We start from the raw sequence: 265,263 nt of genomic DNA, 5'->3' as shown, positions 1-265,263 counted from the left end.
TTTACCCTTAAGGATACAGCCCCAGTGACAAGCAAAGATACAAATTGCTACTCTTTTTTTCTCTGACAGTGTACTTCATCTCGTCTTTTCATGATGTCTCCCAGTTACTGTGTAGAGAAGCCTGGCTTCCAGGCAGGTCATAGACTCCCAGAGAAGCATGGGGTCTGGGCAGGCTCCTAAAATACAACAATCAAAGCATAGTCACCGATAAGCTTTTCCATATTCTCTATTTTAATAAGGTGTACATGAATCTTCCATAGACTTAAGTGAAGCACGTCATCGGTGGGCATCTATGGACTATATATTTTTGTGAAACAAATAGCACTGTGGTTCAATTAGTAAGATAGATTACTTTTAATTGCAAAATAAAATGAATGTACATTGATACACTGACTAATTCAATTCTTTGGGCAATTTTATGGGTCTTCCAGTGAAGTCTTACAGCAATCACCGTTGTTTCCAGATTATGAGAACTACACAAATTCACTGTTGTCCATTTCATGAGTAGTAAATGTTGTCTACTCCTAGCTTAAACTGTCCTAGTCCAATCCTAGCTTATTGACGTCTGTGATGCTGACCTGTAAGGGATCCGTTTCCATCTTCACCATACCCGACATTTCTCTTTTAATGTCTTGTTCTAATAGCCACTCTTTCTTTGCAGATTTCAATTTTCATTTCCGGCAATGGAATATCATTACTTGGAAATCCAAAAGGGTTTAATTCAATCACATCACAAATACCAACTATTCTCCAAAGAATCTTTAATTAATTTATTGATGGTGTTTGAATTCTTATTGATTCATATGAATGGAAAATTCTTGTAATTGGCATAAGTACCTGTTTATAAAGTAGTTTAGAAATTACAATTACAGATCCTTCTTTAAATTTATATCAATACTCAGAAATACTGCTGGCATATTTATTGATAAAGATAAATCCAATACAAGATTAATTTGGAACAGGCAGTATAAAGGAAATAGTAACCAATCTATATTCTAATGGTAGCAGTGTTTGAGAAGGTCATCTAACTGAAGAGCTAGTTCAGGGGAAGAAAATGATGGCAGCAATCAAATGTTTGTAATTAATTTCTGTATATATACAGTATATATAACACACACAAACACACAGGTTTGTAATTATATATTTGTGGGAACTCCATTCATTTATATGGGGAAAACTTTAATCCCAACAGGACAACCTTAACCCCTACCCAGCCCTAACATTAATCTTAAGAAACATAACATAATATGAGACTTTTGCCATTTTTACTTGTTTGATTGCATTCACAGATCTTTGTGGGGACCTTAAAACACAGAGAGAGAGAGAGCGAGAGAGCAGGGGTGGCTACAGTACCACTGCGCTAAATATTAAATAAATACATGCATTGTATATGGAGGAGGTGTGTGGCTGAATCAGTTTGGCTGCTGCCTGTGATCAAAAGGTTGCTATTTCAAATCTCGGGGTCCATAGAGTAGTTTCACCACTAGGTGCTTGAAGAAGCCCCTTAAGGTCCATTTGCTCCAGGGACTGATTGACCTTGCATTCTCAGGATGTGCTTTGACTTTTATAAAAATATTACCGGATTTCTTAAAAAGAGTTTCACTTTCTGTGTGGCTAGGCATGAAAATGGCTCAGACGCCTTACCTAAATTTTCTGCATCTCAGAAACAGCCACCTTTCAGGAATTTTTATGAAATACAGTGTGTAGGGTTTATAGAAAATGACACAATAAACAAAGAACATCTACTAAGTGTCAAGTCTGGGACTGAAAACACCCAGTTAATGACAGAGGTCAGAGGAGAATGGCCAGACTCATTAAAACTATCAGGAAGGAAACAAGTGATAGAGTAACAGGTCTGGACAACAGAGGTGTACAGAAGGGCTTTTCTGAATGAAGAACTTGTCTACCGCTAAGTTGTTCTGGAAGCGAATGTAAGTTGCACCTGGTGCTACGCAGACGCACCTAATAAAATATATATCATTTCAAGATCATCTTTTGTCCTGCTCTAGGGCTGATATAGTCCCCGGTTTGTATCTGTGTCTTTGACCCTGCGGACCTGGCATGAGGCAGTCATGGACCTACTGGCAGTGAGGAGAGGAACAGCTGTGGATGGGCTTCAAACAGGAGCTGGCGGCGCTTGGGCGCCCTCCAAAGTCCACTCTGTCTGCTATGCCCCCCCACTGTCACTGACAGACCTCTTTAATTACTTTCCAGAGGAATTCAGACGCAGCTGCTCCGCTGACGGGGCCCCCTTGTCGCTGACGGGGCCCCCTTGTCGCTGACGGGGCCCCCGTGTCGCCGACGTGACACAAAGAGGAAGGAGACGCCGGCAGAGAGGAGCTCCGCCGGCACACGGAGATGATGTCGCCTCCGTGAGGCCAGATATGTGTTTTTTTTCTTTTTATTCCACCGTTTCTCTCGGGCTGGGGGTGCATTCAGCGAAGGCTGCGCAGCTTCTGCATGTAAATATAGCGGCTTCTCATTGGCTGGGCTGGGAGTCAGGGACTGGGGGAACCTGTGGGGGTGGGGGGTGGTTGCAGGCTGACAGGAAGATGGCCCCGCCACTGAGGTGAACCTCGGCTGGCAGAACAGCGGCTCTCTGCGACCATCCTCTCAGGCTCCAAGCACCAGGATCGGCGCGTCCAGGGACCCGTTTCCAGGGAAACGGAGCAGCGCGGCCACAGAGGGGTCCCTTGAAACCCCGGATAGGCAGCGGACCGGAATGACAACATCCAGCCGTGCTGCTGGGCCCCATCTTCTCGCTCGCTCTAGGACCTGATGCCACCGGCGGCTCCTCATCTCTCTCTCTCTCTGTTTCTTACGGGCGCGTTCCTGCGACTGAGCAGACACGGCACGCGTACGCGCTCCCCCCCCCCCCTTCAGCAGACACACGCACGCACGCACACACATGCGCACAGACAAACACGCGCTCACACACACCTTCCCTGAGCATCTTTTCAGCAGCGGGGGGGTAGAGGAGGAGTCGCTTTGTGATGGACGTCTCTTTGCTACCGCGGCTCCATTGATTCGCCGATCGGATTCTGATCGCTGAAAAGAAAAAGCCATTGTTTCTTTTTTCCCTCCTTTTTTTCCATCACCTCTTCATCTCTTCCTCCCCCCACGACCGTGCCCTCCGCTGTCATCTGTGAAGAACGAGCCTCATCCCTGATCCAAGGAAGACGGCAACTGACGCTGGCTCTTTTTCCCGCGGCCGTGCTATTTCAGGCCAGTGCCCAAGGCCCCGGGATTTCTCGTTTGTTTGGACCTTTTGTGCGGCGCTGCTCACAGTTGGTGAAGCGCCCCGGCACTGAATTGAGCTATTGTTTGACTCCGAGGGTCTTTAACGCCGAAAATCTCCGGGCTCCCCCTCATCCACCCCCCGCAACACCACCTCCTACTTCAACCAACCAGACCACCCTCCCCCCCAATTCCTCCCTTACCTCCCCCTTCCCTCCTTCCCCTGCCTCCCCCTTTTCGCAGCTGAGAAGCCACAGTGCGTGCCTCTCCTCGCACGTGAATCTGGAAGCTATAAATCGGGACCGATTGCAAGTACAGTGTAATGCATTGTGGGACGTGTGCAAAACTGGATCAACTGAAGAAGGCAGAAGGAACCCAAAGTCATTCCTGTCCAGATCAACCGCATCGGCCACGCCAGCAGCGGTAACGGATCCGTCGTGTCTGCGAGCGCGCGCGTGCATGCGTACACGTGTTGTGTCTGCGTGTGCGTGTCCGTGTGTGTGTGCATGCGTGCGTCTGCGCGAGGGAGAGACGGAGGGACATCGTCGACTGAATAGCCGCCTGCCATGTCTCTGGCCTGATTGTGGCGGGTGCTCCGAGCAGGGGTGAGGAGCCCAACAGATGCGGGAAGCGGTGTGAGCCCGCGGGTAGCCGGCTGCTGCCGTCACTATGAAGAAGACCCGCAGCACCACCCTCCGCCGGGGCTGGCCCAGCTCCGACTTCTCCGAACGGGCCTCGGAGCGCGCCCAGTCCCGCAGCGAGAAGGACTACCGCCTACACAAACCCTACCCCCCCGTCACGTCCCAGTCACCCAGAGGATACGTCACATCAGGTAGGTCCGACTGCGAGCCATATCGAGGGCCCGGGGGCCGCGGGCTGGGAGTTGGGCCATTTAGCTACTGGCGAAAACATTCATGTCCAGATCCTGACTAGAAACGATGGGATCTGCCTGTGCGTTAAACCTGACGGACGCTGCGGATAATCGTGGGCCATCTGAGGGGAATGTCTCGGTATGGTTCCACGGAATGGCTAAAGTATAAACATCACTCAGATCTCAGGATGGGCACGTTGGCGAGGAGCTCCCCATTTTAGGTTTCTGCTCTGTCACTGATCCCCTACGCCTTCTCATCCTCCTTCTACGGTCACGTGAGACAGCAAGGCGCCGGGCTACGGAATCTGGGCCGACGGGAATCCTCTCACTTCTGAAGGGACGTCAGTGTCGCGGCTGAAGTTTGGGCACCCCGCGTTCAGTCAAAAAAACAAGGGCGCTTTTATGATGCGTTTTAACCTTGGGGAGGGGGGGGGAGAGACTTGGAATCAAGGAGAGGTGATCTACGACAGAACACGGTGACCTGAAGCAAGCACCATATGCATATGACACTTAGAATGACACACACTGTGCTTAAGTGCCGAGACTTGGGGATGCATGCGTTTACAGTAGTCTTTTGCTGGGTTTTTCTTGCTCCCCCGTGTGTCATCAGACTCCTGCCCGCTGTCGTCTCAGTGCCCTTGTTCCACAGTAGTGTATGGTCGCAATGTTATCCAACGAACGCGTTGTGTAGGCGTCCCTGGGAAGCTAGCATCAGGCTAACAGGATAAGGAAGTGACTTTGTGATGAGTAAAATACACATACACCCCCCACACTATCCAAACTTGGGGGTGGAGGTTACTGTAGAAATTTTAAAAAAAAAACACAAATTGTGGTGAGATCTTTGCACGGAGTGTGTAAACGGTGTCGTGACTTAGGTTGGCGTGAAAACATGAAACTTGACGCAGTGGGTGTGGCGTCTTTTGGATATGGTGCTTGGTTTTGTTTGGCTTGTTTGTCCGAAGCCTTCAGTCGTCCGCATTGAGGCTGCATCGTGCCTGTATCCATTTAACAGGGTCAGGGAGACTGTACCTCTGTGTCACTGTCACTACAGGGTGTGAGGGGCTTCAGTCCCTGTTTGATGGGCATCTGGTGGCATTCCTGACCTAAGCTTTCATCATTCCCATTTGAAGGTGATCTGAAAACCACCACAGCCACAGCACTTTTTCTTTAGCTGGTGGAAGTCACTGGTACCATGAAGGGTCTTTTAAGTGCGTGACGCATTGACTGTATCTGAATGGCACCTTGTTGGTTTTTGGGCAGAAAGTTGAATTCTGTTCCAAAGCCAGAATGGATTTGAGGTTAGCTGAGAATGGGAACAAGTGGCTTGCTAAGGCCCAGAGAGAAAAAAGCATAGAGAGACAGAGAATGGCAGCAAAGTCTTAGCTGCCAAGTCTACATTTGCTTGAGGCGTATTCAGGTTTCCTAGCAACCTCTTAGGTCAAAGGCTAAAGTGTATGATCACTTTGGATGAATATATAATAGCAGGCAAAAAAAATCACTAAAAATAGGAGGCAGAGGTTAGAAAAAACTTTTTCTGTTATTGGTCACTGGTCATTTTCTCTTTGTATACAAGAAGGACTGAATTGATGATCATATTATTTTAGGTACTACAAATGTAGAAATAATCAAGTATTGCACTGTTATCTCATAGGAATTGATCATGTAATGGTCAAATGTGAGTTTCTAACTAAAGACTAATATTAAAATCCCAATATGATAGGAAATTCAGCTGTAAACACTTCAAATTTTGAAAGTTTAAAACAGAATTCTGGATATAACTTATTAGTACCTGAATATATGTATGTTTGTATGTGTGTGTGTGTGTTTGTGTGTGTGTGCGAGTGGGTATACCTATCCTTATGGGGACACAATGTCCCCATAACGTAATAAATATCAATTTTTTTCCCTTATGGGGACCGGTTTCCTGGTTCCCATAAGGGAAAACTATTTTATAAAAATCGGTGACTGCTATGGAAAAACTAAAAATGCAAAAACTCTTGCATTTTGTTTGGTTACTTATGGTTATGGTTAGGGCAGGGTAGGGGTTAAGGTTGTTATAGTTAGCGTTAGCATTTTTCCCATAGAAGTGAATGAGCGGTCCCCATAAGGATAGGTATACCTGACATGTGTGTGTGTGTGTGACTTTTATATTATGTTGTGGAGACCAAATGTGCCCCACAATGTAATAAATACCTGTTATTTTGACATTGTAGGGACCACCTTTTCAGTCTCCACAAGGGGAATCTCAATTTTATAAAAATCTGAGACAGCAATCAAAATTAAAATTGTCAGAAGTCTCGTATTCTGTTTGGTGACTTATGGTTAAGGTTAGGGCTGGGAAGGGGTTAAGGTTGTCATGTTGGGATTAGGATTTTTTCCATAGAAATGAATGGATGGTCCCCACAAACATATGGATAGAAACGTATGTGTGTCTGCGTGTGTGTGTGTGTGTGTGTGTGTGTGTATGGAAATAATGATTTAAGCATTTTGGACTTTTAACGTAGCATTTTTGTTTATACATTTGTCCTGCTCCCATTTGTCACACAAACACACTCAGAAATACAAACAGCATGTAGGCCATAGCATAATTGTGACATTTTTGCCTAATTCACATGTGTTTTCTCGTTACATCGCTATGCTTATTTGAATGCGTTCAGCTGACACTGCATACAATCCATTCTGGAGCGTAGGTCTCAACCTGCCCTACAGCCGGCGCGAGTCGTGAGCTCAGGCCTCAGGCCTCGTCTCCGACACCCTGGTGGCTCACTCTGTATAATCGCCTGGTCAGGTCCTGCTTGACCTTCCTCACATGTTCCAGCACATAAATTATAAACGCTCGTGTCTGACTCTTGAGCTAATTCATTTGCGGTAGACGTCTGACCGCCAGAGGTACTGACAAAAGTCAGACTTGTCGTCATTCTCCACTAAGATGTTTTTTTTTTTTCCGGTGCTTTCTACTACCCTAAAGGTGACCTCTGCAAAGTAGGAATAGTGTATAATCAAGTCAGGTTTACAGTCTACATGTGACACGTCTCATTTGTGTGTTTTATTTCTGGTCTGGGGGCTTAAAATATCACAAAATGATGTCACATGTGCCTTTACATTAAACAGAAGCCTCCATGTGTCATTTATTATAACTTTTACATAGCTGATGTATGGTATCAGTAAAGTTCATGTTCTTTTTGCCTCTAAATCAGGATAATGACATAGGCCTGTGTAAGACTATGCTGGGCTGACAGTAGATGAGGAGTGAGTCCTTTCCATCACCTGTACCTTATTATCAATAAGAGAAGGCTTGCTTCGTGTTCTCTCACCAGTGAAAACATGTCCAGACCCTGATTCCTAAACCTAGTTGGATGTTATGTTCCATTTTTCATAACCCAAACCCCGTTTCATGTGTGAAACTCTTTGTTCTGATATACAGTGGAAACCGCTTATAGTGATCATGGTTAAAGTGATCAACTGCTTATATGAATCAAAAAGCTTGGGACAAAAACATTTCTCTACAAATACTGTTTAAATAAATCGCTTATAGTAATCAAGTAGTCCACTTACAGTGTTCATTTTGGGGTTTTTATATACTGTATGACAACATATGGGAAAATACAGACTCATAGCTTCAAAGCTTATGATAAACTGCCAAAAACGAGCCAAAGAAATGCAGCAATGAAACCCCAATACAGTACGATATATCAGTGTATTTGAGTTATGCAGTACTGTGATATGAAGAGTATTAAACAGCTGCACTGTATATTGAAAGAGTCAATAAAATTCAGTAAATAGCCATGCTGTCCATTCTATTACCATATACTCAGGTAATGAATACAATTTCAATTAGATTGAAATCTGTTATAATGATCATCTGCTTATAGTGATCAATTTCACCCGCACAGACATGATCTCTGTATGTGGTTTCCACGGTATTTCATCAAACCTTTCACCTCTTTTATGTCTGACGTCCCCATTCCTTGCTCCCTTTGTCGTAACACATGCTTCTGTCATGTGTCCCACCCAGAAGAAGTCTTACATCCCAGCTGAGGCATCACAGGTGATGCTGTTCATACGTGAATTTTTTAGAACAAATTGGGACATACTGGGACAGCAGCCTACAGGTGAATGAAGAATTACAGTACCACACTCTGATTCTGAACTCAAACTTTGTGGCAAAGGTCATTTTCATCTTGGTTGACCTGGTACCAACCAGGTTTTCCTCAAGCATTTCTCAGAAATTGTTCCTCTGAGCGGATCTGGTATCTTGAATGTTCTGCTAAAAGTTGTGGTAAACACATGCTCCTCCACGCCATTCCTTCTTTCCCAGGAAACTTCCTCACGCCGCTGTGATCTCGTCCATCGTGCCTTGCCATGCATCAGTAGCATTTGGGATTTGGGGAAGGGTATATTCATAGAATACCCACTGGACTGAGTTTCAGCACAGAGTTCTGCAGAGTAGTTTAAATTTCCCACAGGAAATGGAAGAGGCCAGATGATCACCCCAGAATAGTAGTCTGCTTCTTCCTGTATGTTTCAGAGTTTTATTCTGGTCTGATTCACCTGCTAAGATCCAGTGAATTTAATCCAGATATCACCAAATGTGCCACATTCCTCTGTAACAGAATATAACAACAGCAAGAAATATTTATAAAGTGATGCTAAGGAGGTCATTATTAGGGGGCTGCGTCTGAGATATTTGTATATTAAAGGTATGAGATGCTAAAGCAGGGCCAATACAACTAGCAGTAGATTTTCAGTGCCAGAGTATTCTGAAACAAAGTGTGTGTGTGTGTGTGTGTGTGGGGGGGGGTTTGCATAGATCACATTTGAGGACCAAATTGTCCCCAAAGTGCAGTAAAACCTGAAATTTCCTTACTTTTGGGGACATCTTTTGAGGTCCCCATTTGGATAACCTCAGTTTTATAAAAAAAATCTGTGAATGCAATCAAAAAAGTAAAAATGCAAAATTGTATTTGGGTTGGTTATTTATGGTTAAGGTTAGGGATGGGTAGGGGTTAAGGGTGCTGTGATTGTGATTAGGGAATGAATGGATGGTCCCCATTTAGAGAGGAAGACCAACTTGTGTGTGTGTGTGTGTGTGTGTGTCGTCAAAGTATACGGTGTAACATTAATAATCATGCCACATAAAGAGTGTGGAAATCACAGCTGACATCACTAAGCCCTGACAAAAAGAAATATGTTCAGCAGCTGTACTGAACCACAGCCCATTATCACTGTATAACCATAATGTTTAACAATGTTGACAAAGTGTAATTACAATCCACTCCCTGGGAGTACATCTGCAGCATAATCAGCATACTTATTTGACATGAAAGTTACATTTTAAAACGAATCTTAAATCAAACCCTTGCTTGTGAAATAAAAACTTGGCATAAAGTTGGAGAACAGTTTGTGAATAGAATATGATATCAAAATGCCTTAAAGATATTTATAATGTAACAATTCTGGCTTCACGGGGGATTTTAATAGTAGCCTGAAAGTAAATAACAAAGATGTGAGAAGATTTGAAAGAAAAGTCCGAGACGTGTCAGAGACGGAGCTGTGAGGGGGAATTCCAGGTTTTTCGGGTCCAGGTAGAGGCTTATGTGGTCTTCCTGAAAATGGTTTCGCGAAACTGTTGAGGCAGGTGATCTGCTGTTCATTAACCCTGTTGTTAGTTTCATACTTACTCTTATTACGCCGCATACGTCTATATGAGGGATGTTTATGACCAGTTCCAGGATTAGTGTTCCTGACTGTCTAATTTGTCCATAGTTTGAGCATCATTCCTTTCCTACAGCTGTCCACAGCCGGGATCTCCACTCTGTATTTGAGTAACTTAATTTAATAACTTAATAACTTTAGTTATTTGCAGGCCCATTGAATGGAATAGCATTTTGAGAAGAGTGAAATTTATGTTGTCACGAAATTCCCCTTACGTTTGGCTGACTATGATTTTCTCCAGTGTCATTTCAGTAGGAGTTTTAACAGTAAATCCAGACTTCATTGGCCATTTAAAAATATAATTTTTAAATATGTGATTATATAGCTACTTTTGTGACATTATTCATGCCGATGGATCTCTTTATTTTTACCGAGTCATTATGAGTCATTGTAAACAGTCACAGCCAGACATGGATGTCATTCGTGTTTATTACAAGCGTGTTCCTCCTATTTGTTTGGCTTTCTAATTTTTGTTGTAGTTGTGGATGTCTATAGACCTTTGTTCTGAGATGTCTGGCCTTAAATAAAGAACCAAACATCCCCAAATTCCTCCAGTTTCCTGTGCTCTGACACGCTGCCGAGACCAAGCATTTCCTCTCCTCGCTTCCTGACACGAGGTTTCGATAAACTTTTGGAGGCTAAACGTACGGCTGTATTGTCTGGCCTGAGCTGAATTCATATCAGCATGTGATTTCTCCTTAACGTTTTATCGCATGCAATGTTTTTAATATGATTTGTTTTTAATATATGGCTTATCCTTGCTTGGCACTGATCCCCAAAGAGAATGAAATGAAGGAACCACTCCTGAAGTCATGAAGTGGCAGTTCACTGGTGCCTCTCCTATTGCATTTCTCTGCCTTTCTTTTCATCCGGTGTGCATCATCTGCTCCTGACATGTGCGTTGATATGACCAAAGAGAGGAATTAGCAGAGCAGTGCATGATGGGATGGAATGAACTCGTTAACCTAATGCCTACCAACTTCTGACTGGCTCTGCCTCTGCTCCACCCCGTGCCGCCCACCCCTCCCCCTACTGTGTGTTGTCACACCTGCTGATGCTTCTGTTCCGATGCCGCAGCCCGCCATTACTTTGTGTCCCTCTAATCTGCTTTCCGTGTGCATCACCAGCGGCACAGGGACAGCCATGTGGGGGGGGGGGGGGACAAACCTTTTAATCCCCAGGTTCTGGTTTTGGATTATGGCTTTTTCAGAACAACCCCCCAATTTTGTTTTCATATAATGTCTTCAGATTTTATGGGCTAGCATTCTTCAGGAGTTATGTTCACTTGAAACTCCACGGCGGCTACACAATGGGACAGTGGTGAGGACTTTTGCCTCGCACCTCTAGGAGCAGGATTTCGATATCTGCCGTGACTCCATGTGCGTGGAGTTTGCATGTTCTCCCCGTGTCATCGTGGGGTTTCCTCTGGGTCCTCCAGAATACCCCACAGGCCAGAAACATGCTGAGGTTAACTGGAGTTACCAAATTGCCCATAGGTGTGTAATTGTGTGTGACTTGTGTGTGAGTGCGGCCTATGATTGGTTGGCGTCCCATCCTGGGTTGTTCCCTGCCTTGTGCCCTATGATTGGTTGGCGTCCCATCCTGGGTTGTTCCCTGCCTTGTGCCCTATGATTGGTTGGCGTCCCATCCTGGGTTGTTCCCTGCCTTGTGCCCTATGATTGGTTGGCGTCCCATCCTGGGTTGTTCCCTGCCTTGTGCCCTATGATTGGTTGGCGTCCCATCCTGGGTTGTTCCCTGCCTTGTGCCCTATGATTGGTTGGCGTCCCATCCTGGGTTGTTCCCTGCCTTGTGCCCTATGATTGGTTGGCGTCCCATCCTGGGTTGTTCCCTGCCTTGCTCCCATAGCCTATGGGATAGGATCCAGATCCCCTCCTACCATGAAAAGGATTACATGAAATGTTTACAGAAAATGGATGGATGGACTTAAAAGTTCACGTTTAGTAATAAAAATGTATCATTCAAATATGATCAAGTTGGCTCACATTTACAATATATTAATCAAATTGTATTTAATTTCATATGTCGTTCTATTGTCCCATAGAAAACTAGGAAAGAAAACTGCAATATGTGAACTAAAAACGAATAGTGAGTGTGAACCGTTTTCTGTAGCCTTATTAGAGATTTTGTTTGTGTGTGAGTTTGCAATAAATATGGGAACAGTGCTCTTGGGCCACATCAATCCCCCCCCCCACCCCCCCCCCAATTCAGTCACGACTTGGCATGAGCTTCTTGGAGTTTTAGTGAGCTGTTTGAGTCTCTACTCACTTGGCATGTTTCAGTACAGAATAAACACTCCGGCCAAAGTTCCTGAAAACTACAGAGCAGGTTACTGAGATGAATAAAATAGTATATTTCAGTTCATATCCTGAACACCTGCAACACCATATTTTTTAGTTCTATTCCAAAACAAGTACATAATTCAAGTAGTGCAGTAATAATGGCACTAGGTTAGTTAAATCAGGTCAGTTAGCTTAGAGATACTATAAGTGCAGTCCTGTAGGTTGGGGTCCTTAGGCCATCTCTGTGATAGACTGGCATACCATCCAGGGTGACCCCTGCTTTGTAACCTACGCTTCCAGAGGTGAATGGATGATAAATGGATGGATTATAGATGGATGGATGGAAATAATTGAAGTAATTAACTTACTATAGATGTACTAAAGTGTAACAATTGGAATCACATCCATGTCATGCTTGGTGACTTTATCAGCTTATATCCGAGATTCGACCTCTGAGAGTAGAAGAGGAAAAGTGCTGCCAGCTTTCTGGCCCGATTAGCCCTCTAAAATTAGAAACTGTAGTTTGAGTTTGATTGCTGTGCGGAGCAGACGCTGTTCCTCGCCATAATAGGAGTGCAAACTTGAAAGTGCCTGCATGAGTTTGGGGAAGGGCAATTTCTGGGTCCTGTGCTGAAAATTATCAGTACTTTTTCTCTGGGTACAGGCAAAGGGAAAAAACAGGTAGGCAAAGCTAATACCGATAATACAGCAAGTGCACTTGCAGGAAAAATGAAGAGACAGTATAAATATTCTATCATAAGTTTTACGGTAATATGCAGCTTGGGGGTGCTTTCTGCTTTCTGATTGTTTCTTGGGATTTTTTGAAGACACTTTTATCATGTTTCTTAATTTGGGGCAATAAATGTTAAAGTATTAACCTAGAAAAAAGAGCAAACTGAGTATTGTAGGTGTGGATGTTTTGGCAGCTGAAGAGTGTAAACCTCAGGTAGCCATCTGCAACATCGCCTGGCCTAAATATGTGGTTGAACCTTTTTATGACCTGATTAAATGTGCAGAAATGAGAAGTGCCAAGTGGCAGGGAGTGACCACGAATGTTACAGCCCTTTGCCAAAACCCACAGTCTAGGATTACGCTGGTCTTGCAGTAAGTTATAATTTAGTGTAGAGAAACTCACTTCTGCAAACAGAAGTAGCTTGTTATCAGGGAAAGTGAAATGAAAGTGAAAAAGCAGATTGGCAAAGGAGTGTTTTTTTTCCAAGTTTTTATATCCAACTTTTTTTTTTTTGACACAGCCCCTGCCAGTCTAGATTGCCTGTTAACTGTCTGACTTATCGGCTACATGTTTATTAACATGCGTATGCATATTTAATAACATTGTTACTGTATACATGCACATACATGCAGAAGCTTTGTCTTTCACACATAAACCCTCAACTTCTCTCGGCCACATTGTGTGACATTCGCCGAACGAGGCTAAAAACCACAGTGAATCACAAAAAAATACACCGGACTTGATCTCACACATAAGAGTAACGTGGTTGTGGACTGTGGAGTCCTTAGTGGTCCCTCCCCCATTCTGCTCCCCACCTCCCTAAAATAAGATGGCTGCCCCTGTCCTTTTCAAAAGAGATAACAATAGGACCCCCACCGGCACCTGCTCTCAGAGTCACGGTGAGGGTGGCGCTTCTCACTCGCTGTCGGCCATTTAGCTTTTGCTGAGCCCAGCAAAGCGGCGCAACCTTAATTTGTAATTAGTAGCCAGCAAGTGAGTGGGCTGGGAAAGGCGGCACGGAAAGCTGCGCGGTGAGCGACTGGGATTCCATCGCCATGACAACGGGTCCAGCGGGCTGTCTACAAGCTTGTGTGTCAGTGGGCATTACGAGGAAGAAGCTTTCAGAGGCATGCATACCCAGCTACAATATGATTGGTCACACCTCTGTTGTCTTTGTGTGGACTGGAGCATTCTGGGTAAGGCCCCAGAGTGAATGCTTATTTGTGTAAAGGCTTGAGCTACACGGCTGCTTTTGAATTTGCTGGGATTAGAGTCTGAGAGAAATCTGAGAAAAAGTCCAAGGTACTGAATGTTTTGTTTCTCTCCTGGATTTCTCACTCTCTTTCACTCTTTTTGTGACTGTATTTAACATTGTTACATTGCACCATAGAAGGGTTTTTTGGGGAAAAGGTATCCCAAGAATAATCAATGTGGATTTATTTATTTTTGATCACAATATGTTTTATTTTGTTGGGTTTTTACACAGTTTATAGGAGGACTATGAAGGCCTCTTTGACTCCCTTATATCCATACACCCCCCCCCCCCCGCCACAAACACTGTGTCTCGCATATTCCACAGGATCTCACCTGGGTAACCGTGTCACGTTCCATTTTTTTCTTTTTTTTTGTTGTCAGGCCATGTTCTCTGGAGGAGATGGGAGGGCCGGGTTCACACTGTGGTCACCTTTCTGTAGGGAAGGTAGAGTGTGAGGCATGGGCTCCACATGCATCCTGTGCCAGTCTTCACTGTACACTGTACACTGTACACTGCAGCAGGGGTGTCGCGGGTGCCAGTGTCTAAAAATGCCTGCACCCCCCCCCCCCCCCACACACACACACACACACACAATGTCCCTGAAACACTACATGTTTATCACCAAGTTGCTTCATGAATGGGCTTGTTTTCTCTACACACTTGTTGCATTAATTTTCCAGGGTGTAAAATTGTTAAAATTAGGGTGACCGCGCGTCCTGTTTTTCCCGGACTTGTCCCCTTTTATGCGGACGTAAAATGACCGAAATGCCCAGGATTTCGCTTTCCTTGTGACATTTGCTTTCTATAGTCAGGATAATTTCTTTCTGTATATTTGCTTTGCTTTGACGCCTCTCTTTACATACTGCCTATGTTGTCCTCTTTGTCACCCTGATTAATGTACACCTTTATTTCATGTGTTCATCCACTTTGGACAATTCCCACCCATCCGTCTTCTAACTACTTATCCCAGACTGGGTTGCGGGGGGGGGGGGGGGCACATGCGCAATTAGCCTGCATGTCTGCATGTCTTTGGACTGCAACACAAGACGGGGAGAACATGCAGAGTCCACACACATGCAAAATGGGAGTTATTACTCCTGCAGGTGGGAGCCAGCTCAGTGCTACTTGCTGGGCCACAGTGTGAGGTAACTTAAGTTACTCACTGTTTGTAGACTTGTGGTAGGTTTCACAAATATATATTCAATCTGTGTTTTTCAAATGAAATTCAATTATAGAAGGAAATATAAGCAGTTGTTTCATTCGGTGGGGAAAAAATGCTACTTTCAAAGTTTATGAACCACTTGTTAAACCATTTTAAAATCTCAAAAGAAGAGAATCAGTGGAAGCTAAAATAACACGTTCCACCCCAACTTAAAATTATTTCTGATCACTTCTTTGATCAGTTAAATGTAAAGATTAAATTATTGTAATTTGCATAGTTATTCAGCATTACGAAAAAGCCAGAATGTATAATGTATCTGTTTACATTTACAACACTTTTTTATTTGACTGAAGGTCGGTAAATGTCACAGTTTATGCCTGTTACACTTTTTGAAACCCAGCTTTTGGGGTACAGAAGGACACTAAATATTGTCTGTGTGTCCATTTGTTTGAAGACCCAACAGGTCTCACTTAAAAAATACTCGACAAAAAAGCCAGTCTGATGCTGTAAAATCCACTTCATATTGCTCTGTTTATATCCCTTTTTATTTTCATTATTTATGCTCATAAAATATAGAAAATTGTCTTCAAAGATGTCTTTACATTCTTAGATGAATGCAACTTTTCCACTCATAAATTTTGTTGCATCATTGTACCTTTTTCTGTTTCTGTACCAACGCTTAACCCCTTTGTACATGTATAATATAAGAGATTTAGGGGAAACAAGAAGATAAAAAATATTTATGAATATGAATAGAAATAAAAATATTCCCAGTAACTTATACTTGCTTGTGTTTGTAGGCTTGAATAGAATAGAGATACAGACGCTCCTCTACTTACGAACGAGATACATTCTGAACAGCCGTTTGTAACTTCAAATGTCCATAAGTCGTTATTCAACATCATTTTAAGGGTATACCAAGTACAAAGAACTAGGATGCTGGGAGTTCGCACGTTATGCTGCTGCGCGGAGGGAGTGGCGGCCAGAAGTCATACTGGGCAGAATTGGTGCGCAGAAAATAGAAATTGATGTTGCAGACAGGAAACGGGAGCCCAATGAACACAATTTGGACTTACAGTCCTCTTCGTTCGTATGGCTGAAAGTTCGTAAGTAGAGGAGTGTGTGTACTTTAGTAATCCCTGTGGGGAAAGTTCTCTTTGCCTCCTCCTGCTCTCCATGAGTCACGCTTACAGGTGAGAGCAGGCTTGGGAGTCATAGCAAAGGGGCGACTAGCTTGTGATGCCCAGGTAGCTGGGGGTTAATTGTCTCGCTCAAGGGCCCATGGACACGTGACTGTTCTTCCGAGGCTGGGCTCGAACCCGTGACCTTCTGATCACAGAAGCTTGCTGAGTCACCCGCCACCCCCCTCTCCAGATACGACAATAGCTCTGGGTCTGATGAACGTTTCCTCTAGGACTTCGTATTGTATCAGAACTAATGGCTGTAGCTCCAAACCTTAGTGTGTGAATAAATGTATGTGTGAATGGTTTAAGATGGACTAGGATCCCGTTCAGGCTCTCTAGCTCCACAACCCAAACCCAAGATACATGTTTAAACTACAAAGACAGGTGTGGAGTAAATACTCATTGTCCGGAAGCCCTTCCATCTCATTCCCCACGGCAAACATAGCACTTATGGAGTCCTGCGCATTTAGAGGCCTTTCTTTGATTAGCCCCATGCAGCCACAAAAACGTTACATATGAATGACAGCCAAACTTGTCTATAACCTTGGCCTAAGCATAACAGTGTCTGACCCGCCGTGTAAACTTGCTTCCCCACAGGTGATGTCTCTCCCATTGGCATGTCTCCCATTGGCATGTCTCCCATCAGCCAGTCCCAGTTCATCCCGCTGGGCGAGATCCTCTGCCTGGCCGTCTCGGCCATGAACTCCGCACGCCAGCCCGTCACGCAGGAATCCCTTTTGGATCACCTCATCACTTGTTTCCCAGGTATAGCGGCTTCTAAGTTACGCACTACGACACTTCTTTAGATATCACTATGATGACAAAACTGCGGGATTTTCTTTAAGACAGTATTAAATGTGTTTATGAAACTGTGGAGTATCTACATTGTGAAATCTATCCAACCCTATATTTGTCATGGGATCCTGGGGCATATTTTGGGTAGCATGGGGTGAAATGTTGGATGAGCCTTGGATGAGCATAAATACACACTCACAATCATACACTGTGACCAAATTAAAGATGCTAATTCGACTAACTGTGTGTCTCTGGGAGGAAGTGAAATTACCCAGAAGACACCTGTATAGCACAGGGTTAGCATGCTAACTCCACATGGGCAGGTGAGGTAGGATTGTAACCCCCAGCCCTAGAGGTATGAAGCAACAGTGCTAAACACGGAGCCACCATACCACCCATTGTGAAGTTTATCCATTACGCAGTACTCAGTACTCAAACCAGTATCAAATGCAGTCAAGTGTTTGTTCACATTGTTATAAAGCAATGCTACAGCAAGTTTTCTGCAGATTTTACAAAAATGCTCAAATCTTGCATCTGTATTGAAGGATCGCATCTAGAATTTATTATACACCACAAGGTACTGTAAAATATGTTGAAGAGAGTCTTAAAGTTGAATTTTTGGATCAATTTTAAATATTTCAAGGACCAAAAAATTGCTTTTGAATAATTGCTTGCAGTCCATAGTCAAGGCTCAGAATCAGACAGTTCATAAACCATGTTAGGTCTCTGCACATGGGCTGCCGTTATTATGATTTTTAAAAGCTAACAAACATTCCTGAGGGCCTGGCATGAACAAAACTGACCAAACATATCATAGTAAGGTTTGTGAAGCAATAGAATTCTGTTTCAACATTTTATTCATTGTCTAGCTGTTCAGTATACCTTTAGACAAATTTATGGGGTCTTCAGAAAACTGGAAAGGAGGGTGTGAGGGGGAGACGGGGGAGAAATAAGGTCTTGAGCATATCTACTGATCTGATCTAATTTGAACTACCTTAATTTCAGGACTAGAAGTTTTTAGATCCCAAAATTTGGGTCCTGCAGTATGGGAATTATTATGCAAGTGTTCAATAGCACATTACATCTGACTATCAGGATGAAATGAGCAATACGGGAGATGGTGGACGTCTTTGACATATGCCCTCCTTTTAAAGTCGTCGGGTTGTCAAAACTCAGAAAGGCTTGAATGGGATCAGTTTGGAGGTGCAGCACTTTGTCAGACTATTCGACTGCATTCTTGTGTACTTTTGCATGATCACATCACCAGAAGAGATTTATGAATAAGTGGTCAATTACATCAGTACTTTAATTCTATTATATGACCGTATCTCCTGGAGAATACAGAATTTATACCATTCCCTCACCTATCTGTATGAGACTTGAAAATAAAGGACAGTGTTACCTGGATTAAGACAAGAAAACAAGCTGATCCAGATATAGGCTTTTACAGCAAACTTCTAAATACAGTTATGTACAGTAGTAGCCTGGTAGCCTGATCAATAGGCTTATCTATGTGTCAGACAGTCCTGGTCAATCAGATGACTTAACCTTATGGTCCAGCACCACTCCTGCTGGTCAGGGGAGGATTTCGAGTTTGTTTTTTATTTCTTGCTTCCTTGGGGTCAGGTGGGGTTAGGGAGGTTAAAGGTTACGGTACTGGTGCTGGTGGGATTGGAGAAAATGAGCGAGACATTCCTGAAGGGCAGGGAAAACAGGACCCCTTGAAATATTAACCAATAGTAGGAAGATGAAAATGATTTAGGCTCTAGATGAACCACTGCACAGATCTGACGTTGGTGGTTACTTCACAACGGGAGTCACGCTAAGCAAAAGGGAATATGTAGGCTCATTGCGTCGATATAAAGCCCCCACCCATGTCAACATCTCATTAAACTGCTCTGTGTAGGTCCTTGACAAATATTCAGCAAAAAAATGGCCGACCTATCTTGTGGAGGGTGGGGGGGTGGGGGGGGGGGAGCTTTACTACTCAAGCTCATAGTATTTTAAAATCACAACTCTATCACTCTTTAATATAGACGGACTCCAGTCAAAGCTCTTTTTAATAATTCATAAGAAGCTCTTACTTGTGAATTATTAAAAAGGGTTCTGATTGCATCATGTCAGTATGGCAGCTACACCAGTATGATGTAATAACAGGCAACACATCACCCTGACTAGTTAAAGCTTTTCTATTATCCAATCAGGGGTTGTATGAGGGTGGGGTACGCGGGGCACCTGTTTGTGTGCAGAACTACAGTTGAAATTTAGTTCCTGAAAATAATGATACTTTCACAAATTATACATTTGCCTAAAGTCTATATGCTGCCTACATCTAAGAGCTTAGTTGAACAAAACTGGATTTTGTAGGATCATAAGGGGACAACAGGTTACTGTAATTAGAGGTTACTGTAAGTGACTAGACATCACAAATGTAACTCAGAACTCAATTTACTTTGGGCAGTTGATTTTCGGCAATGTCATATCAGAACTACATGGAACAGAGTTCTGTCCTTCACAAACTGTCAGAACTTCTAAGAGTGAGGTGTAAATTTAACATTTACACCAATAAAAACTTGTTTTTATGCCATAACATTTTGCTAGTTTTTTAATTAAATTGAAATTAAGTTGGGGAAAAATTATTAAAACAACTTATGATGATGCTCAAAAGAACAAATTTTTTGGTAGACACATTAGGCTTGTCTCAGAGCCTTTTGAAATACTGTGGCCAAAGAGATGAGCGGCAACCAATGTGATTGGTTCAGAGCATTTCATCAAGCTGGGGCGGGTGATGTGGCACTGTGATGTAACAGAAAGCAATACCTAGAGCTCCAGAAAGTTGGATTCTGGGTGCAACAGAACTGCCCCTGACACTGAATGACAGAAGTCAATCAGGCAAAAATGTGCTTACTGCTGCACCTTGAAAATGCAGAGATGCAATAGGAATGCGCGTGTTTGTATATACTGCCTTTCACTCTGCATCAACACAGCTTGAACAAAAATGTCTTATGAATGGATTGTAACAGATGGATTGTAATAGATTGCTGATGGACACACTTTTGGAGTGATCCAATCTTTTAATGTCACTGTTTTGATGCTCAATTTTCTTAAGGTGATATATATATATAGAACTTCATTCTGAGTTCACCAGATTTGCTGACAATCTGTTCTATTGATCCTCAGGTGTCCCAACGCCAAGTTCTGAGATACTCCGACACACCCTGAATATGCTGGTGCGGGAACGGAAGATCTTCCCATCCCAAGAAGGGTACTTCATTGTAACACCACAGACGTACTTCATAACACCCTCGCTCATCAAAACCAACAGCAAATGGTATCACCTGGATGAGCGGATACCTGACCGATCGCAACAACAGTGTACTTCCCCCCAGTCTGGAACGATCACTCCTTCAACTTCAGGTTGTGTGAGAGACAGGTCCCATCACAAAAGTCACTGCGACTCCTACAATTTGTATCACGATGACCCGCCCAGTCATCATGCTTCGACACTCCAACGGAAGTCACCGAAGGACCACAAAGATTCTTACTCACCTCCCCCTCCACATCCCCCAAAGGACCTCAAAGATACCTTCTCAACTCCTCTTGCCCACCAAGCCTCAGCCACAGAAAAGAGTAAAAGCAGCATGAACTTCTCCTTCAAGACAGACACTCAGACTAAGCATAAAGAAGGGGGCAACACTGGGGAGAAACAGTCCAAAAAGTTTGGACTGAAGCTCTTCCGGCTGAGCTTCAAAAAGGACAAAACAAAACAGGTGGCCACCTTCTCTGCACAGTTCCCCCCAGAGGAGTGGCCCCTGCGTGATGAGGATGTGCCCAGCACAATCCCCCGGGATGTGGAGATAGAGATCATTCGGAGAATCAACCCAGATCTGACAGTGGAGAACGTGATGAGGCACACGGCTGTGATGAAACGACGGGAAGAGGAGCGAGCTCAGCGCAACAAGGCCAGTGCTGCCGGACATCACGGCCCACGCAGCCGGCGCAGCCGTGGGCACCGCAAGGCTCAGGGGAAGTACCGCTCCCACAGCAAGCCCCGACCACTCAGAGGTGAGCCCTCAGAGATCCCAAATGTGGAGACCCATCCTGAGCCTCATGTATCTTCCTACTCCATGGAGCGCAACAGGAGCAGGTACTTCATGCAGAGCATCCCGAATATCATGGAATCCAACTTGCGCATTACACCCGAGTGGGATGTGTCAGCAGAGTTGGCTAAGAGGAGGACAGAAATGCCCTTTCCAGAACCATCCAGAGGTACATCATTCTCTAAAGTCCACCGTAGCCATAGCCACACCCAGGACAGGAAATCACGTGACGAGAGGTCTGACAAGGCCAAAGAAAGGTCCCGTTCTATGGACAACTCTAAAGGACCCCTGGGGATGAGCTCCTCGGGCATGCTAGAGAATTATGAGTACAATATTAGTGAGAGAAGTCGCTACTATACCGACAATGGCACCCTTAGGGCTTTTCAGGCACCCCACTACTCACGGATTATGCTTTCTGCTGCTAAATTTAATTATGAGGTTTGTGTGCCTGACATAGACATGGGGAAGTCTGAGGAGACCAAGGTCTGCAGCCCAGTAGAGAAAAGCAAAAGAGACAGTTTGCCAAACTATGGTGACTTGAAGCCTTGTTTGCCCAAACTCACAGCTGATGACTATTTTCAATGCAGTACATCCCATGAATCCATTCTCAGTGCACCCTCTCCTTTAGGCAAAGGTGACCATGACACTTTGACCTTGTCGGAGGGTGTCAAAAAGGGGTGTGCATCAGAGAGACAAACACCTCAGCTTGCCTCCCCCCATTCAATAGAGTACAAAGAGGAGACATCCAAAGCACAGCATGCCATTTGCCTGCCAATAGTGAACCAAACACCAGAACCTTCGGTAAATGGACGCTTGATACACCAACATAACATGGACCCTGGCAGCACAGACAAGAGAAAAGAAATCTTTAGCAAAGACACTTTGTTCAAACCACCTCATAATACACTGAGTGTCAGCTACATGGAGAACAGCTACTCAAAGTCGGGGACGTTGCGGAAGACTCCAAATGTGAGCTCCACTGAGGTGCTTAACAACCACGAGCATTTTGAGAAGTCGCCCCAGCTGTCAGGGTCCCCTGGTACGGTGGTCCAGCAGGGCACAGAGCTGGCCTCTGGGCCCGAAGCTACCTTTGACTACTACAATGTCTCAGATGATGATGATTCTTCAGAGGCCGTTCGCAAGCCTGCAGCCGAGACCGCGGGTCAGGAGCGCGGCGGGACTGTACAGTGGCTGCTGGATCGTGAGAAGGAACGGGACTTGCAGCACAGGTTTGAGAAGAACCTTTCCCTCCTCAGCCCCAAGGAGACCAAAAACATGAACAATCAACAATCCGCCCACTCGGCACGCCTGGACAGCATGGACAGCAGTAGCGTAACAGTGGACAGTGGATTTAACTCACCACGGTAAGACAAAGTTGATGATGATGACGTGGAAGATGCAAAAGGGCATGGCCTACTATCACGGTGCATGTATATATCTTCATTATGTTTTTCAGTACATGCATACAGTCTGCATTAAGTAAACCATTTGCTTGTTATGCATTCTTACATATTTTTCTGCCATGTGTATATCCCAGTTAAATTTTCGCACATTTTAGTATTTTGTTGGTCATTTAACAGGCACGACTTCCAGAGAAATCACTGCTCAACACGCACTGGATTGTAGCATGAACGGATTTAGATGTATTGCAAAACTAAGGGATCGTGCAAACCGAACCACGGTTTTTGTTTCCGCCGAGTTCCTATTTAATTCTTCGTGAAGTGCAGGGCAGCAAACTAATCAATGCTCTTAGCAACCTAAAGTAATGGAATGAATTTCCCAGCCTTTGTTACTCCACCAGGAGAGCTGGTGTAGACCGAAGGGAGCAGAATGAATGAGTATTTTTGCACTGGGCCAGACAGATCTGTTGCATCCGTTCGCGTGTGACCTGCAGAGCATGAAAAGGCAGGCTTGGAAAGTGAGAAAAGAGATACTTTTTTTTTTGTTGCTAAAACTGGGTTAACATTTATATTACTGTATGCATCTATTTTTTCTACATTATGGTAAAGGGAAGATGGGTAACACTTTAGTTGAGGAGGCACAAGTAACTTAGCAACTCAGTTACAACTAAAGTACAAATCATGAACAAATATAGTAGCTGCATGAAATACATGCACCGTTATGAATGATTAATGATGATCGAACATGGGATCAGTACATAATTAACACATTTTGGTGACTACTTGACAGGGCACAGATACTCAATTACTACTGAAGTACAAATCATGAACAAATATAGTTGCTACTTGAGATGAAAGATGCATCATGATTCATTAATGATGAACAAACATGAGATCAGTAGTTCGCTTGTGTTATTCATTACTTGTTCCTTCAGTAGTTTTTTAGTAGTTCCTTCAGTAGTTCACAAAGATATACAGAATTAAAAGATATAGTAACAAATATACAGTAGCAACTGCTTGCGATGAAAGATGCATCATGATTCATTAATGATGAACAAATCTGAGCTCAGTTTTTGACGTGTTATTCATGACATGTTCCTTCAGTAGTTCGATTTCAGTTATATGCCTCTATATCTCCAGCTGTTACTTCCACAGAGTGCTGAGTAACATTGTGCTGTCGGTTAGCCCTGCGTGGCTAATGCATGAGATCAGGGTACATAAAGGCCATGCCAGGCCAGAGTTCAGTGTTTCAGTTTTACAAATAATCCATCCATCCTTGGCTTTCCTTGGTTTTGAAAAAGCTGGCCTAATTTGGATAATCTAGTTCCCAATCATATTTAATATTCAGTAAATCTTACATTTGAACCATGGATTTTGTCAATAAGACTCCTGGTAGCTAGATTGCTCTGTGAACCAAAACTGGTCACGCAGAATTTTCCACTTTTTGAATTTTTAAAAGAACATTATAACTTGAATTTTCATATTTTGGCAACACATAAACCACTTCAGAATTCAGTAGTGTCTTTTCCTTCATAAATGACCCTGTTTTTTGTCCCACTTCTGCAGATGAGGGTTACTGCAGTCTTTAAAAATACTTCCAGTGCAGTTTAAGGCTCTCTCACTGGACTTTGTATATAGTGAGGAACTAAATTGCAGTGACAATGAGAAATGAAAAAAGTCACCTATGCTGCATACCCACATCATTTCACTAGTGAGTAGTTTTAGGAAATTGACTTTTAAATTAATGATTAATTCTATTTGTACCTTTTGTGCTTCTAGGCATGTTGGAGTGTTTTCATCAAAGCCAGGTCTTACTCAAGCTTTCATTTATGATTCTTTTAAACCTCATGTTTGCAGTCAGAGTATACAAAGTCACGAGGTTTACACAAGGAGCTCTTACTTTACTACTTATCAGTTTTTTTTTGTACAGCCCACATAAACTTATGCACAGACTTTTGAGAGTGGCGTAAATCAGAAATGGGTTGCTTCTAAAGTGTCTTTAACTTCTTGCTTCTCGTTTAGCACTCGCGAGAGCCTGGCCTCAAACACATCCAGCATCGTGGAGAGCAACAGACGTCAGAACCCAGCGCTGAGTCCCGGGCACCTGGGCACCATCAGCGCTCCACTTCTCACCTTCCGGACGGTGCTGGAACCCCCAACTCCCCAGTCGGAGAAACTGCAAAAACCAACAAATTGCTTGACTTCCATCACAAGTGTCTGACACAATTCAAATATGGAAGAGGAGGAGGAAGGCAGTTGAAGAAGACCCCACCTCGTAGGAACCCTTTGAAACTGGCACAGTTACGTCAGCATATACTCCAGACTTCCAGAAGCTACACTAGGATTTTTCCACAAGTCCTTAGACACTGTTTTTTTTTTTTAATTTACACAGCTCTATTGAAAAATTTAATCCTTTCCTTGTTTGACTGGAGGAGTTTGAAAATTAAATCAACTATGCCTCAGTTGAGCTGATTTTTCTGGTGTTCAATAGCTGGTGTCTTTCCCTCTCAGAAAGGCAAGCATTCTACAAACAACCAAAAGTTATTCCACTTTCGCCATGCACTGTACAGCAAGTCGTCGCTAGTTTTTCGGCCTGAAAGTTGAGCTTCACTTTCTAACGTGGTCTCTGTCTCGTTCGTAATCTCAGGTCATGTACATGTAAGGTCATGTACAGTGTATGTCCACTAAATTTATAAGTACCGGCAAGCTCCGAGTGCCAATACTCTGTATTCCAAAAAGGCTGATTGGCGGTGAGCTTGTGTGGAACGTGAACTTCCAAGCAGTCGGGGTTCTGCTGTTTGGCTCCCGTTAGACAGCGAAATGAGCCGCATTATGAGTTTGTGCGCCCCCCCGCCCCACCCCCCGCATGGGGCGCGACCTCCACATGGTGAATGCATTTGATCAGTGGGTCTTCACAGGAACCCTGCCACTGCTGTGCTTTTGCTCATGACTTGATTGAATTCGGTGGAATGAGCCAGGCTGGAATAACTTATGTTTACATAGGAATCAGGTTTTTGGCGACTCACTTCCTTTTTGATGGACGGCACATGAACTTTTTGGGTAAACTCCTCCGCCAGCACTGAGGGCTTCAGAGCCAAATTCGTGGAAGTCCTTGTTCCTGGGCAGCTAATCCGTTTATCATTTCACTCTGTCGTTCCTTTATTCCCTTGGAAAACAAAAGCAACTTACTTTTTGTTCTCTTATGAAAAATAAATTAGTTTCCTGTACTTATATTTGTTCTTAGGTAGCGAGCTGGCAGCACAATAGGCTAATGAGTATATAGGCAATCACAGGCCACAACAGCTGGAAACGTGTAAATCCCTGCTTTGTCTATGCAGCTGTACACACAATAAAATCGGCAAAGTTAATGTAGCGTAGACGGCGTTAAACTAATTTCACACATCCTCTCACGCTATGCAGGTCACAGGTCACTTTTTTCAGGATGTTTTACATTGAAAAGTCATTTCTTCAGTTTTTAGACGCCAATCAGATAATAGATTCAATACGTTATTACTGTATTTATGAATGAATTCTTCTTTTCCTGGTTCTGTCAACTGTGGTATCTTACTCTGTCCATCTGTCCCTTACATGGCAGCAGAAGAGGCTTTGTAAGCTCTGCTAAGCAAACGCTGCCCATCCCACGAGTTCGATCACAGCTGGTACAGGATTTGCTTTGATTTAATTTTGCTTACGGCCCCATAGACTGACACGCATATGTGCTTAACTACCTCCGTTACCCATAATCCTCTGCCCCCACCCATTTCACACCGCTCTATTAAAACCTCGTGCAGGTGGGTTTCAGTTTTGCCAACAGTTAGTCACCTGTGATTTTTTTCTCTCTCCTGTTTTCACACCTGTGGGTGAACCTGTAGACTTGATTTCAGAATCAGCAGCATTCCTGCAGATGAAGGAATGTCGATTTTTTTTTTTTTTTTTTTACTTAAATGTCACTGGGTATATATACTCAGTACTGGTAGCCAACACATAGCACTGATCTCAATCAGTCTAGCATTTTCATCCTACTCCTCTTGCCAGGCTGTTACTGTTACCTTTTTCTTTCCAAATGCTGTTTATCTAGAGAGGGTCCAATTTGTTCAGGATCCAATCCCAGGACATTTAGGGCAAATGGCACCCTGGACAAAAGTCCAGCCACTCACGCATGTACACACTTAGGGCAACTAAGAATAACCAATTATGTCTGAGCTGCATGTCTTTGGGTAGAAATCTGATTATCTGGAAGAAAACTCAAACTCGTTGTGAAAATGGGGTCCGATTCAACCCAGGGTTGGATCTGGGTCACCCTAGAACTGTGAGGTAACTCTGCTGTCCACTGAGCCACTCTTGTTATTCCATGTGATGCACAGTACCTGAGATAGGGACACCGAGCCGGTCAATGAGACTCCCACGAAGGACGCCTCTCAGATCTGTCACATCAAGCCCTTATCAAATCCTCAGTGTAAAAAGATTTCTTTTTTTGTCAAAGTCAAAAGGGAGTATTGTAGCCAAGACTGCCTTGTATAAACGTTTGCACTGAAATGCCTGGTCTCTGGTTGCTGTAAAATCCATCCAGAAGGATGCTCTAAATATTGTAAAGTATTTCATATGAAATAATGACAGTCTGTGAAATGTCTTCCCTTAAACGTTATGGATTTTTAAAAGCACCCAGTAACATTGTTTTTATAGTGTCAGTAGATCATACTGTAAATGTTTCAGTCATGTTTAGTACAATTTAAATGAAGGAGAGATTAGGGATTTTTTGTAATGTCTATAATATTTAAAAGTCACTACTTGTGTAGTAATGGTGTTTACTGTAGTTGTAGTGTGTGACCTACCTTTTGGGGGTTGTGTTTTCTAACACAATAAAATAAGGTTTGGTTATAAATTTCACATGCCTTGACTCATTTGTAGACATTATGGGAAGGGAGCCTGGCCTTTTGCTATATAGGTGGTGGTAAGGAGCACATGCTGATTACAGTGCCTTGCTGCACCCGTCACACCTCAGGGATGAGAACTTGAGTGCAGCCATGCAGCAGGTGATAACTCAGTACAACCCTAGTCCATTAGTACAGTGTGTGTTTTTTTCCAGGGGCTGGAGTGCCAATCCTACCACCAACCCCCAGATATTTCCTGTAAGTTGGAGGACCTGCTTGTAGGGATAGATGTAGATTAACATTATCCCCAGGATGAAGCAATTGTAGGTTAAGGGCCTCGCTCAAGGGCCAAACGGGGTAGAATCACTCTAGGCATTCGAACCAACAACCTTCCGAGTGCTGGCACAGAGCTACCACTACGCCCACAGAGTATATAATTTGCTACATACCCAAGGTATATATGTCCACGTGAAAATAATGGTAACGTCACATGCAAAGGGACCTTAACTTTCAATGCCAATTATTTTTGTAACATGGAAATTTTCAAAGTAACATGAGTCCCAGCCTGAATTTCAGGGCCATCAGTTACTAAAGTTACAAAATTATGTAATGTATCAATAATCTCAAATATCGTGACAGCATATGGCAAACAATGACAAACTTGTAATGGTAAATAGAAACACTGCTCGCAATTTGAAACTGACCAACAGGAACAGACCTCAAAAGCCACAGAATCTGAACCAGCACCTCTATGATCCATTTTCTCCAAAAGAAATATGTTGTGAAGTAAGTAAAATTTATTTATAAATTTATTTATAAAGCACATTTAAACACAGCTATTGCTGACCAAAGTGCTGTACGTACTTACTTACTTGTGAACTTCAAAAAGGTGGAATGTATGGCAGATATTACTTGCAGTGGCGCCGTAAGGCGGGGGAAAGTTAGGATGATTCCAAGGGCCCCTGAGTGACAGGGGGTCTAGAAAATTAGGAAAATAACTGGATTGGTCAAGACTGGGGGCCCAATATAATATGCCTTTATGGGGCCCAAAATCTCCAGCAACACCCCTGATTACTTGTATCAAATGTTAATATGTTAATAAGATATTATTGTCAATACTCAAAGACAGACTACCAGGTTTATAGAGCACAAAACAAAAACTGGACCCCTGAGCAATGGAAAACCTCATACGGTCCTGCCACCAAGGTCCTGTAGTTCGAAAGGTAGTATATTGGGCAAACAATGCATGGGTCCCAAACTCTAATCCCAGGCAGAACACATAAGTAATTATCCTTCCCTCTACTGCAAGTCATTTTTGGCCAAATCGTCACTAAAATGAATAAATGTAATGTAATGATGTGTATTCTCTCGCTCTCGTTCCTGCTTCCAGAGGGGATTGTTTGTGGTAAGTCAAAGCATGTCTTCAACCCACAAAGCACATTTGTTAGGGCAATCATCTCATAGGAGTCATTAGGTGTGACGATTGCTCTGTATAGTCATACTCTCTCCACTACCTGGGGCGTCTTTCTGGCTTGCTCACCCTGCTGCCTGTGACGTCTCTCCTCATGCCCTGCTGCTGTACCACTGGTCATCCTGCCATCTGCCCCCCCCCACCCCCCCCCCTGCTTTGAGTCGCAAATCATAAAATCGGGACAGTGTGTATTGGCACTTTGCCATCTTGCTCATTTGACTTCCTCTGCCGGCCCCTGGAGGATGGGCTCCCCCTCTGAGTCTGGTTCCTCCCAAGGTTTCTTCCTTCTAGGGAGTTTTTCCTTGCCAATGTCGCCTCACGCTTGCTCACTGAGGGCTTTGGGTGGGGATGCTGTAAAGCGCTTTGAGACAAGGTAACGCTGTGAAAATGAGCTGTACAAATAAAATTTTATGGAATTGAATTGAATATAATGACCAAGGTATATGAGGCAGTTTTACTGAACGAGGTGAACCCTATGGTTCCCTTATTGCGTTTCCAAATTCCAGGATGATAATGCCCCCATATTTATTGCTAAACTTAGCAATTTATTTCAGACTATTTCGTATTTCTTACGACTCAACAAGTCAGTTTCAGGTCCTCATAAAAGTAATTCTCACACTAAGTACTTCTGCATTTCATGCAGTATCCTCAAATGTCATATCATTTCAAATACTAATGTCATTCCAACTGTGGCATTTTACAAACGAGATTTGGATGTCACAGATCATACTTGCAGTATTAAGTAAAGACTATAGGAGGAGCTCTAGGACCAAATTACAACGTTATTATACATTACATTTACAATTATTAAGAGAGACAAAAACCTAGATTATGTTACATTAGATTACATTAACTGATTAATAACATGTGCACTTCAATATCTCCACAGACAACGCAAAGATACACATCAGAAATGTTAAAATTCCAAACTTCTTTAGGGGCACTCATAGCTAGGGGACTCCATGACAGCTGCCTCGCTATGTTCGTTGCTTTACACAAAAACCTCTGGTAAATAAACAAATGTAAATGATTACAGCTTAAGTCCATAGCCTAAACCACTCTCCAACTTACATTGCTCTTGATCTCATCAATGAAATTACCTTTTGACAACTCACAAGACATGACAGTACCACCGGAGAGCTATTCCACAAAGCAGGATTTCATAGTTAGCTGAATAACTTAAACCGAACATGAAAACTGGCCATTCGGATGAGAGGAAAGTGATATTCCTATTGGACAATATTATGTTGTGAGCTTCACAAAGCTGGAATGAATGCTCTGGCTTTAGTTATCTGGCTAATGAAGAAATCCTGCTTTGTGGAATACTCCCCAGCTCAAGAAATTAAAGAAGGTGTGATATTCCAAGATCCCCAATATATCGGAATGGTGTTAATTCCAAATGACAGCACCACTGTTTGTTCTCTTTGTTACCAATATCTGTCAGTTCCTCTGTGTTTTTCAAACCCCAGGCTGTATTTCGACAGTAAAATACCTGTTTGTTTAACAGGTATACAACAATAATACCTGATGGCACTGAGCAGAGTTTGTCAAACTCACAACAATATTTCACGTTTGGCTGGAAAACCAGAAAAAGTGAAGTCTTTAACTATTAAACTGGCCTCAGAGTGAACCTACAGAGTAAACACAGAAGCACAACATAACTAGGACACTGTCTTAAAGGCATCATGTTACACATTTTATTTCTTAGTGATATATCAAATTAGTAAAACCTGGAATCCTACAGACTCTTTAATAAGAAGAATCATTCATCTGCAAACCATAAAATCAATTCTTACTTACATTAACTTAAGTTACAATTTACAGACAAAACAGATCTGACCAAAAAAATCCAAGGGATTATGTTTAATCTACCAATAGATTCAGTACATAAAACACAGAATCGATAAAGATATTTATGTTTGGAAATCTATAGAAAATCATATGATACCAATGTGGTTAAACTTTGGCACTCCAACCAACGCAATGGCTAATGTTTCCCAATCATTTTCCCAAAGCATTTATTACTGAAATAATTTTTTTTTTATTTTCCCTATATCTACAGATCAGCAGCTGGTTTAGCTATGGAGGCCAATGGCAACGTCTGTTCAAGTACGGCGCCCTGTATAGCTACAAATATTTCAGTCCCTGTGATAGTCACCGTGTACAATATATGTGGGTGCAAAAGGAGCAGGCTGAGGCTCCACACCTAGAAGGTCAGGACCAGTGCCAGCAGGACGGAGGCAGCGGTGCCGAGGAGGAAAGGCGGGGACTGGGTAGCCGCTCCGCTCAACATGTACTCCACCCGGGACCAGGAACCGTTGTTGGGCAGCGGCTGGATCCCAAGGACGTTGCACATTAAGTTGTACACGTCCACCGTGCGGATTGGAGCTGCTTTAAGATTCTTCTTGAAATCTTCAACAATGAAAAAACACATAAGTCACTGCACAATATAGACTAAATTAGCTCCCATGTAAAAAAATGCGAATATACATGCCCCCAAATGCTTAATAACTGTTTACACCATGTACACTAGTGGCCAGAATTGTAGAAATATGTTGCTTTTTTTGGCATTACGCTTTAAAAATTATTACGTGATAAACAATCAAAAAATGTTTACAACTATCATACACTGGATGATTAAGTAACTGCAGTATCTGGAATCAAACTCTGAAGTCTCTAAAAACTGGAAGTGTTTCCACAATTTTGGCCACTAGTGTATAACTCCTTACACATTCGGTGGTTGTTTACCAGGCTCTCTTAGTTGCACCGAGAATTTTTTAACCCACTGGATCAGTGACCGTTGTGGGATTAGGAACATGAAACGCTCATTTCTCATTATGTCAGGACAGGGTGTAGTACTCAGGTTTTGTTGGGCCTGTTCAGAACTTGAAAAAAGTTGTTTGCTAGTCTGCTTTTGATAACTGTTTTCAATATTACGGTCGTACTTCAGCTCACAGACAGATGGACTAAGATTTTCCAATGTAATTCTACGGTACAGAGGAAAATTCATGGTCTATTTAATGGTGGAAAGTCCCCCAGAGCCTGATGCAGCAAAACATCTCCAGAGAACGTTAACATGCTTGACATATTAATATGAGATTCTTACGATGGAACGAAGCACCATGTTTTTCCACCTACAGAGGTACCCATGTCTTTATTTTTCCTCTCGGACTCCCTTCATAGACTAATACAACCTACAAAAACATCTGAGCGAATAAAACGTGATCAATGGGATAGGGTGCAATTTGCGAGGTGTTACACAGCACCGTATACGATTTCGTACAAAGATTTTCAATTAAATGTTAAAGTTTAAAGGAAAAAGGAGACGTTGTCCACGTGTGTATTAGACTTTTGACCCTCTGAATACAACTCTTGTGTATGTAACGGAAGACAAACGTATATGCTGCCTGTTTTGAACTGTCTTCTAGATACCTGACACACCCAGAGTTATGGTGGAGAGCCACTAACATCGTTAGAAGGGTCATCAGCTTTCCCTTTAGATAAGATTAAGTTGTTACTTAACATGTTGCAAATTCATATTCATCACTGCTACTCATTGGCTGCCTCCTGAATAAGAGGAACTATCTTATGTAAGCATGTTTGCTTTCATGCTGCAGTTTGAATAAAGCCCATTTCTTTCCACAACAAATGTACTACAGCGGTGCCTGTGGTTTCATGAACGCTGTGATCTGCGAACAATTTGGTTCGCGACCAAAACTTTTGTCAAAAAAATGCATTGGTTCGCGTACAAAAATTTGGCCGACGAACAGATTGCTGGACCAGATTCCTTTTTTTATACTAGTGTAGCACCGGTAGGGCGCATGTCCCAGCATGGCCCGCGTGCAATTGTAAATAGAAGGACCACAACAGGTACCCAACGAGCACCGAACCCAAATACACAGACGGGAAACACAAGGTTGTCAGACACCGAACTGCAAGATGCAAACACGGTGGAAGATTTACACTTAGCTAAATACACGCAAGGATCGGACCAGGTACACACAAGACACGGGCAAACACACGCCCGACAATAGGGAAATGCAACCATTAACATTAGCATTAACATTAACATTAACAACAACAATACAAGGGTAAAGGACTTCTAATAATGAGTGTGATTGTTCCCAGCAAGCAAGTCTCCATGTCTCTCTCTGCTCCCGTGATGCCTCGGTCGGCACGTCGCCACACTATATTGTGTTTTTCTGTGTTTAAGTTTTTACTATAATAACCAGAAAATTAATTAATAAAAATTATTATTTGGTAGGTTTGTGAACAAATTAATCGAATTTCAATGCTTTCTTATGGGAAAAATTGCCTTGGTTCGTGTACAAATTGGTTAACGACCACTTTCCTGGAACAGATTGTGTTTGTGAATTGCAGGCACCACTGTACTGTACTTCTTACAACAAGATGACATACTGTTCTAGGGGTGTGGTTGGCTTGTGGTGGAAAACAGACCAAATCCAGCAAAGCTTGACTGGTGGTAGTCGAGTGAAGCCTACTGGTTTACCTGGTCCACGAGCCAGAAAGAATCCCCTCATGTCCAGGAACTCGTTATCATAGCCGTGCCATCCACGCTGCCAGCCATTCCCAGTGCCGTTCTGCCAGTAAGGCAGCTTTGCTATGCTCTGCGAATGAAGGTACAGTGTGAACACAGGGCTCTGTGGGCCTTACAGCACCCATTCCTCACTGGGACCCTGGTCAGCATCTTCTCTTCTATGTCTTTACATCCACCCATTGTTCTGTGGACAGTTCACCTCTCGAAAAACAAGGGATGAGTGTCTCTCCTTTTCCATCAAGCCTTGATGGCACCAGAACAATCGGGCCATTGAGAAAACAGTGGAATATTTACCTCAGTAATGAACCATCCAGGGTCAGCCACGAGAGTCAATGCAGCAACAAACTTCCCACCCTTGTAATGGAATCGCTGTGGAATTTCTGGTTTCTTGTACACCTTCATGTTCCTTGCAATGCTTAGACTTCTGTAAACCTTAAATATACAGCAAACACAATACAATTTTTCTCTATTGCTTTGTAATCCCCACACCACAATGTCATTTATGCACAGCGGAACATCATTTCTCATTTCATCATTTCTAATTTCAAAATGTTATAGCACTTATATGCAAATGCTATTGTACAATTATCATCATTTGCCGCCATTTGCAGTTGCTTTAATTTTGTTGGTCAAAGTAGATTACGTAGTTTCCCACTGAAATAATTTTACACCCAAAACTATATATGTACGTGAGCATCATGTTAGTCACCACATGCAAAACTGTTAGGCAAGCTTTCAAAATGACATATTTCATAAATTGCAGTGATACAGCATTGTTGTGAAGCAATGAGAAATGATGTTCTGCTGTGAAGAAGTGACATTATGGTGTGGGGATTACACTTGTTGTTTTGCAAATGGTGATTGCCATTTGAGAAATGCTCCAAAGCAGGCGAGAAAAACTGAAATTCCAGAAATTGCTATGATATAGCATTGTTGTGTTTTTGGTTCCCCCAGTACATCATTTTGTTGCCATTTTGCTGTTTTGTGTTACACAGTGCTGTGTGACTTTTGTGTTTGCTGCTGTACTGTGTCTTGATTTCTGAAGTTACATGTGCATGTGAGTGCTTTCTCTTGCCAGTGAATTTTACGCACTGTAATGCTGCGCTTTGCAATGTTGAAACTGGTGTCTATAATCAGTCAATGATAATGAGAAAGTGGGAACCAACTATCTGAGCATACTTACACTGACATACTGAATATATATCTAAGCCTGTAACTTACCCAAAACAATTAGTTTTTCTGAGGTGCTTAACTGTATTTACCAAGCCATTGACAGTGTATGCTGTCGACTCCAAATGCAAATGAGCAAAACAGCAAACATTCTTGCACATTGTTTGCACATCTTTTTTCATTGCTGAAGGACTTTTTGCAAAACACTAGTCACAGTGATCATCTGGTAACAACAAACTCATAAGGGAGTTTCTCATCTAGCTAATCAGGACCAAATGGTAGCAGCTGCTACCACCCTGTTCCAAAACAGTTCCTGACTCTGAACAGCTGAACACAGTATAAATGGTCATGCAGATCCATCTTAAACACAAAATGGATCAAAACAGAATGGAACAAGGCCGGAGAGGAAGTGCGAGAGGAGGAGGAGGAGGAAGAATTAAGAGGAAGAAGAAGAAGAAGAAGAAGAAGAAGAAGAGGTGGACGAGAACAAAGAAGAATGAGAACAGTGGTCAGTCATGAAATTAGAGCCACTATTGTAGACCATGTGACTAATCATGGTCTATATGCATGAGTCTGGCCTTAGGATGCAGCCAAAGATTTCCAGACCATGGCTAACATCAATTATTCAAACATTCAGGCAGGAATATCTGTATGTACAAGAACACTGCCTTGCTGTATTTGCATATGTAGGCTACAATACACACAGTAATCATATTTATATATACAGTAGTACAGTAAAAATACTGCCTTAACCCCTACATTACGTATTTGCCTTCATGCAATTGAAAGAAGACCTGCAGCCGGTGGGTGAGGCATACATCCCAACCACTGGGCCATAAAATGCTGCAAGACTTACTATATTTCTGGATGCAGAAGAACCGTTGTTATTGAGAAATGAGATCGCATAGAGATGTGAATCCAGATTGCGTTTTTTTTTTTACAATTACCGGTAATTGTGCAGCCCTAGTTCCAACTTTCTGATTGTCACCGACTGATCATTTTTCTCTAGCAAACTCATACTTATTCATGTCAAAGACACCAGTTTCAACATTACGTCACAGTGTGCAAAGTTCACTGGCAAGAGAAAGCACATGTAACTTCTTCAGATCTCAAGTCACAGCACAACAGCAAACAAAAAAGTGGCACAGCACTGTATTGCACAATAACAGCAGAATGGCAACAAAGTCACGCACTGCGGAACCCAAAAACACAGCAATGCCTCATCACTGCAATTTATGGAATATATTTTTAAATCATTTGACAGCCACTTACATGATGATCACATACATACATACATAGCTTTGAGTGTTAAATTATCACAATGAAAATTGTGCCAAATCATGACAATTGTACAAAACCATTTGCATAGATATACTAAAACATTTGGAAATTTATGTGAAGCAACAAGAAATGGTATTCTGCTGTGCATAAGTGACATTACAGTGTGGGGATTACGCTTGCCGTTTTGCAAGTGTTAATAGTCGTTTGAAAAATGCTCCAAAGCAATCAAGAAAAACTGTAAAACTATGCTGATTGTACTTTTCATTTTGGTGGCGCTGACTAATTCATTGGTGGAATTATTTGTTTTTTAGACATGAGATAATTGTTTTTGGTAAATTACAGGCTTTTGCAGCTAAACCATAGTGTTGTGTTGTATGCATGAACTGTTTTGAGAAATGCTCTTATAGTATTGAGAATGTTAAGTATGTTTCATCAAATCTGCCAAAGCAATCGAGAAAAACTGCAAAATGAGAAGAGAATAAGCGCATTATGTAGAGTTATTTTATGTACTCACTTTATCACAAGTTGAGCCATTCTCAAAGTAACATGGCATTCAGTTTGACTCACCGATTCAAACTTGGCTGGTTTAGGCCACAGACTGACAACAGGTCCCCTGTCCATCATCTTTATAATGTCAGACATGTTGATGTACAGCTGGAGCTCGATGACCTTCTCCATCCACTGTATGTCAGTCATACCGTGGTCCGAGAACATTATAACATTAAGGTCTTCCTGCATGTTTTTCTCCTGGGGAAAACAAACCCAGAGACAGTTACCAATCCATTGAGTTGTATCAGTGGCCTGGTACATGACATCAATGAAATTTTGAGGCCTGTATACCACCCATACACCTACACTATGTGGACAAAAGTATTGGAACACACCCCTTAATCATTTAATTCAGGTGTTTCTTCAGTCCCATTGCCACAGGTAAATATAATCAAGCACCTAGCCATGCAGTCAGGTTCACAAACATTCGTGAAAGAATGGGTCGTTCTGAAGAACTCAGTGAATTCAAGTATGGTACTGACATACTGTAGGATGCCACCTTTGCAATAAATTTCTTCCCCGTTAGATATGCCATGGTCAACTGTAAGTGGTACTACTGCAGAGTAGAAGTGTTGCGGAACAATGGAAAATCAGCCACAAAGTGGCAGTTCATGAAAAGTAACAGACCAGGGTCACTGAGATTGAGGTGCATACTGTGTAAAGGTCGGCAACGCTCTGTCGACTCAGTAACTGCACAGTTCTAAACTTCTTCTGGCAATAACTGCAGCACGAAAATTGTGGACCGGGAGCTTCAGGGAATCGGCTTCCATGGCCATGCAGCTGCATGCTAGCCTCAATTCACCCAACGTAGTGCCAAACGTTGGATGGAGCAGTGTAAAGCACACTGCCACTGGATACGTGTTCTGTGGATTGACGAATCACGCTTCCCTGTCTTGCAGTCTGATGGATGAGTCTGGGTTTGGCAGATGCCAGGAGAACGTTACTTGTCTGATTGCATTGTGTCAACTGTAAAGTTTGGTGAACGAAGAATAGTGGTATGGGGTTGTTTTTCAGGGGTTGGGCGAGGCTACTTAGTTGCAGTGAAGGGAACTATTAATAGTCTAATGCTCAAGACATTTTGGACAGTTCTAAAGTTTCCACCTTTGTGGGAACAGTTTGGGGGAAGGCACTTTATCTTTCAGCATGACTGTGCCCCAGCGCACAAATTAAGGTCCATAAAGACATGGTTGGCTGAGATTGGTGTGGTAGAACTTGACTGCCTCACACAGAGACCTGACCTCAGCCCTATCAAACACCTATGGGATGAACTGGAATGGAGATTGTGAGCCAGGCCTTCATGTCTGAAAGTGAAGGAGTCACTTTTTAATTTGGGTTGCCTGTGGTGTCTTAATGTGAATGTGTTTTGTACTTTGTATGTCTGGTGGTAATGGTGGCATATGAATGGTAGCACATTACATTTGCATGGACTACATTTCCCATCATCCCCTGCCAACACGCACTCACAAAACAGTAACAGTGAGGTACCCATCGCTTCAGCTTTATCCACCTTCCACAGAACCACACACAAACATGCACCCAACTCTCACAATCTCACACACTGTTTGCTGCTTTCTCTGGTCCCTCGGCATAATAGTTCCCTGCGGAAGCGCGCGCCGCAGTGGGAAGGTTCCCTTATTGCCAATAGTGGAATTAGGGAAGGAGATGGTTTGGCACAGGGTGGGGTGAGTGAGGTCATGTGTATTATTGTTTTGTTATGCAATGTTTGGGGTGTTGTTTGAAATGTCAGGGAATTGTCAGTGGCTAATTTCCAGCTATTCTGTTTTGTTGAGTAGTGAAAGTCGGTATTGTAAGTTGTAGTCCTGAAGTACTCAATTCTGTTTCCCCCTGTATTTTTGGCCTGTCCCAATCACCCTATTGGGAACCAGTATATAAGGGGAGGGGGCTAGAGTAAGGTGTTTTTTTTTTGTTTTTGATGGCCTGGACTCCTTGAATGCCGGTTGTGGTGGTCTTGGCTTGAAGTGACCTGTAGCTGTGCAAAGCAAATAAAGCTACACGTTCTTCTGGCACTGACTACTGGAGATGCACCTTGTTTCTACCCGCCTGGGTGTTCACATCCCCTTACTGAGGTGTCCAGCCCCCCCCTTTTTCCACAACGTCCAACATCAGTGCCTGACCTCACAAAAGCTCTTCTGGATGAATAGGCAAGAATTCCCACAGACACACTCCAAAGTCTCGTGGAAAACCTTCCCAGGAGAGCGGCAGCTGGAAAGGGGGACCAATGGATGCCTAAGGATTTATAATGGGATGTCATAAAAGTTCCTGTAGGTGTAATGGCCAGGTGTCCCAATACTTTTGTCCATATAGTGTATTTTCAATGGCCATGTTCCCCATTATACATAATTATTTTCTAAGAAATTCCCAGATGAATCTTGCTGACCTTGATCTTCTTGTTCAATGTCTGAAGCGCAGAGTCCAGGTTTAAGATCGCGGTCTTCACCTGTGGGGACTGGGGGCCATAATGGTGTCCCTCCACATCAATATTCTCATAGTACACTGTAGCCATGGTGACCTTGCCCCTATTGATGATCGTAAATGAGGGACACGTGGTCAGCTTGGTTTAAATATGGTGCCACTCTTTCCACCAAAATATCCTAGACTGATGGAGAGGTTATCCCAATGTGGAGTTCAAACTTTAAAATATGTAGCTGCCCAGTGTAAAGGTGAAGATGCACATACTTTTTGAGCAATGTTGCTGGGCAATTGCCAGCCAGGTGATGTAAAGGGCAACTCATCTGGATCTGGATGATCATAAAAAGTTACTGCCGATCAAAGTTTTCCAAACAGAAATGGCAATGTGGCCAAGCATCTTTGGTCAGCAACATTACCCGGAAACAATTCTCAAAAGGTTGCCCCATGTACCGACACCTTAAGGCTAATGCAACATTGTAGTGGTGTCAAGGTACACTGATTATATAGCCCTTTAAAAAACGCCTTCCCAACTGTCCTCCATGAAGCCTGTAGGAGCCAGACAACATTTTCACTTTGGTGCTGCAGTTCTTTTACTCCTGTATCAAATTCTAACTGACTGTCTATAAATATTTTTTCTGGGAGGGCGGTGGTTCACAACCCAATGGGTCCTGTCCACCTGGGGGACTGACTGACACTGGATGTAGCTGGACTGAATTAACTAAACAGTTCCCACAAGTGACCGGAGATCTGTGGCAAACTAGTTATGAAGCAGCAAGATATATCAGCTAAAGAACATGGATAATAAGAGTGTGGTAAAAATGTATCAGCTTATTCTGGATGGCCTTCCTTACCGTAGTGCATTGAGAGCATGCTCGATAGCATCTGTAAAGTTTTTTACTGATGGGTTGTAGGCATATTCCTCACAGAATGCAGGACGGACCCCCAGAATTGATACCTCACAGCCTAATTAGAAAAAAAACATCTGTTGAATGCATCAACGTTTTCTCATGTTACTTCAACCTTTGTGATGCACACAAAGAAATGTGAAGGTTGACATTTTCCATCTGTAGTACCTGTTATCTGTTTGTAATAATTCCATTGTTCAATCTTTCTGAATAGTTTTATGCTGTATCAGCGTTTCTATGTATTCGTCAGTCATCATATTAAAGATCCTTTTTCATTATTTAACCTCTAAAGACGATGGATTTCCCAACTTTTAAATCATTTTGTTATTATTTAATTTGTCAATAAGAGAGGATGGGTGTCAATGGGTGTCAAGGGAGGACATTTTTCTGGATATCTTAGATGTCTTTTTATTAGGGCTGTCAAAATTAACGGGTTAACGCGGATTAATCCATCATCATGATTAATCTGATCAAAATTTTTAACACAATTAACCCATCTGCAACGCAGAATGACTCAAAATCCCTGAAATGTCTCTGTCAACCCATTTCGGGCAGTTTTGGTGCATTCCATTTGCCCTGGGAACTCGTATTTTGAGTCGGATTCCGAGTTTTGAAGCCGGAAGTGACGACATACGCGCTCCCGTTTCTCGGAGATCCGAGAAATATTTCGGAGCAGCACAAAGGATCCCGAGTTCAGAACCCAAGATGGCTTTGCCCTTTATCAACAGAAGGGAAAGTTGTAGTTTTATACTGTTTAAGCACTACTTCTCATTTGTGGCTCATTAAATCGGTCGCACACACTATACCATCCAACTTATCTGTGGACGTGTTGCTACGGAGTTTTATACGTAAAGCACCACATGTAATATCAGTTTCAAAGACGTCTTTCAAATGCTTGTACTGGACAAGAGGGTAAGGAAAATATATGGAGGCTATCAACCAAACTATTAACTCACCTGGCCAGTAATACATATAGACGTCTTTCTTCAGTTTCTGCATGGTCACCCAGAGGGGCTCCGAACCCTCCCACCATATCGGCAGGCGGCTGTCCGGGTTTGTGCCGATGTTGAACTCCTTCAGCGAGGTTTGATCCCACATGTAATTCCCCGTCATCTGGTGCACTTCACAGTGCCGCCCTAAAGTGCATTAAAGACGTCGACATTATCAGATTCATATTTGCAAGAGCGTAGTGTCCAAGAGCCTTGTTCTGTGTGACGGCGCATTAAATTTCATTAAATGTATTTTTACAATTCATCGTTCACCACAAGGCTGCCCCACAATCTTTGACATAATATCTAGCACAAATGGGCGTGAAATGCTATTATACCCAACAGACAACAAGAATCCACATCGTTTCTTACAATGCGGTGATTGTGCAAGTCAACGTCAATTCAGCTACTATTTTTCATGTATCAATACTCTTCTGTATCAGCGAAATGTTGTAAAATGACCAAATCAGAAGTCATTTCAGAGTTTTACTAATTTAAGCTTTCACATTGCAAAGCTTAGAATTTACCCAAAAAATTACACTTCAATGGAACGCCAGCAGGTCCTCTACTGGAATTCAAGCACATTGCAAGTGAAAATAGAGCATGTGTCAGACTTGAGCATCAACCTTCATATACAGCCCCAATCCCACCAACGATTTCATGTTCTAGGAAAGTTTACCAAATGTCACGATTAAGGTATGGAAATGTTCAAAGTGTCCAATTTTCCTGATGTCCTAGAACATTATCCCACTTCTACAATTACTGCTGCAACTAAGTCTAATAATACAAAAGCAAGTAATTTGTGTGGTAGAACAGAAGATAACACTGTTACTTTACACCTCCAAGGTCCTGGGTTTATACGCATATAACACTTCTATGACACAGAATTTTATTATAAAACAATATTTTGAAAGATTAATTGGATAAACTTTGAGAAGACTGTCACATAACGTTGGCTAAAGTTTTGTGAACGTTCTCTGTTAGCTGGGAAAATGTAGCCAAAGGGAAACGTACTCCTTCATGTTGAATACACGAACCCAGTAATGTGAGCATGCGTTACTTCAAAAATCCCTTGTTCACTGCAATACTTATGTGCTCGGATTGGCAAGGGTCACAAGCGACCCTGGCACTGCCAGCAATAACAATTTAAACACCTCTTTTGAGCAGGTCCTCATGGACCATTATACAGAAATGCTGCATAATTAGGACAGAGCTTCAGAGGGTTAGTGAAGCAAACAGTGGATCACACTTCATATTTCCAACTCAGTCATTCTGAACAAACTTCTTTTATCGATCTGTTTTGAGTTCCAGTTAAGGTACCTTGTTTTGTTCTGTTATTAGTCGCAGAACTTACACTTACTTTACAGAACCTATTTAACTGGATCTAGTCTTATTTGGAAAATCATTTTTAATACTTTCAGTACACTAGTCACTGCACTGTGTCGCCATTATCGCTGTCTAGATATGCAGGTCCACACAGACCATTGAACCAATATTGTTCTTCTGCAGTATGCCTCCCCTCAGATGTTCATACAAAGGTGTTAGATTAATTTTCCTAAGTTGCTGACATACAGGTGAATTTGATGTTAGGCTACACTGTCTGTTGTTATTTTTGTTATGCTTACATTTAGACAGAATTACAGTTGACTAGCTTTAATTGGCCTTCCAATGGCAAACAAAAATTACGCCAAACTTTTTGCCCGTAATTCCCCGAAACTTCTTTGTCTTTTATAGAACTTGCCCCGGTCCTTGCTAAGGCTCGGAAACGGCGATTGAAAGAATGTGTCGTTACCTCCTCCCCCTTCCTTTGTGCCCCAATATGTCCGAACGTGGTGCTGAGGGGCCTTACAGCAGGTCAGCTTTGGCCTCTTTGTTCAATCATGCTGTTTTTGTGCAGATTCTCCACAGGCCGATACACAACATTGTCAAGTGGAATGTGATTTATCAACACAGCCGATGCCTGCCAATCTACCAAGCCCCCTTCCTTAGTTAAGTTCAGCTGCACTCTTGTTATGCTCTAAAAGTTTACTGCCAACTGTTAAGATTCTTATGTGTGCAGGAGGCCAGGTGTAGTTAGACATTTATTGGGTAGGTGTTGGCCTTTAAATTAATTAAATTAATCATAATAACATAATAGCTGTTCTGAATATTGTTAGATTCCATTGTTTCGGCCTTAAGCGAGGAACCAGGCCAGAGGTTCTCTCTTGGGGAGGAAGGTGATGTTCTCAGGTGCAGTACATGTTCTTATGCACAGCCTTCTCAACCTTCTTCTCCTAACTTGTGTGTGATACCTGCCTTTTTTTTACAGAGTCTACTATTAAAGGAGGCCACACGAGGATTTCTGCGTTACACAGCAACAGAACAACCAGTAATATGACAAAGTAACGCAGCAAAATCCTACACGAGTCAAGATCTTTGCTAAGACCTTTTTGAGCTTTTTTATGATACTGTATTGGGGACGTTCTCTTTTTGCCAACCCCTTCTTGTGGCATACATGTAGGTGAGATCAAGTTTAGCAGCAAAGGGCAGCCACCTGCAGAGGGACACATGAAGCTGGAGGTTAAGGGTCTTGCTCAAGGGCCCTCAGCCCTGACTATTCTGCTGAGGCCAGGCTCAAACCAACAATCTTCTGATCACAGACACAGAGGCTGAGCCCACTCAGTCACACACTTCTGAGTCAGCAGCTCATTGCTGTAGCAACGCTACTTGCTATTGAAGATCGTGCTTGATCACAGCCAGGCAGGAAACTCGAGATAAAAGAGACAAGGACCACAAGATGCTGACGAATGACTTTGTTCCTTGATCGTCCTGCCCTGTGGCAGCCTAATTGCTCAGTCTTTGCCGATTTTCATTGGACAGCACCTTGCCTTTTGGTCTCAATAGAGAGTGGGGGCAGGCTGGCTTTCTGTTTACCATTGTTATTATAGGAGGCCACACAAGCAAGAATTTCTGTTACAAAGTAATAGAACAACCAGTAATATAACAAGGTAACATAGCAAAATCCTACAATATCCATGCTTCAACCCTTGCTGTAGAGTAATTTGACTTCATGAGATAAAGTCCTGATCATGATACTAAGAGCAAAGACCCACTTCAGTGATTGTGCTGTTTTCTGCCTCTCTGAGAGCCCATTGGAGTGGCCCACAATCAGGCTTGGAGAGGAAGGCGCAGGTCGGTGTTTGTGCTGGACACAATGGTACCAGTGTGAAAGAGCTAGCCGCAGCGAGGAGCCGGCTGTCCCTCGGCCAGGAGTCCCTAGCGTATCCCTGTCCCAGACAGCTGTACCAGGCTCTTACGCTCTATGGAAACATTTAGCCATCCAGATTGCACATGTTAGTTCAGGATGTTATATATAAAGTCTGATTTGCCAAAACTATTCTTGGAGCTGTATTGCCTAACAAGCAAAATTAATATCATACTGTATTGCAGTAGTCCTGTATTTAATAAGAAATTTCATATGTACAGTGCATTTCTTGATCTACCTCAAATATATAGTGTGCATGTCATTCATTCATTAACGTTCCTTTTGTCAGTGTCTCAGCGAACAGACCACTTTCTGAATTGCCAGAATTGTAATCACTTTATGACCAAAGGTTATCCTAGCGGAATCTTACAACTGCAATCAATGTATTTTTGCACCAACCCAACATTCCTCTTCTTTATAGTCTCAGGTTGCACCATAAACTGACAAAAATAGATTCAATGACTGTATGCGTGTTTTACCTGCACATGTTCCAGAAGAAAAATCAGGAAAGTCTTTTGGTACAATTACACCAGAATGTTACGGCATGAAAACAAAAGAACGAGTACAAGAACATCCAATACGACTTGAAACTACAACAGCTGTAAAAATTGTACTGATAGGTTTATGAGTGCGAATGGGGCACCACTCTGCTAAAGTTTATATATATAATATATATAATACTAAACACTGAAACACCGAAGGAGGACAGTTTATTCTTGCGACGCAGTGAAAAAACTTCTCATGATTGCAACTAGAAGCGAATTATAAATCAGGCAATAACGATCATGTTCACTCACTCCGCAGACCACATAGTAACCGCAGAAAAAGCCTTACCTGTCATTAGTGAGTAGTAATTAGGAAAAGAGAGACTTGGGAAATCGGGCGTCATGTAATCCACCTTAACGCCGTTATCCACTATTTCTCGGAACCCCGGCATGTTCTCCAGCTCGTCGATGTAATCGTAACGGAAGCCGTCGATCAGAAACACCAGGAGTTTTCGGCTGCCGAAGCATGGTCCCGATAAACAGCAGAGTATAATGAAGGCACATGTTGATATTAGTCCTGCCATCATGTCATCTGACTCTCCTCTGGTCAGCAGCGTTCTGACCAGCGATCTCTGCGAAATAAGCCCGGGCGGGGTTTCCCTTCCCAGTGTAATTACAACATCAACGGGCAATATATGCTTTCTGACTAATAATGAACAGACGTTTACGTAGTGACTGGATTTGTATTATGCATGTTGTCTTGGTAGTACCTGGAAGGTGCATAATTCTACAGCCTAAGATAATTGGCAATAGCCTATTACAAAGATCAAAACTAAAATACTGCATTTTGCATTATTTGTCTGTAGGGTTAATTGTTACTCAATTGTTATTATAGAGTTAAACGTTATACGCCTCGGTGTGTGTCTACAGTCAATGCAGTTCGACAAAACTTTTTAAAAAGTGTATTTTATGGTTATTAATCACAGAAAATCACTTTGCCATTTCGCTCTGTTTTTACTCTTAATTTCATTAATCCCAGCGCATAACAAATCGTCTGATGTTCTCTGCAAGTGTCAATGACTGTGATTTAGTCCAGAGGATATTAGACACACGCAATGTTTCCCTTTTTGATTCAAAATTAATTAAGCCACGTGATCCCTTCTATTCCACTGAATTTCATCTGAAATCTGCTCATAACTTACATTGCTACACCGCATGAATAGATGCTATGGAGAAAAAAAAACATATCTAACGCGTGGGGTTTCAAATATGTAACCATAAGCAGACAGGTTATTCAGTTATGTGTAATGATCAGCTCACATTATGTGCTTGACAATGGACTTTGAATTTAAGTCAAACATCCAGTTAAATGACTGGAAACTTGTCTTCATGTGTGTGACCTGGGGATGTTCGAGGAAAACATCCATCGATCCATCCATTTTCTGAGATCGCTTATCCTGTCCGGGGGCGCGGGGGTTCGGAGCCTCTCCTGGAGGCTACGGGTATAGGGCAAGGAACAACCCAGGATGGGGTGCCATCCCATCACAGGGCACACTCACACACCAGTCACTCACCCACGGACCCCTATGGGCAATTTGGTAACTCCAGTTAGCCTCAGCATGTTTTTGGACTGTAGTGGGGGGGAGGGGAGATCAGAGCACCTGGAGAAAACCCCACGATGACCCGGGGAGAACATGCCAACTCCCACACACGTGGAACTCTGCCGGAGACTCGCGCCTCAGTCCCAGAGGTATGAGGCAACAGTGATAATCACTGCACCGCTCACCACGAAGAACATATTTCAGATAAAATATATGTCTTAGCAAATTACTACTAATTAATAATAATAATAATAATTAAGTGTAAATCAGTCCTACAATAAATCTTGCAAAACGCAGACATAAAAAACGTTTTTAGATTGTAAAACGCTATTTTTGCATGCCAGGTTCAGACGTAATCATCCATTTCGCAACTGAGCAACTTTTACAATGCGCTCAGTTACAGAGGGTGGGGCGGCAGTTCGGTGCATCTTCTTTCATTTTCACAGCAGCAATGTGCATATTTGTGCAAAGTGCATTTTCAAGTAGTATGTTTAGGTGTCACTATAACATCAAATAATTATCCATAAATGCGTCCGTCCGTCCGCTCATCTCCAAAAACCACGTAACCAGTTGCGTGATAATGTGTATATGCAATTTAAAATTTTCGACTTTGCTGAACCTCGCGACCCTGAATGTGATAAGCGGTTTCGGTAAATGGATGGACGGATGGATGGACTTTGCTGAACAACTGGCTATTTATAAAATTAAAATATATTTTTTATGACTCTTGGGGATTGCTCCAGTCTGTCACAGGGTTTCCTCTGGTTTCCCCGTATACAGTCCAGATCGAAACAGGCTGAGTTGAACTGAAGTTGCCAAATTGCCCATAGGTGTGACTGTGTATGTGAATGGTGTGTGTTTGAGTGTGCCTTATGATGGGTATTCTGGACTATTCTCTACCGGATGCCCATAACTTCCGGAATAGGCCCCAGAGGATCATATGACCCGAATGGGATAAGCGGATACAGGAAATGTGTGGATGGATGGACTTGTGGGTAATCTGAAAAGTCTGCATGGCTATTCAGTCTAGCTATTCTTAGATGCAGCCTTTTGGCACTATATAACAGTCAGTAAAAGGTTCATAACCAGTGTGCGAAATGCGGGGGGTCCAGGGGGGTCCGACACCCCCAATTAACCCATGAGACCCCCTGAAAGCCTCAAAAGCAAAATTTTAAGGGGTCTCAAAATCGGTATTGCACAACAATAAGGAGATGGGGACCCCCCCGAATATCGACGGGTATTTTGCACACTGTTCATAACACATTTATTTATTTATTTTTAAATATATTACATTTTTGCTTTTACGTGTAACAATTAAGAATAATGCTACTTATAACTTGGCCTGTATTTAGAAGAGAGAGTGAGGTGTCTTTGAAAAAGAATACACTGAGCACCTTTGATTGTAGTAAAATGTTTTTCATGGTCAATGTATACCAGGGTTCCCCAATATTTTTTTTCCTGGAGGACCATATTTCATCCGCAACACAAAGCCAACACACTGCCCCCAATAATATTTGCCAACCCAATGAAAAAGCAGGGTTAAGTGGTCAGAAAGATGATGCATGCCATTCGACTCAACATTTGGCCCATGCTTAACATGAAATCATACCAATTGTACTCTTATACTGTAGCTTAAGCTTTAATTGGTCTGACATTGTGACATTAGGAACAGAGCAACATATGACCAACATTTAAGAGCAGTTCAACAGTGTCTTTCACAGTGTATGTACTACATTGGGTTCGATGTGAAGTTTGCAGCTGGTCCATTGTCGGGTGGGCTAGTATCCAGAAAAGTCACGTGTCCCGTGTTGTGGTGTGACAGCGACCATCTGCCCTGTCTGGGTGCCTCAGGTAACTGCTGAGCTGCAAAGGTGAAGTTGCTGTTAGCCTCCTGCTGTTGTGGCAATGATTCTGGAACAGCAAAGATGTGACTCGGATTCCATGTGCTCCTTCCCGTCTGATTCGATAATGTAGGATCTGGGTTCCTTGCAAATCTCCCTTGACCGTTCTCATTGATACACATCCGCTGTCCTCGGCTACATTAGTAAGTGTGCGGAGGATGTTACTACCACTAAGACCGTGATGTGTTACCCTAATCAGAAACCCTGGCTGAATGCAAGAGTCCGGAAAACACACAATGCCCTGGGACCCTTCTCTGCCTGAGGTTCTCAACAGGTTCTATGCCCGTTTTGAGGACCCTAACGCGCCCCCGCCCAGCACTAGACTCTCCCCACCACCAGGAGAAGAAACTCTCAGAGTGTCCGTAGCGGAAGTAAGGAGGACTGTGTAAAAGGCTGTCTGCGGGAGGACTCCACTCGCAATTAGACCGGGTTCCTTTAAGGGCTGCGCCTCGGCTGGTCACGTGTTAGTTTAGCCAGTCACAGGTTAGAGGGAGCAGCCATATTTTTCCTCAGTTTTAGTGCGGGTTCTGTAAGTGCACACTGTTAATCATCACCATGTGCCCAGATAGTACATGACCAAAAGTAAGTAAGGCTGTTGTTGTTTATGTATATGGAAACCTAACATTAAAGCCGGTAATGCTGTCTTAATTCGTCGGTTGTGGTGCTACAGATAAACGCAGTTTAATATAGCTTTTGAGTTGGTGTCGGATGATTAATGGCTCTAAATTTTGCCGTTCTGTTTTGTAATTACGGGCGATTAGCCCTGTGTGTTATGCAGTGTAAATGTGATCTCTCTGTTCGGGCATACGATGGCGCTTATGTAGCATAAAGGCTAAGGGAATAGCTAATCGTGCTATCCGTTTAATTTGTCTAATGTTGTATTTGGGATTGGTATCGCTGCATTTATTTACCGTTTTCAGGATCTATTTGTTACATGTTTGTATGGATTATTCAGTGAGTATAAGTACATTTCTGTTATTACAGCACTATCTGCATACCTGTATATCTGCCTATCTGCTCATCCATCCCGGAGTGCCTTTTATAAAGCCATCATCCTTCCCACCCCGAAGTCCGTCTCTTCCATTCAGTGTTCTAACCGACACTCAGGAGTGTTTCTGCCATATCATTAACAAATCACCCTAACAGCCCTCACTAACATTTTGGTCCTTCGAGCCGGATTGGCAGTAATTATTCCTGGCATAATGGAGAGTGAAGAGGAAATGTATGGAGATGGAAGAGCTAGGCGCCCAGTATGTCGACCTGCTCGACTTCAGGATTATGAAGTAGCATATACAGGCTACCCTCGAAGGGACGTAACCCTGAGGACCTCATCCATTCCTAGTGCTGAGGGACAGCGCTCCTCACCCAAGGAGACAGTCAATTTTGCTTCCTTTCCAGCATCACAAACTCACCCTGACCAGTGCTATAGGGATGCCCCTCTTCATGAGACGCATGGGCTAGCCCCAGTACATTTAAATATGTCAGAGCCTTGTGGTGCTCCAGTTGAGCGCTCCTCATTGGAACAACGTACCCACTACCTTACCCCTGACTGTCTTGAGGAGCTCCAGGCCATTAAGAGGGATAACGCTATGCTCCTCCAGTCTAAACATGAATTGCAGTCAGGCCTGAGGGAACTTAAAGAAGTACGTGCTGAGATTAGAGAGCTGATCCAGGCAACCCGCTCCCTGCAGACCGACTTCCATACGGTTCCCAGTAGTCCGGCATCTAGCTACGCTCCCTCTGCCATACTACCAGTTCACAAACCGACCTGTAGGAGCGATTTGATTGCGTACGAACCTCAGACAATAATGACTGAGGAAGAGGAGGAAGATCGACGGCCTGACCCTCCGCCATGGCCTGAACCCGATGCAGGACTCAGTAACAGATTGGAAGGCCTGAACCTAGCAGAGCAGAAGGAACAGCTAGGTCTTCCACGTGGAGTCGCCATGAGTCCTATGGACCTTCATCAGCATCCTCCAACGCAGCGTTGGGAAACCCAACCCACACCTCAACCTGGCAAGCTATTCAGGATCCACTCGAGTTTTGTGGGTCACTCAACACAATCACTGCACTCAGCTGTACCTCCCATAACACCAAACCCACCCAACCTGCTGCATGCGCACCCAAACAGTTCAAGGCATCTGAGGCCTACTCACACTACAGCCTCCCTGGTGGAGCCAGGTATGACCTCCTTCCCTCCCCCTACCTATGGTCAACTGCCAACAACAGAACAAGTATACAGAGGTCCCAAACCTAACATTCCAAAATTCATCCATCCTGACCCTAGCGAATTTGCCAGACTCCGTATGGCTCTGCAGAACCTGCTGCCGCCGAATGGAACGGAGCTCTTTAAATATCAGATATTGGTGGATCATCTGAAATTGGAGGAAGCGAAGCTAATAGCTGATGCTTATCTTAATTCCCCAACCCCTTATACTGACACTATGGCAGCATTGCATGAGAAATTTGGTCAGCCTCACCAGCTGGCCCTGAGGAAAATAGCCAGCGTGCTGGAGGCCCCTGATATAAGGCGAGGGGATACTACAGCATTCCAGAAGTTTGCACTGCAAGTACAATCACTGGTAGGTCTCCTGCAGACGCTCGGGCCCGATGGGGAAAGGGAACTGAGCTGTGGATCACATGTAGCCCGGTTGCTCAGTAAGCTTCCCCCAGAACAGAGGGCCGAGTTTCGTCGCCGAACATCCCCTCACTTTGGGACATCACACACTCTGTACGACCTCTCAGACTGGCTTCGTCACGAATCCTGGTGCCAGAGCTTTGACAATCCAACTGCTGTGAGAGGGATTAAAGATAAGCAGAGCCTGAGATACGATACTAAGCAAGGCCGAAATACTGTGAGCATACTGCATGGAGCTAGAGATTCGACAGATGCCTCCCCCATCCCTAAAACAGAGGGAGCCATGAAGAAGAGGATGGCTAAAGGTAAACCCCATTGCCCCTTTTGTGATAGCTCAGAGCATTACCTTAGTCAGTGCACTGCAGCTGCTAAGCTTTCCACAGATCAGCTTAGAGAATGGCTGCGCACTAATAAACGCTGCTGGCGATGTGCTAGACCGCACCAAGCTGCCCAGTGCGATTTAAAGAAGCCCTGCACTATATGTCAGAGGAAACATCTCCTTGTCCTTCATGAGCTGAACACAAGACCAGCAAAACAGGGCACAAGCCCTGATATAAAGGAGGAGAGCTGCTTGACTAATTCTGCGTCAGACATCCTTTATTTGGACCGACCAACAGCCGGAAGCAGAGTCATGCTCAAAGTCGTTCCCATCATCATATATTATAAAGATCGGAGCTTGGACACCTTTGCTGTTCTCGATGACGGCTCAGAGAGAACTATGCTACTACCCACCGCAGCCAAGACCCTGGACATTAAAGGCATAGCAGAAGAGCTTCCACTGTGTACTGTACGGCAAGATATTCAGGTTCTGAAGGGACATTCTGTGTCCTTCCGTGTTTCCGCCTCAACCAACCCCCAGACAAGCTACAAGATAGAGAGAGCCTTCACTGCAGAGCGGCTCCGCTTAGCCCACCATACCTACCCAATCGACCATCTCCGAAGGAAGTACCGGCACCTTAATGGTCTCCCCATCCAGCCTCTGAAGGATGCCAAGCCACTCCTGCTTATTGGATCCGATCATCCCCATCTTATCACCCCCATTGAACCGGTGAGACTTGGACCTCCTAATGGGCCTGCAGCGGTACACACCCGGCTTGGCTGGGCTCTTCAGGGCCCCGCACAGCTCATGGGGCAGCCAACTTGTTCCAAGTCATTTCTGTATACCTCCACTCTCCCAAACTCCGATGAGCTGTATAGACATGTAGAGCGCCTCTGGCAGGTAGATTCGATACCCCATAGAAACGAGAAGGAGGTCACTCGTTCGAAACAGGATCAAGAGGCAGTCAAGCTGCTTGAGACCAAAACGGTTCGCATCAAGGTCAATGGCATCCTTCGGTATGCAACGCCCTTGCTGCGACGGAAGGAAATGCCGCCCTTACAGGCACCCAAGGAGTCTGTCCTACCTACCTTACGGAGTACAGAGAGGCGCCTCCTGAGGGACCCTGCTAAGGCTGAGGCATATAGGGTCGAGATAGAGAAGCTTATCCAAGCTGGAGTAGTTCAGGAGGTCACCCAAGAGGCATCACCTAATCGGGAAGTCTGGTACATCCCTCATCATCTTGTCAGCCACAACGGAAAGAATCGTCTTGTCTTTAACTGCTCCCATCAATACCTCGGCCAAACCCTGAACCAATACCTGTTGCCGGGCCCTACTCTTGGTGCCTCCCTGTTGGGAGTATTGATCAGATTTAGGGAACATCCTGTTGCAGTCAGTGGCGACATAAAGGCGATGTTTCACCAGGTACGTCTCCTCCCTGCAGATCGCCCCCTATTACGATTCCTATGGCGTGACCCCAGCCTAGAAGAGTTCCCAAGGACCTTTGAATGGCAGGTGCTACCATTTGGCACTGCATGCAGCCCCTGCTGTGCTGCTTATGCCCTGCAGCGGCATGTTGTCGACCATAGCCAACCTGGGGAAGACGTCAGGGTTTCGATTGAAAGGTGCTTTTATGTTGACAACTGCCTTCAGAGTCTGCGCACACCCGAAGAGGCCCAGAGGTTGGTCTCCAAGCTGAGAGAACTTCTAGCTTCTGCCGGCTTTGACCTGCGGCAATGGGCAAGCAATGTCCCAAGTGTGCTGAGTCACCTACCACCGGAAGCCAGATCAGAGGGTCTGGAGCTGTGGCTGGCACAGGACAAATCTGATCCATTGGAGTCTACTTTAGGCCTTAGCTGGCATTGGCAGTCAGATACCTTGGGGTACAAACATCGGCCAGTCAGCTATGAGAAGCCAACTCTGCGGAACATCTACAAGGTATTGGCCACACAGTATGACCCTCTAGGATTCCTGTTGCCCTTTACCACCCGTGCGAAGATTATCATCAGGCAGCTATGGAATAAACATCGTGGCTGGGATGATACAAACCTACCACAGGACCTCCTGCAGTCATGGCAGACGTGGGAGGAAGAGCTGCAGGCAATACCCCATGTTACCCTTCCACGAGCATATAACCCAACCGAGGGAAATGTGGATGATGTCAATTATGAGATCCATATCTTTGCGGATGCTTCAGAACAAGCCTACGGGGCCGTGTCATACCTGAGGACTGTGAGTACGCAAGGACAGATTAACACGTCCTTCATTCTTGCAAGATCAAGGGTGGCACCCAAACGTGTGCAGTCAATCCCACGTCTGGAGCTGTGTGCAGCGGTAATAGGAGCACAATTAGCCTCTGTCCTGAAAAGGGAACTTACACTGAAGATAAGTCAAACCGTCCTTTGGTCAGATTCGACCACTGTACTTACCTGGTTACACTCGGAATCCTGCCGCTACAAAGTCTTCGTAGGGACCAGGATAGCAGAGATCCAGGAGCTGACGGAAGACTGCATCTGGCGTTATGTAGATTCGGTAAACAACCCTGCAGATGATCTAACCCGTGGCAAGACCCTGAAACAGCTTGCTGAACCTAACCGATGGTCCTCAGGGCCCCCCTTTCTCAAGGGGAGTCCCTCTTCATGGCCAGAAAATCTCACTCAGGGGATTTCGGAGGACATCACAGAATTACGGAAGTCAGCATTCTGTGGGGTCACTGCAGCATCCGATGAACCGACCGGCGTAGATGGCAAGAAATGTAGCTCCTGGCAGGAGCTCCTGGACACTGCCGTAGAGGACATGCATCCTGCGTCCAACATTGGTACCCAGCCTACAGCCGAACATTACCGGCAAGCGGAAATCTGTATGCTTCAGCAAGCCCAACAGGAGTCCTTCCCTGCGGACTACGAACTCCTTGTAGCAGGGAAACAGGTGAGCTCCCGAAGCCGCCTGCTTACTTTAGCTCCAGAGATCGACCAGGCCACCGGACTCATTAGGGTGGGCGGTAGGCTTCGGCGTTCTACTGAACTGGAAGAATCAGCAGTGCATCCAGTAGTCTTAGATGCCACGCATCCGACTACACAAGTGCTTATTCAGGACTATGACAATCGATTAAAACATCCTGGTCCTGAAAGGGTTTATGCTGAAATGCGACGCTCTTACTGGATACTCCGTGGCCGTGAAGCTATTCGTCGATATCAGCGTACCTGTGCTGATTGCCAGCGATGGAGAGCCCAGCCCACAATTCCTAGGATGGCTGATCTACCTGCTGCTCGTCTTCGCCTCCATAGGCCTGCCTTTCATTCTACAGGCATGGACTGCTTTGGTCCGCTGTCGATTAAGGTTGGGAGGCGTACAGAGAAGAGATGGGGAGTCATTTTCAAGTGTCTAACTACACGTGCTGTACATCTGGACCTTCTCACAAGTATGGATGCGGACTCCTTTCTGATGGCCCTTAGGAGGTTCATTGCTCGGCGAGGAACGCCAGCGGAGCTGTGGTCCGATCAAGGGACCAATTTCCGAGGTGGGGAGAGGGAGCTAAAGGAGACCTTTGCAAACCTTGCACCAAAACTGCAGCAACAGCTTGCTCGGCAACAGATCCACTTCCACTTCAATCCCCCGGCAGCCCCACACTTCGGCGGAGTGTGGGAAAGAGAAGTACGCTCTGTCAAATCGGCGCTCAACACCACTGTCGGGGCCCAGCCAGTTCCTGAAGAAGTTCTCCAGACTGTTCTCCTGGAGGTGGAGGCCATTCTCAATTCCAAGCCTCTGGGATACGTCTCAGCAGATATTGCTGACATCGACCCAGTGACACCTAGCAGCCTGCTGATGGGGCGGCAGGATGGAACACTGCCGCAAGTTGTGTACCCTGGCACTGAGCTTATGAGTCGCAGACGCTGGAGACATTCCCAGGTCATTGCGGATCGCTTCTGGGCCAGGTTCATCCGTGACTATCTTCCAGGGTTGCAGACTCGTCAAAAGTGGCACTCAGCTCAGGCAAACCTCAGAGAGGGAGAGGTTGTGATGATGCTAGATCCACAGTTGCCTCGGGCCTTGTGGCCCATCGGGCAGGTAATCAAGGTCCATTGCAGTGAGGATGGACAGGTCAGGTCAGCGGATGTGGACATTGATGGACGCACTTACACCAGACCGGTGGCAAGGCTGGTATTGCTGCCGGCCATACCTAATGGTGAGGATCATACTAATACGTCAGGATGTAGGTCGGACTGAGTCACCTTATCCTGGTAACGCATGTGCTCTGCACATTCGGGGGCGGCTGTGTAAAAGGCTGTCTGCGGGAGGACTCCACTCGCAATTAGACCGGGTTCCTTTAAGGGCTGCGCCTCGGCTGGTCACGTGTTAGTTTAGCCAGTCACAGGTTAGAGGGAGCAGCCATATTTTTCCTCAGTTTTAGTGCGGGTTCTGTAAGTGCACACTGTTAATCATCACCATGTGCCCAGATAGTACATGACCAAAAGTAAGTAAGGCTGTTGTTGTTTATGTATATGGAAACCTAACATTAAAGCCGGTAATGCTGTCTTAATTCGTCGGTTGTGGTGCTACAGATAAACGCAGTTTAATATAGCTTTTGAGTTGGTGTCGGATGATTAATGGCTCTAAATTTTGCCGTTCTGTTTTGTAATTACGGGCGATTAGCCCTGTGTGTTATGCAGTGTAAATGTGATCTCTCTGTTCGGGCATACGATGGCGCTTATGTAGCATAAAGGCTAAGGGAATAGCTAATCGTGCTATCCGTTTAATTTGTCTAATGTTGTATTTGGGATTGGTATCGCTGCATTTATTTACCGTTTTCAGGATCTATTTGTTACATGTTTGTATGGATTATTCAGTGAGTATAAGTACATTTCTGTTATTACAGCACTATCTGCATACCTGTATATCTGCCTATCTGCTCATCCATCCCGGAGTGCCTTTTATAAAGCCATCATCCTTCCCACCCCGAAGTCCGTCTCTTCCATTCAGTGTTCTAACCGACACTCAGGAGTGTTTCTGCCATATCATTAACAAATCACCCTAACAGCCCTCACTAACAAGGACCCTCAGGAGGATCAACCCCCACAAAGCTTCCGGCCCGGACAACATCTCTGGGCGGGTGTTGAGGAACTGCGCTGACCAGCTCTCTGAGGTCCTAGCAGACATCTTTAACTCTTCTCTCATCCGGGCAGTAGTCCCCACATGCATGGAAATTGCTACCATCATCCCGGTCCGTAAGAGAGCTGCAGTAACGGGTCTAAATGACTATCGGCCAGTAGCCCTCACGCCGATTGTCACAAAATGTTTTGAGAGACTGATCATGGCCCACATCAAAACCACTATCAATGTCACTGAGGACTCACACCAGTACGCTTACCAGAATAACCGATCCACAGAGGACGCCATTTCTTCTGTGGTTCATACTACATTCACCCACCTGGAATGGAAGGATTCCTATGTCCGTATGCTTCTTGTGGACTTCACATCCGCTTTTAATACTATGAACCTTCAGACCTTAGTCAACAAACTATTGACTCTTGGACTGAGCTCCTCTCTCTGTTACTGGGTTCTGGACTTTTTGACCAACAGGCCACAGTCTGTGAGGATCCACAATATCTCCTCATCTCCCATAGTCCTCAGTACTGGTTCCCCCCAGGGCTGTGTGCTAAGCCCCCTCCTGTTCACGCTGCTTACATATGACTGCTCAACTAACCTTCCAGGCTGTCATATTGTAAAGTTTGTGGACGACACAGCTGTGGTTGGATGCATCACTAACAATGATGAGTCTGGCTACAGGCGGGAGGTGGAACACTTGGAGGACTGGTGCAGGAAAAACAATCTCTGCATAAATGGGAAGAAGACAAAGGAGATGATCGTGGACTTCAGGAAGGGCAGACACTCACACCCCCCCCTGTACGTCGGAGGATCTGCGGTGGAAGTAGTACCCAGATACAAGTACCTGGGCATGCACCTCAGTAACAACCTCTCCTGGAACAACAATACTTCCAGTTTGGTCAGGAAGGCACATCAGAGGCTCTACTTCCTGAGGCGGCTGAGGCGTGCAGGTCTGGGGAGCTCAGTCCTCATCTCCTTTTATAGAGGCGTGGTGGAGAGTGTTCTGTGCTCCGGCATCAACGTGTGGTACGGAAACTGCACTACAGCAGAGAGGAAAGCTCTGCAGAGGGTGGTGAAGGCTGCACAGAGAATCATCGGAGTCAGCCTCCCCACCATCACGGACATATACACCTCCAGATGCAGGAAGAGGGTCACCTGCATCATGAAGGACCCCACTCACCCAGCACACACACTTTTCGTCCCACTCCCCTCAGGCAGGAGGTTGAGGAACATTAAGTGTAAAACCACCAGACTGAGAAACAGCTTCACTCCGGTAGCTGTAAGACTTCTGAACGACTAATGGACAAGCACTTCACTTTAGAATGAATCACTGACACTTTACTGATACCGTCACTTTACAAGTGCTAGCTAGGTAGCCTTTTTGCTGCTATAATTTATAATTGCTGCTATAATTATAATCATAATTATATTACATCTCTGCCATACTTGATATTTAAGTTGGTGCACTTGGATACTTACAGTAAGTTGGTGCACATTTTTTAGTACCTTAATTTTACTTCTTTTACCTTTTCTTATTTCTTTTACTTTATCTTATTTACTTTACTATTCATTATTGTTTATTATGTTTCTTTGCTCAATTGGGTTAACCGGGACCGTGTGTACACAATTTCGTTCCACCTCATGCAAATGTGCTGCGAATGACAATAAACTTCCTTCCTCCTTGAATCCATGGGGGATTTGTAGTCTAACTACCTCACTTTCTGACAGTGGTCAAGGATGCTTGTTTGTTGTGTCGCACCTTTTGAGCTACATACCTTCACCTGCCAGAAGCTTTGCACTCATTGGAAGTATCCTTCTAATCTGCCTGTTGAGCCAAGATTTCTATCATGTGGCACCTTTTTCAGATGAAGACCACTCATTCTGCTAACCCAATCATTTGTATATTTTCTGGGCTAATGCTCAACTGTAAATCGAGTTCCATTATGTGTTATCTTATGCAGACTTCCATGTAATGAGAAATGCCTTGATTTTTGTGATCCCCAATCTCGATGTCAGTATATCACATGGATATTGCAATACCTCAAGGTGGGCAGATGAGATACGCTGCTTTACGAAGCTCATCTGCTCTTGGCATTACTTTTATCATTTATTGTATTTATCACTTTGCATTTATGCCTCACTGTTGTGTCTCTTGTATCTTGTTTTTATTCTTTGTCCACTTTGTTATGCCTAATTGTTATTTGTCTCTTGTCAGGGCGTCTCCCACTGGCTGGCAGGCTGTGCCAACACAAATTTCCACTCGCCTTGGTCGTGTGGCAGTAAATATTCTGATTATGATGTTCCTTCTCAAGTCTAAATGATGTTGAATAATCCAGAGGTAGACATGAATTAGTTTAAAGATGTTTAATCAAAAGATCATGGTCTTTACATTTCAGATACAGATGACATCACTTTATGTGAGGCGAGGAGAGGAGTTCAATAATAAATTCAACATTCAGCAGCATTTATTAGCAAAATACATCTTCTTTTATTATCTACAGATCAGCCAATGACAGCAGCTGTTTTAGCTACTGAGGCCAATGGCAACGTCTGTTCAAGTACGGCGCCCTGTATAGCTACAAATATTTCAGTCCCTGTGATTGTCACCGTGTACAATATATGTGGGTGCAAAAGGAGCAGGCTGAGGCTCCACACCTAGAAGGTCAGGACCAGCGCCAGCAGGATGGAGGCAGCGGTGCCGAGGAGGAAAGGTGGGGACTGGGTAGCTGCTCCGCTCAACATGTACTCCACCCGGGACCAGGAACCGTTGTTGGGTAGCGGCTGGATCCCAAGGACGCTGCACATTAAGTTGTACACGTCCACCGTGCGGATTGGAGCTGCCTTATAATTCTTCCTGAAGTCTAAAAGAAACAATACAAATAAATATGTCACTGCAAAAAAAGTTTTTAAATACTTTCCAGAACTTCAATGAACACTTGACGCCAAAAAAACCTGAGTGAAGATGCTCAGTGATAGTTTAGATCATCCACCAAGAGACATACTCAGAAGCTGTAAAGAAAGACATTCATCAGTTGCACTCTCTACTCCCTGCAAGACATCTCCAATGTAACAGTCAGTAAAAGGACCGGTAATATCATCTCTGACCTTTTCACCAGTGTTGGCCGGTACATTTCAACATGTAATTAAACTAGTACTATTTTTTGACCTGCGAATAACTACATTTTGCATCAGCTTGCTGGTAGTTCAGCTACAAGTATATTTGCATAGTCATTCAAGTAGTTAAACTATTTTTCTGCCATTTTTTGTGTATTTAACTACTGAAACTACAAACAATTTTTGGGTAATAAAAGGAAAGAGATTATTTTTATGTTCCTGGTGTTTTTCTATGGTTGGTACTTGAACCCACTTTGACCACTTTTTTCTTTCATCCTGAGCACTGTGAAAGCCCACAGGTAATGCACTTGTCAGGTAGCCAAAAGGGGCAGGAGTCGCTCGGTCCTAATATACTACTTTGGGGGTGACATCACTTCATTCTTCTAAATTCCGAGGCCCCAGGTTACATCCACGCTAACTGTGTTGTCATCTTTGCCAAAAATACAAGAAGTCTTCAAAAAGTTCAACACCGGGGTCCCGGCCAGTGCTGCATGCGTGTGGCTGTTCAGAGCTGGCAGGACATTTTCAATGCCAAAGGGAACCATCTTATGGATAAGGACTTTGAGAGACTGCTCATGTGTTGTATAAACAGATTCTGCTCTGAAATGTAAAATGAGTTTGCTTAGACCAGTGTTCAAACTTGTGTGTGTGTGTGTGTGTATCCGAAGGGTGTGTGTGTGGTCCAGGTATACATCACAAATCTCTGATTTTGACATTGTGGGGACAAATTTTTTTGGTCACCACGAGGGGGAATTCAGTTTTATAAAAATCTGTGACTGCAATCAAAAGGGTAGAGGTTAAGGTGGTCATGATTGGGATTAGGGTTTTGCCCATAGAAATGAATGGACGGTCCCCACGAAGATATGAGTACAGGTCTGTGTGTGTATGTGTGTGTGTGTGATTGAGTGCTGGAGATCTGTTCCATTAATACTCACAGGCTCACATGCACCTACATTTCACCTGTTTAAATTTGTCTGCTTAATTCACATGCTGAAGAAACAAGCTACAACAGAAAGAGTGTCTGTTTATGTGTGTAGTTAAGGCACTTTTAACAACTCAGTTTGAGTGTAATTTTTGCTGGTATGCGACATTTTTTGTTTTATAGTATTTTGTTACAATTTCATATCACATGTGTTTTGCCAATTTGATCACTACTAGTGCAATTAAATAGTCAGAACTACTATTTCCAAGTAGCTTCACTAGATTTTCCCCTGAGGTAGCTCTGCTGTAGCTTAAGTTCATCCAGTGTGAAGTAACAGGTAGCTTTCAAAGCTATGCTTTCGAAGTAGCTTCCCTGACATTGCCCCTCACATACTGGCCATAGCCCCTTACATACTGGCCATAGCCCCTCGAATACTGGCCATAGCCCCTCATACTGTATATTGGCCATAGCCCCTCACATACTGGCCATAGCCCCTCACATACTGGCCATAGCCCCTCACATACTGGCCATAGCCCCTTACATACTGGCCATAGCCCCTCACATACTGGCCATAGCCCCTCACATACTGGCCATAGCCCCTCATATACTGGTCATAGCCCCTCACATACTGGCCATAGGCTTTTCTGAACTCTTCCCCTTGGAAAACGCCAGTGCTCAATAAAAAGAAAAACAACCTATGCACAGCTGATAAGCCACAGAAAACAATAACAGGCTTTTAGTACTGATGTAACCACTTCTACAATAACTGTAATTTAACACTTCATATATTTATATACCTCCAGTGTTCATGTGTCCAGTGGGCATGAGCAGTAATTTCACCGAGTGGTGCAGTGCAAAAGTTACCAATATTCAAACGGCTCCAACAGGCCTTCTCTTTATGCTTCCTATCTCGCTTTATTGCCGTAAATTGCCCGCACTTATATTTTCATAGGCTTACTTTAACTTAGTATAATTTTGTTTTATTATTCGCAATGTCATATAGTCAAATGTTTAATTTTTTGTTTTGTCATCTAATTCAAGCTTTATTCATTATTCCTTGTATTGTCGTGTGCCCGAGATCATCTCACAAAACAAATTCCTCATATGTAAGCATATCCTGGCAAAAACATTCTAGAAGAAAAACAAAAAGATTTACTTATATTTACTTTTGCAGGTGTTAAAACACTGCCCCCTAATGTTAAAAAATAATTTCCCCTATATGCTTAATCATTGTTTACACCATGTATAATTCCTGCTACCATACACATTTGGTGGTTATTGGTCAGGCTCTATAAGGCGTATGGAGTCTGTTTGACAGTCTGCATCAACTCAACTTTGTGGGATTTGTGGGATTAAATGGTCATTTCTGATTACATCATGACAGGATTTAGTTCTTGCCTGGCCTGTTCACCTGCTATCCTCACAAAACTGGTTCTGATCATTATCTTCTATGAGAAGTTTTTTTTTTCCTTGCAGATCATCTTTAAATAAAGTCTGCTGCAAACAGGTCAAAGCGCCAATTCTTGTTTGGCAAGATCTCAGTAAGTGTAGCCTACTGGTTTACCTGGTCCACGAGCCAGAAAGAATCCCCTCATGTCCAGGAACTCGTTATCATAGCCGTGCCATCCACGCTGCCAGCCATTCCCAGTGCCGTTCTGCCAGTAAGGCAGCTTTGCTATGCTCTGCGAATGAAGGTACAGTGTGAACACAGGGCTCTGTGGGCCATACAGCACCCATTCCTCACTGGGACCCTGGTCAGCATCTTCTCTTCTATGTCTTTACATCCACCCATTGTTCTGTGGACAGTTCACCTCTCGAAAAACAAGGGATGAGTGTCTCTCCTTTTCCATCAAGCCTTGATGGCACCAGAACAATTGGTCCATTGAGAAAACAGTGGAATATTTACCTCAGTAATGAACCATCCAGGGTCAGCCACGAGAGTCAATGCAGCAACAAACTTCCCACCCTTGTAATGGAATCGCTGTGGAATTTCTGGTTTCTTGTACACCTTCATGTTCCTTGCAATGCTTAGATTTCTGTAAACCTTAAATATACACGGAACATTTTAGCATACAGTACAGAAGAGCGTACACTACCAGTCAAAAGTTTGTGCACGGCCACAGGTTTGAACCACATTTCCATTCATTTCATAAACTGCCGGCTTGTATTATTGTTAAGCATTGGAAAGCTAAGCGAACCACAATAAATGAAAATATAAGTTAAATAAAATTTATTTTTCCTTTATAAAATGGAAAGAGTATGTAACAGTGCATGTCTGACATCCTATTACCCGGTTGTGTGGTGATGACATAGTCACATTCTAGTCTGTCCTTTAACTATAAATGCACTAGTTAACTGTTTCATCCTATTAAACAGAGCAGTATTTAATGTCCCTTGTAAAAAAAATGCCTCAAATTTTTTCTGCTATTATAACTGCTGGAGGAGGTTACTTTGACGAATCAAAGATATGAATTTTCTTGCTAACAAAGGTATTATTTATTATACATTTTATTATATATTATATATTTATTATTATTTATTCGCAAAGAATATTGAGTGTATTTTTAGTAAATATTAAGTGAGTAATCTCACTTTATCTGCACAAAGTTAGAGACAACCAGTGTGTTTGCAGGTTTTTGGGATAACCTGTAGGTCAGCTGTTCAAACCCAGGTGTGAGGACTTTTCAGCCAATCAGTCTTCTAATTAGTAATCAAATTAGGGAGTTGCAGCGAAAGCCCGCATACACACCGGCCCTTTGCAGATTAGATTGGCCACCCCGATTTAGAAGATATGAATGAAATACTCTGGAATTCAGTTTCCTCACTTGAATTATAAAGTATATTAAAATGAGAAGAGAATAAGTGCATTATGTCAAGTTATTTTATGTACTCACTTTATCACAAGTTGAGCCATTCTCAAAGTAACATGGCATTCAGTTTGACTCACCGATTCAAACTTGGCTGGTTTGGGCCACAGACTGACAACAGGTCCCCTGTCCATCATCTTTATAATGTCAGACATGTTGATGTACAGCTGGAGCTCGATGACCTTCTCCATCCACTGTATGTCAGTCATACCGTGGTCCGAGAACATTATAACATTAAGGTCTTCCTGCAAGTTTTTCTCCTGGGGAAAACAAACCCAGAGACAGTTACCAATCCATTGAGTTGTATCAGTGGTCTGGTACATGACATCAACTCACCACAAATATGAAAGGAAACATCAAAATATTTATGCCCATTTGTCTGCTTAATACTTTTTAAAATTTTTCCAGAACTTTGTTATAGGAACCAGATAACACCCCAGGCAGGATGCCAGTTCATCACATGGCACATATACGTAAAAAGGGCACTTTAAAGACATTTGCCCAAATAAAGAAATAAGCTTAGGACTATGGGAGAAACCGCAGGACATCGAGAGGAAGTCCTTGCAGGCCACATACAACACACAGGTATTAAACCCACAACACAGAAGGTTTTAGGGCATTTTTTATGCTATTTTCACTGACCACATTCCACATTATACGCTACCAGACAAAAGGTTTTGCACACACTGAGATTTTCTACATTTACATGTTATTCACTTAGCATTTACTGAAAATACACTCTTTGCCAATAAATAAATAAATTTACAGTATGTTCACCATTTGAGTGCCTTTATTATCAAGGAAATTTTATATCTTTGATTCATCTGAGTAACCTCCTCTAGCAGTTACAACAGCCGAGAAAATTTCAGGCATTTTTTCTACGAGGGACATTAAATGCTGCTCTGCATCATGGGATGAAACAGTTAACTAGTGCATTTAAAGTTAAAGGACAACCTAGAATTTGATTATGCCATCAGCACACAACCAGTTAATAGGATGTCAGACATGCACTGTTACATACTCTTTCCATGTAATGAAGGAAACTTGTTTTATTTGACTTATATTTTCATTTACAGTTGTTCAGTCAACTTTCCAATGCTTAACAAGAATAAAAATAATCTGCAGTTTATGAAATAAATGGAAAATTGGTAAAAAACCTGTGTCGTACAAAAACCTTTGACTGGCAGTGTACATATTTATCTAAAAAAAGTCCCAGATCAATCTTGCTGACCTCAATTTTCCTGTTCAATGTCTGAAGTGCGATGTCCAGGTTTAAGATCGCGGTCTTCACCTGTGAGGACTGGGGGCCATGGTGGTGTCCCTCCACATCAATATTCTCATAGTACACTGTAGCCATGGCGATCTGGCCCCTACTGACGATCGTAAATGAGGGACACGTGGTCAACATGGTCTGAAGACTGTACCACTCTTTCCACTAGCATATCATATACCAGGGCTATTCAAATCCCGGTCCTCAAAGTCTGAGCACTGATTTTCCAGCCTTCCTTTACCTGTGAGCCAGGTGTGAAGCCTCTGACCAATCAGAATCAGTAATTATTAAACTAACTACCTGTGAGAAGTGAAAACCAGGCCTGGATTTGGAATTGGGGTACAGATTTTAAGAGGGGGGCTCATATACTGATGAAGATTCTGTTCTAATATGGAGCTGTTCGATGTTTTCTCTCAGAAACCTCCGGCGCAGACAGCAAGAGAACATTACAAACATTATGAACCAGCAAGATATATTTATGATATCAACAACAAACATGAGCAGCGCTTTACGAGTAAGAATGTATCACTTCAGTTTCATCTGCATAACCACCCTTACTTTAGTGCGTTGAGAGCATGTTCAATGGCATCTGTAAGGCGTTTCTCAGGTTTGTCAGACTCAGGCTGCTTACAATATGCAGGACGCACTCCCAGAATTGTCACATCGCAACCTAATTCAAAATAAAAACCCGTGTTTATCGAAATGTTCTCGTCATCTATACATTTTCTATTCCCCTATTTTAATATATTGACTTCTTTAGACACGTCACAGACAAATAACAATGTAGAATTCTTCTAACTTTAAACTGAGTTTAACAGTTATTATATTAGGAAAAAAAGTAGTAATACAGGTAAAATGACATGGGGTAATGCGATTATACATTTTCTTTCTTTAGTATGGTGAAATAGTAATTCAGGGAGCCATTGATTCATGAAAGAAAATGACTATCCCTTTTGTAGGTTGCTAATTAACTTATAATGCCCCGAAGAATCAAGTGATAGCAACTTCCAATAAAACACTGCATCCCCATTAAAAGCATCCTACATCCTACAAGGTTTCACTTTCTCAAATTTTTATTTAGTGCTGTGTTAATCTATGACAATACTTTTTGTTTGAGTACCATTTACCAGTAACTGATTTATTAATGACATTATGCAAATTGTCAGTGAGAAATGATACTTCACCGCTGAAGCTGTCAGTATTTTTGTATGGGTTCCCTCAGCTGAAGATAGCTTAACAATTGGTGCGAAGCAATTACATTTATTATGAATATCTTAGATATCTTTTTCTATCTGTCCTAGAATTATAATATTTGGTTATTCTGAAGCTTGCTGTGCAAACATACGCTAGCTCAGGAATTCCAAGCTCGTGTTTAGAAATATCACCTAATGTAAAAGCTACTAATATAAGCTAAAAATGAAGTCTACACATTGTCCATGAATACCGATGTGCGAATGTCAAAACCCTGGTATTGGTAAATGCACAGGTGGGTGTATATTACCCAAGAAATTAACTCACCTGGCCAGTAATACATATAGACGTCTTTCTTCAGTTTCTGCATGGTCACCCAGAGGGGCTCCGAACCCTCCCACCATGTCGGCAGGCGGCTGTCCGGGTTTGTGCCGATGTTGAACTCCTTCAGCGAGGTTTGATCCCACATGTAATTCCCCGTCATCTGGTGCACTTCACAATGCCGCCCTAAAGTGCATTAAAGACGTCGACATTATCAGATTCATATTTGCAAGAGCTCGATGTCCAAGAGAGTATTTTTTTATGCTATAGCGTTCACTACATGGTTCTCCATGATCCTTGATTTAAAATGAGCAGCAACATTAAAAATAAGCTTGCCATGCTTTCATATGAAAAAATTTGATGCAATAACGTGAATCTACACTAAGCCTGTAACTGTGTCCAGACCTTCCTGACTGTATCTTTCACATTATAGAGCTTGGAATTCATGTGGATCAGGTTGCAAACCCTCTAATGACACACCAGGAGGCTCTCTACTGGGATTAGAGCATATACGTTCAAGTAGAGCATGTCTCACCCTTCACATATGGCATCAAACTGTAGCAAAAGAAAATGACTTTTTGACAGTTTCAGCTTCTTTTATTCTTCTCTTATTGAATCGTTTGTAGATCCAATTAAGGTAGGTTGTTTCAGACTATGTTTTAGAACGATGCCTCATTTAACTTCATGGTGATGTTAACAACAGGCATAGTGATTACTTTACTTTAAGTGGGTCTAGCGTTATTTGGAAAATCATTTTTGATTCTGATAACTGTGCTGTGTTGCCATTGGCAGGTAGATACGCAGGTCTACACGGATCATTTTGAAACCAGTATTGTTTTCCCTCTGTATGTTAAAATTCTGAATGTTCTTACAAAACTAATGTTCTTTCTTACATGGCTAACATACAAATGAATCAGACGTAATAATTCAGACGTAATGATTCAGACGTTATGATTCAGACGTAACTCCCTCGGTAGTTATTCTGTGCTGCTATTTCATTGAATTATTCTATAATAATGACGCGTTTATTGATTCCTGTGCGGGATTCTCTTTTGCACCTCCCCCATCTTGCTCTCCATGACCCACATGTAGGTGAGAGGTGCTTGGCAGTGCAGGACACCCACCTGCAGTAGCGCCCATGGAGCTGGGGGGCTAAGGGCCGAGCTCAGGGGCCCACAGACAAGTGACTGTTCTATACTGAAGCCAGTTTAACGGATAGGAGAACATATGAATAAACGGTTGACTCTGTACTCTGACCTCACTTAGGTCCAGGTGGAGCATAAGCATGCTTTTATCCTCTCAGTATGGTTGTACTGGGTTGCATTCTCCGTGTTTTTCTATTTTGTGCATGATACACCTACTGTATGGTATTATGATGTACATATGATATATGTTCCTATAGTGTTCTAACAGTATTTCATTTCAATCTATGGGTCTTTCTGATACTTTCATGGTATTCTGTTATGTCCCATGGTATTTATTTCCAACCTGTATATTTTACTGTGGTATTTAATACTCCTGAAATTGCCAAGAAGCACATATAATATAGTTCCCTTACAAAAGAAAGTAGCTGTATAGTAAACACTGGACTGCGATCTTTTCAGTTGAAGGCCTGTTGGATTTGGTGAACCTGAGAATTTCAACCCAAATAAATCAGAAATGAATAATTTCAAATGAAGACACAATTTAAAATGTTGTTTTATTTCTGTTTTTTTGAACATGTGTTTTGATTAAAAAAATAAAAGTTTCCCATTGAAATGCTAGCTTATATTGGTAAGTGATTAATTGGTTTGATGCATATTTTTTTTTAGAATTTTAGTGATCAATTGTCATTGTTGACACACCACAGCACACAACAACAAAATGTGTCCTCTGCATTTAACCCATATGTGACATCGTGACATAGCAGGGGGCAGCTAATTCAGCGCCCGGGGAGCAGGGCTTGGGGGCGGTACCTTGCTCAGGGTGCTTTGCTGGTCAGGGATTCGAATCTTACAAATACAAGTGCACTTCCCTAACCATCAAGCCACCACTGCCCACCTCAAGCCTCTAATGCCCATATGACTATTAAACTGATAAAGCGTTTTCTTCACTAAGCCAAAACAGATACATTTAATGAATCATACATTTAATGTAATTATTATGTCTAATTTCAGTGCTGTATTGCACTTAAAAAACATGTAATTACCATGGTAGAATACAAATAAACATTACCATTTTACTTTAATCGAAGATACATCGTAATACTATATAGTATACCATGGTATGGAGGTGGCCAAATTACAATGGTTTTACAATCGTGATACTGCTATGCTATTTTTTTTATGATAATACCACAGTAAGTTTTGTAAGGGTGACCATAGACAATCATATAATATAGTGATATTGGGAAGTGGATTTAGAACCAGAACAGAGACAGATAACAACTAAATACAGGCTATAAGGAAACACTGTCATGCGATACTTTCCCCGGTTGTAAATTCTGTCATTGATTGTGAAACTCGTGAGATCCTTCAACTGTAATGTTTCATTTGTTTGTGCCTCACTGAATAGTCCCCTTTAATCAATGGGAACAGTCACCAATCTTTAACTTAAGCCTAAAAGTTCTCCTAGTCAACAAACACCACTGGCTGGCCATTTGTGTTCCTACCCAGCAGCTCTTTTCTTTACAGTGGCATTTGGGGCCAAGTGGTGTGACGAAAGTGGATTAATTTGAGTTTATACGTGTGTTTTAGCTGCGCATGCTCGAAACATTATTAATGTTGACAGAGTTGACAGCTATATATAGCCACACATGTGGAAAATGGCCAAATGAAAGCATGTGGGAGTGGCAGAAAAGGCATGCCGTATTAATCTTTTTCTACAGTAAGGACAGAATTGTATGGAATACAGACAAATAAATAAAAGAAATGCCTAACGTAAAACTTTCAGCAATGACAGATGGCTGGAGTTTCTGTTCTAAAACTGATACATTAATGTGAGAACACAACCAAAGCGTGACACATTAATCAGTAAAAGTGATATGGTGATGCCTTACATAGTTTGTTTTCCGTTTTTTTACGGCAAACTACATTATATACTAAAAACATTTTATTTAATTTACTGCCAAAGGGTCTTCCAGAATTGCAACTAAACGCATATACAGTATTATGAGTATACTAGCTAGGCTATAACAATCGTGTTCATTCTGCAGACAACTTAGTAACCGCAGAAAAAGCCTTACCTGTCATTAGTGAGTAGTAATTAGGGAAGGAGAGACTTGGGAACTCGGGCGTGATGTAATCCACCTTAACGCCGTTATCCACTATTTCTCGGAACCCCGGCATGTTCTCCAGCTCGTCGATGTAATCGTAACGGAAGCCGTCGATCAGAAACACCAGGAGTTTTCGGCTGCCGAAGCATGGTCCCGATAAACAGCAGAGTATAATGAAGGCACATGTTGATATTAGTCCTGCCATCATGTCATCTGACTCTCCTCTGGTCAGCAGCGTTCTGGCCAGCGATCGCTGCAATTAAGCAAGGGTAGGGTTTCCCTTTTAAACTGAAAATAAAATCCAGTCTAGTTTTCTGTTGTGCAATTAAAATACGCTTCATATATTTTTTTCTCATTTGCACTCTTTTAAATAATTACTAAAAGAAGTATGCGTTAAAGTAGGATATACTGTAGTATTGTATTTATAGTAGCTAGGGGATACCGCGGTTTGGTTGGTACAAGGACAAATTCCAAGACAGTACAGAGTGATGTTACAAAAGTACCAGTGCCCTCTCAAGTAGTGTTACCAATATGTCTAATACAAATCTATCTGAATGAGACTGAATTATTGAAAATAATTGATAGCCAAATAGAGATAGGGTCGCGATTATCTAAATTTTACGTTGATTTGACAAGTCAGTTCGGTAAAGTTGGAAATACATTGACAGATTCGAACTTCGCGGCTCAATAAATCTTAAACAAAACGTTCTTACAACACAATATTTTATTCAACAGCAGTAAGGTAGACAATGAGCTACAATCGGATTTTCGTCCAAACAATATGTATTTAAAGACATACGGATAACATTGCTCCCTATGAGCAGTCCGCTGTCAGAGGAGAGCTTAGGGACCGTCTGCAAAGCGCAACACGAAAACGGATAATGTCAATAACTTCACTTCCAAAGAGTGAAGAGCCACCAAAATCACCAAAGGACCACCTAGATACAGTTGGGCTCACCTCAATGCACAGGCTCTGGATCCAGACTGCTGGAGAGGGACTGGGCAGGTGTGGGTTTACTCATAGATCTCCATTTTGTCACTTACACATTCGAGTTTCAATTTCGAGTCAGGGGATGGGTTCTGGCAGTTATCTGTACACCTGTTCAGAGTATTCAGCCTTCTTGGAGGTGTTGGGCGGGGTAATGGAAGGCAGCCCCTCTGGAGACTCTCTGGGGGGACGTTAACATTCACACGAGTAACGACAGTGAAACCTGATAGAGTTTGACTCATAGTAACGGCCTGCCCAGTCTGAAGCTGATTGGGCTTCTGTGTTAACCATAGTGTGTCTATAATGGCATAAAGGTGCTCATAATTGCACCTGGCACCTCTGAGTTGACAGACTGAGGGGGTCCCGATTTTTAAGAAAGGGGACCAGAGGATGTGTTCCAACTTCAGGGGTTCACACTCCTCAGCCTCCCTTGGAAGGTCTACACCAGGATACTAGAGAGGAGGGTTTGTCTGTTAGTCAAACCTCAATCACAGGAGGAGCTATGAGGAATGTATAGGAATGTACATTTTTTTTTGCAAACTGCAGCCTGGCTCTTTTGTGTTTCTCGTTGATGAAGGGCTTCTTCCTTGCTTTATGGTACTAAACTCCTGCTTCTAGGAGCCTGATACGGTCTGTCCTAGCCGTGCACTTCACACCTGCACTTAATATTTTCCAGTCTTTCTGAAGGTCACCTGATGTCATTCTCCAATTTATGAGAAACTGTCCGATAAGTTAATGTTCATCTCTGGCATTAGAAAGTCGCTTCCGCATTTTACCTGGCTGGTTTCTGGTCATTCCCAGTGCCTCCTGTTTCACATTGCTGTTGTGTACTGCTGTCTTAGAAACTTTGAACATGAAAGCAACCTGCTGCTCTGTGTAGCCTTCAGCCAGCAGAACCAGGACTAAAAAAAATGCAGATTTTTAGAAAAAATATAAAGCGGTCTCTTAATTTTTTCCTGAGCTGTGTATATGTTATCATAATGCAATACATGGCTGAGATAAACAACGCTGAATGAAAACTGTACCAACCAGCCCCAGTCTCCCGTATTTGATTGTAGATGGTCTTGTTACTCTTGTTTTACACTTCAGATACTCGTATGTGTCTTCTGTTAATGCATTCTGACAAACCTTAAAAGACATCTTTCAACTATCAGGATAAAAATCATCATTATTACCCCAACAGGATGAGATATGAAGATCATGTCATTATATCTGTACCTTTACATTTCTGCTCTAGACTAGCATTCATTAGTCTGGAATGGTGCGTTTGAATCACAGAATGTTCATGCTGCCGAGAGAGTAATTAGGTCCAGAGGGTTTTTATAAAGCACCCGCAAAGTTTCGGATAACTTATGCACACCATAGAGTGTATTTCACTTCTGGCTTATATTGTACCCTGTGTGCCAGAGTTACAGCTAAATTTAACTAAACAATTAAATGAAGTGAATCCTTTGGAGGGGTACCAAGGCGGTGGTTGGCACTGCCACCTGGGACCTGGGTTCAAGTCTCTGCCAGGGTTCCAGGGGTGGGCTTGGCATGTTCTCCCTGTGTCCAGGTACTCTGGTCGCCCCCCCCAACAGTCCAAAAGAAGTTGTCAAACTGCCCATAGGTGTGCCCAATGAGTGTGCCCTGTGATGGGCTGGTGCCCCATCCTGGGCTGTTCCCTTCCTTGCGCCCATAGCTGTGAGTGTGCCCTGTGATGGGCTGGTGCCCCATCCTGGGCTGTTCCCTTCCTTGCGCCCATAGCTGTGAGTATGGCCTGGTGCCCCATCCTGGGCTGCTCCCTTCCTTGACTCTGGACCCCCTGTGACCCTCAAAAGCACAAGTAGTTTCAGAAAATGGATAGATGGAACCCTTCTGAAGCATTTTAAATAAATAATACCTGGTTTAGCTAGAGTTTGGATGTAATATTACAACAATTTGGTTGCTTTCAAAGGATTTGCTGAGGATTTTTAAGGGTTGTGTTTCACAAATAAAATATCTCTCTCGAATATGTCTGCTATAAAATGTGTATTACTTTTATGTGACAGCCTGCTGGAAATTTTAAGGTTATTTCATATTTCATATGTTAAACTTCTGCTGTAAATGGATATATATATTATGTTTTGTCATGATGCAGTTCACATTGCTGGGTTGGTTGTCACAAGCTGTGGGGTAATCTATTCTTATACTATTTGAAGAGATTTTTGGTTTACAAATTTAAACTATTTAAAATGTTTTTCAAGATTTTTCAACCTACAAACTGTATGCAAAATATTTCTGATTATATGGGACAAAGTACTGCATTTTCAATAAAGTAATTTTCCATTTGACAGTTTGTCATTTTTCCAAAACACATTGCATTCTGGGTATTGTATGCACTGTTGAACACCATGAACATGATAGCATTTTTCAATATTTCTTTTGCTTCCTTCCATTTCTATGTGATGAAGTCTTTAGTCCTGGTAGAGGAAAGATTAACACTTCTGGGGTAAAACATGAACTGTATGTTTCTCTTTCTCTATAGATTTATTTATAATATTAGTTCTTCATTAGATAATTAAGATTAACTTTGTTGTTCAGTGTATAAGGTACGGATGAGTGATACCGTTGAGTTTCTCTTCAATCTGAATTACTAGTGTTATTACTAGTGTCTGATGTCATTGTCAAAGTACACAAAAATGAAAATGAGATGGCGGCCCTTTTACCAGGGAACGTGTTAGATCAGTGATTCTCAACTCATGGGTCGCGATATGACTATTTATCAGTTAGGTTAGGGACTTGACAGCGTCTAAAATCGTTGCAGTCCATTTGAACAAAAGAAAACTAATTTGTCATGCTGATGTTACCCTATTTGTCCCTGTCGATCATCCTGTCAGTGTGGGGGCTGCTTATATTATTGAGTTCTATATGGTGGTCATTGGCTAACAGAGTTTTCTCAAGCTTCCTTTAGTCAGCAAGTTGTGTGTAACCAGCTTTTTTAAAGTCGACAAAAAACCTTGCGCATCTTGATCTTATTACTTTTTCATACAGTAGGTTGCTGTTATAGCCTGAATAATAAGCATGAATAATACTGTTCCTCAGTGATTGTGGTGGTAGCCTTCTCTGCATTTTAAATGGTGCCTTTTTACCACACTTTCATCAGTATTTCCACTGTTGGTCTGGGATAACGGATGGAAAATCCACTTTTGGGTAGCTAATCTAAAAGCTATTAGCCTCATAGTGACCACATGCTGTTCTAATTGGGGCATTTTTCCACAGCAATATACAGATATTCATTGTCTGACATAATGCCAACTTGTGTTCTATGTGATTTCAATGGAGCCTCGGTTACAGAGTATGCGCGGCGTTGTGTGTCTCACAGACATATTCACAAAGTTAGCTTTCCATGTGGTTATGTAGCCCGTGGAAGAAGGTTTTAATTTATTTGCTGTACACAAGTCTAGAGCTCACCCTGGTATCCCTGGATCTAAAGTGCGCAGGTCCGTAAGGTTTTGACCCATTTTGCCGCAAAAACATTTATTTATTCAAACACAAATACCAACAATCATACATAAATTATTCACAATCATGAACATCATCTATATATAAATATGCATTCACTCTGGATTGAAACTAGTCTTACGGAGCCCCTAAGGGAACATGGGCAAAGAAAAAAATCCTTTTAAACTAATTTGGCGTGAGCACCAGAAAGTCTCACGCGAGGACGCGAAACTATAAAGGACTTTTTTTTGTTTCCGCATGTCCATTTAGGGGCTCCGTAGAACACTATCACTTAGCAACAGTAAATAAATGAAGTGAAAAGTACACTCCTTTACAGCGGGTGGCAGCAATGCACCAATTGTGTTTGACAAACATCATATAAAAGAGAAGAGAGGATAAGTAAACTCATTACACACGCGCACAGGCGTACACGTCTCTATGGACAAATCATCATGATTAGAGACTTGAATGTTCCGTGATCGGTTTTTTTTTAATTCAAATAAGTAATGAGAGCGAACAAAGCGAATAAAGGAGGGAATTTGATTTCACGCGGAGAATAATTTCAGGTGGCCCGTCGAGCAGCACGGCGCTATATTTTGGTAGCATGATGGGAAAAGTTAATAGCCCCGTGACGTCAGACTTACGACTTTTGCGAACCCTGGAACTCCCAGTGTGTTAACAGAGACCTGGAATTGCTGCTACACTCAGAAAAAAGGGTATTTTAAATAGTTTAATCTTAATTGGAGATTCGTTTGTACTGAAAGTATTGATCTGAAGAGCAGATACAAATAAAATACACACTTGCCTAATAATTCTGCACACAGTGTAGTGTTCTGACACTGGAACAGGGTCACTGCCGGATATTTTGGGCCCCATAAAAGCATATCATATTGGGCCCCCAACCCAGACCAATCCAATTATGTTCCAGATTTTTTATGGCCCCTGTCACTCAGGGAATCATCCTAACTTCACCCCCTTTATGGTGCCCCTGCACAGGAGTAGCTGAAATCGTGTATTAACATCTGACCAAAAGTGCTTCAAATGTTTCTGGTTTATTTCTTTTTCTACGTCGATTTATTTTATGATCACATATATTAAAATGAAATTAAATGTTGAGTGTTATAATTGATTCTCAGCATATGTCAACGTACACAGATTGATATGTACTAAGAGGTGTGGAATTTCAATGTTTGTTGTTCTCAGCAATTCAGTTCAGCACTTGAAGTCCAAAGATTACTCTGTTTCCTCCCCTGGGCTGTTATTGTAATCAATATGATACGCCGTAAAAGTGATAATATGGTAATAACAATAAAAGTAACGCTGTCATTCTTAACAAACCATGAAACAAACCAGTTGCAAACACATCCATCCAACTTCCATACATGCATGTGTGAAATGAATATTGTCATCAGGAATGGTAACGTGAATACCTATTTATACCACCAAGAAAATCACTCCAAAGGTGTAGAAACAAGTGAGAAAATTAACACAGTAATTATGCATTTACATATAATCTTGGACAGTGTATAATTTTAAGTTTTCCAACATTTGATAACATTCTAGCATTCTCAAGCAGCCCAACAATGCTTAGTTATTGGTTTCCTGTGTCATAAAATCTTTAGAGTGTAACAGAACAGAGTATGACTTTTAGAAATAAAATTGGAATACATTACAAAACATTTTTTTGAATTGCACAAAAGAGAAATTAACATGTATTTCTAGCTAAACTGGTGCATAGCTTTTCAGATCAACAAAAAAATGTTAAAATGATTTTAAAAAATCTTAAAATTACATTTTTTCTTTATAATTTCATGTGCATATTTGCTTTCTAGTTATATGATTGAAAAACCATTTAGAGTTAGTTTATTTCAAGAAAATATTGTCAATTATCGTGTATGACCACTGCTTTCATCTGTTCAAAACATTCGGCATTGATTTCTTTATCCACAAGATGGCGCAAATAAACCGATTTTACCCACCAGCGATTACAAATTATATTTTTTTATGACACTAGATAAATCTGAAATTCTGAAATGATAGGACAGCCTGTTACTATTTTCATTACTTTTGTATATTCATGAGTGTCTCAATGCTGCATGTTTGTTGTGGAATCATCTCAATTTTCAATAATGAACTATAAGTTCAGGTTTTGTATTTGCATTTTTGTTCACTAGCCCAACTAGTGCTGGACAGGGATTAAAAATTGGCCCTGAACTTTGGGGTTCCCCATGGCTGAGCACGGTGGAATTTCCCCATGATCAACTTTGCTAAAGGAGGTGGGGCCCCTGCAGAGCGAAGGGGGCTTCCCCATGATCATTTTAGTGATAGATTTTGCCGATGGGGGGAACCCCACGATTATTTTCCTGGCCTACTGGGAAAATGCCCGATATGCCAGACAGCCAGTCCAGCCCTGAGTCCAGCACTCATACTCATGTCAAACACCAGGTTTTTTTTAACATTTCCAAGAGATTCTCTGGATAATATCAGAAGCTTCTTGCTGCCTGAACGGAGATGATTTAGGGGTTCAGGACAGGCTTGGCTAGCCTTCCCATAATATACCCAGGCTGTCCAGGAAAGTCTATTCCTTGAAACCTTCTTTATGATGGGGACACAGCACATTTGCCTTACAATGGGGGTATCATCCATGACCATGATTTCTAGCTGGTTCAAATCTAGAACCGATGCAATGTGGGAAAACAATTCCTCTCCTCTATGGGGCTGATAACTGTTGATTCAGCAGTGACTCAAAAGAGTAGCACAGAGCTAGATCGGAAGAGTCTACTAAGAGTCATCTACACATCCCAAAATATAATAGGACAGACATTGACATCTCTGGAGGATATATATCTTCAGAACGCGCTGTCTTCGTAGAACCACACTCATCCTGACTGATGCAATTCACCCCTGACACAGATTCTTTTTTCTGCTACCATCTGGGCGACGTTACGGAGCTGTGAAGGCTCTTACTTCTAGGCTTTTGTACCGAGAGCCATCACGGAACTGAACTTGCTGAAACTGTGCCCGCCCTCTGCTCAACATCAGCAACTTTGACTTTGATTATTTAATGACTGGGGACTTTGTGTAATAGTGCTGTTGTTGTGTTTTTGTTTATTAAGGTTATGTGTGCGAGTGAGTGGGTGCATGTGTGGAAGTGAGAGTATTTTTAGGAATTAGTATTTTAGTAATTCTTAATCTAAGAATTAAATATTTATTATCCATGATGCACTGCAAATTTCGTTATACATTGTGCAGTGACAATAAAGCTACTACTACTACTACTACTACTACATTCAGCGTAAAAGCAGAATGCTGGTAAGCTTTGGGGACTGTGCTAGTGGATTTTTTTTTTAAGTAAGGAAATGGATTTTAGGGATTTATGAGACTCAACATGAATAGAGGGCATTGTATTTGAATCTTAGTTAGAGGTCAGACTGCTGCTTCTCAAGATAAGAGTTTGTGTGTCAAAAAAGTATGCACAGACAAGAATCAGACAGGGAAGCGGAGCCTGCATCATATTTTGTTATGAGAAACTTGGGGTTGTGAAAGAAATGCTGCTGGGGAGGAAAGCTGTAGGATGAGATTAATGGCTTGGAAGGGGGGGGGGGGGGGGGTGCCCAGACCCCACAGAAGATAACAGCTAAGGTATGAAAGGAAGCTCAAGAACTCTGAACTTTTGAGATACTTTGTGGGGCACCTTGGCTGCACATGCTGAGTCTCCCTTCATCTGATAAAGTATTAAAAGCACTGAACACTAAATACTAAATCTCCTCCTGTCTCCCAGCTTCCTTGTAATGAGAAAGCCCAGGACGGCTGCAGATGCATCAATGGGGGTGGAGTCCTATGCACTGGATAGCAGCCGCTTAGTGGAGAACGTACAAGGTGGCATGACAAGAGAAGCTGAGACTCAGTGATCCGGAACAGGACAGGTTCCCAGAGCTCTTGGAGTCATACCTGGACATTTTTGCTGTGCAGGATGAGGACTGCACAGAACACAAACCTTGTATAGCGCCATATCAACAGCAGGAGGAGAAAACCAGGGAGATGGAAGCAGCAGGTGTTGTAGAGATAATGAATAGCACATGGGTGGTGTTGGCTGCTCTAGTGAGGAAGCAGGAACCCAGCTGGTGGTTTGTTTGTTGACTACTACCGCATGATTGCTATAACCAAGGCTGACCCTTTCCCAATTCCCTTGAGATCATTGCCAACTCCCTTAATCTGTATCCTGACTATCATAAGGTAGCATTTACTTCAGAGGGGCCAAAGAGGAGATACAGTAACATTGGGACAGGGTCTGTGGCAGTTCCATATGATGCCATTTAGACTGTGCAACACCCCTGCTACTTTGGAGTGCCAGGCTGCTCTCTGGTATTTACTGTGAAGCACTGGCTTCAAAGCTGCACGGGATAATCCACAGGAGGCCTTCACCATCTGATCAACAGAACTGAAGCTGAGCTATGCGCCATCTCTTTAAGCAACTGGTCAAGTTCCTGGGGCATGTAGTTAACACTAACACCATTGCATCAGATCCTGACAAGATCCAGAAGTTGACTGTATAAAAAAAAATCACATCCAGAGCTTCCTGGGCTTGGCCACTGCTGGTTTGTTAAGGGATTCACTGACATCACTGTCCCCCTTCATCACCTTCCCACAATACAGTTCCAGTGATCACCGGAGTGAGAGAGAACCTTCCAGCAACTATGTGAAGCCCCAACAGTTATACCAGTGTTGATCTCCATGACACTGCAAGGACTTCCATTTACATACTGATTCAGACACTGGAGGATGTTACCCTGCTACAGCCGCCAGCTCAGCACGGCTAAGTGACACTGTTGTGCCACTTGCCGGGAGGTGCTGGCAGTGGTGAGCTGTGTCATTTCTGTCCATACCTGTACAGAGCTCAGGATGGACCATGCCACATTCACCCAGCTGCTGAACTTCAGGGAGTGTGTATGGGGGCAGTATCATCATAGAATATGGGGACATCATGTGGGAAAGGCATGACAGGGTCCAGTAAAATGGCCTCAAATTCTTTGGCAATTATATGACCTTGCAGAGTGGTCCTAATGACTTCCATGAGAAGGGTGCCCACAGCAATACAGATCTACAGCTATATACACTGCCCGGCCAAAAAAAACGTCACCATTTGAATTTATATCAGCAAATACTTAAGAGCCAATGACTGGATCATTATTACAGCTCAGCTACGTTATGCAGCAATAAAATGAAGTCAGCTGAGTACCTGAATCTACTGAATGGCCAGGTTACACCTCCATCCATCATCAATGGATTTTTTTCTTCCCTGTTGGCATGGGCATATTCCAGGACAAGAATGCCAAGATTCATTGGGTTTGAATTGTCAAAGAGTGGTTCAGGGAGCATGAGGAATCATTTTCACGCATGACTTGGCCACCACAGAGTTGTGACTTTAACCTCATTGAAGGTCTTTGGGATGTGCTGAAGGAGGCTTTACAGAGTGGTTCAACTCACTTGTGAATACAGTATCTCGGTTACAAATTAATGCAAATATGGATTAAAATAAAGGGTGAGATGTTGCTTAAGCCTGTGGAAACAATGCTATGACAAATATGCGCCATATTCAAAGCTAAAGGCGGTCCAGTGAAAAATTCAAATGGCGACTTGTTTTTTTGGCCAGGCAGTGTATACAATAGGAGTTTTGGGTTAAGGTCTTAGTTTTAGTATCCCTAGACATTGTTATGCGTTTTTCTGCATTGATCTTGGATAAAATTAGCCTCTTATGGGCCCTTCCACAAATTTCAGGCTTTTTTTTTTAATCTCATAGGATGCAAAACTTGTTGAGACTAGGTTGCTGAATCAGTTCCTTGGAAATTTTGGAGGTGGTTTTCAGCAACTATCCTGTGTCGGTCTCTCGTTGAAGTTCATAACCCCTGTTCCTCTCACATTTAATTTTGTCTGTCTACGGCATGCTCTGTCATGATCTTTGAGACTATTCTATGACACATTAAATAGATTTCCGCTTTTCGGGACTAATGCAACTAGTTTTACCACTAATTCTTTGGCCTTTTTAGAGCTGTGCATTGTCTCACATTGCTTTGAAAACTCACATTTCAAAGTGTTCACTGTCAGATCACTATTATAGCTGACACATTATGTTAATTGGCATTCAACATAATTTGACTCTCCATTATGGCTGCATCTAGAGTGTTCATTTAGTTAAAATAATTTTTTTTTTTTTTTTGCACGTTACGTACAAATATACACATACGTGCTATGTATGTATGTGTGTTTTGGTCTCATTTTTCACTTTTATTGAGAATGCCAGGAGAGAAGGGAAATTAATTTTAAATGAATAGGCGTTTAGCAAAGCCTCGCTTTTGTAACCAAAGGAGGCTTTCGTATTTCGCTCGTGCAGGTCGGAGCAACCGTAGCTTTGCTGTGGCGTCATCGCTGTCGTAGCCCTGTCATCGGGAGGGAGGAGCCAAACTGTCAGAAGCTGAAGCTCAAAAGCCGGGAGAGAGGGGCGGGGCTTCAGCCCCATTAACGTAACACTGTTTCTCAGCAGCCCACTGTTCAGTCACCAAGGGCACAACTGCCTGTGCTTCAGGTGTTCATAAGGCATGTGGTGAGTGAAAAGCAAAGCTACCTTGTTTGCTTGGTGTCTGCGTTGAGGCAAACGTTTCAGTGTCTGATGCCTGAATGAAAATGTTGTGCAGCCCAGGAATCTCCTAATTTCTCGTAACACAATATGTTCCCACAAATGCGGCTCAAACTTTATCGATCAAATTGTTTAGGCCACAATTTCAGAGCCAATGCCAAAACTGTTTATAAAGTGACTGGACCACCTATAGCAGCATGTGACACCTTCCATGATGTGTCTGTCACAAGGTCATATTCTGCACCTGAGGTGAAAAGCTCTGGTAAATGACAGTTTATCTGATACAGCAACTGCCTGTAGGTAAATTGCTGTTAACTGCTTCCCGTGGAGCACTGTTACACATTATCTGTGGAAATCTTCACTGGCAAGTTAATCTCCAAGGCGAAAAGTCAAACTTGCAGAACCCATTGAAAGTGCTGCAGAAACACACACACACATATAAACACACACACACATATATATATTGTGTAATTGGTCAATATGGACTGTGCAAAAAACAGTTTAACCAGGCTGAAATCCAATTTCTTTTGCTGTAAAACGTTTTAAGTGCACTATGAGAAGTTTGAAACTGTTCTAGTCACCACATAGGGGTGAAGTTTCATTTCTGCTTTTCATTTTCAGTGGTTGTTTCTCCCTTTTAGTTTCAGTTTGCCGTACATGTTTTTTTCTTCTCCACAAAATGGTTATAGAGTTTTAAAAATAAACCTTAGTAAGAATAGAGTCAAATGTATGGCTTTATTACAAAAAAAACACTGTAAAATTTCCCAAACAACGCAGTATGCAATCTAGTTTTAGAGCATCCATCCATTGATCCGTCCGTCCGTCCGTCCATCCATCCATCCATTTTTGACAAAGACTTATCCTGTTAAGGTTTCCAGTGAACCTGGGGCCAGAGGAAGGAAGCTCAAATGAGATAACAATTTTATACATACTGGTGAGAAATGAATGACAGTATAGTAATGATGTGGTCCAGCTTTTATGAAATCATCCACAGACAGGGCACTTCAGCTCCTGAAATCTTCAGTAGCTGTCAATTAATGAATCTTTAAATCATGAAAACATTGTGATGTATTGTCTAATTGCATCACTGTGGTAATGCATCTGCTATTTTCCAAGTTTTGACAACTGGCGATCCTCCTCTCTGAAAATCAAGTTGATTTCAATCATGGTGCGAGTGAACAGGCTGATAATATCAGATGTGGATGATTTTGCACACATTCAAATGCTTCACTGATTCTTTGCTCTCCGAAGTGGCAGCATTCATAAAATATGTAATTTCTTCCACCCAAAAAATATCATAATGAATGTCTCCATATATTTCATGTATATATTAATGGTTCAGGAGTTTTCGTGTTATGGATCACACATTTTGGACTTACATTTACATATTTAGTAGATGCTTTTTTCCAACGTGATGTAGAAGAGAGGCAAACAGCACATTGCAAACACTTATGCTGTCAAGGAGTCAATGAGGCATGAGTGCAGCTAAGCTGAGCTTCCAGTGAATATCCAGGTACAACTGTATGCAGTACTGGAACAGAAGCTACCTAACAGGTACACAACTACACATTAACTATTAAAAAAGAAGGAACATAATAAGTACAACACAAGAGCATTCAAAGAACAATCAGGTTAGTAAATGACAGGATTATTGAGCTTAAAAAGAATTTATAACATTTGCTTATCCGTCCGTCTATTTTTTAACCCTGCCTACCCTATGCAGGGTCGCGGGCGTCCAGAGCCAATTCCGGAAGTTAGGGGCACAAGGCAGGGAATAACTCAGGATGGGGCGCTTTCCCACTGCAGGGCTTACTCACACAGCAGGCTGTGAGTCTCTGCCCCGGCTCTGTGCGTGTACAGTTTAGATTTGCTTGTATTTCTTTAAATATTTGTTATTTTGACAGGGTCTAACCAGATTTATAGCTAGACTAGGTCAAATGTATGCAGGCCTAAACCCCCAACCAAGTCACCCTACAAGAAAAAAAAGAACTCCACACAAAACTATAATAAATTTGCATATTTAATCATCCACAGGATTAATAATGTTTCCTAAGACACATTTATAAAACTATTTATATATATACACACACATACATAAATGCATATACTCATATATACAGTACAGATGTCCCACCTCAGGTATAAGTTACTGCAAAAACGATGGAAAAATTTATAAAACCTGAAAAAATATTTTTCAAATCAATTACATTAAATGCTACATTAATCCCTGCATTACAAACCAGTAAAGTATGGCCAGGAAAACGTTGAGAGGTTTAGTTTAAACCTGTAGCTTCCCAGAACATTAAATTACTTTTTTTCATAGAAGCATTACAAGTAACTCGCCTTTCAATGAGCTGACAGAGGCTTCTTCCGAACCTTCAGGGCAACGTTCCTCCAGTAACATCCGACTGTCTACAAAAGACCTCACAATGCGGTAGAAAAAAACAATCACAGGCACAGTGATTTATTACTTGATGGTGTGGTGCAGGACAGCGAATGATGTGGTCTTTAACAAACAATCCAAAGAGCTTCATCTGTACTGTATAGCTGTGTTTAAGGCCACAGACGAGAGGAGCAATACAGTGTGATACAAATAATAGGTGATCATGTTTCATCAGAGCAACTGAAAACTTTTTCGAGGGAGGGAGTGGTCTTCGTCACAAAACTAGGCTGTTTTGTGATGCTGCTCACAAACTCAGAAATCTTTTCTGGTTGAGATGGGGCTCTTATATCCAGCAGGCTCCCAGGCGCAGTGGAAACACAGTGAAGTCCTTTGGTCCAGTTGGTTCTTGAGAATATCACTCCAGTGTATTTCACCTCTGAGGTCAGTCAGCCCAACCAAGTCCATCTTGCTTTGGTTCCAGAGCCAAATCAGCAGGTCTTGACCGTGGTCTTGGAGATGTCGGAGGTCTTCATGATGACACTGGCTCGTGCCTCAGAGACAGAGGAGCTGCTGGAGGTGGTGGGGAACGGCACCACTTGCACTGGCTGACTGTTCCAGGGAGTGTAGCCATATGAAATGAGGAGGGGCTCTTCTCCACTGCTGGACACCTTAGACAAGTTAGACTTCCCAGATGTGACAAAGGTAGCCATGCTGGGCAACGAACAGGTGGGCGCCTTCACTTCGGAGGTGCTGAACAGAGGCTTTGCGTCAACCCACATTCCACACACGCCCTGCGGAATACACCAGAAAGGCACTGTTACTGCTTGACTCACAGAGGGGCTGTCCTCAACACTGCCTGATCAGATCATAGACGGGCTGTCCTCAACACTGCCTGATCAGATCACAGTCTCTCGGAGCCAGCTACAAAAATACAGACACCTTTAACGTGCTTAGAAATGTGCAAACGGGAACACTCTACATTTTAAACCAAATATTTAAAATTGATAAAGTGAAAATGATAATACGTCAGACATAATTCTGTAAAATGTTTAAAAAGAAAAAAAAATGGAAACACACCTCCTTGGTGTCCACTTCACTATCAATTTCACTATCTGTCAAGGAAATGAGAAGGAAAAATGGTCAGTACATTTTCTGACATATAGGTTAGATTTCTACTATTGTGTTTCATAAGCAAAATCATGTAAATGCATAGTAGTGAATTTTTTGTGTAATAAGCAGCCACCTTTACCACCTTTTAAATAAGATAAAATAAAATGGCAAGAAGTATATTTTTAAATGATTGTATGAGAGTTAGGTGAACCCACAAGCTATGGATGATTTGACAGTATCACTGTTAACTTACACAAACTTTCAGGTGAATTAGCAGCAAGCAATAGTTGTGTAGGACTGTTAATCGTAACACCATCATCATCCTTCTGGAGAATTTTCAAAAGAAAAGCCAATATTTGCTCATCAGTCATTTACCCTGAGCTGCAACTTCAGTTGTAAATACAGTAATTGGGTTAGAAAGTACAGTGCTTTTCTCCAAAAGGAACTTAATTTTTTTTTATTGTTTTAGCATATATAGCTCTGGAAAAAAATTACGAGATCACTCCATGTTTTTTTTTTAATATGCTTTTTTAAATCCTGGTTTAACCCTGGCTGCACGGCAGCCTGCTTCCAGGCTCAATATCTCTAAGACAGCAGCACACAACAATAAGGTGAAGCAGGAGACACAGGGAATTCTGTATGGGAATCCTGCAGACCAGCCAGGTAATGGCAGAGGTGACCATTAACTTATCCGACAGTTTCTCATGAATCGTAGGATGACATCAAGTGACCTTCAGAAAGAACGGGAAACATTAAGTGCAGGTGTGAAGTGCACTGCTAGGACAGTTCATATCAGGCTCCTAGAAGCAGGATTGAAGTCCCATAAAGCAAGCATGAGGTCCTTCATTAATGAGAAACAAAGAACCATCCATCTATCCATCTTTCGTCCAATCCCTTTTCCACTGGGCATTTACTGTAGTTTGCATGGTTCTTATCCAATGGCATGGTGATGATTCCCTGGGATAGCTGCTTCCCAGTGAATAATTAAGTAGCCTATAATGTTTTTGGTTACCTGAACTAAAGCCAAGCTGCATGCGCAGAGAGGAATGGTAAAGAGACAGACCATCCCCGAACATCAGCCACGAACCTGCACAGGAGGACACTGGAGAGATCTGCAGGGGGTACATTTGACTGGAGCTAACAGACTGATCCTCCTCTTCAGCTGTCACCTCGATGGTCTGGCAGACATCCGGCAGGTCGCCGACAGTCATCTGCTCTTCCTCCAGGCTATGAGACGCATGATAGGTGCGGTCTGCAGAGTCGGTGAGAGTTAAGGTCATGAAACGCCAGCAGGAGCCTCAGCAGTCATGACATTAATGTTAGCGTGTTATGCAGCATGCAGCTAGGATAACAGAAAAAGAAGGCCACCTTCTGCCACTTCCTTGTGCATTACTCTTGGCACCCCCAGGCATTTTGTTTTGTCCTCTTTCTGCATGCCCAAACCAGGTATTCAAGGGCGTTATAAATCCTTGACAACTAAAATAAGGTGTGTAGGTAGTGGAACAGAACAAAAAATGCGGATTGGCCTGTGGGGCCTGAAGAGTGAGTCAAGAACTACTGATCTAGAATGATTGTATAAAGCTGCTCGTGAGATAGGTGGGAATTCTGTATGGGAATCCTGCAGACAACATTGCTTCTGATGAACATCGGGACTTGTAATCGCAGAGAGAGGGGAGCAGGGAGAGGTGCTGGTGGCGGTTACCTGTCAGGGCCAGGCTGTCCTGCATGTTGTCGGCCTTGACTGCTAAGGAGAACATATGTGCGCTGCTCATTTGTTCTCCCCACATGGACCGGCACCCTGTCTGAAAACAGAGTTGGCGCTGGGGTTGGAAACTTCACCTGAGTAGCAAATCTCAGTTCTCTTACAGATATCACTAAGGGGTTCCTTGTGATGATGTTGTCCATCAAATGACTGCCGATCCCCTTTCCTGCTCCACCCGGTGGTCTATATCAGTGTTTCCCAAACCAGTCATTGAGAACCCCGAGATGGTCCACATTTTTGCTCCCTTACAGCTCCCAGCCAATCAAGAACACAGAGTGACTGGTACAGGTGTGCTGGGAACTGGAAGAGATCAAATATGTAGACCGTCTTGGGGCCCTCACCAACTGGGTTGGGAAACACTGGTCATTATAACTGTTAGCAGTTTAAATCGTATTTGATTAGTTGCTTGAGTTCCAAAAAAACGAGGTAGATCATAAAACATTCTGCTATTTTGAATTGCTCAACTGCATTTTGTGAAAAAATACATTCTATTACACCCTACACAATGGAAACTATACTAACCTCTCTATGCAATTCATAAAAAATTGTATTTCTGGGTTATTAGATGTTATGTATGAAAGACTCCTTTGCATTAGTAAAGCTTTGCTGTATAAAAGACCCCTAAGCACATACTGTAAAATGTTATTATGCTACTGGTGACTTATAAGCGCTTGTGAAATGCGTATGACCCAACAGCAAAACATTCTGTCAGCTCCACAGCTGTCATTTCCTAAATTACATAGATAACAAAAGCATGAAATCTAGAATATCTCAAGAATCCTGAAATACCTTTATTTTTTCTTCTTTTTCAGTCCTTTTTTTACCTGCAAAAAGGAAATAAAAGTTCAAGCTTGGTTCTAGCAGTAGAAGAAAGTTTGTTTGTTTGAGGACTGGTCATACACAAACAAATAACATTTCAGTCACCTCTGTTGCAACACAACAAAAGCTGTTTGTTTTATTAAAGTATTGTTTTCCAGTTTCCAGCTGTGTCATCCTCTGTATGAGCATGTTACACACCACACTTGGCCCGGCTAAGATAAATCTTACAGAAATGATGAAGGATGGACGTGTGATTAAATCAGTGCATATTATACCTTTATTAAAAGCTAGGAGAGTTCAACTCAAAGTGATATAGCTTTGACTTGCGGAGGATTCTATAACGAGAAACACCTGTTTCATCAGAGCTAATGAAAACCTTTTCGAGGGAGGGACAGTTTAAATTTGAAGTGGTTGCTTAAGAAGTTCAAGCAAGTTTAAAATCTGACACCACTTCCTGTCCTCCAGTCTGGCTCTCTGTGAACATATTCAGCATTTAAATTTGCTGGTGCAAAGCAAATGTTTGCATTATTTCAAATGGGATGTTTGCATATGCATTGCCTTAAAAATCCACTTTTTTTTGGCTATGACAAGCATCCGTAAATGCTGCAAGCAACACAGCCTAGTGATTTACTTCAGCCGCAAGGCAGTGATACTATTAGATAGGACAAAGGTGTGAACAGTATCATTTGCAATCAAACGCTTGACACCCAGTGGCCCAGAGCAAAGGTGGGGGGAATACCGACAGAGATTTTGTTCCAACGCTGTGTAACGAGCCCATCCTCTGTTGTCATAGTGAATGCTGATGTAATCTCTAACATTTCCCTAGTAACAGAAACCCTGCACATTCTGGAACTGGAACCAAGCAGGTGCCATGGAATGATACTTAACCAGCATTAAAACTGAAGGCTGAAGTATCCATTTCCATGATATCAAAATAAGAGTTTTCTCATTTAACCATTCTGTATACTGCAGATGCCCTGGGATGCAGGTCACTGACTGACCTTTCTTCGTCCGTCGCTCTGTTGGCATCAGCATCTTGTACACCCTGAATGCATTGGTTCCTTTTTTAATGCTCTTGTCCTTAACCTCTTCAATGTCGGGAAGGGAGTTCATGGCACAGCGAAAATTGGCTTTCCAAGTTTTTGGGTCTGCCTTGTCCACCCCTGGCTGATATTTCCCTAAACAAAGTAGGAGGACATTTATAAACAATAGTCAACCAAATAAATCAGCTTCAAGAGCTCCACCGTACCCTGATACAAAAGGAAGTTCATCCTTTGTTCATCCACCTTGGGGGTAACTTTTAGCTACACTGGCATCATACCATTTAATTAGTGACTGTGGAGCACATGAGATGCACAACCTTTGGTCAACCTTTGTTACATCTAGTACAAAATCGTAACTAACAGAATGTTATGACATGCCATTGACCCTTTCCTCTCTCCATTGACACAATCCCATTGCCCATTCTGTGTTTTCCCAATACCTGTGTGAATGGCCCAGTTTCTGAATAATGGAGCATCTTTCTCCATATCCCAGCCATGGCGGGCTGCATGCATCCATGGGATCTGGAAGATCTTCTTCTCCTGGAGATGAAACACACAGGCAAGGACTGTCACTGATCTACCACCCTGCCACCAAAATATACTGCACGTACTTTCATATAGAAAACCAAGAGCAGACAGCTGCACTGTTTCTTTCCTAAGTAAACATCGGACTATATACATAAAGTTTGTTGTACGGATTTTCCTTCGTCATAAAAAAAAATACATAAAAATTTAATACATAGAAAGCTGTGACATAGTGATAATTTTGTTGGTACCAAAGAAAAGCACAACATAATACAGAAGCAGGTAAAAAGAAAACGAAAACTGGCAAAACTCATTTCATCACAGAGTTTTTGCACACAGGAAGCGAAGAAGCTGAGTCTAGGCCAATTTAATAGTAGTTACATACAGACAAAAAGTCACAAAAGTAACCAATAACTAAATGAAATGAATACATTTACATATTTCAGTGAAGAAGGATTACTATGCAAGGTAAAGTATTAAACTGCCTGTTTAATGCTATGCACTCCATACTCGAAAAGATTTCAGCAGTTATCATAACATTATCGGTAGCATTAGCGTTCTTCTGAGAACTTCTGAGTATACAAATGAAAATAGGTCTAGAGAACAATGAGTTGGCAGTTACAGGACTCGTATATATTACCTATTTTTTATATAAAAAAGGGTGGCCAATTTGGGAGGAATCAGGGGTGGTCTGTGTGAGCCTTGCTAACGTATTCTGGTTTGAACTGATGTGCTCTGTTCATTTACACCCCCAGTAAACCTGGCCAGAGCCTAAAGTGCATCCTGCACTTTGATACTTTGTTGATACTGCCGTATGATACTTTCTGCTAATGCCGGGTGACAGCGGCATCCACCCAGCCAAGCTTCCAGTCTCTGTAGAGATCACAAGTGTACAAGTGTAACATTTCATGCAATGTTTAACAATATATTGTACTGTTACTTATTTATTTACCGTGGCAAATTCATATTCGACTTACGATATTTTCAACTTATGATGGGTTTATTGGAATGTAGCCCCATTGAAAGTTGATGAGCATCTGATTTTTACATGCACAAGAATTTCACCCTGGGGTCAATAAAGTTAATCTAATACTAATTCTAATTCTAATTCTGCAATCAAAAGGCAGTTTTTAAAGTATTACAGGTATGTGGACAACTGTGTTTTCAGATAAAGTGGCACCTAGACTGGTGCAATATTTTTCAAACAATTTTTAAGGCATTTTTAAGAACTGCAACAGAAACAAATAACACGAAAGCTTAGAATACATTAAGTAAGGGTTAAGACATGACAAGACAGGCATTATACATTTATAAATGCATGGCTGGGGAGGCAAAGCACTACCTGACCTGCACTACGTCTGCAGTTATACAAACCAACCAATCCGGGTTGATAACTGAGCAGTGCCGTGGTATGTGTGAATATACTCACCCTGTTAACCCACTTAAGCCCTGGTACTTTACTTGAGTTTATCTGCTCTTCCAGCCACGGTCGCATTCGCATCCGCTCTATTGGCATGGTGACCTGAAGACATCAGGAAGACGGTTACAGCGTGCTCCTGTTAATAAATCACCTGTTCCTGTCATCTGCAGTGAGTGCTATTCTCATACCGACGAGGAAGTGGAGAAATCACAGAAACACTTTACGGTTTTAGTTAAACATTGGGAAACCTGATCGTACATATCAACAGAGCAAGGTCACAAGGACAAGTGGCTGAAATGGGGTTTCTCTGCAGGGGCGCCCACTCTCCACAACTTGGGGAGGAGTGCGGAAATGTGAAGGGACTTCAGAATAGGGATACTGCTACTTCAAACAGAGATGAGCTAACTTAGGTGGTATAGGCTGAGCCGACCCAGGATGTTCTGGAGGAATGACATCTGCCAGGTGGCTTGTCCCTTAGAAAAAGCAACCCTCTCCATAAAAAAACTGTAATGAAGGTGAAGAAGAGATGAAGGCCATTATTTGCCTTTCGAAGGAAAATTTATTGCAGTGTGTTTCACTACTTTTTATAAAACACATTTAATTAGTGAACCACTCCTCTATGCAACTGCACTCATAACCATATGAACCATACGGTTATGAGTGTTTTAACATTGCTATCTTGGTACTGTTATGGTGTGTATACTTTGTGTTTCTCTTTGGAGGTTTGTGGGTTTTATTGCTTCTACTCAGAGTAGCAGTGCCCCTGCACATCCCACCTTCAAGTACCACAGGCCTGTGACGTCATGACTCCGGAAGCCCAGATTCTAACAAAAGCAACTGCAACAGCAACGTCTTTCTTGTCATCAGCTAATAACCTTATGACATTTTCTAACTATTTGCTTCTTTTAGCAGGGATAAGTTAATACATTATTAAAATAAAACACATCTGGGGAAGTGAAATATAGTCAATAAAACATTAAGAATTATTGTTATTAATTAAGCTTATTTGGTAACTCTTTACTTGAGGGGGCACAAATAATGTAGTAGTACATGCTTACTTAAATCATTAATTAACCAGTAACTAAGTGTTAGTTATGCACCAATCCAATGTTCATTCATCAGTAATCAGTCATGACGGTTCATGTATTTCATGCAAGAACTATATTAGTTCATGATTTGTTCTTGAGTAGTATCGAGTAGCTAAGTTATTCGTGTCCCCTCGAGTAAAGTATTACCACTTATTTTAGTAAGGCAATTAGTGGACAAATTTACATCTAAATCTCCTGGACAAAAATTCTTATTAGTTCTAAATACATGTGGCAGTTTCAATAAAAGAGCATAACAAGATAATTTTTCGCTAATATTTACTGCTTAGCTTCTTAAGCCAGTACAATGCAGCGAACAATGTCAAACAGATGACCAATAGCTGTGACACTGGGAGGGCTCTGACAATCACTATAAAACATGAGGAAGGTGCCTAGTCCTTATAAGGAAAGATTGTTACCATACACTGACTGAAGCAGGCTTCGCTTCTGCATCACCCTCCTTCCCTTCCATCATGATATATTTCAGTTCCTGCTAAAGACAATCATTGACCATGTCATGATACTGCCAACACCAGGCTTAAGAGCAAAGGTGAAGCCATTTGCATGATATGTACCCGTGGGTGACCTAAACAGGCCTAATTCTGAACCACTGTAACAAATCTTGTTTTGATTACAATTTTTTTTACATACATACTACATGCATTTTATTTTACACCAATTATAATTATCTTAATTTAAAATCAGGAAAGTAAACCTTAAAGCACATCTAAAAAAATTCTCAGCTGGATTTTATGGTAAATAACACCAAGCTGTACTTAAAGCCTCACCTGAATAAAAACCAGGTGAGCCACCTTAAGCATTATATAAGACTGGACACACAAATGCATGGAAAACCTTCTTTATTTATTAATGCATATGTGTGACTCAGTGGAACCCATATTTATTTGAAAAGAAAAAAACAAATAACTTGCCTTTCCAGTTCAGTTGAAGCAGTAGGTTGCATGTACGGAAATATGTATCCCCAAACATTTAGGAAAGCTGTATTCACAGATACATTTTTTGAAGTATAGACACTCCTCTACTTACAAACTTTCAACTTACAAACTTTCAGACATACGAATGAAGAGGACTGCATGTCCAAATTGTGTTCTTGGGGCTCCCATTTCCTGTCCGCAACATAATTTTTTTTTCTGTGTGCCAATTCCGCCTAGTACGACTTCTGGCCGCTACTCCCGTCGCGCAGCAGCGTAGCGTGCATACTCCCAGCATTCCAGTTCTTTGTACTTGCGTATACCCTTAAAATGATGTTGAATAACATCTTACGAACATTTCAAGTTACGAACGGCCGTTCGGACCATAATTCATTCGTAAGTAGAGGAGCGTCTTTATATGGTAAAACATATAACTTTGGGGTCATTTCATTTTGTACTGTAGTAGAATTTATATTTTGGATGGTCTAAACCATTACCTGGGTGTAAATGTTTTTACCAAGATTTTAACAATTTCTAGAAGGTAATTCAAAAACATTAGTAAGGTCACCTATATACCCTTGAATCTGGAGCAAATGATGAGCATTGTTTGATAACACCAACGTCTGGAACATACCCAACACTCTGGCTAAATATCAACCACAACCCAACTCCAAGATATAATACACTTGGCAGCTGGTCAGGCCAATAACAATTAATTTGTTGCACATTGTCAATGGTCCATCCAGTTCTCATTCTGAGCAAAAGCTGTATTCAGCAGTGCACAGTGCACTTCTGAGTTACAACATAAATTCAGTTGTTCCACCAGATATAAGGTTGAATTGCCAGACTGTCAGTCAGCTGTACATAACTTGGGTGTCCGTGGATTGCCCAAAGTCTTAAAGAGGCTACAAATGTTGAATCAGTTGTGAAACTGATTCAGTACTAATTACCAAATTCAACATAGGGGAAACTACAGCTTTGAATTACCTCTTATAAATATGCCCATGTCAGGGTACTACAATTCGAAGCCTTTTCTGTGACTTTGTTGTACAAAAGTCCTACAAGTTTCGTCTGATACACACATTATAGTAATATGCAAATATCCACCCATCCATTTTCTGCAACTGCTTGTCCTACTCAGGGTGGCGGGGGGTCTGCCTACCCTGAAAGCTACAGGTGCAAGGCGGGGAACAACCCAAGGTTGGGGCACCAACGCATTGCATGGCACACTCACACACCATTCACACCTACAGGCAATTTGGTAACCGCAGAATGTTATTTTTTAAACTGTGGTGGGGACTGGAGTACCCTGAGGTAAAAACCATAATGACATGGGGAGAACATGCAAAGTCCACACGTCGTTCATTTTACTATATTATTATTATTATTAGTAGTAGTATTATTATTATTATATGAGATTGTCAACCATTTGATCAGGGTATATTTCTAGGAGATGGTCAGATACTTAAAATTTATAACGTATAATTTAATATTTTAAAGGGTATTAACACTGGAAACGAATGCAACTCTATGTTCTTGGTTAGTTCGTTGACCTATGTTACTGAATGATGAAATGGTCGCATTAAGCTGTGACATGGAAACAATTAAGAGCTAACTGCTACTACCTTTCTATGAAACTACAGACCAGCGCACAGGAAGCACGGAAGGCGCTGCTTTGTCTCGGCTAGAATTCGCTTCCTCGTCCGCCGCACGGTATCCCGCCCACTTCTTTGCCGAAGTTTCTCATTGGCCCGCGGTCGCCCGAGAGCCTCGCGGTTGGTCTGAACACGACTTACAAGGCCTGGGCCGTGGGGCTCGAGGAAAAACCGACCAATAGCAAAGCAGGTTTAATGCACTAACGCAAACAGTTGCTAAGCTACACATGTCATCCGCACAGGACCGTTTTCCATGGAAAACTGCAGAACATGTATTCGCTTATGATCTGCATGGACTGTGTCATATTTTGGTTTTTCGTAGTTAACTATGCAGTAACTTACAATCGTTAGGACTAACGCATAATCATTTACCACGTACCTCTTAACATAAATAATTATTAATAACATGCAAATAATTCTCAGAACACTTGCAAAATCGCATGTTATTGACGAACATTTACTTAAATATCAGCTTTAATTAGCTTCATAAAACGGTGAGTAGCTGATATACCACACAAAGTAAGCCCGCTGGTTGCCATTTAATACTTCAGACATTTTAGACAGTACCGAATGTATTTTTTGTCATATATTCATATTTAAACTAACACGAAATAAATCACGCATTTAACATACTGGCAGCAAATAAAAAGAGCAATTTCAATTTCCTTTTAGAGTACTACTACATGTTTTTTCTTAATTCTGTTACATTTTACATTTAGTATAACCATTTAATGAAGATATGCGGAATAACGATTACCTGTAGTACGCCGTTCGGTTTTCAATTGAGACGAGCCTCTTGCAACTGCTTAAAAGTTAAATGTTTGGTGCCGAAGTCCCTTGAGTAATAAATAATAATGACAGATTTGGCCTATATCGACGTCCAGATCGAAAGCAAAACAAGTGAAGAGAATAACCACAATGTGCGGAGTGGAAATCCCCGCCCGAGATCCGTTTGCCTCTCGTCAACACAAACCTAGAGGGCGTTTGCACGGGTCCGGAGATCGCGGAAGTCTGCTACATTATATTATTGGTCCTCACTTCTGCTTTCATCATTTCTTTGGAAATTGATTTCGTTTTCATTTCCTTGTATTTTGGAGCGCATAGTTTCGGTTGGCAAAGCTACCCGGTGGCTGTCGGAGAAGCGTGACAAAATATGTATATAGCTATTATATATATACATTATATATTATACAGCTATTTATATATTATACGTAGATACATTCATTTTTATATACACAAATATTATATATATAAAAGGCATAAAAAGACACCTTTGATTCCACATACTCGATACTCGTCGGAAAACCAGTGTATCGGACATAAAGAATGTTCCTATTTTTCTCCAAGGTTTCAATGTTATTCTTTTTTTTACAAAATGTTACATTACTTGTTAAAATATTTATACTTGTATTGTCATTTAGCGACCCCTGGCGCAAACGTTGGAAAATAAATACAATTTTGTCATTATTTTTTGCGTGGAAAAACATTTGTAGCGTGACAGAAAAACATGCTTCTTGCCATAAGTTTTTTTCAAAACTTAGCATGACGCATTGTTTAAATGAGGGAAAAGGGAAGTGGATGTTTTTCTGCTCTACTACTGTGCAAGATGGGAGCCGTCCATTCCTTACTATTTACAGGTTACATATTAATAAGACAAAGGAGTCTTATGTAAAAAACAAAAATTCTAACAAGCACCATATACTTAAAAAAGCACAATATATTGCCCTAGGTATTGACCACAATTCTTACAGAACCACATGACAGGTAAGAGTATTTCCAGAAGTGTCTGTCGCTACTACCTGAAGACATTGTCCAGTTTAGGAAGAGAAACCCATGTTAATGTGTATTTCATGAGACGACTGACTATTTTCTTATATTCCCCTAGAAGATAGCCCGTATTTTTCAGTATTGATGCAAATCCCAAAAATCAATATTTTTTGTATCATATTTCCCCACACATAGCTAAGAATGCATGCATTGTTTGAGAATTCTCAGTATGATACACCTATACCCATATTATGTAACTCGCTTAATATTATTTTCTTTCTAATGCCAGGGTTGTTTTTTTCCACAACCTTTCCAGTTTGTCTCACTTTTACAGGCTTCATTTATTCACCTTATGATAAGATAGGTTTGCTGGATTCCCCTGAATTTACAGTAGGAATCAATGCAGTTACTACATAACACACATGAACTGACCTGTAAAAAAATACCAACACAAACACACACCTCCTCCACCTATTCAGCACCTATAATACATTTAAGCTTTGAGTACAAGTACAGGTGTTCTTCGTTAGCTAGCATGTGACCTTATTAGCCTTTAGACATTATTACACAGGTGAAACGTCACGATAGCCATAAGTACAAGCTGAATTTGCACGACTATATTATATTGAAATGCTACTGACCGTATGCACACAAAATGACACATAATTACACTGCATTATGCTTCTATTTGCTCTCCACTTCTGAACGTTAAAATATCCTCAGTACTTAATTGAAAATTTTTCTTAAATTCTTGTTTAGAGTCTTTATTACAATTATTTACAAGTTTCTTTATATTTGTATGTGCCTTTATTATTGTATACTGTATAAACTGGAGCCACATTGTCTCCCTGTATACATGTATATACCTGAGATGACAAAGTTTACTTTACAAGTTCACATTATACCTGAATACAAGTTGAGAAAATGGCAAAAATCTAATAATAATGAAATGCAAGTCAATCTTTAAGATGAATCACAAGAACTTTGCAAGGACATGTAACTGCTATTGCCAAGAGCAAGTCTAGGCCAAACAGCTTGAACAAAGGGCCACTCATCAATGCCAAAGGTCAGGCTAGCTAATCCCACTCGAGTCACAATTCTGCAAAACCAGCTAGAAGTGCAGATGTTTCAACATCAACTGTCCAGAGAGAAGATCAGTGAAGAGGAAGCAGGCCTAGATGAGGAATTGTTGCCGAGTGCAGAGTAGGATGAAGATACTTTTTCGGCCCAAAAAGCACTAAGTGATAAGTTTAGGAGTGGAGGTTGGTATAATAAAACAATGAATTAAAAAAATTTGAAATACTGTATTTTGGTCTGATTTCTGTATATTGCTGAAGTGAGCACATAAGGTCCCATTAAAAAACATGGATATGTCATGGGCTGGGATTGCCTTTGTTGGTGCCGGAGTGGGTTTCAAAATCCAAGCCAATTTCATGCAGCATGGTTATATTTCAAAGGTATGTCATCCCAGTAGGATTATGGCCATTTCAGCAGTCCTTAGTTCTTCAGCAAGACAACCCAAAATGCACCTCAAATTTGTAGTAGAACTTTCTGGAGAAAGAATTTCAGCAGCAGGGCTCAGAAAACATCAGGTAAGGTTCTGCTGAATCTTAACTAAATGCACTGCGATTGTGAAATTATTGTCAAAGCAATGGTGGCTATTTTCAGGAATCTAAGATTTAGAGACTTGAACAGTGCCTTGGTACTTTGTGCATTTTAAATATGAGGCAAAGCATAGCTAATTAGGAGGGAAAAACATTTCCAGCAAGTGTAATTTTAACTCATACCGTATATTTTACTTTGCATGTTCATTTACTTAAATGAAATACTGGTTGTGCATATTTATTTAATGACTGTAGGGGCAGCACAGGAACCTGGCAGGAGAGAAGAAAGAAATGATGCAGCACTGGTCCAAGGAGGCTAGAGGTGCTTTTTACATATATATTTGTACTAAACATTGATCTTGGTGACGGAACCATAACTAAAAAGTATTACAGTGACAACAAAATATCAGATGCCAGCTTAACATTTCTATTCTCATATACAAAAAAGGCAACACATTACTTGCTAAATAGCAGCACACACTCAGTTATTTACATTTAAATATTTCCTGCTTCCCCTTGGTGCTGCTCAGTTTTGCTTCTTCAGCAGTTTTGAGACAATTAGCATGGCTGATATTTGGAACAGCACTTAAACTGTTTGCTCCTGCACACTGGCTTTCCCGCCTCCAGTAGAAGGGCATTAGTCATTTGGATTACTTAACAGTAGAGACAAAGCGAGAAACAAAGGGTAAGTCAGTAACCAGTTCTTCTGCCCTAATTCTATCCATAGTGTTTCAAAGCCTATGCTATGCATGCCAATGTTAATATTGTACGCACAATAACAAATTAATTTCTCAAACATATCTCCTCTTTGGCATACTACTTTCAGATGACGAGCAGTTTCAAGGAGAGCCTTGTGCCAGCGATATGGTAGGAGCCCCACTTGAGATTTGACGGGTTCATTATTCATTAGAATCAATAGTGACAGGGTTACTCTGGTCCAGAACCTGCTGGAGTTTGTGGTTAATAATGCTCAGCTGGTGCTCTGCGCCCATCACACTGCGAGCTTCAAGGAGCAGGGCGGGGAGGCTGGAGGGGCCATACTGAAAAAGACAAATGCGATTAAGACAACAGCCCTAGATTTATAGTCTACTATAGGTCATTGCTGAGCTATAGCATAGTTAATCTCTAACCCTAGTCATGGCTTCCTCACCACTTCCACCTCATTTGGGTGGTCCTCCCTATATGCCAAGTAGCTCTTCTGTAGGTCCTGTATGTCCGCCAGAAAGGCAGTGCTGGTCCTAATGTCTGTCAGTCTCTCCTCCAGCTGGGAATGCTCCTTCTGCAGCTTCCTCAGCTCCATCTCTTTCCTGAGGGAAGCCGCCATGTTTCATTTTAGTAGAATGCTCTTCACACCGGTAAATAGTGTGAATGTAAACCTGAGTGACATAAGTGAGGAACATTTCCCTTCACCTGAAGCACATGACAGTCTAGTCAGGTCAAGCATAAAATAGCATAAAAGTAAATGTTAGACCATAGACACGTACTTTATGAGTTCATTTTTCACCTCTACCAGTTTGGCTGTCTTCCGGTTTATAGTACCATTGATCTGGATGAAAAGAATGAAAAACTGATTCTTAAGTCCTGGTATAGAATCAGACCATATCATTATGTTTGTTAATCATGCAAATGTTTCTATTTTAAAAATGAGGGATCAAAAAAATAAATATTAATAAACAGTTGTTGTTTAGTAGCATACAAGCACAGGCCAAATGCCCTGAAACAAACAGACTGAAATGCTGAAGCAAATTAACAGTATTTCCCTCTGGAATCCAACACATACAGTCCATTTGCTGGGGCAGCTAGTTTGTTATTCACAGTTTGCCAGATGGTACAGGGCAAAGTCCAACAGCATTGTAAATATAGACTTTACCTTCACATTCTGTTTCTTCAAGGTGTTTAACCCCTTTATCTCTGAGATCTAAAAAAAAGTCAGTGTGAATAACATTTAATAAAACGGCCAATCTAATTAAACCACTGATACTCAATGTAGTCAGCATCTTTAAAGTGAATGTATGTAAGCAAGGCAGGAATTTGTTACGTTACTCTGCAACTGGCGTCACTTACATATTGAGTGAGTTGATTTTCAACGGACTCTGAGAAGGCATTTACAGCCTTTGTGACTGTACCAGAATCCAGAGTTTTTCTGAATGAAAAAAGGTATGAACATTTAGTGTGATTATTCATCAGATCAATTTATGATTGGAATTTGTTTTTAATATAAATCTGCATGTATGACAATTTCATTACCGATTTCAAAACACCCATATTGTTCCCATGACTTACATGTGATTCGACACAAAATCTTGAAAGGCCATCAGCACCACCTCCAGGTCAATGAGACCCCTTTTATTTCCTCTGCCTCGCTTCTTCTCCTTCTTGGGTGGTTTGTTGGCATCTGCAGAACAATTAGGGAACCACTAGAAAAACCACTGCACTTCAGCTAAATTACACCTAGTAAAATTCTTTGTGAGAGAACCACCTGAAGAGTCGATACACAAACCAACAGTGGTGGAATGTAACAAAGTATTTGTACTTCGCTACTGTACTTAAGTACATTTTTACGTATCTGTACTTTACTTAAGTAAAAATAATAATGCATATTTTTTATTTTAGTCCATTACATTTTACAGCAATTATCTGTACTTTCTACTCCACTACATTTCTATAATTTATGCCGTTAGTCGTTACATTTTATGAACACAATTTCCTCAAAATCTTGCATGAAAAAATAGTTAGCCTATTGCGTTCTGGCATCGTTTGCCATTTCCTACCAATCAGGTGGCTTTATTAGCTCCAATGATGGCAGAGAACGCGTCAATTAGCAGCACGAGCTGGTAGACTGGCTTGATTCCAAGAAGACAAGACATTCAACATGGACCCATTCAACATGGTTTATCTTAATTGTATATTAGTGGGTAATACCTAGTAGATAACTTATCCACATAATTCTAAGTTAGGGTACACACAGTATTGCAGAGCGCACACACAATAAGCACACCAAACTTTCCAATACACATATACTGTATAGTTCCTTGTAATTATTAAAAGCAATGACATCGGTAGAGGCGCAAGTCAGTATACAGTATCTACTATTCTTTTACAAAAAGGCACACCCCAGATGTTGAGACAAACCATTTTGTGAGTACTTTTACTTAAAAAAATACTTTAAGGTAAATTTAAAAGTACTTAGTACTTTCACTTAAGTAAGATTGTTGATGTAGCACTTCTACTTTTACTTGAGTACATATTTTGCAGGATATTTGTACTTTTACTTAAGTACTAAGCTTCAGTACTTCCTCCACCACTGCAAACCAAGTAACTCATTCCAAATGCACACTAAATATTTGTTATTCTTACGAGTTCTTAGTTCAGTACTTAGAATCCCATTATTTAATAACATCAAAACCATGATTCACTTGCTACCTGAAGGTCCAAAAAGAATGTTCTTCTTCTTGCTCGTCACTTTTCTCCTGACCGTTGAAGACCCAGACGAGGCCCTCCTCCTTTCCACGTTGTTTGGCAAGTAATTCTTCTTACCTTTTGGTGCATGCTGAGGGAACGGTGAACAGTAAAGTTTAATTGCTGCTACGTAACTGTGCATCAAGACTTAAGACATCTAGGGGTTTGGCTAAAACACATTTTCTTGTTTGTTTAGTTTTTAAATGAAGTTTGTATTACCCTGGTAAATAAAACATAGCTGCTGTTTGAGGACCAAACCAATATGTTTAAAAAGATGTGCGGTTGAGAATTGTTTTAGCCATCGCTCACCCAGTTGGGGTCTTCATCACTCAGCTCTTCAGAGGACAAAGATGACACACTGTTCTGTCTTGCAGTTGCCGCAGTGTTTCTCTAACACAAAACAATCTGAATTTTCATGGCATGTAATTGAAATACCCAGTATATTTGAGGACCAAGCTGAATTTCCATAGAAACACAATCACTTTTTTATATCGGGCCATTTGTGTAAATAACTTAAAATTTCAGAGTGCAAAGGTCTGTGGCGAACCTCTGGGCTGGATGGAGAATGGTCTTCAGAAACGGCAGGTGCCATCTTCTTTTGGACAGCAGGCGTGGTGGCCTTTGATGTGCTTTTCCTCCGGCTTTTGCGGACAGACTCCATTGCTGGTCCTGAGGATGCAGAACCCTGAGAAAAGGACAGATACATTTCCACTGTGAGCTAGCTAAGTGCAAATCACTTCAGCAATAAGAAAAAACCAGCTAGGGATGTACGGACCCAAACAAAAACAAAGAGTGCAGAAAGAAATTAATATTTGAACCATGGGAGGATGCAACAGTGAAAGATCTGGCCCTGTATAAAGAGCCATAGATGGAACACTTTGCAGATCCAAGAGATGCTCATACAGATTCATCTTCTTCCAGGGTCTGCTCTTCGGGAAGTGTGTCACATGATGCAGAAACTTCAGACTCTCTCCGTTTCTCAGTTGTTACCTTTCTCTTCAGACTGGTCGTCTTGGACCTGGCATGTAGAGTGTATTTAATTTCCAGAGGAATGGTCATGGAAACTTCAATGATCTGAATCAATGTAGCTTCTACCTTGATTTGACTGCAGAGGCCTTTTTTCTCAGAGTCCTGTTCTGTGGTGTCGTCTTTGTAGACTTGTCAGTGTTGACGTTTGGTGCCTTCCTCTTGACAGAGGGTTTCGATGGTTTCGTCATTTTCTTTTGGGTGGGACTGAGATCATCATCTAGAGCAGTGCTGTGTAGCGGGTTTCCTACAGCAGTCATCAGGGACTTTGTCAAGTCTGACAACTTCTTTATAAAGCAATGTGCAAATAAAATGTAATCCAAAGTACTCACCACTGAAGCTAATATCATTGTCATCTAAAAAGCTGGCCTTCTCGATAGAGGAGATGTTTGGGGGTGAGAGTACTTTCCTTTTCTTTGTATCATCCTGATACAGAAAACAGGGTTAAATGGTAACAGAGGGTAGTAAACTTATGTTCTAAAAGCAATGCTGTGTGTTATCAAGGGATAATACAAAGTATATAATACCTTTGAATAAAATTTTATACTGTAAAATTACAGTATAGCTGACGCGACATCTTTATCTATAGCTGAATGCTATCTGAAGCAAATAATAATGAAATAATAATGAAGCATTGCTTGATTCAAGTCGTTTCTTTGTTGAGCAGCTGAAGCTTGCAATCACTATAATGCTATAACGGAAAACTGATTTCCACATGGACTACCTACATTAACCGCTTCTTAATGCTAGTCGAATAACACAATTTCGCCAAATTTAAGATACAACACGAGTCTCCAAAGATACACATAGCATTAGATTGCTTCCTTATTTAACAGAGAAACGGCCTGACCTTCAGTTCCTGGCGAACGCTCTTCAGTACGGCTCCAACTCGGCTTTTTGAGCTGAAGATGGAAAACAGTCAAACTCTAAAAGCGACATACTTCAACGTAATTTAATTTAGATATACAAATGATCGAAACGAAAAACATACCTCATTCTGTATGTTTAGCTGTCACATTAGTCTTGTACCCTGCGAGTAGAGAAAACAAACGCGTCTTAATCGTAAAGCACAACGAAATGATACAATACACTTTGTAAAAATGTTTTTTTTTTTTTTACTTAAATTGCTCTATCAAGCTGTCAGTACCAATGCACGATCAGGTAGCTCGAAACGGTCATACTGATACAAACTGCCGAAGCGACCTCGGCAAGACGTTAGAAAAAGCTGGATTTTTTTTTGCTCGTAGGTCTGCTTGACTGTATAGTGTTACGCTTTTCACCCGAACCTTTACAGAATACACAGAGAAATTGCATCTCTATATGTCAATCTAATTACTAATAACCCACCTGGCCAAGAACTGCAACGAACTCACTCTGTTTACCGCGAATAAATTTGAACTCTCTACGTCAGACAGAAACAGGACTGGCGCAAAAAAAATCCAGGGCGATACCGTTCCATTAGGCAGGCAGTTGACCTGTCAACACTTTAAACATGCCCGCCCCAGTATTAATTAATGTAAAACTGGTGTTTTTAGTTAAATTATCAGAAACCAAAGGTAGCTTTATCGCTATACAAAATATAAAATACAGATCGCTTGTTTTCTTTTTATAGTCCTGCTGTCTTTAATCAAGACTAACTAAGTATAGCACCGCCTACCGGATCGGAGGCCGACTCAGTTTTGCGGCTCACCGCGCTCGCGAGTACGCTGACGCGAAAACACGCGTAGAAACATCGATCACGCTGCGAGCGCTGATTGGCCGACACCTTTCACGTGCACGGAGGTGAGCTCGGTCCCCTTTGGCTGGGAGTCGGACAGGAAACTCCGGAATGAGGGGGCGAGCTGCTCCGAGCCAGGCCGAAGATTGCCGAACGCGCTTCTAGTCAACACCGCTGCTGGGCTACGCTGGAGAACGGTCTAGTTAGATGCATGATGTTTTTTAAATTAGCTAAACTGCAAAGCAGAATGCGAATACTTTAGTTAGATGTCGAACTAGCGACATATAATACATTTTAAATAACATAAAAGATAGCGATTGGATAGTTGTTTATTATACTAGGTTGATGGTTAACGACCAGAAAATAAAACGAAAACTAGATATGTTTTTTTATCAAGAATGACGAATTATCTGTATGATTTGGAGTGCCGTACAGAAGAATAGCAAATAGGAATTGGGAATAGTACTAAGGATAGTATTGCGAATTGCATAATATCTTGCCACTTCGCGTTTACTTTAGAAGATTTGCTCGCTCATTCCCAAGGGTAAAGGCTGACCAGGTATTCGCCGGCTGCACGAAATTGCGCAACTGAAGCATCACAAATAAATGAATAAATCTGTCTTTGCGTGCTAAAGAGGCACGAGGCAGCGCAGCAACTCAGGTCCGGGAGGGAAACTGAACTGTGTCACCGGGATTAGAGTCGGCCGTTTTAATCAATTAACGTTGTTTTCATCGCAGATATTCTAAAGTCGTCACTTAAGACCGAAAAAGGAGGGTAAAGCTGTCTTGGTGTCGGTCTTGAGGAAATGTCCTTAAAAAAAGAATGCATCTTGACGGCAGCAGAAGCAGCGGCGGTGCCGGTGACTCGATGCCCAGCAGCGCTCCCCTCTGCTCTTGCGGACGCATCTTACCCCCCATCTGCTCCGGACTGGTTATAGCTATACTTTTCCAGTTTATAGATGGGGGGCTGACAGTGACATCTCTTTTTCTCAAGCTTTTCGTTTATGTGTCATTCGCACTGCTGTGTTTATTCGCGGGGGGCGTCTGGTTCTTGGCCAAGAGCAGCCCTCCGAAAATTAACACCTTTGACACTTGGAAGAGTCACTCGACGCACTTGTTGGACTTATTAAGTAAATTAATGGTAAGTGTCACTACCTCCTTCTTTGGTTTTGTTGGTAGTTTGTGGTTTCTTGTTATCAGTTGCTTTATTTATCTGCTGTCAACTTCTCACTTCATCCCACATGATCTTTGTTGCACATACATGCCTACCTTGAAATGCAGATGCTGCTGTATATATTAAAAGCGTCATCTTTGCATCCATTTTGCAAAAAAGAAAACAGTTCAACTTGTGTTTACACACATATTATAACTGAATATATAATTAACATTTTACATTACATGTTTCAAAATGCACTTTAACTTTAATCTGAAAGCAATTTTAGCTCATTTGTGCCCTTACGTGGTTTCCTGAGAGGGATTTGTTGCAATAAGCTTGATATTGATGGCACTCTTAAAAAATGCACTATGTAGCAACATGACCTATTTATTGCAGAAGATTTTTGCCTTGTACTGTAGGCCTTATTTGTTTTGCAAACAAGCTTGGGATCCATCTGACTTCCTACCCCTTATTTAGCGTAGGGTCTCTAGGAGAAATACTCTATCATTGGAGATTCAACAAGGCTACCTTTAGTTTTACAGCTTGTGGTATTTTATCTGTTTAAATTCACAAGGGCAGACGGTGGACTCCTTCCTGGCATTCCCTCACACCGTGCCATCGTGTGGTTAACTGCTGCACAATGTACTCTCTAAGCAAGGCAAGGCCAGTTTAGTTATATAGCACTATTCAGACACAATGCAATTCAAAGTGCTTTACAATGGCAGAAGAGCACATTTAAATAAAATACATTAAAATCACATTTAAAACACAAAATAAAATTAAATTAAAGAAAAACCTAAAAGAAGGAGTTCAACCTTCTGCACGTCAACTGTATATACATGACACAGTGTGTTGGGAAAATGCAAGGCTATGCATTTGCTGTTAGAAAGGAAGATTGACAAACTCAGGTTCATGCAGTGGTAGCAGTGGTATGGGTCAGTGCTGCTCTTTTTGGTATTAGAGGTGTATCTTAGGGTTTTGCTTTCTCGGGGACTTTTGTGTCAGAGATGGATGGATTTCCCCTTTTCTTGGGAGTATGACCTTGGAGTTGTTATTAATTTTAATTGTACTTGTCAGCTAAGAGCCTCAGAAGTCCCCAAAAGGGGAAAACAGTCCTGTATTAATATAATGTGTTTTTATAGCTTTCACAAAATGTTTTGTGAAATATTGTGTGTTGACCACTAAACCAGGAAATATACTTGTGTGTTTTTTTTATGTTTTCACCAATGTCCAGAGACGTCTTACCATGCAGCTGTCAGAGCCTGTGCCAACACGGAGAGCTGTGATATCACACAATGTGGATAAAGCCCTCAAAGAAGGTCAGTTTCATCCAAAAGGAATTCTCTAAGCACTGTGAAGTGTGATGGCCGTCTGGTGAATTTTTTCTCCGGTTTTACAAAACTGATCACTTCATATCTTTTATGTCCCAAGTGTAAAATGTTTGTATCAAGATACTAGAGCTGTGAAATCACATTCATGGATCATAATGCTTTGTTAAAATAATTGTTTATAAATTTTCTTTTGGTGAAAAATGCTGCAATTAAGTGAAATTGTGTCCAGTGCACAGATTTAGTCTGTAATCAAAAGGAGTTTGATTAATTGTTCCGTAGCAAGCACACCGTTACACCATTCATCTCTGTTAATTAGCACTGTTATTAAACACTCTTGATTAGCACTATTATTAAACGCTGTTATCATCACAGTGAAGTTTCCATGTAATAAATTATGCTCCAAGATAAAATAATACATTCATTAGAATGCCTATGGCTGTTTAGGAGGGTGATTGAGCTCAGTAAACCTCAAACCCATGTTTTTGAGAGGCTGGCGATTTCACCAAGGATTGGCGGGACCCTCTGAAATATGAAGGATCTGGGGTTTTTGTATACCCTTCATTCTCAACAGTCTTTCATGGAATCAATCATAGGCAGATTCTCATTACTCTTAGGGAGCAACAGATTAAAAGCTTGGCAAGTACACAGGAGACCCAGTGCTTGGCAGAAATGAGCTGGCTTTAATTGGAGGGCTTTATTAACACTGGGCTTTGTGTTTTTCTGAGGCCTAGAAACTGCATATATTCTGCAGAGCACAAAGAAATGTCGCACAGGCAAACATTAAGGTTTTCATCTGCTGCCATGGCAGCTCAAGATGATATAAATAAATATTTGTACCCAGCAGACAATGGCAGATATTTTGTGCACACTTAGCGGGATGTTTGTTTTGGCCCTAATTGCCTATGTATAGCCACCATTTTTATTATGTTCAAGTTTTGCTTTATATATAAAAATAAATAATGCATGATGCAGTTCTCTCACTGGCAATGTCTCCTTTGGTTGGTTGCCAAATGCACATCACTTGTTATATAGTCTGTCTGACACAAGTGGTCCTTGAAGTTATACTGCGGTCCTCAGTTGCTGAATTGTCAAGGTGAATCAGTTGGGCAGTTATAGTCTATATATTTTTTCTGATTGTTTGCAACTGAAAATATTTGCAAATCATTTGACTTGATTGTGGCTAGCATTTGACACCATTGGCAATTTAAATACATGATGATCCTTTATTAATAGTTATAGTAATAGTTTTGTTGCTGTTTATTTATTTATTGGCTGGATATTAGGAGTGTAATGGTACATGTATTCGTATGGAAATTTTTCGGTTTCGTACGCATATGTACCAAATGAATGCAGCAAATGTGGAACCTTTGTGTTTCCCTCAAGCAACACTAGGAAAGGGGCGGATGAAGCGCCGTCACTACACATGTGCATGTACGTCGTAATGTGGAGCTGGAAGTTGTTAATGTGAATACAAGTAAAGCCAAGGTATTTTTTTAAATGCTGCACCATAATGGATATTTATTTTGTTGTGCTTTGTATTTTTTGAGACAGCATTTGTGTTGTACAGTTTCAATATGAAGTTGAAAGCTGCTAATGTGAATGAAGTACAGTTGTGGTACAATTAATTTTCTAAATGTGCACCATAATTGATATTTATTTCATTTTTATTTACTTGAGAGAATATTTATTTTGATTTACTTTTAAGTAAATTTTAGTTTTTCATTAGCAGGTTGCAGCAGTATTGACAGAGACTTTTTATTTAAGACAGTCATACTTTGTTCAGTAAACCACAGTTTAATATAGAAAAAAAAGAAGCAATTTATGTTTTGTTTCTTTTACCCCCGCTGTACCAAAATCATACCGAATCGCGACTTCAAACCCAAGGTACTTACTGAACCATGATTTTTGTGTACTGTTGCACCCTTAGTGTCTATATATGTATCAGATTAAATACAGTGGTACCTCGGTTCTTGAACTCCGGATCGAATCCTAAAAAGTTCGAGTTCTGATCGAATTTTTCCCATAAGAAATAATGGAAAACCAATTAATTGGTTCCCGACCCCCAAAATTACACCTAAATATGTTTTTTTTTTTTTTTTTTTTTAGCATTTAAACACAAAATAAACAGGAAAAAACAAGAGCATTTTTTTCTTAATGGCTTCCAAAACGATAAAGATCTTATCCCAACATAACCCCTGTCCTGCCCCGATCGTCCGCTCCTTCCGTGTGCCACGCCCCCTCGTTAACCTCGTGTGGGATCCCCATGTGATCAGCTGTTTCTGGTTGTTGTCATTAGTCCTCTGTATTAAGTCCGCGTTTCAGTTTGTTTCCCCAGTCCGATCATCGGGTGCGTTCGACTTGCTTACAGCGCTGGCTTAAAGCAACGCATTCTGATCCTGACGCAATGCATTACGGTTAGATGCTTTGCGACCTCTCACCCGGCTGCACAATCTGGGACCGCCTCCGTGATGACACACCTTTGCCCTTATTGGCTGAAGAGTTTAGTTACACGCAAGACGTTTGTATCCCAGGCAGTTCTGATGCGTAATCTGCTATTTCTCCCGAATATCACGTAAAGCAGTGAGAGCTGGTTTTCAGTTAATTTACCTGGTAAAATAAAGTTTAAATAAATGACATAAATGCTCTAATAGTACACGTAAGTTAGTGGTTTATTTATTGTTAGTTACTGTAATGTTGCGCTGTTTTGTTTGGTTAATCGTCCAGTCTGTGAAGAAGGCATTCAAGTAAGAATTGAATTGTAGTATGACTCATTTCCTGGCGCGTACAATTTATATTAGGTCAGCGTTCACGGTTCAACTTCTGATGTTCAGATCGAGTTCTAGGTCAAACTGGTTTGTTCGACTTTCAAGAAATTCGAGTTCTAGTGAGTTCGAGAACCGAGGTACCACTGTACCTGTTTGATGGCATCTTCCTTGCATGTGGTTTCTTTTTTTAACAGCTCTTTGCCATTTTAGATGTATTTTTTCATGGCATTCAAGCTGAATTCGAACACTGCCACTCAGTTTTCCCTACTCAGTGGGTGTGAGCACGGTGACTACCGCCTGCTGTGATGTCATGCACGTAGCCTTTGCAGTAGGGCAGGGGTGGACAATCTTCTACGCAAAGAGCCACTGTGTGTATGCGGGTTTTCGCTGCAACTCCCTAATTATATTACTACTTAGAGGACTGATTGGCCGAGGAGTCCTCACACCTGGGTTTGAATAGCTGACCTGAAGGTTACCCCAAAAACCTGCATACACACCGGCCCTTTGCGGATAAGACTGGCCACTGCTGCAGTAGGGGGAGCGTAAGAACATCAGATAAGAGGGTGACTGTCTGCAGGTATTTCACGCTTTTAACAGCAACTAGTAGCAGTGATTTGCAGTCTTTGTAAAAAAGAATCTTTGAGAGGTAGGAGTACCATTTAGTGGAAAATCCCCCTAAACAAAATGCAGGCAATTGTGCGAGACAATGCCAGTAATACGAAAAAAGCAATGGGTGATTTGAGAGTCACTAGCTTGGGCTGTTTTGCGCACGAGGGGCTGCTAATGCAACAAAGTGACACTGTGGCCAGTGGGAGAAACATTATGGGACATTTTAACCCTTGTACAATGAAAATAACAGAAGGTCTTACCCTGTATATTGTTCTTTGTGATTAAGCATAATGTATAATGCAAAGAGCATTATACTTTCTGAGGTGGTACATGGTTGAAGTGTGTGAATTACTGCTTCAGATAGATTTAGATTGTCCGCAAGATGTTTTAAAATCATAATTAAAACCCACCTGCCAATCCATCTTTTTCCACAGACTTGGCACCCTTCACCTCCCAGGTCAGAAAGTTTTAACACTGGCTGTTCAGCATTTATATATATATATTTGGTGCTGCGTGTGTTCAGACTTCTTAGGCACAGCCATCAGTGGTGTGTCTGTCTGTGTGGAGAATGTCGACCTCATGGAGAGATTTACTTTCCTCGGCAGTGACATTCATGTCTCTGGTGACTCTTCCTATGAAGTCAGCAGATGGATTGGGAGAGCATGGGGGGTCATGAGGTCGCTGGAAAGGGGTGTGTGGCGCTCCAGATATCTTTGCAAGAGGACGAAGGTCTAAGTCTTTAGAGTCCTGCTGCTCCCTGTCTTGCTGTATGGCTGTGAGACATGGATGCTATCCAGAGAGACTGGACTCCTTCAGTACTGTGTCTCTTCGTAGAATCCTTGGGTATCACTGGTTTGACTTTGTGTTGAATGAGCGCTTGCTAGAGGAGTCCTGAATGAGGCACATTACCTGCATTGTGAGAGAGCATCAGTTACAGCACTCTGGCCTTGTTTCCTTGAGGGTGATCAAACCAAAGAATTATGTACCCATGTAGTTACATAGGGTAAATAAAATATCTTTCAGTTATTTCATTTTATAGTATGACGCCATCTGTCCTCTCTCTTTGTAAATCAAGAGTGGCATTTTGGAGAAAACCGGCTTTGCACTCTAAAAGGAATGGATGCCAGCATTTTGACATAAATTTGCTGAAAATTCTAAAAGGTTTTGAAATTTGGTGGTATAAGGTGATTAACTGCACTCGGATGGTCCCATGATATGTGTAATAAAGTCAAAACTATGAAGACTAGCAGTGGTTTATGCTTCGTTGTGGGGGTGGGTTACTTTTGCACGGTGAATGTGAGTAACACGTCCGATGGGTCTCCTTTGGCGATTGTCTTCATTTGATCAGTTAAACATGTTTACATCTGTGTGGTATTTTTCCTTCCCTGAGACCCTTGCTTCATGCGGCCGGTTTCTTTATCATCCTGCCCCCACAGAGTAGCCAGCTGTGCTGCTAAAAAAACAAAACCACACACACAGCTGGGAAGCTTGAGTCACAGCAGCAAAACATAATTAGGGCCACAAAAATGCACCATTCTGGGAGATGCAAGTAAGGACTGATCAGCATCACATTGCACATCGCTTGCTATGTTACCTGAATGGTGATTTGCTTTTTCAGCAGCGTAATTGGGATTTTAGGTTTAAGTATTGAAACTGCTTAAAATGTAACTCCTCCTCATATCCAGGACAAACCTTCCTCAATTAACCCAGCACACCAGCTCCATACTAATATCGACTGGCCTGTTCTGTCTAGATCACATCAGCTATCTTAGCTCAGTCGCTGGCAAATACTTCAGAAATATATTTCTGAAAGGACGTGTGTAAAAAGAAAAAGCATGGTGATCCAAGAATGTGAAAATACAGAAATGAAACTAACATCTGTTGAGCAGCACTGTGGGCTGGGTAGTACTATGAGCAGTGCTCTCATGTTTATTTAAAAGCTGCCCTTCCTGTGCACCTCATGGTTTCCTCACAGCTACTAATTCACCTGAAATTCTTAATCCCACTTCTGGCTTTTGGTAAATCCACCGGCTGATGGTGATATGGGGTTGTATGACATTCTCAACGTATTACATTTTTTCCCCTCTTTCTTTTCCTAATGGCTTGTTGTGTATATAATCTCAGTATGTAAGTATGTTTGTGTGTGTGTGTGTGTATGTATGTGTATACACACACATATATGTACTTGCATACTGAGATACATATATTTTTTCCTATATATAATTGTTTGTTTATTTATGCAAAACCACTTTCTTCCCCTTTTGCCCTTTTCCCCCTTGCAGTGTTTGACTACAGCTACAGGGATTATATCCTGCTTTGGTATGCACCGCTGAGCCAGGACCAGGAACAACTGTACCAGATACTTTCTGAGGACTTCTGGGAAATGACCAGGCAGCTGAGGAATCGCGTAGCTGACATCGACATGGTCAATGTGGTGTGCAACGACACCGTGAAGGCCCTACATGCCCACGTCTGTGACCTCAAAGCTGCTAACACCAGGTGGGACACTCAGGAGAGGGTGCTGATCCTCGGCTCGGTGACTGAATGGCCCTGTGGTTTGCTAGCAGGTTCAAATAAACTACTCTTGATGACAGATATGTATTGTATAAAAAAATATAATGCACAAATCGGAAACACTTAAGGCCATGATTTTAGTAATTCATAAACACATTCTCCTGGAGCCGACACCTTATCGTGGTGGAGGGCTTTGCGTGTTCCAATGATCCCAGGAGCTAAGTTGCCCAGGGCTTTATGCCCCTGGTAGGGTCACCCAAGGCAAACAAGTCCTGGGTGAGGAACCAGACAAAATGTGGCTCATCAGACCCCTTATGATGAGAAACAACATGGATACACGTTTTCCCTCACCCGGACGCAGGTCACCGGGCCCCCCCCCCCTGGAGCCAGGCCTGGGGGTGGGGCTCGATGGCGAGCGCCTGGTGGCCAGGCTTGCACCCATGGGGCCTGGTTGGGCACAGCCCAAAGAAGGCAAGTGGGTCCCCCCTCCAATGGGCTCACCACCTGTAGGAGGGGCCATAGGGGTCGGGTGCAGTGTGAGTTGGGTAGTGGCCGAATGTGGGGACCTTGGCGGTCCGGTCCTCGGCTGCAGAAGCTAGCTCTAGGGAGATGGAATGTCACCTCTCTGGAGGAGAACGAGCCTGAGCTGATGTGCAAGGTTGTGAGGTTCCGACTAGATATAGTCGGACTCACTTCGACGCATGGCTCTGGAACCAGTCTCCTCGAAGGGGGTTGGACCCTCTTCCACTCTGGAGTTGCTTGCAGGGAGAGGCGCCGAGCGGGGGTGGGCATACTTATTGCCCCCTGGCTGGGCGCCTGTACATTGGGGTTTACCGCAGTGGACGAGAGGGTAGCCTCCCTTCGCCTTCGGGTGGGGGGACGGGTCCTGACTGTTGTTTGCGCTTATGCACCAAATGGCAGTTCAGAATACCCACCCTTTTTGGAGTCCTTGGAAGGGGTGTTGGAGAGCGCTCCTCCTGGGGACTCTATTGTTCTGCTGGGGGACTTCAATGCTCACGTGGGCAATGATAGTGAGACCTGGAGTGGCGTGATTGGGAGGAACGGCCCCCCCGATCTGAACCTGAGCTGTGTTTTGTTATTGGACTTCTGTGCTCATCACGGATTGTCCATAATGAACACCATGTTCAAACATAAGGGTGTCCATATGTACACTTGGCACCAGGACACCCTATGCCGTAGTTTGATGATCGACTTTGTGGACACCAGTGGTTTGGGATGCCGTCAAGTCCTATCGGGCCTTTTTAGCCTGTGGGACTCCAGAGGCAGCTGTCAGATACCGGCAGGCCAAGCGGGATGCAGCTTTGGCGGTCACTGAGGCAAAAACTCGGGTGTGGGAGGAGTTTGGTGAGGCCATGGAGAACGACTTCCAGACGGCTTCGAGGAGATTCTGGTCTGGAGGTACCACTGTATGTATAACCATGTTTATACTGTTTTATGAGTGCATTATAATTGATTATGAATGTGCTTATGAATGATTGAAAACATGGCCTTAAGTAAAGGGTTACCCACAAATCATAATAAATGGAGAAATATTTAGTATAGAACAGGGTTATTCAACTCATGGTCCTCGAGGTCCGAGCACTGCTGGTTTTCCAGCCTTCCTTTACCTGTCATTCAGGTGTGAAGCCTCTGACCAATCAGAATCAGTCATTATTAAACAACTACTTGGGAGAACTGAAAACATGGCCTGGATTTGGAATCGAGGTCCAGAGTTGAAGAACCCTGGTATAGAACCTCCATGAAACCTTGCTGGTATACATTTTGTCCCCTGTCTATATGTCCATAATACTGTTAGAATATGGCCTCCTGTATTTCCAATAGTTTGACGCATTGCAGATAAAGGTAGTTAGTGAGGATAGTGGTTCTATGTTCCATCAGAGCGGATGTCCTGTAATATTGGTGAGGTAGAAATGCAGGCATGGTATTTTTTCGGTGCAGAATACAGGCTTGCTTAAGTGAATCCAGATGGTGTACCTGGTGTGTTTGGTTATTTAAGAGCTTGAATGTATAACACTGTACTTTTTCATTGAAGTTTATAACAAGCATAATTAATATTTCATTGCATTGCTTTGAGGTACACATTTGCAGGCTGTTTTTGTTTTATGAATATTTGGGCAGGAAACTTGCTTTCTAGCTACCTTCCCCCAGGGATACTTTGTCTCAATTATGATGCCAAGTGCATAGCCTCCCACACGTTTTTAAAACTGGAATAAAATAAGGGTTTGACCTGTAGCACTTTGCAGAATGACTTTTCTGAAGCATTGTACTTTGAGGGAAGGGGACCTGACCGCTCAGAACACACGCCTCTCACACTAAGTTATTCCTCCTTAAATAGGGGTCATTCCTTTCATCGTCTGGGACACCTGCCATGAGTAAGACGTTTGTCCTTGTGGGAAACTGAAACAATGACTACTGAAATGCCTTTAATGACACTATAACGATATACTAAACAACATCTTAATTTTTTGGCCATTTTCTCCATAGGCTTTTATATTAGGAGGTAGGGAATGTGTGGCTATGTTCTTGAGTCGGAGTTTCTGTGTACGTATTGTGAAGCCCCTTGCTTTAACCTATCATCAAGTACCACTGCTTTTTTCAAACTGAGAGGGACGATTGAAATGCACAACAGAGAATGGTTTGATTCATTTCAATTGAGGCCTTTTTAACGTGGGGCTAACTGGTGGACATTGTTGGTGTAGCTCTTCACTGCTGGATTTACTCATTGTCTTTTGAGGCTGACTGAAAGATCCCAGTAGAAGCTCTCAGCTTGCTAAATTGATGTAGGCATCACACACTTTTGATGCTGGTTGTTTGGAATAATATGACTTTCTTCATTGTTTTAACATAAAATGCAATGTGATCTTCACCCAAACCCCGAAAAATGGAGAATCTGATTGAACAAATATAGAAAATTACTTCTTAATATCTTTATTGATCGCACTGATCCAGCGTTTACAGTATTAGCTGGCAAAATTATATGAATCAGTTCTGTCATCGGGGCAATTTGAATCAGATATTCAAATGAATGAGCTGAAAGTCAGGTGGGAGTTTAGGAAGTTGTTCACGACATGGGAAGTGACTCATGGTCTGACGAAGACAGATTTCTCAGGGGGTTGATCTGCTCATGAGGCACCCATTTAAAATTTGCCAACAAATGCCTGGATGATCCAGTAGGCAGCTGGAAAAATGTACTATGAACAAAGCGCACTCAATTGTATGAGACAATGCAAGTAATATGAAAAAGCAATGGATGACTTGGAAGTCGCTAGCTTGGGCTGTTTTGCGCTCTCGCTACAGCTTGTGATACACGAGGGGCTACTAACGCAACGGAGTGTAAGTGACACTGTTGCCAGTGGGAGAAAAATTGTGTGGCAAGTATATATATGATTTATTTATTATATTAAAAGTAAAAAGAGCTCGGTATTGGTATCGGCAGTTGTGTATTGTAATCGGATTGGAACTGAATAAATGTGGATTGGCCCATCCTTAGTTGAAATGCTGTATTATGCCCTAAAAATGACCATTGTCTTGGAACATAGTTTGAAATTCACAACATGATGCAGTTCTGCTAAGTGGAATAGACCGACATTCCTCCAAACTGATGTGGGGCTTTGATCTGCAGATGCAGGGAACTAAGAGGCCAATACTGCTGTCAAAGGGTCTGTATATGAAGGTTGTGAGCAAAGGCTTCATATTTTCGGTAAAGACATAGGTCCTTTTGGTGTGTCTTTGGTCATATTTTCTGTTGAGCCATGTCTCTGTTGGCCAAATGTAGCTGTTTTTTTTGATAGGCTCTCAGTCTTACCCCATATACTGTATTTTTTTTATTAATTTGTCCTTTCTATAGATTTCAGTGTGTAGTAATGTTCTGTACCGTATTTTTAGAGTGTACTCTTGGCATTTCTGGCAGCTGGGCTCAGCCATGCTAAAAATGCACGTTATGCCTTGGGTCTTCATGACTGTAGGTGAAGTGGGTCTGATTAATTAGCTACATCTGCAGGAGACGTCTCTTGCTGGCAGCTGGTAATGTAGCGGTTCTGGACCGGGACCAAGACGCGGCCTCTTCATGTTCCTGGAGTGACTCTGCTGTTCTGACCTTGAATGAAGTACTAAAACTGGATTACACAAGTTGCTTCAGCAAAATAACAAAAAGCAGGAAGTTGTGGAGGGAGTATTGAGCAGCTGTTTCGCCAGCGATGAATGAAATGGTACTGATCCCCAACCCGTATCCGGCCGCGTTTGCTCGACAGGCAGACGGAGTCACCCACGGCCTTCAGCCTGCACCCATGCCTGCAAAGCCCTGAGGACGAGCTGCATTTCCTGCGCTGCTGCTCCCGCGTGCTCCTGCTGTTCCTGCTGCCCGCGCGTGATGTCCGCTCCTTCAGCCTGCGCCTAGTGCTGGTCGAGGTCCTCGCCACCAAAGGTGAGCCGGCGGCAGAGGCGTCCATGCCTAGATCCCCCCCCCCCCACCTGTGCCACTCAGTCCTGATGTCTGCTGTAAGCTGCAGACTATCAGAAAACACTCTGCAATGTGATGAAAGCATCTTTTATTTTATTGGTAATTAGATGACATGTAGCATTTTACCATGTGTCCTGAAAATAGAACCTGCTTTTTCTCAATAACTCACGGACATTTCCAAGGATCATATGTTCTAGCTGATATTTGAAGTGTATCGTGTGCAAGATAATGAACCATGTATTCAGACACTGTGATGCACATGCCGGGAATTAACTTACATTATACCCACAAAACTGACCTTCTTCATGGAAATTTGTTTTTGTTATTCAGTGGTCCATAGTAGTTAGCACTTGAAAACCCCCCAAAAAAATCCCTGCCCTTGAAACAAAGAAACATTTACTCAGTGGCTGAGGCCAAGATAACAAGTGGCTGTATTCTTTCCTGTATCAGGAAATATGTTACCAGACCAGATTTTGACTAGAATAATACTGGAGAGATGAATAATACTGTGAATGAAGAACACTGAAAGGAACCATAACATTTTTCTGATGATTATCCTAGCAAGTTGGGGTATATCAAATGTCTTTAGCTGCAAAGAAGTGTGACCTAAAGACTTGTTGCACTTTCAGAGTCACACGAGAGCACAGGGCTAGTAGTAGCACACAGACTGTTCTGGGCAAATTCATTGATGTTATCGTCTTCTGTTTGTTTTGGACAGTTGAGTTGAAAAGCTGTCCTGTTGTGTTCTGGGGAAGGTTAATGGAAAGCTGTAAACAAAGCTTCATGCTCCAGCAATCTTTGAAGCACAGAGGCCTTTGTAACAGTGCATTTGAGCTAAATTAAAAAGCGTAGCGAAGGCAAGCTGCCATGCAAGACTGAGCAATGAAAATGAAATCACGGTTTGTGGTGCCTGAATCATTTTTGGCAATGCTTACCTAATCATACAGGGTCACGGCTTCCTCTGTTATTCTTGGTATCTTACACAAACAGTTTTTGACCACATTGACCTTTGTCATTATTTTAGTGCTTTGTGATTCTGCCTTTCATGTGTGAAATATCCAGTGATTGTGTACGCATATGGACCGTGATCATACTATAAATGGTGCACCGCTGTGGAAATTTTGACTGATACAATTAACCAATATATATTTGTCTAATATCGCCGACAGCAACAACTGGCTAACATCTGAGCCTCTCAGGATGGGCGGGGGGGGGGACTTCCTTATGCTGATTAACAAAATGGCGTTACATTGTTTTTTTTATTCTGTCGAAGGTTGATCTACCAGCCAGATTTAATAATGACTTAAAATATGTCACGGGTCCTATGGAACCATCTTGCGGGCCAGTAGTTTTATAAGCAAAGTTACCACCAGTCCGGTATTTCACAAGACGCTCCCGTATTTTATGGGTTACTCCTGGATTGTAAAATAAAAGGCCGTGTCCCATTTTGACCCAATACAGGACACAATTGTGCCTGTACTTTCGGACCATGCGATTGATCCCCCACCCCCCAGGAAATTTTATTGATGGGGACCGGGGTGGCTCCCTTGTTTCTTGAGATTTATGAATGAGCCACCATAATCCTTACTCCATTAAAATAATGGCTGAATGTCCAATGCAATCATCTCCACTATTGTAGTAGGTATGTTTTAATCTCTGGTGGTGCTAACTTTTAATATTTATGAAGTTTATATATCGGGACAGTAGAGCTGGGCGATATGGCCTCAAAATAAAATCTCTGATTTTTTTCACAATAAATCCAATTTTCGATTTTAATCGATTTTCCCCTCCCCTACTCAAAATCAAACTATAGATGAAAAATTTATGGTTCAAAACAAGTTTTAACTTTATTTTGTTTTTTTTTTTACATTAGAGTTAAAGTGCAATCTGACAAGCCAAAAAAGATGCTTGTAAGTGAGATGGCAGACCACGCCACTGTAAACACTTCTAAAAACTTTTAGCATGTTAATGAATCCCGGCTTTTCCACAGTATGTATGGGCACCATGTCTTTTACAATATATATCACGACAGTGTTTGTTATCGCCTTCCACCGTGCGCCATTCTTATCATAGGGCACACAGTTCGAAAACGTGTCAGGGACAGTTGCTTGCTTGACCTTGGATGTTGTGCTGGTGCTGCGGGTATTTTCATTTCGCTGGGAGCTGCACTTCTCCCACTCCACTGTGTGCCTCTGCTTTAGGTGCTGGAATGAATTTGTTGTTCTGCTTCCTTTGGCTGCAACAGTTTTTGAACAGACTTTGCAACAAGGACTTGTTTGGTCTGTGTCCGATGGCGCAAAACCGAACCATTGCCGTGTTCTTTCTGAATCCCCTAGAGTGTTTGGGTGCGCCGCGCTAATTTACCCGTGAAAAACGGTGCATCTCATTAGTTCCGCTTTTGGCGCTCGCGTGTAAAAAAAGTAATAAAATCGATTTTCATAAAAACACATCGTCCTGAACTGTAAATTCGAATTAATCGATTAAATCGATTTATCGCCCACCTCTACAGGACAGATACTGATATTTTGATTATAAATGAATATCGGCCAATACCGATAATGATATATCTCTACATTCCATCGATTATTTAGAACCAGAAGGTGCACATTCTGTGATGGGTTGCCGCTTCACCCTGGGTTATTCCGTACCTTGCACCTATATTTTCCAGGATAGGCTACAGACCCCTGCATTGGACAGGCAGTATAGTGCATGAATGAATAAATGCTACAATGAGTTACATTTTGATTGTGTTGTAATTTTGAGTTTGTAATGCCTGTAGAATTCTAACGTGTCATCCTGTGTGCATCTCTGTCTGTCTCTGTGTGTCTGGGTGGGTGCGTGCTTATCCGTGTAGTGCTCAAGCCCTTGGTGGAGGTGCTCAGTGACCCAGATTACATCAACCGCATGCTGCTGGCCCAGTTGGAACTCCGCGAGCAGCTCAGCGAGCACCACAAGAAGGCCTATACGTATGCACCCTCGTACGAGGAATTCATCAAGCTCATCAGCGGCAGCTCTGACATCGACTTCCTCAAGCAGCTGAGGTGAGCGCTTTAGCTCATTCTAGGCACCACCTCTACTGAGGGACACGTGTCGACCCACCTACTCGAATCCAGTCCACAGATAAACAAGCACAAACAGCCACTATCTAGGACATGCTGGAAAAAGTGGGCAAAATGCTCTACATTTTACCACAGAGCTTTGGAATTGTTTCAGCAGTCTTCATCCTTAATAATAAAGTCAGGCCCTGCTGACAGGTAGTACTGAGATTTGCCTGTTAACAGCTCCCAGCTCCGAGTTTAGCGTGTGTGTGTCTTATCCAGCTTTATCGCAGTCTGGCACTGATTCCCTGAAGCACATCTGTGGCCCCTCACTTCTTTGTAAGAGATAAAACTGATCATATCAGCTGGAGATCAGGAATGGATGCTGCTCTTTGATCTAGGAGGGCCCCTCTGTCCTGTTTGCGTCGATCCTCACTGTCACCACATGTACTGATGCTCATATGTAAACATGTGTCCATCCAGTGTAGTCTTTCAGTGACAGGTGACTTACGAGTGTCTGTTAACTTATCTGTCCCAGTCCCCACTGTAATTAATCCTACCACTAGCCGAAAGTCTTACATTTGTTTACATGGGCTGGCAGTACACTTTACCGAAGGATGTGTTGTGACCTTGGCTATGTATCCTATGAGCAGGACATCAGTGTTAATTTTGACAGCAAATTTTGATTTAGTTTTAGTCATAGTCTTTTGACGAAAATGTCATTTAGTTTTAGTCATTATTTAGTCATCTAAATTGTTTATGTTTTAGTCTAGTTTTAGTCGACTAAAAATCATAGGATCATAGTTCTAGTCTTTGAGCCTATTTTTTTATTTAGTCTCATTATCGTCTCGTTTTCGTCAGAGAAAAAAGGTCGTTAACTAAAACTATGACGAAATTTTTTCGTCAACGATATTAACATTGCAGGACATAGCTGGAGTACAGACGGACAGCTATTGCAAATGTGTTCAAATGAAACAAATTTTCCAAAGTGAGATTAGTTGAGCGATTTTCTTCAGCCGTGAAATTAAGCAAAATTAGACTTAATTACACTTTCTTTTCAAACTTAAAAACTTAGTTGTTTCTATGGAAACAGGACTGCTAATGGAGATATAAAAAAATCCTTATGCTCTAGATAATAAAAAGTGTTCCCAGTTGGTAGCTAAAGCTTATAATGAAACCTATCATGAGAATATATCTGTACTAATAGTTCAATAAATGTCATGAGTGATGCATTCTGTTTACTGCACATGGGTTTTACCATAGCTGAATGGTTTTAGCATAATTATGGGCATATAAGTTGTACAGTCAGCTAGCTTTGTGTTCTGAGCGCATGTATGTTTCTGTGCAGCGTTTAGCGTGTTAGTGCAAGGCGTACAGAGTTGGGTCCAGAGAGTAAAAGTCCAGACCGGGATTTTGTTTCAACCAACCAGTTGAGCATAAAGAGTCACAGTCACAAAGTATTCAACTGGTTGGTTGAAATAAAATCTTGGTCTGGACTTTGACTCTTTGGACCTGAATTACCCAACTCTGAAGGTGTATTACCCACATGGAGATCCACCGTCTATGTGTCTACACAGGTACCAGATTGTTGTTGAAATCATACAGGCAACAACCATCAGCAACCTTCCACAGCTGAAGAAGCAGAAGGGTAATAATGTCTGCTCTTATTTCGTTCATTTTAATGAAAACTGGGGATGAGTCAAATAGAGAGGAGAGTCACGCTGTGGGCCATGGGGGGACATGGCTAAAAAAGGCTTGTGTGAGTGTAAATGCCATTGTTCAAATTCTGAAATGCCATTCTTGGCCTGATATTTAAATGCATGGAATTAAATTCAGCCTTTCTGCCATTACCTATTTATCAAGTAGTCTTTTCAGTCATAGTGCTTTCTGTTCGATTTTAGTAATTAAGATGCAAGTCCTATAGTTAAACTGACCCATGTCAACATATATTTACAAAACTATGTTATGTACTTTTTATATATACAGTACTCTCTTTGAAATATACATTCAAGATTACAAACAGATATTTTTATCTTCTGATGAATTTCCTCTAAACAATTATTTGTTTTAATTGCATGTACTGTACTTAGATTACTTAGATGTGAGTTTATTTTGTTTTGCAATCTGATCTGTCTAGCCTGTCAGTTTTAGAAGAATATTATCAAGAATACAATACCAAGATGGCTGCCTTTCTGCACCCCTGCAGACAGCAAGGGGAAGGAGACGGCAGCCATGAAGGCAGACTTGCTAAGAGCGCGCAACATGAAACGCTACATCAACCAGCTCACAGTGGCCAAGAAGCAGTGCGAGAAAAGGATCCGTCTGCTTGGCGGCCCCAACTATGAGGCTCAGGAAGATGGGGCAGCTGAAGAAGGCGATGGACCTCAGAGCCAGAGAGTAAGCAAACACAACATCTCATGGTGGATGGGAGGGGGTCATGTACACAATGGTGACCTGTAAGGTAGAACAGTTATAGCATAGTGTGGAGGCCAATGGCAAATTGTCTTTTATTGTTGTGTTTTTATAATACAATGGTAGAACCTCATCCCATCCGGGGTATACCCTGCCTTGGGCCTTACGGTGCCTGGGAAAGGCTCCAGGTCACCCCTGCAACCTACTGGATGGATCAATGGATAGTAGATGGATAGATGGATGTTACCTGCAGTTTATTGTCTGGTTTTTTTTGTGGGCTTTTCAGATCTACCAGTTTGAAGAGATCATGTCCAACTCCATGTTCCGGGAGCACTTCCGTATGTACATGGAGAGGGTGGACAAGAGAGCCCTCATTTGCTTCTGGGAGCAAGTGGAGATGCTAAAGGGCGCCAACAAGGTTGGGTGGCTCTCTAGCCTGGATTGTGACTATATACTTCTAAAATGTAATGACATTTTAAACCTTATAAGTTAAGGGCCTAGTGTGCCAGGGGTGTTGGGTGGCCTTGGGTGACGTGGGTAATGTAGGCCTTGGGTGACGTGGGTAATGTAGGCCTTGGGTGACGTGGGTAATGTAGGCCTTGGGTGACGTGGGTAATGTAGGCCTTGGGTGACGTGGGTAATGTAGGCCTGTGTCGCTTTGGGGGGGGGGGGCTTGCTGCTATATCCTATATAGAAGCTATATACTCCTGATGCAGGCAGCTGTGCTGTTGTGATACCAGAGCAAAGGTGGACATTTCAGGTCCAGAAAGTAAAAATCCAGACCAAGATTTTGTTTCAACCAACTTGCTGAATACTCTGTGACTGTGACTCTCAGTATTCAACTGGTTGGTTGAAACAAAATCTTAGTCTGGATCTTTATTTTCTGGACCTGAAATGCCCACCTCTGTGCAGAACTATAGGTGTATCGCAAAAGGCTTTCAATGCGGTCCTTAAGGAGGTTTCAGGTTAATGAGGCAAGGTATAGAGTTTATGGTGGTGTTATTTGGCAACATGATGAGGCAAGGTTATGAGTTTCTCTTTGGATGGGACTCCATGCCCGTAGTCAAACAAAGATAACTCCCAATTATTGCAGCAATCATGCTGCTGGAGATATGGATATGGAGCTGTGTATTGAATCGGTAATTCAGATTTTAGGCAATTTGTATTATAGGAGTTATTTTGGATGGTTGTAGGTTTAAATCCCATAGCCAGTAAAATAGCCATATTTCCACAGTGTCCTTGAGCAAAGTGCCTAATCCCAGCTTCTCTAGGGACACTGGCCAATCCTACACTCTGATCTTCATTCGTGTGATACTTTAGACAAAAGCACCTGCTAAATAAGCAAATGTAAAATATCATGGCGTGAAGCTCTTCATGGAGGCTGCTCGACACGGTGATGCTTTCCCTGTAGACTGAAGTGCCTCAGCTGGTGGGGGAGATCTACCAGAACTACTTTGTGGAGAGCAGGGACATCCCTGTGGAGAAGGCCCTGTACAAGGAGATCCAGCAGACAATAGTGGGCAACAAGGGTACGGACGTGTTCCACAAGATCCAGGCCGGGGTCTATGAGACCATGAAGGAGCGCTACTACCCGTCCTTCCTGGTGAGCGACCTGTACGAGCGGCTGGTGAAGCGCGAGGAGCAGTACTCCAACTCGCACTCCAGCGGTGAGGACAAGGACGAGATGGTGAGCCTGCAGATGGGAAGACAAGGGCGTGACATATAAGCTGAGGGACAGACAAGGCCTTGTTTGTGTTTTAATTTGGCATAAAATCAATGATTAGGCAAATGAATAGGAAAAAGTGAAGCTGTGCTTTGAATTTGACTCACCATTGTACATGTTAAACAAGTAAATTCATTATTGTACGAATGTACTTTTCAGCTGTTCCATTATACTAAGAAATGTATGCTATGGTCAAGATGCACTGCGATTAATACGATACAAACGGGTCAAAAGTGCACTGTGTTACTTATTTCCTGTACTACATATAACAGTTTAATTATCAACCTTAAAATTTTGTATCAACTTGAGCTTGCATGAGGACAAGGGCCTGTTGTTTGCCGGTGAGGCGAATGGCAGCCAAGCTATGTTCTGTCACTGTCCTTCAGTGTCAGGCCATCGAGACCGGCGAGGAGGCGCTGGACGAGGGAAGCAAGGGCATCAACGAGCAGGCCAGTTACGCGGCCAGCAAACTGCGGCAGCTCTGCGAGAAGCTGGAGTATAAGAGGCAGGCCCTAGGGTCCATCCAGAACGCGCCCAAGCCTGACAAAAAGGTAAACCTCGTCTCCAAAAGACTGCTGTTTGAGTGTCCATTATCTGGTCTTCAGGGACTGCTTATGTATGATCTTGTCTGGGGGAGATCAGTGCTCAGTGACAGGATTAGTGTTAGCTGCCAAAAATCCAGTTTTAATATAACTTGGTACGTGCCGGCAGTAAACACTGCTGGGCTCTGGGGTCCTGTTGACCCCAGCGGCTCAGAGTAGGAGATCTTCTGTTATCCTTCTGTAGATTGTGGCCAAGCTGAAGGAGGAGATCGGCGCCATGGAGAAAGAGCACAGTGACCTGAAGCTACACATCTCCCGCACAGACTGGTGGTGCGAGAACTTAGGCGCATGGAGGGCCCTCATCATCGGGGCAGAGGTCAGTGTGTGGCTCTACTCACAACCACAAGGCTAAGTGAGGTGTGATCTGTGGCTCTCTTTGTGATTTCAAGAGTGGTGGAGTGTGAAAGTCTGGTAGCAGTTATGATTTCCTCAAAGCATTTGGATGCATGTTAATTTTGCCAACATAGCATTTTGTTTAATATGATGATACTCTGGGTCACAGACATATAGTTCTTAGTCATTCATTAGAAGCTCAGCCTAGATGTACTTTTTGGTTCCTTGACTGCTGTGTGCTTGTGTTATACTTGTATGTTGCTTTGGACAAGAATGTCTGCTAAATAAGTAAACAAAATGTTATGTCTCTGCCCTGTACCACCTTTGCACCTGCCATTTCTTCCCTAAAATTGCAGCCCATGTTCCTTCCCTATGGTTGCTTTGCTTAGACAGATACTGAGAGTCTTGTCCTGTGGGCTTCATTCCGGCGCAGCTGAAACATGCTGATTCTGTGAAACTGATTTTGTCCTGCTAGCTGTGTCAGCATCACTATTTGTGTCTTGGTCAGGCAACAAAAGGACATAAGATGAAAACAAGGGCAGGCCAAACTTTACCGATGTTGCTCTTTCAGTTGCCCAGTAGAGATTAGACATGCAGTGGTTGACATACGTTGCCGTTAAACTTTTAATTGCCAGTTATCAGCCCAATTTGTGATGCTTTCTTTTTTGCTTGTGTTGGCTCAGTTTTACCATGCAAATATTAGACGATGTTAAATACCCAGTGTGTCGCTTGGGGCCAAAGCATAAATAGAACACAGTGATTGATTACTCAAGAGTTCCACTGTGTGGGAACTTCTCTAATACATTCAGGAGAAAGTCGAGCTTTAACTGCATTTCTCTATCAGTGACAGACTAAGAGCTGTACAATTACAAACTGGGTAATTAATCCTGCTCATGGACGAAGTGTTCCCAGAACAGCAGTTACGGAAGCTGATTGATGCCCCCCCTGCCTAGTGTACTGAAGACTTTAGTGAATCCTGAATGTAACGAGGCCAGGGGGGCCATCAGATGTAATGACTTGTAGATGTACATTTTAAAATTCTTTCTAGATACATGCATGTGCTGAATGTTAAAGAGAGGTCTTAGTTTAGTGTTGGTTTCATTATTGTGGTCTCCTATATTTTGTTTGTGGTTGTTTCCACTAATCCATTAATAATTAATCATTGTAAGAGTATTGTACTAGTACTAACCTTACACATTTACTGTCAAAGCATTAGTCCCCTGACTCTGCCCCCACCCCATCTCTTCATACGATAGCAGGCAGTCGGCTTGGAAAGGAAATAGCACATAGACCAGGCAAGATACGTGCTAGAGGGCTGCCGACCCGTTATACCATGTAGGTGGTAATGGAGACGGGAAGCCTGGGGGTGAGGAACGTGTCATGAGGCCCCTTCTGCCCAATAGGCCGTGGAGGAGAACGGGGAGCAGATGCCGTGCTACACAGTGTCAGTGAGCCTGCAGGACGGCAGCAGCGCCGACTCGGTCAACAGCCGCTGGACGGTGACCAGGAAGCTGAGCGAATTCCAGGTGCTGCACAGGAAGCTGCTGGAGGTACGGCCGCCGTGGCCACTGCGGGCTTCCTGATGTGCAGAGCATCAGGTCACGGCACACGTGGGTCATTCCAAAACCGCCGAGGACGGCGTTGAAATGCTGATAGCGTGACATTGTCTGGATGGAAAGAGCCATAATTTATCACTGTTGGTGTATTGTGGTCTCCGCGACAGCACCGGCGATCCCGGCCTGATTGTTTTTGCTGTCCGCCGCCAATCTCTATGTGCAGTGTTTCCCATCACTGAAGAAAATCCAGCTGCCCTCTCTAAGCAAACTGCCATTTAAATCTGTGGACCAGAAGTTCCTGGACAAGTCCAAGAGCCAGCTTAACCCTTTCTTACAGGTAGTGTGTATTTTTCCAATTTACCTACAAATTCAAGTTAAAGACAAACTTAGGTCCTCACCTGGGGACTGCCTGTGATACAATATGATGTTTGAACACTGTCCTCATAGTCAGTTTGTCATAGTCAGTATCTCTCACTTTATGTCCAATCAGTCAAGAACTATTGCCAGCCTGCAAATGTCTGCGAATTTCATAGTACAGGCAATCACTGCCCTGACTTTTTCCTGTGAAGGGAATGCCCAGCAGTTCATTTTTTCCTAACAAATTCACATCTTTACTAAGGTAGAAAACATCATTTTGGAAAGCCACATGTTTGCTTTGATGTTATTCCTTGGGGTAATTCGAGGTGCTGCAGCTGTGTGACTCGTGTTGACCTGTGACGGGGACCACCCACCCACCCACTGTCTGTCCTGCTTTCCTCCTGAGCAGAAAATGCTGAGCGACGAGCGCATGTGCCAGAGCGAGGCCCTCTATGCCTTCCTTAGCCCCTCCCCAGAGCACCTCAAGGTCATTGACATCCAGAAGAAGCCCTCCTTCTCTTTGGCCTCCTTCCTGGAGAAGCTGCCTGGAGACTTCTTCTCCCATCAGGAGGTGAGTACTAGGAGATCACAGGGCGTGCTCACACATGCACGCACCCACACAAACACACAGGTTTGTAATGATATCATAAGTAACCAAACAAAATACAAGACTTTGGGCGTTTTTAGTTTATTGATTGCATTCACAGATCTTTGTGAGGACCTGAAAAATGGTCTCCACACCGTCAAAATAACCGCACCATGTACCGAACTTTTGGTACTTTGAAAAAGTATGGAAAGTATGGTGCTCCAAGGTGTTGGGTTTCCACTGCCGTAAAATCTGGTACCGGCGCCGAATGAAATCACAACCAAGGCAGGGTATTTTGTACTGAATTTGAGAAATGGCTGTAGTAGGACATTGCATGTTATGCACATCCAATCCTTACATCGCTAATCAGCTATATTAAAATAAGGCTTTTTCTTACTTTCAATTCTGTACGGACATTATAGCGTGGGGGTTAAATTTTCACTAAAATATTCTTACTCTGTTATTTGGTCATAGGAAAAAAACTTGGCAAGCTTTGCAATTTTAGTTATTCATTTTTATAGATTCTTATCAATTTAAAGTTTGCTGCCGCTGCTTTTGCATGAGCGCTGCATACGTTCTACGAGACGGTCATAATCATTTTCATCCTTGACGTTTAAATCACTCGAACACGGGATTGTGAGAGATTTATGAACTCTATGATCCTTTTTTGTTTATTTAAATACCCTAATATTTATTACAAAAAAAACACATTGCTATATATATAACAAAATCACATAGGTAAGACAGCACATTATATGCGTGCTGTATTAGTATATTCAACAAAATACCTTTTAATTCTTGTCATGCCATCTGGATCTTTTTATTGTATATGTTCTTACGACCAAATCACATTTTTTTCGTTGATCATTATTTTCTGTTTTCAAGGTGGTGTTTGTGTTGTTTCAGCAACAGGCTGTTCGCATAACCAGTCGAGAGAAATCTATAAGTCCCACCCCAAAGTATCGAAGTACCATACAAGTACCCCAGCTGGTTTGGCACTTTTGGTACTGGAACTTTTGGTACTGGTACTCGACCGGAAGTCACTGGAAAAGCAAAAGTACCGAAAGTACCGTACCAAAAGTACTGTGCTTGGTGCGGTGGAAAAGCACCCTTAGTTCCTCAGTGTTAGCCTCTACAATCTCCATTATTTCAGGGTGAGAACATGGTAATAGTGCTTTGAAGTCTGTGTAAATAAAGTTGGGCATGTCATGGTGCAGCGGGTTGGACAATTTATGGCTTGCTCTGCGTTCCACACAGGAGGAGACAGACGACGACAGCGACCTGTCGGACTACGGGGATGAGCTTGACGGGAAAAAGGACGCTTTGGCGGAGCCCTTCTTTATGCTCGTTGGCGAGATCTTTGAACTCCGCGGCAGTAAGTCCACTCCCATGAGCTAAGGGGCCTCTGAGGGAAAGCTTTTCCAGAAAATATTCTAAGAAAAATAAAGGGCATCAAATCTAACAAATGCTTCTAGAGATCTTAGGCTGGGGGTAGGTAGGCAACCCTGATCCTGGAGTGCTGGGATCCTGCAGGTTTTCTAACGTACCTGGTGTCTGATGAGCCACACCTAATATCAGGCAGATTATAACTGATCAGGTAGTTAAAATGCTATTGAGTTCATCACTTTTGTCTGTATTATTCAATGTTGTACCAGGTTTGAGGGAAAGCTTGACAAAAACCAGAGCTTTCTTTTCTGAAGGTAACATTGCCCTGTGAATATGATGAGAAGGAATTTTCCCATTTGTGTTTTGTGCTTAATGGAGAGTCAAATGATTTGGCACTGAAAATATTTCTGACATCTGTGTCCATCCATTTAACATGTGTTCAGTTTTATACTGTGAGTCTGATATTTGTCAGAACAGCATTCCTATCCTGTGGAATTTTAAAAGCCCATTCTCGTTTGTACCTCTCAGTTTTCCCAATAATCTGTGGTGCCTGCAAAAGGTAAATGATGTAGAAAAAGCTTTTTTTTATGGAGAAATATGTGATCTGCACCAGCAAACACATTTTAAAATGATACATAATAGTGATAACTGGTGAGGAGAAGTTTGACAGTACTGACCTTGGAACCTCACTGGAGATGTCTTTGCTTGAATTAATCATTAGCCATTTGCAGTAGATGTCACATCTGTTAAAAACTATAACAGCTCCCATTACTAAACATTTAGTAATATCATTGTTCTGATTACAGAAAGTCAAAGAGCAATTCATCCAACCACCCATCTCTCAGTTGCTTATCCTGGACAAGGTCACTAGCCTGTATATCTACAACTGTCTCAGGCAGTACAGTGTTGAACTTTTGGCATCTGTATCTTAATATTACCCTGTGACCCAGTAGGATAAGCGGGTTGGACAATGGATGGATGGATGGATCTTAATATTATAAATTATATTATAATTAGTGCTGTCAAATGATTAAAACTTTTAATCAGATTAATCACAGGGTTCCTGTGGATTAATTTTGATTAATCATGATTAAATATCATTCATTTTTAATGTATATGAATCACATTTAATTTTGCATGATCAAACAGACTCAAGAAAAAAGGGAATATATATGCACTTAACATGTTTATTGAACATCTTGAACATGAGTCGGATGCATTCCATCTGCCACAGAAGTTCAATACCATGGACCCATATCAAAAAGCAAGATTTTTTGCTTAGCCGGACAACTTGTCGGATTTAAGGTACCTCAGTTTAAATGCTCTTTATCTTCGTTCGCTTACAATTAGCACAAACTACCGTAAATCAGACAAATAATCCAACTAATCATGAAGTCCAATTCTAGCCCGGTTAATTGCCATTGTTAGCAATATCAGTTGATAACACATTACGCGCGGTGCTTTACATATAAAACTCCATAGCAACACATCCACAGATAAGTTGGACGGTATAGCGTGTGCGACCGATTTAATGAGCCACAAATGAGAAGTAGTGCTTAAACAGTATAAGACTACAACTTTCCCTTCTGTTGATAAAGGGCGCTGCCATCTTGGATTCTGAACTCGGGAGTCGGGATCCTCTGTGCTGCTCCGAGATATTTCTCGGATGTACGAGAAACGGGAGCGTATGTAGTCACTTCCGGCTTCAAAAATCCGCAATCCGACTCGGAATACAAGTTCCGAGGGGAAATGGAACGCACCAAAACTGCCCCAAATGGGTTGACAGAGACATTTCAGTGATTTTGAATCATTCTGCGCTGCAGATGGGTTAATTGCGTTAAAAATTTTTATCAGATTAATCATGATGAAGGATTAATCTGCGTTAACCCGTTAATTTTGACAGCCCTAATTATAATATATATATTTTTTTTTTAATTGAAAATTCATTTACTTGCCACACTTTTTTATTAGTCTGTAAAACACAGTGGAAGAAAAATTCAGCAAAAAAAAAAACACAGCAGGTCATGTGGTTGTTAATCCAGTTGTACAGAAAATAGTGGACTGAAATTGCTGGTATCGTATTTGTTAATTTTCTGCTAGTGTAACTGAAGCTTGGTTTTGGTCCAAAAACAACTTCCTCCTTCCATAGATCTGAGAAGATAATGTTAGATGAGAAGATAATTTTAAGGTTTTGGACTATACTCCAGCTGGTATGAGGTTGTAAGCTGGGATTTCCCCGTGCACCTTTTAATACTCATCCTGAGAAACTGAAGAAGATGCAGAAAGTTGGAAATAAGATGTAATTTTTATCAGGCCATCATGCTAATCCTAATTTGCTGGTGCCAACTTCACCACCCATCTCAGTTCCTTCCCCAGGAAAACCAAAGATGCCTAACCCACTCAGATAGTAGCGTACAGCGCCCCTTGTGGCTAGTGCCTGTTGCTGCTTTGGAAATAATGATGTTCAAATCATCTTTATGTTTGTGTTAAACCACCTATGATATGATGCCTGTCAACGCTTAACCATATCAAAACCTCTGCTAAAATCACCCCGGTATTTCCCGTAACCATGCAATACACCCATGCAGCTTTTGACTCAAACACTTGTTGTAGAGCTAGTCAATGTCTCGTTGACTTTTTAAAAGTAATTACTTAAGTGAGGTGATGTTGAAATTTAATAGATACTTGGAATGGTTGGGGTGCCCCTGAGGAGAGGTTTGGGGACCGAAGCAGTGTTCATCTAACCATGACATAGATCTATATATCAGTAACTTTTTGTAAAACAGAAGAAATTGTACTAGTCTTTATTGCATTACTCTTAATTTTGCAAATGTTCTAATATTAAATTTTTGTTCTGAGCCAATGTGCACTTACTACACAGATAAATAGCTTTAAACATTGCTTTTGACTGCCTAAGACTTTTGCACTTCAATGTATATTATAGCCATGTATATATTTGAACCATTGAATTGCCACTGATTTACTCTAATGTATGTTTATTTAACATGAGGGGATGCCAGCCATCTCAGGAGGGAAAGTCGGGTTGTTGAGGTTATCCAACTTCGCTTGTCCCTAATTCTGTGTTGATATAACTTTGTATTCTGTTTGTTTGACCTCAGCGTGACCCAGGCAGTAGTATTCAGTTCTGATTCCTGCAGTCGCATTGTTTGATTACTCGTGTCCTTGGTCCACCATAGGAGTTTGATCTCATTTCCCCTTTTCCCAGCCAAATTAGCTCTGTCATTTTTCTGTGGATTTTGTATTTCTCTCTCCCAAGTCTGTGTATGTGTGTATCACTGGAAAGGGAACAAAGTACAGCAATGTTTCTTTCATTTGTTCCCAAGTTTCTGTATAAAATGGGTCTGTTTGATGTCATCTCACACTCGTATCCTTCTCAAAGGGTAACAAGAATATTCTTTACCATTTTTATCAACTTAATTATTTTCTATTGTAGAATATCTGTAGACTTTTAGCAGTGCAGTAGCTAAAGTTTAACTCTGTGTCTCTTTATATTGCAGTGTTTAAATGGGTCCGGAAGACACTAATTGCACTAGTCCAAGTGACCTTTGGACGGACGATAAACAAGTAAGCATTGTTTAGATGAAAACGTTGTCTATAATGTGTACAAGAAGAAGATGAGATATAGGTAATGTTAATGAGTAACTTATTCTACTAGTGTTCTCTAACTAAAGGCAAGTGCTTTCTGAGACCTTATTTAAACTGAGGCTCCTCACAACAACCTACTGAACATCGTGTCTGCCATTTTTATTTTTTCTGCACCATACTAAATGTTAGCACACAAAAAATAAAGGAGTAACTGGATGTCAGCAATAACCTCGATGGAAAGGGTGAACATCCTGTATCACCAGCAAACAAGTAATGACGTGATCGGCAATGTCACGGTTTGAGCAGTGCTGTGCAGCCAGTTGTCACACTGTCACATGCTCTCTCCCTGCTGCCCCCCTGTGCTGGATACACTTCGGTTTGGTAACGGAGAGTAGCTGTCATTTCGTATTACAGTCATTTGACGAGAAGATGACGGCTAGCATTTTGCCCAGATTACTGACAGAAATGGAAACTGAGATTTGACCAGTGTATCACATTTTAGGAAGGTTGTTTTCGGCAGGAAAATCCGTCGTCTTTTGTTAGTTGTTTTGCGAAGAACAAATTAAATGGCATGTTACCATTTGAGTCATTTAATGCCCTTTAAAAACCGTGACTCACTCTGGCCATTAAAAGTCCGGTGATATTTATCAATTGAATAGGGGTCTTAATCTCAGCACTATGGTAAAATCCCTTTCAGGACCTGCCAGAATAATCAATGGCAGTTTAATTATGGACTTGGAAAGTGTCACCTTTATTATGTTACACTGTTTGTGTAGGGGGATGAGTAAACAAAAGTTGAGGAATTATACTGTTTTGTCAATCAGTTACCAGGTAGACCAGCAGCAGCAGCAGTGATTTAATGTAGAAAACAGATACAATAGGATGATTGCTGTTTTACCCTTAATAATGGGCCACTTGGACAGAATAAATTGACATAGAACTATATTTATTGGTTAAAGTCCATTCTGTTTTTCATTTTCAGTACATTATTCAATAAATTACATGAGATATTCAACACTTTAACACAAAGCCTATTTCATAATAATGATTTTGCCTGACTGTAGGTTAATGTAAATGTTGTAAGCATGTTTATGGTAGGCTAGGCTATGATGTTTGTTAGGTTCGGTGTATTAAAATGCATTTTAGCCTTGCGATATTTTTACCTTATGATAGGTTTATCAGAACTTAAACCTGGTGTAACCCGGGGAGCGTCTGTATGGTCATATGTTGGTTTCTTAAACCTCAAAGCCCTGTTATTTTTCACAGGCAGATTCGAGACACTGTCAGTTGGATATTCAGTGAGCAGATGCTTGTGTATTACATCACTATTTTCCGGGATGCCTTCTGGCCCAATGGGAAGCTGGCTCCCCATAGCAAAGCCCGGTCAGACTCAGAGCGAAGGGCAACCAAAGAGAGAGCCCAGCAGAAACTGCTGGAAAACATCCCAGGTACATCTTGACCTTCCTTATGTCGTCTACTTGCATTTTCCATGACTTAATTCAGTCAGGGGTGGGAATATTATTAACATTGTAACAAACTCTCATTACAAGATGCACTTCAAAGCCTGGTTGGACAACAGAATGCCAGGTATGGGATCATCAAAATCTTCAATGCTCTTCAGGAGACCAAAGCCAACAAGCATCTTCTCTATGTGAGTTCCATTTTCTGCCTTTTAAATTCAGATAATTACAGATTCCGTACTTGTATGAAAATTGCTTTTCCCATCATACCTGCAAAGTGTACTTCATATTCCTGTGAGCATACATGTATTTGTGAATCTGGACTAAGAATGTTTTGCAGAGTGGTTTTTCTTAATTCTGCTCCTGGTTACACAGTATATGCTAGGATTTGTTCTCATACATTTACCTTTAATTAATAACCATTCTGAGCTGTTGCTTGAATGGATAGCATTTTTCAGATTTTGTTACACCAAATGAAGTGTTTGCTAATGGGTTAAATGCATTTAACTACCTTGGTTAATGAATTTGGAGTTTTTTAAATGAAGGTAAGTATTAATTTAGTGTTTGTTGTACAAATTATGTCATAATTATAAGGTAAATATTTACCGTTTGATTGGTTGTATTCTTGTGTAACTCTGCCACCTGGTGGTCACATCTTGTCTTTTTATATATTTACACCTAAATACAGGATATCGCTGAAAGTTTTGTCAGTGCGGAATAGTGATATGAACATATTAACTGTGGAAATTTACTGTTTTAGGTCCTGTTGGAAATCATCGTGAAAGAACTGTGTCCTGAGCTGAAGGAAGAGTTGAGCCAGATCTGACCGTTTGCACAATCTGAATGAGACACTCAGCAAGACCGATACAGCGACTTGGGCTCTTTGCGAACAGGAAAAAGTGATGAGCTTCCATTATCCTTCGGGGCGTCGTCTGAACTTGTTTATTCAGTACCCTGAAACAAAGGGGTGGCGTTTTGGTGCACCAGAGTTTTTCCGTTTACAGTTGTTTCTCCACCCCCCCCCTCCCCCCCACGCCCCCAATCCACTGGTAAGATATTGAAGAACTGGCTTAACTGCCACTATCCAGTGCTGTCAGCCAGAACCGGTTTTGCTTTTGCTGGATATACTTTATCTATTGTGAATAGTTGTGAAATGATGAGTGTTGTACTGTAATGAAGTGTAAACAAACCCCTGAATGGGGTCTCACCTTGTTTATTGTGACCATTAAAAGAAAGCTTTACTGTGCAATACTTAATGTTAAATTGTGACCTATTTTATTGTTGATATAGGATTTTTTTATTTAAGTTATACATTTATAAGCAATAAATAGCAAAACCATATAATTCTTGTTCACTCTTATTTATGGGAGAATTAACATCCTTATCCAAATACTGCTGTGTGAAGATTAGCATAAATTGAAAAGGCAGCATTATTTGGACTCTCGAGTGTAACAATGGCTGAATTATTAAATTATCCAAAATAGCTCCTGAGCTGTTAGAAATGTAAAAAAACGTGCATAGGCATGTATGGAAAAATAAATACATATTTACCAGTCAAAACTAAGAATTTTGGTCACCAAACAGGAACAGTGATGTGTAAAAGCACACTCCGCAAAAAGGGGAAAGGTGTATTCAAGTATTTTGACAAATGTCTGTTGAAAATATTTTTTATTTTACTTGCTGTATTGAAAAGCGTATGTGAAATGTGTAAATAAACCTAGTGTTTCTAAATCTTTGAATCTTAAAGGCTGGATCTAGATCAGTCACCAACTGGCAGACTTACGGACTAAAAGCACATCTGAATTGACTCTGGACCGCATGATCCCACCCCCCATGGCTGGCTAACTTTATTGCTGAGGAAACCCCCCCCTGGTCTGCAAATTTTATTGTGTATTTCATCATCTTCTCCTCATCCAACCCCCTCTTCATTGCCCATACAAAGCATTGTCTTTACATATTGCCATCACCAAATGGGGCTCACAGAAATCCGACAGACCACAATCTCAGTGCCAAGTGATTGAAGAGCTTAATTTAAATAGCAAGACGTGACCTAGAGAAGCTTGTGAAACAGATCATGAACTACTTATGCTCAAACTCCGATTGAAGCTGAAAAGGAACAGCTAGGCTAGAGATCTAGAGAATGATACCAGCAGTCAAGAGGTTGATGGGTGATGTTTTGGGCTTGTTTTGCAACCAACGGATCCAGGGCCTGTATCAGGAAGCAGGGTTTTTTGCTTAGCAGGCTAACTTGCCGGATTTAAGGTACCCCAGTTTAAACAGACTTTATCTTCATTCACTTGCATTTAGCCCAGACAACCTTAAATCCGACAAGTTATCCAGCCACGTAAAAAATCCTGCTTTGTGATTCAGGACTTAGGCATCAATATAAAGTTGGTCCCCTGTTTTCAGCTATAACAGCTGCCACTCTTCTGGGAAGACTTTCCATAATTTTTTAGAGTGTCTGTGGGAATTTTTGCCCAATCATACAGAAGAGCATTTATGAGGTCAGGCACTGATATTGGATGTGAAGGCCTGGCTCACAGTCTCCATTATAGTTCATCCCAAAGGTGTTTGATGGGGCTGAGGTCGGGGCTCTGTGTGGGCCAGTCAAGTTCTTCCACACCAAACTCACAGCATGACTGCAAGCAAGGTCCATAAAGACATGGTTTTATGAGTTTGGTGTGGAAGAACTTGACTGACCTGTACAGACCCCTGACCTTTGGACACACTCCAAAATCTTATGGAAAGCCTTCCCAGGAGAGCGGCAGCTGTTACAGCTGCAAAGGGGGGACCGACTCCATACTGATGCCTATGGATTTAGAATTGGAAGTTATAAATGTTCCTGTATTTGCAATGGCCAGGTGTCCCAATACGTTTGTCCATGTAGTGTATATCTGAACAGCAAAAAAGAAAAGAATCAAAGAAAGTTGAAATCCAGAGATCATCCCCACAGAGATGGTGTGGTGAGAGAGACCAGAATTCCTCCATATTAGTCTGCGACAGACTGATGAACTCGTACACAAAACAATTAAGTTATTGTCAGTTAAATTATTGTTTTACAAGCTAATGGGTGTAATTTTTCATAGAGCACTGATGGAAACAGAGTAATCAGCATTAAGCTGATGAATAAGTACTGAATTCCATGAAACGTCATTTTTAAATAATGCTTTAAATGTCTCTAGATCTGATGCGCTGTGGTTACAACAGAAGGTGTACAGCTAACTGTGTTAAGGTTATCAATTTATTAACATAAGATGAATTATTATTTAATGCTAGGTTATCTCTATTTCCAATTTACCTGGGTCCGGTTTCTCAAAACCTTCTTAACGCTACGTTGTTCGTAAGTCCTACCTTATAACACAGGACTTACGAACAAAGCGGCGTTAAGAAGGTTTCGCGGAACCGGGCCCTGGTCGCTTGGTTACTGGGTGTCGAGGAGCGGAATTCCTACAAAGCCGCCACCCGAAAGACTACATTCTCCGGCATGCAGCCGTGGCGCTAGTTACTCTAGTTATAAAGTTACCATCTCTGAGACTAGACCACAACCATTCATACTAATAATATACCTTATCAAAAAAAATTATTACCGTTTTCAGAAATGTCACTAAAAATGCAGATAAATATTCGTAATAAAAGCGCACCTAAATGCTATGTCCTACCACTTTCGCCAATAATACAGTAAGGATCCCTGCGGACTCCAAGGTAACAAGCTGTACACATACTTTAAAGGAACTTACATGCGTGTGCATGTTCCAGCACCTAAGAAATTAATACAACATTTGGTAAGTATAATCCGTAATGTAATTTCTATTTAGAGTACTTAACAATATGGCGAACTCTCTGAGGTACATCGCTAAATGAAATATATATTTTAAAAATTTGTTCGACATTGATGTAGACTAGAGAAAAAAAAACCCATCAGTGTATTCAAATATTTCAATAGTATATTTCCTTAATATTTAAAAAAAATACGATTTGCATAAATTGTTGGTCTTTTTTAAGTACCTGGAAAGGTTTATAAATTGGTTACAAGAAATTAAACTGTCAAAGATTAAGTTTACGTCGTGTGTGTAGCTGCTGTTGTTGTTCCCTCAGAATATTATCAGCTGGTCTATTTCCAAACATGACTCAGGAGGGGAAGTCTGACATGGAGAGAGTTGGCCTCTTTGAAGAGATGAGCTACATAAGCATAGGGGACAAATACGTCCCTGTTAGTTACAGTAAGTTCAGCTGTATATTAAAGACACTTAAAGTAATGTAACCATCCACGGTCGGACAAATGCAGCAATATGACATGGCTTTATTCTTTGTTGGTGGTCGCATTAATTAATCAGCTTTGTTTTTAAAGGACCTTTCAACGAGTCTGCCCAAAGGAATAAACAAATGCTGGCTGGGATACCAAAGAAGAAGTGCGGACTTCAAGTTGGCTACTTTGACAGTCAGTTTGGGAGAGTTTTCGAGGGGGAGGCCTTCAGTGACCCGCTGAAGCTCCGCAGACAGTACAGGATGCAACAGGCAAAGCGCAATTTAGGAAAGGCTTTTCTCCCCAGCAGTGGAGAAAAGAGACTGTAAGATCATATTCTGCTGTTTTCCGTTTAAATTACGTACCAGGAGGTAACAACTGGAAATTGGCCCAGGCTTAATAAGTCAGAATGTTTTGATACCAAATAAACACGCAAGAAGTTCAAGTCATTCTTTTTAGTGGTTTTTGAGGTATGTCTCTTAGGGTAGAACTCTTACCTGATAAGTACTTTGATTTCCATGGAGGGTTTTCACTATTGATTATGAGACTTCATAACAATCCACCTGAAAAACATTTTTCAAGTTATATTTTCATGTTTAGTGTTTTTTGCGGGCTTCTATGTGAAAGCTGAGGAGGAAACTGACCAGTGCTGTTTTTTCGAACACTGAAAAAAATTTTAGATTTCGATGAATAATTTTAGTGTGTTGTTTTTTTGAAAAATTATAAACAACATATAAGTTGGAAAAAGAGTAAGAAATGCCCTTTATTTTCTTGGAAAAAAATGTGACATTTCCAGACAGAGAGATGACAAGTTGAATTTGATGCACTTGGGTCAGGTTTTTCACTTTCCTCCAGTCAATGCGATTACCGGCTGGTACATATTGAAATGCTTGCTTCCTTGCTCACAGGGAATACCCCTCCTTCATGTAACACATGTGTTATATAAAGCAATTTAAAACGAACTGGACACCTAAGTTTTTAATAGTATAGTATCAGATAAGACATGGAATCTGACAAGTATTGAATGTAAAGCTCTGCCATTGAATGGCAGCTTTGGTAATGATTATATATTGCATCATAAACCAGAGAGGAATTTTAAATACTTCATGTCAAGTGTGAACTGCAGCTTACTGCAAATGGCAGGATATGCCCATCACCACACCAGTAGCATTCATCCTCCAATCATTTACCTTGGTCAGGATCACGGGCGGCCCTGGGGCCTATCCTAAGCAGCATGGGGGAATATAACAACACATTATGTATTAATGCCGCATTATGTAATAGCCCGACACGGTGTGTAACAATGCATTACATAATAATCTTCTTTGGTTACCTAAGACCTTTGCATAGTACTGTATATTCAAAATTTATAATTTTATTAAAGTTATTATGACGTTTTATTAAAGTTATATTAAATTATTAAGTTTTACTTTTTGTAATACAGAAGTACATTATTTGCACATAAGAGACTCATTGTGTTTTAGTTCGGGGGTTGGCAGTTACTACGGGACACTGAGTGGACCAATCACCGCCGTGAGTGCACTGCAAATTCCCAAAAAGCCCTACAAATCACCCGGGAAGAATATTTTAACAAACCCAGCAAAAAAGGGAAGTGGATATGGGTACGTCTGAAATACTGAGTTTAATATCTATAATAAAAGTGCACCTTTTGCTTTTATCTTAATACATTTGTTATTGGCATGTTTTGGAAAACGGATTTTTAATTTTCTTTAGATATCCAAATGTAACTCTGTCCAGATTTGAATCCCATTCTGCAGACCCCTATGACAGACCAAGGGAAATGTTAAAGGTAAGTCCTGAATATCTGCCCAGAAATATTAATAAACCTCTATGTTCTGATGCTCTCTCTACCTTGATCATTGCTAGGTCCTGGAAAATGTTTCTTTTTTTTCTAGAAAGAAATTGTAGCAAACAGAGCCCTGGTGAAAGGGGGGGTCTTCCGCTTAAATCTTCATCCAAAAGAGTATTTTGAGAGAAATCCTTATAAGCTTGATGCACCGTTACCCCCTGTAAAAACAACAGATATAAAGAAGAACTTTACGGTTCCGTTCAAGCCAAGCTCACCGAGCAAAAAGGTGAGAGTGATCATGTACAGTGGCGTTAGCGGTAAGAACGTTATTCCTGTGGTTCATCTTAAAAACTCAACTCTACACTCCACCATTTTTGTCTTATTTTAGATGGCAGGCATGAAAGCTGGCACTTTTGGCGCCTATCCCTTGCACTCTGCAGACCCATACATCACCAGAAGACCAAAAGACGTATCAACCACAAAGGAGAGGGGAATATTCCGCCCCTCCCCTGGGCCAAAGAGCATGCCAGTGAAAAGCATCCTTGACATGAATGTCAACAAGTAAGCTTCCCGATACGCCGTGCAAATAGCAATAATTATGTCGTTCAGTTGTTTGGTTGCCAAATGCTATCCCTCGTCACATAAAAGTAATCACTTCACCACTAGGTGGCAGTGTGCACAGTCATAGCTTTAGTGCCAGTGGTGCAAACAAGTGATTATCAGGAATTTAGGGTTTATGCTTCCATAGTCATCTCCTGTCAAAACAATACCACAATATTTTTACACTTAAAAGTGTAAAATGAAATATCTCTGAATTATGTTCGCTATAGTATGTATGAATTTGATGTAATTGACAGAATTAACAGCAATGTTAATACCTAACAAAAATTGTGGTAAAATTCATCTTAAATTTGTAGTCCTGGTCTGCACAGACTTTTGTTTACCATTTGTTTACCAAGTTTAGTTTTGTATCCCAGTCTTCCCATTTTAATTCAACAAATGGCCTTTGCCTAATCATTTTTAATTTTGTCAAATTTGGCAAGTGAATTACACATATATTTCTACACAATATTTTTATTTAAAATAAATAAATAAATAATATAGCACTTTTTCTACACTCTGGGTAGCAAAAAACTGGTAATTCAGAGTTTTCCTGTGAGCTGTCACTATCTACTATTACAAATACATGGCTCACTGGAAAGCTCAGGAAGAATGCAATGAAAAAAGTACCTCTTTTTGAGCTTTCTAACAAGCTGGAGCTAAGCCATGTAGCTGTAATGGCAAATAAGTACATGAAATTCACATGCCGAATTTCAACAAAATCAAAACCTGCGACGCAAAAACTTAGTTGGACAGTTGTTCAATTAAAATGGAATGACCCATCTATGCTTGTCTGCACACACCCATGTGTCTGTCAGGAATCTACTGTATATGGATTTCACCCGTTTACAGTCTATTTAAACAGCCAGTCCAGATCTAAGCGCCCCTAGGGCCAACAGTAAGACTTTCACCACCAGTAATTCGCAGGAACAGCTCACACAAAGTCATTTGCAGATAAGGAATATCTTCTAGTCAATTTCCTTCCACCTTATACAGAACAAACTCAATATACAGTACTGAGCCACTTTTTTTGACAGAAAATATCTGACATACTTCCATTCTATACTCATAATGTCTCCATGTGTTCTTTTTACACTCCCCCCCCCCTCCCGGACCTGCAGATCTGTAATCACTACAGAGCAGCACTATCAGTAATACTATCTTATAAAGTGATGTTCCATAGGCACAAGACCCAGATTCAGGCTCATCCTCAACCCAGCTGACTAATTTCAAAAGGCTCCACGCAAGTTGAGGAAGAGGAATGTTCACGCTGGTTTAAACACAGATCAGCTGTAGTTATTATTGGCAGTGAAGGGTAACAACGCCAAAGTTCTATAAAAGAAGCAAAATCTTTTCCTGCTGAGCAGCATCCCAGGTCAGTTATAGAACTTCAGCTTCAACTAGATAAATATCATCAGACAAGGTAACATGGTGCTGACAATGTTACCGTCATTGTTTCCTGTGAAACCTGTGTTCAGTCATGAGACTTATTGTTTGTCTCAGATTTGTTTTCAGATATATCCATTACTACATGAATCATTGTTAAATATTGTCTGTGTACATGTAATATGTAAATGCAAAGACCAAAATTGTATTATAAAGTTGCCTTCAAGTGTAATCTAGGTAGGTCCTGCCCTTTATTTGAGATGACTGAGAGCATAATTTCCACATTTTACACATCTTTAATGACTTTGAATAAACAAAAAACTCCACCTCTGAGTCTCGTTTTATGATGAGCTGTTCAGGACTGTAAACAACCTAGATTGCTCATCAGCTAAAATGTGGCAACATCATTGTCCACATTCACCCATTCATCAGTTTTCTTTTCTCCAAGTTAGTTTGTGGATTTGAAGATTCAGCATTCTTCAGAATATCCAAAAATGGATTAACTATACTACTTTTGAAATATCAAGGAAGCCATTTTCAAATACAGGAGAATTTAAAAGCTACCTCCTGGTTCTCCTGTCGTGAATTCCAAATTATATAATCCATTCCAAATTATATAATCCATGGTTAATGTATTTGTGGATGTAATGTATCAAACCAGATTCTATACTGAAGAAATAAAATGTTGGAAATGTTGATACAACTATTTGAAGTACTCACTGTCATTTACTCTCGGTACAAAACATGATCTTTGACGATATCTCAAGATATGTTCCTTTAGCAAGTTAAATCAGTTTGTCCATGACCTAATATAACTTGCCAAAGTCTTTTTCTAATGGTGAAACTAATGTTTATATCTGTCCTGATGAAGACAAGAAATCTTGTAACTGGGACTTTTGAGACATTATGCCTAAAATTGTCGACCAGCCTACACAGAAGTCCTTGGTCAAGTTATTTCACTTTCAGACTTTCCCTGGTGTTCTCCGGAAGTGTAAGCACAACACGTTTGCATATTCCTCCACATCCTGCTGCTGCAGTCATGATGACAGGTGACAGTCGGATGAATTGTATATGCTGAAGGATTGCATGCAGAAGTTCTGAAACGGGAACTTTTCAAAATTGCCAGGAGGGACTATTAGTTTACCTGGAACTGAAAATAAGGTTACCACTTATGAAAAAAACACCACTTACTGAAAAGTCAGAAAGTTAAGTTTGTAATGTATCTAAAATCCTGTTCACTGGATAGAATAAATCCTACACGTCAACTTCGTGTTGTGACGTAACCCGGAAGAGAATCTGCTCTTTGAAAGATGGCTTCTGTTCGCTGTCGGCGAGATCCTTGTGGTTTTATCTGCTTGATTTTGACTTATTTCAGCGTTTTTTATGCCGATTATGTGGTTGTACAGTACGTCCTGATCCCAGCCTATTCTGGAAGGTGAGTGTTTTTTAGCATATGCCGTGATCTCTGGCGTCGGGCTGCTGCTTAATCCGCTTCGTGCAGCCGTGATCTCACTTCTGCTCCTGGCGCTAAGGCGACGTTTCTGTGCAAGAATCACACGATATGTATGTGGCGTATTTTCCCCCCCTTTCAATCAAGGATCATAGTTAGAATTTTTGGTATCAGCACCATTGAAAGACACGAATTGGCAAGTCTTTATGTGAGTATCAGTTCTATAGAACGACATTCGTTGTTACTGAATTATGAATGAAGTGTCTTCATGAAAGTCTATTTTTCCTTATCCGTGTATTATTCGTATTTTATGTGTGAGTAGCATGTGTTAATAGTTTGAACGGTTTTCAACGGCCTTTCAAACCATGATTATGTTTCAGCACATACCTACTATATATTATTCTAAAACGGCTTAATAGTTCATAATTAGAAAACTATTTGCAAGCAGTTTAGCTAGTACACTAGCATGCATTTTGATGAAAATGTTTATTTGAGAGCGTTTTATTGTCACAGTTGTACCAGGCTTGTCTTGCTCCTCCAGGGTTACTGGCTCACTGTGACACTTGACACATTCTCTTAGTATTCGTGCGGATTTCCTGCAGGTTCTCTAATCTTCTCACAAAACCCAGTGTTCAGGAGGTGTGCCTGAATGCCCTGCAGTGGATTGGCTTTCTGTTAAATATGACTAGAGCTAAATTTCTTTCATGTTGATTTTTCAGTAAGCGGTTATGGTGTGTTCTATACGGATTAAAAATTGAACTACTATCCATGTTTCATACCATTTAATAAGAGGTAGATGTATTACACAATTGGAAGGGTATCAATGGAAATGATCTTGGAAGTAAAATCGTATTTCTTTTGTGTCTCTCTCTGTTGAAGTGTATGGTGTTCGTTCCATGGCACAGTGTTCAATGTCATTCTATTGCTGCTGCTTGCCTGTCACTCCAAGGCTGTCTTCTCTGACCCAGGTCAGTACGCCTGGGGACAAGCCTTAACTGCACACACCTCTGCAGCCTTTGCATTGTTATCGCTTAAGCTCTGGTAACCTAATCTTTGCATTGATGGATTCTCCTTTAATTAATACCCGCATGTGTTGTTGTGATGCTATGTCTGATAATAGCCTGTGTAACTCCATAGCCCGAATGTTTAATGACAGCCTAACTGCGTTGCCCCATAAGTGCTTAACAATAGTCCTACACCCTGTCTGTACCCACATGCACTCATCATGTCTCCCGTTGGTCTCCTGCCCCATCGATAACACTGTAATTTCCCTTGCTAGGTATGGTTCCACTGCCAGACACAGCAATAGACTTCTCTGATCTCAGGTCACAGTCTTCACGCAAAAATGACAGGGTGAGTCTCGTCTATCCTCCTCTGTTCGCCGTCTCTGCTCCAGGTGTTGTCCTACCTCTAATCACTGCCGATAGTCTTTGGCAGATGTTGATTTCGATTAGACTGTACTTGAATATTCGATGTTCGGTCCGCCCTGGCTGAGTGATGTCTTCATGAATCCAGGCTGGCTGAAGATCAGTAATAATGCTCTCTTCCAGGGCTGTGAGGGATGGACAATTTGCAGCAGATGTGAAACTTACCGCCCACCTCGCGCTCACCATTGCAGGGTCTGTCAACGCTGCATTCGTCGCATGGATCACCACTGCCCCTGGTTAGTCTGTGCTGTCTGTGTTCATTTGTTTTGACCTGCCTTCCTCATCTGTAGCTACATCTGGTCATACTTCCTCCAATGCTGCATTTCCTTATTGTCATTGCCACACACCAGGCGTATGCATTTCTGTAAAAGCATGTGATATTTCACTTTGTGAGCTTTCCGACTGCTCTTCCTGGTTTAATTTGTTATTGAGCTTGTGTGTGCTTCTGCCTACATCTGTTTCAGGATCAATAACTGTGTGGGAGAGCTGAACCAGAAGTACTTCATCCAGTTTCTCTTCTACACTGGTAACGGCAAGCTGCAGTCATACTAACAGGGTTTACAAGTTTTCTTGTGTTAAAACAGTATTTCACGTGATTCTTGCTGCAGCACTGCTTGGAACACATACAGTCTGAAACTTTAAAATATGGTTATAATTAACTTATCACCCAATTTTCCTGTAACATAAATAATCTCTTGTGGCTCCTTAATATTGTACGCAACAGGCAATCATCGTTATTGCCACTGTATGTTATGCTAATATTGCTGTTTGTATCATTATGTCACCTCTCTACAAACAGTGCTTTTTCTTCCTTTTTTTTAATCCACTCTGTTAATGACGTACACTCAGACTTTGTGACTGTCTGCCAGGACTGGCCAGTCTGTATTCCATTGCCCTGGTGGTAACAGCGTGGATCTGGCGAATAAGGAGTGAGAGAGGTGGAGATGGAGAAAGGGACAGAGATGGGGAGGAAGCTCCCAGCAAACACTTGATCATGTGAGTAAATCTGATTGGGGGGGGGGGGGGGCAGTGTTTCCGTCTCAGTGAAGCCAAGTGGACTCTTGTTCTTCTGTGTCTGTTTAATACTAATTGTGCTCTCCTCCTTTCTCAGAGCACACTATATCATCCTACTTGTGGAGTCTGTTTTGTTTGGAGTGTTCGTCACAGTCATCTTTTATGATCAGGTACCCGGTCCTCCTGAATAGCTATGTTTGGATGTATAAGGCTAAACCAGGGGTGTCAAATTCCAGTCCTGGGGGGCTGGAGCCCTGCACAGTTTTTGGTTTACCCTCATTTAACACACCTGATTCAACTCCTTATGCTAATTACCACAGAGCTCATAAGCTAAATCATTTGAGCTAAGCTACACAGGGCTCCGGCCCCCTAGGACTGGAGTTTGACACACCTGGGCTAAACCAAGTCACCCTGTGTCACTGCTGCTTACTACAGATAGGGGATGCTGTTTCTGCAGTGTCAATTTCTGCGGCTCTTGAACTACTCTTGGCTATTGATATTGATATTGATGACTACTTTGCTCGTGGGAGTTTTACACAGAAATGTTCTGAGAGCAGAATGAAAAATAATTGATTCAGAGGAGTAAGCAATCAGATTGTTGAGGAGATGGGTCCATGCAGATAGAGGAGGCAGCACTAACCAATGCCAGCTCTTGAACTTGCTTGGAACCACCTCCTTACCAATTTGATTGGTTATCTCTCTCAATAATTTTTCATTCTCCCCTCAGAACATTTTTGTATAATTAAAACTCCCATAAGCAAGTACTTCAGACCAGGCTTTTCCTATGGCTTCCCCAATTGTACTAGTATCTTTATATACAGACTGTCTTTCTTTCTGCCTCTAGTTGGTGTCCATAATAACAGATGAAACGCCAATTGAACAGATGAGGAACAGACTCATGAAGGACAAGACATCTAACTCTCAGCACACACACACAACACACACTCGCAAACCAAAAATTGCACTTCTCAGGGAGGTTTTTGGAAGAGGTGAATATTCAACCATTTTGCGTTTATGTTATCTTATATGTACATTATTTTCATGTGTTCAGTAGGTCTAAATTTGTAGAAAGTGGATGTCTATAAAGTTTTCATACAGCACGCTTGACTGGTGTAATGGTGTGTGTCTGGATAGGTATATTGTTCTTGTTTAGGTATTTAAATGGTCTTTTTTGTAGCAGTCAGTGTTTGATTGTATGTGTTCAGTGTTCATGTCTATTACAGCAGTAATTTTTAAGACTGTATCGCTTCTTTGTCTCTCTCTCCTGATTCTGATCTAGGGTCAGTGTGGTGCTGGCTGTTCCCTCTCCACTCCAGTCCTCCCTCTGCTGGGGGAATTAGCTACTCAGCCGTACCAGACTATGACGTCTAAGTCGCTGGATGGTCAGGACTGGGGTTTATGATGATGATAATGAGTTGTCTCTTGTTTTAATCACACCTCCATTATTTATTTATCTATTTTTTAAGTGTCCTACATTTCTCCATGCACTACTCATTGCCCTCTTTGCACGACCTTGCCCACGATCCTGTCCTCTGCACAAATCGACAGTTTACAGTACTGATTACGTAACCTGGTCCCACGTGGGATCACTGCCCTTAAATGACCACTAGAGTGCAGTATTTATGGACTGAAGTATATGCATACTAATGTTGCATTTGGGTTGAACTGCTGTTTCTACTTTTTTTTTTAAAGCAAAATGCAGTATAGTTTTTTCTGCAAATTTACTTAATATGTCTCACCAATTTGCTACCTTTTGATCATATTTAATTGCTCTTACTATCTGTGGGTTACCTGTACATAATTATGTATTTTCTAACAATACAACTTGCTTACAAGTTTACTGCTACACAAGTATTATATCATTGTGGGCTATATTTTGTTCCCATTTTGTTAAAATATTGCTGTTTGCTGCTGTTTAACAGATACAGGGATTTATATATTTATGAGTTTAAAAGGATAATGAGGGAATGTGATATTATTTCATTTTAAGTGTGAGTTGTAAAATTTAAATATTTAATCTTAAGTAAATGGTTATTTCCCTTTTGATTCCAGTCTTTATTTTCCTGGGGACGGAGCCTCGGTAGGGATGTACCTTGATGTTGCTGTGAAGCTCCTAATCCTTAGAACATTATACAGTCAATATGATTTGGTTATTGATCAGCTCCTTGCTTGGGATATATGCTAGCATATTATGATCTGGTCTAATTTGCATGTAACCATCCAATTGTATAACCAATACAGAATCTTCAGGGGAGTGAATAATTTCCGTTGTTATTTTCTAAATGGCTGCGATAAGGTCACAAAAAAACGATCATTGCCATCTAAGATCAGGATAAACAGTTGACCATCTCTACTACTTAATGAGGATCTCTGCTGATAAGGGTAATTTGGATGTAAATTACAAAAACACATACTGAATATTTAGAAAAATCCATTAAAGTACAATAACCATAAACATACAACAAAGTATACAATCACAAAAAACACCTATGTTTTAAAAATCACTACTTATTTACAGTAAACTGCAATGGTTAGAAGGAAACAAATGAGTTGGTGACAATGACTAAAGCAGTACTACTTTAAAATATTGCAAGTCCCTGACTTTTATTTTGAAATGTCAGGTTCGCCGCTTCTTCCTGTTCCTGCACTGTGCATGCGCACTGTGGGTCATATGATTCTCCTTGGTTAAATCCTTTCTGGACTTACCGTGGCTGACTTACCGTGTCAGATCGACCAGTGCCGCCGGCTGTCACCTCACCGCTTTTTCTGTTTCTGACCCCCTTCCCGTGCCTTCGGTATGGCAGACGGTGAGCGGTCTCCATTACTTTCCGATCCGGGGGAAGGTAGTAATGGTGGAGCCTTACCGGGAATCGCACCTTTCAGCGTGCCGTCCAAACCGCAAAGTGAGTAGCTAACTGCGCAAAACGTCACAAAACGAGCCACTTGCTATTTTGTAAACTCAGGGGTGTATCACAGAGAAGCTGTTCATGTATTCAATTTGTTTTGATTCTACGCAGCAGGTTGACAGCACTATCTGGTAAGGATGTACGCTTCGTGAGGTATGAATATATCCCCACTATGGGCCTTCTATACTGTAACAGTATCAGAAAATCTAGTTGCAGATCGTGTCTGTCAGTAGACAGCTTCGTATTGCACGATAGCTCTTATGGCTTGATTGGCATTTAGATGTAGGATTCGTGTGCAGATGTGCAATTAATGTCCTTTAAAAAGTCAATTCTGCGGTTGCAGTGCAGTCCCTGTGCTGGTACGCAGATACAGGACCAGAACTTTCTCGTGTTTTTCAGTAGTTTTTTTTTTTTAAGTTTTATACGGAAGACCAGCTATTTTCGAGTATTAGAGCGATATCAGTTTTCATCCGAGCTTGTTTAACGGGTTTCAGAGTAGTACGCTTAGTTTCATCATTGATTCATCGCTACTGAATTCCTGAGTGTTACCTGTATTTGTCTTGCCCCAGGAAAATAAATATCATCCAGTATAACCGTTAACAGAGCAACCAAACATTGCGTTTTCCAAAAACAAACCCTCCCTTTCCCCTACGGCTCCTTTAAACTCCTGCACATTTTTTTTCGCTCTCTTAACACATGCAACACGTTAAATCTTAGGTTATTAGTGGGATTCTTATTGTTCACACAGACACATATTCTTAAAAGTAACCCCCTGTATTTGATTTCACATAGCACATTCTTAAAGGACTTGCTGCAAAGCGCCTTTAGGCTGAGCTGCATGCTGAACCTTATTGCCTCATTACTCAAACGGAAGAGTTACTCACTCTGAGTACTAAGTCACAGTAATGACCACTTACATCAACTAGTTATAGTATGTGTACGCTTTATACTACTAGAGTTTTGGATAATGACTGTGAATATGCTGGTATTTCTTTTGCAGGGTATGTGTGTAGGATAGTGTAGACTGATACTGTTTAAGGGGAGACCGCTGTTGAAATTGCTGAATGCGGATTGTGGGCCAGAACACCTAAAGCTCAGAATCCTGCACAGGATTATTCACAGGCATGGGTATTAACATAATATCATCCAGAATGAGCCGGCTGTCTGACCGTGGTTAGGTGTTAAATTATAATTATCTGGTACTAGTCAGGAGCTGTACATTAAAAAAGCGAAAATCAGATTTAAGATCCCGTTGTAAATGCAAGTATTAAACTAATGCAGGGATCCCTAGTCCCGGACGGCCAGAATCCGACACAGTTTACATATTTCTCTGTTGAAACACCCACAATGTCTGGCAGTTGTCTGATTGAGATCGGCCGATACAGCAACAATCAGCCATCAGCCCACGGTTAAAATGGGCTGATATATACCGCGGATAATTCCCTTTAAAATGGTGATCCATATTGCTTTCCAATAGCGGTGTGGAATTATTTTAACGTTATTATATGAATGTATTGTGTAAGCATTGTTCTGCTAAAATTTCACTAGATCTAAGGATTTGCTAAAAAATAAAAATAAAATTTCAACTCAACAAATTTGATTGTTCACCTTAAGGCGAGACAGTGAAGAGTATGAAGCGTTTCTGAAAAACAACTTCCTTCCAATAAAGAGGGCTACAATACTGCCCAATAAGGGTAGTCAGTAACGCAAGCGTTTGATAGCAAAATAAAATGAAGTGCAGACAGTGTAAATTCAAAAGATATTACTCCGAAAATGTGTTTTATCACACTTGATGATCAACCCTTTGTTATAAATGTTATACATATATAAGATGTATACAGTTATAAAATATAGTGCTCTGGGAATGAGTTGTTTTCTCACTAAAAATACTTTTTCATGTTTTTGGAATGTAATTTATTTATTTTAATTTATTTGGGTGGAGTGTCCCTTTAAACTTATTTAAGCAGAACTTCCCAAACAATCAGTATCGATGTCAGTTTTTTAAAATAATTTTTGGCCGATAGTGACAGCCGATTTTCTTATCGGTGCATCACTAAAAATGATTCATTAAACATCAGTTTGATAGCCCTTGCATCATTTTGATAAACTCACCATGTATGAAGACCTCTTGTATACAGACCTCTTGTATACCTGTGATATTTGTAATAATAATGGAATAAATCGAATGAATTCTCCCTGTCTATACCGCCAGTGTGCATCTCTCTGCCCTTCTTTGCCAGTGTAAAATTGTTTGTTGCTTTATCTTATACAAATCATCTCTGTAAGCGCTATCAAAATGCAGTAATATCCAGAGAGTTAGCATATATCAAGGACATAGATTTCGGTATGATTGGTAAAAACATATCCCTACCAATAAGGACACCCCTAGAGATTTTGGGCCGCCTAAAAGCACAAGATATTCGGCTCCCAATCCAGACCAATCCAGTTCCAAATATTTTAGGGCCCCTGTTGAAACCAAATCTATGCCCTTGTTATATATTGTGATTTCTTCTTTAGTACAGAGGTTAGTTTGTATTTGTTGTGCACTGTCGTTCTTGCCAGTGTTAGTGTACTATACATACTTTAACTTGGTAGTATTAGTCTACTGCATGATATCACATACTCGCAATGCGCAATAATCACCAGGGCTTTAGATAACGGGCGAAACATTTGTCCGGATACCAGCTTTTCGGTTTACTTAAGGCCGCAATAAGAAGATGTGTAGTAGTATGCCTAAAATATCAATGAGATGTATATTGTGACGCTCATGAGTTAGTAATCTGTATAAATTCAGTGTATCCTTATGCTTACTAAAGTCATTTAGTGGAGCGCTACATGCTACTATTTTGGTATATCATGGAAGCGATGTGGCACGAAAATGGCGTTGAAGAAAGGGACAGCTCAGCAGCCGTAGCATCTTTCGATAAAACAGACGGTGTTGTGGCAGCCCTTTTTGTAATTTAAAGTCCCACATGTTTATTAAATATAAGGATATGCCGAATATGTACAGCTGACTAATATTTTAAGCTCGCTACTAATCTGCTTACTAAATTGTGGGCATAAGTAAACGTCTGCATAGTACTGAAATGCTGGCGTACGGACAAATGTTTTGCCCGTCGTGAAAAGCCCTGGTGATTATTGCGCATGCGCCATATAATCGCGAGTATATTGCGATGTGATATCGTGCAGCCCTAGTCTACTGTACTTTCTGGTCCGTCAGTGTGTCTATGAACACTCTCTCTCTTCTCTCTCTGAGGCTTCGCTGGTTTCTCCAACGCCAGCCAGCCCCCACTTTTGCCCCAGGATGACCCTCCGCAGTACTCCCCTATCGCATCCCCCGAGAGCAGCAATGCCCCTATGATCAGCTGCAGGGTGTGTCAGAGCCTCATTAGCGTGGAGGGCAAGATACACCAGCACGTGGTCAAGTGTGGAGTCTGCAATGAGGCCACGGTGCGAACAGAATGCCACGCCCCCCGGATACACATACACTCCCTCTTGTGCACACACACACACACACACACAGGCTTGTTTGTGTTCCTGCGTTGTGCGCTTTCTTTTCTTACCTATTTCACTGTAATTAATGACCTGAATCCTGAAATCCCCAAAACAAAACCAAATAATTTGCACTTTATTTTATGCAGAATCGCATTGAATAAAACTGAAAGAAAATATGGCATTTTTTCATAATATGGCTAAAATCTGTAGACTTGCATTCCTTATACACAGGCTTGCAGTACATTATGCTCACTCAAACATGCAGGTGAATAGCTCAGAATTTCTAGAAGGAATACTGCTAAATGATGCATGAACTCACCTTTGTGTGAGACCGTTGTGTTTTATTAAGGCTGTTTTATTAGCACATGTTTGGTCAGTTTGTTTCTGTTTAAGATCATTGCAGCACAGCCCAGTACCCTTCAGTTATGACCCCACTCTGTGTCTCATACCAGTCAAAGAAAAACTGATAGATTACTTGTAAACACATGGTTAGGTTTCTTTGAATCCCCTTGTTTTGTTACATTCAGCTTGTGCATGATTGTTTATGTTCTCTTTTGCTGTTTTGTTCACATCCTCTCTCCCTTTCCTGCTATTTGGGCCCTCTGTTTCGTCTCCACCATCTTCCCCTTTTTCTCCATCTTTCACTTAATCTCTTCCATTGTCGTCCCCCCCCCTCCTCCCCTGGTATCCAGCCCATTAAAAACGCTCCAGCGGGGAAGAAGTATGTCCGTTGTCCATGCAACTGCCTGCTTATCTGTAAGGTTACTTCACAGCGGATCGCCTGTCCTCGGCCATACTGGTAAGAGACACGATGATCCCTAATAAAACTCGCACGTCTAACACGTTGTTTGCTCAAACCATATGCCAGAACAAACACCTATTAGTCACTATTCCTCCACATTCCCCACACATACGCAATGCATGCCCTCAGTTCACATGCGACATGTTTGCCACCTTCACACTGAATGTTGTAGATACTGCAGTGTCTCTGGTTAGTAAACACAAGTTTTAACAAGTATACATTTATATAGATGAAGTCTGCATCTTCCGCAAAGGCAAAAGCTAGAATAGGGTTGAATGGAAACTGCACGTAATTATGAACAAGATCCACATCTGTTCAGTAGTTAAATGGATTAAAATGATCTAAGACAAAATCTGTCTGTACACATTTTTGTTCATTATGCCCCCATCATGTAGACCGCATCAAAGTAGCAAAGGAGGTTGAGATCCTTGTTCTTATCTTCAATAATAGATAATATATTTTATTCCATGTCAAGAATTTGAAGAGGAAATATATAAAAGTTGTAGATCTTATGAAGGTCCTCGCAAAATCCCTACGGGGTACAGAGAGTTCACTACTTTCTTGTTCAGAGTTCTGAATCGTTCTCAATTGGATTGGGAGAATATTTTATGGCTCTGCTAGGAGGCCACACTTAAAGATATTAGATACTGTTCATCATCCAGGCATACGTCTTGCCTTTGGGGCATTCAGAACTTCCCCTTTTCAAAGTTTGTATGTGGAAGTAAATGAACCCTCATCTGAGAACAGATGCTTAAACCCAGCCCTGCAATAAGCGAGCAATCTCTAGACGGAATCTGGATGCAGGCCAGCTCACGCTGCGCTCTTCCATCTTTATGTTCAAACCTGTACGAGAACCAGACCTATGTGCTTTTGACCTTTTGCACTACAGATCAGACCTCATCTAGAAAACCTCTACATCAGCCTAATCATTCTGAACCAGACAGACTTGTGCAGCATTACTTACTGCAGTCTAATGAAGTTAAATATCTTCCTGTGTGTGACTAATAACAAAGCTTCTCAGATTCACCCAAATACTTATTATCAGCAGTTTTTGGACTTCAGGGAAAGTTTTCTATCCCATTTCCCGCTATATATAGATGGTTCTGTAGTTGATATTCACTGTTCTGGTTAATTGACAGCTTTTTATTATTCTTATACCAGTGGAAAACTTTATTTTTACAGGGAAGAACTGAGCTGTTTTGTTAGCACTGGACTTCACTGACTGTGAACAGCAGAAGACTTGTATCATTTTTAGAGCCTCGGACTCCTGTCTTCAAATACTGGCGTCTTCAAAAACTGACCACCCAACAATTGAAAAAATTTGTAATTCTTGGTAACTACGACTCCTAGGCCAGAGTTATGAGTAGTAATGAGCAGGCAGACAGTGGTGATAGAGAGGTACTCCGTTCTTGATACCACTTTCACCACCACCTTGGAAATAATGTTCCCCAGGACCACGTCATATACACGTATACAGTGACAGGAAGTAGTGCTCCCCAGGACCACGGCATATACACGTATACAGTGACAGGAAATAGTGTTCCCCAGGACCACGTCATATACACGTATACGGTGACAGGAAATAGTGTTCCCCAGGACCACGTCATATACACGTATACGGTGACAGGAAGTAGTGTTCCCCAGGACCACGGCATATACACGTATACAGTGACAAGAAGTAGTGTTCCCCAGGACCACGGCATATACACGTATACAGTGACAGGAAATAGTGTTCTCCAGGACCACGGCATATACACGTATACGGTGACAGGAAATAGTGTTCCCCAGGACCACGTCATATACACGTATACGGTGACAGGAAGTAGTGTTCCCCAGGACCACGTCATATACACGTATACGGTGACAGGAAATAGTGTTCCCCAGGACCACGTCATATACACGTATACGGTGACAGGAAATAGTGTTCCCCAGGACCACGTCATATACACGTATACGGTGACAGGAAGTAGTGTTCCCCAGGACCACGGCATATACACGTATACAGTGACAGGAAATAGTGTTCTCCAGGACCACGGCATATACACGTATACAGTGACAGGAAATAGTGTTCCCTAGGACCACGTCATATACACGTATACAGTGACAGGAAATAGTGTTCTCCAGGACCACGGCATATACACGTATACAGTGACAGGAAATAGTGTTCCCTAGGACCACGTCATATACACGTATACAGTGACAGGAAATAGTGTTCTCCAGGACCACGGCATATACACGTATACAGTGACAGGAAATAGTGTTCCCTAGGACCACGTCATATACACGTATACAGTGACAGGAAGTAGTGTTCCCCAGGACCACGGCATATACACGTATACAGTGACAGGAAATAGTGTTCCCTAGGACCACGTCATATACACGTATACAGTGACAGGAAGTAGTGTTCCCCAGGACCACGGCATATACACGTATACAGTGACAGGAAGTAGTATTCCCCAGGACCACGGCATATACACGTATACAGTGACAGGAAATAGTGTTCCCCAGGACCACGGCATAGCATATAACGGCATTGACAGGGCGAGGGTCTTAATACTTAATAAGCAAAAACACAAGACAATGCAAAACTGCGGGCTGGACACAAAACTGATCTTAAAAAAAAACTTTCTGAAATCAACCTGGTTGTTGGTAATATGGCAATAATTAACTTCAAAAGTTCCTGGGAAATGACTGATTACATCAAGTGAAATATATCACACTGTACACACAAACACATTTTTACTAATAGGTGGGGACCTCTTTACGGCTTTCATACCAAATTCCTTTCGATAAAGCAAAATTGATTGAATTTTCTTTTAATCCCATTAGTTAAATGTTCTGATCAGTAAACGACTTAAATTATGTGTTCCTGTGCATTTGTCAAAATCCAAAGCCTATTGTATAAAACATACATAACTATTGTTAATAACCTTTTTTTATTGTTGTTTATGCCTTTATCTTATTTATTTTTAATCTCACTTTAGATACCACCTGGCTTTCTCCGTGAGTCTGGCTTTGTTTGCTGGTGTAGCTTTAAAACTTGAGCCGAACTCAAACAGGCCAGGATAAGCCATGTACTGAGAAGCCATGTGTTGCACTGCTTGTAGCTCATTGGTCCTCTGTAGCAGCTATAGCTGGATTGGCTTGGCTAACTGATCCAGGCTTAGTTTGCTTCTTGTTGCTCTTTTATTGCAGTAAGAGGGTAATAAATTTGGGTCCTGTGCATCCGGGCCCGTCGAGTCCTGACCCCCAGCCAGCGGGGGTACGGGTCACCTGTGGACACTGCAGCAGCACTTTCTTGGTAGGAGCAGTTGTCATGATCTTCTGTCTGCAGACAGACTGTCTTTGTTCAATTTTTTTGTGATCCTCACTGGCATATGGCATCTAAATCAATGTAACCAAAGTCATTATGATGAAACACTAGTGACCTGCTAATGACACGTTTCCTGTGTTTCAGTGGACGGAATTTACAGATAAGACTCTCGCCAGATGTCCTCACTGCAGGAAGGTGTAAGTGTCTCTGTGTGTTACTTGATTCCCGGGTTTGACCATTCCACTGGGCTTCACTTTCAGCTGGAGTTCCGGAATTTAGCTATGGGTGGCATCTGAGAAGATGAAGGCTTATGGTGATTTTGACATAACCTGGAGTAGCTGCGATATGGATTGTGCTCTGTCTCTGTCTGTCTGTCTAAGGCTTCGTATGAGTTTTCTGTGGATAACGTAAGATTTGTCGAGTTGGAAACGATGTGTGTTCGTTTAGGCATGTAGTTCTGCTATAAATTGCATGGCTTGGGTGTGAAGGGTTTTACTAAATAAAATCTGTTGGAATGGTGCATAGTGCAGTAGGGTAGGAATCTGAGTATGTGTCGGTGAGGTTGATGGCTTGAATCCTAGAATAAGCATCACCATCGGGCCCTTGAGCGAGGCCTTTCTCCGGAGGCTGACTGACCCAGCTCTCTGATTGCAAGCTTTCTTCACTTGTATCTCACTTCGGGCAAAAGTGTTCGGTCCATAAAAGTAATGTGGTGCTTTTGTGTATAGTGTATTTTCCTTTTATTTCCTGTATTCTGAAAGTAAAGACCATGACTTAAAGAAATGATGTGGGAGCTATCAGAGATGGTTCTTAGCACCTTGTAACTAAGAAAAGACATTGGAGCGGATAATGTCAGGGTGTGGACCCCCCAGGTCAAAGGTCAGCTTGGGATCATACGAGGGCCGCAGGTCCCAAGAATCAGTCCAGCCAGGTTCCACTGACGACAGAATGTTTCACGTTGCTGAAAAAAATTAAATAATTAACAAGGTTTCGGTTGCTAAAGTAAGCCAAGAATTTAACATATAATATTAGGTGTAAAACAATATCTTTTTATGATTATCTTTTTCCCCTTTGTTGCAGCTCTTCGATTGGCCGAAGGTATCCCCGGAGACGGAGCCTGTGGTGTTTCCTGTTGTGTTTGCTCTTCAGTGTCCTCACTGCTGGCCTGGTGGTGAGAGTGCTGATGTCACTCTGCTACACTGCACACTCCTTAGCACTGACTTTGTGTTCACACTGCCGCTTGCCACACACAACCATTTCACACCACACGCCCCTACACTGCACACTCTTCAGCACTGACTTTGTGTTCACACTGCCGCTTGCTACACACAATCATTTCACACCACACGCCCCTACACTGCACACTCTTCAGCACTGACTTTGTGTTCACACTGCCGCTTGCCACACACAATCATTTCACACCACACGCCGCTACACTGCACACTCTTCAGCACTGACTTTGTGTTCACACTGCCGCTTGCCACACACAATCATTTCACACCACACGCCCCTACACTGCACACTCTTCAGCACTGACTTTGTGTTCACACTGCCGCTTGCCACACACAACCATTTCACACCACACGCCGCTACACTGCACTCCTCAGCACTGACTTTGTGTTCACACTGCCGCTTGCGACAGACATTCATTTCACACCTCACGCTGCCAACGTGCACACAACACCCTGGATACTGCATTTTTATAATAAATGTATACTGTTTCGGAGCTTGCATTAAAACTGTTTTTTTGCAATGATTCCCGAAAACCTAATTTAGGGAAGTTATGTCTTAATTAATAGTTCGATTAAACAATTTTAATTAAGTTTATTGGTGGGGGGGGGGGGGGTTATACTGTAGCTGGTTCTGTACACCGTTGATTGTGCTCTAAGCTTATGTCGCATCTGTGCAGTGAGCGTAGACAACTCTAACTCTGAAAAGCAGTTGGGGAAACAGCATCTTCATTTCTTTTTTTGTCTTTGTTATTTTTCAGGCTGGTACCTGGAATCACGCCCAGATTTACAGGGGTATTTATGTATCTTGGGCCGCCCTGGTCCTGCTGGTGGTGCTGAGCCTGGGCCGCGGCCTTTACTGGGCCTGCATGCGGGTCAGCCAGCCCCTGCAGGGTTTCTCGTAGGTGAGGTGGGAGGCCAGGTCACGGGAGCCCGGCATGGCAGCACGAAGGTAGCGTGTCGCTCCCTCCCCACACCCCGCCCGAGGGGCCGCGGCCCTGGGGCCCGTGTGCCGGCCGGGGGGCCCCTCCCTCCCCAACCCCCAGCAGCCTCGGGCTGAAGACCCCAGTTCCATCCTACCATGCAACTCGTCTCCTCACTGTGACTGTGACATCTGCACGCTGGGGGAATCTGCGGGATCTGGCGTATAACATGTATCTGCCCTGCATCAGCTATCGTCATGCGCAGTTGACTCAAATAGGCATTACCTGGATGTTTAACTGACTGCACGGTGCACAGTGAAATACTACCCAGTGTACTTGTCCCTTACTTTTAACAGCTGCTGAGCAGCAGACTGACAGTGGTGATTATTATTGTTATTAATATATGGGGCTGAAGTCAAGGGTCTGGTTTTTGTTGTGTATTGTACTGGTAACTGTGGTGCTTCGTCGGATCAGCTGATCCAGTGCTTAATGACGTCTCCCATCTTCCCAGCACACCTAGGTTACCCTTCAGGGAAGTTTCTGCGGGATCATTGCATTACACACAAGCACACTGTTCTCGCACTGAGTTTGTAAAGCACACCGTTTACACAGCAGTTCTGTACGTGTACATTCAGCACATATGTAGTTCCATTGTTGTCATCGATTGTTGTCATTTCTTAATCAGAATCTTGTTTGCGTATTTTTCTTTGGGTATATCTTGCAGTGGGTCATTCCTGGGATGAGTAAGAACATAAATGTTGCACTGAACTTGATAAATCAGTCATTCTTTTAAGTTTTGGTTATTTTGTATGTTTGAAGAAATGGCTTCTGTTTTTTAACTGTTTTGATTCCTGTAGAGGCCTCTCTCATTCAACATCTGTCTGTCTCTGTGTCTTTCTGTCTTTCTGTCTGTCTGTCTGTGTGTGTGTAAGAGCAATAGTAGAGAAGAATAATTTATACAAAAATTCACATTCCCATCAATGACTGTCAATGGAACAACCTTTGATTAACTGGAAAAAGATCAAGCTTGGTAGTATTTTTAACACAACTCCATTAAGTGGCATTTAACGGATGATTGATTCGGAATATGATAAGTTCAACTGAGTAAATACAACCCTGCTTTGAATATTGGAGGTTTATGTAAATTCAGTTTTTATGACTGGATAATGAATTGTGGTAAATGGCATTTTTCTTCAGAAAACATTGTGGAATAAATTATGGTTATTACTGCTGATGATCATAGCCAGACAATATATGAACTGGACAAGATTTTGTTCTCTTAGTATTCATTTGAAATAATTATCTCATATTCGTGAATATTCCTTAGCACATGGTATGACCTGGAATTATCAGTGAAGGTAATAGCAGTGTGGAAAAGCATCAAAATATCTCTGTGTTCTTTATGCATCTGCAGTTACTTTATTCATCGACTTTCCAGTTTTAACTGAATTGGCCCTGATGTGTTTAATACAATAAATAGTTACATGGTGTTCCACAATTAATATTCTGAATGCTTATTTATACTAGCTAGCCTTTTAGCCTGTCATTTTAGACATTCCCCACATCTAACCTAATAATTTTGTTGGCTGGTTACAATTCAGAGAAAACGTTGAAATCTGGGGGGGGGAGTATGGCCAGTAAGATATTACGAATAATGTGTGATGAAACTTATGTAAGTGGTTAAGTGGCATTGACTTGCCATAGCCTGTATCACAAGCTGTCATTTGTGTTAATTTGAATTAGCTGATGAGGTAGCTTTGCTAGACAGGGTTAATGAAAGATATTAAGTGGATTTAAAACCACGTTTAATTGTCCTGCTACTGTAGTAACACTGACAGTTCGTGTTGAGCGGTTAACGGCCAGTTTAGGGGGCTTTGTTGCTTTATGTTGTACCCTGGATATCTGACTAATTAGCTCACAAACCCTTGCACAAATGTAAAATGAATGCTGTTTTGCATACATATTTTTAACTCGTTTTTAATATTTATTACATTATTATTCAGCAGTTATGTATGTGGACAGTACTGTCCATTTTTGGAAATATGTAGTTCTGAAAGATTTAATGGTAATTACAAAATGTTGCTTGAAGCATTTAATTTTGTATTTCCAAAGTTGTTGATAGCTTCTGTATAGCACAACCTTACAGACATATGTAGAAACATCACTACTGTTTTGTATATATGCATTTTTCTTTTTACGCTTTTCTTGTCTGTGGTTGATGTTTTTGTACATCATGGACATGGCAATTATGTCATTACTGATCGATAATGTGATAGATATGTCAATACTACTAATAAACGATGCTTGTTTAATACTCTCCACAACTATGTCAGTGCAATTACAGCTTTCAGTTAATTGTATCACACCTAAGAAATAAGATGAACGTCATTTTCTTACAAACCCGTAACTGGTATTTAACTCGATCTTACGGTACGGAGAAAAGGAAATTCCGAAAAGTAAAGCGAAACACATATCAAACTGAAAATCCTCAGAATGAACGTTAGACGTTTTCTTTTCTTTTCTTATTTTTGTCTTCTGTAAACACAAGTTTCGAATAACTGCTTACGTATTAATATTAACTTTAGTATACGTTATATAGAGCTAGGTAAACGTAACTAGTTTGCGTATTGTCCATGGTATAATCGACGATCGATGTTATAATAAGATATATTATTTAGGTGTGTCTCTTGAAATTGCATTGATAAACAGGGGAAATATGAACATATATGCTAAATATGTTACACAAAGAAACGCCAAAGAACATAATTTTATCGCCGATTAAATTGCCTTTTGCAAAACTTGATTTTGCGATAAAAAATACAAGCTATACAAAATGTAGCGTACATAACGTGTTTTAACATTTATTATGCAGAATTTAGTAACAAGTGTTTTGTGGAAAAAGCTTAATTATTAACGGGAATACACTTGATTAGCTGTTAAAAGTCGACATTTTGGCTCTGATGTAATGATGCAATAGCTTTACTCTGGCGCCCTCTACCGTCTCGTCTACTGAAAACCAAAATGTCGGCGTACTGGTCCTGATGCTGAGAGATGCTATGGAAAATGCTAGAGAAACACGTATAAATTTCAAACCTGGTGTGCGCCTGCTTAGTAGGCTTGGTCTCTGTGGCGCAATGGAATAGCGCGCTGGACTTCTAATCCAGAGGCTCCGGGTTCGAGTCCCGGCAGAGATGTGGATCCTAGATGAGCAGTGCTATGAAAGCGCTTCTTTTCTATAGTAATAATAATATTTCTCTTATATATTTTTTTTCTTATAATTTAATTTTTGACTTAGTTCGTTACCTGTGCTGATGCATACCATTTAAAACGCACAGTGTTTTCAAGTTTATTTTTATGCAATTTAGATATTAGATGTTATGTTATGTTATGTTATGTTATGTTATGTTATTCTAGTTCTCTCGGGAGAAGCATTTAAAAATTTGAGGTGATTTCTTAAGATTTAAAAATTAAATGAAAAATCGTGGACAGGATTTTTTTTATATCATTTTTTATAATTTGACGCTCGTGAGATTATTTAAATCGAGTTGAAAATCAGAGCCTCACGAGAAAACGATGTTGGAAGGTAAATTGCCTAAGTCATCATTCAGAATTGGTTGTAACTTAAGACCTGTATGTTTTTCGAAGTCAGTAGTTCAAATAATGAAATATTATATAGGCCTACAGTTCAATAAATATGCTGAAATTTGTAATGCAGAAAGCTGTGTAAACCGCTGTAATATATTAGTAATGAAAGCAGCAATATTTGTTTAGTAGAAAACATCAGTACTTGTGTCATCAAGTAGTACAATTTATACGCATAAGTATATGATATATTTAATCAATTGTTAATATAAAGAAATATACAATTAATCGATTTTACAAATGCACAAATCATTTAATCATGTAACCTTTTCATATGCTGTTATTTTGTGATCCATCTGTTCTTGTATAAATACTTGCGCATCACATTGCATTGTGAAATAGTTCGTTATATTCACTAGATGGTGCTACTCTCATGGTCATTTCCGTACTAAAAACTGTTTTTGATAGCTTTTGTTTATCACTCTTGACTTCATTCATGCCGACTTCGATGTATATGCTGAAGATCTAAAATGATTTAAATCTGCAATGCTTGCGCTCCTTTTCAACTATATATTGCCCTTATTCATTTTAAAAGGAATGTATTCATTCATCAATTCCACAATAGCCTAGATTTCTGCATTTCCCCCTCTTTGAAACTGTGACTGTTGCTAAAACAATATTTAGCTGGTATACAATGCATCCCATGCATGAAAAAAAATCCTCCATTATACGTATTTAGACAATAACAAACAGAACAAATAGATACTTGGACGTTTTGATTTACAAAATGTTACATTCTCTCTCAAAAACGTAAATCCGTTTTGGCCACTTTGTTCCCTACACTGTCCTTCAAATATCTATTTAGACTATGTCTTTAAACAAACCTTGACCTAATCTAATGCAGAAAATGAATTTAGCCATCTTAACTATTTATATACACATACTATATTTAAAGATTCAAAGATGCACCCCATTGTTCATGTGTAATACACTGCAACAGATTTCCTTCATTCTTTTTAATTTAACATTTATTATTTTACTCCATATTACAGTATGTCTCTCATCTCCGTGAAGTACCTTTCTGATTTTGAGGCCCTATATCTCTGAATTTATGTCTGTCCCACTCTATAGCGCTAGTTATAATCCAAGAAGAAATTCAGTCAAACACCTTTCCTCACATCAACAAAATCCAGCCTTCCTTACCTTCACTATCACATACATCCATTCAGCATTTTCTGGTGTTTCCAGATATAGAGATTAAAAAATATTCTAAAGGGTCAGCACATTTTGACTTTTTTTATGTTGACGGTGTTTCTATATTTCAATTTTCCTATTCAGTTCACAAGTCCTAGGTGACAACCAGTTGGTTATTATGATGGTACATTTGGAGCTATTGCTGCAGAAGACAAAGACTGAGATTATATATTCATATATATATATATATATATATATATATATATATATATATATATATATATATATATATATATATATATATATATATATCACACAGCACATCGCGTCCGTCATTTGAACGCTACTATTGAATCGGAGGTCATATTTCCAAAACTGGGAAAAGAACATTTCATATATATCATTGGAGATAGGGTGAATGATTTTTTTCAAGAAATGGGTTATATGCCAGTTGAGAAATGTTACATTCGTCATTTTATGAACAATTCGTGATTTACAGATGTCATTTCCAGTGGTACAATAAAGTAATACATTGTCGCTTTTAACTAGATCGTGGGTCCTGTTCACCAACTGGGTGTCTCGGAATCCTTCCCCAGAAACAGGGAGAGAGAGAGAGAGAGAGAGAGAGAGAGAGAGAGAGAGATACACGGGGAGAAAGCCTTATAGGAAGTGTCCTGAAAACATTGGCATTCACCGACTTCTTACATTCTGCACCACCCTACATAAAAGCGACACTCGAATAAAACCGCGACTTTCTTGGAAAAGGGGAGGGGGCGAAAATAGGAGAAAGGAGGCGGAAAGATGACCGAAAGGAGGGGTTCCCGTGGTGCCGATACTACAGACCGTGGAGAGACATAGACCGAAAGAACGTTTATTGCCAGGAGGGGATAATGTCAAAACCAAGCGCTGCCGCTACGTAGGTGACCAAATCAGGAATAAAAAGGGAGGAGGATTGTTCCTAAGCGAAAGCAGAGTAAATGCGTGCCCGATAAGGGTAAAAGAGCCCATGCGAATTAAAAGGATCGCAACTATTTATTAGAGATAAAATCTTAAAGGAAAGGTTAGATGCTGTCCACTCAGAGAAGCCAGCCAAAGGACTTTGCTGAGGTGAAGATTTTTGATGAGCTCGGATAAACCATGCGGAGTCTCTTTCTTCTAAGTTTTGCGTTCAGTTTTCACAAAGGTATGACTGAATTTATTGCACTTAATGTCAGCTAGAATGGTCATGCGCTTTCATGTGATCTTCTGCAGCCCGTTGTCAGCCTAATTCAGTGTCGAAATAGCCGGGAATTCCTGAAAGTTTTTTTTTTCTCTTAATATTTTTTGCCATTTAACAATAAGCAAAATATGTGTCCGATCGCTTTATATTACATATGGTCACTCTGTATTGCTTGATGAATGAGTTTGTTATGGTTTTGTTTAATTACATGTGCCTCGGTGAATAATATGTAATTTGTCAATCAAGAAAGGTTATTGGGAAAGAATGTATATACAATTAATCGTGCTTGTATGGGGTGTAGGATTAGATTTCATTGGTCATACGAGGTGAAATGCCTTAGTTGGATATGGCCTTTGCGTGGCCTTATTTAAATATTAACGTAAAGCGAGAATGAAGTTCTTGTAATCGGCGGATAGAGTCGGGCTAAATACCCTCCGGACATGCAGACATGCTCCTGTAAATCGCATTAACTGCTGTGTTTCGCTTGTGCAATCGAAGTCATAGCCTGCCTATAATAAAATCGACTAGAAAACATTAAGAGAATGGGCTTCACGCAGTACTGAAGGCGATCGATGCTAAATGAATCCCTAACTTCGTTTCAGAAATCGCCCGTCATATGTGCCATTGTCTGTTTCAGTGTGGGCTTTAGGTGCCGGTGTATATATGCAGGTAAATGGCAGTTCGGTGCCAGCCGAGTGCGGTCCACGGCGATCGGGGTGGGAGACGCCGAGGCGGGTGCGCTTTCACTTGCCATATTATTTAGGCATTTAAGGGAAATCGGTAATGCCACTGTTGGTCGTTAGCATTCACTGCGAAGCACCGTTTAGTGCGGTTGTCACAAAGGGTAATTCATGAGGCGGCGCGGCGATGCCTTATAGCGCTTGGCCGCACATAAAGAGCCACAGAGGCGTTTCCGTAGGACATGGTATGGGGACCATGGCGGTGGCGACCCATTAACGCGGGGGAGGGCTACCTGTTTGATCAGGGCAGTCCTCTCCCATGATGGCTCGCCTCTCTGTGTCTGCCGTCGGAAACGTGCCGAGATTGATCACTGATGCGGGATGTATGTGTTTGTGGGCGTTTTCATTAGCCAGACATTGGTGAGGGGCTTCTGTAAGCATGCCCTGCAAAACTGCCAGACTCTACCGTCTTTCCATTCTGCTCAAAATATCATAGCGTATTTTATCACACACGATGCATAAAAATGTACCATGATGTTGTCCGGTATCAACCACAGCCCATCCGAACACACCCCAAAGGCTACCTGTAATCAAGCCATTGACAGTTGACTATAAAAATGTAGCTAGTAAACAGTCATGTGCCCAAATACTGTTGTATAAATATACAGCAGAATATACATCTTTTTTTGCTTATATTAACCTTAACGCCATACTGCTATAGCAATTTGAGTACACAGCAGTATTTTACTAAACCACCATTCTGCCCAATACAACTTTATTATGCCAGGTACACACACACTGTAATTCTTATGCATTACAACAGTATACAGCTGTATAGGCCTACCTTGGTGTTATTGTATTAAAATTGTACAAGCAAACTGAAGCAGTATTGACACCAAATCAAATTCAATACAGAGCCATCCAATAAATTCAATGAAAGTGACACACCTTAATACTGCCAACACCTATACTACAGCATCACGCCCAACCCTACTGTTTCAAACTCAGAGTATAGTGCCTCATGCTTATAGTACTGCTGTTCATGGCCAAGAAAACACACAGTGTGTTAAACATCTCATTAAATATTAAAATGACCTCTGTACTTTCTTTGTTGTGCTTTACTGTATGTACATCTGTTGCTGTATTGTGTGTCAGTGTTTGGTGTGTCTGTTACAATGCAAATACAGTTATTTTGCATAATAGCTCTTTACTGTCACATCTGTATTGCATTTGTTGACAAATAATGCAGAGTGTTAACCAAACAAAGCAGGATTTAAGAAGTTTTCCTTCAATCCTTTCATCTGTCCCTCTGTTCCTCATTCGTTTAGTCCTCCTTTCTCTGCCTCTTTGTCTTCTGAGGTGCGTTCTGCTACCTCAGTAAATCTTTTCCTCCCTCTCTCTCTCTCTTTCTCTCTCTCTCTCTGTAGTTTCTGCATTACCTCTTTTTTCTTTCATTCTCCTTCTCCCTCTCTCTCCCCCTCTCTCTCTCTTCTTCTCCCAAGACCTCTTCCCCTTTTTTTTCCCTCCTCCCCTCCCCCCATCTCTGTAATGAGTTCCAGATGTGTTTTTTGCATTCCTTCAGAGGGGAACGCGAGAAGCGGGTGGGGGGATGGGCTGGTCACAGTGGACAGAAAAGGAGGGAGAAGGAGAGGGCACAAGCCGAAAAGCCAGGGGCAGGCGCCAGGGTGTTGGAGAGACTTGGTGCAAAGATGAGATTTTGGTTTAATTCTGTTTGGAAAGTCCCACCAGCCCCCCCCCCCCCCCCCCTCCCCCACCAACAATTTGGCTCATTTCAGGAATCTGGCTATTTCATGATCCTTGATAATGCTGCTATACAAAGTGAGTAACAAATGTAACCATTTTTAGAGTGGGATGCTTTTAGCTACCAGAGCAGTTCTATGACGCTAAGCACCTTGCCTAAATGTATCACCACTATAGTCCTTGAGGGACTTGAACTCACAACCATCAGGTTTAGGACTACCTTCTTAATTGCCACAAGAGCAGCTTCCCTATATTGATTTAACTCATCCCTGGTATTTTATCCTGAGAAAGGAACCTTCTGAGTCGGATATGTACCTCACCATGAACCTATACTTGGGTGCTGTTGGTCTTTATTTCGAGCTTGTAATTTATGGGTCTGTACGATCTGGGTTCTACTGTATTTTATGTACTTGCATGGAAAGCCCATTGTACCTTGTAAGTTTCTACTGGGACAGTATTCTTGTGTCTTTGTTCTACAGTCTGCAGGTTGTGTACATACAGAACATTTCATAGTATACTATAGTTTATGTTCATAGTGAGAATTATGTTTACCATTTTTGTAATGTAGTTGTGTGCATTGAACCTTTACTTCGTGCAAACCATTTGACTAGGTTCTTCTGTCCCTTAAAACTGGGTAAAGGACTGTCACAGCATTTCAGTAATCTAGAAGTATAGTTCTAGGTCCTAGTCTAGTTTCATTCCACTTTTTTGGTTAGTTCCGGCGAGTGTTAATTGCATCCCTTGCATTGCACCATCTAAAGTGCTGGTATGAACTGCTGATACCAGAGCTAAACTGTAGCAGCTGCGGCTTCGGCTTTCTGCTCGCTATTGTTTCGTTCCATGTTGCTAGCTGGTGAAATGCTTTCAACGTGTCTGTGTTAAACAAGTGCCCTCCATTTGTAAACAAAGCCCAGTGGTGACTTATGGCTGGTGGTCAGCTTTGTGCGTGTGTACACAGTGTTTGGCAGCGTGTATCAAAGCTCTGTCATCGTCTTCGGCTTCTCTGGTAGCCTTAGAGGCACCATTGGTGTTGCCGTCGCTATTACTTGCATCAGCGTGTCGGTGGTTTAACAGTAGTCATGGTGACCGTTGTTTCACTGGTGAAAATTGTTGCAAATGAGCTTTAGATGTTGGTGAAATGGAAAAGGGTGGGCCAATTTTTTTTTTTTTTTTGTCAAATTTTCAGAATGGCATGTCTCCTTATACTGAATTTTCAAACAAATCTGTTTCTATAGCAACTAAATAGAGGCTGCAGAGGTAAAGGGAGGGGGGAATGAAAGCATAAGAGGGGAGTGAGGAAAAAGACTATTTGTGAGAGAGGCACGGACATTTGGGGGTTGGATTAAAAGGCTGGATGCTTCATGGTTTTGGGTGGTTTTAGGTGTATTTGTATATGTTCCAGGGGTGTGCTTTGGAAGGTGGGGGTGGATGTATTGTCTGAGGTTGAGGTAGACTGGGTTGGATGGAAAGGCAGCATGGCTATCATAGAATTTTCTAGACACTGCTTCCCTACCACTCAGTGAAATTACTGTGAATACTTTTTTCGCCTCCTTTGATTATTTAATAGTCCGTGGACTGAACAATGAATTAAATAATTCATGATTAAGCCTAATTAAGCCAAGCACTAATTTATATGATTGCTCGAGGTGCAGAATTTGAGGTGCAAAAATGAAAAATCATATTTTACATTTTAGCTGCATAAATGTACCCATAACAATTTTGTTAAAAGATCAGTGGTTTTTAACTGTTGTTATAAGTAATATCCCGATCGTTCTTTTAAACCCTAATTTATTAAACATAATTAAAAACCCCCATCAATTAGGAAGTTGACTTGGGTGTGGAGTCAGGGCAGGTCAGCAGAATTCACAAGCGCCAGTAACTACGAGAGTCTCGCCCTGCTAGACACTAAGAGGTGGGTGATTATGTCTGGTCAGTGTGGACAGTTTGCTGACGCTCCCTGTTATTTGCCTCGCCGTCTGGCCTGGCATCGTCACTCCCTCGTACCACCGACGACCCTTGACCGCGAGTGTGACCCAGCAGGGCCTCCCCGGTGTGCTCCTGCCTTCCAGTCACGGGGCAGACCCCTTGGCCTCTTTCTGGCAGCGCCAAGGTGTGCGGGGACAGTGTGGGCACCCTCCTTTCTGCGGGCGGCACCAGGAGGCTGCTAATTTGCCTGTTAGATTGATGTCTGTTTATTGCCCCTAGAATATCTCCTGAGAGGAGATGAAGGGTCGCTCTGATTCCATGAGCATCTCTCTCAGTGTTACTTCAGTCTTACGTAGTGTTGCTCTAGTCTTGCTCTTGTTTTGACCCAGTCTTGGCCAAATAAGCTTCAGGGTTTTTTTTTAACTGGTTCCTTGCATACCTGCTGTGTTTCTGTTGGCTCTCTCCATCAATCTTTGCCATTTGTACCCTTTCTTTTTAGTTGCCTTCCTTTTCTGTTACCATAGTGACTGCATGTTCCCTCTTTCCCTCTTTAACATCTCCATTCTGTCCCTGTTCTACTCTCAGCCATACCTATCGCATGTTAGTTACCATGACGATGTCTCTTTCCTCACACACCTGTTCACTGCGTGCTCGTCCCCTTCGCTTTACTTATCTTCTCGTTACTTTCCGCTCCTCTTCCTTCTCCTTGATCGATCCCGTCTCATATCCCTTGTCTCCTTTTATTCATTCGCCTCTTTCTCCCTTTCTCTGTCTTTTTCCCTCACTCTCCTCCCTCCAATCACTGTCCAGCATCCCTCCCTGATTCTCATCTCTTGTTTTAAAAAGGGAAATAAAAAGAAATGCTTAGCAAGAGAAAGGTGTGAGAGTGGTTGTCATGGCAAGATTAGACAACAGAGTGTCATAACAATAGACATAACAAAGTATTTTCACAATCCACAACTATTGTTACTTGTACGTGATTCCAGTTGACTCTGGACTAGAGGAAATTAGCCAGAGTAAAAATGGCTTTCAGGTTCATTGACTGACATGACTAAGCATGGCCATGAGTATCTGTGTAACATGTGACTAGATGCCACGTTAAGCTTTACTAGGATCAAGAGTAAAGTGTAATGATGACTGAGAAATTATCAATGAAAGGATCAGATAAGTAATGAAATGCTATACAGAATATAGTCTTGTATGAGGTTTGTATGAATCAACTGAGGTGACTGTAGTTATAGAGTATACTGAAGTCCGATCAAATGCTTACTTAGCAGTACTTAGTGAAATTCTGTTTATTTACTAATGGATTGACAATTTGCATTGAAATTATTGTTTTGTCTATTTAATTCATGAGCAAAATAGTCTTAAATCCTGTATAAAATACATTTTTGCATAAAACTTATCTGTTACATGTTTGCGTACAGTTCTTGCACAGAAAATATTATAGACTAGGGATCCAAAGGCTGGATAAATTTTTTCAGATCCAATGACTGTAAGTAGTAGTTTTCCATTAATTAACTTTTATTGATAAGTTACTGTGGACCATACTGTATTTGTATATTACTTATAATCATAACATGTAATTTTTTTCCCTATGTGTGTCATGCCAGTAGAATGATGGGAAAGTTAATATCTGTGGAATGTGGTTTGCTGGGACTGTTGTGGTAATGAAAATTACAGTCCACTGGCAGTATGGTCACCATGCAAACTTGTCCTTAAATTGTAAGATTTCAAACAGCGGTGCCCAGATAAACCAGGAAATATTCCTGCATCGCGCAGTGTAATATGGCAGACATTGTGGAGTATGTGGGATAAGGCTGAACAGCGCTGCTCCGGAGTCCTTGAAGTAGGTCAACAAATTGGTACAGTATCTGTTTAAATTAGTAAAGGCAATGTACAGTAATCATAGGGTGTGCGACTGTTTACATCACCCTACTGATTGAGAACAGAAAGACGCATACCTTGCCCTTTAGAGACCCTCGTGGGACTAAATCTGGGGCAGAAAACTTGGTCTTATGGAAATAAAATCCATGGAAACAATAGAGCGGTTGAACTGGGGCCCCAGTGCAGTAATGTTAAAGACATTTGGTAGGAAGATAACGTTACTCTTTGATGCAAGATTGTTTTAATTACATCTTTAGTCACTGATCGCGGAGTGACGATATTTGTGTGTCGGCAAAGTGTGTGGCTGTGAGTACTTAAGTTTGAGTAAAATCAGATTAATGGAATGTTTGAATAAAATTACAGCTCGTTTGCTCTGGTGTAAACAGGCAGCTACACTGGGCAAAATCACGAAACATTCCAGGGGTGTAGATGGGTCGCTGTCAGAGGGCTGAACTTAACCATTTCGGCTTAGGGCCACTGACGCTCAAGAAAAAGAGTCAAACAAAGAGCTCAATCGCTCAGTTGACATGCTTAGAAAAGCTACTGCAACGGCAAGTGGGTATAACTGTAGTTTTCTCACTGGGCCAGTATGGATGGCCCGCTTTTCCCAGGAACCTGCTGACCAGTCGGTGGTTCTGGGCCAAAGGGCAGTTCTGTCCTGCGTGGTGTTCAACTACACGGGCATTGTGCAGTGGACCAAGGACGGCCTCGCCCTGGGTATCGGACATGACCTGAGAGGTGGGAAAATCTCTATCTAATTTAGCACACTCCCTCCCCTCTCTCCTCCATCCCACTCTCCCTTGCTTCTTCATTTCTCTATCGTTCTGAATTACCCGCAAAATCAGGTTATTTTCACGTTAAAATTTTATTTTAGGCATGAAGATGTGGGGACCAATTTTTGATTAATGTAAATAAAAATGGAATCTACCTCATTTTTAGCTCCATCTCTGTCTTGGTAGATTCCTGGCCCCACTCGTCCTTTTTCCTTCAGGTCCAAGCTATTATCTATCCCCCCCCCTCCTTTTCTACCCCTCCGTCATCCTTCTTTTTTCTGTCAGATTGGACCTAGAATGCCTTGTTTCGCTTTTGGGGAAGCTTTAGAACAGAGACGTGTAAACGATGAAAAGATGTATTCTCTAACATGCTCACACTTACCCAGCCCTTTTATAAAGACTGGTCTGCAGTGTGTTTTTAATATCGATTCAGACCCAGCTATTTTGAGGGAGAATAGGAAAATAAGATCACCTTGGTTTGTGGAGATGATGCAATCCGCCTCAATACTTTTATGAAAAATGTGGGTGACATCATGAGCTCAGCACAGAGAGATGTGGCTGCCACCTGCTGGCTGAATGCAGTTCCAGCAGCCTAGCTGAACATTCTGTAACGATCCCTTTGTTCTCCCTCAGCCCTGTTATGGATCGGTTTGTGGGAACGTGCCTGTTTGTGCGGGTGCTAATTGTATCCCCCGTCCTCAGCCTGGCCCAGGTACCGCGTGCTGCGTGGGATGGAGGTGGGCCAGCACGACCTGGAGATCTCGGCAGCAGAGCTGTCGGATGACTCTCTGTACGAGTGCCAGGCCACAGAGGAAGCGCTCCGTTCCCGGCGAGCAAAGCTCACTGTACTGAGTGAGTATGTGTGCGCGCGCGCGCGTGTGTGTGTGTGCGTCTGTGTGCACGTGCGTGTCAGTCTGTGTCTCTGAACAGCAAGTCTTTGTCAATGTCTTCAGGCTCGGTTCCAGCTCTAAGATGTAGGGTGGGGGCTGGGCCATAGCAATCATTGTAGAGGTTTGAGTGTAAGAGTTCAAAAAGTCTTCCTTAGCTTTTTTTTTTGGCTTGCTACTTTCCTATTTACAATAATCAAAAAAAAAACAAAACAATCTGTGATTGGTTGGCATTTGCCCAGCCTTGGTAATTAGGTGGACTAGACCCACCCTGGCCCCCATATAGAAGCTGACCTGATGTATGTATAGATTTTACATTTATTTCTTTGGCAGACACTTTTATCCAAAGTGATGTACAATTGAGAATGCAGGGTCCAACAGTCCCAGCAGCAATTAGGGTTAAGGGTCCTGCTCAGGGCTCCAGTGGTGAAATGACTCTGCTGACCACAGGATTTCTGAGCCGCAGAGCCACACGCCACCCAGAATTTAGGGACAGATAATAAAAAAATTAGGGACATGGGAGGTTTATTTGTTAGATTTCTTGTTTTTGTGATGTTCTGGGAGTTCCTTGTGTCTGTGTAAATGTATGTATATACTGTATGTATGAGGGCACATTCGACTGAGTATACAATCCCCCCCCCCCGCCATCCCCAGTCCCCCCAGGAGACCCAGTGATACATGGGGGTCCACAGGTGCTGCTGAGGGCCGGCGTGGCCTACAACCTGAGCTGTGTTTCCCGTGGGGCCAAACCACCTGCTCTTATACACTGGGAGAAGGACGGCGTGCTGCTGGAGGGGGACTTCAATATCACAGTGAGTCTTTCACACGCACACACACACCATTCAGCGCACTGTACACACACACACACGCCATTCAGTGCACTGTACACACACACACACGCCATTCAGCACACTGTACACACACACACACACGCCATTCAGCGCACTGTACATACACACACACACGCCATTCAGTGCACTGTATACAGACACACGCCATTCAGCACACTGTACACAAACACACACACGCCATGCAGTGCACTGTATACACACATATGCTATTCAGCATGCTGTATGCACACACACACACACACACACACTTCATATATTCCTGTCATTGTGAGGACTCTCCATTCATTAATATGGGCATAGTCCTAATCCTAACTATGACAACCCTAACCTGACTCAGCTCTACCTTTAACCATAAACAACCAAGTAAAATACAAGACTTTTGGTTATTTTTGATTGCATTCACAGGTTTTTACAAAATTGAGGTTTATATTTCGGGGACCTGAACACACACACACACACACACACACACCATTTATCGTACTGTATACACACACAGATAATGTACACTCCATAACCCCCCCCATACACATGCACTCAGATTGCTCAAACACATTATATACTCATGGGGGAGTGTGGCTTGCCAGCATTGCCCACAGATATTGAACCTTCCCCCCCATCCTTCCTGTAGGTACCTCGTTCACTTCTCCAGTCCAAACACATATAGATCAGGTGTCCCTAAGCTGCGTGTGCGTGCTCTGTGATGGACTAGCAATTCATCCAGGGTATCTCCTGCCTTGCACACTGTGCTTCCTGGGATGTGCTTGAGGGTTTCTCTCATCCTTTATTTGATAAGTGGTTAGAGAAAACAGATGGATGCAATGGATGTACACCTACATTTTTACACATACATGCTTTTCTACACATACTACACACAAAAAGTAACAGGCTAGGTCATTGGGTCGATAAGAGAACCATTCTGGCTGAATCGTTCAGGAACCCCTTGTTCTGTAATTTTTTATATTTCCTTTCTGCCTGTGACTGTTCAGGGCTGTAATTTCTCTGTCTCCCTGCAGGAGGTGCTGATGGACAGAAAGAGGACGACCACCCGCAGTTTCCTGCCCATCCTGCCAGTGGACTCGGACACAGGCCACAACTTTACCTGTGTGACCAGGAACCCAGCTGCACCTGCGGGCAAACGCACGACTGTGTCCCTCAATGTGCACTGTGAGTGTGAACTTGCGTTTTTATGAATGACTGTGTGGGCATGTGAGTGTCTTTGATTATATGCGTGACTGTTCATGTGTCACTGTGTACATCTGTAGTGTTATTAACGAATGAGCTGGTGATCGATTGGTAGGCGTGTGTCTGGCTGTTGAGCAGGAGTTCATATCTCATTCGTGGCTCCCGCTCACTACTCTACAGACAAACCCACGGTGACACTCTCTGTAGACCCTCGCTCTGTGCTACAAGGAGAGAGAGTGGCATTTACCTGCCAGGCGAGCGCCAACCCCCCCGTTATGAGCTACAGGTTGGTCTGCCCTCACACATCTAGACCTACATGCATACGGGTGTGACGAGCAGGGCGTGAGTTTCGACTGTGATCCTCAGGTGGGCAAAGGGTGGCATTCTCCTGGAGGGCGCCAGGGAGAGCATTTTTGTGACCACGGCGGACCACTCCCTCTTCACCGAGCCCGTATCCTGCCAGGTCTTCAATGCTGTGGGGAGCACCAACGTCAGCGTCCTGGTGGATGTTCACTGTGAGTCTTGTGTGTGATTGCCCGTTGCTGTCTATCCCACTCTTCTTCTGTTCCGTTTCCCTTCTGAGTCCCGTTAGTTTTGCCAGCGCGCTAAATCCGTTCTCTCTGTCTGCCTGGCCGCCCGTGTGCTTGTCTGCCTCTCCTTCTGCTGGTCAGACTGGAGGACCATGTGTCTTCCACGCATTTCTGGATTGAAGTCTGCCCAGAAAATCTGCTTTCTCACTATACATTTTAGATTTTTATTAATTCAGCTTTGTTAGTGTAGTCAATTCTCTCGGAGCGGCTGGCATGACTGGCACACAGACACCAAAAAGAAAACAGCAGAACGAAAGCAGCAACATCCTTGCAGGATGTGAGATAGGCAATGTACCAGAGCCATCTAACAGAGCACCTTTGTCAGATTGAGAGCAAGTGAATTAGGCTTTTCTGGTTGATTTTTATCCTGCATTCAGTCTCTCCTGCTCTGCCTGGCTGCTTGCCTATCTCTGCAGTCGTTTACCTGCAATCCTATTCTTGTTCTCTGCAGTTGGCCCTCTTCTGCTGGTGGAGCCCAGCCCGGTGACGGCGGACGTCGACTCTGACGTCACATTAAACTGCAAGTGGTCCAGCAACCCCCCTCTTATCCTTACCTGGACCAAGAAGGGCTCCACTGTGGTCAGTAATCTTCATGTAACCAGCTGAAAGAAATGCTTTTTTCAAACCATACCATATCTAAGAGCAGTAATAATGATCAGTGTCCGGTCTGTAACCAGACAGTCTACTCAGCACTAATTCTGGGCTGTAACTGTAGTCTATAGGTTGGTTAGTCTGTAACCATGCAGTCTACTCAGCAGTAATAGTGAGCTGGATCTGTGGTCTGTTTGTCTACTTCTAAGCAGACTGAGAACTAATGCATAATAACGGTACCTGAAATATTTGTGTGTCCCCTGACCAGGTACTTGGTAATAGTAACCAGCTATTCCTAAGGTCTGTGAGTCAAGATGATGCCGGACAGTACATTTGCAAGGCCATTGTACCGCAAATCGGAGTTGGAGAACGGGAGATCACTCTCACTGTCAATGGTAAGGGATTAGAAAAAAGGGTTTTAGAAGCCAGGAAAAGCCAGTAAAAATCTACAACTACCAGGGAACTATAGAAACACTGTTGTTTCTTCCCAGGTCCTCCAATCATTTCCAGCGAGCCCATCCAGTATGCAGTGAGAGGGGAAAGAGGACAGATAAAGTGCTACATCGCCAGTACCCCTCCCCCAGATAAAATTGTGAGTATCTCCAGCTGAACTCTGTATTACATTGTCATTTTAATTACTCCATTACACCACTCACACCGCTGTTTATTATCCATCAATCCTCCAACTTTTTATCCCATACCGGGCTGTGGTTTACTATGCACTGTTATTTTATGTACTGCACTGCACCCCTTGTATCGTTCTTAAATATGCATTGTAATTCTCCACACTCCACTGCACCCCTCATATCGTTGGGTATGTACTATAGTTCTATGCACTTCACTGCACCCCTCGTATCTTTTTGTATTGTGCACTAAATTTTACACATTCCACTGTACCCCTCGTATCGTTGTTTATTATGCACTGTAATTTTATGCACTCCACTGCACCCCTCGTATCGTTGTTAAATATGCATTGTAATTCTACGCACTCCACTGCAATCCTGATATCTTTGTGCATCCTGCACTAAATTTTACACACTCCACTGCACCCTCATATTGTTGTTTAATCACTATAATTTTATGCATTTCACTGCACCCCTCATATCTTTATGCATCATGCACTAAATTTGACACATTCCACTGAACCCCTTGTATTATTTTTTATGCACTGTAATTTTATGCACTCCACTGCACCCCTCATATCATTGTTTATGCACTATAATTTTCCACATTCCACTGCACCCCTCGTATCATTATTTATGCAGTATGATTTTCCACATTCCATTGCACGCCCCATACCATTTTTATGCACTATAATTTTCCGTATTCCACAGCACCCCTAGTATCATTGTTTATTATGCACTGTAATTTTACGCACTCCACTGCAACCCTTGCATCGTCGTTTATAAGGCACTGTAATTTTACGTACTCCTCTGTACCCCTTATGCTACAGTTTGTTAAATTTTATGTACTCCACTACATGCGTCACACTGTAATTTATCACGCATTGCTATTTTATGCAGTAATCCCGTCACACTGTAATATGTGTGTAGACTGTGTGCAAACCCCCGGTTTTTATGTGTTTGTGTGTTCCAGGTGTGGGCGTGGAATGAGGACGAGTGGGAGAAGGAAAGGTACAGGGTGGAGCAGACCACCTTACCAGATGGGGGGGTACTCTCCACTCTCTCCATCGCTAGCGTCATGGACTCAGACTTCCACTCTCCTTACAACTGCACGGCCTGGAACAGCTTTGGACCTGGTTCCATGATCATCACCCTGCAGGAGAACGGTACTGCCTCCCAGCTGTCATGCCTTTTATATATGGCACCTAGTTACCAGAAACATTCAATATAAGAAAAGTACATTTTCTACTATGGTATCTATTCATATCACAGTTCCTCTAAAATTTAAGTGGCTTTTTTGGATTCTATTCAACAAAAGACAACAAACTGAAAACTTAAGTAAGGACCTGATTATACTCATCAGTCAATATTGATGGAAATCCTGATGCATCTGAAAACGGAGCACTTAACATCCTTAAAGTAAAAACATTTTATGTGTTTGATATGTTCAGTTTGAGTTCATTCGTGTATGTTAGTCTTTGATTAATAAATCTAGACTCTAGTTATTATATAGTGAATAATATATAGTGAATGTAACATAAAAAAAATTCAAAATATTGATTGACATTGTTGTGTTGTAGAAGGTACACATTGAATATTTTATAACTGAGTGCATTGCATGCATCTTTCCCCACTCTCTCCCCCTCCTTGCCCGTCTCTCCATCTGTCTCTTAGAGAAAGTACCGGTAGGGATAATAGCCGGTGGTACTGTGGGAACCTGCATCCTGGTTCTGCTCTGTCTGCTGGCCCTGGCCCTGTATCTCTGCCGCCAACACAAAGGCAGTGAGTAACTCCCCAGCTGGACTCCTGCACAATGTGCCACGTCAAACACCCTCACCGCTAGACAGAGAGTGAACTGAAAGGGGGGTGGGATGTTATCACGGCATGCTTCCACAACCAGGTCTGACCCAATAGGAGTGAAGAAAGTACAGTTGTAGAGTTAAACCAATCAAAACCAGTCAATCAAAAACAACACAAAGCCACCTTGGATTGTCCAAATAGGCATGAGTAATGTATCAGTCCACAGTGAAGGTTGTGTCTGTTGAATGTACTGCAATATATCCTGTTGTACTCAGACTGAAGGTCATTCAGACACTCATAATATTTGTCAAGGTCGCGGAGTGGTGATTCTGGGGAAGCCGGATATCAGAGTGGAAACTATCAACAAGGAAACTCCCAGTCTAGAGGAAGACTCTTCAGGTTTATCCACAGCGTCACGCATGGTCAAGGCTATGTATTCAGTAAGCATCCAGAACCTTATGGCTTGTTTTCCTGATCGAAGCAAATTATTTACCTCATTGCTACTCATTTTGGCTAATATCCCAGGTTTTAACCCATCCTTTACGTGTTATCCAATACCACCAAGCTTGCTACTAATTTAACTAATATCTTCTTTTTTCTTTTAATTGAAAATTGTATATTATGACTCACTGGAACTGTACTTTTGCTACTATTGCTACTAATTGTTATGAATGTTCCAAAGATGACTGCTTAAGTAGTCCTTTGCATTTTATCCTTTACCAAATATCAGCTCTGATTATCACTAAGGCTCACTTTGTAACTAACATAGTAACAGAGTCTTTTCTCCTTCCCTGTCTCTCACCATCTGTCTGTATCTGTGTGTGTGTGTATGTGCGTGTGTCTGTTTCATTATGTAGTTTTTGCCATCAGTCTCCCTCTCTCCCTCTGATCAGTCTTTTAAGGATGACATTGACCTCAAGAAAGAGCTACGCAGTGACACACTTGATACTTGTGGAGAATATGAGCTTAAGGTGAGGTACACACACACACAGACCTGTACTCATATCTTTATGGGGACCGTCCATTCATTTCTATGGGCAAAACCCTAATTCCAACAATGACAACCTTAACTCCTACCCAGACCTAACCTTAACCATAAGTAACCGAACAAATCAGAAGTCTTCTGGCATTTTAAATTTTTTGATTGAAGTCACAGATTTTTATAAAACTGAATTTCCCTTTGTGGGGACTGAAAAAATGGTCTCCACAATGTCAAAATAACAGGTTTTTATCACATTGTGGGAATATTTGGTCCCTGCAATGTAATGTATACCTGGATCACACACACATCCATATGCATACTATCTCTATACATTTTACGAAGGATAATCTATAAATTATATGTGTTCCTGTATGTTTTCAGGATTCAAGAAACGATCATAATTTTAGACATTTTGACACGGCAGCGTCATTTAACGTTGACTACGGCAAGCAGATGAAGTGAAAATAGGCACAGACATCGACAGAAAACTGCCCCACTTCAAGTTTTATTTGGGGGTGGGGTGTAGGGGTGGGCAATCAAAGTAGCTACTTGCATGCCTCCTGGAGGAGAGGGTTAGCAGTTATGTCTTCACTGGCAAAGAAACCCTACAGCTCCTTTGGATCAGACTAGTGAATGCTGTTGTCCAGGCAGCCAGGCTAAAAGGTTAATCTCTGTGCAGGACCCGACAAATGGGTACTACAATGTACGAGCCAACCCCCATGAAGAGCCGCAGGCCTCCTCGTGCTCCATGATGTATCCGGAATACCGGCCTGCCAACACTGCTAGCGGGGCTGTGGCAGCCAGCGGGGGGGAGAGCGCGGCCGGAGGGGCCACTGGAGGAGCAAGGGCTGGCTGCTATGACCCTCGACCCCCGTCCAGATTGTCCCACACAAACTATGCCCAGTTCAGCACCTTCACAAGGGCAGGCCAGTCTCAGCCAGCTCCATCCAACCCAGTCCCTCCGATGGGTGAGTTCTCCAGGGACTGCAACCTCCTGGAGCCCTCCACGCAGCTATCCTACGATAGCTACAGCTACCCGGCCCAGTACCCATACCGCCTGGGCTTCACCCCCCTGGAGGGAGGGCCCTCCTACGAGATGTACGGGGCACAGGCAGCAGCAGGGCCAGCAGCGGGTCTGGGGACAGAGACTGGATTCGGGAAGTTTGGCAGCTCCAGCCGGTTCTCCTACACCTCACAACATTCAGACTATAAACACAGGCACAACCAGAGGATGCAGACCCACGTGTGAAGGGAAGCAAGCCAAGGGAAGCTCATGCTGTACCCCTTCACTTCACTCCTTCACTGGTTCTTTGTGTTGTGCGTCGATTCCCCATCTCTAATTCGTAGGAACCACACTTAGAAAGAAACGAGCAAAATTTTGTTAATGAATTTGGCATATAAGAACAAGTGGCACATAGTTATTGTTACACACATAATTGTCAGTGGGAATGACAGATAATAGCAGATCATAATTATGATGGGGAGGTATGAGAGTACACGTCTTTGTTCTCTTCTATGTTGGGTTCTTTGTAAGGAGAACACCTGAAAGCTGTTTGGAAAGGTAGCAATTTTTAATTCTTAAAATCACAAGCTGTTTGCAAGAACTAAATCTGACAGCTGTGTCTATGCTTTATAACCGCAAGCTTCTTCTAAAGTCTAAACTGAATAGCCATTATTAGACAGGTACAACCAGCCGCTGCTTGTATGGGCTGCATACGACAAAGCCGTCGTGCAGGAAATAAGTACAGAAAACTATTATGAATTACAAAAGATTCGTCAGTCTTGGGATTGATTTGTGTGAAGGACTAGGGTATCCTGCCTTTTTTCTCGGTCAGCTCATCTCTACCCCTCTTCCCCTCTCTCTCTATCATGTCTTTACTCCATTTATTCATTTCAACTCTTCCCCATTTTCTCCTTGACCTTTCTGCTTATGAGCTTGGAATAGTTCTGCTACTGGGTTTTGCACACATGTGCAGATAGGAGTTAGGCAATATAACAAATAGTTTAAACCGGAGAAAGGGAGGCGGTCTTTGGGATAGATAGTAAGGTTTTTTAGGAGGCAAAGAAAGCTATTTATCATACTTTATCATTCATCTTAATATAAACACATGCTCTGTCCCATAAACATTTGTGGTGCTTAAGAGGCCAAACACTCATTATTTCTAGTCTCTATTTATGTGGAGTTGGAGATCCAGAATGTGTTTTTTTAACCAAAACTTGTCTGTAATATTCTCATTACTGTTCTGTTCTTTGTTGTTGTTCTCGTTGTTGACACAGTTGCACTCTATTTTGAAGTCCTTATTGTTTAGAAAAATGTGTTCCGAATGTGTTTATAATTTTTCACTTCAGTTGTTTTTCATAGCCATGAACTTTATTGAATTTTTTCTAATGTCTTATGGTATGTGATTATTTTTTCACAGTATTATATAAATAAAATCCACATCTTTCATAAAAGTTTTTTCCCTGTTAAACTATTTTTCAGTGTATACTTTGCTTCAAGTTTACATTCTTAACGCTACACATACTTCTGCTGTTCAAAAAGGTTTTAATACATAAAACACTTCACAGTAGAACTCACTGTCCTTAACAATTATTTATCTGAGACGTCTGTTGTAAAATATCCACGTTGCATACAAATATCCAACTTGCACAAAAATCTTGTCACACGAATGGTCTTCAATAATAAATGGAAGTAGTAATTTGATTCAATGTATCAAAGCCGTTAACTCTGTATTAAGTCGTACTGGCAGATTACTGCCTTACGGAAAAGCGCCACTGTTTAGTTTCCTCAAGTTACAGTTTGACGGTCATCAATTACCCTGCAAAATATACTCGATTACTTAAATGTGTCAGTGCCTCAGATATTGTTACTTGAAAGAGGACACGAAACGGACATTTACTATATTAGCACCAGTTTGCAACACGTGCAGCTAATATTTAATTATCGTATGGGCACTGAAGGTGTTGAATGCCATAGAGTAGTGCACATCCTTACGTTAATCTTGAAAATCGATGTGCTTCAAAAGCATTATACTAATCTGACCTCTAAAAACATTTAGTTACACACGCATACAGTGTACATTAGTGTAAAACACAAACAAAACTTAAAACCTGACCTACGACAGCCGAGTCTGATTATAAAATGCAAAGCACAAGCCGCACATACGGAAGGGTAACTAACGGCGCGCGAGGGCCAGACCGGAAGACGACAGCCTGGGATTGCTCGTATACGTGCGCATGCGCAGTCGGTCCACTCGAGGTTCCGCTCCGCAGCCAATATGGCGGCGACGATGTTGAGGTCGCTCACCAGATTAGGACGTCCTTCAAGTTTTATTTTAAGCAATAATTTTATAAACCCAGGTTGTAATGTGCTGCAAAATAGGTAAGATAGAAGCGTACAAATATTTTTTTTATGTTCACGTGTCTGTATTTGTAAGTCTTCCTGCGCAATGTGTGAAAATCATTTGCAGGCTTTGTACTATATGTCTATTATATGTAAGATGAAAACCTATATTTGGCTATAATATTGACATAAATCTTATTCATGTCGGTTTACGTGAAGAGGCTTATGTGTTATGCTATTAGTAAATGCGAATGAATTAGCATTTATTGCTATGGAAACGTCGTCGAGCTCTGTTTTGATGACCTGTTCTTTGGCTGTTCGGTTCGTCATTCATGGATCAGATACTTGTCAATCCGACTGGTTATAATAATATACTATATGAAAAAAAGGCATATTGCCTGTTTGTTAACTACACCAACATCAAACAAATTGTCGCTTTACCTAGGAAGAAGCAATGGCAGCCAGATGTGGAGTGGACCGAGCAGTACGCAGGAGCCGTCATGTACCCCAGTGCTATAACGGAGAAATGGGTCCCTCCGCCCTGGAATGGTACGGTCAGACTTTCTAAATGATAATTATTTTTTAACAGATCAAGTTAGCAAGACGTTATTACTATATACATACTAATCTCAGAAAGATGAATTTAATGTATGTTTCTTTCACTTTCAGTCACTGAGGATTTCTGTTATACTCTTATAATTTAATCCTCAGATAAGGATCCTCCTATGGAGAAAGAGGTCTCCAACCTCACCATAAACTTCGGTCCCCAACATCCTGCGGCCCACGGCGTCCTTCGGCTGGTGTTGGAGCTCAGTGGCGAGTCTGTGAAGAAGTGTGACCCCCACGTGGGGCTGCTCCACCGTGGGACAGAGAAGCTCATTGAGTACAAGACCTACCTGCAGGTGGGTTTTCGTAATGATGGTGTCCGACCTGCTGGAGGCTTTTCGCAGCAGTGACGCCATGTGTGAAGGTTTTGACATGCACCATAGTCTGTATCTTGGAAAGATTCACCGAGTGGTGCTGTTCCCCGCCAGGCCCTGCCCTACTTTGACAGGCTTGACTACGTGTCAATGATGTGCAATGAGCAGGCTTACTCACTGGCTGTGGAGAAATTGCTGAACATTCAGGCCCCTCTTCGAGCACAGTGGATCAGGGGTGAGTCTCCAGAGTAGCATGCCTACTGCCATTGCAGAACTGTACTTTGAGATGCCCCTGTGTTTGTCTAGTAAGAACCTTGTATGTACAGGGAGTATAATATGGTTAGTTATGCTCTTGGCAGAGAGTACTACAATAGGGCTTCCAGAAATTGTTAATATGAAGAATATAATTGTTTGAGTCTGTAATAGCTATGGGGCCTATATCACAAAGCAGGATTTCTTGCTTAGCCAGATAACTTGTCGGATTTAAGGTAGTCTGTGCTGGATGGACTTAATCTTTGTTCAATAACATTTAGCTGGGACTACTTTAAATCCAACAAGCGGTCCAACTAAGCAAGAAATCCTGCTTTTGTGAAAAATGCCCAAGAGCTTTCAGGTGCATGTTACATACATAAACATTAGATGCAAAGTGTGTGGCATACAGTAATAAGGCAAGCTGATGGCATGTGTGCGCGTCACACGTTTGAAGAGCTTGAAATCCCAAAAGGGTCAGTTTCTGGTATATTTTAAACATAATGGGTTAATTTTGGTTTTGTCTTATTGGAAAGTGTTTGTTACATGATTGTTATTCCTGGTGTAGATTGGCATTTGGGATAATTTCAGCTTGTGGTCTTGTCATCTTTGGTACTCTGGATTTCTGATGAATGATATTTGAGATACATACATAAATACATCATCTCTTTATTCTCTTTTTTTTCCCCCTGTAGTGTTGTTTGGGGAGTTGACTCGTATACTCAATCACATCATGGCTATCACCGCCCACGCCCTTGACATCGGGGCAATGACCCCATTTTTCTGGATGTTTGAAGAAAGGGAGAAGGTGAGAGACTGGGCAGATTATGGGGAGAGTATGGAGAGAGAACTGAATGGTAGATCTATAGCACAAGTTAGGAAAAGAGGTGTGAAGACAGGATGTGTCTCTTGAGGGTGTCTTGCTGCTTGAGTTTGGTGTATGTGACTGTTGTATCCTTGTGGATGTGTCACTGTCATTAAGTGTCTTTGTTTTTGCTGTTTGTGCCATTAGTGGTGCTGTCTCATTTAGTAGTTATGATGGGCAGTGGTAGGAGTTTCAGAGGCAGGTGTGCGTATGTTTTCATGTGCCTTTGTGTGGGTATTATGACATGCAATGACTGTATTTCTCTTTCTTGCAGATGTTTGAGTTCTATGAGAGAGTGTCCGGTGCCAGGATGCATGCTGCGTATGTCCGACCTGGGGGAGTCCATCAGGTGACTAGACAACATGCTTACCTAAAACGCATTTCACAATGCGGTTGTGTATATTTTCACCCCATTGTTACCAAAATGCTGTAGACATTTAAGTGGTATTTATAAATAACTCCAGGGTGAATCATACTCAGTAGTGGTGTAAATTGTTGGCCGCACGGTGGTTCGATTCACATATGGTTTTAGGGGATGATTTGAAGCTTCAGAAATTTGTCATTTCTATCACAATACGATTCAATGGATCAATTATTTTGATAACCTAAATTCAAACTAGGGGTGGGAGATCTGATGACTTTATATCATGATCGATGTTGAAGACATCCACAATATACTTTTCATGCAAGTCGTAGAGAATGTGACCTTTTAGGATCCTCCCATTAATTTTTCCAAACTTCACATAGAACTTAGATTGCCAGTAATAACATGGATCCGTGTTACATTCACAAACTGACAGAATGACTTTCTATTAGGTGGCTCTGCTGATTGGCCAAATTATGTCACATGCTCCCAAAAATCGATTCTGACATTACAGGTTGGTGCAAGTGAATTGATGCTTAATATTCGATTTGTCACAATGCATCTTCACACTACTAGCACTCAGAGTTGTAAGTATAGGTATATTTAAAGAGGAAGAGGAGAAATGTGATTTTGATGATGATAATGGTGACGAAGGTGATTTGTGTTCCGTAGGACTTGCCCTTGGGGCTGATGGATGACATATATGAATGGTGCAAGAACTTCTCGCTCCGCATTGATGAGGTGGAAGAGGTGAGCCCCAGCTGAAATTAATCTCCTCAGTGGCACGCAGTGTTACTACAGTGGTTGATTCATGACTGATCCCCTGGTCATGTGACTTAGATGCTGACAAATAACCGCATTTGGAAGAACCGCACGGTGAACATTGGTGTGGTGAGCGCAGAAGATGCCCTCAACTATGGCTTTAGGTACATACTGCCTTAAGTGTCCAGCATTATGCATAGTTTACACCATAAAGTAAATCTGTATTTATACAGACATGCCTGACTGCCAGTGCATTTCGATGTTAAGTTATTCTTTGCTATGATATAAATCTTAGTATTCTACTTCTAGTGAAGTAACGGTGAAGTTAGATTCGAAGGTTTTTTTTTTTCCTGGCTTGTTCATAGACATGCTTGTTTGTCAGTACATGATCATGAACACATTGTGCCTCTTTCACTGCCTCTGTCAGCGGCGTCATGCTGAGGGGTTCGGGAATCAAATGGGATCTGAGAAAAGTGCAGCCCTACGACGTGTATGATCAGGTGGAGTTTGATGTTCCCATCGGGAGCACCGGAGACTGTTACGACAGGTGAGATTCTGTACCTTCACGCTGTTTTTAGCTGTTCTTAATATCTGTTGCTTATACCATAAATTTTTTTTCCCGCTTGTCCTGTTGCCCTTAGGTACCTGTGCCGGGTGGAGGAGATGAGGCAGTCTCTCAGGATCATGCTGCAGTCCCTCAATAAGATGCCAGAGGGTGAAATCAAGGTGGACGACGCCAAGGTCTCTCCTCCCAAGAGGTCTGAGATGAAGGTGAGAGCTGGAGGGGTGGGGGCTTTCATACCCCTTGCTGTGGTCTTGGGGGGGGGGGGGGTGTTTCTCTGGCAGTGTGAACATGTCTTTGTTCATGCTGATTTATGATTTTTTTTTTTTTAGTAGAAAAATTGATTGGCAGAAAATGACAAAAAGTGATACTAATTTCTTTCAATAACTCATTTTTTTATCGCACTCGAACATTAAAGGGTTAATATATCATTTTATCTTTTTATATTTTATTTATTAATTTTTTTTTTTTGTTGTTTTTATTATATTAATTGTAAGTTTGTCAAAATGCTGAATCCAGTCTTGCATAAAAACAACCTGGTTGCCAAAGTTATATGATTTAATTTTGTATGCAGATGTTTAGTTTGGAGGAATGGTGTTGGTCCTGCTTCCACATCCTGCGGTGGCGAGTTATATGGTTTCATTTGCTTTCTGTGTGCCTTTCTTCAGATGTCCATGGAGTCCCTGATCCACCACTTCAAGCTGTACACTGAAGGGTACCAGGTGCCCCCAGGCGCCACATACACTGCTGTGGAAGCTCCCAAGGTGATGCCCCCTATCTGCCAAACGTGGAAATGCACCTGAATCTCCGTGTAACGGGATAATATTTAGCGTTATGATTTGCTAAACTAGTATGTTTCATCACAGGGCGAGTTCGGCGTGTATCTGGTGTCAGACGGATCCAGCCGGCCGTATCGCTGTAAAATCAAGGCTCCGGGATTCGCTCACCTGGTAACCTGTTGCGCTGATCAGATGGGTGCCGTGGGCACCCTTAATGCCAGCCTGCTTGAGTAGTGATGACTGTAGTGTTGCTTTGCGGCTGTCCTGCACACCTGTTAATAGCTAGTTTCCCCTTAAAATCATACAGTGAGAATAAGTAGTGATTTGCGTGGTTAGCTGGGTCTTCTCCAGATAAGGGAAACGTCACATGAATTTAAAACTCTCTGCTAGGTACAAATCCAGTATATTGACTGGTACTAAACTTCTACCCCAATTTCCACAATACAGCAGATATCCTGCTAACGTGGTCATTTTAGTGTCCTATCCATGTAACATTCACATATTTGGCACTTTTGTCCACAGTGATGTACAAGTGAGGCAAATGGCAAATTGCAAACATACATGCTGTAAAGAGTTAACTAGGCAAGTGCAGCTCAGCTGAGCTTCCAGAAAATGCTCAGGTACAAATGCAAGCAGTTTTAGAGAATGAGCAACATAACGGCTCCGCGACCATACAACAACCATGCAATCATTTCTAACAAAACAACTAAATAGGACTTTTCAAGGACCAGAAGTGCAAGGGGCATTCGGGGAATGTAAAGAGGCATCGGGTTAGTAGAGGAATTCATGGAACAAATGGGCCCTGATGTGTTTCTTAAAGGTGGGGAGAGAGTCGTTTACGAACTGCCTGCAGCCATTGTCTAATTTAATGCCCTGCTCATTTTCAGGCTGGTTTGGACAAAATGACGAAGGGGCACATGCTGGCTGACGTGGTGGCCATCATCGGTAAGAGCCTGTGTTACCCCTTCACTCACCCTGACTCTGTCGTTTGTGTGGTAAGAGCCTGTGTTACCCCTTCACTCACCCTGACTCTGTCGTTTGTGTGGTAAGAGCCTGTGTTACCCCTTCACTCACCCTGACTCTGTCGTTTGTGTGGTAAGAGCCTGTGTTACCCCTTCACTCACCCTGACTCTGTCGTTTGTGTGGTAAGAGCCTGTGTTACCCCTTCACTCACCCTGACTCTGTCGTTTGTGTGGTAAGAGCCTGTGTTACCCCTTCACTCACCCTGACTCTGTCGTTTGTGTGGTAAGAGCCTGTGTTACCCCTTCACTCACCCTGACTCTGTCGTTTGTGTGGTAAGAGCCTGTTTTACCCCTTTACTCACCCTGACTCTGTCGTTTGTGTGGTAAGAGCCTGTGTTACCCCTTCACTCACCCTGACTCTGTCGTTTGTGTGGTAAGAGCCTGTGTTACCCCTTCACTCACCCTGACTCTGTCGTTTGTGTGGTAAGAGCCTGTGTTACCCCTTCACTCACCCTGACTCTGTCGTTTGTGTGGTAAGAGCCTGTGTTACCCCTTCACTCACCCTGACTCTGTCGTTTGTGTGGTAAGAGCCTGTGTTACCCCTTCACTCACCCTGACTCTGTCGTTTGTGTGGTAAGAGCCTGTGTTACCCCTTCACTCACCCTGACTCTGTCGTTTGTGTGGTAAGAGCCTGTTTTACCCCTTTACTCACCCTGACTCTGTCGTTTGTGTGGTAAGAGCCTGTGTTACCCCTTCACTCACCCTGACTCTGTCGTTTGTGTGGTAAGAGCCTGTGTTACCCCTTCACTCACCCTGACTCTGTCGTTTGTGTGGTAAGAGCCTGTGTTACCCCTTCACTCACCCTGACTCTGTCGTTTGTGTGGTAAGAGCCTGTGTTACCCCTTCACTCACCCTGACTCTGTCGTTTGTGTGGTAAGAGCCTGTGTTACCCCTTCACTCACCCTGACTCTGTCGTTTGTGTGGTAAGAGCCTCTGTTACCCCTTCACTCACCCTGACTCTGTCGTTTGTGTGGTAAGAGCCTCTGTTACCCCTTCACTCACCCTGACTCTGTCGTTTGTGTGGCCAAGCTAATAATTCAATGCCAAGTACTTAGCGGCCAGAAAATACAGCGTACTGTCGCTTTCCTTTCAGGCACCCAGGACATCGTGTTTGGGGAAGTGGACCGGTAATGCAGCTGCTCAGCGCTGGTGGAAGTGTAGCTCTGCCTGTCTGGAGTATTTTGCCAGTTTCCTGACAACCAAACTCCCCCCTCCAAAGTTTAAAACGAAAAAATCAGCTCTTAGAGCTACGTGTAGCTTGTTCCCGTTGAGTTCTTAACGTCTGTTTCATTCATGCACATTTGCAGTTATGGTGAAACGGATGCTTCGTTATGTATAAAAGTGAATAAATATATTGCACAAAATTGCCTTTGTTTTTTATTTTTACTTTTCCTGAAGATGGAGGATAAGCTTGTTCACTGATTAACTTACACTGCCAAATTATGTGATATATAAAAACAGGAAGCACAAATCGTAGATGAAGTTTAAATATTTGATATTATGCAATCAAGAATGAGTCACTCGATTGGTCATATGGTAAAATTTACAACTGAAGTGAAATTTGTGCTGTATTAAAATTTAAAATGAGCAGCATCATTGAAGGCTTTGTCAGGTACCCTTTGTTCTCATAATGCATGATGCGTTTCAGTTTCTGTGATCCAGATTGTTGGATAAGAAAGACCCTAATGCTGTTTACCTGGTGCGTAGATGTGTCTATCCTGAGAGCCAGCTGCCTTATCCTACAACCCCAATTCCAATGCAGTTGGGACGTTGTGCAAATTGTAAATAAAATCAGAATGCAATGATATGGAAATCTCATAAACCCATATTTTATTCATAACAAAACATAGAAAACATCAAATGTTTAATCTGAGAAAATGTATCATTTTAGGGAAAAGATAAGGTAATTCTGAATGTCATGGCAGCAACACGTCTCAAAAAAGTTGGGACAAGGCCATGTTTACCACTGGGTGGCATCACATCTTCTTTTAACAACAGTCTGTCAACGTCTGGGGACTGAGGAGATCATTTGCTCGAGTTTTGGGAGAGGAATGTTGTCCCATTCTTGTCAGATACAGGATTCTAGTTGCTCAACTGTCCTAGGTCTTCTGTGTCGTAATTTTCATTTTATGATGCGCCAAATGTTCTCAATGAGTGAAAGATCTGGACCACTGGCAGGCTAGTTCAGTACCGGACCCTTCTACGAATCCATTATGTTGTAATTGATGCAGTGTGTGGTTTGGCATTGTCATGTTGGAAAATGCAAGGTCTTCCCTGTCGTCTGGATGGCAGCATATGTTTCTCTAGAACCTGGATAGACCTTTCAGCATTGATGGTGCCTTTCCAGATATGCAAGCTGCCCATACCATATGTACTAATGCACCCCCATACATCAGAGATACTGGCTTTTGAACTGAGCGCCGATAAAACGCTGGGTTGGTCATTCTCCTCTTTAGTCTGGATGATACGTCATCCCTAGTTTCCAAAAAGAATTTCAAATTTAGATTCGTCTGACCACAGAACAGTTTTTCCACTTAGCCACAGTCCATTTTAAATTAGCTTTGGCTTCTGGATCATGTTGAAATACAGCTTCCTCTTTGAATGATAGAGTTTTAACTGGCATCTTTGGATGACACGGCAAATTGTGTTCACTGATGACGTTTTCTGGAAATATTCCTGAGCCCATTTAGTGATTTCCATTGCAGAATCATGCCTATTTGTGAAGCAGTGCAGCCTAAGGGCCCGAAGATCATGGGCATCCAGAATACTTGTCCCTTACACACAGAGATTTCTCCAGATTCTCTGAATCTTTTGATCATATTATTATACTGTAGATGATGATATTTTCAACCTCTTTGCAATTTTACACCGAGGAACTTTTTTCCTGAAATTGCTCCACTATTTGTCGAAGCAGTATTAGGGGGATTGGTGATCCTCTGTCCATCTTTACTTCTGAAAGACACTGCAGCTCTAAGATGCTCTTTTTATACCCAGTCATGTTACTGATCTGTTGCCAATTGTTGTTCCTCCAGCTGTTAGGTTTTTGTACCACTAACTTTTCCAACCTCCTATTGCCCCCGTCCCAACTTTTTTGAGATGTGTTGCTGTCATGAAATTCATAATGACCCAATATTTTTCACTAAATTGTCTCACTTTAAACATTTTACGTGTTTTCTATGTTTTGTTATGAATAAAATATGGGTTTATGAGATTTCCATATCATTGCATTCTGTTTTTATTTACAATTTGCACAACGTCACAACTTCATTGGAATTGGGGTTGTATGATTTCTTTACTCAACTGAATTCACAATTTAATTCATATTTATGTAATTATTATATTTATTCATTTGTGATTTATGTCATTACTGAAATTTTATGTATGGATTTTTTTAAGGTAGCAGGTCGGTTTTTCAAACTGCCTGCAGGCATGATCTGATAACTACTTTTGTTAGATGATATATTGTCTCAGAAATCAGCTCGGTAGATAATGATACTGTCATTAAGACCATTTTGTGCCGCAGATATTACTGCTCAAAAAAATTAAAGGAACACTTTTTAATCAAAGTATAGCATCAAGTCAATTACACTTCTAGGATACTGATCTGGGGTGAGTTTCCCGAAGCGTTCTTAACGCTACGTCGTTCTTAAGTTCTGTGTTAAAAGATAGAACTAACGAACGACGTATCATTAAGAAGGCTTCGGGAAACTCACCCCTGGTTAGTTAAGTAGCAGAGGGGGTTGTTAATCAGTTTCAGCTGCTTTGGTGTTAATGAAATTAACAACAGGTGCACTAGAGGCGCAACAATGAGATGACCCCCAAAACAGGAATGGTTTAACAGGAGAGCTGCATGGGCAGGGCCGTAGAAGGTCCTTAACCCATCAGCAGGACTGGTATCATCTCCCTTGTGCAAGGAGGAACAGGATGAGCACTGCCAGAGCCCTACAAAATGACCTCCAGCAGGCCACTGGTGTGAATGTCTCTGACCAAACAATCAGAAACAGACGTCATGAGGGTGGCCTGAGGGCCGGACGTCCTTTTGTGGGCCCTTTGCTCACTGCCTGGCACTGTGGAGCTCGATTGGCATTTGCCATAGAATATCAGAATTGGCAGGTTCGCCACTGTGCGTTTCACAGATGAAAGCTTGAGCACATGTGACAGACGTGGAAGGGTCTGGAGAAGCCATGGAGAGCATTATGCTGTAACATTGTTCAGCAAAAAAGTTATCAGGTGCTCAAGGCAGAAAGAGAAAAAATAAAAGGAGAAGGCGTAAGAGGGGATGCGGCAAAAAATGCTGTTGTGGGTGAAAGACAGAAACAGGTATGAACTTGGGTATAGTCTCTGCCACTCTCTCCCCCTTGGGTATACTCTCCGCCACTCTCTCCCCCTTGGGTATACTCTCCGCCACTCTCTCCCCCCTTGGGTATACTCTCCGCCACTCTCTCCCCCCTTGGGTATACTCTCCGCCACTCTCTCCCCCTTGGGTATACTCTCCACCGCTCTCTCCCCCTTGGGTATACTCTCCGCCACTCTCTCCCCCCTTGGGTATACTCTCCGCCGCTCTCTCCCCCTTGGGTATACTCTCCGCCACTCTCTCCCCCCTTGGGTATACTCTCCGCCGCTCTCTCCCCCTTGGGTATACTCTCCGCCACTCTCTCCCCCTTGGGTATAGTCTCTGCCACTCTCTCCCCCTTGGGTATACTCCCCGCCACTCTCTCCCCCTTGGGTATACTCTCCGCCACTCTCTCCCCCCTTGGGTATACTCTCCGCCACTCTCTCCCCCCTTGGGTATACTCTCCGCCACTCTCTCCCCCCTTGGGTATACTCTCCGCCACTTCATCCAACTTACTCCAGAATTTTTCTGTCTCACACCCAACTTGCAGAGCGTATCCACTAACAACATTCATCATCATGCGCTTATATCGCACAGCATAATCACTTTGGCCAGATCACTTATGTATAGATTATGTACAGTTGAATATATTTCATATATTTTTTTTAATTTTATATTGTAATCTTTATATTTTATATCTTACTCTCGTTTTCCATGTTCTTATTCTCTTATCATGCACAACTGCTCGGAGTGACCAGGGTCACATTTCACTACATGTTGTATGTGTACAACTGTGTACGTAATGAATAAACCTTTTGAATCTTGAATCATCACGCCTTCAGTTTCCACCTACATACTCATCACTCTCTCTTTACCTCCAAAACACTCTAGACATACTCTTCCTTCAGCATAACTCCTACCCCATTTCTCCTCCAATTCACATCATGATAAAACAAATTGAAACCACCTCCATTACACCAGGCCTTACTCCCCTCCCATGTGGTCTCTTGCATGCACAACAGATCAGCCTTCCTTCGCTCCATCATACCAGCTAGCTCTCCCTTTTCCAGTCATACTGCCAACATTCAAAGTTCCTACCCTCACTTCCACTCTCCTATCGTTCCTCCTCTCCTTCTCTTCTCCTTCGGCCAACAGTAGCCCAATTTCCACCAGCACCCCGTTGACTAACAGCACTGGAGGTGGTCGTCGTTAAGCCGGGCCTCGACCGATCTGCCATGGAAATCTGTATTGTTGTCCACATATTGATTTGGCTTGATTTGGTTTTACATCAGATGCCCTACTGATGTAACCCCCCCATTTATCCGCAGCACAAAGAAATACACTGGTTTGTGCATCCCCAGTGGCTGGGTTGCCCAGATTGCAGAACTTTATTCCAGTTAGTCCAGTTACTTAATCATCCAGTGTATGATATTTGTAAACATTCTTTAATTGTTTATAAACATTACTGCTAATATTTGTCTAGTAATTTTTAAAGCACAATGCCAAGTGTTTCCCCACATTTGACCACAAGTATAGTTTAGGCCTAGTTTTAGGTTTCATTAGTTTTTATTTTAAAGATGCAAATCTATTAAGTTGTTAAATATCTTACTTTTATGTTTGAGTAACTTTTTAAAGATAGACAGAAAGCTGTAGGACTTTGCTGGCTTTTGAAAAATGTCACGATGTTGTGTTATTAACTACACTATATGGACAACAGTATTGGGACACCTGGCCATTACACCTACAGGAACTTTTATGACATCCCATTCTAAATCCATAGGCACCAGTATGGAGTTGGTTCCCTCTTTGCAGCTATAACAGCTGCCACTCTTCTGGGGAGGCTTTCCACAAGATTTTGGACTTAACAGACGGCACAATGCAGTCAGGGAGGTAACTTTCTCCTGGCATCTGCCACACCCAGACTCGTCCATCAGACTCCCAGACAGAGAAGTGTGATTCGTCACTCCTCAGAACACATTTCCACTGCTCCAGAGTCCAGTGGCGGCGTGCTGTACTCCAGCCGATGCTTGGCATTGCACTTGGTGATGTGAGGCTTGCATGCAGCTGCTCAGCTATGGAAGCCCATTCCATGAAGCGCTCAGCATTCATAAAATCATCACATTAGTCAAATAGCATTTAAAAACAGTAACAGGAACTGTTTGAAATTTGTTTTTATTTTATTTTATTTCAATTTCTTTCAGAAGTTTACTTGTAGTTTTTATTTAATTTTCATTTATCTTTTTATTTCACTTTATGGAATTTTTTTTGTTAATTATTATAAACCTGCCTGGTGTACTGCAAGTACATAGTGCACGGTTAGTTTTAGCAAAATTCTTATTTACTCTTGCGACATCCATACCACACTTCGCAAACGTGACTTACGAGAACAGCTTTGCTCTACAGCGCTAATTCAGGCCAGACATCAAAGTACAGTATAGACCGGCGCTAGGAGCGGACGGTCCGGCGCTACGACCTGCGGAGAGCCAGAGAGGGCAGAAGCGGTGCGACTAGCTGGGATGTTGGTGGCGTTCACTCTTGTGTAACGTATTAATAATCCTATTTATAGCACCGTGACGGCAATATTGGTTGTCAAAGTGATGGCAAAAAAGTCGGAAGTTCAGTTCTTTAATGCAACGGGTTTTGTTGCATTGTGTATTCCCCACGTATTCAAGTTAAACGCCTGCTTGTTAGTTAATCAGATTTAAATGATTTCCGCTACTAACTTAATTATAAAAGCAGACAACCAAATTCATGGCATAAGTTAGGTTACTTAATAAATGTGTATAATTACTACTATTGTTAAACTTGACTGTTTTAAGGGAGTGGTCAAGGGGCTAAAAAAAAGGATATCGATTGTCCTTACATTGTTTTATTTTTATGTACATTATTTATTATATTGTCTTGATTGTCCTATATTGTTTTGCACCCAAAGTAAATTCCTTGTATATAAAAGTAGACATACTTAGTGATAAATAAGCGAGTCTTACTGATTCTGCTCTCAACTTCCTGCTCTCGCTTCGTGTCGTTGACTGAAGTCATCGGCGAAAGAAAGTGCGTTTGCCGCACTCGAGGTCCATACTGAAGCACAGCACGCGCTGTTGAAAGACTGAAGATGAAAAACAGCTTCTGTTTTACAGTCATCTTTCTATTGTGGACAAACCTCGCCAGCGCCGGTTTGTAGCTTTTCCATAACTCTGTTTTACCTGGAATCAGTTAACAAAAGTCAATTCAAGTTTTAAAATTATACCACTAATAATAATAATGATAATAATGATGATGATGATGATAATAACAAACAGAACAATAATAATGATGATAAATTATTTTGATCTATTCTTATGATCTATTATTATTTTGTATTATTTTTATGTCTAATAATCTGTTTTTAAATGGTGCAGTCGAAACAATTGACATTATCCGTTTATTAGTTTTCAAACAGGTTGTAGTTATAGAACAGCATGGTTGTTATTTAAAATGTATTAGATCATTGTATTTGTCCCGGATTTGTCTCCTACCCTGTAACTGTATCATACAAATTTCACTGTGTTGAAAACACATTAGACAATAAAACTTGAAACTTAGAAGAAAAAAACTTGAACTTGAAATACTCAAATTTCTTTCATGTCCTAGGCTACTATTCTAATACTTGCTCTACAGGGATATTATACAGAAAAGTTAAAATGTCATTTTAAATGCTAACAGTTTCACCAGATATCGAATTTCTTTGTCACGTATAGTAACAATTGTTTATTTACTAAGGAAAAGGACTGACTCGATTGAATATGACCTGTTTTAGAGCTTCCGCGCTTTAACACAACATGCAATAGCCGATTATTTTAGGAAACGTAATCAGAGGCTACAAAGGAGGTATGATACTAATTTAGGCTAATTCAGGGCAATCCATAAACAGCTTGATCAGGTGTGGTCCTATATTTTTGCATCTTAAGTTTATTCTTAACATAATTAATTTTCTTAAGTTTTTAACATACTTAATTTTGTTTTTATCTACTTTGTAGTATTTCCGACACTTAATTGCTCTATTTCGCTTAAATTATTTGAAAACCTGAAAACAGACCAAGATTTCCTAGTCCATAACGGCCAATGGGCTCGTTTTCTTCGACTCTTAAGAGAAAGGATGAGGAAATCTTTGGTTTAGGCCTATTTTAAGCAGTCTCGGCAAGGCGAGTGTTGCTCATTTCCTCTATGTATAAAACGCACGGCTATCGGTATAATAGCGCTTAAATGTATATGTGCACCGTGCACACTGGGTGGGACTGACGACATCTGACCCATCCTGTTTTAACCGCAACGGGTAGAAAAGTCCGATATCGTGCGATTATGTTTCAAGTTAAATGAAAAAAGAAGAGGCACTCTTCATCCATCCATCTCCCAAGCGCGGGAATGTGCTCTTCAGATGTCTCGTATTTTTTTCCGTACTTTATATAGTTATGTGGTAGGAACGATGTCATATCACATATAAGATGATATTTGTAACAAAAACGGAAAATTGCACCTAGAAGCAATGAATAAATTCCACATACAGCCCTTTAGGCTGCATTTGGAATCTGAATTTAAATATCTAGTGTATCCACGCCATGTGTTTATCTTTGTAATCTATTGCGGTTAAAGACAGTATGAGTGTTTGACAGATAATCACATTAATGTGAACTTAGGCAAGTGAGATATCTGCACATTTGCGCTGAACGGACTGGTGTGTGTGTGTGTGTGTGTGGGGGGGGGGGTCAGTTATTTCAGGAAGTGCAACTTTTCAAATTGATGACCTAGCATGATGACCAGGCTCTTCCTCTGACTTGTGCCACATGCTATCAGTTATAGAATCCAGGCACTACGTTGGATGGTTGTTGAATATCTCATGAAGAAGAATATTGAGTTTAGATCAGTGGTTCTCAACCTTCTTTGCACTATGACCAAATTTGTACCATGCCAGCTCAGCTAGGACCCTATCTGAAGTATAGGTTTGAATGAATGCATTAACGCCATGATCAAGCCCTCAGTGCGCTCTGCAGTTTACGCCAATCAATGCCTATTGCACAAATCTGATTGGATGTGCCAGTGAGTTTTAAATTAAGCATCTGCGGTTCGGCTTCTTGGATTGGTTGAGTGCTCACTAGTTTTGCACTAAGCAGTTGCAGACTCAAGACCCGTTTATATGGGTTTATTCTAGGATTGAGGCTGGGAAACCTGATCGTGGATCAGATTTCCCACTCTGCCTCATGACTCTTCCAGGACTTGCCCTGACCCAAATTTTGGAAACGACCCACTGGTTGATAATCTCCTGTTTAGACCACTCAGTCTTACCTGATAACTGCCATCTAGGGTTTCATGGTAAACACTTCTTGCTCTTAGACAGAAGGGAATACTCACATGGAGAATACAGTAACATGACCATTCTGACAATCACAACTCTGCTGTGAATTTTCTGCATATTTTGGGCTTCTTTGGACACCCAGTGCTTTTCATTTGGTTGCGCGAACGACTATGATTGCTGGTGTTTGGCATCTGTGAGACACACTTTGGGAATCATTCTCCTGTCTTATACTTGTTGCCTGTTTCCTATGAAAAGATGCCCTGGAGACCACAAATATCTGCTATGTGCTGGACGGGATCCTGTTTGTCTACGGCGTCACCCTGACTGTCTTGTACTGGAGATTAAAGGTAATACCATGGAAAGTACTAACAAAATGCATTAGGAATGAGGTTATCATGGGCTGACTTACAGTTAGCAGGATGAGGAATATAATTGATATAATTTAAACCTAGAGTTAGTGCTAGCAGACTTAAGACTCCTTATACATGCTTTATTCTCTACTGCAAGAAAAACCCACACAGTCTGGCACTCATATGTCTACATTTTTAATATACTACTATTTATATATTTAAGTGACCTGTTTTTGTGTCTCCCACAGATAAAAAAAGCATCAACGGATAATGGACGACTTTCACAGGTTGCTAAATATCTGTTTTTTTATATAGCATATGGTGTATTTGCCCTTAAACTTAAAATGATATATTATCCCTTATTCTGTCTTCTAATATTTAATTCTAGTATAATTTACCTTACAAAGAACTTTGTGGTCCTTTTGGTTTGTCCTTCCACAACTGAAGATTTTAATGGTCATCTTTTCTAAGCTTTCCCAGCCTGTTGCCTCTTGCCACCCCTTCTCCAGAGGGATTTTTATGCACCACTCTAGTAGTCTAGAATTTAAAAGCAATTGTGTGATAAGCTGACAATGGCTTTTCTGTGGTTGAAACATTAAGAGAGGCCAGAAGTAACTGGGCATATAAACAGGAAAGCCACAAGTGCAAAACACAGAGCTCAGAACAATCGTGTGCAGACAGGCTTTTCTGAATGTAACCTTGGAGCCATTTCTGGGGGCAAGAGGGTCAAACCTGGTACTGGTTTTTTGAGGAGGAGGGAGTTAAGTTAAGTTAAGTTAAGCTAAGTTAAGCTAGCATGTTTATCTAATTAAGTTCCTTTTCCTTTAATTAGCAGAAAAACGCAGAAGGCGAAGGCATTTACACCGTAAGATCATTATTATTTTCCTTTGCTAGATCATTATGATTATTATAATTAAACCAAGAACAATAAAATAATAAAGAATGGCCTCCCCTTCCCTCAGGGACTTACATGTCAAAATGAGGACACATACGAGACCATCGAAATGAAGAAGAAAGGAATGGTGTGAATAGAAGTGACGTGATCAAGATGTACTCCTCTCTAGAGAAGCAAAAGTCACAAAGTGAGCCCGTATCTGTATAACCCAGCTAGCTCAGTTTCTGTACATGTCCCTCCGCTGAGATGGTCTGCATTTGGTGTAATATGCTATGTGTCTGCTTGCAGTGTGAGAAAAATGTGTTACTGCTTAAAAAAAATGTGTGCTTCTTGTGTTGTTGCAGACACCTTTAAATCTTTTTTTTATTACAAATGCAATAATGAATGCTTTCGAACTTTATTTTTAATTAAAGTAAACTTATTGTAAGTGGTCTGAGTTTTTTTTTTTTTCATTGCTTATTTTTACATTTTCGATTTTTGTCACCATGGCGACTGGCCCCTCCTTCAAGCCACAAGGTCCAATCTGCTTCCTTTTCACGTAACCACAAAGAGGGCCTGATTGTGTGGATAGTAATGTGAGAAACTATTTCTTTGCCTCTACATTTTGCTGCAGGGTGTACCAGATGATTGTAAATGACAGCATTTGAGGGTGCAGCAGAATGCGAAGGGCAGAAAGGTGTGGCTGTCACTCGTCTGGTGTTAGAGGTACCAGAGCTCTTATCGCTGGTAAAGGAGAAAGCAGCATTACACGTCTCCTCACTCAACCACCACTAATGTGTCCCTCATCATGAGAAGAGAAAAATGAGCCAGTGTGTGTCCAGACAATGGCTTCCTTAGATCTTCTCATTACATGTGTGTGGTTTTAAAGTCAGTCTATTCATAAAGTAATAGCAGGTAAAGCTAATCTCTCACACGTTCCTGTTTGTCTTTTTTACACATTACTGAAGAATATTTTAATTGCTGCAATTTCGATGTGCCTGTAGGGGTGCAATTCAGCCCCTACTTGGATTAATAAGTGGTCATGATTCCAGCTTTACAGAACGACCATATGAAAACAAGTGACAGCCGCACACTTTGACTGACAGGACAGGAGAATCGCCTGTCACTGCCAAGTAATGACACCAGTCACATCCATGGAGTCCACTGGCTTGTGTTCTATGCTGGCTGGCAGGGATGGGTTACATGCACCCTGTGACCCTGTACTAGCTAAGAGCTTGGATGTTGGGGGGAGCTAGATATTCAGTCTGATTATTAATGTCCTTCAATTCATTCATGCATTTACCCTCAGACCGATTGTCCTGGCGAGGTCACAGCTGTCTCAATTAAAGTGCTACTAAAATGAGTAATATAATACTTTCATTTGGCAGTATAATCTAATTAAATGCATATAAGATTAAGAAACCTCCCTTTTAGGTTTTGTATTAATTCCAAAATTAGGCACACAAAAAATTCCAAACACACCTACAAAGCTATCTTAACTATTTGTGCGCCTGTAACAAAAACAAGCACTAATCAGCACATTTCCGTACATCTATCTTCTAACCACTTACGGTTTCAGCGTCATTCGGGCATCTAAGAAATATGACAGAATGTACCACTAGAGGGGGCACACGTATTTCTACATTTGCACGCGTTACTATAACTTTTAAATCTGACGAAAGATTAAAAGATTTAATAACTATCAGATGAGAAAAATCGCATGTTCGTTATCTGTCAGGCTGTTAAGCTTGAGTGCAGTGTTCAGTCTGATGAGGGAAGCATACCTGACTCATATTTTTTTCCTATCTGACTCACATATTATTCGTAATTGCGACGACTGTTGTTATGCTTCATGACTAGACAGGTGAACAGGTGACAGATGAGCTAATGAATGCTTGGAGGACTGATCTGACCTACCTTCCCAGACTTTGGTGTCACCATCACTGTCAAACCGCTGGTCACAGAGAACACTACATCTTTGATGAAATCCTACCAGTTCTGCAAAGTGACTGCCTCAATATAAAACGTAACAGGCATTAACAACATGTAAAACATTGACTCGCTAGCCAGTGGTGCAGCCTTCTTAGTCTCGGGACTGGAAGACACCGCTGGCCCCGACCACACCAACAAAACGATTACAAACACATTGCTTGTAAAGCAGCACAGTCCATTCACTTTCCCTGCTCCGCCCACACGTCTCGTACGTCATTCAAACCCCGCCCACTAGTTGCGCAAATTTATTAAATTCAATGAGATGTATTGTTATGAAAAAAAACAACTTTGTGTTGTTAAAATCTTTAACATCGCTCAAAAAGCATACTTAGTTACACAAAACGACGATTTCCCCTTTTTCTGCACATCAAATCCCGCCCTGTTCCACGGGGTTATTTCAGTTTAATACTGGCGCTTTGTTGTTTGCTTACTATTTTAAGTGAAAATGTGTGTGTTTTCATCATACGTTTGGGGCGTGTATGCAGATCCTAACATATACTTTACAATATAAATAGGCACTTCTTCTTCACATAGGGTACGTATATATTTCCAGCGAAACAACGAGTAGAAATATTTAAGTAGCACAGCATTCAAAAATCCAGTCTAGTAACAAAAATTCCTCTCGATAGTAATGATCACCAAGTTTATTAAATTATGCTGGTTATTATTAAAGATCATGTTGATTATAATAACACTTAAACAATGCGGGAGACATGCCTGCAGCACAATAAGTTTCGGGTAATAGTTAATACAGCATAACACTTTTTTTAACTGGAGGAATCTAACTTGTGAAACAGGTTCTTGTGATCAGGGCTGGGCCAAACATAACGTGTCAGATTCAGTGACTTGGGTTGTCTGGTGTGTCTATTTCAGCATTTACCATCTGTAATAACAATCTTATCCTAAAAGCAACGCTTTTCAAATGTACGTTTGGGTCCCACCCAGACCAAGTTGGGGAAATTAGACACGCAATTCCGACGACAGACTTAAGTCTCTCACGAATATCTAGTTAGATCCCCTGTTTTCGAGAAACGCATTCGGGTGAATACGTCAGAGGGATTTCACAACGCTTTTCCTTTTGCGTTTTCATTTCATGAATGAGTTGAATAGATGAATACACACATATGTAAAATAATAATAAATAATACATAACCCATTGGTTTTGATTTTATGAATCTGTTATACACACACACACACACACACACGTATTCCATACAGGTGTACATGCACAAACACATAAGCCATATATATATGGAATAGGCCTAGATCTATATCTATATACACACACACATCCGATACATATATATATATTTATGTGTGTGTGTGTGTGTGTGTGTGTGTGTGTGTGTGTGTGTGTTTACAGTTCACACTATAGTAATCAGAAGTCTGGATTCCTTTTTTCCTGTGCAGAAAGACGCACCCTGAGCCTTGGCGTCACGCAGTCACTTTTGACATGGCAGTGCTGCGTGAGTGATCAAGGTGAGAGAGTGAGCAACAGGTGTATCAGCTCTCAGGAAACTTCCGCTGCAGCCTCGCCATGGGGACTCTGCCGGAGCTTGACGCAGGGTATGAAGTCCACCGTCTCGCCACCTTCAAATGCCTTTTCTCTGTTAGAAAGTCATGTGCGCCTTTATAAGATGTAGACTAAAATGGTCATAAATGTCCGAAACTAGACAGATTATCAGTCTACAGCGGAATGTCAAAAAAAAATCCGTACGTCGCAATTGGATACCACTTTCAGCATTAACATTGATCTGTTTTTTTTTTTTTTTTTTTTTTTACTTACAGAGTTGGCATTTGCTCGGTCCTGGAAACTGTAGCGGTTTTTATTTTCTTGATGTTATTTAAAACTGGAAAAAGTATTTAAAGTAAAAAGCGAAAGAAGAAAAGCTGAAGGTAGGCTATTTGTGGCGGAACGGAATTCTTAGAGAGGCTCCCCAGCAGTCATGCATAGGTCCGGGCGAACAGGCGCTCCCGTGGGCCGAGCCCGAACCTGAAAGAACTGATTCCTGCGAGGAAATGCTGGAGTGGAGCGGACATCAACCCTGGGCAGCTGGACTATCATTCTAACGATATTTAATATTACTTTGAATCTTCGCTGATCCAATCTTATTGCACTGAGGAGCGGCCATCAGTTTCATCGTGGGGGTGTACGGAACGGTACCGGAGTGGACTTCGCGAAGTGACCGAACAGAACTGCTGGACTTGTGCAAGATGACATTACGGCTTCCAGTGGGTCTGTTCGTCTTATGGGTGATGGGTAAGAAAGGAGCTGATATTATACTTGAGGGCGTCGGAACCGGGGGACGGTACGGGGACGTGTGCCCGCTAATATTTCATTTCTTCCTCCGATAAATAGACCTTTGTACTTAAATTATTATGCTGTGTCCCCTAGTATCAAACTTTCTCCTTTGCCACTGAATACACTTACTGCAGTAATGCATATTGTTATTATAAATTATGATAATGCTAACGGTAATATGGTTATTTATATTTTGAAGAACAACATGGAACTTGATTTAAAAAGTAAATGCATAATCGGTTTAAAAAAAGAACAAAATTAAAACGCCCTTCTCTGGCTGCGCTCCTTACGTTTGTGTTTTCCTGCTCTGGAAGCCTCCTCTAATATTTCTGGAAAAACTGGTTGCTGTTTTTCAGTTGGCCAATGGTCTCCGATTGTCTTACCACGGTGCAGCATACACCCTACGTCCCACACTCTCTGCTTCGTTAACTATATGTCTGGTCTCTGGACTTTTCTCTCCCTCTCTGTGTTACACACTCACGTTCTCTGCTCACTTTTAATCTCTGAATTCAAAGCATTTTATTCACATTCCTGTTTCAGATGCAGTAGTTATTTAAATAACAGCAACAATCTTCAATACTAGACCCCCCCTGTCCTCCACTACCTTCTCTTTCTTGTCTGCCTGGCCGCTGTGTGTGGTGATTTAGCGGATCAGTCGCTGATCCTGTTGTTTAAAGGGGGTTTAACAATGCCCCTCTCTGGCTGAATCTTTGAGGTGGGGTGTAATGACTGTTTTCGAATGAGCAGGCAGGAACCCAGCCCTTTCAGCATCAAACTCTGATGTGAAGACAAATAATCAATAAGGGTGAGAAAGATATGTGACCTCATGATCAGTGGGTGGTGGATATGGTTGGATATTCCATGCATTAAAGCCAGGTTTCAGAGTTTGGTTTATTCTCTGCATTCAAACTACCAGCAATGGGTCTGGAGGTCTTAAGTCTTCTTCGCTGCAAGATATTATTTGCTGTTTTACACTCGCAGACAGCGTGGGCTCTTTGTATTACACAAAGATGTACATTTTGTGTAACGTTAGTTTACTTTCAGTGAATTTTTCTCAGCTTTAACGGATTCTGTTTATAAGATTCTTTCATCTAATATACGGCCCAACCGGGGGGATTTGAAACAATGACCTTCCGATTCATAGGCACCGTGTCATAACACAGCACCTAGTTAGTTAAAAAATAAGTAAAACATATATACATGTTGTATATTCATAATTATGAATCAAAAATGTGTATATATATATTTTTTCCAATTTTCCCAGTATAATGTATAATGTGTATACATGTTTAGTCCTGTTTGACATGGTAATAAACATCCGTCCATCCATTAATCATTCATACTGCTTGTCCACTGTAGGATCACGGAGCCTGAATCCTACCTCAGATACCCAGGATGGGAGGCTGGGGACATTCTGAATGGGATCTATGTCTAAAATACGCAACACAACTCAAGAGTATATTTCCAAAACTCACTCAGTCCACAGAAAATGATTTTGGGAAATTTAACGATACTTCTTTGTTGGATTACATGAGGACTGAGTGAGTTTTTGTTCCCAACACTGTAACATACTATGAGGAAGTCTGAATTTAGGTCATTGACAATCTCATCTCAAAAACAACAAAATGTAGTTTCATTCTTTTTTTAATTGCCTCTTTAATTTCCGGGGAGCAGAAAAAATGCATAATATCCGTGCATTATATTAAAAAACAATTAAATAAATAGACCTACCTAAACTTATCTAATTATTTGAAAGGAACTCTGGAGCAACTCAGCATTTGATGTTATTTAATATTTGCTTTAGTAGCAATGCTTGTTTAGGAGCTGAAATACTACTGCAGCTACCTTATAGTAGCCAAATACTTTGAGAAGAAAAAATTTGCTTATCATTGTACCTGCACAAATGTGCACACTAAAAATACTTATGAACTTCTGAATTTGTTTCTTGGATGAAATGGAAGACACTTTAGATTTTTGATTCGTAATTAAACTGCACACACAAAAAAACGTACATCACATTGTTTTCACTCTTCCTGCTGGTACCGTCAACTTTAGAGATACTTTCCACTTTATATACGTGAGAGAGACCATCTTTGGAGTCGGGACATGACCCCCAGCAGCTCTGGGTGGGCTAAGAGCCTGATCATGAACCTGTTCAGCCACTGCCTGCAGATCCACGACCTTCCTGACATGAACACAGGACCCAAACCCCCTGGACTAGACACCCTGTATATTTCACACAAGATCTTGTTTACTACGTGACGGCCCTCTGCTCAAAAAAAGCTGAATGAAACTTAACTGTGTTTTCAAAATGCTTCCAGGTGTGGAGCTGGGCTGGAGATCTTTGCGGTGGTTTCTGGCCTGGTGTTTTATTAATGCGCTGACTGTTCTGAGTTTGGAATTTCAAGGGGGCATGCAGACTGTAACCGACCTACGGATTTATTTCCTATTCTTAAACTCGGTTTAAATTTTGATATTAAAATAACGTTCGTAGTTCGTAATAGTACAGTGGATCCCTTAGTTTGGTGTGTAAGCTGGGGTGGATCAAATACATTATCTGGTATAAACGTGATACCTGGTGGAGATGTCGGCTTCTTTCCACGTCTCCTCTCTGATGGGTGATTATTTGTCGCCCCACCTACATGTGACCATGCCACACCCACATTCCATTCACAGCCATTACTGGAGCCGGTACTCGGTTCACAGTTCGGTTACTGCTGTTCTACAGGCCTAAGTGAGCTATTTGAGGCTTTCATTTTAAGGCCAAGGCACCAGCGAGACTGTGGGATTAGGGAGGAAATGTGTCACTGTCTGTGTTGTAGCAGGTTTACAATTTGCCGGTGTTTACTGTAGAAGTGAGAGTCACTGCGAGACAATACAGTGATGCATGACGTATTTGTGACCTTGTAGCGGATGAGTGTTTGGAAGTTGGATGACGTTTGTTTGGGCAGAATCCAATGCATGTACATATGTGATGGGTTAGGATGTTGAGCCAGTGATTGCAAAAGTTGCTGGTTCAAATCCCAGGGTCAACAAAGTATTTTCACTCTGGGTTCTTTAAATGAGGGCCTCAACCCCAGTTGCTTCAGAAATTGGTTGACCCTGCTTTCTCAGTTTGCTTTGCGTTTGGATAAAAATGTAAAGCAAAATAAATGTTGGTAAACAATGTAAATGCAACATCTGTGTTCTAATTCAAAAAAAGGTTTTTATTGTGGTGCTATACAGTTTGGTTCTCAAATGCAAAATAACCTCACCGGATCAGGTTCCTCTCCCTGTTCTCTTCTAACCTTACATTAATTAACAGAATGTGCACATCACACGGAAAGAAAGTGCCATGCGCTACCAGAAAGCACACATGCGGCGCTCCTCCAATCTCAAATATCACAAAATGTGAAAAACAGTAAGAATACTGGTTTCATTGGTCAGAAGAGAGTCTGAGCTCGGCTGAACAAAACAGACAGCTGCCTTGGTTAGCACTCACGTCTCGGAGGAGGAGTTGAACTCCGTAACACCACATTTCTTTAGTTAGCAATAAGAATGTTCTGCACGCTACAGTGCAGCCATCAATAAATCCAGAACCTGAACTGCAGGCATCTTGGTGAGCAGCAAAAGACTCTCAGGATTGTCCTGTTCATGCTGGTTTTAACTGATTTCATTCATTCCTGCTTTTTTTTTTTTTTTTTTTTTGTTTTCCATTATATGTAGGTGCTTTTATTCAAAGTTAATGGTTTTAACCATTTCCACAGCTGGAATTTTTTTTTACTGTTAATGACCGTGTTAGATGTCTTCTAGAAGCAGCTTTGTACTGAACCTCTACACAGCTCGCTGCACATCCTTTTTGCTTAGTGTAATTAGTAATTGCATTTGTTGCTACCCTCATAATTTTCTCAAATCTTTGAGAGATAGCACCTATTTCGCAATAATCATCTGTTCTCCATTACAGCGTGTTTTATATCACATTTTGGTGAGGAAGTAAATATGAGCCTGATATTAGAGGAGACTGGGACAATTGTTGATTTGTTTTCTTAGAAATTTTTATAAAACGTAGAAAAATGACACAATGGTGTGGGCAGTGGTGTCTTAATGGTTTGGGAAGCACGCTTGTAATTGAAAGATTGCAGGTTTGAATCCCTGACCAGTGAGGCACCACTGAGGTACCCTGAGTGAGGTACCACCCCCAAGCACTGCTCCCCGGGGGCTGAATTAGCTGCCGCCTGCTATGTCACATTGTCACATATGGGTTAAATGCAGAGGACACATTTTTCTGTTCTGCACTGTGTGCTGTGGTGTGTCAACAATGACCACTGATCACCTAATTCTAAAAAAATCCTGTCAAAGTTATACTCAGACTCATACTTTGAAATTCTGGTCCCCATAATACAATGTTACCTTGGCCCCCCCTGCCCAATATTACATAGAATTTTACGTATTAAATGGCCCCTGTTAAGTTCTGGCCCCCCTGAATCTGCCAAGGTATTTTGCTCCTCCGTTGCCCCTGGTCAGAAGTGTAGAAACTCATTCATTCAAAACAAACATTTATATTTAAATTAAGTTACGCCCCCCTCCCCCAATATGAAACTCTCTTCTACGCCATTGGCCCTGGTTATACTAATATGCTACACATTGGTGGTATTTGGGGGAATCTAAGTTATGCATCCCTGTGAACAACTAACCAGGTTGTTCAACAATTGTCTGCGGTCTCTCCTTCTAACTGAGTAACTTACAGAAACCGCTGGAGTGCAGCCGTCTGTGGGCTGACAGAGAAACACAGAGAGCAGAACTTTCAAATGAATTAGTCGTACTGTAACTGAAAATAGGCGGAGCTCTGTTAGTATAATAAATGATTGTTTGCGGGAAAACTTGTTGGAGGGGTGAATTTTTTTTGTTGAAATGCAAAAAAAAAAACCACTATCCATATACGGTTTGCATGTAAACTGTGCTTCTGTCTATATAAACTATATGTGTGTTTTCTGGGGCAGAATGTGTATTGTGTGTTGTGTGTTATTTGTTTATCGGCATGAGTGTTGGGTCAGTGTCTCTTGTATACTTTGCATTCTTTACCCTTTGTGCATCGGAACAAACCTTTTTTGTTTTGAAGAATGTTAGTAAAACGGTGGCTTTGGGACAGGCATATCTGTAGCTCTTTAAAATTTAAAAGGGAAAATCTCTGACTCATGTTTTTGTGGAATGCAGGGCTTTTTGTCGTCTTAATTGAAGTTGACTTTAACGCCTGCCACACTTTCGTAGCATTCATCCCGGCTCCCTCCGCCTCGCATTCAGGCCTTAAAAACATGCCTTGTGGACTGGAACCAGGACATGTGTGACCTAGAACCAACCCTGCGAGGTTCAGCTGCCTCTCGGGGCTCAAACTCGCATGATTTGATGACTGAACTAATTTATATAAAGACATAATTACACACTTCTGCCAGGTCATTCAGACTGCTCTTTTCCGCAGACTTACTCACTACACGTACTGACTAATTAGACCGTAAAATTAATCCCCTCCCGGTGTACATGTGCTCTCTCTACCAGTACCTTCTATCTGGGGGCAAATATTTGTGGAGCCCCCTGCTGGCGCGACGGTGCGCACTGTGACGGAGGGTCCCACCCGCCTGCCGTGCCAGTTCCATGTGGATGGGCAGAAGGTGGTGCAGGTCAGCTGGAGCAAAGCAGGGCCCGACGGCAGCAGGGACACGGTCATCGCCGCGCACCACTCGGAGGGACACACGGGTAGAGCCTCACCGCGTCCTCCTCCTACTGGGGGGCAGCCTCCACACCAGACGTCTTTTTTGTTTCAAATGAGCCACCGTAGTTAGTGGGAGATTGTTAGAGGGCTATAAACAGGAATTATGACATCACAATGCATTATCCCAAACATTATGAAGCAGTGAAAAGTCTTTCTTAACATGGGTGTATACTATGTGGGGGGGGGGGGGGGGGGTTATAACCACTCAATAATGAAAACCAGCCAGTGCAACCCCTAGTTGGGATATGTATTCCATTTTGTTTTGGTATCTCTTCTCCTTAAAATTAATCTGAGATAGCCATATAACAGCCTTTTTGGAAAAATACTAAAAAATCTCTGTTGAGATGGGCTTGAAGCATGGCCCTGCTCTCCCCCACGCCACATGAGTGTAGACCTCAACCCCCCTCCCAATGTTCAACCCAAAGTTACACCCTTGTCTCTCTCTTCCCCCCCCGACCTCAGAGTATGGGCCTTACTCTGGGCACGTCTACTTTGAGAACAGTAACCCCATACAGAACTCGGCGCTGATCATCCGTAACACGGACGAGTCGGATGAGGGGATATACATCTGCCACATTGCCACCTTCCCGTCCGGCAGCTTCGAGGTACAGATGTCACTTATAGTCTGGGGTAAGTTCATTCATCTTACTTCTGCAATAAAAAATAAAAGAATTGATTTTGGAATCCAATCTGACGCCACGCTTCTTGATTAGTCCCACCCATCTCCAGCCTGGACCCAATAGAGATGGTGGAGGGCCAGACCTACCGCGTGGCGGCCACTTGTCGCGCGGTGGCCCGCCCCATGCCCCGCCTCTCCTGGGACACGGACCAGCCCGGCCAAGCCAGTAACCGCAGCTCAGGGCCTGGGTCCGTGTCCAGCTACTTCTCCCTGCACCCTCTGCGTGGCATGAATGGCAAGAAACTGGACTGCCTGGTGTGGCACCCCACCCTCGACAGGCCCCGCAGGATCCAGAACAGCCTCGTAGTGCATTGTGAGTTTTCTGATGCTCGCTCCTTCCCACTGTTTACCATCTCCCAGTCTCCTTATTTATCTTCACTTCTGTTTGTGTGTTTCTGTGTTTCTGTGTCCGTCTTCAGATCCCCCCGATGCGACTGTCAGCGGCTTCGATGAAAATTGGTATGTGGGATTGGAGCAAGCGTCCCTCCGGTGTAACAGTAGAGGGCATCCGAAACCACACAGCTTTACCTGGACCAGGTATGAACGCGCTGTCACTCAATGGCAGATGCTGCGCTCACAGATGTCCTTTGGTGCATCTTTCTTACTCGGCCTCTGATGGAGTGCGTGGCTCTGTGGGTTAGGCCTCTGTGATCTAAAGGTCATCTGTACAAATATTGTGGTCGGTAGAGCGATTTCGCCATTGGGCTCTTGGGCAAGGCCCTTAACCCCGTTTAATCCAGGGACTGGCTAACGATGATTTCTCAGTTGTATGTCATTTCGGATAAGAGTATCTAATGTTTTTTTTTTCTTTCTCAACTGCCTGCTATAAAGCTAACATTACCGAAGTGGTGTTTACTTCATGGGCAATTAATTATTACAGAATCTATGTGAACTGTAAAACGGACAGTACCACTTACCAAGGGAAACTCTCAGGAGTGGACTGTACCACCTAAACATTAAAGTCACTAATAGGGGGGAATACTAATTCTAACACTTCTTTATCTCTCTCTTTGAGTCCCTCAGTCTCTCTAATTTTCTGCTCACTTCAGAGGGTGAGGTAATCTTATGGATTATGTGATTTAACCGCTTTCAAATAATTGTAATGATCAGTAGTTGTGGGTGTGTGCGTGCATGTGTGAGAGAGACACCCTGACTTACTCACTGCTGGAAAAAATGTAAGGACAGGCCAGCAGTTTTTCCCGTTTGTTTCGAGTCGGTGCAAAGCAGGTGAAGTAATATTTCTGGTGTCGTGTTGCAGCTTGTATAGCAGGAACCAGACAGATTGGAGTTTCACACGCGGGGGAGGGGGTTTGAGCGATTTCCAAATGTGCATGCTTCACTGTGGGGGGGGGGGGGGTCGGGAGGGAGGAGGGGTTGAGTCCCCAAAGTCGCGTACCCCCATAGAGGGCTCCAAAATGCACAACCCCCCCAGGTCATATTGCAGGGCATGACGCTGGGATTAGTGGCAGCCCGAGCTGTAAGAGTGAAAGGTGCAGCACCTGAGGGTGAGGAGTCCAGCCTTGCTCTGCCTTCCTCTCCAACGAGCTGGGCCACCTCTGGCGGAGCCATCTGCAGACCCGGGCCTGGCCCGTCGCAGCGAAAAGGTGTCGCTCCAGAGCGTGACGCTCCGATGGAAGGCGTGCGCGCTGAAAACAGATTAAACTGAAACTGGGTTTAATTTCCACTGAACACATGTGGCATCCGAGTGCAGGGAGTGTACAGAAATGGGCCAAACCCTGCATGAATAACCCATGTATGAAGAGCTATAAAAATTAGATTGGATGCTTTCAGGAATTGCGTTGTAATTAACGATAAATAAATCATGCTACTTGGGGTGTGATGTAATCGAGATTTTTTTAATCAATGTTTTTTTTTTCTCAATTATTTTTTTAAAACATTGTTAATGGTGCGTCTTTATTTATTTATCGATTGACGAAATGATTGGCTGTGCTAAGGACATTTTTGTCCTGTGCTCAGGAACGGCGGGCCACCTCCGAAGGGCGTAACTGTAAGGAACGAGACTCTGATCTTTGGTCGGCCCCTAACTCTGGAGGATGCTGGCCGGTACCACTGCATGGCACAGAATTCTGTGGGCATGGGGAAGGCAGACGTTGAGGTCAAAGTGTCCGGTAGGTGGGGAGCACAGCTGTCACACGCTCATGCGCTCAGTCGCGTCTCTGCTATTCCGTTTCACCATCCTGTTTATTCTGTTCGTTGCCTGTCAGTGTGACTCTTTATTCTAACCAGCTATTTCCCTGAAATACGTGTCCATGCATGCTTGAAATCTGCATTTAAATCCTCAAGCTCTGGTATGCTGAATGACAGCGGAGTCTAAGTGACAGACACTCACGGTGATTAGATTTGCCACACAGAGCCCTTTGAAATGAAACATTTTATTGCCTTAATGCTCGTAACAAATCTTGAAAATAGTAAAACATACGGGTGAGGCGAGGTCATTAACAGAACATTTAAGTTGTGCTGGTTTTGGTTTTTAATATGTGTTTCTGCTGCCCCCGTGTGTATAATATGTGTAACTGCATGCCCCATCTTCTTCCCTATAGAGTTTCCTCCAAAACCCACATTTGACAGCCTGCTGATGATCATCGCAGGTGTGGTCATTGGGGTGCTGGTGGTAGTTATGGTAATCTCGGTTGTCCTGGTGAACCGCTACCACAAGCGTAAGAATAAGAAGTTGGAGATGGAGCTGACTGAGAGAAAGTGAGTCTGAATGGCAGGCTGTTAGGAAGCGTCCAGGAGAGTCAACTTGTAGCATTAAAAGTGGGTGTTTCTGCTTTCCAGGGAGGAGATCACCACTCTGTCCAGACAGGCCTCCTTTAGGAGAATGCACACCGTCAACGCCGACCACCATATACAGGTACCGGGTGCCCATGCAGCCTTCAGATAGGACACGCATTCACACCCATTTACACACTGACTGACTGTAGGCGTTATCTGACCATGTTTATTCACACTGACCGTCTCTCTCCCTCTCAGGCTGAGGACTGCGTTCCTCTCAGAGTGGAAGGCACCATCCGCAGCAGCCTGTCCTCCCTAACCGCAGTTAGTCTCTCACTTTCTCCTCCTGTCTTCCCTCCCTCTTTCTGTGTCCTCATTATTCATCTGAATCCCTCTATACCCTCACTGCCCCTTGTCTCTATAACTCCCAGTATCCAAGGTTAAATCCTGACTCAAGTAAATCTAATAATAATACAGAATCTGTCTGAAACGGTGCTGTATGAGCGCAGAAGAGTTATTAAAAGAAAGATTCTTACATATTCACAGTGATTATATGCACATAGATGCATATTTTCTGAATTAATTCAAAAAAGAATAATTTCCCAACAGCAGGAATCTTTTATCACTTTCTGCTGCCAAGCATTGGGCCTTAAATCTCTCTCTCTCTCTCTCTCTCTCTCTCTCTCTATCTCTAAATCTCTCACTCTCGCAGGAACAAGGTCGCAGCAGAGACAGCCACTCTACTCTCTCTGGTGGCCGGGGGGGTTTAGACTCCTTGGGTCGACCCGTTATATTCAACTCCTCTCGACGTGGGGAGCGAACGAAGGAGAGAGATTTTGATCGGGAAGTCAATGGAGATGAGACTCTACTAAGAGTGAATTCCATAGTAAGGAACAATGTGTTTCCGATCTGGGTGTTTGTGTATCTACAAGTTGCACCCATGTAATGAAATGAGATTAATGGCTAGTCAATGATGAAGTTCTATAGAAATACTCATTTGGTAGCTAAATCAGCCCATAACAATCTATTAAAGAAAATGGTATATTAGCTTGGAATATCTACCATGTAGATAATGTACTATTACCGTAGAGTAAGAAGAACTGCTGCTATTGGTGTGTACAAAACCCATATGAATAGTCATGTTTTCCAATTTATCACTTTTTCCCCCAGTAAATTAGTACATCCTGGACATGAACTGAAAGTTGTACTAATTATCGTTCTAACTCACTCTGTGATGGTCTGTAGTAGGATTCGTCAAAGTCTGGAAAGAACCGTGAGTTAATCCAGACCCAGCTGATAATGTGCCTTACAAAATTTAATTTGCTGGTTTTCAGTAAAAAAAATAAAATAAAAAAATATTTAGAACCACCAAACTTTACACACATGTAGCTCGTCATAATCCCCCCCCCCCCAATTACACAGTCAAAACGATCAGAGACGTTAAAAAGTTTCTTTATTGTTATATATTGATGTCTATATCAGACTTTATTGTTGATTCATTAAAGTTCATGAAGTGCTGCTGAGAAAGATCTGATGTGGACAATCCCTGGTGTCCAGCAGCAGCGTAGAACTTGAATTGTTTGTTAGAGCGCTCTTCTCTCTGTCCTTCAGGATTCCCGTCTCCCTCCTGCGTTCCACCCCCCTCTCCTCCCCTCCCTCCCCCCGTTTGAGCGCACGGCAGACCTCAGGCTCGTTAACGGCAAGGCCGGCATTCCCGGATGTGACAGGGCTCAGCATTCCCCTCTTAACTCGGCCTATCCTCTGCTGACGGACGAGGAGGACGAGGAGGAGCACGGCCAGGAAGATGGAGAGAAGCACAGAGAACACTGCAACCACAACGGCAAGAGCAACAGCACCCAGATCTCAGAAGCTTTGAATAACAACTTTCACTACAGCAACGGAACCTTGCGGCCCAAACCCCTCGCCAACGCGATCCTCATCCACCCTAAGGGTCAGATCGTGTGAAGCCTCGTCCAGCTGGCCTCTGGTTACGCTTGTTCTCAAGGCTCTGCCTGCTCCACCTCCTGGCTGCACATTTGCGAATCTGATGGAATGACAGCTTCTGGAAGATGGTCACATGACCCGCACTCAGCTAGATCTCCCTTTTCTCCATCACTTGGTTATTGTACGGTCATATAAAGAGTTAAGCTTGTCAGACTGAATCAGTTTGACCTGTTTGCTAGGGTACTACACAATTTTTTTTTGGAGAATTCAAAAACGTTTAAGTTTGCCGCCACATTATTCATAAATACTGAAGATGTAAATATTTTTGCCAAAAATGATTACATACTATTTTTTTTTACCTTAGGCTTTGTCCAACAATTAGGGAGTAAGACAGTTATGAAGTATTAATATTTTAACCATCTGTATTATGCATTTTCAATGGTCATTGTTTAATAGTTCTGTTAAAGGCAGTTACGAGAGAGGGAGGACCCTGCATTGACACTGGGTATTACTTTTGAATCATGTGAACAAGGCCGATGTATATATGACAGCACACTTGTATGGTACAGGGACATCAGTGTTGCTATGGTGATGGTATGGAGGAAAAAAAGGGACAAGAATATTATATTTTGTACTCACTGTGGTTGAAACTTCAACTGTATAGCAAGCATTGTAACTGTTGACATAAAAGTGTTTAATTTATAAATCCTGAATGGATGAAAGAATTGGTCAGCTACAAGGGACACTCATGACCTACCATTACGTTACAGCTACCACTGCGTGTGACCAGATGGTCGAAAGACAATGGAGAGCTGATCGCTTCAGCTGGCCTGGGTATACTGCATTTTATCGTTTTACGCTGGACTTCAACTGGTTTCCGAAAGGACCCTTGCCATACTACAGAAACCAGTGATTATAGTATTTTACAGAACTGTATATAAGCACCAAAGACTTTTTTATAGGATTGATGGAATGTTTTACAATACTTTAGTGAGACACTTTCCTTTTGGCTCATTTATATTCATGAAAAAAGACTGTATATGTACAGACATGCCCTGTGCACTGCTCTTATACTGGTGATGTTTTTGATACCGTATTAAAAAATGAAAATGGATGGAGCAATCTAAAAACGCACGGAAGAGTCTGGCATCCCACCACTAAAGGTTTATGTGTTTGAATTAATTATGTAGGCCAAAGTTTTCAGCCTAAGTGACTCAGTATGATGTATTGGATGTGTTTGCATGTTCTCTCAGTGTTTCTCCCTACAGTGTAAAGACATGCAGCTCAGTGAACTGGTGTTGCCCACAGTGTGTGTCTGCCCGCCCTATGATTGACGAGTACCTCGCTGTAAAATGTCACCTTCCCTGTGCGTTCTAGGCTGACCAGTACCCCGTATCGGATAAACGGTTATGGAAAATGGATGGATTATTTTTAAAATTAAGAATGTGGAATTACTTTCAGTCAGGACTGTTAATCATTCATAAGATCTTCACGTACAAGCTTCTGCTTCATCACCTGACCTTCACAAAAAAATAATTCTAAATGGGTTTTAAATTTCAGTTACATTTAATGGCACTGATGAGTCCCTGCCAAAGGTTCTGGGGTGAAGGATTCTCAGGAACCCGATTAACGACGAGGCCCAAAGGAGCAGAAGCTGAATGTCCCTTTGTCAGAATAAATTATGAATCAACATCGAAAGTTATGACTGTTCAGATCAACAATGGCAAAAATAGATGCATGGTCTGTCTCCAGTATGTCTGTGCTCTGGTTATTTAACCTGAAGGCAGATGTTTTTGGTTACATTTGATTTTATAAGCTATTTTGATGATTGTTCAAAATCAAAGAAAAGCTTGAATGTTTGTTATTGAAATATCACTAATAATAGTAATTTAACATTTTTATGAAGCCTTAATTACGAGTAACAAAAACACAGATGGAGTAAGCCACGATATACTGGTAATTATTGCACAAGAAAGTTTCCAGATAATGTAAGGACACATTGCAGTGGTTTTAATATACTAGAAAAAGGAAACTTTCATTTAACCAGGTAAATTTTATATACAAACACTGCAAAAAAAATTCCACCTCAGAAGAACAAATGAATTCTAAACTGTTAACTTTGTTAATACTGTTACAACTGTGCGTTCAGCTACTTGCAGATAATTCCAAATGCGCAACAATTTTTGTAGAAACTGGTTTGGTTGTGGGGATTTTCTGTGGGAACTGGTTTGGGAGGTATAGGTACTCCGTGGATTTATGTGGTATGGTCTCTATATCAGGACTGGTTTTGGTGCTGCTGCCTCTCCTTGGGGGCTGGGTGGAACTGGAATTGGAAACGGTTTTGGAGGCGCGACGATTTTGGAATCAGTACTTTGATACAAAAATACAGTAGGAATCCATCTACCACACACTATCCAAAACCTGTATCCTTTCCCTGAAACGTCATTCTCCCTACAAACATATTCAAATAAGATTTTTATAACATTAACTCGGCCTGCGAAGAGAAAATACTTTTTGTCAAAGACCTAGTCTGCCACCTAGTGGCGTGGTGGTCATAAGACATTGTCCAGGGCCACAAACTCTTCACAGGGATTGACATCCTGCCACTGCATATGTGGCTTCTGCGTCTTTATTTATATATGATGAGATTCCATAAGAAGAATAAAATACAGGCAGTTGTCTTAGAAGTGTTGTAAAGGATTTCAGTTGCAGGAAGGTTTAGGAAAGGACCTGTGTGGAAATTGGAAGAGGGTGAACCGTATGAAAAAGAGATCTAGTGAGAATTTGAATAATAATAATAATAATAATAACAACAACAACCAGTTATTCAATGATCATGTCAAAATATACTGTAGTGGATCAAATCTGGATAAGCTGATGTTTGACATGGGGAGCGACACAGCTCAACATTTTAAGGGACTGCCAATCATTAACTCATCTAAACTGAAAAAAAAATTCCAGAGCACTGACGCCAAAAAGGTGGTGGTGGATTGAGCAATTAAGACAAGATGACAAGGCAAAGTAAAGCATATAACATGGTGAGATGTATGTGTGTGTCTGTAGGTTAGCTGAACAGAAAAGCTGTGTCATATTTCTATGTCAGCTTGTAATGAGTGGAATATTTTACTTTATCAATATATCTGTCAGGCCCATTTGACTCAACCTGTAGTCAAATATATCTGATTAACTGTATCTTTCCCACTTTCACAGTTGGCGTAAGTAGTACTGGAGGAAAGAGCTTCTGGGTGTCGGTGGTAATGCACTGTCAGAATACTGTGCAGCAGCTCACTCAAGCCTACAACTTAAAAACAAAACTAAGCCAGCCTCTGTTTTCATTCTCAATAATTTGTTGATAGCTGTTCATAGCTACTGATGATACAAAAGAACTTCAATAAAGTCTATTAGTCGTTGTGACGTTCAGCATCCTGAGCTCAAAACCTCTTCCTGTGGTTAGTGTGGTCATGTGACCAGTTCTTGCCTGGTTGAATTATTTTACTGGGTTATTACCTTTATTGCAAAAACAAAAACGTGACCACTTTTGTTATTGCTTTATGAACAGTATACGTGATTAAAAATCTCTGTGGAGTTTGGGTGCTCTTCCAGTGTTGCATTTATTTCCTTCTATAGTAAAAAGACAAGCCATTTGGCCAATTTGGTCCATCCATCCATTCATCCATCTTATCTTAGTCAGAGTTGTGGGGAGGCCTGAAGCCTACCCCAGGCAGCACAGGTTATAAGGCTGAGTTACAGGATGCCAGTAATTCAGCTAACTGGTATCTCTGACTACCTGTAATGTGTGAGCACGTGCCCACAATTCCATCCAAAGTGTTCCAAACCTTGTTCTACACTGACTAAGATATGCTGTAGCCCTGTACCGGCTAAATCACTAGAAAGTAGATGGACAGGCATTTTATATATTAAAAAACATAATATTTAACACCGTAATATTCCACATTAACCAAGAAGCAGAAGTACCACCTGAACACAGCATGGTTTTGCAGAACTTGGCCATCTTGATTGCCAGGCTGACATCCAGAACATCATGTCCTTGTGACCCAAAGCATTCAGCCCACCTGAGTCATTGGGAGGTCTTGTGTGCTTTCCTGCTTTCTATACAAAGGTGTCCCAGTCCTTGGTAGGTATGGCATGGCCAGAACAAATGACGATGTAATGCATCGTAATCTATATCATTTATGTATTTCATTTAGGGTCTGCTACATAAATGTTCTTATTGATAAATAAAAAAGTGCTGTATATGTTTATAAATATGAATATACAGAATATGGTTTATATTTTACATTTTCCTATTTTCACCTTTGCAAAGCAAACCATCTTGCGACTCTCCATCTAAGCACTACTGAGAAACAGCTCGTACGGAGATACTGTAACAGTACGTGCCAAGTTATGAACCATGACTGCCGAAAAACTTGAAAACACTGAGACCAGCATTACTGGCAGAGCTACGTGACACACGTCACAGATCTGAATGTGTCTTTTTATGAGACGCGCTATGAAAACATCTTTCATCATCAGCAAAAAGAAAATAAATTGAGAATGCAAGACAAATGATGCATGGACAGAATTGTGTTTTGTTGTTTTTCGAGACGTATTAACTTCAATAACCTTGAAATACGAGGACAGAGACATACAGAACATATTGACTTACGAATGTTTTCATTTCAAACATATGTCCATCATCCTTCTATCCTTTAACGTTGGGCAGGGTTACAGGGAGCTGATGCCAATCCCAGGCAGCTTAGGGTTCTAGGCTGGGCTATATCCTGGACAGGATGCCAGTACATTATAGTAGCGATTCTCCACCCAAATACCTGACCCAAATCCTGAAAGGGTCGTGAGGCAGAGTTTTAAACTAGCAAGCCCCTACGCTGATCCACGATCAGATTTCCCAGCCCCAATCTTAGAATTAACCTATATGACCCGGTCTTGGTTCCGCAAATGCTTAGCGCAAAACTAGTGAACACTCAACAATCCAAGAAACCACACCGCAGATGCTTAATTTAAAATTCACTGGCACATCCAATCAGATTTGTGCAATAGGGACTGATTGGCGTAAATTGCAGAGTGAACTGCGGGCTTGATCATAGTAGTAATTTAAACGCTAATGTGGATAAACGTATACTTGATATAGGGTCGCGACTGAGCTGGCATGGTAAAAATTGGGTCACGGTGCAAAAAAGGTTTAGAACCATGGCATTATAGGGTACACACAGGGGCAGAATTAGGCACAATATGGGCAATTTAGAGATGCCAATTAGCCTGATTATGTTTAGAGCCCTGGTGATGTGTTGCAACAGTGTTGCCCTTCATGTGTGGCATAAAAAAATACAAGGAAAAGGCAAAGGATACTGGTTTATTTTGTTAAATATGAAACACCTCACAGTTTCTCACACAATTGCCTCCTTTTTATACGCTCACTTTTTCGTGAATTTTGGAATGTATTTTTAGGTAAAAGAGAAGAGCAAATTTTTTCCCACAATAGAAGCAGTGGAACGGCTTCTCTCCAGTGTGAACCGCCTGATGCCTCTTAAGATTATTTGGCTGCGAAAAAGTCTTGCCGCACGTACCGCAAGCGTACGGCCTCTCTCCCGTGTGGATGCGCTGGTGGCGGTAAAGATTATTGCGATGAGAGAAACTCTTGCAGCACTGGGGACATTTAAAGGGTCTTTCTCCAGTGTGAGTTCGCTCGTGTTGGTAGAGACTACGCTTATGTGTGAAACTCATACCGCACTGCACACAGACAAACTGCCTTGTGCTCGCGACCCAGCCGACATCACTGTGATTATCCTTCTGCAAATTCTTGCCAGACAGGGTATATCCGTCAGTGTCTGGAAGGTGTGAGTCAAACACTGTGTCCTCATATGATCCCGGGAACTCCGCTAATGTGTGACGCTGCTGGATAAGCTGATTCTGGGCCAAATCCTCTTTTCCCTGCAAGACCTTCACCTGACCTTCAGTTTCCTCCTCTTGGTGACCTGGCCGGTACTGCATGCTTGGATGCCGTGGATTATTAGTGGTCTCTGCTTTATGCTCCATCTCACAGTGCTGGTCTCCAAAGGCTGGCTTCTTCATGCTGTTAGCACCTGGCTCCACAGTGTCTTTGGGGAACAAGAAATAAAAGAACAAACAAACGTAGCCTTGAGCACAGGACAAAACAGCAGTAGCTGTTACAGAATTGGTAGTGCCATTCATTTTAAACAGATACAGATATATTAAACAGATATATTAGCCTCTGTGCTACTCTTCAAGAAGGAGACATGGTTGTTTTGACATACATAATATACAGCTATAGTAAAACAAAATACAAACATACAATTCACTTAGTTTTAGGGGTATAAAGGTGCATAAATGTATAGTGATGAAAAATTCACAAAGATCACATTTGTGATTTTTTTTTCAGTGAAGTTAAAAAAGGTTTCAATTCAAATTATCAAAGCAATTGAATTATCAATTAATTGAATCATGGTAGAAGTTAAAGATTCCTGATGCATCGAATTGCTCCCTAAATAATCATAATCAAACCGAATAATTCATTCCGCTACTTAGTATAATACTTTTTCCCTGATAAATGTTTTCTGAATGGATATTTAAACAACATACCACTGGAGTAGCATGTAGCTGAAGAAAATATATTAGGCAAATGTTTGAATGTATTGTACTTCTGGTACCGATGCAGCTGAATTTTTTGAGAAGGACACTGCATTGTGCAATGCGCTGCCTGGAATAGGCTCCAGCCCCCTGTGACCCTGTACTGCAATGTTTCCCAATCCGGTCCCAGGAACCCGCAGTCGGTCCACATTTTTGCTCCCTCCCAGCCCTGTGGACCAGATTGGGAAACACTGCTGTACTGAACAGTCACAGGACACCTAAGGATGGGTGGATACCTACCACACATCTCCAGTGGCTGGATCCACCTACTTTCTTCTTTAACCTTCAGTCTTTTCAGCCCATCCGGCGGTACGGCGTCACACATCTCCTCAGCATGGGTCTCCTCCTTCACCAGGAGCGCTCCTGTTCGGTTCTCCTCAATGCCTATACTGTCCTTCACTCCCAAGGCCTCCTCCTGAAACTCTCGTCCACTGGCTTCCTCGTCCTGATGTTCTGAGCGGAGCAGCTCAGTCGGACCCCCCCGAAGCTGTGTTTCATGCCATCTCTCACACCGTTCAAACGCTGTCCTGGGCTCCCCTTCCCCTAAAGGCAGACACCATGCATTAATAGCAGTCACAACAAAGGAAAGGTATTTATTCTGACTGCTATATAGGAAAACATTACTTATTATAGTAATATCACTACAACTGGAATTGCCTTTCCATAGACTTTTCATTCACAATTACGTTTATCACCACATCTTTTCACTTATATTTTTCCTAACCCTCCTTCACCCACAATGGTGGTACAAGAATTTCACGATTTTCCCCAAATACATGTGACAATAAAACTTGAAATAAATGTGCACACCTAAAATGACTCTGCAGACTATAACAGTCCAGCTGATTTTTGTAGGGCACCACTGCAGAACCTACCGCACGTTTCCGACGGCTGGATCCACCTAGTTTCTCCTTTCATGCCCAGACCCACCCCTGGGACACTGTCCCACGCAGTCCGCACTTCATTCTCCTCCACGGCAATCATCTCAGACCTGTTCTTGTCAGCATCCACCACCTATAAGAGATCACTGAGGGGATAACTGAGTACAACCCAAGTCTGTATTTTGGGAAAGAAAAAAAAAAACGCACCCAGAAGCAAAAATGCCTAAATGCATAAGACATTTTTGCACACTAACATAACAAGCCATGCACAAAAACACAGGATTTAAATTCACAGGTTTATACAGAAGCTGACCTTGTACAGTCCAAGGCCTGACTCCTCTAGAATGGGCAATTCCTCTTTTCCTCTCCATAATTGGAGGCTCCAGTCACTTCCAAGCTCTCTCTCCACTGGAAGAAACAGCATTCGACATCTAGGCTTAGCTGAATCATGAGTTAAAAGCCAACATATGCAGAGCATGCAATACCAATACCTATGCCATACATCAGTGATCAGTATGAAAAGATCTGCATGTAAAGAACGCAGGTCTCTGAAAAGGACTGTAAAAGGATACTCCTACTTTCAAATGTACTAGTGTGTCTTGGTTTTTATTTATTAAATAGACCTGTATTCTTTTTGCTTTCCACCTTTACAGTTAGTTTACAGACCATTTACTGAAGCGGTAATCTAGACAAGGAATCTGATTCGCTGTTGGATGATTACAGCCCACACCGACAGACGTTATGTGAGCTTACTGTTATATTTTTATCAGTCCCCCGCTTTGCCTGAAACTCATTCCTGCAGATCCCTCAAGTGCAGGGTGTCTGAGAGGCTACCGCAAAGGACCATGGGGATCCACTGGTCGTATTCGACTGATGCTGAATTTGATGCCGTCATTACAAATTCATGAAAGTGATGTCAGCGGGCGATATAGACAAAGCGACGTACAAGTGAGGATCACGGAGCATGGTCAGCCAGTTGAAGAGCCATAAGATCACTCAACTGGCCAGGAGATGAAGACCCACCTTTGGGCACAGAATCTGTAGGCTGACCACGTAATCCATGTCAGGGGGGACACTATGAGCTACTTCAGGTTTTATAAACTACTTAAAAAAATTGACAGGCTCCTTTGCTGTCAATTGTTTGTTTCCTTGATTGAAAAACTCATCCAGCTATTTCACATTAACATTAATGACACGTGCATGATTATAGGGGACTGACCAATCAGCACACAGCAAGAACTCGGTGTTTAAGTAAAATCCAGGGGCCTGTACTATGAAGCGGGGTTACTGGCTTATCGGGGTAACTTGTCGGATTTAAAGTAGTCTGCGCAAAATGTAAGTCAGGGCTATTCAACTCAGGCCCTCGATTCCAAATCCAGGCCTTGTTTTCAGTTCTCCCAGGTAGTTATTTAATAATTACTGATTCTGATTGGTCAGAGGCTTCACACCTGCCTCACAGGTGAAGGAAGGCTGGAAAATCAGCAGGGCTCGGCCTTTGAGTTGAATAGCCCTGATGTAAGTAAACGAATATGAAGTCCATTTAAACTGTGGTACCTTAAATCCGACAAGTTACCCCGATAAGCTAGTAACCCCGCTTCGTAGTACAGGCCACCGGTCCTTTGGATTGAATTGGTAGTTTAAAAACCCTGTCCTAGCTCTTATTGCTACCCCCCCACCGACATGGTGGTCACCCTAGCACAGACCTACACGCAGCTGCGCCCATGTCACTTAATTGCACTGTGCATTGCCGATTCTAGATACCGCTGTCTTATCCTGTGACATGCAGAACGTCGATCTTAGATTTAAAACTATAACAATTAAAATCATTGATCGCCCTGACTGAATCGCACAAGCGGCTTGCTACCTCCGTCCGTCCCTCCCGATTCATCGCCAACCTGAACCCCAAAGGAGCGACGGCCGCAGCTCCCTCCGCGCCCTCGGCCCTTCCTCAGCTCGCTCTCCATCAGCTCCAGCTTCCTTTTAAGTGTCGTGTTCATCTTCTGAGTCTGAGATATTTCCAAGCGCAACACGGCAGCGCCATCATCAACAAGTTTAACAATATCCGCCAACGCTGCTTTCGTTAACGTTTCCATTATAGACGATAATTGTGTGTAAAATGTGCTAGTAAAGTCTGACATTTCAAAAGCCAAATTTTATACTGTCTCTCTCAAAACAATATTGAGTTTCGTTTTGGAATATGATGCTATCTGGTGAATGAGCGTCAAGCAAAATTATTCTATTTCCGGGTACTTCACATTGACGCATAGAAATCGCACGGAAACTAGAACGGCCAGAGTTGCCGATCCAGATGTGTCACACGTCGACCCGCAAACTCCTGCAGCCCTGATTGCGTTAATGTACATAAGTTATATTTACATCCAATATGACGGTTGTGGTAAACAAGCGGACGTTTGCTAAATCTAGAAACATTTTCATTTGCCTTAAACTAATTGAATGATCAAAAATAAAGACTTAAATTGTAATAATTCGTTGGTTTATACTTAAAATTGTTACTGTTTTTAATATGTGAGACAAAACGCTTCTTGTACTAGTTAACAAATAATGAATTGTAATGTTTGTTGCCGTGTTTCTACACTTGTTGAATATAAAGTGGTTAGTCCCCAAAGAAATTGCGCTACGTACTGTTACCATATACAGGTAATGTGATTTTTCAGATACCGCTATATAGGACATTACTAAGTGTAATTCCTTCCAAAACCATTGATACGATTCAGTTTGCTAGGAGCAAAATAATGATATCACAACGCCATGAATCGGTTAATGTGGATAATAAACCTTATATTTAGAAAATAGTTTAATTCTAAATAAAGATTACAGCATTTAGAATAAAATTACATTAATATCTAACACCGTACAGCACCTTGCAATCTATTTTCCTGCGTCTGGAGCACATTGCATGCAGCACAGGGCAACAGGCTGCATGGGTAACACCGGGCACATAGAATATCACACACTGCAAGTGAATCAGAGACACCGACTTGTCTAAGCGTATGGGGAAAGAGCAGAGGTGGGAATCTAACCCATGAACCCTGCAGGTGTGAAGACTTCAAAAATTTCCTTCGGGAAGAATAAAGTTTTAGTGCGTCTCATCTCTTATCCAAATCCAAAGTGAGTGTTCCCTTCTAGCATCTGTATGATTTCTATTGTCAGAGTACAAATCCTATTCCCAGGATAACTTCCTGTTGATGTTGCTTCATATTAAAAGCAACGGTAGAATTGGATTTAGTTATACGTGTGTTACGGTTTTAAATAGCATTAAATGTGTTCTCTACAATATATATTTCACTTACATTATCACATATAATTTACATTATCCATTATCTTTTGGATCATAACATTTGGCCTTCAGTGACCGTATGCAATGGTAATAGAACAAAATACAAAATAAACATTTGAAACTTAAAAAAAAAAACATGCAGTATGTAATATGAAAGATACTCATAAATTATTCATATAATACCGTAGTTATTCGTGCATAGTTCTTACGCACAATGTAGGCTTAAAATATGCCTTAAATTCCACAATAATATTCCTGCATCGTATCTTTAATATGATTGCTTAATACGATTAACATTTTCTCCAATGGCAATGTTGTATCATTTGGAATGAATAAACCTAATCACAATAAAAACATTTAAAAATATTCATTTTATGAAAGGCAGTTACGTCTGATTATGGACCATATTGTAAACCTTTTAAAACGTGCTTTCTGAATACCATGGAATAGGTTTTTATTTTGAAAAATAAAAACTCCCGTTATCACCGGAAGCAGAACCTTACCTAATCCTTATTATGGCTCTTTTACCACAGTGCCGCTCACATTACGGCTTTATTTTAGATTAATAAATACCTAAAAGGTGATGCTTTGCAAATTATCTGGGACAGTAATTGTTTGAAATAACCCAGAGTTTGCCTGTCTGACGTGTACTTTAAAGACGGTCGTGGCTGGAATCTGGGGACAATGTCGTTTCTTAGTTTTAAGACACAATTAGCCTCCATCATGGATATGCTGGTTAGATCAGCGATAGGCGAATTTAGTAAACTTGAGCACAGCCCTGCTGTGTTGCGTTTGGATATGTGGAAAAACGAGGGCGACGAAGCAATGAAGAGGAATTTGCAGTTTCTCAATGAACAAAGGACGGTGGGTTTATTACGGCTGGGGCGCAATATTTACTATAGTTTTAACAATGTACCCCTCAGCAGACGCCTGACCTGGTGGCAGTGGTCTTTTCCTGACACTAGCATGACACTATGGATGCTTTTCTCACCTCTATTTCAATCAGTGTATTTAATTGCATATAGAGCACAATAGCGACTCTCTGCCTTCAGGGCAGGCGGAGCCAAATGTGGGTTCAGATCCTACCTCAGACTGTCTGTATTCCCCTTTGCGTTGTCAGTAGTTGCAAGACCAGTGAAACATTCTGGAAAGAAATCAGTTTTTACTTGGTCAAGCAAATAAACTGTAAAATGTTCAGTCAAGCTTTCGCAATTTATGTGCGCTGCCCGTTTGATAATAAGTGATTTGTCAAATAAGAAATGAATAACAATTTCTCTTCCTCAGTTAGGGACACCTCATAGACTAGGAACATTGCTTTTGGAAATGTCGTTTCAGCCCAAAGACTGATTACTTATAGTCTGCATCTTTGACACCATAAATTTGCCCGTATGGTTTTATGCAGTAGGTGGTGCTGTTTGCTCAAGCTCGTAGGGTTGGAGTCTCTGATCTCACCATGCAAATTCTGTTTGTGTGGAATTTGCATGTTATTCCTGTGTGTCTTGGGTTTCCTCCCGCACTCCAAACACATGCAGTTAGGTTAAGTGGTGCCTCTAAATCGGCTGTAGCTCATGACTGTATGTCACCCGTCTAGAGTGAAAGCCAGCCATTGCTGCCTTGGGGAGACCCCAGGACCCCTGTGATCCTGACCAGAATAAGTTGTTGAAAGATGGAAGGATAGTTTCGTGATTACTGATTCCAGTCCTACATATTACTACTTTGGTCCTTCTGATATGCTTGATATGCATGGTTGTCTTTTTAGGCGAGTATTTGCACCTGCCCCTGTGCTCAAAAAGTAGAATTTTTATCTGCCCCATTTTCAGTATGATTTAATTTTTTTTCCATTTTTGGTCCCCATTTTTTGATCTCTTTGGCTCATATCAAAACTTTTTTAAAATCTGCACCCAACCAAGCATTTGTGAAATGTTTTGTTTTTGGTTTTGACCAGGAATTTTTATGTAGCATACTATGGTAAGTTTTACAACGAAAGTCCAACAACATGTTAAAGGTGACAGAATAAGTGGGAAAGATTCTATATTGCTTTGAGAATTTGCTATACTGTTTATTTTTCATTTTTAGATTTTTCCATGATAGGCAAGCCCAAAGATTAATTTCAAAGGGATGCTGACATTCGAGAATAGCATCAGTAACATCTGCTCTGCCAAGTCATTCTAACGGAAACCTTTAAATACTTCTCATTTTCAGACACAGTTAGCCTCTATAATGGCGATATTGGCCAAAGCTGCGGTGGCAGAAATTAGCAAGCTTGCTGATGACGGATTCGCTGTGTTGCGTTTGGAAATGTCCCGGAGCCAGAAAGAGAATGACGATCTTAAGAAGAAAGTACAGCGGATGGAGGGTGAGCTGAGGACAGCCGGAAGAAGAGCAGAGAATCCAGGAGGTGCATCAGAGAACCGATCAGTGGGGATTCAAGTCGGACTTGAATTAAGAGAATCTGAAAAAGGTAAAAGAGTAAAGTTCCTTCATACTTTTTTTTTCCTACAAGGAGCTTAGCAATTTAGGTAATGCTGTTTTCTTTATGACCACTGGGTGTCTCTCTTCTCTGAGTGCGATGTAGATGTATGACTGTTTGACAGTTGGCTGTTCTGCTCACAGTCTATCCTTAATCAGGTTTCTTCCTTTTGGTGTGTAGTGTAAGGAGTTACTGTGTGGGTGTCCAAATTCCTTTACTGGTCTACTATAAACTACAGCAAAATTGCATGCTGTTTTCAGCAGATGGATGTTCTTCAGAACAGGGAGTGCGTGACTTGGGAAAACACCCCAGGTTGTGGAGGGATGGAGAGACCATCACTGTGAAACTAGAAGATGATTTGCCGCACTCTGATGGAGCGAGTGAGGAGGTCTGACCACACAGCCTCCTGATGTACTTGTTATTATTATTCACCCTTGTGGACACTAGAGCTGTATCAATACTGCAGATAACTGATATAACGCGGTTCAGTTTGTCAGGATATCTCATAGATACTGTGGATCTTTGCACTGATTTTGTAATTTATTGCAGTACCGTTTAACACTGGTAGATGGCAGCATGTCATTGTTTATATTTTTTTTCAACATTTGATCATGTAAATACAATGAAGCATCTACTTCTGAAATGTTAAAGCACCAATGAAATGTTTTATTCTGTATTTTTTCCCCACATTTCCTGTTTTAAAAACAAATGTGCACTTTGTGGGCACAATGAAATACATAGTTTATGCAACTAGGAATTCAAGTTTGCAACAACTTTATTCAAGGTACTGACTCAACCATGGTAGTTAAAGGTTTTTAATGCCTGCTGTTAAAATGGCTTGTTTTACATTTTAGTATTTCCATAATTTTGATATTGGGGTGTTAACCATTAGAATACAGTAGTAACATTGTGATGCATTGTGATGTATTGAACCGTGACTGATACTTAAACTGGTACCGTGATTCATATTGAGTTATGGGCTAGTTGGCCACATACTGTGAAGGGGATGTAGCTCGTCTGAAAAATCATGAATAGATTGTTCATGATTGAGAGTGTCATTTTTTTCCCTAGGAGGCTATAGACATAGAGGATGACAGACCGGAAATACTACTGATTAAGGAGGAGAGACTGGAAGAGGAGCTGTGGACCAGTGATCTTCAGGACGGAGAGGAGAGTAAGTGGGGAAAGGACTAACAAGAATGTAGTTAAACGATTAAACCCCAAACATCATGGCTGCTATAAACAGCGAAGTGCAGTATTATATTCAGTAAGGTTTAAGGCTGTTAAATACTACAAATCTCTAACATCAATACTGAACAAACTTTTCTTATAACAAAATGTCACCCAAGTTCTGTCAGGTAATTTTTTTCTTTTATTGGGGTAACTTGCTTACTGGGCCCCTAAAGGGACAGGATTGGAAAATATTATTAACCGTTTTACGGTTTTCACTCCTTCACTAAACCTTTGCATCCCTTCATAAATGTTACCTTACAATCCTGTCTTGTGATCTATAAATGCTGTACACTCACTCGCTGCTGTGCCACACATACCCACCGGTCCAGCAGTAAAGGGTCCTGATCTTTTTACTTTGAACTTGGTCTATAATACACAGATACAGGGGTGTAGGAAGTGGGTAGGACGTGTACCCCCCAATATTTAATTTCAATTCATTCATCACCCAATAAATAGACCTTTTTGTTTAAATGATTAAGTTGTGGTCTCTAGTATCAAACTCTCTCATATTCTGTTTATTGTTAGCTCTATGAATTACCATGTTTTCATTTTTTTTTCTGAATTGTGTTATCAAAACAGATTTGAACAAGACTTTCATTCCAACTTATTGGTATTCAGACCCCAGAACATGGCAAAATATTTCAGTCATGGATCTACTAATTTCTCAAGAGATATTTTGGTGAAAAACTTGCATTATACAGCATATACTGTGTTTTCAGTGAATTTACAGTGTATGTTTCTTCAAACATATATTTTAATTGAAAGTGAATTTCAATTCACTTTCAATTAAAAATGGGTGTTATTTGGACAGCGTGTAATTTTTTATTTATTTTTTTTCTTTGTGTCCTTAAAGGGAATGTGGACTCCGGTTCGGATGCGGGAACGACTCCAGTTTTGGAACATTCACACTATAGGGAAGAGAGTTCCATGGAGACCACATGTGATAAAAGTCGGGGGAGAATGGACACGGAAACCTGCTCCATACAGCTGGATTTGGCTGTGAAGGAGAAAGACGATTCCTCCCTCAGCAGGAGCAGCTTCACTGCGCAGAGCCAAATGATAGAATCGGTGATCGAACAATTCATCTGTTCACACTGCGGAAAGAACTTCGATTGTTTTAGCCGCCTCAAGACACACCAGCAAATACACTCAGGAGAGAAACCGTACAGCTGTGAAAAGTGTGGGGAGAGCTTCTCTTATCTAAGTAACTTAAAGAGACACGAGAGGAATATCCACAGTGAAAAGAAATCTATCCATGGTTCATCCTATGACAGGTTTGATACAAAAAGAGTCCATATTAATTTACCACACAGACTTCTGCCTGGGGAGAAGCCGTTCGGTTGTACACTGTGCGATAAAAGTTATCGTAAGCCAAGCCTTCTTAAGAAACATCAAGTTGTTCACACAGGAGAGAAACCATATAGTTGTGATATATGTGGGAAAAGTTTCTCCTATGTGTGTAGTCTGAAATCACATCAGATCAGTCACAGTGGGGAGAAGCCTTTCTCCTGTCCGCAGTGCGGATCCAGCTTTACAAAGAAAGCTAACCTCGAGACGCATTTAAGTATACATGCAGGAGAAAAACCTTTCAGTTGCCCGCACTGTGGAAAAAGCTTTTCCCAGAAAAGTAATCTTAAAGCTCACGTTAGAGTCCATACAGGTGAGAAGCCGTTTTGCTGTGATGAGTGTGGTGAATGCTTTATTCATGCTAATAGTCTGAAAACCCACAAGCAGATTCATACTGGGAAGAGACCTTATAGTTGTGAAACTTGTGGGAAGAGTTTCAGTCGAGCTACGCATGTCAAAATCCACCAGCGCATCCACACAGGAGATAAACCGTATAGCTGTGTCACTTGTGGGAAGTGTTTCAGTCAGAAGGGTTACCTGAAGACCCATCAGGTGGTTCACACAGGAGTAAAAGACTTCAGGTGTCATGTGTGCGAGAAGAGTTTCAGTCAAGCAAGCTGTCTTAAAAAGCACCAGCGAATTCACACGGGAGAGAAACCGTTCAGCTGTGAACAATGTGGGAAATGTTTCGCTTACCAAAAATCTCTTAAAGAACACAAGTGTGTCTCTGTTTTGAAATAGACTGTTTTGAAGTATCTTGTTGATTTCAATTTGGTTTACTGTACCACCATGTTGCTAGTAAAGTCAAGAGCTGAAAGGGTTTTAACAGCATGGGTTACAAGAATCAAATTCATTTGCAAGTAGTTTTAATTAAGTAATGTGACACTGAATATCCAAGGGAGGGTAATTTATCACGTGAGATCAAAAATATTGGCCTGTACATCAATTTTGCATTTTGAATCTAACGTACGAAAAAAGCTTGTTGCTTAATTGAGAAGTTCTGCACTAAAAAGAAATTAATTCAGGAATTGACATTCGTGTCATTAGTGCTAAGGGGATTTCCAAAGTAGGTCAATTGAAGGGTGGAAATCAAACAACACAAGTACAAAACCAAGCTTGGTCTTTTTTGTGCTCATGGATTTATTTGTCAACTTCTTGTGAAATAGTGAGTAGTGGAGACTGTCCTGAACACCCAGCTTGTAATGTAAACTGTGAAAAGATGAAATTACCTTCCCCCCCCAGAACAGTGATGGCTGCCTATGCAAATCCTGCCATTAAAAGTAGTGCCTGAAGTTTGCCTATCGGTACTTAGGAGTCTGAACACAGCTGGTTTATGAGCATTAGGGGGAGTCTTATGACAATCAGAAATTGATGGTATTTCACAATCATGTAGTCAATGCTTCATAGAGATCAGGTTTAAAAGTGAACAGCCTGATGACATTTGTAACAGTACTAGAAGTCAGGCATATAAGTGTCTTAGGATCCTGTTCCTTGTGTTTCCAAACACCACAATAGACCAGTGATACTTCATTGATCCATGTGGGGGAATCTCTTTATCTACCCTGTTTTGTTCTCCATGAGAGACAAACACAGGTGGAATTAAATTGGGGGGTGGGGGGATCACAGCACAGGGTTACCCAACACCCCTGGATATGGGGGGGGGGTTGAAGGCCTTGCTCAAGGGCAGGACTTGAAGTAGTAACCTTCTGATCAGAGGGGCTTAACCTGCTGAGCCTCACACTACTCCTGAGTCCCGACCCAATGCTCATGTCTCCCCTATACAAACCTGAAACCAAGGGCGGGACCCGGCAGTTTCAGACCAAACTGAACATAGTCTCCATACAACCTTAATCTTGAATAAGAAGAAAAGATAACTGTTACTTTTTAGGTATGGCAGGTGCTCAAGAGAAAACCAAGCAGCTCCGTATGATTCACCAAAAGCCCCGTTATGAACATGCTGGTCACAGAAAACAGCTATTCTGCTCTGGACTGAAAACCTACATCGAAACAAGATGGAAAAGTCATTCTCACATAGTTCCACAAAGCCAAGGGTCCCTGCCCTGATGAAAGTAGGGGCTGGGTAGTCGAGGGGACAGTTTGATTACACAGCCCAAACATTTGACTCCATTGGGGAACCCTGGTGTTAAAGGTCCACATTAGGCTGCGGAGAAAATCTTACATTTGCTGCATTTCTTGCCAGAAGCAACAGACTTCCAGGACGTTACGCATCATTCATGGGTGTCAGTAAGCTGCTGGCAATTTGCTGGAGACTCTCGGTATGTCTGGGAGACGTGGGACGTCTGAAAATGCTGATCTGTACAGATGTCCCAAGGTGCGGGTAATATAATTCCATTCATCCATTTCCTGTACCCGCTTGTCCTATGCAGGGTGGTGTGGGTCCGGAATCAATCCCAGAAGCTACAGGGTGGAATATGGGGAATAACCCAGGGCGCCAACCCACTGCCAGGCATATATGCAATTTGGAACCTTAGCCAGTTTCTTGAATGTGGGGGGAAAAAGCAGAGAACCCAGAAGAAAACCCATGGGGAGAACATGCAAACTCCACAGAGGGAGCCGGGGCAGAGACTCGAACCCTGGACCCGGAAATGTCAGAAACAGCGCTAGCCACGTGCCACCTTGTAATTCTATCAAAATCGAACATAAAACATATAATAGATATATTTATTATTTTATATAAATACATTATTGTGTGTCCCCCATGACCCTGAATAGGACAAGCAGTTTCAGAAAATGGATTGATAGATGGATGAATGCATGGATATTATTGTGTGTGTGTGTGTGTGTGTGTGTATATATATATATTAACAAAATGAAATTACAACATGATGATTTGAAAAAGATAAAGTATCATTGAAAGTGTCATTCAGTGTGGTTGCCAGTTGGGGGCGCTGTTTTCACATTTGAATATGATCAAACGGAATACAGCTTGATTTGTCTGAAGAGTACTTCCATTACATATCAATACTTTCAACAGACAAAGCCAAATTATAGAACTTTATTGAACAATTCACACTGTAGAAAGAGCTTTGAAGACATACCAGCAGATACACTCAGGAGAGAATCTTTATAGCTGTTGTAAATGTGGGTGATCTTTGGAGTTTTATGACCAGTTTAACATTAAGTGACCCCACAAACCTTTCCCTGGGGAGGAAACATTTGGGTTCACGCTGTAACAGGTAAGCCATGCCTTCCTAAGAAACACCAGGTTATGCACACAAGAGAGAAACCATTTTCTCTGAGCTCACTTTCTGGAACTGCTGCCTCATTTCAGAAAAAAAATACATTTAATTCTACAAAAAGAGTGACTGGGAACAGTACTACAAAAATATTACATGTGACTTAAAAGGAACTGAAGACACAATAATTTGGTAATATATTTTTAGCAGGTTGAACCATGGAACGGTTAGGGTGCTTTCCGTCCGACATGTGGAAAAAGTCATGTGTGGCATGAGTATGAGAGGATAGCGGCATTACCGAGATCGTTGCTAAGATTATATGCAAGAAGACCTTCTAAATGTACAACCGGAAATGACATCACATCTGTGGAGAAAAACTTTTTTGCAACATTGGTAGTTCAGAATTAGAATGAAGAAGTGGTAGAAACATGAAGCAATTTCTTGCCTTTTATACACAAACTGAGTGCTTTGCAGCCTTGCTTCCCTGAAGGCTGGTGTTTTGTTCAGGCTTGACTGAATCATTATTTTGATTCCATGATCCAAATCACATTGTAGTATGTTGTTTTTATAACCGTACTGTGTGAGTATGCACACACACACATACGTACATCCCAACAATAACAACCTTAACCCCTACCCAGCCCTAACCTTAACTGTAAGTAACCAAACAAAATACAAGACTTTCGGCATTTTTAATTTTTTGATTGCAGCCACAGATTTTTATAATATTGAGTTTCCCATTGTAAGGACTGAAAAAATGGTCCCCACAATGCTGATTAGGCCACTAAACTGTGTTTCTAGTTGTAGTTGATGTTGCAGCAACCTTAGCATGACTACACCAGAGCAGGATGGCAGATCAGAGATTGTGCCAGATTAGCTGCCCATACTGCTGCCTGCAGACTTCACGCCTGTGTCAGTGACAGGACAGTGAGGGACAGTGAGGGACAGTGAGGGACAGTGAGGGACAGTGAGGGACAGCCTCAATGCTGCTGGCCTTAGCAGATGACGACTGGTATCATCTCACATCAGGCTGGTTGTCATGCTTTGTTCTTCAGCCTCTTCTGTGCAGATGGGAAGGTCAGAGTGTGCGGGAGGAGAGCAGAGAGTTCTGCTGAGGTCCGTGTCCAGGTAGTGGACTTCAGGAGGTCTGCCCCTCCATTGCCGTCTGTCACCATCGACGGGGTGAATGTGGAGAATGTCAGTACATACAAGTACCTGGGGGTTCACCTGGACAATAAGCTGGACTGGTCTGCTAATGCTGAAGCACTTTACAAGAAAGGGCAGAGCAGGCTCTACTTCCTTAGGAGGCTGGGGTCCTTCAATGTCTGGAGCAAACTCCTGCTTGTGTTCTACCAGTCTGTCATGGCCAGTGTCCTTTTCTATGCTGTGGTATGTTGGGCAGGCAGCACTAGGAAGAGGGATGCTGGACATCTGGACAGGCTGGTGAGAAAAGCAGCTCTGTGGTGGGCATGGAGCTGGAGTCACTGACATCAGCTGCAGATAGGAGGACCCTGAGCAAACTGCTCTCAATACTGGACAGTGACCGTCACCCTCTGCACACCACTTTCTCCAAACAGAAGAGCATGTTCAGTGATAGGCTCCTGTCTCTGTCATGCAGAACTGACAGGCTCAGAAGGTCCTTTGTCCCTAGAGCCATACAGCTCTTCAACGTCACATGGAAGGGGAGGAGTGTGATGGACTTAGTGTTTAGGCCTGTATAGCACACTGCCTCCTGTTATTTTCCTTTGTATTGTTGCAGTATGTATGTGTGTGTGAATGTCATAGGTCTGTGTGACTATGTGTATGTATACTGAGGATAAGCTACTGGACACCTAAATGTCCTTCTGGATAAATAAAGTATCTATCTATCTATCTATCCATCCATCCATCCATCCATCCATCCATCCATCCATCCATCCATCTAGGACGCTGACCCCTGGGGTGAAGCCGGGGTGATTATACAGGCTGGGATTCACCGTCCAGGCCAGACACAGCTCCTCGTCCTTGAGGGGGGGCTCAATGAGGTGCTATCGAGCAGCGTTTCCCAACCCAGTCCTCGGGGACCCACAGAAAGTCCACATTTTTGCTCCCTCCCTGCTCCTGGTAGAAAACATGGACTGTCTGTGGGCTCCCGAGGACTGGGATTGAGATGCACTGGATTGGGAAACACTGCGTTAGAGGGATGAGACTGTGCAGTAAGTGATCATTCTCTGTGTGGAGCAGTATGAGCTGACCATACAGTGAACAATGCCAGGCCGCACGCTTCTGTGGCAGTTACTGCTGCCCTAAGGGATGCTGGTGTGTAGAGGCTGCCCTGGCCTTCCCTCCTCACCTTTACCCCATAGAGCACTTTGGGCTTCCCTCTCTTGTGTTTGTGATCAGAAGGTCACCAGTTCAAATCCCAGGGTTGGCAGAGTGATTTCACCACTGGGCCCTTGGGTAAGGACCTTCTCCCCAGGTGCTCCAGGGAATAACTGATTTCTTGCTTTCTCATTTTATGTAGCTTTGGATTAAAGCATCTTCTAAATAAATGTAATGTAAATATGCAGGACTGAAAAGCCATAAATCAAGGAAGAAGCCCTTCATCAGTGAAAAGCAGGGAAGAGCCAGGCTGCAGTTTGCAAAAAAAAATAAAAATTTTACACAGGCACGTATCCATAAATTGAGAAATGAGTTAAACCAGGGGTGTTTCTAACTACTGAAAAGATCAGAGGCTAAGTCAAGTTTACTTCGGGCTTGACTTTTTGTATTCTTTGAAGGATGATTGGCATCAGGACTAAAATAGCCGGGCTATAGCCCCGAGTCATCAGGCCTAATGATGCCTGTGAGTAAAACTGAAAAATTTGCTGTGGTCTCTAAATTCTTTCCAGAGCTGCGTAATGTTAGGGGCCGGGGATGTTGCTGGGGAGGTTAGTTTACATAGTGTGTCCCCATTCATTTTCATTACAATCAGACCCCCCTAGTAAGGGCTCAGCCCTTTGCAGGAAGGGGATATCGTCCCAAGCAGCAGTGCCACGGGCTGGTTTGCTCTGTGCACGAGTGGTTGCAAGGGGAAGTCACATGAGACACTGAACGGCTGCAAGACTAACTTCCTATTTTTTTTGTACTGTTTTATTTCCTTGTAAGGTCATTACAGTAGGAAATTTTACAATTTAAATTTAGTTTTTTTGTTTCCATTGGTGCACGTGTGTATTACAAGCAAAATACATTTGATCATATGAAAATGAATGGAATGCTTTGTTTTGGTTAGACTACTCTCCTTTGGCTGATGGCCTGCAAATGAAAGCAAGGTTAGAATGCATGGGGGTTCAGTGGGTTGCACTGTGGGTTTGATTTCGACCCCTGAATCTGCATTGGCATGTTCTCTGTTCATGTGGGTTTCTTGCAGGTGCTCCAGTTTTCTCTCACAAAAGCCTACATTGAGGTGAATCGGTGTCACTGAATTCCCCAGAGTGTGTGACTATGTGTCCTGGCCTGGGATGCTGTGGCATCTTGTCCCCTGTCTCATGCCACTACTTGGATTGGCTCCAGATTCATCATGAACCTGTACTGCAAACGTTATGGAATATGGGTGAATGAAAGAAAGGGAGTAATGTGTAACTGCCTTTCTAGCAGTTCCAATCAAACAATTGTATGAGTTAGAGATACTGGGGGAGGGGTTAAAATGCAGAGAATATATAGTGAACAGTGCGTACTGTTTCTGTTGCATGATTAGTGCCATATCTAATCCATGCAATCAAACGTAACAGAAATGTATTAAATCCTTTAAACACAGATGGTGGTAATCTTTTTCTTGCATATACAGTCAGGTCCATAAATATTGGGACATCGACACAATTCTAATCTTTTTGGCTCTATACACCACCACAATGGATTTGAAATGAAACAAACAAGATGTGCTTTAACTGCAGACTTTCAGATTTAATTTGAGGGTATTTACATACAAATCAGGTGAACAGTGTAGGAATTACAACAGTTTGTATATGTGCCTCCCACTTTTTAAGGGATCAAAAGTAATGGGACAAATTAGCTGCTCAGCTGTTCCATGGCCAGGTGTGTGTTATTCCCTCATTATCTTATTTACAAGGAGCAGATAAAAGGTCTAGAGTTCATTTCAAGTGTGCTATTTGCATTTGGAATCTGTTGCTGTCAACTCTCAATACGAGATCCAAAGAGCTGTCACTATCAGTGAAGCAAGCCATCATTAGGCTGAAAAATAAAAACAAACCCATCAGAGAGATAGCAAAAACATTAGGTATGGCCAAATCAACTGTTTGGAACATTCTTAAAAAGAAAGACCGCACCGGTGAGCTCAGCAACACCAAAAGACCCGGAAGACCAAGGAAAACAACTGTGGTGGATGACCGAAGAATTCTTTCCCTGGTGAAGAAAAACCCCTTCAGAACAGTTGGCCAGATCAAGAACACTCTCCAGGAGGTAGGTGTATGTGTGTCAAAGTCAACAATCAAGAGAGGACTTCACCAGAGTGAATACAGAGGGTTCACCACAAGATGTTAACCATTGGCGAGCTTCAAAAACAGGAAGGCCAGATTAGAGTTTGCCAAACAACATCTAAAAAAGCCTTTACAGTTCTGGAACAACATCCTATGGACAGATGAGACAAAGATCAACTTGTACCAGAGTGCTGGGAAGAGTATGGAGAAGGAAAGGACACTGCTCATGATCCAAAACATACCACCTCATCAGTGAAGCATGGTGGTGGTGGTAGCGTCATGACGTGGGCATGCATGGCTGCCAATGGAACTGATTCCCTTGTATTTATTGATGATGTGACTGCTGACAAAAGCAGCAGGATGACATCTGAAGTGTTTCGGGCAATATTATCTGCTCATATTCAGCCAAATGCTTCAGAATTCATTGGACGGCGCTTCACAGTGCAGATGGACAATGACCCAAAGCATACTGTGAAAGCAACCAAAGAGTTCTTTAAGGCAAAGAAATTGAATGTTATGCAATGGCCAAGTTAATCACCAGACCTGAATCCGACTGAGCATGCATTTCACTTGCTGAAAGCAAAACTGAAGGGAAAATGCCCCAAGAACAGGCAGGAACTAAAGATAGTTGCAGTATATGCCTGGCAGGGCATCAACAGAGATGTAACCCAGCATCTGGTGCTGTCTATGCATTCCAGAGTTCGTACTGTAATTGACTGCAAAGGATTTGCTACCAAGTATTAAAAAGTGAAAGTTTGATTTATGATTGTTAATTTGTCCCAATACTTTTGGTCCCTTAAAAAGTGGGAGGCACATATACAAACTGTTGTAATTCCTACACTGTTCACCTGATTTGTATGTAAATACCCTGAAATTAAAGCTGAAAGTCTGTAGTTAAAGCACATCTTGTTCGTTTCATTTCAAATCCATTGTGGAGGTGTATAGAGCCAAAAAGATTACAATTGTGTCAATGTCCCAATATTTATGGACCTGGCTGTATATAACGGTCTGATAGGGTGCTTCTGCATATCTGGTGACAGTTAAGCGGCAGTTCATAGCCTCTGCTTTGCATGGGGCCTCATAAGTGGGTAGTGGGTGATGGAGGGGAAGAGTTACAAGGTGTGTCCCCTTGGCTCCCAGTCTGTTATGAGTGTGTCACTCTGGGGTGCGCTTTCCAAAACCATAGTTGCTAACTTGCGTGGTTCGAACTATGTAAGTACGACGTAGGTGTTTCCCGAAACCATAGTTCGAAGAAACGTTCGCAAACACTGTCGTTAAGTTGCGTAGTTTGAACTACAGCTCTCGAAGCTTAGTTCCGGGTAAATACATCAGCAGTGGTAGAAAATGCAGTCTAAGAAGGGTATAGTCACCGTGTAAGTAAGAAATGTAATAATCTTTAATACCTAATAAGGAATAATTTAGCTCTACGATCACATATAATGTGAAGTGGTCTGAAAATGTAGTTTGAGACGTAATTGTTATGTGGGTCTCTGGTCATAAGAAAGGTCTGTAGTGAACAATAGGGACAATTCTCAGACTGCAAAGTACTGATTAGCACAGGAGTGACTTATTTTATCCAGAAAGGGCCGTTAGGCATGCAGCTTTTCGCTCCAACTCCCTACTTAGAGTAGTATGTAGAGGATTGATCGATTGAAGAGTTTGCACACAGCTGATCGAACGGTTATCCCAAAAAAACCTGCAAAGACACCGGCCCTTTCTGGATAAGATTGCCACTAAGATTGCCACAAACATTCTGTAAGCGTCAACGTTGGACCAGGAATTTGTAAGTGTTCGTAGTGTGACTGAAACACAATGAACTGCAATCAACGTAATTGCAGATGGAGCGTCTTTCACAAAATGCAGTGTCATGGCTAAAAGTTCTTCTGTTTATCACTCCAAGAAGCGTCGCATTATTTTGGCGCGGTTGCTATTTCTGAGTTTTTAATATTATTGGTCTTATGTGACTGACAGAATAAACTGATGACATATATATATATATATGGTGTCAGGTTTTTATTGCAAACAAAGCGTGCAATATGCCCTGATGCATTAGCATTTTAAAAAGTTCATTGGCTTACAAAGCTTCTGCAGTTATTTAAGAATTGCATGGCTCAATAGATTGTAGGTTGCAAGACTGATGCATGTGCAGTGGGTGAAGGGACTTTTTGAAACATTTTTAAATGTTTCTGTCCGGAAATTGCTGCTTCTGTGGGTTGCAGATATAGAGCTCCTGAATGGTCAGAGAGCCATGAACCTGCCAGTGTGAACCTGGTATTTACTTACTTCCTTATTATAATAAAAGGCTGAGTAGCTTGAATCTCATCTTAGATATCAGTATACAGCACTTTGCTAAAGTGATATTTACACAGGGGAGAAACACACTTTTTCACAGGTTTTGAGAAACATAGAAACAGGAAATAGTGTGAAGGTGTGTCTTTCAAATACACTAAAATCTTCCCTTCCTTCCCTCTGTGTTTTTATAGAATGTTGATTCATATTCAAAATGAAGAAATATTTCAGGGAACATTACAACAATTTTCTTCCTCTTCCTCTGTCTCTCATACATTTTACATCACATGAACGGAAACCTTTCAACAGGAAGAGACTTCAGTGCTACATTTCTCTGAAACTGTTGGGGAGCTTCATGTGTTTCATTACTTGTTAAGATGAACAAAAAAATTGCACTAATTTTGGGAGCCTTGATAACTCTCTCAGTGGAGACAGGTATGTTATTTTTCAGAATTTATGTTGTGGTTCTATAGCTGAAGTGAACCTTATAGTTTTGTGTATTGATATCTAAAATATGATCTAAACTTCTCAAACTTTTTAGATTAAAATATAAATAATAAGTAAATCCTACACTATGATGTTTAGTTATTATTTTGTGAAACCCTTTTCATATTTTCGGGATTATTAGTGGGGTAAAACTTGACAAAGATTAAACAACTGAATGAGAGTGAGTTTCATACATAGAATGTGGTTTATTCTACCTCATCTCCGCTAAATATCGAAACTTGAAATATTCTGTTGACGTGACTAAAACCTGGTTCCTACGGAAGAGCTTTATGCCCACCGAAGAGAATATAAAAATTATAATTCATTTTGACATTGAATTCGAAATTTTGAGAGTATAAAGTCAAAATAAACTTTTGAGAAAAAAAGTCCACAGTTAAACTAGAGAAACCTCTCAGTGACTGTGAGGTATCTGTAGGAGGTGAATCGTCTTACATGAGAACACCATAGAGATGCCTCACATTCAGCTGCTTTCTGGGTTCATTCCAAATGAAATGAAGGCTATTATACACAAGCCAAGTTTGACAGGCTGTTTCTCAGAATTTTCCCATGAGGTATAAAGAAGTCTTATAGCTTCTGAAAGGCAAGGTGCTAGGATATTTCCAGACAAAATTTGGTCAACTTTTACTGTACCACTTTGAAATCCATGTTATTTTGTGTTATGAGCCAAATTTGACAGGACATTTCTCAGAACTTTCCCATAATGTATAAACAAGTCCTATACCTTCTGAAAAGCAAGGTCCTATTATATTTCCTGACAAAATTTTTCAACTTTTACTGTACCGTTTTCTCTAAATGGCACTTTGGATTTGAGGTCTGATCAATTCCTTGCTCAGTTTTTGAAGACAGTTATCTCTGGAGCTTTCCTTTGTTCCAGCATGGATTCAGTGCCATCCAGATGACAAATGCATTATAAGTGGAGGCGTCCAAGATGTTGAACAATAGTACAAGTACCCAGCATAGGGCTTTTTTGCAGTTGCTACAACTGGGCAAGGAATTAATAAGACCTCAAATCCAGAGGAGAGAATGTTGTGAGGCTGTGGGACAAAAGACAAGGGAGCCAGAATCAGGGCAAAGCAAGATGGGTTTATTAGTTTAAGGTACCACAGTTTAAATGGACTTCATATTCGTTCACTTACATTTTGCCCAGACTACCTTAAATCCGAGAAGTTACCCCAATAAGCAAATGTGCAAAAAACCATAGATGTCAAGCTACATTTTCTTGAAAATGGTACAGTAAAAGTTGACCAAATTTTGTTCAAAATTAGGTTGGGACCTTGCCTTTTAGAAAGTATAAGACTTGTTTATACCTTATGGGAAAATTCTGAGAAATTACCTGTTAAACTTCGCTCATATATGCAAATGAATACAAAACCATGGATTTCAAAGTGCTTTTTTTAAAATGGTAGAGTCCTCAAGGTATTACTTACACTTGATTGCCAGTATTAAGACGCAAAAGACAGTTTTGAAAACCAATAAGTTATTTATGCAATGCTTTGCAGTTACTTGTTACAGTTTTTACAAATATGTAACTCACTCTGATTTCTTGGTAAGACTGTCTTGCCATCACAAGCTTAATTTTTTTTTCTGTCGTTAACTAAGATTTTCACCAACTAAAGAGACTCGACCACCTGATGCACCTGCGTTAAGAAAATGTTTAAGTTTGTGTTCTGCCTGCTCCCAGCACACAAAAATTTAGCCCACATATATAAATGTTAATAATAATAATAATAATACATTAATTTCACACCCAAATAGCATACATATTTAGGGGGGCCCCGGGGGGGCATGCATGTTGTCACGGGGGTACTGGCCCCCCTTGGCTCCCCCCTAGACCCGCCCCTGGAGCTGAGCGATGAGAATTTGCCAGCATCATAGCCGTACGCTCGTCCCGCTCCACCACTCACAGCCACTGCAGACTGCTCCGCTCATTATCGCGGCCCACTTTTCACCCGCTCCAAAGATATCGCTCACCGCTCACTCCAAAAAAGGAAATATTTGCGTTATATTTCAATTTTAGCTTAAATGGCATCAAAAGAAGAAGAAAATAAACGAGCAGGCAAATCCACATTCATATTTCAAGATGTGAGGTCAGGGGCGTTTCTAGCTATCAGGGGCTAAGTCAGGTTTGCCTGGCGCTTGTCTTTTATTGAGACACATAAGTTATTATCATCATGCATGTAATGTTCAAGTAAACAGGCATTTCACCATTGAAATATCACTAGTATAATTTATCATCAGATTATCATTTAATCAAAATAAATAATTCTCACATCTCAGCTTTAAGACCATGAAGATACAAATTCTACGCTACATTATTATATTACAATATCCAATCTCCCAGATGATATCTGATTTCACAAGATCTAAATGATCATCCCATCCTGAGTTATTCCCTGTCTTGCGTCTCTAACCTCCGGAATAGGCTCCAGACCCCTATGACCCAGAACAGGACAAGCGGGTACAGGAACTGGGTAGATGGATATACACTACAAAAGTTTTTGCAGACCACAGGTTTTTACCACTTGTCATTTATTTCATAAACTGCAGATTTTTATTCTTGTTAAGCATTGGAAAGTTGAGTGAACAATTATGAATGAAAAGATAAGTCAAACAAAACAAGTTTCCTTTATAACATGGAAAGAGTATGTAACAGTGCATGTCTGACATCCTATTAACTGGTTGTGTGGTGATGACATAGTCACATTCTAGGCTGTCCTTTAAATCCACTAGTTAACTGTTTCATCCCATGAAGCAGAGCAGCATTTAATGTCCCTTGTAGAATGAATGCCTCAGTTTTTCTCTGCTGTTATGACTGCTAGATAAGGTTACTTTAATTTCTTGCTAATAAAGGCACTCAAATGGTGAACATACTACAAATTTGTTAGCAAATAATATTGAGCAAATGTTAGCCAAGAATATCGAGTATATTTGTTTGACATCCATGGTTTTTTGCACATGTGCTTATGTGAGCAAAGTGACAGGCCAACGTTAGACTGGTAGCGTATAATGGGGAACGTGGCGAATTAAAAAATAGGATAAAAGTATGGGAGGTATAGCATGATCATATAAAGATCTCTCTCTTTCTCTCTCACGCACACATACACACACACACACACACACACACACACACAACCCTGCCCCCCTCACACACACAGAAATACCATTTTCTCCAGTGGATCGTAACACCTGCAGTAGCTCATCATGACCATGAGCTCATCTCTGGACATCACAAATTTATGCATATATTAAGATTACATTTGTGACAAAAGAGAAAACTTTTTTTTTATCCCTATATAGCATAAATGTATGTGTTTTGTTCGCCAAGTATGCTTGGCAATACTGTTTCATGTGGTCATATCAATGGGCGCTTTCACTCCGCAGGAACTTATTTCAAGAACCAGAACCTTTTTCTGTAGTGATGGACAAAATAACACTTCATGACCTATTTGCTGTATATTTTGACCACACAAGATGGTGTTCTCTGTTCAAAAAGTGCATCATTTTGTCTATCACTATTATTCCCGAACTAGGAACTTTTGTCGCATTCACACTGCAGGTCCTCGGCCTTATTGCAGTTCCTCAGAGGCAGTTCCGAAACTGTTTTAGTCCTTTCTCCAGACTAGGTATTTTTTGTTCAAGCATGAACTTCTGGGGAGGAGCTAAAAGCGATGGCTTGCTGATTGGTTGACTACAAGCACCTCCAATACAACTTGGAAAATAGATATAAGTAGCGGAGCAAAAAATAAGCAGATGGAATTACTTTTTATCCTCAATTACATCTCCATATTTCTGCATCGGAAAATTCGAACAATAACCAATATATACTTACTTTGCTTACCATACTGTGACCAAAACTTCATTTACTAATGATACTCTACTAGAGGTAAGAAGTGTGTAAGAAGCAATCCTTGAATGATTTGATATTTTTATGCATTTTCACATCGACAATATGAATATGAATTAATTAGCGAAAAACCATCTTCATGCATTTTTAAGCTTTATTTACATGTTACGTTTTAGAAAATTCAAGTACTTTTTTACATAAAAGAATTAAATAATACAAATATTTATGGGCACAACATATTCTACAGTTATTGAGGTTGGACCTGAAGCCAGTGTCTGTCCATACAGGCAAGGCAGGGGTTCACTGGGCAGGATGGCAGTATAGGATCCAGAGTTCCTCTGTCCTGTGCCCTGGGCTGTCTGGGAGAGGCTCTCTGTACTCAGTAAACCATTTGAAGGTAGATGGGCACCTTCTAGGGATCTTTGGTGGTGAAATGTTATCTAACATGAAAGCAGAGGTTTGTGCAGAAACCTGCATGTCAGGCTCTGAAAGCACTGGGGGTGGCAGTGACCTGCATCAGGCCCACAGGAAACTCAGAAACCTGCATGTCAGGCTCTGAAAGCACTGGGGGTGGCAGTGACCTGCATCAGGCCCACAGGAAACTCAGAAACCTGCATGTCAGGCTCTGAAAGCACTGGGGTGGCAGTGACCTGCATCAGGCCCACAGGAAACTCAGAAACCTGCATGTCAGTCTCTGAAAGCACTGGGGGTTGCAGTGACCTGCATCAGGCCCACAGGAAACTCAGAAACCTGCATGTCAGTCTCTGAAAGCACTGGGGGTGGCAGTGACCTGCATCAGGCCCACAGGAAACTCAGAAACCTGCATGTCAGTCTCTGAAAGCACTGGGGGTGGCAGTGACCTGCATCAGGCCCACAGGAAACTCAGAAACCTGCATGTCAGGCTCTGAAAGCACTGGGGGTGGCAGTGACCTGTATCAGGCCCACAGGAAACTCAGAAACCTGCATGTCAGGCTCTGAAAGCACTGGGGGTTGCAGTGACCTGCATCAGGCCCACAGGAAACTCAGAAACCTGCATGTCAGGCTCTGAAAGCACTGGGGGTTGCAGTGACCTGCATCAGGCCCACAGGAAACTCAGAAACCTGCATGTCAGGCTCTGAAAGCACTGGGGGTGGCAGTGACCTGTATCAGGCCCACAGGAAACTCAGAAACCTGCATGTCAGGCTCTGAAAGGACTGGGGGTGGCAGTGACCTGCATCAGGCCCACAGGAAACTCAGAAACCTGCATGTCAGGCTCTGAAAGCACTGGGAGTTGCAGTGACCTGCATCAGGCCCACAGGAAACTCCGAAACCTGCATGTCAGGCTCTGAAAGCACTGGGGGTGGCAGTGACCTGCATCAGGCCCACAGGAAACTCAGAAACCTGGAGTTTTTGCCTTTTAAGAGAAGCAGCACCTACAGTATAATAGTATTTTAAGTGCTAACATTGACCAAAATGTTCTTTTTGTGTTGATTGGATTGGGTCATTCCTGCTGATTATGTTAAGGATTGAAAAAACAACATTTCACAGCATGTGCACCATATAAATTCATGTATCATGTATCACTGCAAGTAAAAAATTTCCACACAAAAGATGGCAAAGTTCATGCTGTACCAGTACATCATGACACAGTACCGTACAGATTTACATGATGATGACTGAGTTGAGGTCAAACCCACAGGAATGAACAGTGTAGATTATTAAGAAGAGTGCACTGCCTAATGTGCTGTAATGGGATGAACTTGAATGTCGTTTCCCCTGTGAGGATAAATAATAGAAACCATCCCCACTGACAATATACTGCCCCCCATACCCCCCCAAAAAAAAATTGTTCACTATGATTTTTCTGCCTATATCAGGGCGGAGTCAACAGGCCACATGATTCAGTATGACTTGCATTCAGTATGTTATATTATTGGTTAACCATCTGAGGGTAAAGTTTTATTAAAAAATAAGGGGAAAATAATATATTCAGTATTATAATGCAGTAAATAAATGTAGGTCTATTATGTTCAACCTGTTACCAGACACCAGAACTGCAGTTTCCTGTCAATGGGTATTTCTTTCTCTCTTGATATGTGGTAGATATTCAAACTGCCTGCTCTTGCATCCAGTACATTATGTAATTAGTTAATCATTTGGAGGTAAAATATATTAAAAACTATCTCTCTCCAGATTCCAGCCCTGCAGAGTCTCCTGTTTATAGGTTAAAGGGAGCATCTGTTCATCTCACAGTGGAGGGTCTTCGGGATCTACAGATCGGAAAAATTATATGGAGACTCAACTCTACAATAATGCTGGATCACACAGTGGCTATTAATTATACAGAGTACTACTCTAATAAAGAGAAGATACAGTTTGACAGTAGCGACTTCTCCCTGCTCATTAAGAACCTAGATGAGACAAACCAGGGCACCTATACTGCCATAATAACTGAAAAAAATGGGGTTTTATCTGAAAAAGCCAAGTACCGTTTGCATGTCCAAGGTAAGCAGGGAATTTGAGTATGTTTATTAGTGTCTCTGCTGTGCTGTCAAACTAATCATAACCTGTCTATGAAACATGCATTGGTTCTGCCTTGCAGATGCTGTTTCCAAACCAGTTATACAGATAAAATATTCTGTAGGATTCTGCAATGTGTCAGTGAACTGCTCTGTGAGGGACAGCTGGGTCTATTACACCTGTGACCAAACCCAGTGCTCACAGACAGAGCCCCAGTCCTGGCCAGATGTGAACATCACTGTCACTGTTTATAATGGAAACATCACCTGCACAGGCAGAAACCGGGTCAGCAAGGAGACCCAGTCAGAACCACTGGGACATGCATGTGAGTGTATGATGGTGAATTTGATTATTACTTATATCAGGACACTGAACACTACTTCCTACTTGCATTTCGAACTGTCTGGTGTTTGAAGCTGATGTGGCTCTTAACTGGATCATAATCACCTTGGTCACCGTGATTATTTACTCTGATGGTAGCTCTTCTGTCTGATACTCAAATGGTTGTGTTAATATACACAGAAAAGTGATATAATTTCTAACCTCAAGTATAGCTTAACTGCTTATTTTATCAAATATATGTAGCAATATTTGCATATACTGTATGTAATTATCAGTCCTGATTTCAATTTATTTAATTAACAAGCTCTGTTTTGAACAAGAAGGTGTCGAACCCATTCAGGTTTTGAGCTGATGGGGATACAGGATTGGTTAGTTTCAGTTTGTGTGTTTATCTGAGTTCAGTGATGGTCAGCAGCATAACTGACTGTAAACACAATGTCTGTTACAGGTAACGGGAATAACGCCATTTCTGTGTCTCATCAACATGGTACATTTGGCTGGTGGTATCTGGCATACCTGCCTCTGCATTGGTTTCATGTATTTTATAATACGCCGTAACAGGTATACAAGAAATTCAGAGGTAACTTAATATTTTTATGCAAATACAGTGGTACCTCAGTTCTCAAACTCATTACAACTCTAAATTCTTAAAAGTTGAACCAACCAGTTTGAATAAAATGACCTAGAACTCGATCTGACTCTCAGAAGTCGAACCTTGAACCCCAACCTAAGATAACTTGTACGTGCGGGGAAATGAGTCATGCGGCACGTCTCTCAGCGGAAACAAAGGGTAATGCTTTAGTCTCAGCCTCGCATTTGCTGTGATAGCATCGTGCATGTTTACACTAGCTGAATACATATATTGACAGTAAAAATACATTTAGACAATGATAGACAGTAACAGTAATTATTATTATATAATAATTACATAATAACATACATTTAAAAATAAAGATTTCTTATTAATTATTTTAATATCATTAATAATAAACCATGAATACATTTAATTATAATAATATTGTCGTGCCAAGCGGGACAGAATGGAGACAAAGGCGCAGACGTCAGGATATCGGGGAATATGGGGTTTAATTACAGGTAAGGCAGGCAAAACGCAGACGGACAATACAATGACTGGACTGGGGAAACAAACTGAAACGCGAACTAAATACAGAGGACTAATGACAACAACCAGAAACAGCTGATCACACGGGGATTCCACACGGGATTAACAAGGGGGTGTGGCACACGGAAGGAGCAGCCGATCGGGGCAGGACACATTGTTTTTTTTAACTTTACACATTGTTTGGATATATTTATTTACTTCACAGATTACTGTTTTGTAAAAAATGTGCTTAGATGTGTTTAGTACAGTATATGCTCTTCTTGTTTTATTCGGTTCATTTTGTGTTTAAATGCTAAAAAAATATATATTTAGGTGTCATTTTTTGGGGCCCGGGAACCAATTAATTGATTCTCCATTATTTGTTATGGGGCAAATTCGACCAGAACTCGAACTTTTTAGGATTCGAACCTGAGTTCTGAACGGATTAAGTTTGGGTTCTGAGGTACCACTGTATTTATTTTATTAATTCTAACGACTTCAAATGACGCCTTTGTACCCTGTAATGCATGTTCACCTGTAAAGTGCTGTATTGTGATGCATACACATCTGCATTAGCAGTGTAATAATGCATGTTAACCTGCAGGGGGAGCTGGGCCCGGATGGAGCAAACAATATGTACATGGTGCCACCGAACGCAAACAGAGCATTTCCCCCAAATACCCCCCAAGATAACACTGTGTACTGCACCGTGGGACACCCAAAGGACCTGCCCCCAAGAACACCCCCACCAGCTCACTGTGATGACATGAGTATTTACAGTCAGGTGAAAAAATAACATGGACGTTTCTGCAGAATGACTGCTTGCTGGAAATTTTCAGCTCATGCCTGTGATGTGGCTTCCTTTGCAGTGGGTCTGTCTGTACTGTGAATATTCATGCACTTTTCAGCTCATACATGTGACAACTGCTAATTAGCAAAGAGTCTGTGTGCACATTGCGATGGATCAGAGTGTAAAACTGTGATGTGTTACCTGCCAACAGAGCCGGTCAATTCTATAGGCGACATAGGCGACTGCCTAGGGCGCCAACTTCTGAGGGGGCGCCGAACTGCCAGCAAATTTCACTTTGCCTCAAGCAGGGGGTGCTGGCGGTGATGCTGTTGGTGTGGATCACACCAACAGCATGTTCGTGTGTCAGGGAGTGAGCTTGTCTGACTAGGAGTTTATACACCAAGCTGTGTGACTATTAATGTGTAAGAAAATCTGCTAGCGTTGCTGGGGCAAATGACTGCAAGTTCTGTTTATGGTGGAAAAAAGTTAATTTCAGTATTTCATTTTGCAGCTAATATTTATTTTGTGCTCTTCAACATTCATTAAATGGTTATTAAGGACTCTGTTCAGTCTTTGTTGAGTTTCTTGGGTCATTTATATAAAATTCATTTTCTGTTTTCAACATTGTCAATGTACATATCCTTCTGTCTCTCTTCAAGTGTAAAGCAAAATTAAACTTTACTATTTAGTGCTTAAATGCCTGTAAAATATTCGTGTTCTTCATACATTACTGCTAAATTGGTGGAAATTGGGAAAAACTGATATTTTAATTTTTTTAAGCTGTCACAGAAAACAAACCAGCAGCTACTTCCTCTTTTATTTTATTGCCACATTTGCAGACACAGACCAATAAGCAGTTCTTCAATCTGATTACCGATTTAGCAGCGTATGCTGACGACTTGGGGTTGGACTCGCCTATCTCTGGGGCAGAGGTGGCTGAGGTGGTTAAAAAGCTCCTCGGTGGCCGGGCCCCGGGGGTGGATGAGATCCGCCCGGAGTTCCTCAAGGCTCTGGATGTTGCAGGGCTGTCTTGGTTGACACGCATCTGCGGGACATCGGGGGTAGTGCCTCTGGACTGGCAGACCGGGGTGGTGGTCCCTCTCTTCAAGAAGGGGGACCGGAGGATGTGCTCCAACTATAGGGGGATCACACTCCCATTGATGGGCGGTAGCGCCGCTACATGTAGCGAAGCTATTAGTTTAACTACATTTTCTAGTAGCTTGCCTGTAGCGTCGCTGATTTCTGAATCAAATAACATTCCAGTAGTTACGTTATTTTTTTTGATCAAGTAGTGATCAAGTAGAAAAGCTTTAATTTCCAGGGCATGTCTGAGAAAAGCAGAGGTTTCCTCTACAGTATGATTTTGAAACGCAACAATCAGACAAAAATAAAATATATTCATGCGCGACCTTGTACTCTGCTTCTACTACATGCCTATCGAAACACGCATGTGTATGGCAGCGTCATGAGATCGATACTTCAGTTTCAATTTCTGTCCTGAATGCACTGCGGCTGTCTGTGCAGTATAATATTTACAATAAAGTACTGAATTAGTGGGCCCCCGAACCATTCTCGCAACAATTAAACAGTAGCGATAGTTCGGGGTTTAATCATCAGTTGGCGTTTATTACACCCGTATTACTATAACCCACACACTGGCACTGCCCACCGTGCACAAGCGGTTACTGAGAGCTATTTACAAGCTGGCATCAGTCCAACATGCTGCGCTGCCCGCTGGTACCTCCGCGCTACAGTATTCATTTACTTATAAACTTTGCCCAAATTCTGTCCTGGGTTTTAACTAATTAATAAATAAAAAACACTTCAAAGTAATGAAAATGAATCCAGCTTTAGCAATTTGATGATGCATCCACCTTAGTTATTAAAAAGTATAGATACAACACAGGGGTCCCAGCAAGTGCAGCCTGTGAAAGACTGTTCAGCATTGGAAAAGATATTATCAGACCAAAGAGAAACCGCCTTTCTGATGCCACTTTTGAAAATCTTCTCTTGTGCCGTGTAAACAAACACTTGTTAGAACAATAAGAGCCCACCCATGCACCATTACCCCTCTCCCCCCCCCCCTCCCCTTCCATCCCATTTCCCCAGCACTAAAACATGTAATTCAGGACTTTGATTCTCATTTCAGTTTGGACCAGTTCATTTGCTATAGTCCCAGTGATCACTCTCTGAGCCATGCTTATTAATCATGGTGTTGCATGTCGTCCGTAAACACAGTTTAACACGGTTCTTAAACACAAAGTTCATTTGTAACTTCAATCGACTTGTTTAATTGGGGTCTGAAGAAGTTTTCTCGTTAAGGGAGGCCCTGAGGAAATAAGATGGCTATTAATATGGTTTTTCTTTTCCCTAGAAATTTTAAATTGATTTAAACCTATAGCCTTCTCTTGCCCATCGAACACTACACAGTAGCTTTCATTTGGCACTAAATAATTTGTTTACTATAGTACTGGCTTACCTAGTAGTAGGCCAATAACTTTTTTTTTGTTTTATTCACAAAAGTAAGGTTTTATTTATGTCTCGATGCTTCACATAACACAATGTCAATGTTAAATCATGGGTTCTCCTTTAATGTCTTAACCATGTGTATCTGACTCATATTTTGCACTGATCTGGCATTAGGTTGGTACAACGTGAAGTAGCTTCTGATGTAGTACGCTACTTCTGCCATATTTGTGTAACTTAGCTTGCTATATTTCTATGGGTGGTAGCTTTTGTGTAGTGAAGCTTAATTTATTGTTGAGTAAGTGATAGCTTAGCTCACTACACTTTACACGTAGCTTGCCCAACACTGCACACTCCTCAGCCGCCCTGGTAAGGTCTATTCAGGGGTACTGGAGAGGACGGTCTGTCGGATAGTCGAAACTCGGATTCAGGAGGAACAGTGTGGTTTTCGCCCTGGCCGTGGAACAGTGGACCAGCTCTATACTTTCGGCAGGGTCCTGGAGGGTGCGTGGGAGTTTGCCCAACCAGTCTACATGTGCTTTGTGGACTTGGCGAAGGCATTCGACCGCGTTCCTCGGGGAGTCCTGTGGGGGGTGCTCCGGGAGTATGGGGTGCCGGACTGCCTTATAAGGGCTGTTCGGTCCCTGTACGACCGGTGTCAGAGCTTGGTCCGCATTGCCGGCAGTAAGTCGGACTCGTTCCCGGTGAGGGTTGGACTCCGCCAGGACTGCCCTTTATCACCGATTCTGTTCATAACATTTATGGACAGAATTTCTAGGCGCAGCCAAGGCGTTGAGGGTGTCCGGTTTGGTGACCTCAGGATTAGGTCTCTGCTTTGTGCAGATGATGTGGTTCTGTTGGCCTCATCAGACCGTGACCTTCGGCTCTCACTGGAACAGTTCGCAGCTGAGTGTGAAGCGGCTGGGATGAAAATCAGCACCTCCAAATCCGAGACCATTGTCTTCAGCCGGAAAAGGGTGGAGTGCTCTCTCCAGGTCGGGGAGGAGATCCTTCCCCAAGTGGAAGTTTAAGTATCTCAGGGTCTTGTTCACGAGTGAGGGAAGGATGGAGCGGGAGATCGACAGGCGGATCGGTGCGGCGTCAGCAGTGATACGGGCGCTGCATCGGTCTGTCATGGTGAAGAAGGAGCTGAGCCAAAAGACAAAGCTCTTGATTTACCAGTCGATCTATGTTCCTACCCTCATCTATGGTCACGAGCTGTGGGTAGTGACAGAAAGAACGAGATCGCAAATGCAAGTGGCCGAAATGAGTTTCCTCCGCAGGGTGGCTGGGCTCTCCCTTAGAGATAGGGTGAGAAGCTCGGTCATTCGGGAGGGACTCAGAGTAGAGCCGCTGCTCCTCCGCATTGAGAGGAGCCAGATGAGGTGGCTCGGGCATCTGATTAGGATGCCTCCTGGACGCCTCCCTGGTGAGGTGTTCCGGGCATGTCCCACTGGGAAGAGGCCCCGGGGAAGACCCAGGACACGCTGGAGGGACTATGTCTCTTGGCTGGCCTGGGAACGCCCCAAATTCCCCCAGAGGAGCTGGATGAAGTGGCTGGGGAGAGGGAAGTCTGGGTTTCCCTGCTGAGACTGCTGCCCCCGCGACCCGACCTCGGATAAGCGGAAGTTAATGGATGGATGCAGGCTGACATTTTCAATACAAGGTCAATCGGAAGTATTTCATCCGTTTCACAGATTCCAGAGTCAAGATGTACGAGGTTAGGAATGATTTAGGTGGATGTATGTATATATTTGAGCCTGTTTATATAATTTTGATACTATATTCAAACTTGTACACCAAATTCTTGTCTTTAAAAATCACTGAAGATATATGTTGTATAATCTTTCCACCCTGTGAAAATAATGGTACAAATAAATCATTAAAAGCCCAAAATTAATATGACATTCATGCCCCTGATGAGTGAATGTAAACTTCTGACCACAACTGTACTATGTGTGAGGAGGGGGGGTGCAAGTTGGATTCCCTAAAACACCAGCACTCTTTTCACCCTTATCACTTGCATCCCCCCTTGCGGTGTGCACCCCCCTTAGACTCGGGGCACCAGCCTGCTTTAGTCTTAAATCAAGGCCTTCCTTTGCCTTGGAATCTGAATCTCCTTGAGTGTGTATGTGTGTGTGTGTGCGTGCATGTGTGTGTGCGTGCGTGTGTGTATGTGTGCGTATGTGTATGTGTGAGTGTATGTGTGCGTGTGTGTGTGTATGTGTGCGTGTGTGTACTGTATGTGTGCGTGTGTGTGTATGTGTGTGTGTGTGTGTATGTGTGCGTGCGTGCGCACCTGTGCACATTTGTGTGTGATCCTACAGAGGTGAAAAGATCCATGGGATGCAAAGAACTGGAAGATGGAATTAGGGGATTTAATTTGCCATTTCATGGTGTGAGAACATGAACTCCCTGACATACAAAGCATCTGGCCTCTTGTGTTATATAAGCCAAACATAAACACACCTGATTCGGACCATTGGTCCTGGCCTTTCTTCCACTTACACCAAGAAAACTGATTTTAACTATTAAGTGATTACATGAGTATAGGGGCTCATCCTTTGACCTTGCCCCTCTGTGCTTTGCTTTCACCTGTATATATCTCAAGAAGAAGCATGAGATATGCAAAAAGAAGCATTCCAATGTACAATAGCGATAGCAAATAAAGCATCATGATTAAGCTTATCTTCTGTACATGTACTTTAATCTTATTCTGGAAGATGTGTGGAGCATTTTTTGCTCGTCATAACTGAACAGTCTATGATTCAACAGCAGCACATATAGTGAATAGGTTGCTGACATATACAAAATTATACCCCCTTACCTTTAACCTGTCTTCGCTTTTTTCTCTTTTCTCTTTCTTCTTTTTAAAAAAAATCCCTCCACCACCCCCCTCTATGGAGGACTGCTTTATTCATAATTTCCATTGAAGAAAAAAACACAAAGAAACATAAAATAAAATTTAAAAAAATATACAAATAAAACAACACTGAGCAGCAACAACAAGCTTTTCTTAGCTGTTATCTATTATAGTTGTTAGGGTGGGTCACTGAGCCATGTGTTTATTGCACCAGGCTTACTGACAGCCCTCTCACACTGCCTGTGTGGTGAAACCCCTCCAGCAGCCTGTCACTCTGAGGGTGAAGGGGGATGATGTGGGTCTTCACGATCCCCAACTGCCAGCAGATCTTGGCAAACATCTGCGCCTCCAAGTTCCTTCCCTGGACCCTGTGCAGGTCTTTGTGGGTCCCAAACCTGCAAAAAAACTCCTCCATAAGCTGTGGTGTTGGTGGTGGTGGCACTATGTGGTTTCAGGCCACTTCGTGAAATAGTCCATGGCCATGAGTATGTACCGGTTCCCAGCCTCGGTGCAGGGGAAGGGGCCCAGGATGTCCACCCTCACACCAACCAGCAGCTGCAGCAGCTCCCCTGTGCCGTGTGGAAATCACCAGTGCCGATACCGCAGCCCTCCATGCTCTTTCAGGGTGTCCCTCTGGGAGTGGTAGGCTTGGTTTCTAGGCCGGATGCCTGCTCTCACCCAGTCACTCCACCCTGGCCGGCAGGTCACTGTGCTGCTCTGTGATGAGCTGATGGTGATCGAAATCCTGGTGGGCTTGATTGTCTGGTGCTGGTTGGCATGGCTTGACCTGTGCCTGGACCCCCGTGTGCTCCAGGGCCTGGCAAGGTGTCTTATCTACCAAGCAGTCGATGTACAGGCCAGTAGCCTCGCCAAGTCGGCCCACTGTGGGGGCAGCTGTTGGGGTTGAACTGGCATGCGTTGCGGGTGGCCTGGTCCTGCTCAGCCTCAGCCAAGGTCTCGCAGAGTGTGGCTGGCATCTGCAGCTGGATGTGTTGCCGTAACTGCCAAGCTAGTGTTAGAGCCTTAACAAAGGCTTGGAGAGCCAGCTCTTCCTGTGCGTCCCCAGGGAACTGTGGGTAGCCCCCCCATGCAAGGATGCAGAGGTCTTCCATGAGTGCCCCCAGGGTTTCCTAGTCCCACCTTCACTGGTTCACCAGTTTTTCTCGCTCCGCATCCACTGACCACCGGCGGCCTAATCGCTGCTCCAGTGCTTCCACCACTGTGGCAGAACTTTGTTGCCCGCCGGGGGTCAAGCTGAGGAGAGCCTGTAGCGCTTCCCCCTCCAATGCCAACGCTAGATTTACCAGCCATCTCCTCCTCGCTCCAGACGCTGGGCCCCGTTTGCCAGGTGCCCCTGGCTGAGGTAGGTCTCCAGAGGCTCCTTCCCGTGGGAGCCTCATAGCTGCCTTTACTCCCAATCTTGAGTGCTGGTGGGGGGGCTTCTGCCTGCACTTCCTGGCGGCGATGCGGGCGGGTCATGCTCGATCAATCGGGTTGCCGCAGGAAGGCACGCTGCTCGGTTCCCACGGACTGCCCTGGTATTTCATGGAGTCCCTGATGCCATGTACCGTAACAATTGGCCTGCATGGGATGCACTTGGGCTGACATGGGAAACCCAAGTGGGGCCCAGTCAATTTTGTCCGCAGTTTCCATGGTGGCCCCACATGGGTTAGCCCACACGGGCTAATGATGGGCCCTTGATGGGCTCCATATACACTGAAAAAAAGAACATGTTGGATTTACTTAATTCAATAGTGGACAGTGGTTGCACAGATGTTTTGCTTTGGCAGCAACTTGAACAATTGAGTTAAAGTATTAATCTTTATTAACTCTAATAGTGTTCAATTTACACCATAGGGTAAGTCAATGAGTCTCCACCTCCAAACATCTGCCCCATTTTAATATGCGCACAAGTCATGAGGATCAGAAGAGCCAGCCCAGATTTACCCACCATCATGAGAAAGACTCAGACCAACATAGCCTTTTCTCTGTTTATGCCAGTTTTTTTCTGTTCAGCTCTTTATACCCAAATAACTGTGGGGCCCACATGGGATGCACTTGGGCTGACATGGGAAACAACAACACTCACTGCACACTGTAAAGTGTTAAAGGTAACACTGCATGATGTGGACACATATAGACACCATGCAGTGTTAATTTAACACTGGCACATTTGCTTTGTACTTTAAAATAAAGAGGAGTTCTTCATAAATGCTTAAGTTTGTTATTCCTAAGAGTAAAGAATATTTATATTTTAATGACTGCAATGAATAAATTCTAATCAATGCACTGATAAATGCAGATGATTATTACTCAACTATTTGCCGTGATATGCATGCAATAAAACAAATTAACCTGCGCTTTACCTTTGAAAAGAATCGTGGATGGTGTGAGGGAGATGAGAGAGGAGAAGAGGAGGGTTATTTTGTAGGACGACTTTCACTATATTTAACGGAATCACTGCTATCTGTTGGCTCACTGGAATCTTTTTCTGTTTGTGCGACTTTAACAAGGAACTCATCCAATGACAGCCTCTTTTGCCTCCTTTTCGATTTCGCAAAAATGTGGACATTGCATTGTCGTTAAACAGATTCATCGCTTGCACTGCTACGCCCTTATTCAGGTGGTGCTTTTCTACTAAATTTTGACTATACGAGTGAGGCATGCCGACTGAGACCGAGCATGGGAGACGAGTACCCACAATTTCGCAGCGTGAGAAAGTGAATAACCGTTGGTTCAGTTGTGATGACGCTGAGCTGGTGGTGGAATGTAGGAGCAAAGGCTGGAAAGCCTGCGGCGAACCAGTGGAGGTGGAGTGCCGGGGTTTTGCTGGCCAATCATTACATCATACTCTCAAACTTCTTGGAGTAAAAGGTCAGCTGTGCAAAAGAGCTATCAAGAACATCACAGAGGCTGCAGAGAAAGCCTCAAGATGGCTGTGGATCCCGAGAGGGGATACGTGGAGTAGTAGGCCACTTGGACACAAGTCGGGGGCTGATAACCCCTGACTGGGTCGTCCGGGTGAGGGTGTTTGATGATCAAAGACCTGAAACACCCCATGACCTCGGGTTTATCACTGATGATGTGTCCAAGTAGCACCAAGAGGTGTATTCCAGAGCTAGAGATACTTTTCTGCTAAGATTTTCTTTGCTGATACCGTGTAGCAAAAAAATTAGCAAAAAATCTAAGTAGGCGGAGCTTCATAGTCGAAATGGCAAGTTGGTAGGGCAAGACTGTCTGTATATGTACAAAAAAGAATTTTAATTCTAGGACTAACAGGACAGGAGATATCGACCGATAGTGCTTGATGGTGAATATCCTAAATTAGTCAGCACCTTGACACTTTGTGCTTTAATTTTCAATCCTGAACTACAGGTACCACCGTCTATGCTGTTACTCAGTTTATTGCACAACTAAATAAAAATATTTTTGCAAAGGATATGAGAAATTAAACAGCCCAAGTAAACGAATTCAAGTCAAAGTTTATTTGTATGGCACGTTTTCATACACGAGGCCAAAGTGTTGTACAGTATTAAAATGTAGAATAAAATTAAGAAACCGAAGGATAAAAAGAAGACATGTGCAGATAAGTGACTGTCTAGGATTAGAAAATGAATAAATGATAAAATGAAAGTATATTGAATGATTCGTGTATTGCAGAATAAAGCAGGACGACATGCACAACAGTGACCCGCGGGTCGGGTTGGGGCAGGTAAAGAAATTGTCACTTTATTTGCGGGGCGGGCTAAATAATTTCATAAAAGCGGGACCCGCGGGTTGGAAAAATACCCGACCCGCGCATCACTAATCAGGACGACAATCATAACGACGCAGTCAAACGACAAGGAAGATGACACACCAAGATGACATATTTTTGGCATTAATGGAACCCCAAAGTTTTCAACATTGAAACTTTGGAATACATTACCTATAGCAGAGAAGCAGAATCACTTCCTTGTTTTAAAAAGCTTTTAAAAATCACATTTCACTTTACTGTAAAGTACTTTGAGTTACATTTCATGTTTGAAAGATGCTATATAAATAAAGCATCTTCTTTTTCTCTTTAAACAAAGCAGTTTTTCCACTGCAATGCATGCAACATATTTGGATAATCAAGCAATTAAAATGATGTGGAGAACTTTTAAAAGTCGCTCTTACAGGGAATACACCGACATCAAATTACCAACGGAGAGTGAAGGTTTGCGCTGTGCAAAGTTACAACTTAAACAGAGTCCGTGTAAGTGTGTGGCTCAGTAGCCTAAGTATTTGGTCTTGTAATCCACAGGTTGCTGGTTCAAATCCAGCTTCAGCTAGATAACTGCATGTTTATGGGCCCTTGAGCCATGAAAAATAATGAATATAGTGAATTACTATATTCTCAAATTACTTCTGTAGTTTTGTGAACAACACCGTTTATTAAACAAACAATTCTGCATTGGCAGAATAAAAAATTAAAAATGAAAATAAACTATTAGTTAAGAAATATTCCTTGGAACAAACACTGTGGAAAACTGAATTTACAGTATTTTCCTTGAGACTTGAAGGAAGAGTCCATTAACTTAATGGAAAATGTGCTGGTAATTTTCTGCCAGTACATTTTCTGTTTTTTGACGGATTTTTTTTTACAGTGTATGACAAGCTCTTCTGATTGCCTGCAAGATTGCTTACACAGTGTTCAGAGTGAAATTCCACTTATTGAGATGCCACCTCCTAGAAATTGTCTAGTTTTACAAAACATCCACACTGATGGCCCTGTTCCCCCACAATTCATTTCTTCATGACAATACAGGAAGTTCTCCACTAATCAGTTTACATTGACTACAAAGAAAGGAGACAACTGTATTGAGATGTCAGATGGATTTGCATTAGTGGAGAATATAGCACAGTCAGAGGAAAATGTGTATGTAATTTACAGAATGTTCAGACACAAACAGTCATACTACATATAGCCTTTTGAGTCGTCATGCATTGGTACATACAAGGTGAGTGGGCTGCAAGACAATGTAGGGATATGTAAACTTTGCCATATCAAGCGCAAATGTCTTCTTTATCCAGACGGAGATAGTGCAATAGCAATACCACTTATTCGAATGCAGTAGATAGCATATATGTCACGTGCGTGCAAGCAGGCGAGTGGGGAAGCAGGCGAGTAGAGCCGGTAATACGGACAAACGGGGTTTATTTAGTGGACAGGAGGCACACCAGGCAAAACAAGCACTAAACATCACAATAACTGATCTGGGAAACAGAGGAAGACGCAGACTAATATACACCTGACTAGCCAGAAATAACAGGACACAGGTAATCACAATCGGGAATTAACACGAGGTAACGAGGGGGGCATGGCACACACGAGGATTGGACGAGCCGGGCGAGACAATATAGCTATGGGAAAAGTGTGGCCGGAGGGGTAACTTGCTAGGATATTATTTTATTTTCCTTTTCGCCATAGAAAAATATATTGAAGCTTCATGGAAGGTGAGATTGTGCTGTGGTCAGTTGTGCAGTTCCCAAATGGCGGCACAGCAGTAGTTCTAGAGAGCTGGTTTAATATAAAAGAGAAGACATTGTTGTGGCTCAAAACCGCAACAAAAAGGAAAAAAAAAAAGAAAATCCAAGAGAAGACACGGGACCCAAGCTTACTAGATAATTAAAGAGGCATGCAATGTTCATGTAATGTAAACTAAATACAGAAAACGAAAATCAAATACAAAACAAAACCATAGCAAAAAGCAAAACAAATGGCAACGTGCAACAGGAGCCTAAGCACAAGCCCCATTTTCCCCAAAACCTAGCCATTTTAAAAGGGAACAAATCAGCTACAGCCTTAACACACATCAGGTGTAACTGGCTCAGAGTCATGACAATGAAAATTGCCAACACGTGATGACCAATCCACAACCCACACTCAAGGTCGTCACACCCCCCCCCCCCCAAACATTAAATTGTCCAAGGCTCTTCGAGACAGAATGAAACCAGATGATAAATGGGTCTTTTATGAGGATGTCCGTCCCCTAATCACCTGTGGTGAGTAATCAGAACAATATGCACATATGTGCATGAAAATTATGTCTAACTAAGTATATAAAAGTTTAATCTAATGCCACATAACTGTTATATTTTGGTATATATTTTCCTTCTGCTCTCTCACAGAGACCTTTGAGGAAGCTAAAAGACAAGAGAGCAAGTACAACTCCACAATGTGTGCAACCTCTGAGCTAGAATCTGAGGATGGAGGGGAAATGCGGAAGAAAAGAAGATCCATGTAAACGGAACCTTTTTGTTACTCTGCAGCTTTGGCTAATAAATGTCATCTGAAATAACTACATATTCTGTTTGTTTATTTATATAGGCCAAATCCCCTGTTTTTGAGCTGTCAGGTGTTGTTAGAAGAAAGAAAAGGTTTGCCAAACCACCTGATATTGCTTTCCCAGGTACATATTGATACAATGGAATGCCAATACATTTTGTTTATACAGTTTTAACAGTTTAATGGGCACGCATACACAATGTAATATCACTTTGTACAATAACACTGCAATATCTGGGACTTTACAGTTGTTCATCGTTATCTTCACCTGTCTGACATTGTGCCTGCAAAAAAAGAGAATTTTAATGACTGTGAAAAGCAGTAAAAAATGTTCTGGGTTTATCACACCATAAAGAAATATCATTAAACATTCAGCCAAATTTGAATGATTGCTAAGTATTTAAAATTGTTTTAAAATCATGAAAAGATTTTAAAATCCCTACAACAGAATGTTCATTAAGGTAGCAATCACTGAGAGCATAACTGATGCATGACTGCAAAGTTTTTACAAGTATTTTCAGCAATGACTTTTCTAATACACCAATCAAGCATAACTGTTATGACCACCCACCTCACTTGAGGCACCACCTCACAACTTACAGGACTTAAAGGATCTGCTGCTGATGGCTTGGTACAGATACCACAGCAGATACCTTCAAAGGTCTAGTGGAGTCCATGCCTCGATAGGTCAGGGCTATTTGGTGGCAAATGGGGGCCTACCTAATATGAGATGGGTGGTCATAATGTTTTGCTTGATCGGTGCATGTAAGTTTACTTTATACAGTCTTTAAGGTGTATGATGTGTGAATGACCTTTTAAAAATTATTTCTCAAAAGAAATGCCAAATTCCAGCCAATCCCATGCTGGGTATTCTCTACAGCATGCAAGGAATGGTATGTTTGTATTAATGCTAACAAACAGCATATTTACAAATTAATTACAGGTGTTACACCATTCATACAGGAGTGGGGAGTGTTCACTGATTGTTCATTATGATTACTTCACGGGCAAGACCCAACCAAAATTACAACTTGATCAGTGTAGGGGCAGTTGGCACACATTCATCAAGACAACGCTAGTGTTCGTCCATATAACCTACATTAATGTTTCACAAACATCTTACTTTGCCACCCGCCAATGACTGCAGCACATAAAATTTAACCAAGAAATAATCACAGTGTTAAACATAATGTTCATCACAAAATAATATCTCATTACTGGTGCCACACATGCAATTGAAAAACATGGATAATGTACTTGATAAGCAAATAAATACATTAACTTGATGTACACGATTTTTTTTAATGAGTATCTTCAGTTCTTACTAGGGCTGGGTGATATCAAATAGCGATTAAATCGCGCATGCGCAATAATCACTAGGGCTTCAGATGACAGGCGCAACATTTGGCAGTGCACCAGCAGCTTTTCTGTGCTATACGGACATTTATTTACGAGTGGAGCGGTGAGAATTTCCGCTCCTTGCTCACGAGGCTGTTGGCTCCGCCCGCTCCTTCGCTCTAATTCGCAGTAAGCCCCTCGGCTCAACACCGCTCCTCGCTCCACTAAAATGTCCTCCCGCTCCAGTCAAATCGCTCCAATTTAAAAGAGGGACAAATAATCTGCATGCCTAACAAATGTCACCTTAAACCGAAGCCTTATGTCTTAAAAAAATATGAGCAACGGCAACATTGCCAGTCAGAACAGAAAATATTTATAAAATATAATTTTTAAGCAACTTATACGCAACAACGGACAGGTTTGGCAATGGCATTCCATACAAAAATAGGCTTCAAAATAAAGGAATCAGTGGGCTTAATAGCCTAAAGAATATACAGGCACATTTTAAATTCCTCAGTTTTTTCCTGTTGATGCAGCACGTCTCTAAAATAAAATTTCACTTCTTATTAGACCTACTTTGAATGACAAAACGGATTTATTTGATTACTAATATTTACTTTATAGGCTTTTATACTTTACTTTATAGACTTGATATGCTACAACCATATAAAACTTGCTCACGTTTTGCTCTGGTTTCCGCCTGTTCGCGTACACTGTAAAAAAAATCTACCGTAAAATAACAGTCAAAAGTCTGCTAGGTCCTGAAGACCAATAGTGCTGATGTACACTCACCTAAAGGATTATTAGGAACACCTGTTCAATTTCTCATTAATGCAATTATCTAATCAACCAATCACATGGCAGTTGCTTCAATGCATTTAGGGGTGTGGTCCAGGTCAAGACAATCTCCTGAACTCCAAACTGAATGTCAGAATGGGAAAGAAAGGTGATTTAAGCAATTTTGAGCGTGGCATGGTTGTTGGTGCCAGACGGGCCGGTCTGAGTATTTCACAATCTGCTCAGTTACTCCTGAACTCCAAACTGAATGCCCTTAACATTGCTTTGGGTTTTTACATGTTTATACATACACACACTGTTACTGTCCCTCCATTATGAAGGACGTAGGCGTTACAGTGAGCTTCGGATGTCACTACTCTATTCAACACAGACACTGTTGGATCCTAGCACCTGCCGCCAAAGTCAGAAAAAGTGATGACTCCCCACCTCCAAGGCTTCTGATTGGCCAACATTGCGTTTCACATCGTTTTCATGTGGACAGAGATTTTTCTGAAAATGCTACCCGCCTCCAGGTGGTGCATCGTTGTATGGACCAATCAGAATCCACGCTACAGGACTGTTTTGATGGCATATACTGGAATATGTTGCGCATGGCTGTTGACACTCTTGGGACCCGCTGTCTATTTTTAGCCGCCTGCTCTCGCCTGCGGCAACCTTACAACTTAGAACCGCCTATGCCCGCAAGATTTGCGTTTGGTTCCATGGGACTCCCATCCCAATGCAAGGCTCTACTAGGGAGTAGGATGATCTGTCTTTTCATTTAACTGTACCTTAATGGACTTAAGTGATATGTAAGATTACACGTTCAAAGTTCCTATAACTGCATTAGTGTAATTACACTGTCCGAAAGAGGCTGTTGTCATTTTAAATCATTGTTTTTTTATTAATATATGTTTCAGCTGCTGCTCGGCAATTTGACAAGAAACTGTCTCACCTGGCCTTCAGCGACACGGTGAAAAAATGACTGCATTATGTTCCAGAACGAGTGTCATGACCTGTTCGTTTGCCCCTCCTGTGTGCCACGCCCACCTCGTTACCTCATGTTGATTCCCGATTGTCATCACCTGTTGCCTATTGTTTTCTGCCTGTCTTGTGTATTTAGTCCGCGTCTGAGTCAGTATTCCCCAGTCCGGTCATTGACGTTATGTGCAGTTCTTCTTGTTTTGTCCTGTACGCTCGAAATAAACCCCGTTTGCCTGGATCCCTGGCTCAGCTCGCTTACTTCCCCGCTTGCCCGCAAGCCGACGTAACAGACAGGGGGGCATCAGACGAACAAAACAAATTTCAGCGAACTGAATAAATGTGGGGTGGTCTAGGTATCCGTGAGGGTGTTGCTGTGACTACGATGTTCTTGTTTGATGTATGTATAAATTTAAATGAAACATATTTTCACTACTATACTTAATTTTCTAAAAGCTTGATGGTCCTTGTCTAGTTACATACATTTTTTATCTGGGGATTTGTAAATGATTTTACCCCTGGCATTTGCAAAGTTGCTTATAAGGGTTGGTATTTTGTTTCTCAGTATGTTATTTGGTAAATCAGCTGTACAGTATAACTTGATAATTTGATTTAAGTCTACACCTTTTTGCACATGAACACAATCATTTTCACCTTTCTGTGCCACATGTAAGATCCTCACAATTTCTGAGGTCAGAGAGCTAGCAAAGGTATTTTTGCCACAGCATTCTGGCTCTTGCTGCAGTTGCAAGAACACGCACACAGCTGAATATGTGAAGCAATGTATTTTCTGTTGCATACTTGTTTGAATAAAAGTTAATATATTTCATTTTACATGTATGCTTTTTCACTACACATATTTGCAAAAGGTGATTTAAGAATACTATGTTGCTGTATGTGAGAAATACTTGAAGTCTGCAGTGTCTTTCATGTAGTACAGTATATTAGGAATGTTTCAGATAAGGTACAGTATGTTCAGATGTATTTCGGCAGAAACCTCATTAGTAAAACTATTGATGTTTGAATGAATATTGATCACAAACAGTTTCAATATTAAATCAATTAAAACAGCTGAAGACTGGCTTTAGATAATGGTTGAATCAATATTGAAAGCTAACATTGTTTCAATATGAAATCAACTAAAACCCTGCGGCAGAGGGGCTTTAGATTGTGGTTGAATCAATGTTGATTTAGTGTCCGACGTTGATTCGACGTTTCAATTTGGTTTCAACGTCGGGTATCAACGTAGATTCAATTTTTCTTGCTGACGGCATTTCAATGTTGATTCAATCTGATTTTGCTATCTGGGAACAAAGCGTGCAAAATGCCCTGATGCATTAGAATTTTAAAAAGTTCATTGGCTTAGAAAGCTTCTGCAGTTATTTAAGAATTGCATGGCTCAGCAGATTGCAGGTTGCAAGACTGATACATGTGCAGTGGGTGTAGAGACTTTACGAGTCAAACCGTTTTGAAATGTTTCTCTCCGGAAATTGCTGCTTCTGCGGTTTACAGATATAGAGTTGCTGAACGGTCAGAGAGCCATGTCAACTGAAACAGGAACTAGCGTGAAGGTATGTCTTTCAAATACACTGAAATCTTCCATTCCTTCCCTCTGTTTTTATAGAATGTTGATTCATATTCAAAATGAAGAAATACTTCAGGGAACATTACAACAATTTTCTTCCTCTTCCTCTGTCTCTCATACATCTCAGTATTTTGCCTCACATGAACGGAAACCATCCTGTCATTCAACAGGAAGAGACTTCAGTGCTACATTTCTCTGAAACTGCTGGGGAGCTACATGTGTTTCATTACTTGCTAAGATGAACAGAAAAATTGCACTAATTCTGGGAGCCTTGATAACTCTCTCTGTGGAGACAGGTATGTCTTTTTTTCAGAATTTATGTTGTGGTTCTATAGCTGAAGCGAACCTTATAGTTCTGTGTATTGATATCTAAAATATGATCTAAACTTCTCAAACTTTTTAGATTAAAATATAATTAATAAGTAAATTCTGCACAATGATGTTTAGTTGTTATTTTGTGAAACCATTTTCATATTTTTGGGATTCTTGACAAAGATTAAACGAATGAGAGTGACATTTCATACATAGAATGTGTTTTATTCCACCTCATCTCCGCTAAATATCAAAACTTGAAATATTCTGTTGACGTTACTAAAACCCGATTCCTACGGGAGAGTTTTATGGCCACCAAGAGAAGAAAAAAATAATAATTCATTTTGACAAACTTGAAATTTTGAGAGTATAAAGTTTTAATAAACTTTTGAGAAAAAGTCAAGATGAACTTTCAGATAAAAAGTCCACAGTGAAACTAGAGAAACCTGTCAGTGACTGTGAGGTATATGTAGGAGGTGAATCGTCTTACATGATAACACCATACACAATCTGCTGCTTTCTGGGTTCATTCCAAACAAATTGAAGGCTGTTATACACATGCCAGGTTTGACAGGCCATTTCTCAGAATTTTCCCATAAGGTACAGTATAAAGACGTCTCGGCAACACTTTACTTGAACAGTCTATATAAGGGTGACATGTAACCATCATAAGAATGACATGACACATGTCATGCATATTAATGACACATTATTAAACATTATTAAACATTATTGATGTTTATGACTGTTGTCATAATGTGTCATTCAGTTCCAAAACAACTGATAAAATGTCAGTAATGTGTCAATAATGTGCATGACATGTGTCATGTCATTCTTATGACGGTTACATGTCACCCTTATGTAGACTGCTTCAAGTAAAGTGTTACCGAAGTCTCTTCTGAAGTTAGCTTCTGAAAGCCAAGGT

General features: G+C 41.9%; 15 protein-coding genes and 1 non-coding gene across 36 annotated transcripts; 11 read left to right on the top strand and 5 right to left on the bottom strand.

Annotated features, from left to right (window-relative positions):
- The first annotated feature begins 2,536 nt into the window (after positions 1–2,536).
- On the top strand, positions 2,537–27,637 carry LOC111845328 (storkhead-box protein 2-like). 3 transcript variants are annotated; one of them, XM_023814663.2, is made up of 5 exons: positions 2,537–3,660; positions 3,841–4,069; positions 17,055–17,222; positions 20,433–22,716; positions 24,775–27,637. In XM_023814663.2, the coding sequence occupies exons 2-5, from the start codon at positions 3,907–3,909 to the stop codon at positions 24,971–24,973; spliced, it is 2,814 nt and encodes a 937-aa protein (XP_023670431.1). In that variant the 5' UTR covers positions 2,537–3,660; positions 3,841–3,906; the 3' UTR covers positions 24,974–27,637. The 3 variants fall into 3 exon arrangements, with proteins under 3 accessions (XP_023670431.1, XP_023670433.1, XP_072553672.1); XM_023814665.2 differs by lacking the exons at positions 2,537–3,660; positions 3,841–4,069 and adding an exon at positions 12,594–12,804; XM_072697571.1 differs by lacking the exons at positions 2,537–3,660; positions 3,841–4,069 and adding an exon at positions 13,773–14,158.
- Positions 27,638–30,768: 3,131 nt separating this feature from the next.
- LOC111845321 (glycerophosphocholine cholinephosphodiesterase ENPP6-like) lies at positions 30,769–45,355 on the bottom strand. The gene is made up of 8 exons (XM_023814651.2): positions 45,055–45,355; positions 40,944–41,123; positions 39,934–40,045; positions 39,051–39,189; positions 36,671–36,850; positions 33,947–34,084; positions 33,605–33,722; positions 30,769–31,506 (listed from the first exon to the last, which is right to left on the bottom strand). Exons 1-8 carry the CDS (start codon positions 45,290–45,292, stop codon positions 31,301–31,303), a joined length of 1,311 nt encoding a protein of 436 aa, XP_023670419.2. The 5' UTR covers positions 45,293–45,355; the 3' UTR covers positions 30,769–31,300.
- A 13,261-nt stretch (positions 45,356–58,616) lies between these two features.
- On the bottom strand, positions 58,617–70,321 carry LOC111845331 (glycerophosphocholine cholinephosphodiesterase ENPP6-like). 2 transcript variants are annotated; one of them, XM_023814669.2, is made up of 9 exons: positions 70,164–70,321; positions 69,176–69,458; positions 65,959–66,138; positions 64,999–65,110; positions 64,402–64,543; positions 63,251–63,430; positions 62,210–62,347; positions 61,868–61,985; positions 58,617–59,128 (listed from the first exon to the last, which is right to left on the bottom strand). In XM_023814669.2, exons 2-9 carry the CDS (start codon positions 69,411–69,413, stop codon positions 58,923–58,925), a joined length of 1,314 nt encoding a protein of 437 aa, XP_023670437.2. In that variant the 5' UTR covers positions 69,414–69,458; positions 70,164–70,321; the 3' UTR covers positions 58,617–58,922. The 2 variants fall into 2 exon arrangements, with proteins under 2 accessions (XP_023670437.2, XP_023670438.2); XM_023814670.2 differs by having other exon boundaries at positions 64,402–64,540.
- Positions 70,322–82,291: 11,970 nt separating this feature from the next.
- On the bottom strand, positions 82,292–94,025 carry LOC111845355 (interferon regulatory factor 2-like). Of its 6 annotated transcripts, none has more exons than XM_023814713.2 (10): positions 93,781–94,025; positions 90,861–90,929; positions 89,361–89,453; positions 87,847–87,946; positions 87,365–87,541; positions 86,334–86,368; positions 85,485–85,584; positions 84,870–85,034; positions 83,750–83,784; positions 82,292–83,463 (listed from the first exon to the last, which is right to left on the bottom strand). In XM_023814713.2, the coding sequence occupies exons 2-10, from the start codon at positions 90,909–90,911 to the stop codon at positions 83,161–83,163; spliced, it is 1,059 nt and encodes a 352-aa protein (XP_023670481.1). In that variant the 5' UTR covers positions 90,912–90,929; positions 93,781–94,025; the 3' UTR covers positions 82,292–83,160. The 6 variants fall into 6 exon arrangements, 5 of the variants coding, with proteins under 5 accessions (XP_023670481.1, XP_023670482.1, XP_023670484.1 ...); XM_023814714.2 differs by having other exon boundaries at positions 90,861–90,926; XM_023814716.2 differs by lacking the exon at positions 90,861–90,929 and having other exon boundaries at positions 93,781–94,024.
- A 2,536-nt stretch (positions 94,026–96,561) lies between these two features.
- On the bottom strand, positions 96,562–102,558 carry cenpu (centromere protein U). Of its 6 annotated transcripts, none has more exons than XM_023814731.2 (16): positions 102,537–102,558; positions 101,871–101,909; positions 101,730–101,781; positions 101,212–101,305; positions 100,949–101,126; positions 100,757–100,871; positions 100,401–100,538; positions 100,163–100,243; positions 99,818–99,944; positions 98,678–98,789; positions 98,459–98,537; positions 98,265–98,312; positions 97,879–97,940; positions 97,545–97,701; positions 97,339–97,434; positions 96,562–96,664 (listed from the first exon to the last, which is right to left on the bottom strand). In XM_023814731.2, the coding sequence occupies exons 2-16, from the start codon at positions 101,873–101,875 to the stop codon at positions 96,599–96,601; spliced, it is 1,410 nt and encodes a 469-aa protein (XP_023670499.2). In that variant the 5' UTR covers positions 101,876–101,909; positions 102,537–102,558; the 3' UTR covers positions 96,562–96,598. The 6 variants fall into 6 exon arrangements, with proteins under 6 accessions (XP_023670499.2, XP_023670501.2, XP_023670500.2 ...); XM_023814733.2 differs by having other exon boundaries at positions 101,212–101,293; positions 102,537–102,555; XM_023814732.2 differs by lacking the exon at positions 102,537–102,558 and adding an exon at positions 102,227–102,530 and having other exon boundaries at positions 101,212–101,293.
- An 86-nt stretch (positions 102,559–102,644) lies between these two features.
- On the top strand, positions 102,645–134,241 carry snx25 (sorting nexin 25). 2 transcript variants are annotated; one of them, XM_023814738.2, is made up of 20 exons: positions 102,645–103,155; positions 103,335–103,737; positions 104,987–105,071; positions 110,740–110,956; positions 115,243–115,415; positions 118,306–118,492; positions 120,067–120,137; positions 120,696–120,886; positions 121,188–121,319; positions 122,313–122,588; positions 123,011–123,175; positions 123,411–123,542; positions 124,963–125,109; positions 125,339–125,452; positions 125,882–126,043; positions 127,316–127,433; positions 130,963–131,029; positions 132,317–132,498; positions 132,601–132,701; positions 133,271–134,241. In XM_023814738.2, the coding sequence occupies exons 2-20, from the start codon at positions 103,420–103,422 to the stop codon at positions 133,334–133,336; spliced, it is 2,904 nt and encodes a 967-aa protein (XP_023670506.1). In that variant the 5' UTR covers positions 102,645–103,155; positions 103,335–103,419; the 3' UTR covers positions 133,337–134,241. The 2 variants fall into 2 exon arrangements, with proteins under 2 accessions (XP_023670506.1, XP_023670504.1); XM_023814736.2 differs by having other exon boundaries at positions 102,645–103,737.
- Positions 134,242–136,039: 1,798 nt separating this feature from the next.
- On the top strand, positions 136,040–141,252 carry cfap96 (cilia and flagella associated protein 96). The gene is made up of 8 exons (XM_023814704.2): positions 136,040–136,292; positions 136,606–136,730; positions 136,859–137,078; positions 138,238–138,375; positions 138,488–138,563; positions 138,670–138,849; positions 138,952–139,124; positions 140,285–141,252. The coding sequence occupies exons 2-8, from the start codon at positions 136,634–136,636 to the stop codon at positions 140,316–140,318; spliced, it is 918 nt and encodes a 305-aa protein (XP_023670472.1). The 5' UTR covers positions 136,040–136,292; positions 136,606–136,633; the 3' UTR covers positions 140,319–141,252.
- Positions 141,253–141,613: 361 nt separating this feature from the next.
- On the top strand, positions 141,614–146,486 carry LOC111845349 (palmitoyltransferase ZDHHC3). The gene is made up of 9 exons (XM_023814705.2): positions 141,614–141,984; positions 142,879–142,967; positions 143,279–143,352; positions 143,550–143,662; positions 143,891–143,952; positions 144,296–144,422; positions 144,538–144,610; positions 145,285–145,429; positions 145,720–146,486. Exons 1-9 carry the CDS (start codon positions 141,860–141,862, stop codon positions 145,809–145,811), a joined length of 900 nt encoding a protein of 299 aa, XP_023670473.1. The 5' UTR covers positions 141,614–141,859; the 3' UTR covers positions 145,812–146,486.
- Positions 146,487–146,607: 121 nt separating this feature from the next.
- Positions 146,608–159,432, top strand: LOC111845350 (type I phosphatidylinositol 4,5-bisphosphate 4-phosphatase-A-like). The gene is made up of 7 exons (XM_023814706.2): positions 146,608–147,343; positions 150,603–150,796; positions 151,534–151,640; positions 154,839–154,944; positions 155,101–155,153; positions 156,037–156,127; positions 156,947–159,432. The coding sequence occupies exons 1-7, from the start codon at positions 147,238–147,240 to the stop codon at positions 157,088–157,090; spliced, it is 801 nt and encodes a 266-aa protein (XP_023670474.1). The 5' UTR covers positions 146,608–147,237; the 3' UTR covers positions 157,091–159,432.
- A 796-nt stretch (positions 159,433–160,228) lies between these two features.
- Positions 160,229–160,302, top strand: trnar-ucu (transfer RNA arginine (anticodon UCU)). Its single transcript has one exon. It is a non-coding gene; the product is annotated as a tRNA-Arg (tRNA).
- A 2,236-nt stretch (positions 160,303–162,538) lies between these two features.
- LOC111845346 (kin of IRRE-like protein 1) lies at positions 162,539–180,107 on the top strand. Of its 2 annotated transcripts, none has more exons than XM_023814702.2 (15): positions 162,539–163,067; positions 169,946–170,095; positions 170,833–170,982; positions 171,672–171,829; positions 172,882–173,032; positions 173,231–173,336; positions 173,417–173,565; positions 174,092–174,219; positions 174,500–174,626; positions 174,723–174,823; positions 175,828–176,020; positions 176,529–176,636; positions 176,967–177,094; positions 177,548–177,625; positions 178,316–180,107. In XM_023814702.2, exons 1-15 carry the CDS (start codon positions 163,022–163,024, stop codon positions 178,883–178,885), a joined length of 2,343 nt encoding a protein of 780 aa, XP_023670470.2. In that variant the 5' UTR covers positions 162,539–163,021; the 3' UTR covers positions 178,886–180,107. The 2 variants fall into 2 exon arrangements, with proteins under 2 accessions (XP_023670470.2, XP_023670469.2); XM_023814701.2 differs by having other exon boundaries at positions 177,512–177,625.
- Positions 180,108–180,848: 741 nt separating this feature from the next.
- On the top strand, positions 180,849–187,866 carry ndufs2 (NADH:ubiquinone oxidoreductase core subunit S2). The gene is made up of 14 exons (XM_023814703.2): positions 180,849–181,018; positions 181,425–181,528; positions 181,691–181,881; positions 182,014–182,134; positions 182,844–182,956; positions 183,288–183,362; positions 184,050–184,127; positions 184,218–184,303; positions 184,567–184,686; positions 184,781–184,910; positions 185,370–185,465; positions 185,568–185,651; positions 186,368–186,425; positions 187,596–187,866. The coding sequence occupies exons 1-14, from the start codon at positions 180,915–180,917 to the stop codon at positions 187,631–187,633; spliced, it is 1,398 nt and encodes a 465-aa protein (XP_023670471.1). The 5' UTR covers positions 180,849–180,914; the 3' UTR covers positions 187,634–187,866.
- A 5,384-nt stretch (positions 187,867–193,250) lies between these two features.
- Positions 193,251–197,836, top strand: LOC111845338 (high affinity immunoglobulin epsilon receptor subunit gamma-like). Of its 2 annotated transcripts, none has more exons than XM_023814685.2 (6): positions 193,251–193,374; positions 193,871–194,008; positions 196,420–196,511; positions 196,763–196,801; positions 197,350–197,379; positions 197,477–197,836. In XM_023814685.2, exons 2-6 carry the CDS (start codon positions 193,948–193,950, stop codon positions 197,540–197,542), a joined length of 288 nt encoding a protein of 95 aa, XP_023670453.1. In that variant the 5' UTR covers positions 193,251–193,374; positions 193,871–193,947; the 3' UTR covers positions 197,543–197,836. The 2 variants fall into 2 exon arrangements, with proteins under 2 accessions (XP_023670453.1, XP_023670451.1); XM_023814683.2 differs by having other exon boundaries at positions 197,347–197,379.
- Positions 197,837–200,790: 2,954 nt separating this feature from the next.
- On the top strand, positions 200,791–214,208 carry nectin4a (nectin cell adhesion molecule 4a). Of its 2 annotated transcripts, XM_023814755.2 has the most exons (12): positions 200,791–200,946; positions 201,169–201,640; positions 207,215–207,412; positions 207,891–208,058; positions 208,142–208,420; positions 208,527–208,644; positions 210,085–210,236; positions 210,669–210,825; positions 210,907–210,982; positions 211,102–211,167; positions 211,556–211,729; positions 212,455–214,208. In XM_023814755.2, the coding sequence occupies exons 2-12, from the start codon at positions 201,595–201,597 to the stop codon at positions 212,806–212,808; spliced, it is 1,788 nt and encodes a 595-aa protein (XP_023670523.1). In that variant the 5' UTR covers positions 200,791–200,946; positions 201,169–201,594; the 3' UTR covers positions 212,809–214,208. The 2 variants fall into 2 exon arrangements, with proteins under 2 accessions (XP_023670523.1, XP_023670521.1); XM_023814753.2 differs by having other exon boundaries at positions 200,822–201,640.
- A 3,931-nt stretch (positions 214,209–218,139) lies between these two features.
- On the bottom strand, positions 218,140–222,566 carry LOC111845337 (uncharacterized). Its single transcript, XM_023814682.2, has 5 exons — positions 222,199–222,566; positions 220,648–220,742; positions 220,329–220,467; positions 219,694–219,996; positions 218,140–218,903 (listed from the first exon to the last, which is right to left on the bottom strand). The coding sequence occupies exons 1-5, from the start codon at positions 222,470–222,472 to the stop codon at positions 218,212–218,214; spliced, it is 1,503 nt and encodes a 500-aa protein (XP_023670450.2). The 5' UTR covers positions 222,473–222,566; the 3' UTR covers positions 218,140–218,211.
- LOC111845327 (uncharacterized) lies at positions 221,793–229,974 on the top strand. 4 transcript variants are annotated; one of them, XM_072697566.1, is made up of 5 exons: positions 221,793–221,849; positions 225,835–226,093; positions 226,363–226,490; positions 227,174–227,276; positions 228,189–229,974. In XM_072697566.1, exons 2-5 carry the CDS (start codon positions 225,853–225,855, stop codon positions 229,421–229,423), a joined length of 1,707 nt encoding a protein of 568 aa, XP_072553667.1. In that variant the 5' UTR covers positions 221,793–221,849; positions 225,835–225,852; the 3' UTR covers positions 229,424–229,974. The 4 variants fall into 4 exon arrangements, with proteins under 4 accessions (XP_072553667.1, XP_023670429.1, XP_023670428.1 ...); XM_023814661.2 differs by lacking the exon at positions 221,793–221,849 and adding an exon at positions 224,131–224,496 and having other exon boundaries at positions 226,366–226,490; XM_023814660.2 differs by lacking the exon at positions 221,793–221,849 and adding an exon at positions 224,131–224,496.
- The last annotated feature ends 35,289 nt before the right edge of the window (positions 229,975–265,263 follow it).

The sequence above is a fragment of the Paramormyrops kingsleyae genome, chromosome 12 (assembly GCF_048594095.1).
Source record: "Paramormyrops kingsleyae isolate MSU_618 chromosome 12, PKINGS_0.4, whole genome shotgun sequence".
NCBI lineage: Eukaryota > Metazoa > Chordata > Actinopteri > Osteoglossiformes > Mormyridae > Paramormyrops > Paramormyrops kingsleyae.
This window is presented reverse-complemented; position numbering and strand designations above follow the sequence as displayed.

Excerpts from the sequence above, each read along its gene's own strand:
- LOC111845328 (XM_023814663.2), top strand. The coding sequence starts at position 3,907 with ATGAAGAAGACCCGCAGCACCACCCTCCGCCGGGGCTGGCCCAGCTCC. Across the intron at positions 4,070-17,054 it reads CAGAGGATACGTCACATCAG|GTGATGTCTCTCCCATTGGC; the intron begins GTAGGTCCGACT and ends GCTTCCCCACAG. Across the intron at positions 22,717-24,774 it reads AGTGGATTTAACTCACCACG|CACTCGCGAGAGCCTGGCCT; the intron begins GTAAGACAAAGT and ends CTTCTCGTTTAG.
- snx25 (XM_023814738.2), top strand. The coding sequence starts at position 103,420 with ATGCATCTTGACGGCAGCAGAAGCAGCGGCGGTGCCGGTGACTCGATG. Across the intron at positions 103,738-104,986 it reads ACTTATTAAGTAAATTAATG|AGACGTCTTACCATGCAGCT; the intron begins GTAAGTGTCACT and ends ACCAATGTCCAG. Across the intron at positions 126,044-127,315 it reads ACTTCTTCTCCCATCAGGAG|GAGGAGACAGACGACGACAG; the intron begins GTGAGTACTAGG and ends CGTTCCACACAG.
- LOC111845355 (XM_023814713.2), bottom strand. The coding sequence starts at position 90,911 with ATGATGGAAGGGAAGGAGGGTGATGCAGAAGCGAAGCCTGCTTCAGTC. Across the intron at positions 87,947-89,360 it reads GGCTTAAGTGGGTTAACAGG|GAGAAGAAGATCTTCCAGAT; the intron begins GTGAGTATATTC and ends TTTCATCTCCAG. Across the intron at positions 85,585-86,333 it reads AAAAAGAAGAAAAAATAAAG|ACAGGGTGCCGGTCCATGTG; the intron begins GTATTTCAGGAT and ends CTCTGTTTTCAG.
- LOC111845346 (XM_023814701.2), top strand. The coding sequence starts at position 163,022 with ATGCGGAGTCTCTTTCTTCTAAGTTTTGCGTTCAGTTTTCACAAAG. Across the intron at positions 171,830-172,881 it reads AGGGGGACTTCAATATCACA|GAGGTGCTGATGGACAGAAA; the intron begins GTGAGTCTTTCA and ends GTCTCCCTGCAG. Across the intron at positions 176,021-176,528 it reads CATCACCCTGCAGGAGAACG|AGAAAGTACCGGTAGGGATA; the intron begins GTACTGCCTCCC and ends TCTGTCTCTTAG.
- LOC111845321 (XM_023814651.2), bottom strand. The coding sequence starts at position 45,292 with ATGATGGCAGGACTAATATCAACATGTGCCTTCATTATACTCTGCTGT. Across the intron at positions 36,851-39,050 it reads CATTGAACAAGAAGATCAAG|GAGAAAAACATGCAGGAAGA; the intron begins GTCAGCAAGATT and ends TGTTTTCCCCAG. Across the intron at positions 34,085-36,670 it reads AACCAGCCAAGTTTGAATCG|GTTTACAGAAGTCTAAGCAT; the intron begins GTGAGTCAAACT and ends TGTATATTTAAG.
- ndufs2 (XM_023814703.2), top strand. The coding sequence starts at position 180,915 with ATGGCGGCGACGATGTTGAGGTCGCTCACCAGATTAGGACGTCCTTCA. Across the intron at positions 184,128-184,217 it reads GCATTGATGAGGTGGAAGAG|ATGCTGACAAATAACCGCAT; the intron begins GTGAGCCCCAGC and ends CATGTGACTTAG. Across the intron at positions 184,687-184,780 it reads ACCGGAGACTGTTACGACAG|GTACCTGTGCCGGGTGGAGG; the intron begins GTGAGATTCTGT and ends TGTTGCCCTTAG.
- cfap96 (XM_023814704.2), top strand. The coding sequence starts at position 136,634 with ATGACTCAGGAGGGGAAGTCTGACATGGAGAGAGTTGGCCTCTTTGAA. Across the intron at positions 138,850-138,951 it reads CAAGCTCACCGAGCAAAAAG|ATGGCAGGCATGAAAGCTGG; the intron begins GTGAGAGTGATC and ends GTCTTATTTTAG. Across the intron at positions 139,125-140,284 it reads CTTGACATGAATGTCAACAA|ATCTGTAATCACTACAGAGC; the intron begins GTAAGCTTCCCG and ends CCGGACCTGCAG.
- nectin4a (XM_023814755.2), top strand. The coding sequence starts at position 201,595 with ATGACATTACGGCTTCCAGTGGGTCTGTTCGTCTTATGGGTGATGG. Across the intron at positions 208,645-210,084 it reads CACAGCTTTACCTGGACCAG|GAACGGCGGGCCACCTCCGA; the intron begins GTATGAACGCGC and ends TCCTGTGCTCAG. Across the intron at positions 210,983-211,101 it reads ACGCCGACCACCATATACAG|GCTGAGGACTGCGTTCCTCT; the intron begins GTACCGGGTGCC and ends TCTCCCTCTCAG.
- LOC111845331 (XM_023814669.2), bottom strand. The coding sequence starts at position 69,413 with ATGATGGCAGGACTAATATCAACATGTGCCTTCATTATACTCTGCTGT. Across the intron at positions 66,139-69,175 it reads TTACTACTCACTAATGACAG|GGCGGCATTGTGAAGTGCAC; the intron begins GTAAGGCTTTTT and ends AATGCACTTTAG. Across the intron at positions 64,544-64,998 it reads CATGCTCTCAACGCACTAAA|TAGGGGCCAGATCGCCATGG; the intron begins GTAAGGGTGGTT and ends TACGATCGTCAG.
- LOC111845338 (XM_023814683.2), top strand. The coding sequence starts at position 193,948 with ATGAAAAACAGCTTCTGTTTTACAGTCATCTTTCTATTGTGGACAAAC. Across the intron at positions 194,009-196,419 it reads GACAAACCTCGCCAGCGCCG|ATGCCCTGGAGACCACAAAT; the intron begins GTTTGTAGCTTT and ends TCCTATGAAAAG. Across the intron at positions 197,380-197,476 it reads AAGGCGAAGGCATTTACACC|GGACTTACATGTCAAAATGA; the intron begins GTAAGATCATTA and ends CCCTTCCCTCAG.
- LOC111845350 (XM_023814706.2), top strand. The coding sequence starts at position 147,238 with ATGGCAGACGGTGAGCGGTCTCCATTACTTTCCGATCCGGGGGAAGGT. Across the intron at positions 150,797-151,533 it reads GAGTCTGCAATGAGGCCACG|CCCATTAAAAACGCTCCAGC; the intron begins GTGCGAACAGAA and ends CCTGGTATCCAG. Across the intron at positions 155,154-156,036 it reads TGTCCTCACTGCAGGAAGGT|CTCTTCGATTGGCCGAAGGT; the intron begins GTAAGTGTCTCT and ends CCTTTGTTGCAG.
- LOC111845349 (XM_023814705.2), top strand. The coding sequence starts at position 141,860 with ATGGCTTCTGTTCGCTGTCGGCGAGATCCTTGTGGTTTTATCTGCTTG. Across the intron at positions 143,953-144,295 it reads CCAGTTTCTCTTCTACACTG|GACTGGCCAGTCTGTATTCC; the intron begins GTAACGGCAAGC and ends ACTGTCTGCCAG. Across the intron at positions 144,611-145,284 it reads CAGTCATCTTTTATGATCAG|TTGGTGTCCATAATAACAGA; the intron begins GTACCCGGTCCT and ends TTCTGCCTCTAG.
- LOC111845337 (XM_023814682.2), bottom strand. The coding sequence starts at position 222,472 with ATGTCAGACTTTACTAGCACATTTTACACACAATTATCGTCTATAATG. Across the intron at positions 220,743-222,198 it reads ATCGGGAGGGACGGACGGAG|TGGAGAGAGAGCTTGGAAGT; the intron begins GTAGCAAGCCGC and ends TGTTTCTTCCAG. Across the intron at positions 219,997-220,328 it reads CCAGCCGTCGGAAACGTGCG|GGGAAGGGGAGCCCAGGACA; the intron begins GTAGGTTCTGCA and ends GTCTGCCTTTAG.
- LOC111845327 (XM_023814660.2), top strand. The coding sequence starts at position 224,317 with ATGTCGTTTCTTAGTTTTAAGACACAATTAGCCTCCATCATGGATATG. Across the intron at positions 224,497-225,834 it reads TTCTCAATGAACAAAGGACG|ACACAGTTAGCCTCTATAAT; the intron begins GTGGGTTTATTA and ends TCTCATTTTCAG. Across the intron at positions 227,277-228,188 it reads TCTTCAGGACGGAGAGGAGA|GGAATGTGGACTCCGGTTCG; the intron begins GTAAGTGGGGAA and ends GTGTCCTTAAAG.
- cenpu (XM_023814731.2), bottom strand. Across the intron at positions 97,435-97,544 it reads ACCCAAATGAGGTGGAAGTG|TATGGCCCCTCCAGCCTCCC; the intron begins GTGAGGAAGCCA and ends TGTCTTTTTCAG. Across the intron at positions 96,665-97,338 it reads TTAACCACAAACTCCAGCAG|GTTCCTGTGCTGCCCCTACA; the intron begins GTTCTGGACCAG and ends CTCTCCTGCCAG.